The following is a 288358-nucleotide window of genomic DNA, read 5'->3' on the forward strand; positions in this document are numbered from 1 at the left end:
TTCGAAGTATGCAAATCAGTTTTTTTTATCCGAATAGGTTTTTTTTCTGCCTCTGTCCATAACAAAGTAAAAATAAAAATAAAACATTGTTATTTTGGTCAATATCTGAGTTGATTCCACATAGGATAATGCCATTTGCTAAGAACGTGGAGATTTAAGAGACAAACCTCAACCACACGGTGTCTTGTGGATCTTGCTATTGAAGCTACTGTCTTAGGTAATGTGGTTTTGCAACATGGCAGCTTGGACACTGTGCTGCTCTTGCCTGCAAGTGATACAGGTCAGTTTTCCTGTCTCATATAATATGGTGCCACGGGTAGATGGATTATAAGCTCTCAGGTCTACGACTGTGACTTTCAAAAGTGAGTAAAATGTGGTTCCACACATATGGGCATGTCATCCAAAATGAGGACTACCAACCATCCCTCGAGCAGAGATACAATCATGTTAATATTCAGCATCATGGGTCTCCCCGGGGCTCCAGTAAACCGTAAATGAGCCCTAACTCAACTCACAGAGTCGAGAACCGATTCTGCCTGTTTCCAACATTTACGTGACCAGGGGACAAGAGATAAGGTAACTTCCCTGAACCTGTTTCCTTACCTGCAAATCGGAGATAACAATAGTATCATCTCATCAGGTTATTTCTGGGGATAAAGAAGCTAATATGAATAAAGAACTAAGACCAGGTATGCCTCAGTGTCGACTGTCCCTATCCACAATAGAGAGATGACATGAAACTTTCCAAATTCAAAGTTTTGAAGTCACCGAGAGGAAAATGCTATTATTGAAGACAAGAGGGGCATGCCTAAGTGGACCCTTGAAATTCCTGCTTCAAGAAACTCAGTCTTTTTGCTGCTAGCCCCAAAGTGCCAGCAGCATGATTGCTCGGTTCCAGGAATGGGAGGAAGGAGGCAGACCTGGGAGGCAGGTGGGTTTGAGCAGTGGCCAGAACTAACAACAGTGTCCTGGTGGAGAGGCCCTGGGGGGTATGTTTGTGGAGGCAAATTGAAAAGAAGCAAACTTTGATCCAACATAAAGAATGAATGGTTACCTTGGAAAAACCCATCTCTAGATAGCCATGGGCTACATGATTTTGCAATAAGCACAAGCCTCCAAAATCCTAGAGTCTTATTTCATATTTAGAGAGTCTGTGTCTTTTCTTTATGGTTATTTGACATCTTTCAAAGAGACAGTTTGTGAAGGTTCTGTGCACAGACTCTAAAGTCGGAAATACCTGGCTTTGTATCCTGCCTCTGCCACTCTCTTGGCTGTGTGAACTTGGGCAAGTTAATGAACCTCTCTGTGCCAGGGATGATATTAATTATACCCATTTCAATCAGCTGCTGTGAAAATTCAGATAAATAAAGTGTTCCAATATTGACTAGCACTTACCAAAACGAAATTATTATTATTTCTTTTTTTATCTTCCGGTCCCTGAACCCCTCATTATTTTTATAGATGTCCGGCACCTTTCTGGATTCTCTTTTTTCTTTACCAAGCCTGGGACCCAGCTTGTCACTTTACAGTCATATTTGCCAACACTCTGGATCTTCTGCCAGCATGACCCAAAGTTTGGTTGCTGAAATGGAGCGGGGGCCATAGGAATTAAGCTGCATGTCTGTGTTGTCAAATGGATGTCAACACTTCTGCAAGGAGGTCAAGGCTAAGACCATTCAAGAATGCCAGCTTTGAAGTCATGCACACCTGAGTTCGAATCCTGCCTCTGGTAGTCGACAGTGCACTCGGCCTTCGACAACATGGTCTCTCGTGCCTCCATTTGCTCACCTGTGACATGGGGCTACAGGATCTGCCGGGCTGGACATCTTCCACGTGCCCCGCCAGACGTCACTCTACCCTTTCCGACTCTGCACTGTGCCCCGAAGCTCTCCTGCTCTCTGGCTCCACATGGGAAGCACCCAGAGGTGGGTTCACGCAGCTGCCTCCCGGAGGGCCTGTGGTGGTCAGACTTCTTCAAATGCAGCTTGAATGCCACTGCTGAGCACCAAACACTGGCCCCTGGAGTAAGGCGACTGTGTAGCCTGTAATTTGATGTGGTTCCTGATCTGACACGAGTCTAACTTTAATTTCCTCTTATTCCCCTTGATGGACGCTGATGCTGATGACACCAAATTACTTGCTCACTATTTCCTGACCACGTCCATGTGATTCCCAACCTTATGCCTCGACTTCCGCTGTTCCCTGCTAGGTCCTGACTGCACAGGGCTAATCCCACCTTTTGGTTTGGCCTGGCTCAAGAGCCTCTAGGGCGTTCTTCCCCTCGACTCCCAATCACGGGAATTGTTCTCCAGCAGGAGCTCCTATGTCCTATCCTAGATCACTGTGTGTGTATCTTTCTTCCAGCACTTTATCACTTCTTGCTTTGTATTGCAATTGTGTGTTTTATTTCTCCTGCTGTTTTGTATGTCCCGTGGGGAAATGTCTGTATTTTACTCATCCTGTGCCTCCCATAATTGCTTGCCCACGCAGGCTGCTCAACAGATCCTTCGTGAACAGTGGGTATGGTGCCGCTGGTGGGTGACGTCCATAAGCTGGGTGAACGACTTGAAAAAGCACTTGTGTGGGGTGTTCTCCAGCTACACGAGCAAGCACCGTGTTTCTGTACAGAACTGCTCGTGTCGGTGGGGGAGGGATGAGGAGTAAACTCATCTCTAAGCTCTCTTTTGGATCACTGCTACTTATAGTTCATGACAAAACACTGTCTAAAAAGGCTCGCTGGGGTAACCCTGCATGAATGACGATATTCCAGGACAGATGGCAGGCTCCGGAGGGGGAAGAGTGTAAAGGGAAATTTTCACTCTCTGCCTGCCAACCAGGAAAAATGGAATACATCCTCTATGCTACTGTCTTTTTGATTCCCCTTCTAACATGAGGACACACCATAATGAATTAACATTTATGTCTCAGGGATAAATTCAGCCACAATGTATTGAACTTACACTATGTGTCTCAGCGCAGCCACGTGCCTTGGGGGATACCGGGGACCAGAGGCAGGGTCTCTGCCCCTAATTTCTTGCTCAGCTTTACCGGGGAAGCAAAATCTAAAAACAATACCATCCATAGAGAGGAGGCTTATGGATGGGCTCATTATCTGACAACTCTGACCTAAAGCCATTCATGAGTTGAAAGCATTTTAATACAATTTGAGGTCACATTATGTGAGCCAGATTCTCCGAGTCTGCGTTACTCTCTGGGCAGAAATAAGGTTCCTTTAAGGTAGCCAGGTGTAAAAATAGCTTACTGTGGACTTTGAATGGAGCTAAACATGTTACCTCTTCTGAAGCAACCTTCACTGGCTACCTGCCTCTCTGGCTCCAGACTGACCCTTTACTTCTGTCCCTCATCTCAGAAACGTCAACAGATGCACTGCTCATGGCCATTTGAGGGAAGTGCCCCGAACAGTCTTGGATCCTGGGGGCAGAGCACGGGGGCACAGGCAGCCTGCTGGGGCTGCTGCTGGCACGAGGAAGGAGCAGGTCGGGTTACGGGATACCCAGCAAGTGGACACATGTCCTCCTTTCCCCTGAGCTTCCATCTAGCTGGTATTTAGAATTCATTTACGTAGCCTATAGCTTGGAAATGAAGAAATGAAATTTCACATTTTTAATGTCACTTCATCTCCTGGAAATTGCTTGATTCTTGCTGTTCTTGTCTGTTTTCCCAGCAACCTACTTCACAGAGTGGTTGGGAAGATGAGCTAAAATGGGTTCAGGTGCTTAGGGGAGTGACGGCACATGGTTGGCATGCAAAAATATTAGGTGTTACATATAAAATTCATCACTTGCTACCTTGTGTCTCAACCTATTCACTCCTTGAGAGCAGAACATATATTTGACTCCTCCTTGATTAACCTAGCAAAGGCATACATAAATTCTCCCCTTCTATTCTTTAATACTTTCTGATGATGTATCCTAAAAAAGTAATTTTTAATGTTAATGGCTATAAATTAGTCCAGTTCCTTTTTCATAGCCACATATTTATTATAAATATCCCCCAATCCAGCACCAACTGGTTCAGGAGAAAAGGACCCTACATCTCTTGACCAGCAGGGCTCGCCTGCTTAGAGCTTCATTGGGAGTGGCTCGGGGAGGGTGTTGGTATCCCCTCATTAGTGAAGGTCTTATCTTTTCTGTCTTTTCTTTTTTTTTTTTTTGCCACAGATTAACAGACATCAGCCTTGCAGCTGCTCCAATGACCCTGTCCAAAGGAAAGCCACTCTAAAAATAGAATCAAAGGGAACAAATGGTCTGCCTGACAACCTATTTTGAGGGGCAGGATGGGGAGAGGATTCAAAAAATTAAAGTATGTTATCAAGTAGGATGAGAAACATACAGATTGGAAAAGTTTTAAGGCATGATTTTTACCAAAAAGCTCAATTGGTCAAGTTCATAGCTATGTGCCATCTATAGAGATTAAGTTATATGTGTAAAATTGCCAGTATCAGATACAGGCTAATGTTCTGAAGTTTTACATAACGCTTCCTATATATAACAAAGCCCTTGGTGTCTTAGGAACACAATTTAAAATCTTTTCATAAACCACAGGCTTTTGAAATAGTGTTAAAGGGAAAACCCTAAACGCTCCACCAAAACTAACTATCTATCTATCTATCTATCTATCTATCTATCTATCTATCATCTATCCATCTGCTAGATAGAACTTATAAATGAATTCAGTAAAGTTGCAGGATATAGAATAAATGTACAGAAATCCATTGCATTTCTATACACTAATAATGAAGCAGCAGAAAGTAAAATTAAGAAAGCAATCCCATTTACAATTGCACCAAAAATAGTAAAATATCAGGAATAAACTTAACCAATGAGGTGAAAGACCTATACTCTGAAAACTATAAAACTCTGATGAAAGAAATTGAAGACGACACAAAAAAATGGAAAGACATTCTATGCTCTTGGGTTGGAAGAAGAAATATTGTTAAAATGTCTATACTACCCAAAGCAATCTACACATTTAATGCAATCCCTATCAAAATACCAATGCATTTTTCTCAGAGCTAGAGCAAACAATCCTAAAATTTGTATGGAACTGGAGAAGATCCCAAATAGCCAAAGCAATCTTGAAAAAGAAAAGCAAAACTGGAGCTACCACAATTTCAGACTACAAGTTATACTACAAAGCTGTAGTAATCAAAACCATGTGATACTATCAAAAAATAGTCACATAGATCAATAGAACAGAACAGAGAGCCCAGAAATAAACCCACAGTTATATGACCAATTAAACTTCAACAGAGAAGGAAAGAAAATACAATGAGAAAAAGTCTCTTCAACAAATGGTGTTGGGAAAACAGGACAGCTACACGCAGAAGAATAAAACTGGACCAGTTTCTTACACCATACACAAAAATACATTCAAAATGGAGGAAATACCTAAATTCAAGACCTGAAGCCATAAAAATCTTTAAAAAGTGCATAGGGAGTAATTTTTCTGACATTGGCCCTAACAACATCTTCCTAGATGTGTCTCCTGAAGTAAGGGAAACAAAAACAAAAATAAACTATTGGGACTGCTTCAAAATAAAAAGCTTCTGTACAGCAAAGAAAACAATCAATAAAGCTAAAAGACAATCTCCTGAATGGAAGAAGATATTTGCAAATGACATATCCAATAAAGGGTTAGTATCCAAAATATATAAAGAACTGATACAACTCAACACCCAAAAAACTAATAATTCCATTAAAAAATGGCCAGAAGCCATGAATAGACATTTCTCCAAAGAAGACATCCAGAAGGCCAACAGACATATGAAAAGATACTCTGCATCACTCATCATCAGGGAAATGCAAATCAAAACTACAATGAGATATGACCTCACCCCTGTCAGAATGGCTAAAATCAAAAGCACAAGAAACAATAAGTGTTGGTAAGGATGTGGAGAAAAAGGTATCCTCTTGCACTGTTGGTAGGAGTGCAAACTGGTCTAGCCACTGTGGAAAACAGTACGGAGGTTCCTCAAAAAGTTAAAAATAGAACTGCCCTACAATTCGGTAATCACACTATTGGGTATTTACCCCCCAATTCAAAGTGATACATACACCCCTATGTTTACTGCAGTATTGTTTACAATAGCCAAACTATGGAAGCAGCCCAAGTGTCCATCGATAGATGAATGGATAAAGAAGTGGTGTATATACAATGGAATATTACTCAGCTACAAAAAGGAATGGAATCTTGCCATTTGCAATAACATGGAGGGAGCTAGAGAGTATAAAGGTAAGAGAAATAAGTCAGTTGGAGAAAGACAAATATCATATGATTTCACTCATCTGTGGATTTAAGAAACAAAACAAATGAGCAAAGGGAAAAAAAGAGAGAGAGAAACCAAGAAACAGACTCTTAACTTTGGAGAACAAACAGATAGTTACCAGAGGGGAGGTGGGTGAGGGAATCGGTGAAATAGGTGATGGGGATTAAGAGTACACTTGTCATGATGAGCATTGAGAGAAGTATAGAATTGTTGAATCACTGTATGTACACCTGAAACTAATATAACACTGTTAAGTTAACAATGTTGGAATTAAAATAAAAAACTTAACGAAAACATAAAATAAAATGATGTCAAGGGCCTTCCAAGTTTTCCAACTCTTCAGAGAACATTTAGCTCTCAGGGACTCTTGGTAATACTATGGTACAAAGTGAGCACTCATCAAACACATGATGTCACACTGGACTTGCTCCATGAACCCACAGCTCAAAGCCTCATCTAGGAGGCCCTCTCGTTTTTGTGCACTTCCAGTTTTCCCTTCTCCCTGGGTAAACTGGAAGTGATCTAAATGAGGGGGAAAGCAAATCAAACAGCAGAGTCACATACCTACCATTTGAGTGGACTGATGTTATACACGGAAACCCCTAGAACTGTCTAGAACCATCAACTTTTTTTAGTGTATGTTTTCAGATCGGGTTTTTAATAATTACAGATGTAATTATATTGTATATACAGTTATACATTTTGCTTGTTCATCTATTTCATCAGTATTTTCACCCACTTTACATTCATTACATCTTTTTTTTTTTAAGTTTATTTATTTAAGCGATCTCCACACTCAACATGGGGCTCAAACTCATGACCTGGAGACCAGGAGTCACATGCTCCCCTGACTGGGTCAACCAGGCACCTCTCATTATGTCCTATAAATTACTTTGTCACAAAATACACTCAGGCTTAAAAATGTAAATAAATAACATAGAAGTGCATCAAGTGAAAAGTAAAAGCTCCCCTCCCTTCTGTTTCCTAAACCTAAGAGGTACTAGTTCTGTTACAGTCTTTCGGAGCTTTTTATCTGAATGTCTGTCTGTGTCTAAACAAGCATGTTTATATATAGATTAATTTTTCTTTACATTTATGGGATCAATCTAAACATCAGGTTTGGCAACCTGCTTTTTTCATTTAGTAATGTATTTTGGGTTGTCAGATTTAGCAAATAAAAATACAGGATGCCCTGTTAAATGTGAGTTTCAGATGAATAAGAATTTTTTTTAGTGTAAATATGTCTCAGATACTGCATGAAACAAACTTATACTAAAAAATGATTCATTGTTGATCTGACATTCAAATTTCACTGGGAGTTCTGTCTTATGTACTACAAACACACTACTATATCTGCACTTTTAGATCTGTTTGTTTAAATTGGCATAGGGTTCCACATGTCTAAATGTGGCCAGACAATCTTGGTTGGTAATAGAAGTAGAATTAGGGGTAATTTTTCTCTTCTTATTTTTCCTCATTTGTCATTACCAAATGTTTATCACTATAAGTGCTTTGTAGGGAGATTAGGTCCTGTGAGCTGGAAGTCCTCTTCATCCACAGGGCACCTTGATTGGTGAGGCCACAGAAGCCTGGGAGTGAGACTATGGAACATTCTATTACTTTGTCTTACAGAGGCAGAAGACCCCCTGGGGCACCTAGAAGAAAGGAACTGAGAAGACTAGGCCAGCACCTCAGGAGGCCCCATTCTCTGCTGACTTCCTCAAAATCATCTAAGTCACCCTCTAGTGCCTCGGATTAATGGGGTTGGCAGAATCTTCTTGGTGGGGTGCCCTGAGCCTAGACTAGGACTTTTATAGAGCCTCATGGACTCTGGACTCTTTTCCTCCTTTTTGGGGCAATCGCTGATCCTCTACCCCCCACTCCCCACATGTGGTTGACTAGATGCCCTAAGGAGCATGGGGGACATTGTGCCTATGAGGTCTTCTGGGGGCTCTGGGGCTGGGCCCCAGTTCCAGAAGGGAGGCAAGTGGATCACATCTACTATCTTGATCAGTATTTCTCACATGGAACTGCATGAGATTGGGGAGCCAGTGTGGGGCTGACATGCTGATTCTGAGTGACTCAAATTGTTTATACAGACAAAGCCCTGGCAAAAAATGTTGTCCCCTCCACCCCTCAACCTTTGGGGTGGCCCTGGAGAAAACAAGTGAAAGGAAGAAGGGAATGGGAAATTGGAAAAAGGAGAGTGCCAAGTTGATAAAAGCCCTGAGAGAAACCACGAAACCCAGCTGAGAAGGAATCTGGGGAATGTCTATGGCCAGGTCTCTAAGAATTTTGCATATACTAACTTGTTCAATCCTTACAACCACCCTGGGAGGTAGGAGCTATGACTACCCCAATTTATAAAAGAGGGGGAAGGGAGGAAGGAAGGGAGGGAGGGAGGAAGGAGGAAACTAATTTGAGTTCAGAGAAATGAGGTGACTTACCCAAGATCACACAGCAGCTAGAAAGTGGTAGAGATGGCTTTCAGTCAATACAGTTGACTCTAGAGTCTATGGTCCAAAACACTTGGCTACACATGACTAATGTGGATTTTTAACCTGTTGACTAGTTCCCATTACCCCCAACTTTCCAGCAAACCCTACTATACTCATGAATGCCTTGTTATGTTTTAAATTTTGCTTTGTTTAGAAACCAGTAAAGAAGCTATTTCTTGTTTAGACCTATAAAGAGGCAGAAATGCCTGGGCAGCAGTGAACATGTGACCATAAGACTTTCTGGAGTCCATACAAATCTTTGGGAAGGTGTCTATACCAGTCAGGACAGTAATGGGAAAGCCAACACCCTCATAGGGTTTAACTAAGAAGCGTTGGGGTGGGGGGCAGAATTAAGGGAACCAGCGAAGGACATGAAGCACCAAGGAGCTGGCAAGAGAGAGAAGGCTTTACACTCCTTGTCCTTACGGGGCAAAGAGAGATAACTGTGTTATCGAGTCTAGAGAGAGCTGGGAACCTCGGAAGGCAGATAGCCTGCCTAGAGCTATGACCATGGAATGAAGAGCCACGGCAACACAGGCAAGGAGCGAGAGAATAAATGTCTCTTCCTCTTTCTCTTTCTGATCTCCGATATCCTGCAGGTGTTTCCACTGGCCACACCCATTAAGAAGCCAAAGGGCAAGGGACCCTGATGAGGCAATCTAAAGGTCAGCCTGTGGAGACACAGAGGAGGCAGAGAAAGATGGTGGAGAGGCAAGTATAAAATAACAGCACGGGAACTGGAAGTTTAACACGCTCTGGGAATGTGTGTGTGTGCGCGCGTGTGTGTGTGCAGAAAGACACTAGTTCTGGTTTGGGTTCAGGCTCTAAGTTGGGCTTCAGTTGTTCCTAGATTACCCCAAAAGCCCAGATATATCCTAGGGAGACTGAACTCTGTGAAGGCATACGCTTGCCTCCCCAGGAGCCTGTGTATACCCTAAGGTGTCTCTGTGACTGGGAACACTTTTGTGCTTGTCTGAGTCAGTGTGCCAATCCCAGGGCTTGGCCAGAACCATCTGGCTTCCCAAGGCCAACGGCCAGGCATCGCTCACCTCTCTGGTGTCTTGCTGACTCTGGACTATGCCCGCTGTCAGAGGGGCTCATTCTCTTCTGATGCCAGTGATCCTGACGAGCGAGGCATTGTAGACTATTTCTGAGTGCAGCGGAAGTGTTCAGGACATTGCATAGCTCATGTCGAGAGATTACTTTATGATTCATTATTTTAAAAATTATACTTGCAATCTTCACATGCTATGGAGGTGACACATGATTCTTATTTGACTGGTGATTTTCGGTGAAATCTTCATTGGAAATAGTGGTAGCTTTTACATTTCATTAATCTTAAGACAGAGGACTGTCAGGCAAGGGTAATTATCTTTCAGAATAAATTCCTCCTATATAGGCTTTCATTTACTATCCTGAAAGTCCAACAGGATCTACTTGTTGGACTTGAAGTAATGCCGTTTGACACAGGAATTGCTACTTCTTAGAAGAAGGTCAATACTATACTGATCACAGTAAAATGTGACGGCCATCTATGATCGTCTCTCTACTTTGTAAACCTGACAACTGGAATAGGAACAACAGTTAAAGTTTTTAGGAAGCAAACTGTTGTTAAAGCCATAACAACTCCTTTGCAACAATTTATTCTAGCAGAAAATGTCAGCTGCATGTTGGCCATCCCGTCGTCGGAGGCAGAGTGGATTCATATGCTCCTTGAGGATGGAGACACAAGGCTTTGGAAGGATGGGGACAATGTGTTGATGTGGGTTTTGCAGAGTAGGCTTACTCCGGACTCCGGCAGCAGTACTGGGGTCCTGTGGCTATGCTGAAGCCTTCTAGCACCTTCTGCTGTTACTTCAACTAATCCACCTGAGTGTTTCATCTGATTCTGATTTTTGCTTCTATTTGATAAGTGGAAAAAAAACCCATAATGTGGCTAATGTGATGTTCTTGATTACGTGGTGTAAGGTGATGCTGTGAAACGATCTATGAGATTATCTTTGAAATGTTTTGAAGTGTCATTTCATTCTTACCTTTCTCAGAGGAGCGCTGGCCCTTTAGGCTAGGGGTTTCCTGCTCTTTTTTTTTCTCTTTGGTTTTCAGTGCTCCTTACCATCTTGGCTTTGGCTCTGTGATTATCTCAAGGTCTCTGTCATCCAAACGGTTCTCTGTGAACTGATGCAGCCTCTCAGTGTTTGCTTCCAGGCCCAAAGCCCTCGCAGGGGACGGGGGAGTGTAGACCAGGCTGGAGAAGCTAAGAGGGAGAGGAGAGGGCCATGTTCTGAAATGCCATCCCATTCAAACTGTCCACGTGAAGGATAAATTCCAGCAAGTACACCTTTCTGTGCCTTGCTGAACTTCTAAGATCTGAAGGCAAGCCCAAAGGACAAAAATCTTAAAAATAAAAAACCAGAGGGGCACCTGGGTGGCGCAATCGGTGAAGCATCCGACTTTTGGTTTTCGTTCAGGTTGTGATCTCAGGGTTGTGGGATTGAGTCCCGTGTCAGGCTCCCCGCTCAGCGCAGAGTCTGCTTGAGACTCTCTCTCCCTCTGCCCCTCCCCCATCCCTAAAATAAATAAACAAATCTTTAAAAAATAAATACACATAATAAAACCAGAAACCATAGAAGCAGGGCTAAACCTGAGACTCTCCCTGCTCCCTATACAGCCAAGACACCTGAAGCTGTCACATTCTCAGTGGAATGAAATGGCAGGCTGGGGAAAATCTGCCTTACAGCAAAAGGCACCACCAAAATCAGACAGACAAAAAACTGTTGGTGGGAAAAAAAAAATGACAATAATGACTTCTTCTCTAAGGATCTATAACCAGAGGCCTGCCCTTTCCAGGATCTGGGTTTCCTATCCACACTACCCACGCAGTCAGGGACACCCCAAACCTAGAAATGAAGCGACCCCAAGTTAGTGTTGGTCCTGGTACATACGCACATCCTCTCCAGAGAGAAACACCCCCATCAAGCTCCCACAGGTTATTCCAAATCTGAGCTTATAGTAAAAAACTACCAGATGTTTTAGGAAATATTATACCATGAGTGAGACTGACCAGAATTACACAAACACACACACAAAACAGTTCTAGACCCTGGTAGATTTCAGATATTGGAATTATCAGATATAGAACACAGAATAATTATCCATGAAATACATACTTACAGAGAGGTTATACACTTTTAGTAACACGTTTTAAAAGAACAATTTTCCAAATAAGAAGATAGAACCAAAATCCTGGACAACAATAGTAGGTCAACTGAGAGGCAGTGGTTAGACGTATAAAATTTTAAGATTCCTACATTTTTGGAAGCAGAATCTGTATTTTATTTTACTCGGAGTCTTTGTTAAATTATATATACAATTTTAAAGGTAACCACTAAAAGAATAAAAGTAGAGTGTATTATGTACAGAGTGAAAAAAAAATAATATGAAACACCTCAGGAGAAAAAAAAGAAACAAATGAAAAACATAACAAAGCGATCACCAAAGAAGATGGCAGAAATAAATACAATTTGTCAGTAATCGTAAGAAATGGTTTTGTGTTCTGCAGTTTCAGTCATGCAAAGTCAACTGTGGTCTAGGAGTAGATGTTCCTCCTTCTGACGTATCGTCAGGAGGTCAGTAGTAGCTTAACGCTACATCTCAGTGCCCACGTCATTCACCTCACTTCATCTCCTCACACAGACGTGTTATCCTCGCACATCATCATGAGAAGAAGGGTGAGGGGCTGGCCCCTGGCTGGCTCAGTCAGTGGAGCATGCAACTCTCACACATTGGGTGTAGAGATTACTTAAAAATAAAATCTTACAAGCAAAAAAGAAGAAGGGTGAGTACAGGACAGCAGGATATTTTGAGAGAGAAAGAGAGACCATAATCACCTGACTTTTATTAGAGTGTATAGTTGTATTTATTCTATTTTATTACTATTATTAATCTCTCACTGTGCCTAATTTATAAATTAAAGTTTATCATATGTACGTACAGGAAAAAACAGTCTCTATAGGGTTCAGTACTTTTGCAGTTTCAGCCACCTGGGGGTCTTGGTTGAGGGAGGACTATTGTACCGATTATTTTTTTTGGCCTCAAAAATAATGTTTCTGATTACAAAAGTGCTTTCACTCTCCTTGTGTGTGGCCTTGGAGCAGGTCCCACAGAGGGTGGTACAGGCGCCATGGTGGCTTTCTCTGGTCACTCTGGCAGTCCTTTAAGGACCAAGCATGACCTCAAGATGTGTGGCTGGAGGCAGCCATTAGCCAGCCTCTGATACAGTCCTCTTGGTGGTCGGTTACAATGGCAAATGTTTCTCTATTACAGCATCTTTTAGGACGCTTGTTTCTCACGCTGAGTCTGTATTCAACACCAAAAGGAAATGTGCCTCTGAGGGAAACAAGGAAGGTGGAGCCGTGGAACCTTTGTTTCCAAGAAGGAGATTGTCTTGAGGGGTGCAAAGCAACCACCAGACCACCCAAAGGATGAGAAGGATCCTTCAAAATCTGGGAGCAGATCTCACTCTGGAGCAGATAACAGAAATGAAAGGAAAGCAAATCTTGAAAAAAGGGGAAGGACTTATGTTGGCTATCCAGAACGTCAGAAAAAAGATTTTTAAATGACTTTTTGTCCCAAGTCTGCTGAAGAAAACAGGAGAATGAATTCTCTAAACATTGAGAAAACTATTCTCAGAGCATTTACATGGATTTTAAGACAAAAAAAAAGCACAATGCTTTGCTGATGCTTTTTCCTTTAACTTTGACTTAAGATAATGCTTCTAATAAAATGGATAAACATAGCTTATTGAGGTTGAAAGCAGGAATGAGCAGTACAGCTCATCCCATTTTAACGAACTCTTACTGGTGCCCAGAGATCTCAGCCAGCACTAGGTGTGCCCACAAAGAGCTTGACATGCCTGATGTAGAGCTAGGCTGCCACCAACTGGTGGACCATGTTTGTCTTGCTCTGCTTTCCAGGAAGTACCAACTGACTTTTCTGTTTCCAGTGCTTGACCTTTGGGCATTTCTTCTCTTTTGAAATGAAAGCTAAATCTAAAAACACACTGTAAGTATCCCAAACTGGCTTTGCCTGTTGCTATTTTCCACCAAATAAATAGGCATTGGAGCTCACTGGGACCCCACTCTTGACTTCTTGAGAAATGGGTTCAGGGCTGTCCAACATCTGGTTAACCACTGGATTGGTTGAGAGTCTTTCATTTGTAAGGCAAGAGATTCAACTCAAACTTCTTACATTCAAAATCTGTATTTATTTGCTCCTATAACTAGGCAGTCCAGCTGTGGAACTGGTCTCAAAGACCCCGAGGACTCAAGTCACGTGTGGTGTAGGACACAACCGGGAGTCCTAGAGCAAGGTTTGCTTTGTTGTTCCCTTGCGCTCACACTCAGCACCCCCACTGACTCAGAAGTGGCCTTCCACAAGGAAGGATCAGGATTGTTACAGCAGGAAAGCAAAGAGAAAAAAAAATAGTCAGTGTTTATCTCTTTTCAAGTTCTAAACATATTTAAAATTTTCATAACACAAATTTTTGAAAGAGCTTTGGATTTGCAAAACCAGAGACTTTTGAGAGAAGAAAGGCTTATTGAGAATCAAAAACAGCAAAACCCCGAAGGAATCAGGGGATGGGGTCTGTGCCTTAACCAACATACAGGAGAGGAAATAGTTGGCGCTGGGCCTGCAGACCAAATTAGCATTGTCCAGATGTGGAGTTTGAAAGAGGAAGGGGTGGAGCATGATCTGGAAGGAGGCTGGTGATCCTATGAGCAGAGGCGTGCAACTGGGGGGACTTTTCCAAGGGGAAATGGGGTCAGTACTGGGTACTGCCCAGGCTTCTGCTCCAGCAGCATTTGAGACTAAGTACCTGGTTTGAATGTTCCACTGAAATGACGAAAATATATATATTTGAAATAATCTTCTCAAAAGCATTGATGACCTGGAAAAAAAGTAAAGTGTATTCAGGACAAAACCTATAATAGGACTATGGAGTGAGAAGAACACAGAAGCTGCTCTTTCCAAACTAGTAAATGTGAGTTTTAAGGTTTAAGGGACTTGCCAGTTACAGAGTACAAGAAAAAAAAAAAAAAAAGCCCCATAAAATAGGAGATATCAGCCTATAAAGGTGGGTTCTGTAAAGAGTCATACCCCTTCCTATGACCAGCTTCATAATTGATGGGTTCAGTGCAAAATGAAAATGCAGGGTACCTCATTCAAAATTATTAAGAATTTTAAGATAGTAATAGCAGAGCATTAAACCCAGTAAGGGGCTCTTCTGAGCTCACTGCCCTATGCAACCCCTTGTGGCATGAACTACATGGGAGCCCAACTCCCACCATCTCCAGCAGACCACCTTTCTAAACAGCCACAACACAGTCTTCATGCGGGTTTGCAACTGAAATTCGTACTGTCTGGGTCATCCCCAAATACCTCCAGCCAGGAATTTAGTGTAAAGGAGACTTGGGTTGGTAGTGCCCCAAGCTGCTGGACAGAATCCAAGACAAGTCCTATCTGATGGAATCCAACTTCAATCCAAGGGCTAAAATCAATCTCCCTACTTACAGAACCAAGTAAAAACAGTTCATCATCACAAATCATATACTACATAAGGAAGCAAGCCACCATGAATAAGAACCAACAAAAATAAGAAAATTGTATATATAAAAAAAAAAAAAAGCCCAGAGGGCACCTGCGTGGCTCAGTCAGTTAAGCTTCTGACTCTTGGTTTCAGCTCAGGTCATGATTTCCAGATCTTGAGATCAAGACCTGTGACAGGCTCCACACTCAGTGGGGAGTCTGCTTGGGATTCTCTCCCTCCGCCCTTCCCCACCATTCATGTGTGCTCTATCTCTCAATCTAAAATAAATAAATAAAATCTTTAAAAAAATAAGAAAATTGTAAAAAAAAAACCAAAAAAACCAAAAACCTACAAAGACTTTTCTATTGTTGCCCTTATCAGACACAGAATATTAAAAGGCAATATAATTTTTTTTTTTTTAAATTAAGGTCCTCGTGTGACACTCCATTACAGTTTTGCAAGAAGTTACCACTGGAGGAACCTGGGTAAGCAATACGTGGGATTTCCCTGTATTATTCCTCACAACTACAGGAGAATCTGCGAGTATCACAAAATAAAAACTTTAATAAAAATTTCAGGAAAAACTAAATATGAGCAGTGATTAGGATAATTAAAAGGATGAACAAGTAAATTTTTAAAAATAAGTAGAGCATCTAGAATTGAAAAAAGAAAGGGAGGGAGGGAGGAAGGAAGGGTGAACTAGAAGAATGTTCCAAGGAAATTTTGCAGAATCCAGCACAGAGAGAAAAAGAGATGGAAAAACTGACCGAGAGGTTAAGAAACGAGTAGGACAGAGTAGGTGGATCTAACAGGTCGAATTAGAGTTCTCGATGAAGAGGAGAAAGTTAGAATGGGAAAGACGAAACACTTAAGGAGCTGACAGCTGAGAATTTTCCACAACTGGTGAAGGACACTAATCCACACCACACATGTCATAATAAAAATGTACGGCAAAACAGCCATGATGAAAAGAGGACTACTTCCACAGGAACAAGATCAGGCGACTGACGTTTTGACAATTCTTTTAGAACCTTCCCACACACACTGACAACCTTTCAATAATTTCCCATCAACTTCTGGATAGAGGCCAAAATATTTTTGCATGGTCTACAATGCCATGTGCTGATAGTCTTTAGGAGTCACCGTCCCTTCAGCAATCTGCTCTCCATGGTCTTCTTCCAATTTCTGGTATAACTGCTATATTCCCTCCTCACTGGAAACTTCAGACATGCCGCTGTCTGTATCATTTCCCACTCTCTCCCTCCTTCGCCTTGTTACCTGCTTCTCATCCTGCAGGACTCAGATCAAAGGTGGCTTCCTCAGGAAGTGTAGCACACATTTGTTGAATCTGTGTTTGTTTTTTGTTTGTTGCACAGCCCAACATCTGAGCTCCACTTTGGCCTCAAGGGGAGTCTTATAAATTGTATCCTTTGATGGATAAGGCTTCAAACTTCATATTCAGAATAGCTATTAGAAAGTATTCAGCAAGGCGCCTAGATGGCTCGTCGGTTAAGTGTCTGACTCTTGCTTTTGGCTCAGGTCATGATCTCAGGGTCCAGAGATCGAGCTCCCCCCAACCAGTTGGGCTCCACGCTCAGCAGGGAGTGGGCTTGAGATTCTCTCCCTCTGCCCCTCCCCCAACTCGCTTTCTCTCTCTCTCTCAAACAAATAAACACATTTTAAAAAAAGTATTCGGCATTTGCAATAGGACTACCAACAAGTGAAACTTATTTTCTGGTGTAGTTTAGTAAATGTCTCCTTACTGAATAGCGAGAGTTCCATACTTTTTTCTTTTAATCAAGAAAACGTATTACTTTTCTTAGGTGAAGTACTCTAACTTCAAATTTTCTAAATTCCAACGCAAATTCACTTGAAGTTAAGTACTTAGGTAAAACACTTTTATAAAGCGGCAAGTCCATTTTTAAGAACATAGGATCGAGAAGTCTCTCTTCCTGTAGCATGTACAAAGGGTAGAAAGTTACCAAATCCACAAAGCGTGCCAAGGTTGGATTGCCTCTCAATATAATCAGCCATTCTTCTGACTCTTCAAAGCAAGATGATTTGGGCTCCAATACATCTGGGTTTGGTTCAAGTACACAAATCTTTGTTTGGGGTAGTCTGGAGGCACTCAGTGAGTTTTCAGGGATGATATGCAGAATTATTAATTTAAATAATACTCTTTATCAGAATCCTGAGAGAGGGAAACTTCATCATGAAATCTCTTTCACCCTCTCCACCTTAAGATAGCTACTGAAAAAGCTATTTGTAGAAAAACCTTTCAGGAATGACTTCTAAAAGAGCTGTGAAAACGATGAATATCAATTCAATTTTGCAATCCAAGGAGACTTAAAAACAAACCAAAATATGTACCACGACTTCTCCATCCACTTAACTCACTTATAATCTGTACAGAACTGAGCAGAATGAAAGGTGAAAAGATTCTCCTATACCTCACCTTCTTTTTGTCTCCAGTATTTCATGATAAAAAAGCATATATCCTAGTACAGCACGGCGACTCTGGTTAAAAATACTCTACTGCATATTTGAAAGTTGCTAAGAAAGTAGATCTTAAAAGTCACAAGAAGTGGGGCGCCTGGGTGGCTCACTCGTTAAGTGTCTGCCCTCGGCTCAGGGCGTGATCCCGGAGTCCTGGGATCGAGCCCCATATCAGGCTCCTACGCTGGGAGCCTGCTTCTTCCTCTCCCACTCCCCCTGCTTGTGTTCCCTCTCTCGCTGGCTGTCTCTCTCTGTCAAATAAATAAATAAAAAATCTTAAAAAAAAAAAGTCACAAGAAGCAAATTTTTTTTTGTAACTGTGTGGTGATGGTTGGTAACTAGACTTATCATGGTGACTATTTCACAATATCCGCAAATATCAAATCATCATTTTGTATGCCTGAAACGAATATAATGTTATATGTCAACGATACCTCAAAAAAGCATATATCCTAAAATAGGTATCTATTTGCAGACATACAAATTTTTGCACAAAAGCCATTTTGTTATTCTGCACTGTTTCTTTCATTTAATAGTATACAAGAAACAATTTGCTACTGAGACTTTCCAACGGTATGAATCATGGCTTTACAATAAAAGAGAATAAAAACGTTAGGACTCTTACACAGAATGGTATTTTGGCCTAGCCTGAAAGCCTCAGAGGGAAATGGCATTTTCAGATCAGTTTTTGGACTGCTTTTGCAGCAGAAAAGAAAAAAAAGGTCTTGGTCTCTGTCATCTTCAGATACAGGTTTTGGAGGTAAACCTTTCCGTATTTGAATTCAAGCTATAGAACTTACCAGTTATGTGTCCTTGGGAAAGTAACTTTACCTCTCTGAGTCAAAATGGAACAAATAGCACCTAGATTACAAGACTGTTGTGAGCATCGATGAAATTGTGTATATAATGTAATTAGTATTGTGATCACATAGTAATCCTTCAGAAATTGTAGTTTTTTAAAGATGTAGGTGCACAGAAAACCTCCATTTTCCACATTAGCCTTCATTTCCCCTTCTAGGAGAGCCATGTGGGTCTTTAGCAGTAAGTCCTCTCAAGACTTGGCATCCTGATTTAGTGTCCGGGATCATCCCCTGGGCCACCATAAAGCAGTTTCCTAACCTGTGCACTTCGGTCATGACTAAATTTTCATTTGTATCTGAATCTTCTTTTTTACTTTTTTTTTTTTTTCTTACAAGAAGCGTTTCCTCTTGTTTGGTAGAACACTGTGTACCGTTAGGATGTCTTCAGTGTCACAGAGAAGCCCAACCCCTCGGCATGGCTCTAGTCCCATCATCACCTGATGCTGGCTTCATCCTGTGTCACCAGTCCTCACAAGGGGGCCTCTCCATGACTCTCTCCATCAGCGTCCTCATTTGCACTCCCTTCCTGCGCCCTGCTGCTAATGTTCTTATCTGTGTCACTTTCTGGGCTGTCTCTCGTGGGGCCCCTACACCTCTCCCACTCACTAGTAAATAAACTGTCCTGGAACTTGGGCATGCCACCCTGCTCGAAACACTTCCCAGTTTCTCCAGGACACTGGAGAAACTCTTAGGGAGTTAGGACCCACTTTTTCTTCCTTGTGATTCTCTCATATGAAGCTCCATGCTCAGGGGGAAAAGGTTCAATAAAGGCTGGGAAAAGCACTGGCAATACAAAATATGAATACAAAATATGTGATCGCGGAAAGCCTTCCCTGAAAGTACTTTCTTTCCACCCAAGATGAAACGATGAGGGTTGAACGCCGCTCTGTCTCTACTGGCGCCACTGTGCAGTCCGCCTGCAGTTGGTTTCCTGTGCCGGTTCTCCTGGGAAACAAACCCAGGTCTCCACGGTTCCCTTTGGAGCTTGCAGCAGGAAATCAACGCAAGTGGGGGAATTACTGGAAGTGTTTCATGGCACCTGGAAAAGCCACCGTAGCCCCCGGGCAGCTAGCTTTCGATCCCTGAAATGGACACGTGCTATGTGTCTTCTCAGGTCAACCACTTTTTCAGAGAACCTCAAAATTCCCTTCTCTATCTCTAAAGGAGTCTGCTGTCGTCGTTACTGCAAGAAAGTCTCATTACTCAAAGTTGTTTGCAGCGAATCTTACCTTTTACCTTTCGTTTCTACTCTCCTAGTAAAGTCCCAAAGAAACCTTCCTCGCTGGATGCTTGACTCTGTGCTGCTTTTTTTAGGAGCTGCCCACCTGGGCCACAGCTGCGGAAACGCTGAGCTCCCCGCCTCCGAGCCCGTGCTGCTGCTCTGCCCTGCCCTCTAGTGGCACAAGGATGTCGGAGCAGGGGCTCCTCCACCTTCCCTGAGGCTGGAGGCTGCCAAAGGTGAGTCTGCAGCCCCGGCAATTTCTCAGTAATAGGTAGAGCTCCTGCTTGATGCAGCTTTCTTGCCAGAAGAGGATCGACTTTAAGAGACAGCGGCTGTCTTGGACCCCAGTTTGAATCAAAGTGCCCAAGAAATGTAGGCCATCCTGATGCATACAATATGCCACTTTGGAGTAACTACTCTGGGATCCTTCAATGTGAGCCTACAATTTGGCACGCTGGAGGAAGAATGGCAAGGTGTGAGAGGGGACAGAGCCCCCTCTTCACCACCACCTTTATCTTCCTCTGTCCTCTCATACTCCCTCCTGATGGGGAATGCAGTAGTCGTCCTGGTTCTCCGGAGAAACAGAACGAATAGGAATCTCTCTCTCTTCATCCATCCATCCATCCATCTATCCATCTATTTATCTATCTAACAATTATCTGGAGCTTTATTATAAAGAAGTTCGCTTACACAATTACGGAAGCTGAGAAGTCCCATAATCTACTGTCTGTGAGGGGGAACCCAGGAAATTCCAGTCCAAATCTGAAGGCCTGAGAACCAGGAGTGCTGATGGTCAAAGTCCCAGTCTAAGGGCAGGAGAAGACTCAGATCTCAGCTCAAGCAGTCAGGCAGAGAGAGAAAATTCAACCTTCCTCTGCTTTTCGGTGTTATTCATGTTCCCAGCGCTTGGAGGATACCCACACTGGGGAGGGCAATCTCCTTCACTCAGTTCACCAATTCAAATGCTTCTGTCTCCTAGAAACACCCTTACAGATACACAGAAATAATGTCTAGTCTGTTTATCTGGATGTCCCATGGCCCAGGCAAGTGGACATGTAAAATTCACCACCCTAGGGAAAAACTATTTGGAAGATGATGTAACCTGACAAAAGTAAGTAATGCACTAGCGTAATAATGACAGGAGGTACATGGTAGCAATGTCAGCCTCCTAGATCCTGTAGGGTAAAGAATTCAAAATTGCTTGCCATCACCACACATACTTCATAAGAAAGCACAGGAGGGGCTGCCGCCCAACGCGCAGAACGAAGCCAAGAAGGAACTTCAGAGGCTAGGGCATCTCTGCTGCTCCGAGGTGAGGCTGGGAGCCCCAGGGAAGGGCAGAGTGGTATGGGAGCATCCTGAAGGGAGGACAGAAGGAAGACCAAAGGGAAGAACTTCCAGATGTCCTTTCAGAGTGAGGGGACTCTTTAGAAATTAAAACAAAACAAAAAGACTCATGAGAACAGTGAAAAGAAATCGTTTGCAAAGTTCTCTACCCTTTGTGTATTCATTTTCATTTTAATGTTATTTTCTTTGGGATAATATATTTTCGCCTTCAAACCATCCCAGGTATTGAAGGTACTAAAAGTTAACATAGAGGATTCAGTTCATTTCTGGTGCTCAAGAGAAGAAGGTGAAGATGCCCTAACTGGAATTTTGTGTTTCCCCTCTGGAATGTCACCAGTGCATAACTCAGTAGGCCCCTACCCTGACCTCACATTAGAATAATCTAGAGATTTTCTAGAGAAATTACATCACAACTGGGAGGGGGGACAGGGCTGGACATTCTGTTTGAGAAGCTCCTCGAGTGACCTTGGTGTAGCCAGGACTAGCCCGCTCCATTAGTACTTGGCTAATGAACTCCAAGCACATTTGGTGGATTGGGTAGACATCTTGGAGAAATGGAGACAGGTTCTGCCATGACTCCTACACTGGCCTGCAGAGTTCCCACGTGTACCCCTACGCACACAACAGGAATGATATTCAAATGGCTTTCCTTCACAGCACAGTGGTCCTGTTATTGTTTTCTTCCGAAATCGCTTTTATCCCAAACCTTCCAAAATCTAGGAAAGTTTATAGCTAAAAAAACAAAAACAAAAACAATGGTTTCTCTGTACTAACTACTGACTTGTCTCTCTTATTTTGCATTTGGTTTTTTTTTTTTTTTCCCTGTCATATATTCTGTATATACAGAAAGCATTTTCTCAAAAAACCCTTTGGTTCTGCCTTATCTTTCTACTTTACTCAGTGACTTCCGATTTGGTCTTTGGGCCCCCAGCATGTTCGCTTCTTAAGTCTGCGGGGAAAGGCTGCGTGCTCACGAGCCACACCCCAATCTGATGCAGCTTCTCCTCCTCTCAGCTGCACTGCACTTAGCAAATGAGTGTCTTGATGAATTCACCTATGTCGGCCTTGCTGCCTAAACTGTGAGCCTGTAGAAGGAAATAACAGCTACTTGGATTTATTTCCCCAGTTGATGACATGTGGAAAGGGCCGAAACATTTTAATAGATGAAAATTATCAAGGGCAAGATTCTCTTCTTCAATGAAATACTAAATTTCAATGCAGTTTTCATGTCGTGCTTGCCTGCTCTTCCTTCTACTCCTAACCTTCAGAGGTGATGCACACATTGGGTGAAGAGGTGGGGAGATTTCTCAGGGCAGAGGTCTGCCCAGCATTCAGCCCCTTAGCTCCTTTTTTTTTTTTTATTATAATCATATTTTTTTATTATAGTATGTTAGTCACCATACAGCACATCCCTGGTTTTTGATGTAAAGTTCTTTGATTCATTAGTTGCATATAACACCCAGTGCACCACGCAACACGTGCCCTCCTTACTACCCATCACCACTCTATCCCATTCCCCCACCCCCCTCCCCTCTGAAGCCCTCAGTTTGTTTCTCAGAGTCCATAGTCTCTCATGCTTCATTTCCCTTTTTGATTACCCCCCTTTCTTTATCCCTTTCTTCCCCTACTGATCTTCCTAGTTCTTATGTTCCATAGATGAGAGAAACCATATTGGCTCCTAACGTTCTTTCAACTTTCTGCGGGAGGAAATGTGTGAAAGTGGTCTGCTCCGCCCTCTAGTGGTGGCCAAGTTGCAGAACACCTTCAAGACTCCCTGGGAGTTCTAGTTCTCCAGAATGGTATTGAAAGTCATTTGTGTAATAATCTGCGTGTTACATACACAACTGTTATCTCAGTCTTCATTTGCTGCTTTTTAGAATAAGAGGCTTGCAGTCCTTTGGTTAAGAATCTGTGGTCATCCACGGGAGGATCTCTCTGGAAGGGAGTTTCAGATCAGAGTCCTTACCACTCTAAATGTTGGGGTCCCAGCGGCATCCCACAGGCCCCTTCAAATGTATTTTCTCCCTTTCGTGCCCAGGTATTTTCCCATACGGCATAGGGGCACCTATGCAGATCACGTTTGGTAAGGCTGCAGGTATTACAGGGTAAACACTCAAGCAAAATTCTGTAATAACAACCCGATGTGTTCCAAAACAGTTGACCCATTATGTACCCCCAGGTGTTTAATCAAGCCTCACTGCCTTAAAGAAAGTCACTTTGTTTCTGAGTTTTGTTGTTGATAGTGGTGGTGGTGCGGTAATTTTGTGTTTGTTGGCTTTTTAATTCAATCATGACAACAGAAACTGTTGCTGGGGTTTGGGAGAAGAAATCTAAAATATCACTGAAGCCAGCACCTTTATGGAACCTACCACATAAAATCTGTTGATAAGGGGAAAGAACATTCTGATTCTGATCTGACCTTTCTCAGATAGGGGCTATGTAGAAGACGAGGAAAAATATGAGGAAGAACATAGCATCTGCAGAGAGAATATGCCCACAGCCTGTGAAAAGTGCTGTCTTCTGTGGATGGTATTTTGTCGGCAAATTGCAAACACTTTCTCCAAATTGCAGGCACATTTTGAATCCCGACAATGTGGTTCATGAAGCAATTTGTAGTCAGTTTCTTTCACAAAATGATGATGTTTAAGAACATTTTGCAATTAGGTCAAAGGAAAACAGTGTTTATTCTATGAGCTGAGAATAGACTGCAAGTCTGAGTTCTAATTAACCCAGTGGTTGATTCACTAATGCCAAGCATCTGTTGTCAAGGAAGGCCTGAACGCAGTTCCACAGGTAACATTTTGCAAGGGGATTCTTTATAACAGCCGTTCACTTGGACAAATGATGGTGGCAGTGCCTACCCTGATGCCTTGAAACGTTTCCCTGACGAAACCTTTACCTCTAACTGGATTCTTCTCACCTCAAATCCGCTTGTGAGAAAATGGAGATTTTTTTCCCACCAACAAATGCGTACAAGTGCGGTCCCTGGAAATAAGCAAGTGATCACAGATCAAAGTCTTAGCTCATGCATTCTGAACAAACACAAACAGCAAGGCTCAAGAGAGAAAGCTCGGTTTTGTTTCCAGTGCTAGATCACAATCGGCTCCTTCAGAGCCCCAGAGAGCCAGAGGCAGAACAGGCTGCCTCACAAGTCCTTGTTCCACATTATGCTTTCCTTTTGCAGAGTTAAGCCTTTGACTGAAATGCTAATTGTGGAAAAACAGATCTCCTTGGGAGCCTGTAGGCTTCCACTTTATTCCACTTGATGATAGTGATGAAATCCCTCTCTGGTAAAGCTCCACAATCGTGTGAAAAGTGTTGAAGAGATTAATTAACGAAAAAAGAGTGATTCATCCGGTACCTCAAAGTTGAAGGATGGATAGAAAATTAACCCTAGTCACTTCAGTGTGGCAAAAATGCTAGGTATTTCCGCTGCCCAAATTCCTCTGTCCATTCTTGATAACACATGCTTGATAACACACACACACACCCACACACACCTCTTTTAGTCCTTTTGTTGAGTGTGTTTGCTTTCTGGTGTTTCTTCATGTGGGAGACAGGCGAAGGAGAGAAAGGACTGTGTATGTAGAGGGAAGACCCTGATTTAAGAACATGAATCCTTTTGCCAAAGGCATATGCCTGGACATAGCAGGACTCCGACCTCCATGAAATTCAGATAGGAACCCAAACTCGAGCTTTCATTCTCAGCGCCTTCTTTTCCCTCCTGTGCAGGGCTGCCCACCCTCAGTCCTTACTTCCCCTTACTGCCATCTGTCACGATCCTCCTCTTGACGGAAAGCTGCCTTTGGAATAACCTGCCCCTCTTGGGTCTTGACTGATAAGAAAGGGCTGGAAAAAATGCTGCATGAAGACAGAGCTGTAAGATTCTCTCTAATGCAGGTGCCCACTGCCTACGGAGGCATCTCAAAAGATCTTCCACTTCCTTCCCACCCTTTAATTTTGTTGTGAGATCAGGGAGATCAAATGTGGTACTTCCCATTTTAAAGTGTGGTTGTTGGGGCTGAAAATCTGAACAGAGTTGGCCCTGAGCAAAATTATGAAATAGGTATTTGGTATCTTCCTTCACCTTTAGCTTCTTGCCCCTCCCCATCTGTCCTCCCTTCAATTCCTCTCCCTTCCCTGCTTCTTCAGTGAAGAACCTTCCAAGAGCAAATCCTCAGCTAGCTCTCAGCCCTTCCACCTTCCACCTCTTGAGCTGATCAACAGTAGGGGCTCAAGGCACACTGCATTTGAACAAGGCATCTTAATTCTCAGCAGTGACAAAACTGGTGGGTAGGGATCTTCTCTATCCCCTGGGATCATGCTCTTGGAGACGCTGCCTTGGGATAGATATGGTCAAGTTCTCCCTGGAAAAATCCGGGAGAGTTCTAGGACTCTTGTTCTCTAACTAGCATAACCTGCCAAGTGTGGATTTTCTTTAAACAGAAGATTGGCAATAATTACTGATGTGAATTTTTCTGTTTTCATTGGTGTTTTGATCTCAGAGGATTTCTTATCACTTTAATCAAGCAGCTACTGTTTTTCATGGGACACAACAATTTTTTCAGATATAACTTTTTTTCCCCCAAAAGGAACAAGCCTGGGTGAGCAAAGATCTGAGTTCTCATTCTTATTTGCCACTCGGTAGCTGTGTGACCTTGAGTAAGTTGCATCCATTCGTTCTACAAGCATGAGAACACCAGCTCTGTACCAGGCACTGGGATACCGTGGTGAGAAAGGCACTAGAAATTGACCTACGAAACGGGCCATTACAATGTAAGCTATCGGAGGTCTGTCCATGGCGCCCAAGAAGAGAGGAATGAACTTCTAAGTCTGGTCGACCTTTCATAAAGCGGGTAGAACACCAGCTCTGGTGCTGTGGGATACTTTGTCAGCCGCACTAGACCACAATCTTTTTGACAGCACCTATTGATTTGAAAACTGTATCTTGAAAAATATATACTTCTATTGGTGGTGGTAGTTAACATTTGATCGTGCCTATGTGACTTTCAACTTTTTCAAGGTTAACACATGTCTCACCTCCCAACTAATAGACTTCAGAAGACTCTCAGCCAAAATCTCTTTCATCTTGGTTCAATTCCATCCTATTTTTCTAATTGCAAACCAATCATTATGATGTTGCTTTATACAAGACCTATTTAGAATTATCTAAATATTTATTAATTAATTTCTTTGCTTATTATACCTTTTTGCATCTCCTTCCATTTGAGTTCAATTTTGTTCTTCCTGAAGTAGAGTTTGTTACAGGTGCACCTCCAATTGTTATTATTATTACTTTAATGATAATTTAGCGGGGCATAGAATTTTAGCTTGATGACTGTCTTCTCTCAGGACCTTGATGATATGAGTGCAGTCATTGAATTCTCAGATCAATCTACGTATTGTACATTTTGGGTACATTTTTTGGACTTTCGCTGCTAAGATCTTTGTCTTTGATATTCTATTTCACTACAGTATGTTAGGAATGGACGTACTTTTACTTATCTTGCTCAGGACTTTGTGAACTTTCTGAATCAGATGATCTATGTGTTTCCTACATCTTGGAAAATTCTTAATCATTGTACCTTCCAATATTGCCTCTTCCTTTTTTTTTTTTTTTAATATATTTTCCATCTGGAACTCCTGTTAGGTAACATTTCATCTCATCCTCAATGTCCATTCATCTCTCTTCATATTTTTCATCTCTTCATCGCCCTGTGATGCATACTCACATCTATCCTCCAGGATGACTATGCTCTCTTAGCTCTTCCGAACCTGTCTATTTAGAGTGTTTAATTTCAACAAATGCATTTTTGTGTTTTTCCCCTTCATCTTTGCAGTTTCATTTTTCTCCTGATTCCTATTGTTGTATGTTTTAAACTCTCAGGCATCCAGTCATGCTGTTTGTGGTGTCTGTTGACTCTTGCTCCCACTGCGCCCTGTGTTTTAGAATTTTAGATGGGAGTTAATATCCAGTGAGCCTTTATCTGTGAAGATTCTGCGAGGCCTGGATTAGAGGCATGGTTCTTCAGCAAGCTGTATATTTGCTCTGAAAACACGGTACTTTGAATCCCATGCCTTGCATGGGGCCCCGGGCCGCATCTCCTGTCTCCATGTGTGTATTGACGCGCCAAGCTTTGGGCTACTCGCTGAGCATTATCTTCTGTCTCCTGCTTCCTCCTCAGAACAACCATGTACTTACATCCTCTGTGCTGCTCTGGTTTTCAGTTTTAGCTGCTTTCTCACACTTTCCCACAGTTTCTTGTAAACTCAGCCATGCATTTGAAAGAATGTTTGGTATAATTCATTCAGCATTTCTAAGTGTTTTATAATTGGAGGCTCTACAATTGCCTATATTGTTAGAAATGGACCCCCTACATACTCTAAGAACTAGAGCACAAAAGAATTTTAACTAGGTGACATCATTTTATGGGTGAACGTGTGGTCATATTCGCTGGCTAATGTGCTAATGAGAATCAGCCATGTTTAACATACTGTTACCTCAAAAACAGGGAAGGCGGGACCGCAGTGAATCAAGAACAAAACTAATGTTTTTTGAGGGAACAGATAATCAAGGAGAAAATGGTCGAGCTGTAGGGGTCCTTGGAGATTAATGTATTCATTCATTCATCGGGGTTTATGTTTGTTTTGTTTTTTAAGTAGGCTCCAAGCCCAGTGTGGAGCCCAACATGGGGCTTTAACTCATGACCCTGAGATTAATATCCTGAGTGGAGATCGAGAGTCCGATGCTTAACCGACTGAGCCACCCGGGTACCCCCATTCATCAGTTGTTTGGTGGATGGTTCCAATGACCCAGAAACCGCGGGGATGTAGTTCTTCCTCTTATAAAGCTCACCTTCTGGTAGGCAGCAACGCACGGTGAACAGTAAACAAATGATTGAATCACATTGTCGCCAATGGTGCTAAAGACTACAGAAAAATAGAGGGACTGGGAGGTGTTCGTTTCCTTGAGGAAGTAGCACAAGGTGAGGCCTAAAGAATCAGAAGGAGCCAATCAGAGGAGCTAGGGGAGGGCTTCCCAGTATGAAGACAGTGTGCAGTCCAGGCTGTAGACAGCATAGGGAATCTGAGTGAGACACCAGAGCAGACAGACAGTCCTGAGAACACAGAAACCAACTCTGCCAGATTGGCCACAGCTGGGGCTCTGATGGTACCTTCTCTGTTCTCCAATCCCCAGCTTCCCGCATGCCACTAACCCTCTTGCCAGCTGTCCTGTTCAGCCTCGTCGTGAAGCAAGCTGCCATGCACCACATCAAATATTTCTAAGTGCTCACATGAGCTGTAGGACTACCTAGAGCACCTGCTTCTGTGGTATTTTATAGCTCTGGCTCCAAATCCTCAGAGCCTTTGCCATTAAGGACTATCTATGAGTTCTTGCACCTGTTGTTTTTATATAATTCTGTCTGTGTTCATGAGAAGAACCACTAATTATGTTCTGGTATAGTAAATAGAAAATTTGCTATCATGATTTTAGAAAACAAAGAAAGTGCTTGATCTTTTGATAGAAAAATCTCTAGCTTTAATTGTAAAATTCCCATATACCTTTGTTAGGTATAGATCTATAAAACTGTGCTTCGAGTTAACAAGAACAAATATACAGCCATATATACATGCATGTGTGTATTATGTGATCATATTAGAGGACTGGAATTTATTGTGCTCCTTTTCTTACACTACTACTCATTAATAACTCTATACTCTTAATAGTTTAAAAACTATTGTTTACTTGATTTTGCTCTATTTTCATAATAATGATGTGATGTCAGTGGTATTATCCCTCTTCTTTTACAATGATTTGAAAACAAAGAGGACTGATTTGTCATGATGGCTCAACAGAAAATATTACTGAGACTAGAGTAAGGGGAAAACATGTGGTCCACCTCTGCACTAAGTGAACAATACCAACATTTACACCTTAATTTGCGCTAATTCAATATTTATTTTTTTAAAGATTTATTTATTTATTTGGGAGAGAGAGAGAGTGTGTGCTTGAGAGCCGGGAGTGGGGGGTGGACAGAGGGAGACAGAATCCTCAAGCTGGCTGCCCACTGAGCGTAAAGTCTGACCCCAGCGGCTCCATGCAGGGCTCAACCTGGGGCTGGATCCCATGACCCTGAGATCACCACCTGAGCCGAAACCAAGAGTCGGTGCTCAACCAACCGTGCCACCTAGGTGCCCCACATTAATTCAATATTTAGATAGCTACGTAGTTTCCTACCATTAGTAGGAAGGCTATTGTGCATGTGTTTTCTTTTGAAATAAACATTCATCGGCTAAGATTCGTTATTGAATATCGAAAGAAAAAAATGTCAATGTTTATCCTCAGACATCTATGATTTTATTTCCTTTACCTCATTTTTTGAAGGCCTTTCTCTACAAAGTCAGGGTCTTCTACCATTAATTCTACAATGGGACATATTTCTGAAACATTAATCACACTAGAAGGAGTTACTTTCATTAATCCTTCATATAGCAACTGAAAATAGACCTCAAGAGGAGTGTTGAGAACATTAAGCTCAGACACGAAGAACACTCAGTGGGAGGAGTACCTTGGCAGAGTTCTGCTTTCCTGGGGCACGGCTGTAATTTAATCTTAGCATCAGAGCCATGGATGGCGCGGCTCTTTCCAAGATTCGGATTTGTCAAGTGATTTTTCTTGGTGACAGTGGTGTCTCAGTGCTGGCACTGTCCACCTATCTTTCAAGCTCTTTCAGCACACACTTCATGACAAGTTAGAACACAAACCAGAATGGGAAAGCTTTTCTGTTGCATCTATGTTGCATTTCGGGTTTTGTTTTACTTGCTCTAGGGAAGTCTCTTTACTTCTTGTTCTTGATGGCAAGGTACTCTGTTCTGTGCTAGTCGCCTATGAAACACATCAGTTGGGAAAATCAACTGCTATGGAATCGTACATAGCTGATTTCTAACCACCCCTTGAGTAGCTAAGCTTTGGGAGGGGGAGAAACAGGGATAAAAGCTCTTGGAAGCAAAGTGGTGATCAGAATATAAGGCCTCCCAATCACCCTTTCCTTATTTATTAAGTTTTAGGTGTCATGGAAACAGATCAAAATCCTAGCAGTCATTGCCATGTTGTCACTTGATTGAACAAAATTTGGAAACAGAGATACTTGTCACAGGGAAATTGGGAAGACCTGTGGAATAGGGTATAATTCCTATAGAAGGTTGGGTGGTCTGGTAGTTCTCTACCTCCAACCCTACTTACAAAGTTCTCCATTAGGGCAGAATTTTGAATTTTTAATGAAGGGAAAATAATGTAGAAATTAGGAATTTTCTAAAATAATAGCAGCTAATGTTTACTATGTGGTAAGGGTATAGCAGGTGCTTTATATATAACCTAATCCTTGCAACTACCCAGTGAGCCTGGTACCCCTTTGTACATATCAGAGGTAGAGGTACAGAGCATTAAGGCACCTTGTCCAACGCCATACAGTAAGGAAGGGATGGAACAGGATTTGAACTCAGACAACCTCACCCCATGGCCTAAGTGCTTCATTTCCAGTACATGGACCATTTCTTGCCTATTATGTGCAGGAGTCTTTCTGCATATGTCGTCGGGAATCTGACATTCTAGTAAGTTAGGATGTCAAGAGTCTGGGAGGAGGAGTTATAATGCAAAGTCCGAAATCCTTTGCCTAGTCTTCATGGACCTTTATTTGGTGATTCAACTTATTTTTCCAGCCTTTTCACCTATTACCTACCATCTTCCTATCTGAACCCTGGAGTCATTATGATGTTTTTAGAGAAGCTCTCACCTTCACAGCTCCACGTGTTGGTTTTACTAAAATATGCTTTTCTCCATCCCCGTTCAGATTTTCTCTAGGCAAATCTTAATGACTGTCCATGAAGCTCTCCTTACACTTGAACTCATAGCATTCCTTCCCTCCTCTTACAGTAACTGCTGTGAACCAGGCATAATTCTGTGTGCTTCACATCTCTCACTGATGCAAGCCTTGAGGACACCTAGAAAGGTGTTTTGGGGCAGGGAATGGAAAATTCAAAGGCCCCAAGACAGGAGTTTGTTAAGCATGTACCAAACCACAAGCAAGCCACTAACATCCAAAAGAAACAGAGTGAAAATGAGCCATGTGAGTGCTCAAGGCCAGGGGTCTCTCCATCTCTCCTGGACAACCGAACACTCAGGCTTGCCTATTGGAGCGGTGCTTTGGAATATAATCACAATTTTTTTTAAGTGTGTGGACTTCATCACATAACCTCAAAATAGATGAAATAACATTTTCAGAACTAAAAAGGAGAAATAGATAAATTCATAATCATTATGGAAAATTTTAACACACCTCTTTCTTTAAAGGTTATAAAAAGAATGAGCAGACCAAAAAAAAAAAAAAAAAAATCAGGCTGACTACAGGGTGATCGGAAGGGAATGCCTGGTTCAGCATGCCCACCTCCACACCTTTTCCCTGGTTCTTTCGCCCACGTCAAAGGTAGAGTGAGTGAGAGGTCAGATCGCAGCTCCAGAAAATAACTAAGTTCACAGGTGAATTCAGTCTCACTCGGTGTCGTCAGCCTCATTAGGACCAGAAACTCATTGGCTATTAGAACTGGATGACAGGTACAGAATTCTCCATGAAAATCACTCCACTGAAGCGTCTTAGTGGCAATGACCGAGACATTGTCCAAAATCCAAAATACCAGGAAAGACACTAAAGTATCTGTGTATGCATTAATTTGCTACAATGAGCTTTTCCTGTCCTTCATCAAGTCAAAACGAGCTATTCTAGGCTTTTCCTAGTCAAAACCAGTTATACCTGTTATAATACTTCACCTCCCACAGCTAGCTTGTTACAGGCATATTTTCCCTACAATTGCAAACCTAGAAAATCTATCTGCTTAGAGTCACACAAATGGGAACCTAACAAACATATAGATGTCCAACCTCACTATTAATCAGATAAATGTTATAATTAAGATGAAATATTTTCCCACAGGTATCATACTGGCAAAGATTTTAAAGACTGACAAAGCAACTGGAAAAAAAGGAAACTCTTATACACTGCAGATGAGATTGGAAATTGGTTTGACATTCTGGAGTGCAATTTGTTAACACCTTATAGAACTAAAGATGCACCTACTTGTCAAGTCAGACATGTCGCTTCTAGGTAGAAACTGTATCAAGATCCTCAAACTTACTGAAAAACCAAGTGTTAAAATTCCAGCCTACTGAGGATCACTATTTTTGTAAAATACAGTAAAAACATAAAACAAATGAGCCTTAAAAATAGACAAAATACAAGCCTGAATACTTTTTTTTATTATTAGTTCAGTAGACATCAAAGTACTCAGGTGATTTGCTTCTAAAGTTTCTAAATGCTTATTCTCAATTTCTGCACTTTTTAGTCATTAACCGGTAATGGGCTTTGGTACATGCTTTGAGGAGCCCTGCTAGGTAACTCCGGCCCACAGGAGCAAGGAGATGCATTTAGAGGAAAACGTTCAGTGCAGCACTGTTTTTAAAAATAAAAAAATTTTTAGGGGTGCCTGGGTGGCCCGGTCGTTAAGTGTCTGCCTTCAGCTCAGGGCGTGATCCCAGAATCCTGGGATCGAGCCCCGCATTGGGCTCCTCCGCTGGGAGACTGCTTCTTCCTCTCCCACTCCCCCTGCTTGTGTTCCCTCTCTCACTGGCTGTCTCTCTCTCTCTATCTGTCAAATAAATAAATAAATAAAATCTTTAAGAAAAAAAAATTTTTTTTAAATTCACTACCATAGTGAAAAATAAACATTATGGTCATACAGTGAAACACAACACAGCAATTAAAATGAATAGACTAGATCTATACATATTAACATGGATGAATCTTAAAACTAAAACACTGAGTGAAAAAAAAATGTTAACAGACTTTCTTGCATGATGCCATTTACAAGTTTCAAAAATACTCAAAACAATCTTATATAAAGGTGTTATGGATATGAATGTATTAAAGTTAAGGAATGGGAGATTACACACCAGCTTCAGAGTAGGGAAGTACGAGAAGGAGTGTGAGATCAGGGCACTTGATTTTATCTGTAATGTAGTATTTCTATAAAAAATTGAAACAGATATTATATAATGTAAACATTTATTCAATTTGGGTATTGGGTACATGCGTGTCATGTTATTTCCCTTTAAAAAATGTTTGGATTATTTCATGCTTCAATTTAAAAAGGCAATGAAAACAGTTCAAAGAAATTCACCACATCTTTGAAAAATGGAAACAGTTTTAAAGTGTTATAGTTTATTTGGCCAGAATATATGTTAGCTTTAAAGAAATAGACTTTATCATAGTAAAACTTAATCAGTTTTAGGTTCACAACAGAATTGAGGGGAAGGTACAGAGATTGTCCCTGAGACCCCTGCCCCCACACAGACACACAACCCCCATCATCAGCATCCCCCACCTTTGTTAAAATTGGTGAACCTACACTGACATATCATACTGACCCAAAGTCCACAGTTCACTCTTGGTGTTGTACATTCTACGGATTTGGACAAATGTATTAATCGTGTACTTTTCGTTCCAAAGTTCTCTCTTAAAACTGGAATAGTCCACAGGCTCAGTTGGGAGCCCTGCTCTGAACATCAAGTCTTGTCCCAGTCCCATTGCTTCCTATACTAACCTGTGTGAATATCAACAAGTCTCAAATCACATAGGGAAACTTAGAGGTCACCTACTCCAAACTCCTCATTATAAAAGAAACTAGCTTGGTTGAAACCAAGACAAGGGTTGGACATTTTCTCCATTAGAAAAGTCCAAGTCATTTAGAAACAAAAACACGGCATTGTAACTGCTCCTTGTGTCTGTAAGTTTTGATTTCAGACATTTAAATACAGGTAGTCCACACTGTCTCTTCTTCAAAACTCAGTTGAGGGACCTCTGGCCCATAAAGAAGCAGGGAAAGAATGCTGGCTTTGGAGTCAGGCGGATCTTGGTGTGAATTCCAGCCCTGTACTGTGCTGACAGCCGTGTGACCTTGAGCCCACGTTTACCCATCTCCAAGGATGTGGAAGAATAAATTACAAATCACATAAAGAGTCCCTGGCACATGATGGGCACAGTAAGTATCTAATGAACGCTCTTTTCTTTCACCATCCTTGACAGCTAAGGCACACAGCGTGCAATGACACCATGCCTGCCTTGAGGTGGGGAGACAGACATGGAACAAATAATTGCAACAGAGGGAGACAGGGGCCAACCTAGATACATTCAGAGGACTTGGAGGTAATTGAACAAGCACCAAGTAACTATTATGCTATCCTGTGTTGCCACTTACTAGATGCGTTACAATTTATTCACTTACAAAATGGTTCTCTGGCTTTCTATTCTGCTGATTCAAAAGTGAGAGCATAAAAACGTGAAAGTCTTGGTATGTCATAAAGCATAATACCAATGTGAGGCATTGTTCATCACCCCCTCTCCCTGAACCAGGTGGGAGGCAGAATAATGGCCTTTCAAACCCGTCCACGTGCCGATGCTGCGTGGCAAGGAGGAATTAAGATTGTAGGTGGAATGAAGGTTGCTAACCAGCTGGTCCTAAAATAAAGAGATCATCCTGGATTAACGAGGTGGGCCCAATATAATCACGTGGGTCTTTTAAAGGTGGAAGAGGGAGGCAGAAGTTCAGAGTCAGAGAAAGTTTTGAAGATGCCACGCTGCTGGCTTTGATGATGGAGGAAGGAACCACAAGCAAAAGGCATGCTGTTGGCTTCTAGAAGCCGGCAAAGGCAAGGAAACAGATTCTCTTCTAGAGTCTCCGGAAGGAATGCAGCCATGCCAACAGCCCAACTTTAGCCCATAAGACCCGTTTCAGAACTAATAAATAATAATAAATTTGTGTTGTTTTTAAGCCATTACATTTGTGATAATTTGTTTACAGTGGCAATAGGAAACCAGTACAAACCACAACCTCAATACTCTGAAGACAACAGCATGAAGAATGGGTTAGTGCAGAAGGTAGTGAGAATGTGAGTCTTGCTTTTCTTCTAGATTTCATGGTCATCAAGTCAGAGACATTGGGTTAAAAACCAGAGACAATGACCTTTCATGGTCAGTCTGGGTCTAGAATCAGCAGGATGAGGTCTTTCTTTAAATCTCCTCTATCTCTGCCTAGCTCTGGCATGCACAGGCTGTGCTCATCTCCACTCACTAAGGGCCCCTGTATATTCCATGACAGACACCGAGCAGGGATCCCCCAAGAAGTCCCAACTCCTATCTGTCAGGACATTTCTTTCAGGCCAAATACTGTGCACTAAGGTTCCTTTATTTCTCCTGATTCATATTTCAGATATTTAGGTCCACTGATAAACTCGTAATCATCTCTCAGAATGTAGTTCAAGGTCTCTCCCCCGTGGTAAGTGACTTTTGGCCCCAGTTCTTCCTTTCCCTGTAGTAGCATCCATATCCATATTATGGAAAAGTGGAGTGTAATTCCCTACTTCTTGACTTTGGGCTTGGCCAGGTTACTTGCTTTAGCCGATGGAATTTTAGTGACTGCAGCAAGAGCAGAGACTGGAACAATGTTTGCACAGTCGGACCCTCTTGCTCGATAGTGATGCACTATGAGAACATCTGGTCCAAGGAGGATGAGGACCATGTAGAGCAGATCTGAACCCAACTTGTGACTTCAAGAATGGCGCCCAAAGCCTGGAGTCAAGCACAGCCCTAGGGAATGGGCCATCGTCTTTCAGACAGAAGCGTCAGAAGTATTAAGTCACCGTGTCTTTAATTTGTTGCATGGCATTGTGGCAATAGCTAGCTGATGGATATACCTCTTACATGAGGGCTTTTCTAATAACTTCCCTAAGTACAATTGACCAACCATATCCTCTTTTGTGCCCGTTGTATTGTTACAGATTTATATATCTGTCTCCCCAAATGGATTTAAGTTCCTCAAGGCTAGGTACTGGGTAGGACTTGACTTTATATCTATGATCCCTAGCATGATGGCCAAAATATAGTAGGCCTCTATGCTTTTTTTTTTTTTTATGAAAAGATACAAATGAATAAATGAATGAGTGTAAAGAATACACTATTCCAGGTCTGTGACCTTGAAGTAGGGGCAGTGAGGGGGAGGAGAAAATCACAGATCTCTGGGCTATTGCAAATGTCATCAAACACATAAGGGGCCAAACTTGGTTAGCAGACTGAATAAGTCCTTTTTTTAAAACCTATATGTTCTATTTTTCAGGTATCTATAAATGCAAGTATAATTAATGAAACACATTTATCTCAAAGTAATAACAAATGTGTGGTTGCTGGAATCATTATGTATTTTCTCAAATAAAAAAACCCCTCATTTCATATGACAAATGAAACATTTTGACATTATTCCAAAATGGGGGGAACAACTGTTCTAGACTATTCCCTTTAAAGAAGTCAGAGAGAGTTCAGCACTGTGCCATGTCTTTCTGGCTTGCTGACTGGTAGACCATGTAGCAGGGACTTGGTGTGTCTTCCTGGCTTATTCTGTCCTGAGTCTCCAGGTCACTGCACATTCACATCATAAGGGCAGGGCTACTATTAGACGTCAAAATACCTCCACGAAAATTATAAGCTTTCATTCTTTCTCTACCTTTCCTATCACAAGAGCTGTCACATCACTGCATTTTCCAGCTCAGCCCTGGGTTGTAATCATAGTCATTGCCATAAGCATTCTTCCAACAAAGAGGCTTATTTAATAGGGAGAAACTCCCATGCAACAAAAGAAAAGACTGCCAGTACAGGAGTAATGACTGAACACTGAGAGTTTAGAACATGAAAACTACACACTGAATGCGGCAGGGTGTGGCCTTCCTGTGCTAAATATTTATAGTAGGGAAGAGGTTTCTGTGCAACTGTTGAAGTCCTTTCTCTTCAAATTGGTTTATTTTCTTTCATTCTAATCCATTTACAGGATGTCGTCTCTAATCTATGGCTGGCATAGTAGATAGAAATATTTAAGGGTTTAAAGGCATCTTATGGGTACTGAGAGTAGAGGTTGGGGAGAGGGAAGTGACAGACCAATGGTGATTTCACTTAGAATTTTTATCTACTCAAAGGTGACTCTCAGGTTCTTGACTTAAGCCAGGACACAGGCATAGCTCTCTGGGGCTGACAGGGCTAAATGGAAACTCTGGAAAGGATGTTTGATAAATATTTGTGGATGATCACGTGAATGAGTAAGTGAGTAAATGAACAAATGCTTCAGACCAGCTCTTTGCTCTCATGCCCCCTCGATCATCCTTCCCTGAGCACCTACCCTCCTGTGGCAATGAACTGCTTCCTATTTCTCCCACACCATTCTTCCAATTGCTGTAATTTCTGGCTCCCTTAACTCTCCAGGCAGACCACCATAGCCCAGCAGCTTCCAACTCCACCTTCAAGTCACAACTCCAGCTCCATGCTCTGACAGTACTTGATACAAACGTAATGGTGCAAAACTTATCATGTTGCAATTTTCCCAGCTCCAGTGCTCAAGGAAGCATGCATTTGAATCACTGCAGCTGATTAACGGGCTTGGTGCCTGACACATGCCAGGTATTCAGTAAGTGATTCCTGAATAACCTTTATGCTATTTGACTCTTCCAGTGCCTTCCAAATCAGACTATAATTTGCTTCAATGCAAGATGATCTCTTCTATAATTCTTTACTTCTGTATCTTCCTTCCCCAGCACACATCAGTCCCTCACCCTGACCCAGAATTGATCAAGCAGCAAAAAGAATAAGACACAGTTGTGGGTGTTAGGGTTAAGAGGAAGGACGAAAAATCATTGGATGAATTTTAGCTGGGGATGACATCACCAGATTTACCTGTGGGAAAGAAACATTATAGTTTAGGGAGAATAACATTCTGAAGTAGACAAAAAGGTCATTGTGGTTGTGCAGAAAAAAGTGATTACAGATTATTGCCGATTTTAACAAGGATCAGGGCAGTGGGAATTGAGAGTTGGGGATACATATTATGTGTTTCAGAGATCACATTTATAGGGTTTGGTGGCTGAATAAAAATGACGCAAGGACAGAAGGAGTCTAGGATGGCTCCAAGGTAATTAGCTTGGGCAAACTGTATGTCCTTCGGGACAGCCAGGGATACCGGAGGGATATGTCCACAGGAAGACGGGAGAAGGGCCCTGAGTTAAGCGTCGCTTTTATTGCAAACGAGGAACCCGTGGATCATCCCTAAGGTAGATACCCACCAGCAGTCAGTTGTTGTGGAGCTGTGCAGAGCAATCTGGGCTGTAGATACAGATTTCAGAGTCATTGGCAAGCAAGCGGAAGTTGAAGGTTAGGTAGTAACTTATGTTGCCCGAGGATATTGTATACAGAAGAGGTTTTAGGGATCTGGGGTGGGGAAAGAATTACATGGAAAACGCCAGGGAGTTGACTTAAACTACATGCCTTCCACTGCTAAGTAGGTGTCGTAGCAGTTTTAAAGAAGTGAGAATTACTGCCAGCGTAGCCCCTTTCCCCTGGGGGTGGCTGTGTGTAATTTGAAAAGCTCCCTATGTGTGTCTGATATAATCTCCCATCTTGTGAACCACTGTGGAATAGACTTCTACGACACCAGGTGTACCTATTTACATGCTTGACTTTCCTACTAGACTCTGCTCTACTTGAGAGTGGGAATTTTATCTTACTCAAATCTACATCCCCAGCACTTAGCACAGCGTCCAGCACACAGGTACGCAAATGCTGTACGAGTCAAATGATCTCATTTCTTGTTGATCTCATGGGTGTGGCTTGTCACCAACATGTTATTTTTATTTTTACTTTTTTTTTTGGTCACTGACAATGTGAGAAAAAGAGGCCACGAAGTGGTTCAGCAAATACCTTGTCCCGGTGTCAATCCGGTGCTCTCCCGCTATGGCCCGTTGCCTCTGCTCCCTCCTGGCTCTGCCACCGCCATCACAAGGGAGGGGGGAGGATCATTTAGCAGCAGGCTGTAGCATTTCTAGAAGACCTTGCTAAATGAAATTCAAAGTACCCTCTAAGGTTCCCACAGCTGGTCTTCTCACTCTCTATTAGCAGACTTCTTGAAATATCAGGTGAGAAGAATAAACATTAAGATAGGAGCCATTTCATATTGGGCTCACTGTAGGGAAAGACTCAGGCTAACTGGGAACATAGGAGAAATGACTACGTGAGGATGAAGTATGTGTCATAATTCTTGATAAGCCTCACCCCTTTTATCTGATTGAATACAGAGTTTGTTTTCACATGTTTCTTATGTGGATACTAAGATTTTTCAAACAGAAATTAAAAGCGTTGCTGCTCTTTAGGTCTCTCCTCAACCAAAAAATTGATATGTGGATGCTGTCTTTAATATATGGAATATATGTTAAAGAAAAAAAAGGAAAATGCTGAGAGAAAATTTTTATGAGAGGAAATTTTATGATTGAAAAATGCAGAGGAGCAGTACGGAAACCTAGCTCCTCCATGGTCTGTGAACAAACAGTCCTTGACTGGTAGACACCTGCTCCCTACAAACGTCAGCACTCAGCTGGCCAGAACTCCTCCAGGAAAGCTGCCATGGAAAACATGGCAGCTTCCAGAGAGCCTATGGATGTAAGGGTGGTGAGAGGAACATCCTGAAAAGCCAACAAAGCTTGGGGTTGCTATCTCAATGGGTAGACTCTCAAGATTAGATTTGTCTCGGTGAAGTGAGCTTTAATAAGGAAGAAGTACAAAACATTGGGAGGGTAAAGGCCACCTCCAGTCATGCAACTTGATTGGGGTTAGTGTAATCCATTTGCTTTTGAACAAATAGCAGTACCTCCCAAGGCAAGGGAGTTGGATTGGGGGAGCGCAGCCCATACTGCCTGCACCTCCAAGTCAGGCAACGCAGACGGGCTTAACGCCACCTAAGCATCGAAAGGAGAGAGGAAACATGAGGCAGGAGACGTGTACACAATGCAAGTAGGGGGTCAAAGACCAAGTTTGCCGAAAGAGAAAATTTGCCAAGGGATGACCATGCACCAAGAAAGGGGAGGGGATTCTCCTTCTCTTTTACTACAGACCTAGAAGACTTCCCGGAGCTTCCTTGGCCTAAATTCTCCTTTCCTTTCTCTGTGCTTCAAGGTCCTTTGTTCATCCTTTGCCTAGAATGGATGTTTTTGTAGTTATCTGAATTGACCCCTTGAGTTAAGCCCCTGAGAGGGAAATAACACTTAACAGTAATCAAATGTACTGGCTACTTGCACATTGTTATTTCGTTTCAGTCTTAGGAACAATCCTGCAAGGCAACAACTGTTATTCTCAGGAAACCAAGCCTTAGAAAAGTTAAATATTTTATTCAAATTTACAAAGCACTAAGGAGCAGAGCAGAAATTCAAATCTGGGTCTGTCTGAACCGAAAATCTTTGTTCCAGAGATGGCTCATCTCCCCTGAGGCCCCGAATCAGTTCTTGCACATCGTTTCCCCCTCAGAGTACCTAGCATGGTGACTTGCACATGCTAAGTCCTCAACACGTGTGTACTGAATTGATTTTGAGTTTGTCAGTCTTTTTTGCGGGGGCATGTCCATTTTTGTTTAATTGACTTCAGGGTATTATTATATGAGAATATATGCTACTAGAGATGTAGCAGACATAAATCTTGTCTACCTTCTCAGAGTATCTCATGTGCCTTGCCCACCTACACTCCAATCCACTCTAGATTTGGATGGGAGGCCACATTTCTGGACACTGGGGCTGGCTTCTTGGGAGCTTCTGAAGGGCCATATGACAACACTGAAATGTGGGGGAATTAGGTCCCAGTGGGATAAGACTCCATCAAAGGTAAGTGGGAGAGAGGAGGAAGCCAGGTGTCCTTTCTCTTCTTGTAATCCTTGTGGAGAAAGTCCCACTGGCGAACAGTGAAAGATATGCTTTCTGAGCTATCTGGGGAGTACTGGCTGGTGGCGTAACTCATTGCTTCACATGGCCTTGCATTTGTCCTTATCTCACTTCCTTTCTTCCTCACCTGCACTGCCCTGGGCTTGCACCTGCCAAGTAAAACATCAGCCTTTAAGGAATAGAGGCATGTTATGTCATAATAGAAATAATCCAATAGGGGGCGCCTGGATGGCTCAATCAGCCGAGCATGTCACTCTTGATCTTAGGGTCATGAGTTCCAGCCCCCCATTGGTCCTGGAGCTTGTTTAAACAAACAAACAAAAAAGAAATTACCCAAGAAAATCTAACAAATATATACGTCCCTAGCAACAGAGACATGAAACAGACTTGTGAAGAAGAAAAACTGATGTCACAGGGAGAGATTGGCAAACTCTAAGTCATACTGGGAGAGTTTACTATTCCCCTCCTAGAAGCTGATAGATTTCAATACCTCTCCCTTTGAAGTGGAGATAAAAAAGAGATTAAGTCTGTATCAGATTTAAATGCGAAAAAGGATGCAAAACACCTTTGAAAACCCTACTGGAACGTGGAATCCTATTAAATAATCATAACAGAGTTTCTATGGACATAGGCTTCGGGGTTCAGACAAATGCTGCATTTTAGGATATGACGACTTAGTAAGTTGGGAAGAACCCGGTTCTCAAAATCAGGGCACAGTGCTAGGGCACCTAGATTCACACGCCCGGGTCCTCACCAGCCCCAGCCTCTTAGGTCGATCCACATGAAACATCTCCCGAGGAAACCAAGGACTGCTGGCCAAATCCTACACTGAGCTGTTAGAAGGTGGGCTTCTGAGGATTTGTGGTCTCTGCCACCGTCCTCCCCATCCGTTAGCTCTTTCCATGTGATGAAAATCTACTTTCCAAGCATAGTTAACCCCGAAACTAGAGAGCTGTGAGAAAGTGTTTTGATGCTTATGCTTTTACTGACTTTTGCATTTGAAATTCTTGTTGGCCTTTTACAGTTAATGAGCATCGAATTTTTACCCTGGCATAGCTTCTCTCCCATTGTACATTCAGTTACTATTCATTTGAATTCCTGCCTTCCTGAACAACTTTGTTATTTGGAGTTCTCCAATGACACATTTGATTAATTTAAAAAACACTTTCCATTTTTTCCTCATTCTAAAACAATACCCATGCATTGCAGAAGACTTCGTAAATACTGAAGAGCAGAAAGAAGAAAATAAAATTCACTCATTATCCTATCACTCACTGGCTGCCACTTGCATATTTTATCTTAATCCGGCCACACCTTTTTGAAGCTGGCTGACCAGATTTTCTGGAAGTTCTCAAAGCTGCTTTTCCCTCCCACCTCCATCCTTTCTTTTCATCCTCCTCCGGCAACACCCCCCCCCCCCCATTTACCTTTACGTCTGCCATTTATCACTAAGTAACAAACAGCTTTCCCAAATTACAATTTTAAATCTCATTATATTTTATTAACTCAGAAAATTCAGGTGTAAGAGATCCATAGGAGAAGACATGAATTTGTCCATCAGATTTGATGTAAAAGGTAAATTACTAGCACAAGTCATCTGAGGGATGGATTGGGTGAGACATGGGGAAGAATCAGTTCCTCCCCAAAACTCACTTTCTCCCAGTTCTACAGAGTCACCAGTCTGGACGAGCAAAAGCTATTTACTGTGTTCTAATAAAGATACATAGGCATGTAGCACTTACTATATACCAAGCCCTGTTAGCAGTACTGTGTATGGATTAACTCATTTAGTTTTTACACTAGGACTGTGTCAGAAGTACCAGTGATGTGGGGCGCCTGGGTGGCTCAGCCAGTTGAGCATTTGACTCTTGATTTTGGCTCAGGTCATGATTTCAGGGTCCTGGGATCGAGTATTGTGTGGACCCCCTTGTCAGGCTCTGTCCTCAGCGGGGAGTCTGCTTGAGGATTCTCTCCCTCTTCCCCTGTCCTTCCCCCTGCTCACACACTCTCTCTCTCTCTCTCAAATAAAGAAATCTTAAAAAAAAAAAGGACTAGCGATATCATCCCATTTTTCAGAGGACGACACTGAGGCACAGAAAGATTAAGTAACTTGCTCAAGGTCCCAAAGCTACTAAGAAACAGAGCTTGGATTTGAACCCTGGCAGTCTGTTTCCAGAGTCTGTAGTTTCAAACCACTGTGCTACCCCGCATCCAGAGTGCCATCATATTCTGTAAGTTGTAATTTCTACAGCATGGGATGTGGGACACATCTTTAGGCAGTTCGTGGAGAAATGTTTAAATATTTTGTTGATTTTTATTACTTACTAATTAATACTCTAATGTGTTAGAAAAAATATCTTTCACAAGTGTAGTATCACATTTTTGCTTAGAATGAAAAAAGTTTAAAGTCTATTTCAAGAAGAATATTAATAATAGTACAAATGGTACATAAACGTTGCAAAAATAAAAGTGACATGCTAATGAAATCTTGGAAACACTGTTAATTTAAAACCAAAACCAAGATCCCACCTCCAACTCAACACACCCTGGGGAGATTCCCCACCAGCAGAGTGGATCAAAGACGGCCCACTCCCAGGGGCACCTGGGTGGCTCAGCTGGTTGAGCGCTCAACTCTTGGTTTTGGCTCAGGTCATGATCTCAGGGTCATGAGATAGACTCTGCACTGACTGCTTGAGATTCTCTCTCCCTCTCCTTCTGACCCTCCTGCTTGTGCTCTCTCTCTCTCAAATAAATCAATAAATCTTAAAAAAAAAAAAAAAAAAAAAAAAAGATGGCCGACTTGTCCATGTTCTATCCTGTTAGCACTCTAAGTGAGGCCTCTGGTGGAGCTTCTTTTTAAAACAAGTTATACCCTTTCCTCTCTCATAAATAAAAATTCTATTAGTTTATTGGACATCTTCTGTCTTAAAAGATTGCCAGTGTAGGTTTCTTAGACTGAGGTCCTACACAAGGAGAGGTCAGGGAGCTAACAGTTATTCCACTGCTAATCTTTTCTACATTTTTGTTGACTTTCAGAGAATTTTGTTAGAAGTAACACAAGGTTGCATGTAGTTCTTATACCCAATGCCTCGGCTATGGGCTGGTTGCATGATAGGCAAACAGACCTCCCCTCACTGAAGTGCACCAAAATCTGTCCCAAAGGAGTCAGGGTCTGGAGGCAGTGTTCTGGCAGCTCAGATAGCCATTTGCAGTGGATAAATAAACATGTATTTGGTCTGCCCGTCTCTGAATTCATATTTCCATGACTTGATGCCACAATCCTATGAACCTTTTGGCTAAATAGAAGTTGAAGATGTCTTTCCATTTTGTACAAGGTCCTCTTTATGACAATGCAAGAGGTATTTTTTCCTCTAGTCTCAGTTATAGGAATAACAGACTTTTATTTTAGGAAACTGTGAATACACTGTTTTGATACAATAAATCTTAGAGTCCAACTAGTAGCCCTCTGTCTTAGTAATTAGCAGCTTTCATAACGCAGATATATATAACTTACTGTGTACAATTTTTGACTACTCCATCTTATCACTTTCCACTTATTTGTCATTTGGCTTATTTCCTTCATTCTTTTATTCACAATTTTTTTCTATGGCATATAGATCTATATAATCCACTTTATATGTTGTGTGGAATAAAACAGAAGCAAAAAATAAAACTATTAGTCCCCAAATACTAAGTGTTACATGGACTGTGACTCAAATCAGCAGAAGCAGGGAGACTGTAGAATTTTTTTTCCCCATCAGTCACAATTAATTCGCCTTTGTGGGGCAAACCTAATCCAGGATTCTTTTCCAGTCACTCCCAGAACACATTCACAGTGCATTTGACAGCATACTTTTTCTTTCCTGCCTCATATCTCCATAACAGAGCTAATTGCCTGAGTGTGGAGCTCAAGCACGTGGACTTATCCTCTTCCCCCTATACAGACTGCCCAATCAATTTCAGACTGGGTCTGGGTATTTGTGATAATATGCATGATTCTCTTGTTCTATTATAGTGCACAGTCAGTGTAGATCAGAGGTCTATTGAAAGTTAAAAGAGCCTCTAAAGAAATTCCCAGTGCAAAGAAAGAAGTGAGAAAACCTAAGTGTTGGTCAAAACACTTCCCTGAGGCTGCTGGGGGTGCACGCCGCCTCTATAAGGGCTCATTGCAAAACACTGAATGCTATTTTTGTGACTTTTTTTTTTTTTTTTTTTTTTTTTTGTAAAAGTGAAAATTCTCCAGGTGCCTGGATGGCACAGTCAGTTGGACTCTTGGTTTCGGCTCAGGTCATGATCTCAGGGTCATGAGATTGACCCCTCATTGGGCTTTGTGCTCAGCATGGAGTCTGCTTAAGATTCTCTCTCCCTCTGTCCCTGTACTGATGGGAATACAGGAAGATGCATACCATCAGGCCTCATGAAGGCAGCAGGACAAAGGCTTTCAGGATCCAACACAGCTGCGGCCTCCAGGTCATCCAGAGCAGTGCTTCCCAAACTGTAGTAAGCGAATCACCTGGGAACCTCAGACTGTAGATTCTGATTTAAATCTGGGATCTGGCCTGAGTTTCTGCATTTCCAACAAGCTCGGGGGGATGCTGATGACGCTGGTCTGCAGACCACACTTTGAGTAGAGAGGATCTAAATTTCCTCCACTGTGAGAGTCCTCAAGTCCCTGTTCTTTCTCTGTCCTGTGTCTCTCCATGAATCTGTAGCTTCTGTCCCACTTCCAATGGCTTATATCTTAATCACAAACTCCACAAGGGAAAAGATTGAATTATCTCAGTGTGATGAAAATATAGGCACCTTTTAAAATACTCTTTCATACCTTCTAAAGGTACCTTCTGTATAGCGTTACTTACACGATCAGAAATGAAAATTATTTTATGCTATTTGTTACTAACAACTTTATCACTTTGGCTGTCTTATGTGTGATGCTGGTCCTTCAGATACCCACAGAGCTGGTGAGAAAAATACAGATCTGAGAAGCAGGGCACGGAACTCAGGGCACTAAAAAACAGATCCTAAGGACACAGCCAACATCTTTGGAAGCAACTGCAGGATTCCAAAGGGGCCAGCAAATTGCATCCAAACACCAAGATGTAGAGGCCCCTTTTAGGCAACGGGCTTGAGCCATGGAACCTTGAGGAAGGAAAAAGGGTCCACAGTGATCACCCACCTGATGCAAACAGGCTTACTAAGCCATTAGGCCCTAATTAACCAATGGGCTCCTTACAACCAGGCACAGTTCCTAAGATTACCAAAAAAGGGAAAATTCCATACGTCCATTGTTCCCTTACTCTGCCTTATAACTATAGGTACCCCCCCTCACCCCCCTCATCCCCCACCCCGCCCTCACTGCCTCATGGCAGACAGTCTCTCCTTTGCTGTCCTTCCCACTGCTCCCTCTATCTCCTTTGTTCTGCCTTGGGTGAATTCTTTCACCACCCATGCCACCGGCCCCCATCCAATCCGGACAACCCACACAAGAGCCTTGCTCTCCTGGACTGAGATTTCTAATGTTCTTGTCTGTCAGTGGCTCCCACCCTGCACCGCAGCTTGTGAACATTAATAAAGGGCAATCTCCTTTAGAATCGAGTCGGGAGGCTGGAAGGAGGAGCTCGCATGCCCTATCACTCATAGTCAATTGCAAATCCACCAGGAAGAGTCGGACTTTGCATGTGTTTTCTACTTTACTACCCGAGCGGGAGGAAGAAAGGTTTTCCTCCTCCCCCAGCAGCAATAGCTCAGCCAATGAGAGCTGTCACAACTCAGTCAATAAAAGCCACTGTACATCAAACTCTGTTTACTCCAATGGACTTTCTGTTTGTAACAGCCTTTCCAACATCCCTCTTTGCTCTGTAAAACAGCCTTCCTCTCCTTTGTTCTGTGGATTTGCCTATGGTTTTGCTGTAGCTTCCTTGTTCTGGATTGCAATTCTCTGCTATTCCCAAATAAACCCATCTTTTGCCAGTAAAATAGCTGGCAGTTTTAACTTTTTAAGGTTAACAGTCCGTCTGGGCTCACTCTGGAAGGGAGTCGGAGAGAGTTGTCATTCTATGATGGCTTCCTTCTTTAGACAGGCTTGCCATGACTCTGCTGCCTGCCCTGCGTGGGGACACAGTGAGAGGGAGCAAGAGACGGCCATCTGAGAGTTCGTACAGAAGCTAGAAGCAGCCTGTCAGTAACTAAAGTTTCTAATAAAATATTTCTCCAGATTTGCACTAATTGCCAGCTTAGGGCAACCAGAACAAGATGGTATGGTTCACCAGCCATTTCTATTTTGCACTAAGTAACTTCATCAGAGAAACAAACGTTGAACATCGTACAGTTGGGTGTAAATCAACTTACAGCCCTCCCCTTCCTTTGAAGCTCTAAGTTCGACTGGGCACTACTTCAAAGAATGGCCCAAAGAGGCCAGACTCTCAGTGTTCAGAGCTGAAGGGTGGGTCCACTGTGCCAGGCTTCAGTGTTTCAGTAAAAGAAAAGGGGCTCTCCTTAGCCTGGGGCCTTGCCCTCCCAGAAAGTCATTAGCCTTTAAGATCAGTTATGAGAAGCTGGAAGTAAGAGAGGACTGCTTTCTGGACTCATGGGACTGGGAAATCAGCTGATTCTGCCTCATGTGGACCCTCACCTCCCAAGCCCTAATTGACCTCATGTACAAACTGTACTTGTCTGAAGATGGACCCAAAGGGGCAACTTTTGATGCTGCCCTTTACAAGGTTTTGCCAACAGAACCCCATTTTTCCTGCTGGGGGTGCTCAGAGCACACATATGCTGCTAGTAGCATTTCACAAGCTGCTGGACATTTCAGACAAGTAGGGCAGGGCTGAGACCCCGCAGTATTTACCACTTCAGCACAGAAATCATTTACACCTCATGATATAGATCTTATCCCACTGTGATGAGCCAACTGATGTGTAGCTATCTATAATTGAGCCATTAAATATTATTCATGTTGGTTTGTTTTGCTGACATTCCCACTTTATCCCTGAAAACCCTCAAACACCAGCGGTTCTTTGATGTAATAAAGACCTTCCATGGGGGCTCGAGGGTATTTACTTCCTTCTTCTGTGCATTGTCACAGTGGTTCAGAGAAATCAAAATTAAGGAAAGTCAGTATGGTAGAGCTAACTAGTGTCTTTGGAAAATTAGAAATGTCTAATGGGTAAGTTTTTAAACATGTTCTGTGGGTGTGTGATGCAAACTCCCTCCGCCATCACTCCCATAAAATCTTCAGTAAAATACACGGTACTAACGAACGGCTTTGTGTGAATGGAATATTTAAGAGCATGTGAAGCTCTGCATGTTCTGGGGGATGTAAAGGAAACACGACAGCACTCTTGGGCACAGGGGCTGGAACACAGGAGCCCCAGGCTGCATTTGCCCCAGTGATGCACTATTTGGGGACGTGCTACTCACAGTGCAATAGAGGAAATGTTGTCCCCTAACGTTGTGATGCTCTCAATCCACACGGCCAACTGTGCTGGCCTGCAATGCAGGAAGAGACTGTGCTTTTTTATATCAGTACATTTATAGAGCATTTCCTGTGTGTATGGCTAGGATTTTATTCTTGCCTTCGAGTTTCTTCTATGCTCTAGGGAAGGCAAAATGAAATGCAAAGATAAGAAGGTAAGGTGGCACGTGCTAAGTGTCACATGAATGATGCAGCAAACTCTTCTGAGAAATACTAGTCCTAGGAGATGCTCCCTGAAAAGTGTCCTGAGACCAGTTAAGTTGGGGAAACACTCATATTCGGTCCTTTCCTTGGAGGTTCTCCATGGATCTGAGCATATTAAAGGATCCTGCCACAATATAATCTGCATATCTTCTGTTAGCCCAGAGTTCCCCATTTACTTCAACATGGAACATGTTTTTGTGTAACATCTATTAACATTCCAAGAAAATGGGGGAGCTTCTGTCGTAGAAGGTACAAGCTGAGGATTTAAGGAAGGAATCACTCTGGGCTGGATTTACTGTTCCATGGAAGCACTTCAGGGAGGGAAAGGAAAGGCAGCACAGCCTTATGAGACAGGCAATGTGTAGGTGAACAGAGCCAGGGTGGAAAAAGAGTGATCTGGAATCAGGAGAGCACGGCAGGAAGGTAGGAGCACACAGGCCAGTTTAGAGAACTTTGTGCCTTGACTTTTGGGAAGAGGCTGGAGAAAAAGTTGAAGAGGTAAGTAGGAACCAGATTTTGAGAGTCTTAAATGTACTAGAGCTTTAACTTCATTCTGTCCATCACAGTAAATACAAGCTTATTTTTAGAACAGTGTTTGCATGAAAAATCGCCATATACCAAGCAACGTAGAAGGATGTTAAATTAATTAAACAAGGAGGCCATTGGACTGAGTGGGCTCTAATGCTTTGGTGGCTGGTCTATTTAAGCAAACCAAGATCTAAGCCTGTAAATGCTTCAAGGTCATGAAATCAAAATGTTAAGGACAACCAATCATGAACAGCCAAATAGGCTTTAGGTTATAGGCAATCAATGATTTCCTTCTTCTGCCTTTTCACTGTAAAAGTCTCCCCTGGCTCCTGTTGGGGGCAACACTCTTAACCCCTTCCCATGTGGCGCTGCCTGATTCAAATTGATGTGTATTCAAATAAACTCTTCACATGTTTAATATACCTCAGTTTATCTTTTGACAGAGGAAAAGGACTCAGTAGAAAGGAGAGCTGTTTGGAACCCAAGAACAAGATGAGGAGACCGGAGCCAGGGCAGTGGCTGCAGTGAGCGGACAGTAAGAGGGGAAGTGGAGAATCTAACGGAGAGAGAACTAACTGGTGACAGTGGCAGGGAGGGGGAAAAAGGGGGGTTTGCCACGAATGACTCCAGGAGTAGCCCCAGTAGCAAAAACAGGGAAACGGGAGAGCAAGCAGATCTGAGAGGGGCAGGGCAAGTGTCACCCTGGCCTTTGTTCCAAGGTCAGTGGGTTAAGACAAGTCCGGCCCCGCTACAGTCTCTTGTTCCTTCCTGTGCCACGTGCATAGGAGATCTGGCCACAACTATACTTTGCAGTGCACACAACTGTCCAAATTGAAGTTATAGATAATCAAGTCCAAGCCGACTTTAACCGAGATCGAAGACATTCAGAGCCCCTGCCTCGAATCAAACTCCCTTATCTTTCCCTAGCAGTAATAATACCCTCCAATGTTTGAGCACGTGCTGTGTGCCAGGCATACACTGGATACTTTACATACGTTCCCTTTTCATTTTCACAACAACCACACAAGGCAGACTTTATTGACTTCCTTTTTCAAAAACAGCAACTTAATAAGCTTTGGTTAACTCCGATTTATTTGTACTGGAAGTCTAAGGTTCAGAGAGGTAAATTATATTATCCGCGATAACACAGCTAGGATATGAGGCTAGGTTTGACAGACTCCAAGTCCTGTGCTATTTCCAGCACATTTCCTGACTCTCACTGAAAATACTCATGTCATCCTGATGTGCCTTCCTCTTTTAGAGTATAATCTGCATTCTGGCTTCACTTATTTCAATTATTTACTATTCCAAATAGCAGCTCAAAATCACCCACCTCACGTACATTTTCTCACTTTCCCCATCCTCAATCCTGCTTGATTCTTACCTGATTTTGTATTTCTGGTCCGATAATGTCAGGTACTGCTAAATAGCATCTTATTACAATAGGGAGTAAATCCTATTGAAGCTGGAGGATTTATTCATCCCCTAAAATACTGATTGGGAAGCCCAGAGAGGTACTGTTGATGGGTCTGAGGCAAAAAAGCAGCTGAGGGTGCTCAAAGAAGAACCCATTCCTATGAAGATGTGGCCAGACCTCTCAGGGATCAGGCCAGGACGTGGGCACCAGTTTCAGCTGTGGACCAAGAGGGATGCTAAGTGAGCCCACAGGGAACATTCCCAGGATCACATGAATACCTGAGACTTAGTGCTGGAGTATGAGCAAGGCTCAGGGCTAGAACAGCAGGGGGCCATGCCATAAGCATCTGAATGGACAGAGCTAGGCTGCAAGACGTAATGGAAATCCACATTCAGCCTGTTTTCTGAAGAGCAGCCTGTGATCTCCTTGCAGAAACTCAATGGTGCCGCCTGAAATGAAGTCTCTCCAGTGGCCTGGGCTGAGGCCTCTCTGAAGTCAGCCATCTTTGAATCAGCTCTCCTCGACTCCCTGTTACATTTCCTACAGCAGTACCCTCCCACACAACTGCATCGTGCCATTACTATGAATCTGGAGACTGTTCCTTATGAGGATCAACTTCCTTCCTCTACACATTAGCAAATCCCTCAGTATTTTCATTTATCTCCTTCCTTCCTCTTCCTTCAGGGAGCTAACACTTGCATCTCTGTTCCTGCTTTCCTGAGTGGTCCTTCTCTCACTACCTGTTCACTGCCTTCTCCCTCTACTTCTTTATGTTACCCAGATCTCCTGTTTCCTGAAGGGGCTGCTTCTGATTTGCTTCCCTATTTAAGCTGTCACTCCTTTTCCTCATTCCTTCTCCAGTTTCCACTCCCTCACCTCCAGTTATCATGAAGCCCTTTGCCATTTAACTTCTGCAGAAATGCCTCTTTCCTAGGAATCAGGGAGCTCCTGTGGACCCCTCTACCACTTTTTCCATCCTGAGACTTTCTCCTCTATAATGCTTAGTTCCCTGGTACCCCTCCTGCTCCTTCTTTACTTTCTTCTTGGCTCTTTTTCCCATAGTCTGTGTGTAGACAAGTCCTAAGCTTCTGGCCTGCCCTTCTTTCCTCCTTACTTTTACTATCTCCCTCAGTGAGGATAAAACTTCCATGACTTAGGCCATGTACTCTGCACAGCACAGGGGGGAGGCCTACTTCTCTGTCACCAGCACAAACCTGCTGAATTCCAGCTCTGCTCTTTCAGTTGGGGAAAAAGATCTTAACCCACCTGTCCCGACTGGACCTCAAGGTGCCCATCATTCTCTGCATGCCCGCCCTCCCCAACCTCAGGTAATAACAGTTCTCCTAATTAGAGCTACTTTTAATGAGCACCTACTATTTACTGTAGGTCATTTACTTTAATGCCAATACATCTCAATGAAGCAGGTGTTTTTATTTCCATTTTATAAACGAGGAAGCTGAGGTCAGTGATATAATTTGCCCACATTCACCCAGCAGAGCTGGGATTCCAAGCCAGATCTAAGTGAGTCGACCAGTTAACTTTTGTGCTTTGAGAAGAATTTAGGATAGTGGTTGAATGCATGGCCACTGATCCTAGATTACCTGGATTCCTAGCCTGCTTCTGCCACCTCCTAGCTGGTAATTTCAAGCCTGATACTTAACCTCGCCTGTGTCTCAATTTCCAGACTGATGGAATGGAGACAACGGTGTCCCGCTCCTGGGTCAAAGCAACTAAAGCACAGTCTGGCACAGAGTAACTATGTGAGTGCCAGCTGGTATTATGCAACATTATCACTTGTCACACCTGTTTCTTTCTCATCAAGTGACCATCCTTACATTGATCTTTTTTTTTTTTTAAGATTTATTTTTTTTTAGAGAGAGGGAAAGAGAGTGTGCATGGGGGAGGGGATGGAGATGGTGAGGGGAGGGAGAGAGAAAGTCAAGCAGATGCTGCACCAAGCATGGAGCCTGATGAGGGGCTTGAGGTGGGGCTCAATCCCACGACTCTGAGATCAGATCTGAGCTGAAACTAAGAGGTGGATGCTTAACCAACCCAGGTGTTCCAAAAAAGAGAATCTTAAGCAGGCTCCATACCCAGCTGGGAGCCCGCCATGGGGCTCGATCTCACAACCCTGGATCAGGACCTGAGCCAAAATCAAGAGTCAGACTCTAAACTGACTGAGCCACCCAGGTGCCCCAATTACATTGATCTCTGACTGCATTCACATGATCCTTTAGACAAATACTCTCATTTTTTTTTTTGGTGAAAACCAGTATTCGTTTTTCAAATACATCAATTTGTTTCTAGTATTTTTAAAGTTGTTTGGCATTGCTTAGTCTATTATACAGAATAAAAGGATTCCCCTCCCTATTCCCCGTTCATTGGTTAAACTCATTAGGCATCACTTTGGATACCCTTTAGAAAAATTAGGAAGATTAAAGACTTTATTTCTATTATATGCTTAGGCAAAGCAGAGATATTGTGAGGCTTTTAAAAGAAAGAATGGAAGAAGGAAATGTATGCTACCAAACAGAACACAATCGGTATCAATACTTCATTATTTAGAGTAGTGATTCCTACCTAGAGATGATTTTGTTGTCCCCCTACCCCGCAGAACATTTGGTAATGTCTGAAGACATTTTTGGTTGTCACAGCTTAGAAGAGGGTCCTATTGGCATCTAGTGGGTAGAGGCAGGGATGCTGGTGAATGCCCTATAATTCATAGGACACCCTCTCCCCAACAAAGAGTTACCTAATCTGAGATGTTCATAGTGCCAACGTGGAAAAGTCCTGACTGCAAGATACAGACAGGATGGTTCAAACCTGTCTTCTAGTTTTTAGATTAGTTCTTGTTAAAAGCAAACAAAACTAAAGTCACCACATGAAGCTTCTCTAAATTCCATAGGGACAGATTTAGTGGCATTCGGCTGATGGTAACATAATCGCCACTTCTGACTTTATTTTGGAGCACAGAGTTTAATTATAATACGACAGCACCCATGGTGAGATAAGAAAACTGTCACGACGGTACAAGAAGAAATAACCACCCTCAAAAGTCTTGGAAAAGTTTTAACAACAAAAGTGGTAGCCAGTGGATATCCAAGCAGATAACTGTCACCTTGTTTCTAAAACTGCTGAACCCTCCTGGAGGCAACTGCCATCAGCATGCTGGGTCAGAAGGACCTTGTCAAGTAAAGGCTGTAATTGCCAACAGGTTCCCTGGGCAAAAGGGGGAGAGAAAAAACTGGAAAATTTCTATCCCTCTGTGAATTGCTCTAACACAGAGCACAAAGGGGAGGTGGATGTGACAGCTTTCAAGCAGACAGTTGCTCTAGGTGAGCCAGGAATAGAGTGATCCTGCAGATGTTTAATGAGCCCAGAAGAAGACACTTTGCTCTGCTCCACTAGATAGAGACTGTCTTCAGAAAAAATCATGGGGACTTGGTATGCAAATGTTTTTGCGTAAGATGTCTTGCAATTTCTCTTGGTTGCGTATGAATGCATTGCAAAATGTACGGTTTTGTAGAATTACAGTCTGTTAGAAATATGAGGAGATAAAGAAATTAATGGTGGATACTGTTTACTCCTGCATAGGACAGAAGAGAGAAAATCCTGAAACAGAAGAGAGAAAATCCTGAAACATGGTGAGCATATGAAACATCAGAAACCTTTAGGTCAATGAAAGACAGGTACTTTCCCTTTCTTCCTCCACAATACAAAATACCCCAAATTATTTAGTGTTGCCTCAATGCTATCAATCAGTAGATGATAAAGGATGGTAGATAAGAAGCTAAGAATGTGGAAATGTGTCGGGTAGGATAGAGTTTTCGGGAGAGGTGCACACCTGGGAACAGACCAGACCCTGGAATGGTTTCCAGATGCTGATTGCCTTTCCAAGGTTCCAAGGTGAGTGGCTAGGGATGGGGTACATATGTCCCAGCCACTAGCCCAAATGCAACTATGTCTAAATTAGAAAAGAGGCCCTTCCTCAACACTTTTTTCTGTCTTCCAGAAAACTGTCACAATAATTATACAAGTCTACAATGACTACTATGTCAACTCACCCACCCTCCCTGAGATGTGCAAAACACAACATGCAAAATTATAAAGAGCGAGCTCTGGTGAGGATATCAATGGTCATCAGTGGCTGAAATTTTAAAATTCCATGGCCCCAGTTTATCCCCAGTTAAAAAAAAAAGTTCTTCCTTCATAGTACGAAAGTAGTTAACAAATTTAGGAGGAAGAATAGACCTAGAAAAAGCATTATTTTTGCAGTTCCCATTGAAATAATTGATGTAGGGTGCCTGGGTGGCTCAGTCGGTTAACCGTCTGCTTTTGGCTCAGGTCATGATCCCAGAGTCCCGGGATCAAGCCCTATATCGGGCTCCCTGCTCAGCGGGGAGTCTGCTTCTCCCTCCGCCCTTCATCCTGCTCCTGCTCTCACTCACTCTCTCTTTCTCAAATAAATAAATAAAATCTTAAAAAAAGAGAGAAATAATTGATGCAGGCAAAAATCAGCAATGAAAGCTAAAACTACTGGGTAGATGAAAGATGGCTAGAGAACAGTATTTATGTGGTGCTTAAGTATCACCCTACAAATTACTTGTGATTTTTCTTAAACAAACGTGTCCTTTTTCTCAATCAACTCTCCCAATATATATTTTACTTATTTATATGCTGTAATCATATACTACTGTACTGATGTATTTCTAAAACATACACACAAAAATACATCTGAAAGAGTGAGATAGGAGCACCTGGGTAGCTCAGTCGGTTAAGCGTTTGACTCTTGGTTTCAGCTCAGGTCTCCATCTCAGTCCTGAGATCAAGCCTTGCAAGGGGCTCTGTGCTCAGGATGGAGTCTGCTTTAGATTCTCCTTGTCCCTCCCCCTCTACTTCTCCCCCCACTCACACACACTCTCTCTCTAAAATAAATAAATGAAATCTTTAAAAGAGTGAGATAAAAACAATTAAGCTATTATAGATTTTTCTCCCAACATCCTAAATCATTGTCTTTTAGGCACACTTCGGAAAGCATCAGTTTAGTCTATCCATTATTTTGTGCCTGGAGATTTCTTTTCTTTTCTTTTTTTTTTTTTTTTAAGATTATTTATTTATTTGACAGAGACAGAGTCAGCCAGCGAGAGAGGGAACACAAGCAGGAGGAGTGGGAGAGGAAGAAGCAGGCTCATAGCAGAGGAGTCTGATGTGGGGCTCGATCCCACAACACCGGGATCACGCCCTGAGCCGAAGGCAGACGCTTAACCGCTGTGCCACCCAGGCACCCCGTGCCTGGAGATTTCTTAATTGTCCTGGCTAGAACCTCTAGTATAGTGAATAGAAGTGGAAAGGAGGGATGTCCTATCTTGTTCCTGATCTTAGAGCGAAAGCATCCAGTTTTCCACAATTGTTTAATCATGAAAGGGTGCTGCATTTTGCAAATGTTTTTCTTGTGTTTATTGAGATGATCATGTGATTTTTTTGGTATGGATATGGTATATTACATTAGTTGATTCTGGGGTATTAATTTCTGGGATAAATCCCACTTGGGCATGGTGTGTAATTCTTTTTATTTGTATGTATAATTAATTTTGTATATACAATTATATATATATATATAATTTTTGTTCCTTTTTTTATAGGTCTTTTCATAGGTTTGTTAATATTTTGTTGAGGATTTTCATATACGTATTTATAAGAGATATTTGTTTGTAATTTTCTTCTTTTGTTTTTGTCTGTTTTCTTTTTCTTTTTTTTTTAAAGATTTTATTTATTCGACAGAGAGACAGACAGCCAGGGAGAGAGGGAACACAAGCAGGGGGAGTGGGAGAGGAAGAGGTAGGCTCCCAGCAGAGCAGGGAGCCCTCTGTGGGGCTCGATCCCAGAATGCTGGGATCACGACCTGAGCCAAAGGCAGACGCTTAAGGACTGAACCACGCAGGCGCCCCTTTGTCTGGTTTTGGTATCAGAACAATACTGGCCTCAGAGATGAGCTGGAAAGTGATATCCTGCCACTTCTGAGAATATGGCCCTCTGACTAGGACCCGGGGGGCACAGGGAGCCCTGTATTCTTGGTGGTACCTGTCTGGATGGAGTTGCTATCTCTTTAGGCTGGGAAGGGGGTAAAGGAGCAAGTCTTTGTTCAAATGCCACAGACTTCTTGTGAAGTTTTAGCAGATTTTTCTTGAATAAATGTGTCTTCCTTTGCTATTTGCCCTTGGGATAATTTCCAGAGATTTTAAATTGTTGTTTTTGAACACAATTTTGTTTTTGTTTTTGAACACAACATTTACTGAGTAGTAGGTCTGTGGAAGCTTTTACACTGTCACATCAGAAACCAGAAGTAGAATTCTAATTATCTTTTCTTATATCCTCTAAGGGTCTTTTAATTTTTTTAATTTATCTTCGTTCCACTATTTAATATAGGAGGAATCCCCAGAACGCCCTGTGATTTTTGATTGCCCATTCATATTTAAAACTGAGGTGCTGAAAAGCTGATTATTCTGTAGGGGGCAAGGACAGGAACAGGGAAACTAATGTGAATCAATTACAGAATTTCTCTCTAGATTACTGAGTAAATTATGGTTTCAGAATATAGAATATAAAAGAAAATAAAAATTCAGAAGTCTGGAGGCAAAGTGAGTGTGCTAATCAACTCATCTTTTCTAGTTGGAGCAAATCAACACTGAATTGGAAAAATCTAGCTCTTCTTCTCAGCCCTGGCATTCTCGATAACACCCCCCACACTCGAATAATTTCAATAACTATTTTTCCTTAATTTTATAAGTACCTTTTCGGGGAAAAAAAATCTTTTGGGTAAAGAAACACTTACCTAAGCTTCAGTCATTCCTGTAATTTAAACTAAATTAAGACAAAATCAGATTTAATCTTTTTCTTAAAAATATCATGTGTAGTATTATTCTCTCTTTATAAAATAATTTCTATTTATACCTGTTTATCTCTTTGACTAACTACATTGCTTATATATCTACCAACCTTCTTTCTTTACATATGCATAGAGAGATTATAACAATGTATGCCAATTACTAATGGTAGTTATTTCTGGGCAGTAGGACGTGGGATGCTTTATTACTTTTTCCCTTTAATTTTTTGTATTGCGTGACATTTTAAAGAGCGCATACCAAAATTTTTTAAGTCAACAATACAATGCAAAAGCAAAACCCAACCCACTAACAGAGTCAATCAACCATATAATCAGGGCTGGTACTACGGTGAGGCCAGCAAGGAGCCCGGAATACAAAATCTGGGAAGGCGTTTCCTTGCAGAATCACACAAACGCACCCTCAGCTCCTCACTGGCCTCACCATAGTAGTCCCGGACAGCCTCACAAACAACATAGGGAGGACTGGCAAATCAATGTAGGCGAAGAACAGCATGTTTGGAATTCTGGCTAGATGAGTAAAGCATACTTTTCCTTTCTTATAAATGATTATTAAATATATTTTTAAAAACTATTTGCAGAAGAGATCATAGCCTTTACACTTTAGAAGTTAATTATCAGACACTTGGAAACTAGCCAGTACCTAGTCTTTCCATTCCCTCCTGTCCCTTGATTCAGCACTTGCATGAGTGTGTCGCAGGCTCTGGCCGCAGGGCACCGAAGGGGGCGTGTTGCTGTCAGCTGCAGCATCTCTTGCTTCATCTAGGACTTTCCTGATCACCCTTGCTAAAATAACACAATACCCTCCTTTGTCTTTCCAGCCCATTTTCCTGCTTTACTGTCTCCCTGGCAGTTATCATATTCCAAATGTATTCATCCTTTCTGCATACAGTTTTATTTTGTAGGTGATGTGTTCATTGCCTGTCTTGCCTTATTAGTATATGAGCTCTGCCCTGCTACCCTCACGGAAGCCTGATGGTGCACAGGAAGTTTCCACGGTATTTGCTGAATGGAAGAATGAATGAGTTCATTGTACACTCACTGAATGACTGTGGACCTGATGGTGGTGTGACAATATGAAAAATGCACAGTCTTTACTCCCCACAGAGAGAGTCCACATGGCAGCCTCGCTCCCTGCCTTGGTTCCCTGAGACAGTCACTGGCCTCATGCAGTCATTACTTCCCAATCACATACAGTTTGTTTTCACCCATCTTTTCCTTTTCTCATAGTCTCTCTTTTTTTCTTCCTTTAACTCTTGGCTGATTAGCATAGGGAAATATTATCTCCCCCTTAAAAACATCACTCAGGCTGATAAGCACAAAAGTAATACTAGTAATAACACACTCATGAAAAGAAAATCAGTTTTGAAGAGAAAACAATAGCATTATTAATTGTGAACATCTATGTTTGCTATATAGCTGGCCCTCTGCCAAGCAATTTATATGCACTGCCTCATTTAATCAGTATAGATAAAGAAACTATGGCAGCAAGAAGTAACTTGTCTGGGTCACAGAGCCAGTAACTGGTCTGAACCCATGTCAGTCTGATTCCAGAGCTCAGGCCCCGACAGGGGCAACAGAGAAGTTGTGCTGTTCATTTCTAACATAAACCCCTCTGTGGGATTTTCCCTCCATCCTCTTCCCACACTACATCCTCATCCGCACTACAAGCAGTTGCTCTCTTCATGCTCCCACAGCGCTCTACTCATACCGCCTCAGCTGTGATCACATAAAATGTTAGGTCTATGTCTGAAAGGCTCAGCTGGGTGCATTTTCACTCGTTATCAGTGTTATAAAGTATCTGCTTGCCTTATTCATTGCAATTAGACTTGTAATAGAAGCAGGAGCTTTGGAGCTATTCTGTATACATATGTATATATGGAGGATGGAGGAGAGAAAGTTCAAAACCCAGCATCTGCTACTTATTAGCAGTATAAAGTTAGGCAAAGTAACCCCTCAGAATGATAGGTTACTCGGGTGTGCTGTGGGGATAATGATGCCAGTGTTACAATGTAACGAGAATAACCTAAGATGTGTCTGTAAGGTGCCTGGCATTGTGCCTAGAACAACACAGGTGCTTAGTGAGCACTCCTCATCTGGGTCCTATACAACCCTCTGCCTACCTTGATTCTGACTCTTCTGCTGCACCTCATACAGCATTTCAGCTATGTTACCTGTTTTGGTTTATATTAGTTATCTATTACTTTGCAACAAATTACCCCAAACCTAGCAGTTTAACACAATACACATTTACTATTTCAAAGTTTCTGTACATCAGTGATCTGGGAACAGCTTAGCTGGTGGTTCTGGTTCAGTCTCTCATGAGGTTGTAGTCAAGATGTCAGTTAGACCTGCAGTCATCTCAAGGCTCCACTGGGAGAGTGTTTGCTTCCAAGCTCACTCATGTGGCTATTTACATGCTTCGGGAGATTTGTTTCCAAGCTTACTCATGGGCACCTCTCCACAGGACTCTCAGGCCAAGGCAGCTGGATTCCTCCAGAGGAAGCAATCCAAGAGAATGAGATGAGAGCCCCCAAGATGGAAGCCATACATAGTCTTCTTATAGGAAGGAATAATACACAGCATGAATATCAAGATGTGGAGATAATTGGGGTCATATGAGAGTTTTTCTACTACATGGTTTAAATATTGTAGGGAGCTAGCCTAGGGATTGTGATGTGCCCAATTATTTCACTGATTTTATAGAAAAGTTTTTATGGAAAGTCCTGTGTTTACACAAGGGACTTATACATTTTGGAAACATACACATTGCTAAGCAGATAACTGGCTACACCAGCAATAAAGCTTCAACATATTCCGCAACATAAAAATAATAACAATAATGACTTCTTTTCATAGTCTTACAAGTTATCATGCTATCTGTACCTTTAATTTCCCACTCTATACATAATTATACTTTTCCTCTGAGTTGGTTTCTTAAAAACCATTTCCCCTTTGGCTGTCTCCTTGGTACATTTTCCACCCACTTCCCCCCCTTTGGTCTATAGACACACACACACACACACACACACACACACACACACACACGCAAGCTTCCTTCCTCAGAGAGCAGCAAAGATCAGATAGGTAGCCATGGTGAAATATAAATATTACTCCCAGTCCCATATTTGGAGGGCAACTTGTCTTTTATTCCCAATTAAGTCATAGCTCTAGCTATCTCCCCAGAGTGAAGTGTCCTGCCTTGGGATGATCTTGGCTCCTTTTACCCCTTTATCCTGGTGGCTGCTCTTAGTCATAGCATTGCCTAATTGTGTTAGCCTCCCAAGAGGGACGGACACTGGTCAAATTTGATATTCATGTCTTCTCAGGCTTAGAAGAAGGATTATATAAATACAAAAATATGTATAAGTAACTAGTAAAACGTATCAAATATTAAATAAGTGTTATAAATATTAAAACTTTACTGTATAAATATTAAAACACGTACTTTACATAAATCTCTGCTTGGATATTAAAAAGGTAGATTCAACAATAACAGTTTGACATTTTGTATTCTTCCATTTCTATAAATTATTGAAAGTCTATGTTATTAGCAATAGTATTTAATTATTTGGGTTGCCAATAAGTTTATTAAACTAAACAATTTCTGCTTTTGAAATGTTATTTCTCGGGAAAGTAGGCAGAAATGAAGCAGATGAACAATTAAAGAAAGAAATATAAGGAGCCACGAGCAGGTAAATATCTTAAGGCAAGAGGATTTGATGATGATAGCTACATTGGGAAGGGGTAGACAAAAAGTGATAATGGAAAAACAGGTGCACTGGCTGTGAATCATGAAAGAGAAATGTTTATAAAAATGAAAACCCGATAGGATCACTTAATTATGATGGACTTTGTGCCATTTATGTTTACTAAAAGGTATAATAAGGAGAACATTTTGAGGAAGAAGTATAATCATAGTCCTTTTAGAGTTGTCAGAGACCTTATAAACTTTGTTACCCCATCTGCTCATTAGGATGAGAAACAGGAAAGAAAGAGGTGAATCTTTTGATGTCCAATGTTATTCTGTTGAAGAGCCAGGGCTGAGATTCACTGAATTCTTAATTTAGTAGCTTTTATTAATAATTGTACCTTATGATCTGGAAGAGAATTGGGTTTAAGTTTTTTCTTACAAATTTCTTATTTTCTACATCACTTAAGAGATTCAAAAATCTGAAATAACTCTGTTGAATATAAACATAGTTATAATCTATGTGTATGTGAATTCAATAGAGGGGTTCAACAACAGATGAGATGAAGCAGAGAAAAAGATCAGAGCCCTTGAAGGCAGGGCAGTGGAATTTATCCCATCAGAAAAGCAAAAAGCAAAAAGAATGAAGATAGCTTAAGTGAGTTATGGGAAAACATCCAGTGGGCCAATTTTTCACTTTATAAGGGTCCCAGAAAAAGAAGAGAGAAAGAGGCAGGTAGAAAACTTATTTCAAGAAATAATGGTTGAAAACTTCCCTAACCTGGCAAAGGAAATAGACATCCAATCCAGGAAACCTAGAGCGTGTCAAACAAGTTGAATCTAAAAAGACCCACATCAAAACACATTATAATTCAATTGTCGAAAGTTAAAGACAAGAAAAGATTCTTAAAAGCAGCAAGGAGAAAACAACCTGTTCTGTACAAAGCAATCCTCATAAGATGCTATCATCAGAATTTTCAGCAGAAACTTTATAGGCCTGAAGAAAGTGGTACAATATATTAAAAAATAATAATAATAAAGCTGAAGGAAATGGAAAGAAAAAAACCTGCCAATCAGGAGTACTCTATCTAGCAAAGTTTTCTTTCAAAAATGAAGGAGAGATAAAGAGTAATCCAGACAAGCAAAAGCTGAGGGAGTACATCACCATTAGACCAGCCTTATGAGAAATGTTAGAGTCTTCCTTAAGCTGAAATGAAAGAGTACTAATCAGTAGGAGGAAAACATGTGAAAGTATAATTCCCCCTGGTAAAGATAAACATATAGTTAAATTTAAAATACTCCAATATTGTAAAGATAGTAGTTAATCACTTATAAATCTAGTGTGAAGGTTAAAAGACAAAAGTATTAAAAATAACGATAGCTACAATAATTTGTTAAAGGATACACAAGATAAAAAGGCCTGTATTTTGACACCAAACACAAAAAAATCTGGGCAATGGAGAGTCAAAATGTGAAGCTTTAGAATGTGTTTGAAGTTAAGTTGTTATCATCTAAAAATAGACGATTATGAATATAAGATGCTTTTATGTAAGCCTATGATAACCACAAAGCAAAAACCTATAGCAGTTACACAAAAGATAGAGAAAGGAATCTAAGCATATCACTACAGAAAATAACCAATTCACAAAGAAGGAGAACAAGAGGAAAGGAACAAAGGAATTACTCAACAGCTAGAAAATAATTAACAAAATGGTAATAGTAAGTCCATATCTATCAACAATTACTTTAAATGTAAATGGACTAAATTTTCTAATGAAAAGCCATAAAGTGGCTGTATGAATAAAAAAACAAGACCCAACCATATGCTGCCTAAAAGAGACTTGCTTCAACTTCAAAGACACATGCAAACTGAAAATGAAAGGATGGAAAAAGATATTACACTCAAATGGAAACCAAAAAAAAAGAAGAGATAGCCGTACTTAAATCAGACAAAACAGACTTTAAGCCAAAGACTGTAATAAGAGACAAAGAAAGTTATTACATAATGATAAAGGGGTCAATCTAACACGATGATATAACAGTTGTAAATATTTATGAACCCAGCATAAGGGCACCTAAATATGTGAAGCAAATCTGAAGAGAGATCTAGATAAAGATCTGAAGAAAGAAATAGACAGCAAAATAATAATAGAGTACTTCAATACATTTAACAATTGATAGATCATCCAGACAATAAGAAAACACTGGACTCGAACTACATGTTAGATCAGATCGACTTAACAGATATTTACAGAACATTTCATCCAACAGTAGCAGAATATATATTCTTCTCAAGTGAATAGGAATATTCTCCAGTTTTGATCATATGTTAAACCATAAAACAAGTATACATTTAAGAAGATTGAAATCATAGCAGCATCCTTTCTGACCGCAATGGGATGGCATTAGAAATCAATTACAAAAAGAAAACAAAAATTCACAAACATGTGGAGATTAAAAAACATGCTACTCAACATATAATGAGTGAAAGAAGAAATCAAAAGAAAATAAAAAATTACTTGAGACAAGTAAAAATGGAAGTATACAAAAACATATGATCCAGCAGAAGCAGTTCTTTGAAGGAAGTTTATAGTAATAAATGCCTACATTATGAAAAATAAAAGATCTCAACCTAAATTTATATCTCAAGGAACTAGAAAAAGAAAACCCCAAGTTAGTAGATGGAAGAAAATAATAAAGATCAGAGTGGAAATAAAAGAAATAAAGACTAAAAATACAATAGAAAAGATGAATGAAACTAAGAGCTGGCTTTTAAAATTTATTTATTTATTTATCTATTTATTTATTTATTTATTTATGAGAGAGAGTATGTGCATGAGCAAGGAGAGGAGCAGAAGGAGAGGGAGAACGAGAGAAGCAGACTCCCTGCTGAGTGTGGCGTTCTCCACTCAACCCTGAGATCATGACCTGAGCCAAAATCAAAAGTTGGATGTTTAACTGACTGAGCCACTGAGGCGCTCCAAGAGCTGGCTTTTTGAAAAGATAAACAAAATAGACAAATCTTTAGCTAGACTTACCAGGAAAAAAAGAAAGAGGAATCAAATAAATATAATTATTAATGAAAGAGGAGACATTGCAGCTAATATAAAAATTAAAAGGATCTTAAGAGACTATTATGAACAATTATATGTCAACAAATTGGACAACTTAGAAGGAATGGATAAATTCCTAGGAACACACAATCTACCAAGACTGAATCATGAGGAAATAGAAAATCCGGAAAGGCCAAATACTAGTAAGGAGATTGCATCAATCATCAAAAACCTTCCAACAAAAACAAAAAAGTCCAGAGCTAGACTGCTTCAGTGGTGGATTCTACCAAACAATTAATGAAGAATTACTACCAATCCTTCTCAATCTCGTCCAAAAAAATAGAAGAGGGAACACTTCCAAATTCACTTTATGAGGCCAACATTACCCTGCTACCAAAACCAGATAAGGACACCACAAGAAAAGGAAATTACAGGTCAATATCCCTTATGAACACAGAGGCAAAAATCCTCAATGAAATATTAGTAAGCCAAATTCAACAATACACAATGATCAAGAGGAATTTATTCTAGGGATGTAAGGATGGTTCAATACTCAAAATCAATGTGATACACCACATTAACAAAATGAAGGATAAAAAGTCGTGTAATCATCTCAATAGATGCAGAAAAAGCATTTGACAAAATTCCATATCCATTCATGATAAAAGTGCTTGACAAACTGGGTATAGGGGGCACATACCTCAACATAATAAAGTCCATATATAATAAGCCCACAGAAGCTCAATGGTAAAAAACTGAAAGCTTCTCCATTAAGATCAGGAACAAAACCAGAATGGCCACTCTTGCCACTTTTATTCAACATAGTACCAAAAGATCTAGTCAGAGCTACCACATAAATAATTAGTAATAATAATAATAGTAATAATAATATAAAAGCATCCAAATCAGAAAAGATGTAAAATTGTCTCTATTTGCAAATGACACAATTCTATACATAGAAAATCCCAATGATTCCATAAAAAAGCTTAGAATTATTAACAAATTCGGTAAAGTTGCAGGATACAAAATCAATGGACTGAATTACTTGTGTTTCTATACATTAATAACTATCATGAAGAGAAATTAAGAAAACAATCCCATTTACAATTGCAACAAAAAGAATAAAATAAATTTAACCAAGGTGGTGAAAGATCCATACACTGAAAACTATAAGACACTGATGAAATTTAAGAAGACGCAAATAAAGGAAAGATAGTCTCTGTTTACGGATTAAAAGAATTAATATTAAAATGTCTAAACTAACCAAAGTAATCTACAGATTCAGTGCAATCCTAATATTCCAAAATTCCAATGGTATTTTTCACAGAAATAGAACAAACAATCCTAAAATATGTATGGAACCGCCAAAGGCTCCAAATGGCCAAAGCAATCTTGAGAAAGAAGAACAAAGCTGGAGGCATCAAACTTCCTGCTTCAAACTATGTTACACAGCTATAGTAATCAAAATAATACAGTATTGGCATAAGAACAGGCACATAGATTATTAGAACAGAGGGCCCAGAAAAAAACCCAAGCATATAAGCTCAATTAAATTACAACAAAGGAATCTAGAATATACAATGGGGGAAGGACAGTCTCTTCAAGAAATGGTGCTGGAAAAATGGGATAACAATATGCAAAAGAATGAAACTGGACCACTATCATATACTATACACAAAAATAAACTCAAAATGGATTAAAGATCTAAATGTGAGACGTGAAACCATAAAACTAGAAAAAGACATAAGCGGTAATTTCTTTGACATTGACCTTTAGCATTATTTTTCTAGATATGTCTCCTGAGGCAAGGGAAACAAAAGCAAAGATAAACTATTGGGACTACACCAAAATAAAAAGCTTTTGCACAGTGAAGAAAACCATCAACAAAACAAAAGGCAACCTACTGAATGGGAGAAGCTACTCACTGTTCAATAAGGGATTAATATCCAAAATATATAAAGAACATGTACAACTCAATAATAAAAAAGCAAACAATCTGATTAAAAAACAGGCAGAGAACTGAATAGACATTTTACTATAGAATACATCCAAATGGTCATCAGGTACAGGAAAAGGGGTTCAACATCACTAACCATCAGGGAAATACAAATCAAAACCACAATGAGATATCATTTGCACCTCTCAGAATTCAATTTTATGGATGGAATTTTAACTGGAGAGACATGACATTCTTTAGCTTTATTTTAGTTAATTATTAGTAGTGGTATTTGAATTGTCTGAATGGCACTGCTCAGTAGAAAGGGCACACTTCTGTTGGTTGATATCTTTTTCTCTAATATTCATAAAGTAGTTCTTGGCCTTCGATGAAAACTTAGTGTCCATATTGATTTAATTTACATTGTAAGAACCGTTAACTATAAAATAAAGGTGATCTAAGATAAGATTGATCTGTACGATCTTCTAAAATCCTTTGTAAATCAAGGTGGAAAACAAATGAGGCATCTGTGTTTATTTAAATGACTACAGGATGCATTTTGATCAATTGAGATGATGTATGTTGATAGTTCATTTGAACTGTAAAACATTACACAAATGTAAAGCACTGCCACAACCTGAGGAAAGACTGCTTGTAAGCCTCCTCTATGCTTCAGCCCTCAAGTTTTCAGTTTTATTGGAGAAAGAGGCTATGAAGCAGAGGCTGGGAACAGGATGGATTCAGTGGCAGGTGCTTGTTTTGCTTGGGCTCCCCTGGTGTACTCTCATTCATGTTGAAATACTTTCACAGTCTCATTTCTACTAATCCACCATATAGTTTTCCCAAATAGAGTACTCACATGGTAGGCCTTCTTTCAAGCTGGTAACTGAGAAAAGGGTATTGGCAATGACTAATACCTAATGTGTAGTTTTTTGCAGTACAGAAAGCTCTTTCCACTACATTAATTCAGTCTTCTCAAGAACTTCTTGAAGGTGGCAGTTTTCACGTCTTTTGTAGAAATAAAGAAATGGATATCGGAGTTAATATGATTCACTTATGATCTAATCCCTAATAGTGGCAGATGCAAATATTTGATGCAAAATTATGAGTTCTTTATGCCACCCCGCATGACAGGGGGATTAGTGTCTGGCCCATTTCCACCAAGGCAAAATGTTGTTCAATATTTGACTCATCATTAGCACATTTATTAGGAGACTGAGAAAAACAGAAAAGCACATGAAATTCAAGCTGCTCATTTGTAACTTCTCTGAATGGAGGAGTAGATTAAAATCTATGTAATATGAAATTTTGGATTTTCCACATATTATTACAATCTGTGAAGCTGAATAAATAAACAATTATAATTAATAAAAAGCAATGAATAGCGTTTTTCTTTCAGTAATGACTGAGTGGTTACTATCAGACTAACTTTCCCATAGATAACAATTATAATGCTAGACAAAATATTAAAAAAAAACAAACACAAAACCATCTGAAGGTACTAGAGAGTGACCAAAGGCAAGCAGGAACTGAAGGGGACTGTACACTTGGAAGAAGGAAATACCATGGTGTGAGTTTTCTGTTTTTATGGCTTTGGCAAGCATAGACACTACATTACATAAAACCACTAAAATTTAAAGACTAAATTAAAACAGGCAATGTTCATAGCAAATCTGACTGACTTGTGATAGATCAGAGTTGGAGTGACCACGGCAGCTGGGAAGTGAAAGAGGGAAACCTCGGAAGGGACTGAGTGAGAATAGAAGCTCCAAATTCTGCATATAAACTCCACCTATGACCCCTTAACTATGCATGTGTAGCTCTGTTTGAAGCAGCACCATTAACAAGAAAATAACTGAATACAAAATTTCAGCTGCCATGCACCACAGAGATAATAAGATGCTATAGGCCAAATATGTGTCCTGCTTCAAATTTATATTGTTGAAATGTAGTCCCCGATGTGGAAGTAGGGCCTCTGGAAGGTGATTAGATCATATGAGTGAAGCCATCATGAAAGGGATTAATGTCCTTATAAAGGGAGCCCAGAAGCTCCTTCATCCTTTTCTAATGTGTGGAGACATACTGAAAAGAAAAACATCTATAAACCAGGAAGCAGGTCTTCATGTGACACCAAATCTAGTGGTGCATTGATTGTGGACTTCCAGCCTCCAGAAGTGTAAGAAATACATTTCTGATGCTTATAAGTTACCCAGTATATGGTATTTTTGTTATAGCAGCCTGAAGAGACTAAGACATAAGAGTTTGAAGTTTGATTTCATCTAAGCTGTTCTTAAGGAAGGAATTAGGGTGAAATAAAGATATTTCATAATAACACTAAGAGAATCTTCTGCCAACAGACTTTCACTGAAAGGTGAGAGAAATGAGGTCAGGTAGGAATAAAGAACATTGGAAATAGTAAACATATGAGTGAATGTAAGAGTCTATTTTTTTCTTATTTCTTTAAAATACATATGGTTATTTAAAAAATTATAAAATTCTATTGTAGATAGAGCTTATAACATAGGTAAATGTAATACACATAAAAGCTAAAACATAAAGGAGCAGAGAGGTGGCAAATGGACCTAGATAATTGCAAGAGTCTTATGTTTTACATCTTTTGGTATATACATGGTAAACTGTGAAAATTTAAGGATGTATATTGTAATCCCTCGAGCAGCACTACAACTATAAAGTCTATAGACAAAATACAATCATTTATTTATTCAAAAGATGGTGGAAAAGGAAGAACAGAGGATGAAAAATCAGATGGTACAGACAGAAAGCAAATAAAACATAGTAGACTTAAATCCAACCATAGCAGTACAGTTGACCCTCGAACAACATGGGTTTGAACTGTGTGAGTCCACTTATATGTAGATTTTTTACAGCATTGTACTATAAATGTATTTCCTGTTCCATATGATTTCCTTAAAAACATGTTTTTTTCTCTAGCTTACTTTACTGTAAGAATACAGCATATAATACATATACAAACTCCGTGTTAAACGTTTATCCATATGGCTTCTGGTCAACAGTAGGCTATTAGAAGATATTGGGGAGTCATAAGTTACTCAGGAATATTTTACTGTGCAGGGGTCAGTGCCCTTAACCCCTGCATTGTTCAAGTGTCAACTGGTAATTATATTAAATGTAAATGGGCTACACATTCCAAGCAAAAAGCCAGGGATGGGGGGGGATGGTATTTTAATTTGGTAGCAAGAGGAAATCAGAGAAATCTTAGAGTGGCATCTTTACTTCTGATTACATAGATTGTTGAATTCTAAACTGATTTACCCATGAGATTGTATAGGTTCTCATGTTTTTTTGAATGGTTTGGGTGTCCTTCTCTTATAGCAGGGATATATAATCTCTAAAAATGTCCTTAAATTCAAATTTGAAGAAACAGAGGTTAGGGTGTGAATGCTTCCTCTCCCAGAGGGCTTTGGGATTCTATTGCAAATTTCTTCCTAGAGTCCAGCATTGCATATAATAAGATTTAATTTGCTTATCTGACTTGTATATAAATAACTTGGAGGGCCACTCAAGTAACTTTTTAATTTTTAAATTTATTTTAATTTCTTTTAAAGATTTTATTTATACATTTGCAAGAGAGACAGCAAGAGCAAGAGCATAACAAGTGGGAGCTGTAGGCAGAGGGAGAAGCAGGCTCCCTGCTGAGCAAGGAGCCCAATGCAGGACTTGATCCGAGGACCCTGGGATCAGGACCCAAGCAGAAGGCAGACACTTAACTGACTGAGCCACCCAGGCATCCCAAGTAACTTTTTATAGGACAAAGATGAGACTCCCTAGATTAAGGGAAAAAATTGTACTATGATTGCTATAATTCCCTAGATAACTGCTTTTCTTTCAGTAAGACTGAAAGCTCTGTATTATTCCTTTTTATTTCCCCAGAAAATTAAGCTAGTGCCTGGCACAACAGTGGGCATTAAATAAATAACACGACATGATTCCTAGTCCTAGAAGTAATTTATGACTGCCTCTTAAATACATTTACCTGTATATTATTTATTAACTTTTAAAAACTTCTTTTATTAATAATTTTATATAATAAAAGTTCCCATTTTAAATGTATAGTTTGATGACCTAAATAAATGTGTACACACATGCAACAACCAATACAATCAAGATATTTGTATATGGGGAACAACACTAGAAATTATATCAACAAGGAAAGCCTAAAACTCTTCAGGATAAAGAATTGGTTCCCTATTCTTCAATTCACAAGGTGTTTTCATTTTTTTCTCTCTTACCAGACTAATGTTTCAAATTCTAGGCAGCATTGTATATAGGAAACCCTAAAGACTCCACCAAAAAACTATTAGAACTGACAAATGAATTCAGTAAAGTCATGGGATATAAAATCAATGTACAGAAATCTGTTGCATTCCTACACACTAATAATGAAGCAGCAGAAAGTGAAATTAAGAGGGGTGCATGGGTGGCTCAATCAGTTATGCATCCGACTCTCTTTTTTTTTTTTTAAGATTTTATTTATTTATTTATTTATTTGAGAGAGTGAGAGAGAGAGAGCATGAGAGGGGGAGGAGCAGACTTCCCACTGAGTAGGGAGTCTAATGTGGGGCTTGATGCAGGGCTCCATGAGGGGCTCAATCCTTGTACTCCAGGATCATGATCTGAGCCAAATGCAGATGTTTAACTGACTGAGTCACCCAGGCACCCCCACATCTGCCTCTCAGCTCAGGTCTTGATCCCAGGATCGTGAGTTCAAGCCTCACATTGAGCTCCGTGCTGGGCATAGAGCCTACTTAAATAAAAAAAAAAAAAAAAAAAAAAAAAAAAGTGAAAGTAAGAAAACAATACCTACTTACAATTGCTCCCCAAACAATAAAATATCTAGGAATAAACTTAACCAAAAAGGTGAAAAACCTGTACTCTGAAAACTATAAAACACTGATGACAATATAAAGAAGAACCTTCTATGCTCATGGATTGGAAGAACAAATGTTGTTAAAATGTCTATACTACACAAAGCAATCTACAAATTTAATGCAATCCCCATCAAAGTACCAAGAGCATTTTTTACAGAACTAGTGCAAACAATCCTAAAATTTGTATGGAACCACAAAAGACCTTGAAAAGCCAAAGCAGTCTTGAGAAAGATCAAGGCTGGAGGTATCACAATTCCAGATTTCAAGTTATATTACAAAGCAGTAGTAATTATAACAGTATGGGACAGGCACAAAAACAGATACATAGATCAACAGAATAGAATAGCGAGTGCAGAAATAAACCCATAATTATATGATCAATTACTCTTCAACAAAGGAGGAATGAATATACAATGGGAAAAAGTCTCTTCCACAAATGGTACTGGGAAAACTGGTCAGCCAGATAATTAAGGATGAAACTGGATCACTTTCTTTAGCCATACACAAAAATAAATATGGATTAAAGACCTAAATGTGAGACCTGCAACCATAAAAAATCCTTGAAGAGAGCACAGGCAGTAATCTCTCTGACATCAGCCAGAGCAACATCTTTCTATACATGTGAGGCAAGGGAAGTAAAAGCAAAAATAAACTATTGGGCCTTCATCAAAATACAAAGCTTCTGGACAGTGAGGGAAACAATCAACAAAAGTAAAAGGCAACCTATGGAATGAGATATTTGCAAATGACATATCCAATAAAGGGTTGGTATCCAAAATATATAAAGAACTGATATAACTCAATACCCAAAAACACAATCTAATTAACAAATGGGCAGAAGACATGGATAGACATTCTCCAAAGAAGACATACAGATGACCAACAGACACATGAAAAGATGTTCATCACTTACCATCAGAGAAACGCAAATCAAAACTACAAGGAGGTATCACCCCACACCTGTCAGAATGGCTAAAATAAAAAACACAGGAAAAAACAATTGTTGGTAAGAATATGGAGAAAAAGGAAGCTTCTTGCACAGTTAGTGGGAATGCAAACTGGTGCAGCCACTATGAAAAACAGTATGGAGGCTCCTCAAAAAGTTAAAAATATAACTACCCTATGATCCAGGAATTTTGCTACTGGGTATTTGCTCAAAAAATACAAAAGCATTAATTCAAAGGGATATAAGCACTCCTATGTTTATAGCAGCATTATTTACAATAGCCAAACTATGGAAGCAGCCCAAGTGTCCATCAATAGATGAATGGATAAAGAAGATGTGGTGTATATACACATCATGGAATATTATTCAGTCATGAAAAAGAATAAAACCTTGCCATTTGTAACAACATGGATAGAGCTAGACAACACAATGCTATGTGAAATAAGTCAGAGAAAGACAAATACCAGATGATTTTAATCATCTGTGGAATTTAACAAACAAAACAAATGAGCAAAGTAAAAAAAAGAGACAAACCAAGAAACATGGTCTTATCTACTGATGGTTACCAGAGGGGAGGGAGGGATGGGAGAAATAGGGGATGGGGATTAAAGAGTACATATCATGATGAAAAAAATAAAATGAAATGAAAAAAAATTCTCTTAATCAAAAACAAAAACAAACCAAGAGGCAGGCCTAACAATAACATCTTCTGAGAGTCCCAAAGCTGGAGAATTTCAAAGCATATTAGCTGTGCTATAGTCAGTGGATTAAAAAAAAAAGACAAAAAAAAAAAAAAGACAAATTCTAGGTAGATCCTTGGTGACAAAGAAAGTCAAGAATTCTGCCCTTGATTTCGCAGAGTTAACAGAAGTTTGCTGATCATTTAATGTGCGTGTGGCATTGTGGTCGCTGTAGGGATCTATGAGATGAGACACTACCTGTTGTCCAAGAGGTCACAATCTCCTTAGGATTAAGGTGATACAAAAATAATCATAACGCAAGTATAAGTGTCATAGAGACACACCCGGGGAATACTAATTGAGGTTTGAATTTTTTAAGAGACCAGCTATATCTTTAAAACATATTTGGTGTTTATTAAAATAACCAAGTGTGGTAATCTCTGGAAGTCACAGATTAGGATGAAGGAGCCAGGCCTTCTTTATTTTTGTTGTTTTTTTAAAGCAGTTAGAAAACTTGCAAAGACAAGTCTGTGACTTGTTTACCATTCCAGACTCAAATCAGAAACTACAGTTTTCCACTAAAAGTGGCACAAAATAGGTTTCTGGAATGTGAGAACGGTGGAAGAGTGGCTAAGGTTCAAAGTCGAGGTAGCCTTTCTTCTGTGAGAATGTAGAAGTCACACCAGGACAAAGGAAAGAGAGAGTAGAGTGGGTCTGGCAATGGAGTTTAGGGATTGACCGGAATTAGAAAGTTAAGGTGATAATTCTGGGCTCAAAACCAAAGTGGTACTCAGATCCATCCTCACTGATGGGGGAGAAAGGAGCCCTCCTCCCAGAGCTGAAATGATGAAGTGTCCTCCTCCTCGCTAACCCCGTGGGAAACTGTCCTGCACACAGTTGGAACTGGGAGTCTGTGTAGACACGTATGCCTTGTATAAACTAGTTTCAGACCAAAAATTCCCTTGGTCACTAACCATGCTCAGCTTTCAGTCTTCTACAGAAAAGTGGATTGGGTGGCTCCAGATTTCAGCTTTGGCAGTTTGGGGTGCCAGAGCCCATGGTGTCTTGGCAGAGGCCACAGGTGTAATCTTGAAGGGAAAGGTGTGAGAACTAGGGGGCAGCTGGGAGAGAGTGACAGTAGGACCACCGAAAAGACAATCCATCAATGTGACTGACTTTGATCTGGTCCGCAGCCCTTTGTAAAGGAGCCAGTTGGTTTTCTGGAGAGAGGGAGAAGAGAAGTCCTGGGTTCTGGTCCTAGTTTGTAGGAACCAACCAGGGGTAAAGGAATGAACCGTCGTTTATTACCCAGTAGCGAACCTCCTGATTCCTCCCCAGCTAATCCTTCTTGGGCTACAATCTCCCTTTGCAAGATACTGCGTGTTGGTGCAGAAACGCAGGAACTGGAGGGAGGATGCTGCCCTGGCAGCCCCCAGCCAGTCTGCCCCACCTCCCCCACTCCTCTCTTCTCACTAGCCCAAAATAGTCGCCAGGGGCCAACATCTGGTCGGGCTAGAACGAGCTCGGAAACTCACCTTTGCTACCTCGTTTTTTGCGTTTGGACTCCTGATGCGGTGCATCCACGCCAGTGATAATCTTACAGACTCTGACTCCTATGCTTTTGATGGTATGGGGAGAGGGACTTCCTATTACTCTGTGTATAAACAATGATTCCTGAAGATGTGCGCCCAGGTTACACAGCCTGCAGGCGGTGCCCGCGGACCAGAGGGCACGGTCGGGGCCCCGGCGTGGCGCGCGGCTGAGGGCAGCCCGCTCACTTCTGGGGTTGCTGGCGGGCAGGGCACCTCAAAATCACACCGAATCTCGTAGCTCTGGGCGCCCACGGCGCGCAAGGTACGCTTCGGGGGCGGTCCTGCCTGACCCCGGAAGAGAAAGTTGTTTTGGGGAAGGGGAGCGAGGAGACGAGAGCGAGTTAAATAACTAAAAATCAAAGTTGTTCTGCTCCCCTCAGGCCGCCTCTCTTCTGCTTCAATTTACCCCAAACTCCATTGCAGTCAGGCTTCGTCGGAGGGCCGGACGCTCCCCGAGTCCCAGCCTGAGTAGGGGGACAGGCTGCGCCCGGCCCGCAGGTTTCGACCCCTCTCTGTCTCCAGGTCTCCAGGAAAACCCGGAGCGGAGCATCCCCCGGGCCGGGAAACGCCCTCGCGCGCGCCCAGTGGCGCGCATGCTCAGTCGCGCGGCGGCCGCGAGTAGGAAGCTCCGCGCGGCAGTAGCGGCCCCGGCAGCGCGACTGGAGGGTGGGAGGAGACGCACCGGCTGGCGGGCGGGGGCGCTGGGACGCGGCTGGGGCTCCCGCCCGAGGTTCCTGGGAGTGTTTGGGACCGCGAACCCCGGCGCGAGGAGCTAGCGAGCACGGAAGCCAACGAGTGCGGAGTGGGCAGCGGGCGGAGCGGAGCCGCCGGGCGGAGCGGGCTCAGAGCCCGGGTCTCCGCGGCTCGGCTCGGGACCCGGCGGCGGGGGCGGCGATGTTCCACTGCATCCCCCTGTGGCGGTGCAACCGTCATGTGGAGACCATCGACAAGCGCCACTGCTCGCTGGTCTACGTCCCCGAGGAGATCTACCGCTACGCCCGTAGCCTGGAGGAGCTGCTGCTGGACGCCAACCAGCTCCGCGAGCTGCCCGAGGTGAGTGTCCGGCCTCACCTGCGCGCCGTCTTCGGGAGAACACAGACGAGCCTGGCCAGCCCTCTTTCCCTCCTCTCTCCCGCCGACTCCTCTCTTCCCCAGTCTACCCCCTTCCACCTCCGGATCCGGTCCGCAGGTCCCACAGAACCACCACTACCTGTGTTCACCTGCTCTTCCTCCCTTACCGCACCCCCCCCCCCCGCCCCGTCCGCGTTAAAAGTTCCTTGTCATTTTGTACAAAGCGAGCGACTTGCTGTTTTCCAGGTAGTCACTAGAGCTTGTGCGACTAGGGAAACGTTCTGGTTCTAAGTAGTTTAGATAACACGTCTAAGTACTAACAGCTGGTGCTTGTACCCAGGCAGGTGAGGAGCCAGGTGGCTCGGGCTGTTCCCGGGTGAAAGGACAGAGCGTGGCATCCGCTCCCTGGACAGTTTCCCTGCGCTGCATTCCCCTATCACTGGCCAGGGCGCGCTTCCCGGTTGGCTCCGGCCGGTCCGGAGGAGGTGGGCAGCGCTCAGGAGAGCCGCACTATCTCGGCATCTTCCGAGGAATGTGCCCTGGGCCTTATCGCTGGTGGGCAGTGCTTGCAAGTGCTGTAGTTTGGCTGGCGGGTCCTAGGCTCCGGGACCGGTCGGGAATTGGTAGTGGGTAGGAGATCGGACAGGAGGAGAACTATGCCATGGGAGCTGTGGGCAGGTGCCCGCTGCTGGGGCACTGCGTGCGTGGACCTGTTGCGTGGAGGGAGCCGCTGTGAACGTCAGCAGAGGCTGTGCCTGACGGGCCAGTCTTGCAGCCGCCTCTCCCGGAGCGGGTACATTCAGCCTGCTGACTTCTGCCCTTGCAGTGGTGCCTTACCTCTTCAGAGTTGTTTACGTAAATTAATATCTGCTGAGGCTGAACTTGTTAAGCGACAGATGCTGATTGAGCTTTAATGGAGGGTCTGCGACTGCGAACTTTTAACCTTGGAGCTTGCGCCGGGAACTTAGCTTGAGTAACCCTCGAAGAGGAAGGTATCACAAATCCAAGGGTGTGCAGGAAGTCGGTGTGCAGTAATCCAAAGGTGTGCAGGAAGTAGGGAGACTAGACTGCTGGGAGTTGCGGGGAGGACCCGAGGCCTGGAGTTGCAACTCAGATATCTTTCTTGTCCTTTAGTTAACAGAAGGCCGAGACACTGTCACACAAACACTAGTCAGATGTTCTGGCTTGTTAAAATGACCTGATAGTTCTTTAGCCTTGATCGTGTGTTTTAAAAAGCAGAATAGTGTGTTTTTCTTCATATTTCAAGTGTTATTCTTCTTGGATTAACTTTCCTTGGTTCATGTGGGATTGGATGGTTTGCTGTATGTAATCATGGAGATTATCCTCACTAGGATCTTTGCAAAGCCCCCCAGGCTTTATTTAGCTTAGAAGCAGAAAAGCCATCCAGTTCCCTCAGGCATTTATTATTTTGCAGGCATTTCCAAACACATGGCTTTGTCTGGCCTTTAACTTCCTTAAATGTGACTTGAAAGTCATAAGCTCACTTGCTGCCTTAAGTTGTTTAAGTAAGTTTTAGGCATCGCTATCGCCAGAAATACAGACTATGTTATTTAATACTTTTCAAATGTGTCAGAATGAAGTTATTAAAGATTGAAAAGTTATTTTAACTAGAAATGTTTCAGTGTTCCTTGTGGTATTTTTGTTTGTTTGTTTATTTTAGTAGAACTGGAACATTTCCTTTGACTGGATTGGCTTTTCACTCCCTTCTGCAAAGTTTGTGGGTTTTCCTGTAATGTTGGAGAATTCAGCTTCGTAAGGGGAAATTATGGGTTTTGGAAGTGTTAGGTATTCTTACTGATCCTAACTGGAAACTTCTCAGAAGCTCAAAATAGTCTGATAGCACTCTGTAGATATAGTAAATAAACAAGCTTTTCAGAGACTAAAGGTGGTCTTCCTTATGGGTAATTATTGCTCTTACAGCTCTGAAATTAGTTTTATGGTTTCTAGGTCGTTGGAAACCTGTTTCTTCATTACTTATTGTGTCTGGGTGCCTCAATATGTATGAGCCAGACCTGAACTACCACCTTGAAAGCACAGATATTTCATTCAAAGGTATAGAATGTTGTTTCACCTCAGAGATCTGTATTACTCATTAGCAGTGTTCACTGCTGTCCCTGCCCCCTCCTCCAACCTCTGTCCCTCTACCTGTCCCATCACCAGGGGGCCTCTTTTGCTGACAGACCTCCAAGGTCCTTGTGGTGGTGGTCATGCTGGCGATCTGTTCTTGTCTATGTAATTTGTTTGGAAGCACAGACAAGGGGGAAGACTGCACCCCCTACCCCAAAAGCAAAGATACACACGCTGTCCTGGCTTCAGGATGATGAAAAGCATCTCCTCTCCACTGAAAGGTTTGTAACCTCTAATTTGCTCCAACTTCCTCATTTTGCATATTGAAACTTGGAATTGAAGTGAGTTTTTCAAGGCTGTCCAGCTGGTTAGATGCGGAGTCCCTGGTCGCGCCCCTGTTCAGCAGCTTTGGACACCTAGTGGGAATCTGGCCTGTTCAGCCTCTCACATCCATTAAAACCTCAGTTATTTAGCCCCTCCTGTTTTACTCACATCATCAAGCTTGGCCTCTGTCAAAGGGCCAAGATGCTCTGTCAAAGAGCATCCTTCATCCTTTGTCATTGTGGGAATACAGAGATTAAAGAAGTTATGATTCTTAGGAGCTATTCACAGCTTTGTGGGGAGACAAATGACATTAATACAGATGTGGTGAGTGTGGGGTAGAGGGGGCATCGCAGTTAACTTGATGGTTACTTTTGCTGAATGTGCATCCCCCTCCTCAACAGACCTAACCTTTTGCTGAACGTGCATCCCCCTCCTCAACAGACCACCCACCTTGTGATAGCCTCTCAGTGCTGCTGTTCCGCAGGGAGGGCTTGCATCCTTCATTGTTAGCCTGACCCCAGATAGATGATAGTCTCACCATCCCATTCCCATCCACCCTCTCCTTCCCACTTCCTCCCGGCTAGATCTCTGTGGCATGTGTATTGAGACCATCTGACTCTAACCTCCTTGAGATGCTGGCGTGTTTTGGCTCATCCTTGTGAGTGAGCACAAAGCCTGCACCCAATGAGTCCTGCTCAGTAAACAGCTTTTATCTGTTCAATGAATTTAGCCAAGTCTGATACAAATCTTCTTCCTCGGCTTCTTTCTCTTACCTTAAGCTTATCACTGCTCTGACATCTATCCTTCTCTAAGATAGAGAATATTCAAGTTGGGAGTGATTTTTTTCAGGACTGTCTAGCTGGTTAGATTTATAGTCTCTGGTTGCTTCAAGTTGGAAACCACTTCAGAAGTTAAAGGTCATTGATATGGTGGAGCTGTTTTGTCTTCTTCAAGATCCTCCACCCCACTCTGTACCTCCTCAGTGGTTCTGACACCATCAGTTTTCCCCTCAGGCATCCAAGGTGCATGGATTGTCGAATACCTTCACATCTGTGTGTTTTACTGTGATCTCTCTGGCTGCAATACACAGCCTAGTCTAATGGTCAGCAAATATTTTGAATGAATGCTGTTGAGCCCAGACAGCTTATAAAACTGAGCTTCATCTTGTCACCTACTCTTAATGAGGATTCAGTTGACCTTTTGATGATTGCCAGATGATCTTATCTCAAATATATACTCCCACCCATCATTCTTTCTCATATCCTGCTTAATTTTTTCACAGCCCTTAGAGCACTATTACTGCCTAATTCTAGACTGTATACTTGCTTCCTTGTTCTTTGTCTCCCCAACTAGAACATCAGCTCCATGAGGACAGCGATGTTTTTGTTCATGGCTGAACCTAGGACAGTATCTGGTATACAGTAGGCACTCACATGCTTGTTGAATGAATGAGTCTTCCCATGTGATGTCATGGGTAGGCTGCCCTGGTTTTTCAGCCATTGTGATTCCCCTTCCTACAGTCTCACATCTCCTGTACACCGATCTATTGAAACTAGTCATGGCAAAAAGTTATTCTGAATTCAGTAGTCTTGTCTTACCAGTCTTTTCTCCATCTCTTCTCTGCTGGGAACCTTTGACTGTCTTCTCTTTTTGAAATAATTTTTATGCACTGTAAACATAATTTCTCACTATGACTTCAACATCTCCAACTGTGATCTGTTAAGAGCATATCCATTCCCACTTGGAATAGGTCCCTTTTGTCTTAAGTTTACCATGTTTCAGTGTAGGTCTGTCTCCTGCAGTTCGATTTCTGATGGGTGGGACAGCTGTTCTTCCTAGCCTACAAGTCCATGGACCAAGGCTCTTTGGGCTGGTCTTGAAGGAGCAGAGACCAAGGGTGCTGGAATCAGATAGCTCAAATGCTGCTCCATCACTTGGATGCTTTCTTCAAGACTTGTTCCCTCACTTATTATTTTAGTGCCTATTTTTTAGGGTCATTCTGAGGACTAAAGAGTTAATGCATGCAGAGCGCTTATAGTCAGGTATGTCTAAGATCTTTGTAGATACTGTAGCAAGAGACTTTTAAAAAAGTAAAACAATGTTTCTTTATCTGAGATTGGAAAACATTTTCCTGGGGGTTCGTAAATTATTTTTTTAAATCAGAATTAAAACTTTAATGTTCTTTTCAGTAATAATTTAAAAAATCATAGATTCCATATATCTAGATGAAGTCACAAATGAGTAGTGCCATAAGGTTTTACTAATGCCATAATCTGTGTTTGAGCACTCCCTTAATTGTCTCTAGCTAAGAGGGAAAGAACAGATGTGGGCTTATTGCAGAAATCATGTGTTTGGGTCAGATGATCGCTGGAACTTACATGAACAAAGGTTTCATGGCCATTTGTTAGAGAAGCGTGATGGGTAGCTGACGGGGTCACAGAGCCCATGGTGGCGTAGGCAGGCGGAACTGCGAGGAACCTGCTCCGAGGTAGTGCTGTACCATTGTGCGCAGCCATGCGATCACTGTAAAATTGCATCATTGTCACCTGTCATGTTAGATTAATGTTCAGTTCTTTCATACTGGTTTTTGTCAGATTTTTACCTTGGTTCACCTCATGGTTTTATAAGAGCTAAAGCACAGGGAGGACATATCTAGTTTTATGTTTAGACATCCTTAAATATCAGTATAACAGAAATAACTTAAGTCAAAGCTTAAGAAGGGAGCCCAAGAGAGGACTTTCCCCTAAAAGTGATGATCCACGCACTTGTCAAGGTAAGGAAACCGTTCTCATTTCTCAGATATCCTGTTACACAGTTTAGCACTTAGTTGTTTGTGATGCTCTCTCTCTCTTTTTAAATAAAAGATTTTATTTATTTATTTGACAGAGAGAGCATGCACGCAGGAGAGCACAAAGCGGGGGGGGGGCAGGGAGGGCAGAGGGAGAGGGAGAAGCAGGCTCCCCACGGAGCAGGGAGCCCTATTGGGGTTGGGGTTGGGGAGAGGCTGTATTCCAGGACCCTGAGATCATGACCTGAGCTGAAGGCAGACGGACACTTAACTGACTGAACCTCCCAGGCGCCCAATTGTTTGTGATTCTCTTATGTGTTCGTCCAGCCCCCCTTCTCCTACTTCTCTCCTGCCCTCAATTCCCCCCCTCCTTTTGTAGGTAAGGAAACTGAGACCTAGAGAAGTGGTAATTTGCCTTGGTTGGTGGAGGGTAGACTCTCTCTGATTAAGAAACACTGAGTGAGGGGCGCCTGGGTGGCTCAGTCGTTGGGCGTCTGCCTTCGGCTCAGGGCGTGATCCCGGGGTCCTGGGATCGAGCCCCACATCAGGCTCCTCCGCTGGAGGCCTGCTTTTTCCTCTCCCGCTCCCTCTGCTTGTGTTCCCTCTCTCGCTGGCTGTCTCTATCTCTGTCAAATGAATAAATGAAATCTTTAAAAAAAAAAAAAAAAAAAAAAAGAAACACTGAGTGAGTACCTGGTAGCTATTAAGTAGAATATTAGCCACCACTTACTGAGATTTTACTGAGCTCCAGGATTGTGTGAGGTACTCTACATAAATTATTTCTCTTAACTTGAATAACAGCACACTTTAGCCATTATAATTTCAGTTTTGCAAATGCAGGAATTGAGACTTATTTAAGAATCTTGTTTAGGGAAGGTAGTCAAGGTCAGTTCTGGATCTGGCATTCGGCTCCAGCTCTATGTGTGCATTTACCACCTGGGAACCCACCTGGGAGCAAGGAGGCCTGGCAGCCTGTCGATGCTTAGGAGGGAGCCTGTGCGGAAAGCTCTTGGCAGCCTTAAGGAGTCTCACACTCTCTGAGGAGCTGAGGGAAGGCTTTAGAGGTGGTGACATTTCACGCTAGACTGGAAGGAAGGAAAAACCATGTCAGCTGTTGAGAAACCAGTCCTTTCCAGGTGGCTAGAATGCGTGGCACCTGAGTGGTAGGGAGTGACTGGAGAGGGGGTCGGATCACGAAAAGCTCTTGACCGTTATGCTAAGAAGGTGCACTGTGTCCGTAGGTAGAGGAGGCCCATGGGCGGTGTGTAAGCAGAGATGCAGTACGGTTAGATCTTCGTTTTAGAAAGATAATTCCAGGGCAGAGTATAGAGTCAGGGAGACTAGTCAGGAGCCTAGTGTGGTAGTCTAGGCCAGAGAAAACGATACAGCACTTGTGGGGGACGACAGGGGAGACGGCTTTGTCCATGATGTTCACACTGGGCATTTCCTGCCCTTGGGTCCAGTGCTCTCTCTGCTGGGCCACCTTCTAGTAGTACACTGGGTGAGGTACTTCGTTAATACTTGTGAAACACTAAGTAAGAAGCATTTACCTCCACATTTTCCTCGATTGTGGCATGTGTCTGCATTCAGCTTGCGAATTGCTTGCTAAGACATGGCAAGCATTATATGTGGGCATTGGCTCGGGGGAAAGAAGAACAGCCAGATGTGCTCTGGATGGCAAGAGATTGTTATTTTTGGGTTTCAGATAAATGTGGTCATCAAGTTTATAAAAATGAACCCACAGTAACACTGGCAAGCCTGGGGGTTCTATTTTTCTGAGTAATATGAAGGCGTACTCTGTGTGTACTGTACCATGAATGTTAGTTTCATCATCATCTGCTGATGCTTTGAAAGACTAATACTTGGAGAATTTTTATTATTCTAGAGTTACTTGGAAGTTACTTTTTTTTTTTTAATAGCTCAAATCTTTGAGGGGAAGTAAAACTTATTTATTTAATAAAACTTTTCCAGAATTGACAAAGTTGAGGCACACTGATAAAATAGCAAAATAAGCTTGTTTCCAGAGTTCCTCCTCCCCTCTTCCAGTGAAAAGGGGGGAACCTCGAACCTTCCTCACAGCTTCCTGCTGCATTATCCTCTCTGCCAGAATTTGTAATTTCTGTACCGTAATAAGTAGGTACTTGGGATTTCCTTAAAAAGGACTCTATACCACCGACTTGACATTCTGGGGGTAAAGCATCGTTGATATTTATACAAGAGGGTCAGAAATAGTAAGGTAAACATTTTTTAGCAATGATGACAAAAATCTCAACCATGATCTTGCTGTGCTATGGAACAAACAGGCATTGGATTCTTTTAGATGGGGATCTAATGACTGCTACAGGCTTTTCTCTTTGTTCACAGAAGTCTAGGGAAAGTTTGCCTATTTTAGGATTCTACCCAGAACATAGGGCTAGAAATGTTTGTCCTCTGCTTCATCTGATAGTTATGAGGGATGATGAGATCATGGGCCAGATCTTAGTAAATGCATAGGAGAAACTTCTGAATGTCCATTTTCTTTCTCTTAGGTATTATTTAGTGGACAGGAATGGTAATTTACTATTGCATGTGGTGTTTTGGAAGATCTAATGGTGTGTATGTGTGTCTAGTGTAAAATACTTTGAACTCCTAGAAGTACGATGAAAGGTTTAAAAAAAAAAGAGAAAAATATTTTTTGCTCATTATTATTTTGAAGAGTTTCCTTATCTAGGCTGTAACTCCAGAGTCCAGAGAATTTGACTCAGTTGGAAGAAATTTGGTATTTCAGTTTCCAAGAACCACAAGGAGTGGATTTGTCATGTGGTGGGTGGAAGGAGGTGTTTCACCTAATTACAGCATGTTCCAGACTGATTCTTGGGTAGTGTGGCCAGATGGAGACAACTCTGTCTCCCCTGGCCACTCTAGTCACCTTCCTTTCCACAGTCTATACCCGCTTCTTGGGCAGTCATCGGGAGGGGCTGTCAGCTGACTTGTGGTAGAAACTAGGAGGTCGAGTCAGATGAGCACGTGCAAAGGCCAAGAAGTGGCATCTGAACCTCTGAGTATGGGACGTGGGCTCCAACTGCTTCACTTGATTCGGAAGATGCTGAGACCTCTGAGCTCATGCAATTAGCACAACTGGCCTGACTTTGGACCATGATGTGGCTTTGTTTTTATCTCATTAAAGGAGTAATATGGGTTGGGTGCTTAAAAGAATTCAAAGAATAAAAGTGACGTTTTCCTTGCTTTCCTTGAAGTGATGCCAGCCATTAACAATTCTAGAATATGTTCTTACAGATTTTTTTCTCTTACTATATAAATTGCTTTGCTGCCTGCTTTTTTTACTTAACACTGTCTTGGACATCTTCCGTATCAGTCCGTATAGATGTATTTCAGCATTGATTCTGGTGCTATAGTATTTCACTGTATTGGATATACGACTGTTGATTGGTTTAACCTTTCTCCTATTGCTGGGCATTTAAATTGTTCCTAATTTTTTGCAGTGATGAGCCACGCTGGATTAAATGTTCTCGTACATATTACTTTGTACTTCTGTGGAAATGTTTCTTTAATAATTCTTGGTTGAAAAGGTAAATACTACAGATTTTATTAGATGTTGCTAGATTACCAAGATTTTTTTTTTTTTAAGATTTTATTTATTTGAGAGAGAGAGTGTGAGAGAGAGCACGGCAGTGGGGGTAAGGGGCAGAGGGAGAAGCAGACTCCCCACTGAGCAGGGAGCCTGACACTGGGCTCGATCCCAGGACCCCGGTTTCATGACCTGAGCTGAAGCCAATACTTAACTGACTGAGCCACATGGGTGCCCCCTCAAAAGAGCTATTTTTAATAAGAGTGGAATGAAGTCCTTACTAGAGATGATAGAAACCTACCCACTTTACATAGCTAAAGATGTGAAAATTTAGAGAGGTAAAGTGATATGTCAAAGCAGAATGAAAATATGGACTGTAGTCTCTAACTCTAGACTCCCAAGTCCTGTGGATTTTCTAGGGGCCTAGAGACTGGTTCTGTCATCTGTGCTCCCTTTATTTTTGACTGTGACTCTTTTCCTATAGGCTGGAAGAGCTCTCAGATGGGGTTTAATCAGTCAGATATTTTTTCCAGGGCTTTGGAAGACTGACATCTAAGTCTTGCCTTCAAGTAGTCAACACTCCTCAGCTGGGAAGAAAAGTTTGGGGTCATGGAATTCCTAATGGGGCTCAGCATCACATGGGTCAGTAAATCAAGAGCTGCTGTCGACCCTGTGGGAGGCTCACTGGGAGATCAGGAAAGCAGGACTCTGATTTTCCCTGAAGGTAGGTTCAGATGGGCTGGGAAGGGTGGGCAGGTATTGCAGACAGGGAGCTTTTGTGAGGCAACACATGTTGTGCCACGGAGCAGAGACCCTCACTCTGGGTTGCCTTGGTTCTGTTTGTGGAGCAGGGGCCAAGATGATATGAAGCATGTTGGGGGACAGGAAGCATGGGTGCTAACTTGGTGTGCTGACTGTGTGGATCAGCCTCCCCCAGAGACTCAAACTCCTTCGTGCTTTTCTTGTTCAAGTCCTTTCTCAGTACTTGTGAGTGAGTGATTATTCTAAAACAAAAATGTGATGAATGACTTTCTGCTGCAGTGGCGTCTCACACCTTCAGGATACAACCCGGCAGTGTTTTTGTTCTCTGCCTACCCCTTCCACCTTATCTCCCATCTCTTTCCAACTTGAACTTTCCAGCTTGTGTTTCAGCAAGAGTTAGCTGCTCTTGGTTACCAGCATATCATTTCATGCATCCGAGTCCTCATTTTTTATTACTCTGTGTACCGTGAGTTACTCTTTCTCTACTTCTTTGCCTGGCTCATTGCTCTTCATCCCATGGGATACAGTTAGGGAGATAACATTCCTCCAGGAAACCTTCCCTTACCTCCTCTCTGGTCTCTGGGGACACCTGTGTCATTATTCATACCTCTTTGCAATTATTGCTGCCTCTCATCAAAGTGAATTTCTTAAAGCTACACACTTTTTCTTCTTTGCATTCCTGCTGCCTAACTGGGTGGTTGGCACAGAGTAGGCATCTAATACATTTTTGAGCAGCATTCTTGGGGAAATTTCAGCCCTGTTGGGGAGTGGATTTAGAAGTGGGTTTGGTCTAGACCTGTAGGTGAGAGAGTGATGATTATTCCAAGAAGAGCTGGGCTTTCTGCAGTCTTTGCCTGGGTGGGTAGCGTCCTGATGGTGTGAGATCAGCACTGGCCTGGTAGTCAGCGCTGATTTTTGTCCCTGGGCTGAACAACACTAGCATTGTGACCTTGGGCAAATCACATAGTCCTTTGAGCCTCTGTTTCTTTATCTGAGTGATGAAGGGATGTTGTTACTGATGTTCAGGGTCCCTTTGAGTTCTGATCTCCTTGAATGCTAATTTTATGAAATTTTATGACTTGATGCCACAGTGCTAACCTTAGGAGAGTGATCCCACAGTTGTGCACGTGCTCCACGAGGTTGCTTAGTGGGGTTTAGTAGAACCACAAGTCTAGGCTTAATAATTATAATCAAGGATTTGATGATAAGGAGAAGCTGTTCCAAATACCCGCCTGTGGTCAGCTGTTGATTCCCAGAACCAATTAAGGGAAAAAGATCAGCAGATTTTCTCTGGTTAAAACACAGCCCCCCATAGCCACACCCCCTCCAACATTACCCCTCCCCTGACATAACCACACCCTCCCCATATTCACATCTACCCCACAGACCCACACCCTCTCCATAAACCCACACCCTCCCACATACCCACACCCCCCCCACAGACGCAACCCCCCACAGACCGACACCCTCCCCACATACCTACACCCCTACCCCAATGGACCCATACCCCCCAATCTCCCCCACATGCTCTCACCCGCCCCCCCCCCAAACAACAACCTTTGAACACTGAGATGTTCCTCCATGTCAGTTGCATTTCCCCAGCTTTTAGAAGTGAAGTAAAATGGGCAAAAAGGCTGGGACTTTTTGTCTCTTTTATTAAATGAACTGAAGCAGTTCAGAGATGGTTGTTTGACACTTGGCATTGATTTGAGTACCTGAGTGACTGTATTTAGGCAAACTTAGTTTGAGGACTGAAAAATATGGGTTCTTTGGGGGCACCCGGGTGGCTCAGTTGGTTAAGTATTCTGACTCTTGGTTTCTACTCAGGTGTTGATCTCAGGGTTGTGAGTTTAAGCCCCGCATTCGGCTCCGTGCCCAAACGTGGTTTAGCTCCAACCGCGCTTCTAAATCCTCCCCCACTTAAAAAAAAAAAAAAAAAAAGAGTACGGGTTCTTTGGATGGATTAATATCAGACTGAGGTGGCTTTCAAGGAGTGCGCTAGGATCAAAGGTGGCAGCTTTTTACTAGATAACTGGTATCTGGCTTCCCAGGCAGCTCCCTTCAGGAATGGGCACTGGGGTAGATCTCTGCTGAATCCTGACACACCCTCCCTCCTTCTCCTATTCACTGCACTGATTTACTGAGTGTCGACTGGCTGCAGGCATTGTTCTATCTAGCAAGATAGGTATCTTGCTTTATTCTTACAAGCTTCCATTCCAGGTAAGGGAGACAGCCAGCAAGTGGAAAAGCAAATAAGAATCTCAGATAATGATAAAAACTGTAAAGAAAACAAAGCAGGGAACTGGAGGTAGGGAGCAATAGGAGGGAGGAGGCCTCTCTAAGAAGGTGACATCTGCATTGCTGCATTAAAGGCAGAGATCCTTGCAAAGACTTGGGGATGATCTCCGTGATTCTCTGGGCAGCAAGAGGGCCAGTGAGGCTGGAACACAGTATGACAGGGAAGGGAGTAGAAAAATCAAGGTGAATATGTTGGTGGGGTTCATGTATGTAGGGGCTCTGAGACCCTCCTGAGGAGTGTGGATTTTTTTATTTTTTATTTTTTTTGTCATTTGAAGTATGGCAGATCATAAACCCATAGGATAGCTGACTTAGGCTTTAGAACGTTCCTTCTGCCTGCCAGTTAGAAACTGCAGGGAGGAAGAGTTCAGAGAAGTGGGGAGACCCGGAGAGGAGACTTTTTATTAAAAGGTTCTAGAGAAGAGCTGACGGAGACTTAGACCAGGGTGGTAGCAGTGAGTAATGAGCTATGTCTTGGGGGTCAAGTCAAGAAGACCTGAGGATGTATTGGATGCAAGGTTTTGGTTTTGTCAACTGGGGAATGGCAGAGCCATTTATGGTGTTAGGGAGGACTGGGAAAGGGAATATAGCAGCAAAGGAACTAGGAACTGGTAAGTACTTGAGTTGGGACACGTAAGGGGTTTTTATGAGACCTAGAACTTAGGAGAGGAAGTCCGGGTAATGATAATTATAATAAAGACAGCACACTTTTTTTTGAACAATGTGCCTTGAATTGTTCTAAATAACTTCCCATGATTAACTCATTTAATCCTCATAACAACCATTACTTCATTTTACGTAAATAGCTTTATTTTGCTGTTGAGGACACTGGGACACAGATGAATTAGCGTGCTAAGGTCACATAGCTAGTAAGCAGCAGAGTCGGGGGTCAAACTGATGCAGTCTGGTTTGAGCGCTATTATTCCTAACCACTGTGTCTGCCTTCCTTAAGGTTAAATATGGGGCGACCATGTTGTCTGCATGAAGAGCCACCTGATGGGCCAGGCGTTGTGTCTTCTGTGAAAGGGAGCAGAGAGACACCCATGATGCTTGAGTTATTTTTGCCTCATTGAGAAAAAGAGCACTGAGCTGAAATAGCATTTTAAGAATCAGGTTGCCGAATATTAATGTGCTCACTCAAGCATAATCTTTAAGAGAACATTAGTGGCCACCATTCTTTGGTGCTGGATTTCTTTCCTTTAGCAAGTAACTTACAGCTGTATCCTTAAAAACTCTTGAAGGAAGGCACATCCATTTGGAAAACCAGTGGGTCTCACTGAACATAATGAGCACTAGTTTTATCATAGCGGTGCCCTCATTATAATTCTGCTCATAATTATTCAACTGTTATGCTGTTGGTCTCTGTTTTCAAAGCATGATCTCAGCTGATTTGCTTATGAAGCAGTTCTTGGTCTTGACTGTAAAGGTTAATATTATCAAGAGGTTCTGATGTACCTTTTGGAACCATACGTATTCCAATACTGTTGAAAATGGAAGCCATTGAGATGAAGTTAACAGCAAATATGTGCTTTACAATAGACTTACCTTAGCGCATAGCACATCACAGTTATTTACCCACCTTGATTCTTGGTAACTTCATTCTAGAATGGCAAGAAGAGGTGTTACATATGCCCTGCATCTCTGCTAACTGGTGATTCACGAGTTCTGTCGAGAAGAAAGAAGCTAATCCTACCCCAACTCTTCAACCTAACCCATCCCCACCTCTCCTTAGTAACTAACCATTGAAAAAAAAATCTATATAATCTATATTATATATATATATATATATAGGTTATAGATATATATTATGTATCTGTCTATATATATTGTATATAGGTTATATATTTATATATATCTACAATCATATATATATAAAATCTATATTTTTTGTAAGGTCAGTAGAGGGTTACTGCTGATGAGGTGTAGTTTCTATAGCCTTTTTAAAATGTATGTATTCTCAATGTTTTATTTCAAGATTCAGGTTTAGATCCCAAGTAAATCTGGCTGAAGAGGAGTGTCAGGGAACTTCTGTGGTTTCAGTTCCCCGGTGGTTTCTCTTTACAGAGGGTCAGCCCTGGAGAAACAGGAGTGTATTCGGAATACTCTTGACTGCAGATAACAATCTTTGCAGCCTAAAATGCCTTAAATAGGCCTGTAGCCATCTCACCCACAAGGAGGCCCGGAGGAAGGTGATTGTGGGGTTGGTTTCCCCACAATTGTGGGCTTGGCGGTGCGTGGAACTGCTGCGGCCTCGGTGGGACTAGCTGGCCTCTGTCCTGCCGCAGCCCCTCACAGGGCGGCATCTCCAGGAGAGGCATACACGGAGTCATGGGCCCTACCCTTGTCTGTTGTTGTTGTTGTTGTCTGTTTTTCCTCTCTAAATGGGATGCAGGTGGGCAAGGAATAGGAGTAAGAGGTTTTGGGATGGATGTGGGGTGCAGTGCCTGCTGCAGGAGGAAGGCAGGGAAGACAATGTGAGCCTGGCTGGCTGTGCAGACACCCTTGTTTCCCGCCAGCGAGTAGTGGATCGTTGTTATGTCTCTCTCTGTTTTAACCCCATGTCTTCTGCCAAAAACACAAGGACCATCTGCTCAGGAAAAGTCTCTTGTAGGAGGGATTTCTGTTTCAAAGTATTCTTAAAAAAGAAAAAAAAAAGCTTGTACATGTAGACATTTTCCTTAGATTTTATTCTCACTATGTGTGAAATTCTGTGAGAGAAAAACAGAAGTAAATAGGATATTATAGAGATTAAATTACCAAATATGCTTGTTTTCTAAATTGTTAAATTCTAATGTATGTTCTAAGTACTTCCTGGCACTTTCTCATGTACTTTTTAAGTGTTAAATTTCCGCGACTGCGTGGGCTCAGGTTTTCCTGGTCTCTGTGCCTTTGCCAGTGCTCTGCTCAGGACACTCTTCTTCAGGGCAGATGCCGCCACCTCCATGAAGTCTGCCCAGCTTTCCAGTCACATATGCGTCTCCGTGCTCCCCTGACCCATTCACAGTTCAGTTCCCTCAGGCTGTTTGTCAGGATCGGGCTTCATTGCGCATCTGTATATTCCCCCTCATTTTGTTGTCAGGGACTGATTTTATGCATCTCCTCCCCAGACATTTGGGAATTCAGTGCCTTATTCAAAAGAAATGCTCAAAAAATGTGTTTCATTGAAAAAAATGTTTTTTTTTTCATGGTGTAGTTTAGGTACATAAATCCTCAGACATTTCTTCCGTGTCGAACCACTCCCTTCCAGTGCCTTAGTGTAGTGAGTTCTTCCGAGGGGCTGACGATGCCAGCGGCGCAGCCTCGTCTGGTTTGGTCTGAGCCCGGCACCCCACGGGCACCTCTGTGGGGCCACAGACTGCAGCGCGGGCCAGCGAGCGTGTCCCATCTGCTGGCCGTCCACCTGCGAGCAAGGTGGCGGTGTGGGCTGAGTCAGCACGTCCTGTTGGCAGAGGGTCAACAGTAGCACAGAAAGATAACACATCATTAGTCCATTAGTCATGTTGACAGAAGGACGGTCCTCTCCCCCTTGCCTCTGAGTGGAGGTGTTAATGAGGAGCAAAATGGCCAAGAGGCAGGAAGTGTTTCTGAAGCTGTGGGCCGGGCTGCGCGCACCCTGCACACCCTGGAAAACCTGCCCTCGCCTTGGAAGAGTGGAATGCAACCTCAGTTGCAGTTTTGAAAGTGCGAATAGCAGCTCTTTACTGACTGCCCACAGTATTCCAGATGCACTCTCAGGCTCTTACACAGAATTTGTTCCGTCTTTGGGTCAGCTTTATATGGGGGGTTTTTTAAAGTCCTGTTTTACAGGTGAGAAAACTGAGGCCATGCCCGTGCCTAAGGTCACTGTGTGGGAAACAGCCTGGCTGGGGGTTAAGCCCAGGTCTGCCAGACTCCAAAGGCTGATTTTTCCTATGTGATGCTACTTCGGCAGATCTGGTCAGGTAGTGGCCTTGAGATCTTCATGAAGCCAATGTGCATTGAAGGCCCACTGTGTTTTTAGGCTCCGGGGATGCAAAAGTGAATGCCAGTCCCTGCCTTCGGTGTTGGCGTTTAGTGATGGCATCGGGCACCCAAGCAGATTGTGATGAAGGCTTGGTTGTGGAGCTGGTGGCTACAGTTTCCTGGTGGTGGAGGGCAGGGGGCACAACACAGCCAAGTGTTGTGGGAAGTGCGGGGGTAAGGGTGTCAGGGGGCAAGCAGCAGCTCCATCATGGGTGACTCTGAATGCCGGGTGAGGGAGCTTGGGCTTTATTTTGTCATCACCAGAGTTTAAGCCCAGGAGTATCTTGTCAGACTTGAGTTTGGAGAGCTCAGCCTGGTAGTAGCTTGTGGATGGCTTTGAGGGGAACAAGACTGGAGACTGGGAGAATACTTTGGAGGCAAACAGGAGCAGGACTGACCAAATTGGAAATGGAGAATCTGGTGGTTCCAGGGGTCAAGACTAGCAGTTGAGTTTTTAGCTTGAGTGACTGCATACCCCCTACAGGATTTGAGGGATGAGGGAAAGGATGCATGTGGGTAAATGAAAGATTGACTCTGGTGGCTAGGGCAGTGGCTGGGCGACAGAGGTGGGGGTTGAGGAGGGGGTGCCCGTGGATCAGATCGGTGAGAATTTCTGGTGGTGCCAGCAGCCTTCACGATTTGTGTGTGTGTGTGTGTGTGTGTGTGTGTGTGTGTGTTTTTCTCCCAAGTGCTCAACTGTACAGCCCAGGATCGGGAAAGGTCGATTGTAGGTGCCTGTTGCACATGCAGAAGAGGGTAGCAGGATAGGAGGGAATGAGGCCACTGATGTTTCTGATGGAAAAGGTGTTTGGGATGCGGCATAGGCAGAGAAAGAAGGCAATTTTTAAGCGAGGGGTGGATGGTCAGAGAGAAAATAGTGGAAATGAAGCCATGGGAGAGGTCGTAGCCAGATCTGGAATACTGGAGTTGAATATAGGTGAAAGGAAGCAGCTCTGGGGAAAGGAAGCAGCTCTGGGTGAGGTCAGTGTTCCAGGGCGGGGACCTGGGAGAGGATGGTGATGTGCAATGGGTGTGGAGGTTGGCAGGAGCTGCAGGCTTGCTTGTTGGATGGGTCACCTCCATCAGGAGCCACAAGGCCAGACACCTGTGGCAGGCGCGCGTGGGCAGTGTAGGCTGAGGAGGTCCAGCTGCAGACAAAGCTGTGCAGAAGAGAGCACGTGCCCTGTCTGAAGAGGACAGCCATTAGCACCAGGGCCCAGCCCTGTCACATGGGGATGCAGGCCTGGGGTGTATGTGTGTGTGCTCGTGCGTGTGTGCTTGCAAGCGTGCATCACTCAGTGCTTGCTTGCTTTTCGTTTTTTGTTTTTTCCTGAAAATCAGAATTTATTTGCAAAGTCTCCCGATTTTTAAGTGTTGACATCTTATTCAACTGTTTAGAACATTCACTGTTTATCAGGTGTACAGACCGGAGTTGGCCGTGTGGGCTGTTTGTGTCCTCTGCTGTACAAACCCCTTGACATTCCTAGGACTGTGGCAGGAAGGAGGTGGGTGGGAGGTGTTTGTGAATTGAATCCCAGAGCCTTGGTAACGCCTTACTTTCCTGGTCATTTTCATTCCGTTTGTAGGATGGAGGTTTGAAAGATAAAGAGCTAAGTAGCTAATTAGTTTTTCAGTGGGAGCTAATAGGAGGTGATAGTAATCTGAAGCCTGTGGCTCAAGTGAACTACAGATGGTGATAAAAAATTTGCTAGCTTCTGAAACTCCTGCATCCTTACTCCTTTCCACTGTTCTAGAGTGTCCCTCTTGAGCTCTCTTAGTCTGTTTCTTGATTCGTACCTCCTCTTTTCCTTGTTCATGGCATTTTCTTTGCCCCCCCTTTTTTCTCATTTCTTCTTTCTGTATTTACTTCTCTACAATTCATTTTCTTATAGGTTTCAGCTCTAGTTAGTTGTTTAAAATAATGAGTAATTTTTTGGGATTTTTTTTTGTGTTGATTCACTAAAATTTTATATTTTATTTTCTTAGCCTTTCAAACTTGTGAATTAACGAGTTGTGATTATAGAGAGTGAAACTTAGACACTTCACATCCAAATACATGTTTCGTCCTTCAAATTAATCACTTTGTGGGTTTTACTCAAATTTCAAAGCACTGTCCGCAGGCCACCTACACATAGTTTCAGCCATCACCTGTGTTTGCAGATCTTTGTCCCTTTGAAAGTACGTTTAATGTTTGGGACAGGCTAAGAACTGGGTTCTTGAATAAGAGTGAGGTTGTGGATTATCCTGGGAAGTATCATAGTTCTGAGTGAAAAGGAGGTGTAACCGTGGGGTACTGCCATCGTGTCTGTTGTGCAGCTCAGCTGTGCGTCCCTGGGGTAGCGGCAGGCAGGGAGGGACACAGATGTTTGAACAATGCTGCCTACTTGGAGTCTGTGCCTTTTATCCTCTTTCATTGTGGCTTTAAAGACTTTGCTTCCAGATACACTGTATCTGTTAAGTGGCTTAACAGTTAAATTTTCCCATTTCTGAAGACATTTTAGTTAGGCCTTTAGTTAGTCTTTTGGAGATGCATGGACAATTTCTCTTGGCCTTTGAAATACCAAAATAGCCTTTGGGACCTGCACTATTGTCATTGTGGGCCTGCTGAGCTCTGGAAACTCTAGGTTAGGAACCACTGGGGGATGGGTTCCCTAAATGATTATTTTTTTTAAAGTTTTTAAGTAATCTTCATACCCAATGTGGGACTCGATTTTACAACCCTGAGGTCAGGAGTTGCATGCTCTACTGATTGAGCCAGCCTAAGTGATGATTTTAAAGAATGCACGCACATACACACACACACACACACACACACACACACACACACACACACGGCCCATTGCTAAACTTGTCTATCTGATAAAGAACCAGGCTGCTTCTCACTGGGTGATTGCTTGTGGGGGTACCACAGTGGCTTATCTAGACTTGGTTCCTTACCAGAAGCAAATGGGAGTTGTCTTAAAACACGGATCCCAGAGCTCTATCTCCAGAGATTCGGATTCAGTATGTTAGGGTGGGACCCCAAGAATCTGTAGTGTTTGCAAGTGACCCAGGTGAGTGATGTTGGGTGATCTGTGTCCACAGAATGAGAAACACTAGCGTAGTGGGCTTTGAGATTGAACAGACTTAGTGTTACCTGATCTTGGAAAGATTGCAAAGTTACTTAACATCTGTGGGCCTCGGGTTTTGTTTGTTTGTTTAATTTTATAACTTTTATTTTGTTATATTAGTCACCATACAGCACATCCCCAGTTTTTGATGCAATGTTCCATGATTCATTAGTTGCGTATAACACCCAGTACACCATGCAATACGTGCCCTCCTTAATACCCATCACCAGCCTATCCCAGTCCCCCACCCCCCTCCCTTCTGAAGCCCTCAGTTTGTTTCCCAGAGCCTCAGTTTTTTCATCCTTTGAGAATGAGAATGGTGATAGCACCAAGGGGGAGGGCGTTGTAAGGGGTGCAGTTGTAATACATAAAGCGCCCAGCTCTGTTGAGCACATATTATGTTAATTGCCTATTGTTGGAAATAAAGGATCCCCATCCCTACTCTGAATTTGGCATATTTGTCCGCGGAGTATATAACTAACCCCCGAGGATAAGGACCACGTTTTATACTTTCTCCTGTGTTGTGCCACTTTGTTTGCGTAGTGCTGGTGTTTACAGTGCAGCCTGTAGTTCTAAGTTCATAACCTGAGATTTCCCTGTCTCTTGTTGTCTCTTACACTGTACCTTAGGGCTTCTTCCTCCTACGTACTTGCGTGTACACACATACACCCCTCCCCCAACACACACACACACACACACATACACACACACAGCTGAGTGTCCTCAGGAGCTGTTTCTGAGGCTTAGCCCAGGTCTCATAGTCTCCCCTCAGGTCACTGAAATGTGGTGACACTTGTCTATAGGCCTGCCCTGCCAAGGCCCAGGGACTCTCCAGGCTATAAAGTTGGCCTCTGCTTGTTCCCCCTACAGGGAAATTAAGGTGTCAGTTTTCAATGGGCAAATCTAGGTTAAATTCCCCTTCTCCTGTGACCACAGGAACATGAAGACGGGGGCCCCCGTGCATAGTCAGTGGTCCCCGTGAAACATTTCGTCTTGGCCAACATGATCTTGATCTTCCTGGAAGACAGGCAGGCCGGTTCTTAAAAAGTGTTTTATTTTTATTTGTTTTCAATGCTAGCACTGAAAAATAATGCCTTGGTTTTGGCCCACGGTGCTGTCAAAACAAAACACTTCCTGTATCCAGGATCTAAGCAGGTTTAACGAGTACCCAAGCTTGTTGCTGCTTTTCATTTTCATCTCCCCTTTGTAACTTTTGAAGTGGAACAACTCTGCATTCTTCTCTTGCTAATCATTTAAAATTTTAATTGAAAGTTCTGCTTTTATAACGTGAGCTCTTTTGGCAAATGCATGAAGGTGTGCCTAATGTAATTCTAGTTTCGAAGCAGTTTTAAAGTGAAAGAGGCTTTAATCTTCAATGCCTTTGACGCTGGGCTATTAGATATTTTTAGCATACAAATTATGGTGAGCATGGTACCAAAGGGCACATTTTTTTTCTTGTTTGGTATGTTTCCTCATTCTTGGCCTGGTAATTATATTCGGGATAATTTAGCCTTGGACTACAAAATAGATGTTAGGCCTGTGTTCTTATTATATGGTAATGCTTCTGTGTTTGTTACCTGACAGAATATAGAGACGTGTTTTAGGAATTGATCCCCATGATATCTCTCCCTGCAGGCCCTTGAATCTTATAAAAAGACACACGTGGGAAAAGAGAAATCAGAGATGGAAATTCTAAGTGCCTAGTGACTATAGAAATCTGTGAAAAGCCTTTTCATGTTCAAGTTACCAAAATCAAAATAATGCTAAACTTGTACTTAATGCTTTTGAATATAGCTTTAAAACACTAGAATATATAAATAGCATATTACAATTCCTTATTCTCAAGAATAAGATTTTTAAATGTTTTCAAGGTTTTAAATATTTTCCAGGACACTTTGTAAACTAAATATTTTCTTTGTAAATAACCTCATGTGGGCTGGAGGGAACGATAAGGGACACAGTGACAGCTCTTCTTTCTGATTCCTCCACTACTTCTTGTGAATGCTTTCTCACGGGCCAGATAATCTGAAACAGCCTGAACGCCCTCTAAAAATCCAGCTGTCTTCCCCTTTAAAAACACGACAGCACGTTAGTTAAGACAAAAAGAGAGAGTCAGGATTTTAATTAGTGCTCTAACTTTTAAGCTAAAAAAATTCATTTGGGTTGATATTTTTGATACCGACAATTGATTTTTTTTTGGCCCTGACTGTGGGAGTGATATTGATGCCCATTTTGGAATCTTGACAGATACAGAATTGTTTAAAGAGGCAGAAGAAGAAAGTTCCTTGTAAACCAGAGGTGGTGATTGTTTACCACCTCATCTGCACATAGCAGTTCCTGGCTCCCAAGCAAACCTAAAGGCATCTTTCACCCTGAGGACCTTAGCTACCACCTGGCATTGTGGACGCCGCACACAGGTCTTTTTCTTTACTGGACTCTGAGCTCCTCGAGGGAAGGGACTGCTGTAATTTTTATATTCCTGAAATCTAGAGTAACGTAGGTACTCAAAAAGGATTGTTTACACCAAATTCTGTGTATTTTAACTTCACAACATTTAGTTGCATAGAGTCAATCCTGTATGGTCAATGCTTATTTTCTTTGAAATGTCTACTAATATCTTAAAGAGCATTTTGTATTTTGAGCCTGTAATATACGGACATGGTAAAATATTAAGCCAACACTAGAAGTGTGTATAGTGGAAAGCTGGTGTCCCTTCCCTGTTTCCCAGGCCTACCCTTCTCTTCGGACCAGAAAGCTGCTTTTCTGTTACTTTGTATCTTTCCAGAGATAGTCTGTGGATATACAAGCATTAATACAAATTATCTTTTAGAAACCTGCCTCTGGGATGTAGGACAGTGGTGGCTATGTGAGTGAAATGGCCCTTTTGGTAGCCGTTTCAGTAATATCTTTTAAAATTGAAAAATCAAGCCTAGCAATTCCAGTTCTGGCAGTCTGTTTTAAAAATAGAAATACCAGTGTGTCAAGATATATATGGAAGGACTTTTATTAATGCATTCTTGTGGTGATGAAAGAAGGAGAAACAAACAAAAAAATGAACCGGGGGGTAGGGTTGGGGGGCTGGGGAAGGAAGAGTGAATAAAATGCCGTCAGGGGAATGGTTGAATAAATCGTGATACACACATGCGGGGACTCTGGTACAACCGGTACACAGATGAGGTAGAGCTTTATTCCATAGTTGTCATGGAGGAACTTTCTCGATACATTGTTTTGTGAGAAAAGAAGGATGCATATGGGATTGTACAGTATCTGTTTTTACAGAACAGTGATAAATTCTAAGTGACCATGTGTCTGCATGTTTACGTGTGATGTGATGAGCATGGGGAAAGATAGAGAAGGGAGGAATCAAGTCAAGAACACTTTCTAAATTGCTTCTTCTTTTTTTTTTTTTAAGATTTTTTTTATTTATTTATTCGACAGAGATAGAGACAGCCAGCGAGAGAGGGAACACAAGCAGGGGGAGTGGGAGAGGAAGAAGCAGGCTCATAGCAGAGGAGCCTGATGTGGGGCTCGATCCCAGATTGCTGGGATCACGCCCTGAGCCGAAGGCAGACGCTTAACCGCTGTGCCACCCAGGCACCCCCTAAATTGCTGCTTCTTGTTATTCTTTTTTTTTTTTTTTTTTTTTTTTTTTTTTGAATATGCCCTTGAATCTTTCCTGGTGGAGTCGGCATCATGGTCATAGAAGAGATTTGCCACATCTACTTCCTTTCACTTCTAGGAAGTGGCAGTGGGTACTTCCATCCTCACTTAATCTCATTTCATAAATGTTTTTATCTTCTGAGGTCTGAGTCATCCGAGGCAGAGACCCGGGACTCACGTAGGGCAGCTAAAGGCTTTGTGCAGCACATGTGTGTGGGGTTTGAAGCCATTGGGGAGGGCCCCGACCCCGCCAGGAGCAGCGAGCAGAGCCAGGGAGGACTTGCCAGTTAGCGGCACTGCGGGCGGAGAGGCTGGAGAAGAGGCAGCGGTGACCCGCATGGGGCATGATCAGAGGCCGGGTGAAAGCCCTGGAAGATCAGAGAAAAGAATTGCTGAGAGCTGTGGGAAGATGACAGAGACAGTTAAGAGTCAGACGGTGACTGGGGTGTCGTGGCAGAAAAGTGAGTTCAGTGGAAGTGCTGAGATGATGAGGGCTCATAAGGCAAAGGCACTTTGGAGAAATGATGTTCAGGTATCTTTTCCCGGTTTACGTCTCAGCACATCCCCTTGTTGCCAGTCACGTTTACCCTTCCCTGGATTCCTGCTTCTGGCAGGAAGGAGTGGGAGGTAGATGTCATTCGGCGGGGCCTTGAAAAGTACTTGAAGAAATGGCATCCCTGCCCTCTCTTTACAGAAGTGCCTAAATGACGACTCGAGTGGATATGAAGTAAGCTTGCGGAAGAAGTCTAAATTGCTATTAGCAGAATCCTCAATTTTTTAGTCTTGGATTGAGAAGGTAGTTTATCTGCTGATGTGTCTGTAAAGGAGTGTAAAACCTCCACTGTGTTGACCAAAGAAATGTCAAGTCAGACAGAAGGGTGAGGGCAGTGGGGGCTCTGTGTGTTTCAAGGAATATATGCCACCTTCCTCTCTGTCCTTGAATCAGTCCTACCCCCACTTCCATCTAGTCTCATGTTCAATTAAGAATTTCTAGTCCATTTATTTTGCCTGGTTATGCTTTTACAGAGATGTTATTTTTTGCCAAAACTTTTTAAAATGTGATAGCCCAGATGAGATATACCAGCCAGGGCAAAAAACTGTCACTTCCTTCAGTCTGGGCATAATACCTTTATGAATGCAGTCCTACAGCATATAAATGCATATGTAACTACTGGATTCGTAGTGAGCTTACAGGTTAGTTAGTGTGTATACCTTTGGGTATACAACTCTTAGACTCACACTGAGCTTTCTAGGTAAAGCCATCCCCAAGTTCTGTTCGTGAGTGCTGCTTTTAGGTCAAGTTTCCGTTATTTTGTACAGAATTTTAGTTTCCTTGTATCCAGTTGTAAGACTTCATATTGCTCAGGGCTAAATTTAATCTCATTAGATTAGCACATTAGCTCTATGATAACTGCCTTTAAAGAGATCCTTTTCTGTCTGATTTTTATATGACTTACAGACTGGTTTCAGGAACCCTGAAAATGGAATAATAGTGCCATCAAATGGAAAGAAGGGAGGAGCTAGAGATGGAATTGAGATTTCTGTTCTGCTCTTTGCTAGTTTTGACCTTCATCAGATCGCTCAACCTCCTTGAACTTCCATCCCCATACTCTTCCCTTGGTTTAAAATGGGAAAATCTTTGTCTCACAAGCTTTTTATGAGGGTGAGGTGGGTCCATGTGTGTAAGGTACGTAGTACAGTTTTGCACAGAGTAGGCACTCTGCTGATGAATATCAGTATCTTAAATTCATTAGTTAAAACACCAAACAGTGTGAAGCCTGGGGTCATACCCCCGTAGTCAGTCCAACAGGTAGCTAATGAGTCCACTGGTCAGCATGCTTCGAGTTGACTTTGATTGTTCAACCAGTTTTGAGTCTCTCCGTTTTAGCCTTCGTCCATGACTCTCCATTTTGTCCAGGGCACCCCGAGGGGTGTTATCGCAGACCTTGGTGTGTTCTAGATGCTCCATTGAAGGACTTAGGAAATTACTCCTGATATAATATTATACAAAAAAACGGGGAAGACATTGAAGTGTACATAGAGTAAAATCGCAGTTTGAGGACAGTTTTAAAGTGAAGTAGATTAGACCCAGGGAGAAAAGAACAAGGCAACACACTAGAAAGTCAACACTGTTTTTACATAGAAGGATCTCCTTCAGGATCTGTTGACTTATTTGATCTTTCTTCTCGTGTCAGAGCTTATCTTCTATCCTTAAGAATCTGTCACTTGCACCAGGCTTTCTTTGAACAATTGAAAGCAGAAGTTTTTTCCTTTACTTTGTGCTTGTCGTAATAGAGTTCACTGTTTAGCTTTCACTGTGGAAAATCATTTGCATTAATGCTGTGCCTCATTTCAGCACCCTGTAGATTCTCACGCACCTGCCTTGGACCCTGAGAAACTCGCTAGCATCTTTTTCTCTGCAGACAGAGCTGCATATAACTCTCCTGGGCCCTAGCATGGGCACTTAGCCTTTGTGGGCCCCTTCCTCCATGAAATTATTACTGGTCATATTTTGTGACTGTGATAGACAAATAAAATTCAGGCCGGATTCATTGTTATTACATTCATTTTTTTCTTTTGACCCTCAAAGAAGTTAAAGCATTTTTGAGCTCCCCTCCAAGTGTCCTGGACCCTCAGCCCTGTGCTTCCTATGCCTAAAGGCTGAGTCACCCAACTCACAGACTCCGTTGTGCCCATCACCAAGAGCCCCCACTGCACTTTGAGGTGCACACAATTTATGATGGTTTTGCTGTTCCATTTTGTATCCTCATCTACTCTGAGAATATTGGATGGTCTTGATGACTATCTGAGAAGTAATCACTTGCTTTTTCCTTTCCAATACATTCTCTTTACTCCTTCTCAGGTTATTGTGCCTTGGTAGCCTTTCCCAGATTCTGTGCAGATTCCTGCGCTACAAAGAATGGCTAGAAAGGAGGCTTTTTTTCAGTTAACTGCTCTGGCCCATGTTATTAATGCTGCATTGTGAGATTGACTTTGGAAACATACCAAGGTTAATGCTTTGTTTTCTAATGGTAGGCTTCTTTAAAAATTAAAAAAATATATATATGGTTTGAGATTTTTCTTTCTTTTTTTTCCCTTTTGAATGGGGCCAGTCAAAAGTATTTAGGCTTTGTCAGTGATTATTTTGAAATAAATTTGTTACAGGAAATATAATTACTGCACTTGTCATGAATTGAAATACCACTTTCTCTTTGTTCCTACCCCAGCTGTATATTTCTAGGTCCTGTAAGAATAGCTCATCCACTCTTAAAATGTCAGTTGGCCAGTAAGGAGTACAGATCCTTGACAAGAAGAACATAGCAATCGAGGGAGGAAAATTGCAGAGGAGTTGGGGAGGATACAGCAATAGCAAAGGCTCAGATGCCAGAGAAAGACCAAAAAATGTGGTTAAAACTTGCCTCTTGAGTGTTCAAACAGACAGGCAACACTAAAATAAAGGCCCACAAAAAGCCAGAGAAAGCTCAGTCATTCAAGTATACCCTTGAAATGGAAGAGGTCAGGGAAAAATAAGATGAGGTTTACTCTATCAGTCTTTCTGTAGGCCAGAATGTTGTTGGCATTTCCATCATCCTCATAAGTAAGTGACTTTGAACAGTGAAAGCATGTCTTCCTAAAGGTTGCCAGGGAGGGCAAGTTTTCAGTGATTGTACGGTTGCCCGGCTGGTAGCCAGGTCCTGCTAGATGCATGGACAGGGGAGCCGTTGGCTCACATTTTGATTGTGGTTCGCTCAGAATTATCAGACAGATGGCTTCCTCCCTGTTGCTGGCAAAGTGTTGAGGTCTCATTGACTGTATCTGAATTCTTTCTCATTCCATTTTTTTCCATTCTGGGTCCTGGCAGCATGTGCTTCTTCATAATGCAAGGGAAGAATGGCCTCATGGGGAATTCATTCTCTGTGACGTCTTGTTCTTGCAGACATTTAACCCACGTGTGTATTCTGGGGAGATATGAACTCATTCCCATCCGTAGGGAAGGCTGAGCCCAGTTAGGGGGTGAGCCTTTCAGGTGCTAGAAGGGGTGTTTGAGCAAACCCTATTGTAGGATGCGTCCTCTGGCTCTTCCGGCTCAGCCATCACAAAGACACAAAAATAGATTGGATGCTAGGATGCCTCTCGCAAGTTCAAACTCTTACGGTTTCCTGAATTCTCCATCTTCCCTGATCCTCCCTGTGGTCAGAGTTAAAGCAATGGTCGTTTGTTCTCTGTCTGAGGCGTCATGGCACTTCACTCACAATGTTCTCATCTAGGAAGCTTATTTTTTAAATTTAAAAATAGAACAAGGAGCTTCTATTAGCATGGAAAACATTGATAAGAATCAATTAAAATTTCATATTTAAAAGTTCTTTATAACTCACAAGGAAGGATGTGACTCCTTTCATAAAGAATATACTGCAGCATGTATCCTCATGATCATAAGCTAAGCCCATGATACTGTCTTGCCACGCTCTTTTCTCCCTTTGTCCAGTGTTCAAGAAAAGTAGGGCTGTGTTTTTGCTACCTGACTTGGTCAGTGTTTCCTCTTTTTCTTCTAAGTCTCCAGGGGATGTGACATCATGTTCTAACTTGAATTTTGGATGCTGTCTTCTGACTCCAGATAACCTGTAGGTTGCTTTGCTGCTTCTTGCAAATACTGTACTTGGTACTAGTTAATTATAGGCCAAAGTGCATATCACAGGGTGTTATCTAAGAACCTTGGTAAATTTTGAGTGGGAGGAAGAGAATATGTAGGGAAATTGTGCTTGTAGAATCTTAGGGTCAGGAAGGCACTTTCTAGATCAAGAATCCGATTCATCAGTTTCTTTCGTAAAACCATACAAAGTAGTCATCTGGCTTGTGTTTGTACCAAGGGTTCACTGTATTCCCAGAGGACCCTGTCTCATTTTTGCTCAATTTATAGAGGGGCATTTTTCTTCCTTTAGTTTCCTGCTCCTGGGCCATACCAAACAAGTCTAATCCATTGACCATGTGACAAACCTTCATATATTCAGAGGCCGTTTGATATTCCTTGCAAATCTTCTCTCCTGACCCACTTTCAGCTCTTCATGGGTTGTGACCAACTTTTATCACCAGCCTTGCTGTTCTGGTGACGCTGTACAGAGCATGTTCTAGTATCCTGGGAAGTACTCACTTTTGCCTGGCAACCATACATGGATAAGGTGCGTGAAGTTTTCCTTAGGCTTTTGGTTTGTGTGGTTTTTAGGAACATTTCATGATGGTAGTAGGTTCCAAATTTTGACTATATAGTGGGGGAGGAATGCACTTTGGATGTAGAGTTTCATGGGTCTACATGGAGGAAGAAATGTTTGAAAAGTGACCAGGTTCTGAAATTCGGCTGCCTTGCCTTAAAACTGTACTTACATAGGAGCCTGCTGATTTGGGCAGCCAGTCAGTCCTCTTAGGCCGTGGAGCCTGGATGCCATGGTAGTGTCAGCCTCTGCAGTTCAGTGAGCTCTCTCTGCTGCCACTGTTTTGAAAATTAACACTGGGAATTGGTAGACAAGTCATTGGTGTGGAAAATAGGGAGTCCTGTAAACATTATAAGTATGCCTTCTGAAACAGGGTAAGTTGATAGTGGCTTCAGAAACAGAGTTTTTTGGCCGAATAGCATTAGAAGTTGTACTGAGTCAGCATTCAGAAATAGAGCAGCAGTCAGTGAGGGGATGGAAGGTTTATGAAGAGGAAGGGAGCTGGGTTCTTTGTTTATAAAAGCAGCTCTAGAACCACGTTTCCAGGACTTGGCTGCTCATCAGAATCCCCTGGGGCACCTTACAAACCAGTGTGCATCAGCCCCCGTGCAGGCTCAGACTCCCTTAGGGTGGAGTCCGGGGATCTGAGGCTTATGCAGTAGACTAAGAAGTGGTTTGCATGGACAAGTGGGGGACAGGAGATGGCTCAGCTTTTAGGACCGTAGATTCGGTCGTCTTTGAGCTATTCTAAAACTAGGATATTTCTGTATTCTGTCGATCTACTTTCTGGTTTCTTATGGCGTATGCTTTTTTATTGCCTGTTTTCTCGCACTCTCCTTCTCTGGTTATTGCTGGCTTCTACCCCTTTGAGTAACTTACTGGTTAACTGTTCTGAAGGATTTTTCAAGCAGAGGAAGGGCATGATCACAGTTGCCTTTTTTCTCCTTGCTCATCGCGATGACCATTCTTTCCATCTGGGGCTGCCGCCCCCACCGGCCAACATGCGGCCTGCATGTGCACACATGTGCTTGCTCAGGCGTGGTCTTCGGATCCCATCCGGGTCACACATCCATCTCTCTTTTGGTCTCCTGGGCACTACAGCTGGCCAGTCTGTGTGCCGTGGGAGGGGCCCATTTGTGACTTGCATCTGGATTTTTAAATTTTAAACCTAAAGTGGCCACACCGTCTTCCAGCCTAGAGCCTCATTCTGATTTATGTTTACGGTAGGGGAGCCAGCTTGAAATGAGAAGGGATGTCCCACCACACCCTGGCCCAAGACCCGCAAAAGGAGAATGAAGAGCTCTCAGCAGTTGCCGTGGGTGAAGTACTAAAAGCTCGTCTTTGATAAGGTGCACTGTTCCGAAGGTGCTCATATATAGTCAGGCTCCCACATTCAAGCCCGTATCATGTTGGATTTGCCCCTCAGTTAGCGAATCTTTAATTCAGAGCAACTGTAGGACAAATATGTGAGGCAAAGGGGAAATCTTGCTTTATGCACATTTCAAGAGCTGTTCAGTTTTCATCACTTCAGGCCATTGTTTCTCAACCTTATTTTCTTTATCACCCTCTTGCCTCTCCCTTGCCCTCCCCACCCCACAGGAGCCTCTTTAGACATATTTCGCCTAATTGAACCTTCCATCATGAAATTTTAATACCGCAGATGTACAGTGAACCACGGACCACAGTAATAAGTAAGACTTTAAAATACCCCACCATTAATTGTCATCCTTTTGGGGACTATATCATCCCTGTAATGAAGGCATGGTTTAACCCTGGCCCTATCTCAGGTAAGGTATACTTTGATGGTTCTAATATGCAGCCAGGATTGAGACCCAGTAGTCAAAGCCAGTGTTTGCAAAACTTGCTTGATCAAAAAAATTAACTGGGAGCACTTGTTAAACTATCAGATCCCCAAGCCCTTCCTCCTGAAGATGGTGCATTAGCAAGTCTGAGGTGGGGCCTAGGAATCCATATGCTTGAACAATTGCCCTGGTAGCTCTTAAAATTTGGAGGGTTTGGTTCTCTCCATTCTGACACAAAAGCTGCTCCCTTCCCCCCTGTTTTCCTGACTGGCGGTTGTGGGTGTGGGGCTGGTGTTGCTTACGGAGCATAGATATGCTCTAGATATCCTGAATTAGAACTTAGCGTTCATTTCGTAGTAAATATTTTAATAAAAAGCAGCCAAAATAGTGTTAGGCCACTTCACTGGACAGCTGCACATTGAATGTTTACTGTGTAGCAGAACTGTGGCAGGTGTTCCGAGGCACACAGTGGTGTGTATGATACGGTTTATTGCCACAGGGGCTTATCCGTCTAGTGGAGGAGCACAGACAAAATGCTTTGGAGGAACAGTTTTAATTTTGCTTAGGTGGTTGGGTAGAAAGGCTTCCGAGAGGTTGCAGCATTTTAAGCATGAGTAAGATGTTGATAGCCGGAAAAGGGTGTTTGGAATGGTAAAGGCATGATGCATAGCAAGTGAGTCACTGGGGCTGGAGAGTGGGGTGCACGGGTCTGTGGGTGTGGGAACTGAACTTAGAACGACCATGGGGCAGTTGTGGGGCAGAGGGTAGACCGGGCAGGACACTGGACTTGCAGCCAGAGAGGCTGGGTGTAGGTGTGGCCTTACGTGCCATGTCGCCTTTCTAAAGTTCAGTTCGTAAGGACTGACTGCTCACTGGCTTGTTCTGGTGGCATGACATAGAAGAAGGCACTTTACAAGCCGTCAAAACCTACAAAAACACTAATGGTGGATGGTATAGAATATGCCCAGTTTAAGGGCTCCCTGAGTAGGAAATTAAGGAGTTTGTACTTTGTTCTGGAAGTAGTGGACAGCCCTCGGGAAGCTTTGAGAAGACACGTTTATACTGGTATGGGTCGAGTAGATTTGCAGGCCTATTTGACGACTTAATCATGACATGTAATGTTTCTATACGTACGGGTGTGCATTCCTAGTTTTGCCCTGTGACCTACAAATGACTGGTTGGAACATAACCCATTGGAGAGTTGAAAGCGCTCAGTTTAAAGGCCAAGGAAAAGGAACATGGGTAATTTGTGTAACCTGCTTTCATTCCTACCTTTTTCATAGTTATAATCGAAGACTGTTGGCACTGGAAGGGAGCCCAGGGATCTAGTTGAGTCCCTCTGCCCTCTTGCATGGGGCCAGGCCTAGAGGAGTCCCGCCTCAGGGCAGCCCCCTGCGGTGCGGAGCCTGGCAGGCTATTCCCCGCCCACCCCCAGAGCTGCTGAGCTGAGCTGCGGGCTGCCCAGCGGTCTCCAGGTCTCCCATGCACACAGCCTTTGTTCTTGGTCAGGCAGCCCAGCCCTCCCCTCCCACCCTATGTTCCTTTTGTGCCCAGGTCAGACCCACCCTGAAGTCTTGACTGGCTTTTCGCTCTCGAAATCCATACAGCCCTTTCGTGTAAGTTTCAGTTTACTTTTTTGCTTTATTTTGTTTTTAATGATTTGATTATGATGAATGATTTGATGAAACAGTTGTTTTGAATTTACTTGCTGTGTTTGGATAGTAGCTTGAGGACTTGGTAGAATGTGGGTTACTGGACTTGCTGGCTAGTACTTAAGGTCTCTTCTTGAGGCACTTTAAGCTTTTGGCCCCAGCCATCTGTTGATTTATGTGTATAATGACTTTTTGTTTGTGGTCCTTCTCTGCTTTCGAGAATGAAAGAAGTCTTAAAAAGTCTAAAAAGAAAGAAGTCTAAAAAGTCTTGTATTGGCATGATTCTTGTTCAGCATTGAGCTCCATCCTAACAGTATTCTCCGAGGGCAGCAGGATTTATAATTGGCTCAAAGTGTCTTACATTCGATGAGTCTTACTAACTTGGATATATAGTAAGTGTGTTATGTGGTGGTGTAAGAGTAGTTATAGCTTACATCATTAAGCATTTCTTGCATGCCAGGCACTGTTCTAAACACTCTACCTACATTCACTCGTATAATTATCACTACAGTTTCGTGAGAGATAGATGCTGTTATTATCCCCTTTTACAGATGAGGAAGCTGAGGCACGGAGAGGTCAAGCAACTCGTTTGAGCTCATACAGCCAGCCAGTAAATTAGGGAATTCTGTTTACAGACCTCGGATTCCACAGTGCTTCTTTGCCCTACTGTTTACAAAATAGACAGGTGGACACACCTGTGTAAACTGAGTCCAGGGATGTAAACTGTCTGTGCTCCAGTTTCATTATTTGTGAAATTAAAGTGGTTGCCTGACTCAGAGTTAAAGGATTAAATGACGTTACGTATGCAGAGTCCCTAGACTAGCACCTGGCACATTAGAGGCATTTCTCATTATTTGAGAGCTGCTTTGGTAAAAAGTAAAGTGTTGGGAAGTTTTTGAAATTAGACTCTTCGAAGTCTGCTCGAATAATGTAGCATTTTAATTTTAAATTGCTTTAACCTGTGCATCAGAGATATTCTTTCTTTAAAGAAGTCCTTGTTGAGTGTCCCTCAGGATTGCCAGGCTGTGGAAGGTGCTTTCCAGGGAGAAAAGGAAGCAGTGGTACCGTGAGGGCCAGCCCGCATCGGTGCTGATGATATGGTATGGTGAGCCACCACACGCATAAATGGGTTAAGAGATGTCTGGGTAGAAAGCTCCACTCAGCGGGGAACAGGAGGCTGGGGCAGTAGCACAGAAGTTCAGGAACACAGAACTACCTCAGAAGCTTGGATGGAGCCTGGTTCATGCCATTTTGTCTGGGCACTTGGGAGCTGTTGCTTATTTCCTGGAAGTCCGGGAACTGAAGGAAAGCTGTTGTCTCTCATACCTTACTTTGGGATTCATTCTTTTCCTTTAGGAGTCCTGCATTTCCTTTTTCTTGAATGTTTCTCAAATGTTCTTACTGATCTCATGTCACAAAGAGATTTCCAACTCGGAGAACTCTTGAGGTGATGATGTACTAAATGAGCAAGTACTTGGTTTGTGGTCTCTGTCCCGAGGAGCCAGCTGGTCAGCGGTACAAGCACATTGCCAGAACTTTTTTGAAGAGCTTTGTCACAATCAAAGAGCCATGTCCTTGGACGGATGCTGTAGTTATCGACGGAGTGGTTCTTTGTGTGGCCTACAGGCCACCATCTAGCATTGCGGTGGTGGTACATCCTCCTCCTCCCCCCTCCTCCCCCCTCCTCCCCCCTCCTCCCCCTCCTCCCCCTCCTCCTCCTCCTCCTCCCCCTCCTCCCCCTCCTCCTCCTCCTCCCCCTCCTCCCCCTCCTCCCCCTCCTCCCCCTCCTCCTCCTCCTCCTCCTCCTCCTCCTCCTCCTCCCCCTCCTCCTCCTACTCCCCCTCCTCCTCCTCCTCCTTCCTTCCTTCCTTCTTCTTTTTAATTGAGACGTATATTTTTATATTAAATGAGTGCTAGGAATGTCAGTTTGGCCTCTTACCTAAGTTTGCTGGTAAACAGTAAAAATAAAATTTAAAGAATGTCAGAAAGAGCAGCTTAAAGATGTGGCTCTGAGAGAGCTTTGCATTTCCTCATCACAAAGAAAGCAGACTTGGTAGACTTTAGCATTTAATCAGATGTAACTGCAGACCATGGGAGTTGAGCAGAATCAGTTGGACACTAATGGTTTCTCTTATTCCTTAAACAGTAGGGCAATTCAGAAAGTTTTCAAAATTAGGCCTTGTGTTTGTGGTTCTTCATCTGGCTTAATATTAGAATTTAATATTTAGTACAGTTTGTAGGGCTAAAATGTGGTGATCAGCATGAGCTGTTTTGTTTTTGCATGACCGTTTGTGAGTTGCTAGGGAGTCTGCTCTCAGTTTTTTCCATCTTGTTTTTCACAACTGTTTTGGTCAGCCAGTAGGAAACAGTGTGAATTTAGTAGGTGTGAGAAATTTAAATCAGAGGACTTATTTCAAAGATGCAAGGCTGCTCTTAGAGGAGCTATAAACACTTTGGAGTGCAAACATGTCTAGGTGGAGGGACACTCTACTAAAATGACTTACACAATTTTAATCTTAAAATGAGATTCTAGAAATGCCAAAATATATGTTGTACTCATGTGTATTTAGAATATGTAGAAAATGTTTTAGGACAAGTTAAGCCCTTCTCCACTATTAAATTCTGCATTGATCATTGTATTTCTAAATGCCTGAAATCTGGTTAGGGCCTAAGAGTGACTTCTTAGCCGATGCAGAGATCAAGTTGCACGTTGAAATTGTCTGGAGTCCTGGGAGACTTCAGTAGGTGTGCATCTGATGCTGGGTTATTTGTTCTTTTAGTGTTTGCTGTATTCTGCTTTTCCACCTCTTTTGGAAAAGTACCTTGGCAATTCCTTGAAACAAACTCTCCTAAATAAATATAGTAACATCATGACTACCACTGCAGGGCTCCCACTTGAGCCACGCCACAGTGGGTTAGAGACGGGTTCGTGGCTGCAACATGCCAAAATGCCATATGTACTAAGTGGTTAGTGAGATCCTGCCCCCAACCCTTCAAGGTCTCTTGATAATGGTTTAAAGCAGTTTGGTCATCTTGAGCATTACTGAGATAAGAGACACACTTCTTCTCTTTTTCCCCTTTACTTAAAATTACGCTAAAAACGCTAAAAGTGCCGTTAAATGTTGCCTTAGAAGATCATGGGCCATTCTTGAATGATCGTACTCTAACTCAGATTAATTTTTGAAATGCTGTGTCAGTAACTGAATCCCTCCATTTCTTGCTTGCTATCCAGAAAGAGCGAATCTTGGCTAGGGAGGACATCCATTTATTGTTTCAGGAGATGAGACGCATGAACTAACGGGCAGTCCAAGATACTCTGTGCTTCCAAGACAAGGGCGCATATCAGCGTTCCCATCTTTTCTCTTAGCTGAGCCTGTTACTTCAGAAGAACTGCTTTTTGATCCACACATTGGTGTATTTCCTGGGAAAATTCAGAAACAGTATTTCCAACATTTCCCTGAATAATCCATTCTTATGAATGGATTCATAGGAACCTTTCATAGGAATCTGATTCATAGGAATCTTTGATCTTATTGGTGTGGCGTGACCATAAAACACCCTAATTGACTTCTTAAAATTTAACCTGAAGGAGCATAACATGTAGTTTATGACAAGAGGCATTTATTATCCTTTCGTAGCATTTTGTGCCTTATTTATTGATTTTCGCTCTTTCTCCCTTGTAGTTTGATCCACTGGTTTTGTGTCAGCTCTTGGATGTCCCTTGAGAGTAAGGACCACATCTTGTTTGAACATCTTTTTCTCCGCTTCAAAACTTGCATAAACTAGGCACATTACAGATGTAAGTGGTGCTTATTAATGCTATAGCTTGGATAAATTGTCTTGAATCCAAGACAGAATGTCCACTAAACACATTTTATTCTGTTTGAGTCATGTAATGCTTTCCTGAGTACGATATAAGAAAAAATTCAATCTTATTGAATATCCAGTGCCAGAATATAAGACCCGTTTTAATAAACTTATTTGAATTTCTTTGACTTCTTTTGGAAGAACTTTCTTGGTATGTAAACTGTCTTCAAGTTTTGCTTGAAGATACATTATTTGGTTCAAGTTTGAAGGAAAAACAACTCTTCCTTCAAATAAATAGAATCTTTGGTTTTTTGTGGTACAAAACATCAACACCCAAAGGATGAATGATCCTAAGTCATCGAGTTTAAGTTCTTTTTTTTTTTTTTCCCAAAAGATTTACCTTTCTAAAGTAATTTTTTCCCTGGAAACCTAATATTGCACTCTACGTTAAGTACCTAGAGTTTAAATTAAAAATAAATAAATAAAAGAAAAAAAAATAAAGTAGTTTTCCCCCTAGAATTCCTATTATATACAAGCAAAATAGGGATTATACTGTATATGCAATTTTAAATTATTTTTTGATAACCCTAGAACATGTATATTTGTATTATTAAATATTCCTCAGACACATGACTTTTACATTTTTTATTGAAGTATAATTAACATGCAATATTATAGTTGCAGGTGTATAACGTACTGATTTGACGTTCTGTGCATTACTCAGTGCTCACCATAATAAGTGTAGTCACCATCTGTAACCATACAACGTTCTTATAATATTATTGACTCTATTCCCTATGCTGTACTTTTCATCCCTGTGACTTATTTATTTTATAACTGGAAGTTTGTACCTCTTAATCCCCTTTATCTCTTTCGTCCTGTCCCTCCCTACACCCTCTGGCAACCACCGTTAAATACTCTCTGTATTTAAGAGTCTGTTGTTGTTGTTGTTGTTGTTGTTTGTTTTGTTTATTTTAGATTCCACAAATAAGTGAGATCATATGGTATTTGTCTTTCTCTGACTGACTTCGCTTAGCATAATACCCTCTAGGTCCATCCATGTTGTTGTAAATGAGAAGATCTCCTTCTTTTTTGTGGCTGAGTAATCTTCCTCTGTGTGTGTGTGTATGTGTGTGTGTGTGTGTGTGTGTGTGTGTGTGTGTGTGTGTGTGTGACATCTTCTTTATCCATTCATCTACCAGTAGACACTCAGGTTGGTTCCGTATCTCGGCTTTTGTAAATAATGCTGCAATAAACAAACATAGGGGTAGTATATTTTTTCAAATTAGTGTTTTCATTTTCTTTGGGTAAATACCCAGTAGTAGGATTACTGCATCATATCATCATATGATATTTATACTTTTAATTTTTTGAGGAACCTCCATGCAGTGGCTGCAGCAATTTACATCCCCACCAGCAGTGCACAAGGGTTCCTTCTTTTCCACATCCTCGCCAAATACTTGTTGTTTCTTGTCTTCTTGAAACTAGCCATTGTGACTGGTGTGGGGTGATATCTCATTGTGGTTTTGATGATTAGTGATGTTGAGCATCTTCTCATGTGACTGTTGGCCACCTGGATGTCCTTTTTGGAAAAATGTCTATGCAGGTCTTCTGCCCATTTTTCAGTCAGATTTTTTTAGTGTTGAGTTGTGTAGTTCTTTATATATTTTCGATATCAACCCTTCATCGGGTATATTTTTGCGAACATCTTCTACCATTCGGTAGGGTTGCCTTTTTGTTTTGTTGATGATTTCCTTTGCTGTGCAGAAACTTTTTGTTTTGGTATAGTCCCAATAGAGGAACAAGATTTTTTTAATGGCCATATAATAGTTGATTGCTTGAATTTACCATCCTGTGCTTAATCCTTCCCCTGTAGTGTTTCAGGTTGATCCTTTTCCCCCACTTCGTCATATTTGACCCTTCTCTGTGCTATGCCAGTCTTGCTCAATCCAAGTCTTGTCAAGTCTCCATTTGTGCCGTCAGCCTGTCCGTCCATGTCTTTGGCTTGTCCTCTCACTCAGGTTCTCAGTAAAGTAATGCTGTTCTAATCGATGCTACTTTTAAAAGTATATGTGCTGCTGAAGCAAGCACCTAATTTATCTTCATTTTGATAAAAGTTTTTCCTCTCTAAACCATTGCAAATACCACTGCCAACCTTATCTACTCTTCTGGTCATAGTACAATAAATAAAACATTCCTGGCTTCATGATTTTCAAAGTGAGTCACACCTGAGCTATTTTAATTGTTGGGGGTGGGGGTACCCTTAGGGCATGAATATCTTTGGTAGGGTTCATTAATGGTTATAGCTTGATAATGTATGAAAGCACCTTGAAAACATGCAAATATGTTAACGAATGAGAGAAGATAGAACTACTAGGGGGGCCCAGAAGACAAAAAAATTGGAAAGAGAAATATTTTAAGCAAGGTAAATGTAAACATCTTTATTACAAATGCTCAAGTATACATGCTAGCACTCAGTGGGAAACTAATTTCCTTCCCTGAAATTTGATTTACCTGTGACCTTTAATGGCCACATAAGGACAAGAGCCCACACTCTTTTCTTTGTTGCCCAAAGAAAGGGTATCTGTGCTGCTGAATTGTGAACCAGTTAAAAAATTTGTATTTTAAAACAGACTTTTTTCCTCTGATCTGTCTCATTTATTTGGACAAATAAATGGGCAAGGAAATATATTTCTTCCTGCTTCAGATTATAGAGGAAGTGGTTAGTTTTATTGAGGAGTTAAACCTTTATCTCATTTCATATTTATTATCTATTGTCTGGCCCATGTAATAATGCGTGGATATAAGCTTTCAGTTTTGTGAATCAGTGTTTCAGATTCTTGTTTGTGCCTCTCTTTTGAACACCCTTCTATGTTTACCTGAAAATGGTTAAAATGGTTGAATAGACGGTGTTGTTAGTCTTTTTTGAATTTCACCAGGACTCTCCTGGTGCTGGGTGATACCGTCCCCTGTGCCCCCAAACTGGACCAAGCCTTGTTTTCTTTCTATGCTCTTTTGCTATATCGTATTATGAACTTGTTTCAGATTTCTGTCTACTGCTTTCTCTGTCTCTGTCCGCCTTCCCCTTGCCTCGGTCTTTATCTGGAGTTACCTCACCCTGCCCATGATCCTCTAGAAGTGGATTCATGTTCTTATCTGTCTAGATTACTTTCCTTTTATGTCTACTCTTTTGGCCTGGATCTAATGGGCAGCAGCACCACTTACGTGCTCTTACATGCTGCTTTCATTAGCGTGCTCTTTCCTTTCCCTTTCAACTCATTCATCAGGATGAAATATAGCATTGGCACAGTTTAACTCCTTAACTCCCCCCTTCCCCTGACTTTGTTTTACTTAGCTAATGAAAATAGTTTCCCAAGTGTTTGTCAGTTACCCGAGCATTTTAATTAGCAATAATTGCGCCTTGGATAAACCTCATTGGCTACGATGCTGCCACTGTGCAGAGCTACCTATCTGAGCATTTCATTACGCTGTGATCCTCCAATGTGGTCATGTTTTAGAATTTTCCTTAAAGAATGTTATTAACTGGCAGCAGCGCTAGGGAAGTCACTAAATGGGGCGTCTTCTTATCTGTTAACTGGAGATCAAAAACTTCGCCTCATTGGTACCTGTAGGGATTCAACTACATCAGGCATCTGGGTGTCCCTCGCTGAGTCTTTTGTCACCAAAAGGGATTCCTTCTTCATTGACGTCTGCCAATCCTATGCACGGTTTGACATCTTTATTGAGATAGGACTCCTATGCCATACAGTTTACCCATTTAAAGTGTGTGATTCGGTGGTTTTTAGTATAGGCAGAGTTGTGCAGCCGTTACCACAATTAATTTTAGAATGTTCTTGTCATCCCAAGAGAAACCCCATACCCATTAGCAGTCATTCTCTATTTCCTAGGCAACCACTAATCTACTTTCTGTAATTTTATGCATTTTTAACCTCATGCTTATTGTATTGTGTGCTAATAGGATTTTCATTTTTCTTAAGGTACACCGAAGGTATTTTGAAATGCAGTCTTATAATTTTTAGAACTAAAAAGAGCCCTTCAATCATTTGATGCCTTTTTTTTTTTTTTTTTTTTTTACAAGGGAACAAAGTGATTCACCTAGGGACATTCCCATCCCATAGCTCTTTACCAAAACATACTAAAAAAAAAAAAGTCTTGTTAATGCTTCTTTCATCAGTAGTTCTCATTTTTGAGTGTCTGCTAAAACTCTTTCAAATTCAGATCCTGGACATGAAATATTATTTGAATTCTCTGCTTCAGATAACTGATCCTGTCACTCTTCTGTGGATATTTCTTGGGCTTTTCCCTTTATCTATAGCTTTCTCATTTGTCAAAAATCTTGGCCAAAGTTTGTGCAATATATTGTTCTACTTTCTATTTAAATTTTCTTTAAACAGTCATTACTCTGTGATCCAGCATGGAAGTTTCTAGGATAATCTATCCAGTTTTTATATATGTTTCTCTGTGGCATACCTGAGGCTCCTACTCATTTTGTGGTAGACCATTTAAGCTACCAGCTTTCTCCCATCCCATGCCTCTTTCCAATGTGAATTTTGCTGCCCCTTCCATCCTTCCGGTACAGACTGATTCTCCAACCCCCTGAATGTGGCAAAAATGACAGAATGACATTTCAAAGTCTAGGCCCCAAGAGTCCTTGCAGCCTCCTCTTTTGCCACTTTTGAATTCTGCTTGGAGAACTTCATGTAGGGAAGCCACTGTATCATAAGGGAGAGGACAGAGGCCGTGTGGAGAACAGAGGCAGCTGACACTAATTGCCAGACCCTAAGAGTCAGGCCAGGGTGGTCTTCCAGCCTTTCTGACCCTCGAGCTGACTGTAACAGTTGCATGAGTGAGCTCAGGTGAAAGCAGCAGAGGAACTGCCCAGCCAGCCTGCAGAATGTGAGAAATTAAAGAAAAAATGTTGTTTTAGAATTTGTGATGGTTTGTTATTCAGCAGAAGTTAACTGGTACATGTAGGTATCAGCATGGTGGCAACACTGAGATGATTAAATAATGTAATCCCTGTAAAGTCCTTAGCTTACTGCGAAGCACAGAGAATCCCTTAATAGAGGCTGACTGCTATATCATGTGGGCTATAGCATTATCATTACTGATGTTGTTTTTGGTCACTATTGTCCTTTTGTTTCTCCTCTTCTCCAGATATGTCATTGCTTTTTGTTATCATTAGCTATGATGAGTTAAATAATTGGCTGCCCTTGTGCTAATTTTCTAGTATTTTCCTTCCTAATTAGTAAGTAGTTTAAAATGTTAAAAACTATTCTTACTGTGAAATAAAACAAATATATAGCAAAATGCATAAGGTGCGACTGTAGCTTATAACAAATTATAGATTGAATACTTGTAACTACCACTCAGGTTAAGATATTAAACATTGCTTGGACTCCAGAAGTCCATTATGTGCCCTTCCTGGTCCCAGAATTCTCCCTTATACCTAAAGGTAGCCACTAACCCGATTTCATAGAAATCATTTCTTTGCTTTTCTTTATAGTTTTTACCACCTCTGTGTGCATCTCTAAACAAAATAGTTTAGTTTTCAGCTTTATATAAATGGAATAATATAGTGTGCATTTTTTTTGTGAAAGCTTCATTTGCTGAATATTATTTCTAAGATTCCTTCCTGTAATGACCAACAGTAAGCTTTCATTTTGATTGCTATGTAGAATTTCATTATAAGAATGTACTTCTCTGTTAGATCTACTATTGATGGGTATTTGAGTTATTTATAGTTTTGGGCGATTACAAATAATTCTGTCAAGCACATTCTTTTATGTATTCTGAAATAATATATGTGAGCATTTTCTTAAAAAATAAGGTACAGACCTAGGAATAGAATTTCTGGGTAATAGAGTTACAGTCACTTTTTATAAATCTCACACACACATAAAAAGAACATTGGCAGATGACGCAGATGATATACAGTTGATCCTTGAGCAACGTGGGGATTAGGACTGCCACCCCTCCCCCCTGAGGACAGTCAGAAATCTGCATATAACTTTTGCCTCCCCCAAAACTTAACTACTAATAGCCTACTGTTGATGGGAAGACTTACCTATAACATAAACAATAGATTAACACATATTTTTATATTATATGTATTACATACTATATTCTTAGAATAAAGTAGACTAGAGAAAGAAAATCTTAAGGAAGAGAACAGATGAATGAATAAAGAACATGTGGCCTCTATATGTATTTCTTTATCCATTCATCTGTGGATGGACATCTGGGCTCTTTCCATATTTTGGCTATTGTGGACGTTGCTGCTATAAACATTGGGGTGCATGTGCCCCTTTGAATCACTATGTTTGTATCCTCTGGATAAATACCTGGTAGTGCAATTGCTGGGCCATAGGATAGCTCTATTTTTAACTTTTTGAGGAACCTCTATACTGTTTTCCAGAGTGGCTGCACCAGTTTGCATTCTCACCAACAGTGTAAGAGGGTTCCCTCTTCTCTGCATCCTTGCCAACATCTATTGTTTCCTGTGTTGTTAATTTTAGCCATTTTGATGGGTGTGAGGTGGTATCTCATTGTGGTTTCGATTTGTATTTCCCTGATGCCAAGGGGTGTTGATCATTTTTTCATATGTCTGTTGGCCTTTGTATATCTTCTTTGGAGAAATGCCTGTTCATGTTTTCTGCCTATTTCTTGACTAGATTTTTTGTTTTTTGGGTGTTGAGTTTGATAAGGTCTTTATTTAGATTTTGGATACTAGCCCTTTATCTGATAAGACATTTTCAAATATCTTCTCCCATTCCGTAGGTTGCCTTTTAGTTTTGTTGATTGTTTCCTTTGCTGTGCAAAAAGCCTTTTATCCTGATGAAGTCCCAACAGTTCATTTTTGCTTTTGTTTCCCTTGCCTCTGGAGATGTGTCTAGCAAGAAGTTGTGGGACAGGGTCACAGAGGTTGCTGCCTGTGTTGTCCTCTAGGATTTTGATGGATTCCTGTCTCACATTGAGGTCTTTCATCCATTTTGAGTCTATTTTTCTATATGGTGTAAGGAAATGGTCCAGTTTCGTTCTTCTGCATGTGGCTGCCCAATTTTCCCAACACCATTTGTTGAAGAGACTGTCTTTTTTCCATTGGATATTCTTTCCAGCTTTGTCGAAGCTTAGTTGACCATAGAGTTGGGGGGTCCATTTCTGGGTTCTCTGTTCTGTTTTTGCACCGGTACCATGCTGTCTTGATGATTACAGCTTTGTAGTAGAGCTCGAAGTCCGGAATTGTGATGCTACCAGCTTTGGTTTTCTTTTTCAACATTCCTTTGGCTATTCAGGGTCTTTTCTGGTTCCATACAAATTTTAGGATTATTTTGTTCCAGATCTGTGAAAAATGTTGATGGGTTTTTTTTTTTTTTTTAAGATTTTATTTATTTCTTTGACAGAGAGATAGAGAGCACAAGTAGGCAGAGCGGCAGGCGGAAGGAGAGGGAGAAGCAGCCTCTCTGCTGAGCAGGGAGCCTGATGTGGGGCTCGATCCCAGGACCCTGAGATCATGACCTGAGCCAAAGGCAAACGCTTAACTGACTGAGCCACCCAGATGCCCCAATGTTGATGGTATTTTGATAGGGATTGCATTGAATGTATAGATTGCTTTGGGTAGCATAGACAGTTTAACAATATTTGTTCTTCCAGTTCATGAGCATGGAATGTTTTTCCATTTCTCTGTGTCTTACTCAGTTGCTTTCGTGAGTGTTCTATAGTTTTCTGAGTACAGATCCTTTGCCTCTTTGGTTTGGTTTATTCCTAGGTATCTTGTGGTTTTTGGTACAATTGTAAATGGGATCGATTCCTTGATTTCTCTTTCTTCTGTGTAATTGTTAGTGTATAGAATGCAGCTGATTTCTGTGCATCGATTTTATATCCTGCCACTTTGCTGAATTGCTGTATCAGTTCTAGCAGTGTTTTGGTGGAGCCTTTGGGTTTGTAGATGGAGTATCATGTCATCTGTGAAGAATAAAAGTTTGACTTCTTTGCTGATTTGGATGCCTTTTATTTCTTTTTGTTGTCTAATTGCTGAGGCTAGGACTTCCAGTACTATGTGGAACACCAGTGGTGAGAATGGACATCCCTGTCGTGTTCCTGGCCTTAGAGGAAAAGTTCTCGGTTTTTCCTGAAGATGATATTAGCTGTGAGTCTTTCGTACATGGTCTTTATTATGTTGAGATATGTTCCCTCTAGCCCTGCTTTGTTGAGGGTTTTTATCACGAATGGATATGGTACTTTGTCAAATGCTTTTTCTGCATCTATTGAGACGATCACATGGTTCTTATCCTTTCTTTTATTAATGCGTGTATCTCATTGATTGATTTGCAGATGTTGAACCCCCCCCCCCCCCGGCCCCTATAGCCTAGGAGTACTCCTATATCCCTTTCTAAGAAGAAGGAGGTCACTAACACTACCAAAAGAGAGGGAAAAAGAATCTTGTCAGAAATGGAGAATGGGAAAAGGAAACGAGCTGTACGGCCAAATTAAAGACTCTGCATCTACTAAAAACAAGGGTGGCTATAAGAAGGTTGTGGTGTGGCATAACGAGCCAAAGCAATTTGGGTTCCTTTGCATGTAATTGTACACAGTGTCCTCTAAAGTGGGCCAGCGTGCTGTCATCAGACATGGTATAGTTGAAGAAGGGTGTCTGTGTGTTGTGTCACATGATCGCTCCGTGCTGCGGCACCCTGCCAAGACAGCTACATGAATTGTTCTTCCTGTACCCTGGCTAATGTCAAAGAGGAGGCAGAAGGGCTTATAGCTTTTTGGGTTTTCTCCCCCTGATTATCTGAGGAAGTTGAAAACTTGAGGATTTCATAAAGTCTTACAGGCATTGTGTCCGTCTTATAAGAAAGTAGTTATTTTAAAGCATTTGGATGATAAAGTAAGATCCCATCAGGGCAATGAGGGAAGGGTTTAGGAATTTCTGTCTTCATTTTGGGAACCTGTCAGATAGGGTTGTTTTAAGTCTGGTGTGTGCTTCCCAAGTTGAAGCAGGTAGTGTTCGTGACAGTCTCTTTGAGGGTACTTTTATCACACAGAACGAAACTTAAATTTGCCTGCTGGTATGATTTCTACTGGATGTGGGGATTTGTATGCTGTTGTTGCCACAGTCATGAAACTAACTGATTATTCACTGCAGATCTAAGTACCTTAGTGACTTGATTTCTTGTATTATTTCTGAATGGTCCCTGAATGTATGGAATTGGTGATGGTTTTGTGCTGTTGCTATTATATCTTTCCTGGAAAATAAAGTGAGCTTTTCATGCTTGAGTAAACACATTGATGCATTATGAAACTGTCAGCCTCTTTGAACAATTGGCATAAGCTCAATTATTCAAATATGTGACTCTTTTGAATGGCTTTTGTGTCCGCTAATGCTTTCGTACAACCAGCCTCAAGAAATTTCAATACCTTTCCTTAAGAAATTAAATCTCAACTGTGTGATTAAAGAAATCCAGAGGATTAGTCCTTTCATTGAGCACTTTCATTATCATATACAGCTAATTGGTAGCATTCATCTGCTGAAGTTCATCATTTTATTTAAAAATATCTTTCTTTTTTGTTAAAAAAAATTTAAAGTTGTTTATGCATTTTCTTTATCACCTGAAATCACTTTTTCTTGTGTTTCCTTCCTGTCAACATGCACACATGCTTTTTTACATAGTGTACCTGCACTTTTGTCTTTTTAATATTATATTTGCATTGTAAGTTTTTTTTCAAGTTATATGGTCTTTGTAGTAATCATTTTTGTTGCTTACTCAATATTGAATTAATAACATACTAATCATTTCCCTTACTTGATATGTATGTTTTCCAGTTTTTCATTTTTGTTGATAATAATGCAAAGACATCTTGTGCATTACAGCTTTTCTTATTTTCAATTATATAACAAGGACACATGCTCAAAAGTATCGTTACAGTGTCAGTGAACTTGAAAACTTATGTTCTATGTATTGCCCTACTGCTTCCCAAATGATAGTGCCTTTTTTGATTATAGAAGTAAGTATACAGTCTCTTTTACCAAAAAGCAAAAACAAAAAACTAACATCTATTAAATGTTAGCGTCTTTCAGAATTATCATTTGGAGCAGCCTGGAATTTTAGTAGAGACTTTTTCCTTTGTAAATTCAAATTCTATTTTTAGCGAAGTAATATATGCGAATAGTTTTTTTAAAAAAAATCCAATAAGCCTCATAGTGTGACAGTGAAGAAGAGTAGCCTCTCGCCTTCCCTGTCCGACTCCACTTTCTGGCTCTTGAGAACCCCCAGCTCTTGGCTGTTTCTACTGCTGTATGCCCCCACATTGCCACACTTGCTTTTAGTTTGATTTTTTTTTTTTTCACTTTGTAGTTATCTTTTGATTTCTTTCTATGGAGGATGAGACTTTAACACTTATGGTTCCTTTGCCATCCTCTCAATATTGACGTAACACAAATTTTGTTTTTATCAATATGTAGCTATTAAAATGTTACGACTAAGTATTTTTCATAACCAAAGTCTTAAATTTATATTATGAATATGTCTTCTCATATTTTATATTTTTCCTGAAATTAATAACTCCTTTTTTTGTTTACTTTGTTTCTAATTTATCAATAAACAAATCTTCTTGATACTTTCAAACACATCAGATAATCCCACAGATGTGTGTTTTGCCCCCAAAAATCTTTCCTCTGGGAGCCTCCTTGTTGTTTGCAGCGTGGACTGGTCCCTCCCAGGGCCTGCTGCTCAGCCGACATCTTGGAAGTCCCTTCACTCTTCTACCCTGGGAATTTCTTTTGTCTGTCTCTGTTTCGTTGATTCTCTGATTGCCGGATCTCAGGTCCTCCTCCTTTGAGATTTATGCTCACTTTTAATGGATTCCTGAGGTGCAAGGAAGATACATGTTTTTGAGACCATGCATGTCTAAAAATGTCCTTATTTTGTCATCATACTTGATTGATGGTTTGGTTGGGTATGTAATTTTAGGTTGGGAATAATGTTTTCTTGGAATTTTGAAGGCATTCCTCCAAGGCCGCCTTACTTTCAAAGCTGCTGTGGAGTCCAGCACCTTTCTGATTCCCAGTTCTTCATTATGACCCCCCACCCCCACCCCCTGGTCTCTGGAAGCTTCCCCCCCCCCCCCCACCTTGGTATTCTTACATGTCTGTCATTCATTCTATTGGCCATGTGGTGGACTTTTCCAAACCAGAAAATGCATGTTCTAAAGTCCCCTGTGTTCCCTTTTTGGAATACCTATCAGTCAGATGTTGTACCTTTTGGACCAGTCTTTGAATTTTCCTTTTTCTCTCCCATATCTCTGTCTTGTAGTCTTTTTATTCTACTTTCTGAGGGATTATGTTAATTTTATTTTTCACCTTTTTTATTGGATTCTTTTATTAATACAAAAAATTGTAATTTTTTTTTAATTTCTAAAAGCTTGTTTCTTCTTTGAAGCTTCCTTTTTATGGTATCATGTTACTTCATTTGCTCTTATTTCTCTGAGGGTGTTACTTACATTTTTTGGTTGATGAAGTTTTTTTCTGCTCCCCACGTCCTATTTGTTTCATATTTGAAGTGCCGGCACACAGGTATTCTCTTGCATGTTGGGGCCTTTCCTCAAGTGTCCAGAGAACCTTCGCTTTGCTTAAATGAAAGATCCAGACACTTGAAGGCGGGCTGGGGGGGGTGGTGGATAGTTGGAAGCTCTGTGTGCATGGGTGAGGCTTGTAACCCGGGCCTTTTGTCTACTATAATTCACATCTGTAGGGTCTGTTCTCATGCCTGGGAACTTGGCTGTGGGAAGAGGGTGGGATCTTACTGATTGGGCTTTGACTCAGTCCCCCTGTTTTTAGTGGGGTGCCTCATCCCTGTCCTCAGCTGTCCTTAGAGTCAACTCTTCTAGATAAGAAATTTCCAGTCTCCTGCCTGGCTGGGGCAGGGTAGAGAAGAAGATATGGGAACCTAACTGTTCTTTATATAAATTTTCAACCAGTTCTCCTTCCTTCTGAGGTCACCTGGACCTAATTTCCTATTGACTCCTTAGTCCACAGGCTTGAATTTCAGCTTTGTTTAGATTCTTTTGTTCCCATTTGTTCATCTGTTTTCTGGCTTCGAGGATTTTGTGGCATGTCTGGTGTAGTTCTTGTCCCCTCTCATTTTTAATTGTCTTCATGCATTTATTTCATATTTTTATATTTATATCCATTTTTGTATAAATTCTTTTAGTGTCATTATAGTACAGTTTTAAAAGGTGTGGGGAAAAAGGCATGTTCTCAGTGTACCATGGCTAATGGAAATATCCAGTGCAGGCTCTGCTTTAGATTGGCCAAAAACAATTTTTTTCCCTTTACACATTTGTGGGATATTTATATATTTTCTGATGCACAATAATTCCTTTTTTTATTATATTAGTCACCATACAGTACTTCATTAGTTTTTGATGTAGTGTTCCGTGATTCATTATTTGTGTATAACACCCAGTTGATGCATAGTAATTCCTATTAAAATGTCTTTAAAAAATATTTTCTAATGTTTACGTATGTTTATTTAACACTGCAGATTTAACATCAGTTTCTATGAGTAGAAAATGTGACCACCCACTGGATAGTTTAAAGGAGTAATTATCATTTTTATTGAGCCACTTACTCATTTTTAAAAACTTTTGAGATAATTGTCGATTGATAGGAAGTTGCAAAAATAGTACAGAGATGTCCTTTGTGCCCAGTTTATCCCAGTGGTAGTGTCTTTACACGACTGTTACAATATCAAAATCAGGAAATTGATATTCGTACAGTCCTCACTAGTTTTTAAAAGACATCCTTTTACATTTCATATTGGGCAGAAAGTTTACATTGCAAATATATGAGACCCATGTGAAACTGTTTTGTCTTTCAGCAATTTTTCCAGCTAGTCAAATTACGAAAGCTTGGACTTAGTGATAATGAAATTCAGCGGCTCCCTCCAGAAATAGCAAACTTCATGCAGCTGGTGGAACTTGATGTGTCTCGAAATGGTAAGAAAAAGATTCCACTTGAATTGTCCATTTGTCTCTGCTGGTGCTGGGGGCGATTTTGAGTAAATATAGCTGGATAAATGCTGTTGGAGGTGCTTTTTCTGATGGATATGAGAAAGCTATGTATAAATTTGGGGATGAAGTTAATGCCATTATTGAATGGTTTAGTCAGCTTGTAGGTATTTACCAGAAATATTTCATAACACAGTTTTTAGGTGACCATTTTCTCAAAGTAGGTTCAGTCTGATTCAGAGAGTTGGAGAAGGGACTGGGAAATTGTATAACCCAGCCCCCTCGTTTTACTGACTGTGACACTGAGAGCTATTGGTGTGGTCATTTGTCCAGTGCTCGGAGCTGCTGAGGTGAGGGCAGCCATCCCGGGGGGAGTTTGAGTCCGCGGGCTGTGGCTTACTTGCCTGGTACGCTCGCTCCTGTGAGACCCGGTCTCCCTGTTGTGAACAGAGCAGCTTGTTGTCCGGGCATCTCTGTCAGGTTAATTATTTCTCAGTAGGCCACTGGTGGTTCTGCCCACTTGAGTTTGTGTGGCGTGTTTGTGAGTTTATTTTGATTTCCAGATTTCACGAGAATGATGAAGTGCTTCCTTTTTTATTTGAACATTCTAACGGGATGTTTATAGCCCATTTAACCTTTCACTTCTGAATGGGTAGCCTGGTTTAACCTCTTGTATTGTAGCCCTGACAGCATTCCTGGAGCGGGCCGGTCGCCCTGCCTGTGACAGCGTGCACGGTTAATTACTGCAACGTAAAATGGCAGCTCCCAGTGGTCCCGTCTTTAGTGATGGAGTTCTGTTCTCGCAAAGACTCTGCTGTAATTTCCTCGGGAAAGGCCCCGCTATAGTTGGAATTATTTATAAAAATGACGATCCTTTTCTTTCTCGCTCATACTACATACCTGTTTTGTGTTTTATTTTTGCTTTGCTACAAAAATCTACAAGTTTCTTCTCAGTGAACCTCAGGTCTGGATCTTTCTCATGTCTTCCACAGAAACTGCAAGGCTCAGATACGGAATTTTTTGGTGGGTCACTGTTATAAGACAGCAGTGATAATCAGTACTTGATTGAAAATGTGGTGAAAGAAAAACGATTTTACCCCCTACTTTTAACAGCTGTGAAATTTCTGTCATCTACCAGATTCCATGAATTGGAAACGGTCTTTAGACCAGGACATATGTTCTTGACATAGGGTCTACTTTTATTTTTCTTGAGAATTATTTCTTAGTTTGAAGGTAATGGAAAAAGTGAAAAAAATTATAATTTTTTTTAAATAAAAGATAAATTCATTTATTTAGTGTGTCTTGGAGTGGCTAATTTGGTTACAGAGGACCCAAATCTGCTTAGGTAGAGGGTATTTGATTATAAGGATGGGGGTGGAGCTAACATTCCAAAAGCATTGGCCTGGAGCCTGCATCTGACACCACCTGGGGAGTTTCATGGCCTCTCTCTGTCTTACAGCGTGTCTGCTTCTGCTGGTCTGTGCTCTGTTCTTCCTTCCTGGCTGATCTGCTCTCTTGGAACTGGCCTCTCCAGGCCCAAGTGGTTGTGGTCTATTTCCATGCACTTTTTGGCTTATGCCCCTGCTGTGGCATCTATTTGCCAGTGACAGATTTCTAAGTGAGGAATGGTTGAGCCAGCTCATCTTTTTAAGCCAAATATAAACCGGAAACTCCAGGTCCCTGGACACCCTAAGAGTCAGCTGCCCCACAACAGGGGTGGCAAGCAGGGCAAAACTTGGCCCTGCCCCTTAGCACAGATGCGGCTTCCCTTATACCTGGAGTGTGGCATGGGACAGGCATCTGAGGCTAGAATCGCCACTAAGGCTCTCCTATATCACATTTATCTAAAGTATATATCATTGAAACTGCTCTCCCGTGTCTCAGCAATTATTTCCGTTATAAAGAGTAGCTGGCTGTTAATTCTGCAAGGAAGCAGTGACTTAGGAAAATGGTCACTGAAATCACATGATCTGAAGAAATAGAGGAGCCATTTAGAAATTGGCATTAGAAAGGAAAATAAGCAGGGGTCCAGAAATCCTCAGGAAGGGGGAGAAGTACTGGCTTTGATTATTGGGACAGGGAACACATAGAGCGTGAAGATGCCCAGTCTGACGTGACCGGGTGCTCTGTGGAAAGTCGGCATTGGCAGCTGCCTGGTTTACCACTTCTCATGTCAGCTGTTGCTTTCCAAACATTCTTAGCTAGAAAGAAGGGCTACATGCTTCCTCCCGTGTGTCCCTTTATACCTTCCAGCATGTTGATGAAAGAAATTAAGCTTTTACCAAAGTCAGTGTCAGGACACAAAATGTTTCCTTTCCTCTTGCAGGTGTTGGGAGTTTTGTGAAGGATCCTGCAGATCCTGTCACCTTCTTATGAGGCTCATATAGAAATGCTGAGGGAAGTCAACTGCCCCCTTCTGCTATTGGTATAGAACCTTGCTCTGGCTCAGTAGCATGGATATGTGTTTGTGTATGTGTGTGTGGTGTGTGTGTGGTGTGTGTGTGTGTGGTGGTATGTGGTGTATTGTGTATATTGTGTGTGGTGTGTGGTATGTGTAGTATGCGTGTTGTGTGTGTGTTTGTGATGTGTGTGGTATGTATGTGGCGTATTGTGTGTTGTATGTGTGGTATGTGTGTGTGGTGTGTGTGTGTGTGATATGTGTGTTGTGTATGTGGTATGTATGTGGTATATTGTGTGTGTTGTGAGTGTTGTGTATGTGGTATGTATGTGGTATGTTGTGTACATTGTGAGTGTGTGTTGTTTGTGGACAGAGCAGAACAGGGTCACCATTTAGTTTAACCAAGAGGAACATGGGTCTTGAGCTATTTCCAGGTCAGGCAAATCTCACTGTTGCCTCTCATTTTTTCTTTTCTTGCAGATAAAATCACATTAATGTGAATTTCCTAGGCAACTGAGTAGGTAAATGAAAGTTGCAATATCTCTAGCCTGAGAGGCAGTGTGAAAACCCCTAGTTTGTATGGATACAGCCATTTGTGAGGGTTTGGCCTTATGTCTGGAGGCCTTGGAGCCTCTAGTTTTCTGTTGCTCCTGCTAAGGCTGCTCCTCCATGATCAGAGAGGCGGTTTTTTTGAGTCCCTGCCCAGTCCCTGAGTTGTAGCAGATCTACAGCCAGGGCTGTCTCTGTCATGGTGGGACCTCTATTGGCTTCCTTAATTCCTGATTTTCCAGAGAGCATTGCTTGACCACGGAGGAGGAAGGCAAGGTGTTAATACCAGACCACTGAAGTTATAGGATTAATGCTTGTCAAACCTGAACAGGCAATGAATTCCTGTAGGATTTTGCTAAAATACAGATTCTGATGCGGTCGGTCTGGAGAGGGGCTTGAGGTTTTGCTTTGCAGCCCCCAGAGGTTGCCAACCCTGTTGATCCCACCGAACATGCCAAGTAGCAAGATCGGAGCCATCACTACTAATGTTCCTTCAGCAGCTTCATGTGGTTATGAGCATGACTTTGCTTAGCTCCCAGCAGCCCTGCACCTTCTCACATGGAAGGTAGGAAATCTTCAGGATATTACTGGTTAAAGGGTAAGATGCTGTTACTGACCTAAGCTCGAGTTGGCTTTCATTCCAGGAGCAAAATTAGACCTGTCCTGGTGTTCTCTAGCTCAAGTGAGGGAGAAAAGACAAGTTTTATGTTTGTCTCCAGAAAAATCTGTAAATGAGGAGGAGAGAAGTTTTTACAGGCTCATGTCGTATGCCAGGAAGAACTGCCAAGACCTCCAAATCCTGACTTTTGTGGCTTTGTTTTCTGATATTTCAGGCACAAAGTCAAGGGGATTGTGTGTTGTATTAGAAAAGAGAACAGTGTGCTTAGGAAGAAAGAGAGTGGTGCTTGGAGGTTATATATGGGCTGTGGAGACTTGTTCTAGGGTAAAAGGAGAGAGGCTTGGGATGAGCACGGTTTTGCCCCCAAAATGGCTGGACGTGCTTGGCAGGCAGGGCTGTGGGTGGGAGCCCTGGCTTTGCTGCTCAGCACCGGGCCAACTATGGGCAGGCCTCTCCTGACTGTGGGGCCCTATCCTGGGAAGGAGTGGGGCAAGGCACCGCTTCATACAAACCCAGCGAGCGGCGAGGAAAGTCACAGATCGCTCATGTTCTGACAGCGGATTATTTTTTTCATCAGGCAAATAGCTAAAATAAACTTGGGATAAAAGAAACGAGGTGTTTTCCCGTGAACACAGATTAAAAGCTGACTGGAGTGTATAAAATTGGTATCTGAATATGGTGTTAAAATGCCTACAGAAAGCATACGGCCCTGAATTAAGGTCTGAAGCAGTTTTCTGTGGTAAAGTGCATATACTTTAATGCCTGGACTCTACGTCTGTTTTCTCTGCTCACTGACTTTTAGCTGTTGAGGGAAACGACCTCTGGATATGTAAGAAAAGGTATTACCCCATAGTGCTATCTTGCTATCCAGGAATCTCAGGCAGACTTTGTTAATGCATCATGCATGCTGCCTGAAGGCTTAGTAATTTGAATTTTATAGCCGATGCTGTAATTTGACTTCCATCACAGTACTGTATCATTATCCATTTAGTTCAGTTTTTCCCAAAGTGCAAGGCATACCCCACTGGTACCGCTAGAGATGATTTTAAGCCGAGCCGCAAAACAGCAGCTTTTAATATTGAGTCACGGTGAGAAAGTTACCATTTAAAAAAGAAACATATTCCTTTTGGTTTGCCTTCTGTGGAATTTAATAACACTATTATATTTATTGTTACATTTATCTTCTATATTTGGGGGCAGTAGTTTTTATTCATGTTGGTGACTTAAAGCAATTTGCTTCTTTAAAAATAAATCTCACTCAGATTTGACGAGGGGATTGAAAAGAATGAGGTAAATACTAAAGAACACAGGTGCTGTACCAGTGTGCCCAACATTGTGAAGGACAGGGATGGCTGGTGCTGACGAACCCCACTGCTTAGTCTGAGCATCTCATGCCAGAGAGCCTATGAATTTATTTCACTTACGGGGCAAATAATACCGCATACAGAAAAACACAGTCAGAAACTCCACACCCTGGCTAAGTACTTCGCAGACTTGAAGAAACTAAAAGATAGTTTTAGTACAGACCGTCACAAGCACCAACACAACACTTCAGAGTGAGCGGACGGACGGACTGTCTACCAGCAGGGTCATCATCCCACAAGGTCTAGAGGCTACACACTGATTAAATGCATGGGTTAGCTGTCCTCTGTCCAGCCACAAGACGCTGATCACTCTCTGTGGTGTGTGGCTGTGGGTTTGTTTAATGACATCCAAAGCCAGTTTTGAAGCCTACTGAAATGACCTTGTATAACATCAAGTCTTGATGCTTCTGAGTATGCCCTAAAAAAAGCTCTTTTTGGCAAAAGCAGTGAATCCAGTGTGCCTAAAAGTCTTCCTACTTAATTATGAACAGTTAGTTTTGTTTGTTTGTTTGTTTGTTTGTTTTTGTAATAACCACATACACCCACACCACAAGTGTGGCATGGGTGTGGCTTTTACCCATGCAGACTTCAGACTTACCACAGTCAAGCCATTGTTCTCGCATTTCTCACTGCCTAATTCTGGCCTAAGTTTAGCACTCTCTTTAGCATCCTGCTCCAGTGGCTGGACTTAATAGTACAGTAGGTGAGTTTTCATGTCACCAGCACTGTGGAAGTATTACAGGAGACATCCCACAAAGGGGAGCCCCATGGGCCACTCTGCCTCATGTCTGGAGAGCTGTAGGACACTTTCCAACCCAGAGCCTGCTGTCTCACTTTTGCAAGAACTGCCACTTTCCTATCAGGAGCCCTTTCTCTCATAGCTTGTACCTTTGCTTTGGTTAAGAAAGGTTAATATAGAAAAAAATAGAATTGCCTTTTCCTCATGTTTTAATTTCAGATAATAATAATAGCAGAGGTGGAAAGAAATTAGGCTTGTGTGCTATTTCTAATCACCTTAACATGCTACGAAGAGGTTTTTTTTTTTTTTTTTCTTTTTCAGGGAGCATTGTTGAAATGTGAAGATGTATAGAAACCATTTCAAACACTAAAAAAGTTGAAATAAACTTTACAAATATGTCCGTCTCCTCTCTTTTGGATGGGAAAGAAATATCAATGATATTTTAGCAAATAAAACTGAAAATCCATCACAATTTAATGTCACAAGTTGTCAGAAAGGAAATTCTTAGAATATTGTCTTTGCTCAAAATGTTTTTGGAACTCTTTCAGAATTTGTAGTGTATGATTTTGTATAGCCTCAGACTAGTAGTTTTACTTTTTAGCGTGGATTGGTTTTTAAAAACAGCCAAACATTTTTTAATGTCAACTTAAGCATTTAATGCCAATTTAGGCAATAAAGCAGGACACTGACAATCTTAGGTTACTCCAGATCTGCTTCAAATAGCAATTTCAAAAAGGTTCCATAAAACTTTCGATCAATGGAACCAGCTCTGAAAACCATGTATTAACTGCCAAAGGGCAGGCACACCTTTAAATGTGTTTTCCAGTATATCTGTTTTTAGAATACAAAGACTGGGCTTAGAAGTTCATGACCACGTATCTTCTAAGAATCCAGTATAGCTGCAGACAAATTTTTTAACATTTCTCTTTCAGTTCTAGCTGCCTTAAAAAAAACCAATAAAACAACCTAAGCTCTCTTTATATATTATATATAAACCATTATGGAGAAATGCTGCACAATGATTCCACTAGTGAAATAAAGGCTGAATATTTGTATTTTCAGATAATCTACAGAAATTAAACCTTTGATACCTTTGATGGCCATATTTGACACTTTTTGTACTTTTTTCTTAGCCTTTCTCCCAAATGTCTGAATCCTTTTTCCTGTCATCTAGAAGGGTCTCCCTAGGTTGCCTGTCTTGTACTTGCTTTGTCAGAATGTATAGAAGAGTAAACTATGGCTGTTTATTATGGTAATATGGCTTAATTCCCTGTCACCAGAAAAGTTGTGACTTTTATGAATAATCGTAGGTTTATATAACTTTCTCTCGCTTTTTTTTTTTTTTTTTTTTTAATTAGCAGGTTTGTAATAGAGATGGTAACCTTTGAATATACTTTTAGGTCAACAAACTCTTTGGTTAGTTTGAGGATCTCTAAATTCTTTGTCTGACTCCCTCTTCATTCATTCACTTGGTCTCTAAATGCTGGGCTCTGTGTTAGATGCCAAATTTTCCAAAACAGTGGTGGATTTACATAGAGATAAGTTAGGCAAAGTTAGAGAAGCAAAAATAATTGTTTTTTTTTTTTTTTAAATGGTTTCTCCTGAAATAAAACAAAACTCCAGCATGTGGGATGACAGTTTCTGTTCATTTTTTAATCAGGCAGTTTATGTAGGCATCACTTTGACAGTTTCCAGCTCTGAAAGTGATTGCACGTGAGCAGCCATATTGCTTCATTTTGATTTTGAGGTCACCTACTTTGTCATGTGAATCTGCCCTGAGCCAAGTGATGCGGAGCTTCTAGGCAGCTTAAGGCTGGATGGCATCTCTTTGTCAGTTTGGTGACAGAGACACGCTTCCATGAATGCAAATGGTGCTCTGAGTTTTTAAGCTAGAAAAGACACAAATGAGAAAGGGATGAGGGATCCAAGAAGGAGAAAGTGATTGAGGAGCAGTACTGAGAACTGCAGACTGAGGATTATATATAGAAATGATTTGGTTGTTAAATTAGTTTTGTAAGTATTGAGTAAATCTTTAACCTAATATATCTGCTCAGAGTTAATAATGAATTACGATTCTGAATTATTTTTCAGTTTGAAAAAGCCTTGGACCCTAGCCTCTTATTTTTTATGCTTACAGTTATCAACTCTAGCCCATAATAATAATAATAATTTTTTTTACTTCAAGTAAAATTTATGGAGCACCTACTATATTTGTGTAAGGCTTTTTGTCTTATTTTCCCATCCCTTAAGGAGGTAAATCTATAGGCACAACAGACTTATGTGAGGAACTGCACATAACAGCTGTTACTCTGTTACATAATAAAGTGCTGGGGCTGGCAGAGCCATGTCAGTAACTGACTGATTTGAAAGAAGCTTGAAGGAAGAATGGGGCTCTTTTGGTTTGAAGCGGAAATAAGGCAGTCTTTAAAAATTTTCATATTTTAGTTGTAAATTTGAAGGGAGTTAATAATGAATGGATTCCTCAGCCTAGTGTCATTGTTATTGTTGGAGATTTTTTTCAAATGTTTCTTACAGATTGAGAGTCAACAATATCATTAAAAATGCAGATATCTCAGTGTTTGTCTTCTAGATATTCACTGAAAATTTTAAGATTTCTCAAAAATCAAAACACCCAGTGTGTAAGAATAAGAACTGAAATTATATGAATTGTCATGGGATTCTTTCTCTTTTTATTGTATAGCTGACTATTACTGTGTTGTAAAGGATTTGTTCTGTCAGGTGAAATGCTAAGCTCTATGCAGGTGTCAAGACAGACTAACTATTGATTTAAAGAAAGAAAGAAAAAAAAAAAAGCCAAAATCTCAAGTGCTCAACACAATGAGGAACTTTATTACTGCTCAACTTACAGTCGGGGGCGGGGGGGGGGGGGTAAAAAAGGGGAGTGGGCAGAGACTAGGGAGGTAGGTAGTGAGAGGCTCTATACAGTCAGGGATCCAGGCTGCTTCTTGTAATGCTAGATCTCCACTCAACTAGTAGCCTCCAGGGTCCTCGTGGGAGGGGGAGAAATTGGGGGTTGGGGGATTGTGCATGGGCAATTTTATTTTAAATATTTATGTATTTATTTGAGAGAGAAAGCGAGTGCAGGGTGGGAGGGGCAGAGGGAGAGAGAGAAAATCCCCAGCAGATTGCTTGCTGAGTGTGGAGCCTGACACCAGGCTTTGATCTCATGACCCTGAGATCATGACCTGAGCTGAAAACAAGAGGCAGACACTTAACCAACCGAGGCACTCAGATGCCCCTGCATGGGTAGTTTTTATGGGTCATGTCGAGAAGTGCTCACTGATCACATGCTGCCTTAGTAAACACACACACACACACACACACACACACACACACACACACACACGATTCTGTTGCGGTGGCCCAACCTCCCGGTGAGTTATCCATTTATAGGAAATTTAGATACATGCCCATAGAGGACGAGGTAACCTGCCTTCCCACATCTGCACAAAAGTTTTTAAATGCAGGGCATAGATGAACATGATTGATAGCCACTGATCCTAATAATTAGCATAAAATCTATGCAAGCATGCAAGTATGTTTTTTAATTTGAATTTTTAGAAACTAAAATATATTTTGAAAATTAGAATTTTGTATTTGAGGAATGTTTGAAGCATTTGCGCTAGGCAAAATTAAAGGTTTTCAAGCAAGGAATCACCATCTCCAACAAGTTACTTAACCTCTCTATGCCTCAGTTTCTTCATCTGTAAAATGGAGATTATAATAGCACCGACTTCATAAGGGTGCTGTTACCCTTAAAAGACTCTTAAAAGTGCTTGGAACAGTGCCTTGTGCATAACGAGCATGCAGTGTTAGCTGCTGTAATTAATCCCATCATCGTCTTCCTGTTGGGCCATGGAGACCTGAACTAGCATTATGAGATTAAGAATGCAAGGCAGGGGTGAGGACACTGCAAATTTGAAGGCTGGAGTGGTACAGGTGAGGGACGTTCCCGCCCGAGGTGCCTTCTAGATGCTGGCTACCACGGCCAGGCATTGCACGGCCTCTTCACACCTATGTCTTGTCTCTCACACACACGCTATCCTGTGGGATGGGTAGAAGCACCTCATGGTGAATGATGAGCAAACTGAGGCTTGAAGAAGTTGTGATGTGCCCCAAATCAGACTCTTTCTTGTGGTGGGGCTGAGGTAAGAAGTCCAGAGGAGCAACCCTGATAATTATTTTGGGGGCATATTGAAGATGATCAAGGTAGGGCTGTTAGTTTCAGTCGATGTTAGAGAAAGGATGTAGACAATATTAGGACTAGGTACTCCCCAGATTCAGAGATAAAAATGGAAAAATCATTCGAAGACATTTAAAGTCCTAGAAGTCTACATAGTAAATGAATTTGGTTGCCTGTAGAAGTGGCCCACCTTAAGAGATGCTTTGTAAATCTTCTTTGGCCAGAAATGGAATATCATCAAATGAAAGATGTGGGGCTTTTTCTTAATAAGCTGCGATGTCACACTTCTAAGGTAATTGTGCTGTTTTGGCAGAAGCTCGGAATCACATAAGATTGGTGTCTTGCTAGAAATGTAGAACAAGGAAAGCCAAAACCTAGGACTGGATAGGATTTTTACCTTTGAAAGAGATTAGACAACACGAATGCCCCTTGGCAGCAGGAGTAGCCCTCCATTATTAAGAATTAATAATAGTGAAACACAAAGACACATTATTGGAAAACCAAGAGAACTGTGTGAATCTCTATTATCAGAATATATACTGGGTGCTAGTTCTGTACCAGCTGAGCACTTCCTGTGTATCAGCTCATATAATACCTTGTTGAATCCTCCAATCAGCTCCAAGAAATATACTCGTATCGTCTTTTTACAGATGAGAAAATGGAGTGTCATTAATAAGCCATGGGAATGTAATTTCTAGCACAGTTACTATAGGTAGTAACCCTGTACTACATATTTGAAAGTTGCTTAGAGTAGATCTTAAGAGTTCTCACAAGGAAAAAAAAAAACAAAACAAAACTTGTGACTATGTTCTCACCATGAGAGTTCTCATCACGAGAAAAAAGGCTTGTGACAGATGTTAACTAGACTTATCATGGTGATCATTTCACAATATGTACAGATACTGAATCATCGTGCTGCAGACCAGAAACTTAAGTAAGGTTATACATCGATTATACCTCAATCAAAACAAAATGAATCTTAGCGATTAAACACTTTTTCTTGGGCACATGGCTAATGAGTAATAGAGCTGGTATTTGATCCCAAGCTTGTTAGACTCTAAAATCACAGTTCTGTCTCCCCAGTATAAAAATTTTATATCCTACTGCTGAGAAATAATCATCAATAATGTTTTTTAATGTATTTTATCATCTTTTTCCTTTTTTTTTTTTTACCAGTTTCCTAAAATTGGGATTATGCAGCACATGTATCTTACTTTTAAAATTCATTTATTCTCATTATTGTTAAATACTTAAGTGTTTTAAAAGGCAGAGTAACTAATAACTCCTACCTTCTTATCTTTCTGGAGAAAATATGAACAGATCTATAACTTTAACACAACAGGAAGCTGTAGGTTTCAAAGGTAGGATTGGTGTTAGGTAAATAACTGACAAGACAGGGGAATTTCCAGACAGATGTGGTAAGTTCAGAGCCAAACAGAGTGAAGGAGGAGGTGAATAAGCAGTTTTGAAGTTTCTACCTGACTTGGGATTTTTGTGTTGAAAGAAATCAGGGAGGCACAGTTAGCCCCTACGGCCATGTAGTTACAGAAGTACATACGGAAAGAATGTGGGCAGAAGCAGACCAGGCATACGTGCTCACCTGCGTTTAAGGTACTGTGAAGCGGTTAGTTCTGTATTTACCTACCATATACTTTGTTTGTGAAGGTGCTTGGTGAAAGTACCATTGCACGTTAATACTTGATATCTTGAAGTATTTGACTTTGTCGTTCCATTTTTGTTTGATGGTGTTGCGAGGTATTAAAGAATAGGTCTTCTTCCATTCAGCTGGGCTGATGAGCGGTGGGTCAGGATGAACACGAGGATCTGAGCAAATAAGACAAACGTGGGGGGACCGAGCACTGATGACTTGACACATGTCCAAAACAAAAGCAGCCCAGAGCCAGGAGGGATTCCTGAGTTAACACCAGAGGGGCTGAGGAGACTGAGCCTTCACAGGGGAGGCCTAAGCTAAGAACGCGAGGCAGCAGACCTCTGGAGCGGACTGAGGAGGTCACTGGCATCTCTCCTTTCCTCAGCTGACTGACCGTTTGCATAGCAGCCTCTCTGTTTAACTAAGGCTGAGGAGCCACAGCTTGGCAAGGGGCTGGGCCAGCCTGAAGTTAGCTGTAAGTTGAGTCAAGTGCAGCGGGTGTGTGCTTTATCACAATTACAGGGAGCACCTTTGCATCAAGAAGTCAAGACTTGCTCTATGCCTCCTCACACACCTTTTAAATCATCACTCTATTCAGGGGCTTTGCACATTGGCAGTTAAGAGCAGGTAACTGTTGCTCTTCCTTTACGTCAAGGTCCCTGCCTTTGGCTTTTGTCATGGACTGCTCGGCCTTCGGGTTTGACCAGTTGGAGCATGGCAGAGAGATCTCCTCCCTGGAGCTCTTTGGCATTTTCTGAGCAGATGCTTTTGTCCTCTGGAGCCCTTGCCTGCTGCCAGTTGAATTTAATCTTATCCCCAAAATCCCTCCTTTCTGTGTTACCGACTCTTCTGACCTTCCTTAGGGATCCATCTGGGAAGAGATAAGCTCAAAGAAATGTTCTAAGTAAAGGCATCGGATTTCATTATGAAAAGCACAACAAAGCACTTGTGAAGTCTTGACTAGAATGTGTGTCTCACTGAGATCAGGTAGGTTGGAGCAAGAACAGAGTTTTAGCTATTTCTTGAATTTTTGAACCAGCACCAGGCATGTAAGTTACGTGCTGGGAGCTAGAGACCACAGGTCGGTTTAGTGATGGCTCTCAGGGGATTTAGGGTACAAGGCGGAGGGACCAAGGCCATCTGTGATACCAGGACTATGTGAAGAATCTCTGAGGATGCCCGAAGGAGTCTAGGGAGGGAGGGTCTTGATCATTCCGATCATTCCTGGGGAAGGGGATATTGAGAAGGCTTCCCCCAGGGAAGGATGACTCCTAAGCTCTGAGAAACAAGTAGCAGGTAGAGATAAAGTACAGGAAGGATATTTCTGGGCAGACGGAATGGCATGAGTGTGTGTCTGAAGGTTTAAAATAGCCTGATGAATTTGGGAAATGCAAGGTATTACTGGAGTAATGGCAGTGAGATCATGAAGGTTGTGTATGCATGGCTAAGGAATGTTTTCTTGAAAGCTGTGGGGAGCTGTGAAACGGTTTCCAGGAGGGGAGTGGCTCACATCTCACCCTGGCTCTCGCAGGAACATGGAGTTGATGGAGGGCAGCCTGGATGCAGAAGGCCATGTTGGGGATGGAAAGACCGGAGAGGGGAACGGGAAAAAAGGAGATGCCAGCCCAGGCATGCGGGTGACAAGTGGGAAGATTGCTGGATGTGGAGGGGTGGGTGAGGGAGAGGATAAACTCTCCCTTCCCACTGCAGAAGAGATGGGAGACATTAAAGAAAGCTCTGGACTGGAGGGGAAAGATGAATGTATTTGTGGGCATGTGGAGGGTGAAAGGCTTTGGGATATGTCAGTGGAGGTGGTCAGTAAGCAGCTGAGTGTAAGGGTCTGAGGCTTGGGGGAGAAATTTGAGCAGGAGATGAAGGTTTGGGGGTCATTCATGTGTAGGTGATGGTTGAAGCTACGGGCAGGAACGAGGTCACTCAGGGAGGGTGGGAGGATATGGTGTTGGAAGGGGGAGATGAGCATGCAGAATATTACTGTGTCAGGGAAGGCAGAGAAGGAGGGCCTCCTGTAAGACTCTAAGAAGGAACAGCAGGAGGATTTGTCAGCCCTGTTGCCTGATGTAGAAAAAGCCCAGCAGGAGAACAGCGAACAGCGCCATCACATTAAGTATCATAGATGGGATTGAGCTTGTGGGATGGAGCTAAAGCTTGCAGATGAATGGATGGAGTTGTCATGGCTGAAGCCATAGGCACAGGCTGTAGAAAGGCAGCACCTTTGCGAGCACCCTTGTTAAAGGACTGCTGAGAAACGGGAGAGCCACAGGAGCTTGACCAAAGGTGGAACCAAAGGCAGGGACGCACATCCAGAAAGACTGCAGCGTAAAATGGGCGGAACAGTCAACAAACGTGGACTGAAAAGTTTCCACTGGTTTTGGCACCTGAGGGGGTCATCTGTGACAACAAAAGTGATGTCAAAAGTGGTTTACAGCACACATTGTTTTTTGTTTTATACTTTTCCCTGGACGCTGAGAGATGAGAGGAAGGCTTGAAAAACACCACCAATCACCATTTCCAGGAGGAAGCAGCAGCTGTCAGTGTTTCCTGCTGGATCTGCCAGTTCTAGGGGATGTGAGCGGTCATGATGGTTCTATATGTCTTGGACAGCTGACTGTGATACAATTAATGGAGGAATTTCCTAACTCTCTGGTTGTAATGTGTACATGTTTGGGAATGAGCTATGCAGGCTTTGCTGCTGCCAGAGAAGCAGACCCAGAAGGCAAAAGGTGGGGGTAACTGGCCACCAATATTCTTCTTCTGGAGTCAGGCCATTAGCTAGGGCTAGGACCAGAGTGGACTCTGGACATTTTAAGCCTGGTTATTCCATATTCAGTATTGAAGACCACAGACAGAGTTCTCTCTGTCCAAGACCCTTTAATAATTGCCTGTACCCTGGTGTTTCCAGGTTTACTTCTCCTTGCGATTTAAAAAAAAAAAATTATAAAAGCAGTATACGGTCATTATAAAAACTCGATGGAGGCAGGTAAAGGAAATGTCAACAACTTGCCCTTTCGAAGTACTTCCTGACTTTCCCAGCCCTGGCTGAGGTTGCCAGTGTTGGGTGTCACACGATATTGGTCTTATTTATGATACCTCTCGCAGTCACTGGATTATGGATCATAGTGGGCCAAGACTGTGCCTCCCTTATTCACCTTACTTTCTGACACATAGGTGGTTCCTTAAATAAATGGATAAAGGAACAAATGAATGAATAAGTGAACAAATGAGTGAATCTCTTGGGCTTTAAGTGAATCTCTTAAGGAAGAGCATTGCTTCCGTTCCTTCCATTGTAATTTCAGAGAGAAACTGGCTGAGAGGAAAGCACCTATATTTTTGTCACCTTTTGATTTGTAGGAGGGCTTATTTTTTTTTTTTTTAAAGATTTTATTTATTTATTTGACAGAGAGAGAGACAGCCAGCGAGAGAGGGAACACAAGCAGGGGGAGTGGGAGAGGAAGAAGCAGGCTCATAGCAGAAGAGCCTGATGTGGGGCTCGATCCCATAACGCCGGGATCACGCCCTGAGCCGAAGGCAGGCGCTTAACCGCTGTGCCACCCAGGCGCCCCTGTAGGAGGGCTTATTATATGGATGGTACTGTGTGACAAGGGACAGGGTCTGTAGTCCCTTTATCCAGCCTGGAGGTGCACATTTCTTCAATTATGTGAATAAAGTTAATCTATTCAGAAACTGGTAGATGACTGTCAGGGGTGACAAGCTTAGCTCTTCCATGGAATTAGAAGGTGAGATATTTATAATGCATTTTAGGTTCTTAAAAAGGAGAACATCTGAACTTCTGCATTAAGTTCAGACAGTTTGGAAATTTTACTGTGCATTCTGTCTGTGTCAGGCAGTGGGGTGCTATCAGCTATATAGCAGCAGGAGGAATAATTCTGTCCAAGAGATGAGAGGCCACAATACGCCCCCAGAGATGTTCAGACTATGTGGGCAAAACCACATTTATAGGTTTAAAAAAGGGAAGATCAGAATGCCATGCTGATCATCAGACCGCAGAAGAAGGGGCTTTTCGGAATGGTGGGAACAAATATTCCTTCTGTCTCGAAATTTAGACTCCCGATTATGGTCTTCATTCACTTGGAGCAGTGTTTCTCCAGGTGGGCTCGAGACTGCCTCTGTTAGAATCCTTGTTAAAATGGCGTATTTCCACCTTACGTAAGGACTGCACAGTCAGAATTTCCAGGGCCGGATCCCTGGAGTTTGCATTTTAATCTCCAGGAAAACTCATATAAATTTAAACTGGAGCTAGGAGACTAACAGAAGAACCTAAACAGTTCCTGGTGGGGTCAAGATCCCAAATAGCATTCAGGCTAAAGGGATGTCTTTACAATATGACCTTTCTTAAAGCCTTCAATTAAATCCATAGAATAATGGCTCAAGGACAGGAAATGATTTTTTACCAGTCCAGAAATCAAGCGTCTATTATAAGAACTCGAATTACCCTTCAGCAAAACAAAACAAAACAAAACAAAACAAATAGTTCCCCATCTTCTAACCCTTTTCATACTAAACTTGGATGTAGGCCTGTGAGGCTTGCTTTAGGATATGGGAATAGAACCACACTTGCCATGATAGCTCATCTTCAGAGTGAGGTTCAGTTGAAATACAGAGTATATTTTATACTGGTCCCTAGGACTGAATTTTCTATAATTCATAGAAACAGCATTGGTTCTGCAAGATTTTCTCAAAACACTGAGTTACGAGAAACACTCAGTATAACTCAAAGAAAGAACTCCAGAACATTTAGCAAGTGTCAGTGCCGGAAGAATTTATATGCATGCCTCATATGATGACTACTTGAAGGGGATAATACCAATTTTAACGTATAAGTTCTGATATGTTTCTTTTTAAGAAGTTAAATGCATAGCATACCTTTTCTGTCAGTTGGCAATTTGTAATTTTTAAGCCTTTAAGCTCTTTTTCTACAGCATTTCTTTGAATCATATAAACATGTTTTTGAGCCCTTTTTAGAATACCTTTTGCACTCTGTTTTCTAGTTTAACTTCTTTTTTTAAAGGCCTACTTTTGGAAAGGTATGCTTGTAGAACAGGTAGAGGGATTTCTTAAAAATTTATTCTACTTAAAAATGGGAAGGAGGCGGTTCCATTAGATTGAAACAGTCCCCCTTTCCGTCCTCTCCCCATCTTCAACTGAACAACAAAACAGCTTTCCTTTGTCACGTTGCTGCTGTTTTATGTCCCATTTGAGGGACACAGCCTTCAGCACACACAGTCTTTACACGGTGGCTCTGCTTCAATCTAAGAGCAGAAATAGCTTTATTATGGAGGTAAATTATGGATGGGAGCCACGAGTGATTGTTAGATACACTCTAAAATGACCAGGGCCTCATCATTAGTGGTTCCTAACATGGCTGCATATTAGATTCAGCCCTTTTTAAAGTACTGCCCTAATCCCAGCCCAGGTCGATTTATTGGACTCTCAAGTGATGATTGGCCCCAGGTGGTTCTGACATGTGGTCAGGATTGAGAACCAATTAAGTTACATGCCTCCGTGTTTCTCAGAGGCAGCTTGAAGACCCTCTTTATCTGAATCTCCAGGAGTGTTGCATTAAAAAGGCAGATTCCTTCCCTGGACCCTAGATCTGGTGAAACAGTTGCTGGGGAGTGGGGGGTGCAACCCTATCGTCAAGTAAGTGCTCCCAGTGGTTGCTCTGTACTCTGAAAATGCAAATCCCCAGCCTCCGGGGCACTCAGTGGTTTTAGTAGACCTAGGTAGGGATGTGCATCAGAAAAAGATGGTGACAGTCGTTGAGAATCCGGTTTTGGCTCATTTATTTGGGCCACATGGCTTCTCCCTGCCCTTCTGGAAAACTGCATTGTTCACTCCTGGCCCTGCACCCGCTCATCTATTTTGTGTGTTACCCACAGTGATCTGAGGAGTCCAAATGACTCATTCTAGCCTCTCCTTGAGTCTGTCAATTCACAAACACTGTGCCTGGTGTGGGGGTGTGAGAAGAGAACACCAAGTTTAGTAGGATGCTTATTTCGGTTGACAAGAATCACAGATTCTCATGCAAAGATTAAGTATACTTAAAAAGGTAACAAGAGACAGGAAATCAAGCCCATGGAATTCATGCAAAAGAGGGGTCTGACCACAGGCCCTGATTTGCACTTGAGGGGAGGGAGTCTTATGGTCCACGGGAGATGGAGGAGATGTGGGGCAGAGATGAAGACTTAATTTTTGGATCAAGAGCATTCATCCATTGACTTAGAATTTCCCTAGAGAATTTTGATGCATAAATACCAGTCATTGTAATTTTGTTCCTATTAAATAGGAATAATTAAAATAAGCTGCAATTTTAAGTGAATGTTGAAGTAGGGGATGAATACAAATACTGTTTTTCAGTTTTTCGTATTTAGTTGCTGTTACTGTGAGGTTTAAGTAGACATTATTCAGAATTTTGTTCTGGGAGGAGGGCAAGTAAAAAAGAGTGCCAAACTGTCCACGTTTTTTTGTTTTTTTTCCCCTTCCCATTATTCTATGTGAAACCTAACATATACTATTCTGTAATTCTTTTTTACTTTTTGATTAATTTATTTTTATATTTGTGAATTGGGATCTTGTGTCCCAAGACATATTTGTGTTTGCTTAGCCAGAACTCTGCTGGGGAGGAAAAGCTGAGGCGTAAAGGTTATTTTGGTAATCATGGCTGGAATTAGGTGAAAGCCTTCTGGGCTGGGAAAGTTTTTTGGCAGCACAAGTTACCAAGAGTCTAAAATAAAACTTTGACAAAGGTCCCTCTGTAGCACCTTCCGTGGGTCTCTCTGCATAGCAGCGCAGAGGGACCCAAGTCTGCCTGTCTGCTCCACATTGTGCCTTTCCAGACACGGGGAAGGCTGCTCAAGCAGGAATTATGCCTTTGTCTACAAGGCGGGCTGCCTCCTGGGTGAGTCTGTGGTGGTTGGAATAATATGATAAATGGGATGATGCCTTTGAAAAAAATTTCCAGTTAGCATTTTTTTTCCCCCTGCACACCCAAGGGAACAGCTGTGGCAGCAAATGCAGGCTTGAATCATGCATTCATATTTAGTCTTGTTTGACAATCCCAGATATTTTTAAGCAGGATCGAGTCAGGCAACCAGCGTTACAGCATTCAAACTGTCTTAATCAGCCAGACTGTTTGGCACACAAGGACCTTGTTTTACCCAAGTAGTAAATAATTCTCAATGAAGCAATATGATGTACCACGTATGCCCAAAGTCACACCATTCAGTATTTTACTACAGCTTGTCAGCATCCCTTTCTACATGCTTGTTCTGTTCACCACTAGTTGTTTCTAACTTGCAGTGTTTGATTTCTATGTTTGGCCAGGTCTTGATCGGTGGTTTTTATACATAACAAGGGCCCTACATTCCATGCCAATATGACCCTCCCATTTTCCTTCTTGCCCTAATGCTGCTTTGCCTGCTACATGTATGGTTGATTTTTTGCTGAGAATATTTCATACCGCGATGACTTGTTTCTTTCTTAAGACCATGGACCATGGGATTTTGTCATTTGCCTCTGCTAGGGATAAGCAGCTCTCATCCATTGAGTCGGCTCTCCATTTATGGGCCTTCCTTCTCCCAGGCTCCTCTCCTGTCCCTTCCTCATGGCCAGGGCTCTGAAGTCCACACTCTCCAGGCCTCCCCTCCCTCCCTGCGCTGCCCTCCTTGTTGCCTTCTGGGCACAGATGGGAATGTGCTCCCACAGCTTTCTCCCACTCCCCGTCTGTCTGCCTCCCTGCTTACTCCACAAGTTGTCCAAACAACAAAAATCAAACCCAAACGCATGAACATGAACTTTTCCCTTGACCTTGGTATCTCCCTCAAGCTACAGACCCCTTTTCTCTCCCCCGGGCTTTTTAAAGGCACACTTCCCCAGGTTCTTAGACTTGTAGATTTTTAATGGAGCCTTATGATTTTTTTTTAATGGGATTGTGACACAGGATTGCTCTTTATTTTGATAAGGAAAACGATCAATGTCATTTTAGTAAAGGATAAAGAGGCTTCAACCCTCCAGGCAAGATATAATCTCTGATTAAACAAAGGACAACAGTCCTTTTAAATAAATAAATTTGGCCTCATGATCAGAAAACCTTGTTACCTTTTCCCCAGTTGCCTTGTCTGCCAGTTAGGAATACTGTGTCTCTGACTAGAATTTGGCCCCTACTGCTTTACACTCCCCTGCTCTTTTTCCACAGAAGCCAGTGGATAACGTTGGCTTCTCAACCTTTGTGGTTTGACTTCCCCTCAAACCGCTGTGTGTGTATCCTCTTGAAGGTGACAGCAAATTCCTAATTGCCAAGTCCACCCCTTCCTTACCTGTTGGTTGTCACTTGGACCATCCCTCTTGGTGACACTCTTTGCTCCCTGAGTTCTTGGCTCTGCCCCCTCAGTTCTCTTCCCTCTGCCTGTTGGGTACCCCCTGCCTCATAACAGGAAGTTCACCCTTGCTTACTTTCTCCTCAGACTGTTCATCCACCCCCACCTGCATGGGAAATGCCTGCCAAGTGGTAGATGAGAGTTGCAGGCTTGTGTTTCTACCTCCTCTTTCTCTCCACAGTCACTTCCCCACGCATCTCTTACTCCAGCATGCTTGGAGCTGATCCGATCTGACTGTCCAGATCCTCAGCAGCTGCTTCACGGGCTTCCTCAGCCCTGAGGCAGAGGGACGAGAATTTCAAAGCTCTGCTCTTCTGCAAGTCCGCAGAGCGATCTTGAACAATGTAGTTAATGTTCCGAAGCCTGCTTCTGCATCTGTTACTGGGACTACTCTCTCAGGATTTGTTGTCAGGATTAGAGACGATGCATGCAAAATGCCCTTTGCAGTACCTGGTACATCGTAGGCCCTAAGGATGGCGGCTCTTCTCGTTTGGAGACAGTTCCGTGGTGCAGCAGGGGTTGGAGGGGAGGAGTTCTTTTTCAGAGCCGTAGCTGTCACTTTTCCTGATCTTGAGCCCGTCCCGTTTTTCTCCGAGTGCCTGACTTTCCAGTTGTGGCTAAGGTGGCAGTGACAACTGTTAGGTGACTGATTTCAAAAGAGGCTCCTCTGAGTACCAGGCTGTCAGGTAGCAATTTCAAATCTTCATTGGAAGTAGCGGTATTGTGCTGGAAAATATAAAGTCTCTATGTGGTTGAAAGGAGGGCTATGTGTATGTGTGTATATGTGCTCACATGCACCACCCTGGCGGCCAGCCGGGCGTGTCAGCTCAGCACTGACCAGGGTGAGCCATGGCCCTCATTTTCTTTTTTTTTTTAATTTAACGTTATTTAAATTCAATTAATACCTGTAGGTCACATCTTACACATTTTCCCTTTGTAGACTGGAAATACAAATGTAATTAAACTCTGATGGGCAGTTGTTCATCTTAAACAGTCTTGAAGTGGATGTCGGTGCAGAGTTTAGGCAAGGTTAACCGTCTCTGATGTCCACGTGCGTGCTTGTGAATTGCTGGGTTCCTATTAGGGTTGCCTCTGTCCCAGATTTCTTTGCAGGGCAGTTCACAGGATAGCTTTCTTTGTGTTCGTTCCAGTTGCTTATGCTGCGTTATATTTTCTTCGTCTCTGACTTGGTTTAACATCAGTGATGTGGTATTGAGTTCTTGACAGTTCTTGAGTTCTTGACTTCAAGTCCTTAACAGTTCATGCAGTTACACCATTCTTTGTCTAAGATTGGATACTAATAGGGGCGCCTGGGTGGCTCTCGGTTAAGCATCTGCCTTCAGCTCAGGTCATGATCCCAGGCTCCTGGGATTGAGTCCCGCATGGGGCTCCCTGCTCAGCAGGGGAGTCTGCCTCTTCCTCTGCCTGCTGCCCCCCCTTCTTGTGCTCTCTCCTCTCTCTCTCAAATAAAATCTTTTAAAAGAAATTTTTTAAAAAGATTGGATATTAATAACCAAGACTTATTTAAACACTCAGCTTTTTGTCTTTTGACAGAAGTTCTTGATTACATTTTCCCCCTAGTCTGAGTGTTATGTTGGGGTGAGAGGAAGGCAAGAACACACATGCCCCAGACTCCACAAGTTGATATAAAAAGTGACTCACACTCAAACCAGTCAGTGCCACCTGAGAATTACCTTTTCTCCCCTCTTTTAGTCCTTTCCATTTCTGCACTTTACCAAGTTATCCTGTATATTACCTCATTTTACCTCTTAATAGCCCTGGTTGGTGGGTGAGGCAGATAATCTGAACACCCCACAAGCTCAAAGCAGTGGACGTTTACCTATGTTAAGTGAGGATGCTGGCCCTGGGATCTCTCTTGTGATCCAGGCCTGGTGCGGTGAGTAAGGAAGTCTTGTTGAACGCCTGCCCGTTAAAGACCTGCACTGTCGTAGATGCTGGGAACCCCTGGGAGACATTGTCGGTCTGATCCCTGAGCTAGTTAGTGGAGGACACATCTAGGGGAAGCAAGGTATTGAGTAAATGTTTATCGCTAATCGCCTTTGAGCAGAGTGCTTACAGAGAGAAGTATTGGGCACTGTGGGAGGCCCAGTCTATCTGAGGGGATTCAAGGAAGGTTTAAGAGAAATTTTGTGACACCGTTTTGCCTTTTTGTCAGTGGTGCTGATTAAATTCTTTCTCTTGCCTGGTAGGAGCTATATTAAGCAAGAAATAATGAGGAAACATTTTACTATTATGTTCTTAATCAAATACTAAGTTTCAGTACTGCATCATAACCAAAAGTTGTTCAAGATTAACCATACCAGGGGATTAAATTTAAAGCTGCTTCTTTGTCACTTCCATATTTTTTATGTTATCTTGAAAATGGACTATTTGGTTTTGTTTAATCAGAAGAATTCGGGAAGCAAAAGGTTTGAAGGTGTCCTAAGCTGTCAGATGGGATGGCGCACTGTCTGCCCGGCTGCCTTCTGTTGAGTTTCTCAAGAGTCAGAGGCAGCGCTACGCCGGGCTTTCCACAAGTAGCACACGCCGGCCGCTGTTGGCAGTAGGGCCGTAGGGCTGGGTTTTGCGGTTTCTCTTGACCTCACACATTCTTTCTAGAGATAAGACAAGTTTACGGTGAGGAGCACAGGCTCTGGGGGGAGAAGGCCTAAGTTCAAAGCCTGGCCCTCCTGCTTGCTGGCTGTGTAAACTCGGCCAGGTTCCTCATCCAGAGAATGGAGGCAATCAAGGTGGCCTTCCTAAGTTATGGTGAAGACTCACGGGAGTTAATGTGTGCAAAGTGCTCAGAATCATGCATGACGCTTCTAAGTGCTCAGTACAGGCTCCACAGCCGTGGCTGTGTTTCAGTCACAAGTCTCACAAAGGGTCCTTAGAGTGTAGCACGGCTGCAACCAGGGAAAGAGGCTGCCCCACACGTGGACCAAATCCAGGCCCCTGACCTTGCTAGCACCTTGTACTAATGAAGCGGACACAGCCACCTTGCTGTGGGGCTAGTCGAGCTGATGCAGTAAGTGTAGGTGATTGCTTACAGAGCTTCTTGCCCCACTTTCAAATATGCCCAGAAGTTTAAAATGTTATTCTTTGCAATTTTATAGAAAAGACAAATTAATAGATGAGGGTCATCATTTGATTTATTTTAGTATTCCTCATCTTTTTCAACTTCCTGTGTCTAAATGCTATCAACATGAATTAGATAATCCTAGAGAATAGCTACAAAAATACCCAAGACTTGTTTTGCGTAGCGTTTTATGGTGCTCTGAGTGGAAAGAACCTAGTATTCTCACTTACTAACCTCAGATAGGTCTTGAGCCCAGGAGGAAAAGAGATGGTATTTATATAGAACAAGAAATGCCAGTGAGTAATTGATTTATCCAGAAAGAACTTGTGCAATGTACAGGAGCTGCGGTCAAAACAGGCTGGCTGTGCGCAGTCCTCCATGAAAGGAAATGGCCTGGATGTTTGTAAACTCACACATGCTTAGAAGGAACCTGAGACATCCGTCAGTCCAATCTATCTCCATCATGAGAGCGGTCCCAAAATGACGATAGCTTTTCAGGAAAGGGTGTGGTCCACCATGAGGATTCTGGGCATGTGGGAAGAGAGCCCTCATTCCCCATCGAAGAATGTGGACTAAGCCTCTGTATTTGTGAGGCCAGGGAAGTGGGGAAGGTAGAATCTCAGCTCGATGTGTTACAAATGGATGTCCAGAACAGAATATGAGTGCCAGGAAGGGCAGGGGATGTCTTTTTAAATCACTTTTTAACCAGTGCTATCTCTGGTGAAAGCTGTAGTCTGTCTCGGAAGCCCTGGGGCTAATGGTGCCAGGATTGTTGTCTGCCTGGTGGTGAAGATATTCTGCACTGACAGTTTAGCGGTAATTATCCATTTCCTGTATACAGGCGGTAGTAATGGTCATATTGGTAAACTACAGATCCGCTATTTTTATTTTTTAAGTACAATTACATCTCACTAATTTAAAGCAATTCTGATTCGGAAATAATGATGGCTTAGAGTGGATCCAAATTACAGGTTATCTTAAGAAAGTTATAGGGAAAAGATTATTTTTATAAGCATTCTCAGACATTTTGTAAATATCTAATTTTATGCTATTATTCTTAGACATAGATGAGACAAAGCCAGTTTGAATTGATGAAAAATATGATTAAATTTTTTGTTTGTTTCACCATATTCAGAAGCTTGAGCTAAGGTGGATGTTGGCAAGTAGAAGGTTTGGGGTACATTCCTTGAGTAGATGAAAATCTCATTATTTCTAACAAAATAGATGTTTCTTCAGAAGTTAATTGTTACTGCTTCTCAGATAGTTAAAACAATGGCAAAAGCCCTCTAAATCCTCTCATCTCTATTAATAATGCTACTCTTCTTCCCCGGATTATTTGGCCTTGAATGGAAACCAGTGGTCCTCTCCACTGATCTCCCTCAAATATTAACGAAAGAGGTCAGACAGCGTGCCATGTGCTTTTATTCATGCTACTCTGCTTTATCCTTGGGGCAGCCCTAAGCCGGAGGTGATTATCCCCTTTTTATAGAAGAGGAAACTCCTTAGTCTAACAAATTAATTGTAGATAGCTCAGCCTGGCATTTGGTAATCTGTTATAAGAGATGCTTCAGCCTCTCTACACATACTTCTGTATTGATATTCTGAAGTTCACACCACACTGTCTTTCTCTAGGGCTTACCCTCTCCTCACTGCATTCAGTGTCCCATTCATGCCTGGGTTTCTCCTCTGCTCTTACTTATTTGGTTCAAAGTATAAGTGTCCTTTGTCTAATTTTCTCTCTTCTCTGAACTTGTGTAGCACCGAAGGTATGATGTGCTGGCATTTAATTAAAAAAAATCTGTTGATGACCCATTTTACAGATAAGGAAATTAAGGCACAGGTAGGTTAAGTAGTTTGCCCTCAGGCATAAACCTAGCAAATGCAGAAAACTAGTGCAGATTGCTCTTATGGCTGTTCGGATTTGATGGAAGACAAATTGGATACAGGGCGAGACCATTTAAGAGGATATTCCAGTCATCTAGATGATTGAGGCCTGAACTAAGTTGATAACAATAGGAGTGGACAGAAAAAGATGGCTAGGAACAGTAATTAGAGTATATGAGAAGGATTTGGAAATTGAATGTGAGAATTGGCATGGGGGGAAGGATTCAGATTAGTTTTTAATGAGGTTGGTAGCCTAGGTTTTGTTTAGAAGGTGGTATTTATATATATATATTTTCATATTTTTACTCTCAAACCTCCTCTTTGTCTTGAGCAAAACATTTAAGGATCAAAGGGGATTTCAGCTGGGAATCACCTACAAGCTTTATACTCCCTCTTGTCAGAGATCTGGGACTAAGCAGTTTTTTTTACCAGTAAAATGGAGATAATACTAACCTTCTGGAGATATTTTGTGACTCAAATGAGAGAGCAACTGTTCTTATAGCTTCTCATTCATTCATTTGGCACCTGTGTACTGCTTAAGCTCACTACTGTGTCAGCTTTAGGAAAACAGCAACAGCTAGACTCACAAGGTCTTTCTTTCCAATGAACACAGGATTTAATAAGGAAGATTGACTGCAAACAAAATTATTAGAACTGCCACAGATCTCACAAAGGTGAAGCCTGAGGAAACAGAGAGTGGGGGAATCCAGCCTCATTTTGGGACCCATGGAAGGTGTCCCTGAGGATAGGACATTTTAGCTGGGTATTTAGGGATGAGTAGATGTTTTTTTCCTTGTTTTTTTTTATTCCAATATTTTTAGCAACCTAAAACAAACCAGTACTCAGGACTCTTCAAACCACACCATTGCTGTCCTTGTCTACAGCTTCTATTTGCACAAGCAAATACTTTCTTTTCCTCAAGTTCAGAACATGCATATGGTGGAAGGCAATGGTCTTGGGAGTCAGGAGACCTGTGTTCTGTTTGCTGATCTGCTGCTTCTCCTGTGTGTATGAGCATGTTATCCTAAGGAGGGAATGCCTTCCTATGAACTAGACGTCTCTGGCAGCTCTGTGTGGACCGAGTTGGCTGTGCTGTTCTCGAGCAGTTGGTTTTGTTACTCTCAGATCTCTGGATTCCAGACCAGCCCTGACCAGACTTTCTCACAGCTGCTTTTCATGTGTTACCTTGGCAGGCCCATCTTCCCAAGCTTCAGGGATGTTTCTAGTGCTCTGGAGAATATTAAAGATGGCTCCTATTGGGCATACCTTTCCTCTTTCTCTGTTTCCTTCCTTTTTTTTTTTTTTTTTTTTTGGTCTTGGATAGAGCAGCAAGTTGCTGTAAATTGTGTACGTCTGTGTCTGGCTTGATCTTCTTTGGCACTTGTGGGGTAACTGGTGTGACGCGTGCACCTCTTTCCTCAGTCTTGTAAAGACTGCTCACCAAACCCTGATATAGTGGCAGAAGAGGGACTACCGTGGAGTGCACAGGCCAACCAGCACCTTTCAGACCAGAGCAGGCCACGGCGTGTCACTGCTTCACTAGCCTGGATAGCCGTGCTTGTTCTGTGATGGATTTGTGTGTGTTCATTCATTCTTAAGCACAACAGTGCTGTGATGTCAGCATGGGAGGCCCAAGCCCTTAGTGGAATAGGCCTGTAATGATGGGGAAGCCATTTCATCATCCTGAGAGTTACTGTCCACTTTGTACAATGGAAGTTAAAATAATTTATGTTGAGATGAAATAAGGTAATATATCTGAAAGGACCTCCCAGTGTATTTGTACCTCAGGACCCACAAACTGTTGTGTGTTTTTAAAACTCCATTCCAGACTTGAGTATGTGTGCATGTGTGTATAGCTATGATATTTATGAAACTAGGATCATAGTGTTTGTTCTTTACTACCTTATATGACCATGCAAGGCAGAGAATAGCGTAACAAGAATGTTACCACAAATTTAAATGATTTTGGCTTTTAAGTTTGAACTAAAAGCATTTATGTAGCTTCTGATGACTTTGCGGTTGCTGGTCCAGGGCATCCATTTTTCCCCTTATTTCTCCCTTCTCCCTGCCACCCCCACCTGAGAAATATTAGGTATGTTTTGGCTCGGCTTGCATTTGTAGAACTAGTAGAAGAAACAGCATGGGACCAGGAGAACATTTTCTTTTTTAGCCCTTCCTAATGTTAATATGTCCAAAATAAATGTATCCTTGAAATTAGATGCTAGGAAGTAAATCTTTAAAGCCCTAAAAGCTGTAACCCCAGGTTTTGTACCAAAAAAAAAAGAGGAATTTAACAATTTTGGTCATTTCAAAATCACAATATTTAGTGACCAGTACACATAGGGAAAAATATTCAGCCTCATTAGTAATAAAAGGAATATAAAACAAAATATTACCAGACTATTTTTACTAATAATACTAGCAGGGTTTTTGTTGTTTTTGTTGTTGTTTGTTTTAAGAGAGAGAGTGTGGGAGGGGGAGGGGCAGAGAGAGAAGGAGAGCGAGCATCTTAATCTTAAGCAAGCTGCATGCCCAGCGTGGAGCCGGATGCGGGGCTCCATCTCACCACCCTGAGGTCATGACCTGAGCTGAAATCAAGAGTCAGATGCTTAACCGACTGAGCCACCCAAGTGTCCCAGTATTGGCAGTTTTTAAAAGTAAGAGAAAGAAAGGGGGAAGAGAGATGTTGAATTAGGCACCTTGTGCAGGCTGATTGAAGTAAGAATAGGTATAACTTGTCTTCCTCTAAGGCAATTTAATAGTATTTACCGAGGACTGTAGAGTTGTTAATGCCTTCGACACAGTAATTACAATTCTGGGAGCTTAGCCTAAGGAAATAATCAGAAATGAATATAAATATAATTATAACATCAGGAACTTGGAAACAACCTAAATGTCTAACAACGAGGGATTGATTAAATGAAGTATGAAAATATATGCAGTGGGTTTTCTGCCATTAAAAATGGTAAACTGTTTGGACAAACAAAGATGGAAAAAAGTTTGTAAAATAATGTACAGTGAAAAACCCAATCAGCATGAATCTAGTATTTTGAAATATCTCTTTATATACACTGTGTGTGTGCATGTGATGACAATGAAAAAAATACATCAGAGTAAATCATTATCTCTAGGCAGTCGAAACGTTAGTGGTTTTTATTTTCTTCTTTGGACTTTTGTGTATTTTCCAAATTGTTACTTTTACACTCAGAAGAAGAAAGCCCACAATTTAAAAATGCATACTCCAAAATACTGTGTACTGATACAACTATGTGAAAATGTAAGGAAAAATAGCTTCATGGGAATTACGACAGAAAGCCATCAGTGACTTTTGACAGGGTGATGGGACTTGGTGGTGGGTTTTTTCCCCCACTTCTATTGAGAAATAATTGACATTCATCACTATATAAGCTGAAGGTGTGTAGTATGATGGTTTGATTTACATGTATCGTGAAGTAGACTCAGCTAACATCCATCATTTCATATAGATACGATAAAAAGGAAAAAAAGGAAAAGAAATTTTCTCCTTGTGATGAGAACCCACAGGATTTACTCCTCTACCAATTTTCAGATATAGTATAGAGCAGTGTGAGCTCTCGTCATCCTGCTGTACATTCCATCCCTACTACTTCTCTGTCTTATAACTGGAGGTTTGTACCAATGACCACCTTCATCCAGTTTTTCAGACCACAAGTCCGATCTCTTTCTGTGTGCTGTTTTTAGGTTTGTTTTTAAGATTCCATATATAAGTGAGTTCCTACATTATTTGTCTTTTTCTGAGTTATTTCACTTGGTATAATGCTTTCAAGATCCATCCATCTGTATTGGTTTTTTAATATTTTTTCATTAATGTGCTTCTATTAAGAATATATCTTCTATTAGGAAACCAAATATAAAATAAATGTGGAAAAATACTTTAGAAATCCATGCCACGTTTGAATAGAGGTCCATCTTGAGGATGGTGAAAAGTATTAACAATGGTGGTAAATGATAGATGTTTTCTTTGCTCCTACAGATATTCCTGAAATTCCAGAAAGCATCTCATTCTGCAAAGCACTACAGATAGCTGACTTCAGCGGAAACCCACTGACTAGGTAACCTTTCGGCTTGCTTTGCTGTCTATGGTACTAAGGCTATCCTTTTTGAGGACCAAGCTACGAACACGCCCTGGTCACCCATCGTGGGGGTACCTAGATGGATGGCTCTCTTTATCAAGGATGATTGATCTTCACAGATACTTATTTATAAATGGCACTGTGCAGTTAAAGGCACACTTGTGCTACTGATGGAACATTAAAAGGATATTGGTAGGGGATGAGGGGAGACACAGTGGAGTACACAAACCGGGAATGAGGACGACATTTCTTAAGCCGTGTGAAGCATTGGAGTAGTTCATAAATACCCTCTTGATTATCTTGTCTTGTGGGATAAGACTGAATTCTAAACTCCCAGAGAGCTTACCCTCTAGTTACCCGAGGAGAAGTCCTAATAAGGGATGTTTTTTCCATTCCAGTAATGAAACATATTTACTATCTCAACTTTCCTCCAACTCTCCCTTTAAAACAAACAAACAAAAACTGCCAACACCACTATTTCCTTACTTTAGTAATAGCTGTGAGGATTTCTTTGTTACTCTTCCTCCACGTAGAGCCACCTGTCACTGTTTTACTGCTGATTCCGGTCTTGCTCCTTCTAGTATGACACAGCACACGGCCTGGGCGTACCTGCGTGGCACTGTTGTGAGGCCCTCCTTGTGGCTCCTGGCTGAGTCATGAGGCCACTGATCACTGGAGTCCAGGTACCTGTGTTGCCAGGTTACCTGAATTGTTGTGCACCTGGCAGTGCAGAGAGAGTCCTCAGGAAACGTTCCAGAGGTATCTCTAGGCCAGGTGGGTCCGTATCTATGATTTCTAGACTCTCTAAGCAACCTCAGAAGAAAGGTACACTTCACTCTTCCCTTCTGTTCTTCCTCTTCTTCTTCTTTTTTTTTTTTTTTTAAGGCATATAGGAAAATTGAGATGAGGTTAAGATTTGGGATAAATATCACCCATTGCTTGGGTCTTTCTGGGTATGGAATGCCAGGGAATGTCTATTTAGTGTTGTTTTCCCCATATCTGCTATTTTTAAGAAGTAAATATGTTTTAAAAAATATTTTTTGATTTGCCTCTTTTGAATTTCAGTGACTATGTTACTAACAACATCTGTTTTTATGGAATATAGTAAATGTAGTAAGCTCTAACTCATCACTGCCCTCAAGTATCGTCTCTTTCTTAACCATCGTCTATACAGTTGTCCCTCTTCTTCAAACCTTTCTGTAGCTCCCGTTCCTATGAGGTAAAGTCCTGCTCCTCCAGGTGCTATGCAGCCTCGCCCGGCCTGTATCTGAACTTGGCCTGTCTTTCTACATTCATTGCCCTCGGTTGCCTGTGTCAGATGTCATGCTTGGCTGTTACAGAGTGCTCACAGGTCCTTTGTTTCACTCTCTGCTCTTTCTACGCTCCTGTAAGGTGTACGTTTAGCGTGACGTTTCTTTGGGAATCCTTTGCTTCCTCCCCAGAGTCCTCTCTGCTGGGCTTCTGAAATGTTCTATGCGTACTTTTTTCATAATACTTGAAATTTACATTTAAGTTATCGCTTTGAGCAAGGCTCCGCAGTTAAACTGAGAAAGTTAACTTATATTCCTCTATTGCTTATCATTTTATCTCCAGCTCTACCTTAATTTCTCGAATGGAGTATGCGCTCCATGGTGTTTGTTGAACTGCACTAAGCTATTTATCCTTAAGGCAGCTTGTAGGGTTAGGCAGCTGGGAAATACTCATTATGCTGCCCTGGAGGTTTTGTTTTTTTTTTTTTTAGCGATTCAGTTGCTTAATCCCCTTTTCTACCTCTTTAGTTTTCCTTTTCTAATGCCTGCTGACACAGGACTTTAGCATTATCTCAAAACTCTCTGGACCAGAACACACCCACATTGCAGGAGGCTTTACTCAGTTTTTATCCTGGCCTCACATTTGGAAGGTTTCTTAGAGTAAAGCCTTTTTGATTTGGCAGGTGCACTCCTTTAAGAATTAAGACAACTTATCTGTGAGTTGGAAGGACTGAAAATTATTGAGTTTGACCTACTTCTTTTATGGCTGAAGACACGAGGCGGAGAGGTTAAATGACCTTCTGAGATGATGCGGCCTCTGGGCTGCAGCTCAGACTCGAATCCCGTTCTCCTAGCCCGAAGTCTGTGCTTCCTCCTCACACACACCAGTCTGGCTCCTCATGCCGATAGCCAATAAAAAAGGAAGTCAGCCATTAAAAAATACATTTTCCTTATGTTTAAGATAATTTTAGTTAGTTTTAAAATTATAAAATGATACGTACTTTAAGTGGAAACTCAGATAACAGATTAAGTTGCATCTTTTCAAGTATAAGTAAAAAATCTTACCTCTGTTACACTATGGAAGAGGTTTCTCCTCTGTCGAAACCATTCCTGAGAATGTATTTCTGTGGTAATAAAATCCTAGAACTCTCATCTTGCAGGGCCTGGATTTGCTTTTGAAGTTTGGGATTACCTATATTTTATGTCAAACAGTAACCTAGAATTTGCTCTTTAAAAAAGGAACCTAGAAAAGGGGAAAAAATGAAAGATTCTAATGTATAGAAACTATCACTAAAGCAAGGAGTCCTCCCTCCCTGCGCCCCCCCCCCCCCCATGTGAGTCATGTGTTCTCTTGTCTGTATCAGCAGATTTACGTATAAGGACCTTTGGCATTTTAGATGCAAGGAAATCTTTTTAACTTTAGTTTTCTTTTTTCTTGTAACTGGAGGTAACCATAGAAATATTGAAAGGGAACTTTCTTTGTAAGTTTTTGAATACTTTTATTTTGAAACCTCACTCTTCAGTAGAGTTTTAAGGGAAGTATAAAAAATTTCCTTTTGTGTAGAACATAGTGAAACATATAATTACGTCAAGTGACTGGCATCTTAAATCGAGGTAAAAGAAAAATATTAAGAAAGCAGCAATTGCTGTCAGTTGATCAGTTCTGAGTAATCCATAGCTTTGCCCTGGGTATTATAATCTACAGAAAAAAAAGTATTAAGCTGCTGTCCTGTGTTTTATTATAATCTTCTGGGCTAAACTTTCTCTTGATTTTCTGCTAATCAATAAAGTGTCTTCACTCATAGGCACTTTCCGCCGCATCAGCTGTTTATCTGTTTCTTTCATGAGGCACTGGGCAGTGGCACAGCATTTTTTCTCCTTCATTCTGAGAGCTTGCGTGTCTTTTCCTCTGCAATTATTTCTGGATTACCCCACCAAGCATTTATCATGCCTCTGTACTTCTAGGTAAACTGAGCCTTGGTTTTTTTCCTTATCAATGTCTTCTGTCTAGGAAGACAAGGCAGACATGCCTTTTATACTGTAATTTTTAGGAGGTTATTTCAATTAGCATATTGGGAGAAATCATCATATTTATGTCTAGTATACACTGTATATGCACTTTTCTTTTTTAATTAACAACATTTTGTTGTCATTGCTGTTTCAGATTGCCGGAAAGCTTTCCCGAATTACAGAATTTGACGTGTCTTTCTGTAAATGACATCTCACTGCAGTCCCTGCCTGAAAATATCGGCAAGTAAGTTTTTATGTGAGGTTTGTGTGTATCAGGGCAAAAGGGGGTTTATAGCATCAACTCCAGCCTCCTTCTCTTTTACAGCTCTTATTTTTCTACTCAGAAAGCCTTTTATCCAATCTCGAATCTCACCCTCAAGAAAGATCATAGCCAGACTCCAGTATTTTTTGCTTTCAGTTACCCCTAAATTTTACTGGTTAAAAAGGATAATGCTACATGTTGCTAGTGAAAAACATAATTTGTTTGGACATGTTCTCCAAACTGTTGGATTCCAAAGTAGTTACCTTAAGCAAACAAAATAGTACTGGTCATATAGGTGGTTAATAAATACTGTTAGGAACTACGACTCTTGGCGATTTTATTGAAAACTTGGAGTAGGTACCCCTGAACAACAGCTGTGTCCGCCAGTGTTTGTCCACACAGGGTAGGAATGGTGTGTTTGGAGAGCAGGCGTGGAATTGGGAGATCGATGGGGTGGAATGGGCACCTTTCCATGTTCCTGGCTTAGAGGTCGGGGAGGACAGCCATGGCAAGAAATAAAAATGTTCTCTTACTCATCCCCTTAGATGAACTAATTATCTCAGCAGATCTTTTCCGTACCTCCAGGACGCACAGTGGGTTAAGTCAGGCTGGTCACTCATGCTTTACCACTTAAACTAAAAGCCCAACATGGCTGGCCAAAGCTAGTGGACCAGTGTTCCCCAGTGTCATAAAAGATTTCTTTTGTGCTCACCTGTCCTGCCTGAGTTCTAAGACAAAACAGAAACTTCGTTTTTGAGAACTGTACTTTGTCTGTTCCACAAAGGGTCTCTTTCCAGAGGTGTGTGGAAGTAGCCTGTTTTTCACAGACAACTTTGCCCCCTCCTCTCCCTCCTATTCGGGAGGAAGACAACCGGCTGACCCCTGTTTCAGCCAGCAAGTTCATGCTTTTCTGAGATGCAAGCTGTTTAAACATTTTGTCAGTAGACTTGCTGATGCAGATTTGTGTCCTTAATGTCTCAGGAGGGGAAGGAGACAGGAAGCCCCCAGTCCTCCCTGAGTTTATGGGATCTGTTACAGAGGAAACAATGTTTTACTGTGGATTTCATGACTTACCACTTTTGTCGTGTCAAGATTCATATATTTCTAATGAATATAATAGCCATTTAAATACCTAAACTGACTCCCCTTCCTCCACTTCCTCCTTGGGAATCTCTGGAATCTAGTTCCCTTGATACCCTCCTTCCCATTCTTTCTCAGCCTACCACTGCCTACATGTTCACCCCTTCTTTCCCTCAATTCATATCTTTTTTAAAAAGCCTGAATGCTTTGAGAGAAAATATATTCTTATTAAGCAAAAGTGCCCCTGTCACTCCCCACTGCATTGTTTTAATGGAAAGTGTTACTTAATAATCATTTTAGAATCAATTGCATATCCTTAATTCCATCTTTTCAGTTAGTATCTGTAACTGTTCTTGTCAGTGTTCAGGATTTCTTGTGTGTCTGCATATTCTGTCAATAATAAGGGTACGGTTCTGTTTTGTTTTGATTTTGGATGTAATCATCTTATGTTACTGTTATACCCTTATGTATACTGATTGCTTCCAAAACAAACTGTCACTTTGAATTTGTACCCTATGGTGAATCATCACCCAGGAAATAAGAATATGTGGCAGATAAGTGAATCAACTATTTCCTATTAGGTCAATTTGTGAAAATGGGAAATAGGGAGTATTCTGTTCCTGGTTGTTATTATTATTTTAACCAAAGCAAGAGACTCCATGGTTTCTACCTGTTGGATTTAAGATTTATGCATGCTAAAGTAACAGCGAGTTCTCACTTAGTAAAAACAAAGAACAGAGTCCTTAGAGAACATCAGGCACCTCTGGTGTTCTAGACCATGCTGGAAAGGCCCTTGAAACAGTGGAAATGGTGAATTGCTGAGTAAATCGCATATATGCATAATAAGTATACTACATTTTTAAGCAAGTCATTATTTGAAACTTATGAACTTTCCTCATGAAAACAATTCTTCAGTTTCCCGGAGGATTCCCAAATGGTTTCTTTAGAGCACTGAACCAAAATATTTAGTAACCAAACAACTACTCAGAGATAGTATGGTTTTGTAAATAAGGCACAAACATTCGATAGTCCAAAAAAATTTTGAGAAGGCCACAAAATGGCCGTCGGAATGATCATACTCACTGTTACCTTTGTAGATTCTGAACTGGGAGTTGTTGCATGAACTAATTCTGCTTTTTGGTCAGATGAGTCGGCCCCTCAGTGTCTGCCTTTTGAGCATCACTGAATACGGGACATCAGTTTCTCTTCGCGGCGCCTAGCACACACTTGGCATGAACTGGGAAAGCTATGGATTCGTCAAGGACATGGGTCCCCTCACGATGGGCAGGAGAGTCCAGCCTGGAGGAGAGCGCGAAGCCTTTAGGGCAGGCCAACTGCCGTACCTCAGAGCCGGGGCCGCCAGTGAGCGTCTGTCCCATAGTGTGTTTGGTTTGCCGATGGTCGGGTAATTGGAGGAGTGTTGGGGGGTCGATGGCGAAGTTGGAGCTAGAGCACGGCTCTCCTGGTCCCCGCCCCATGTGTCTCACTACTCCTCACACACTGCCACTGCAGCACCGTCGGCTCCCGTGGCCCTTGGGGGCACAGTAACATTTTCTTAGTGCCCCTAGTGATATCCAACTGCTCCATTTATTAAATAGGTGAGTCTAACCAACTTAAGTATTTCTGTCCTAACTACCTAGTAGTTGTTTGAAAAAGTATTACTTTTTCATTTTTATTTCATTTTTTATTTTATACTTTTATTTCATTTTTAAACATCGTCAAATGTTTGCTGTAGGATGTGGATCCCTGCTGGGCAGTGCCCAGCCTCTCAGACTGCCACCTCTTTTCCCATTCCCGATTGATTTTTCACCTGGTACGTGCCTTTTGTCACTGAAAACCCAGCTTTGCAAAGATACAATGTCCTTGAAGGAATGTCATGCTGTCTAGGGTGGAAACTGAACCATCTGAGCTTGTGGTTCACACGGTGTCTAACAGATGTCGAGTCTTGCTGTGTCTCTCCCAAGTGTGAAGTATTCTGTGATGTTACTGTGCATTGGCTGCTGCTTCCCTGGGCGCCCCAGTGCACAATAGCCTGAAATTGTTGCTCCCCTGAATCGTTGAGTGCACTGTTGGAGATATTGGGGAGTGTGTGGGAGGAAACCGGCATCATGCACGTTGTCCTACTTTCAAGGGGGCTGCAAAGCGCCGCAGTTCTCATCCAACACTTCCTAGCCGGGCACCACCAGTGTGGTTACTTTAATAAAGCAAGTTTCTCAAATAGGAGAATCCTTATAATACTTTGCAGTGAGATGAGGAATAATCATGGAAATCTTTTGAACCACACAACAGTACACTGGTCACCTCATGCAAAGTCACACATTTTCCTTTTACTAAAACGTAAGAATGTCCCAGATTTGCTGACCCCTTTCTGTGATGGCACGTCAGCACATTACCTTGTCCTTCAAAGTAAAGGTGATTAACAATGGGTGAGAAACTAACTCGCCTTCAACAGATTGTGTTTTTAAAACTCTTCTGTTAAAAATACAAAAACACAGCAACTTCTGATTAGTCTTCATAAACAAGTGATTGGTGTCAGGGACAATGGTGATTTATCAGCAGAATTTCAACAAAAACCTTACCATAAGCAGGAGAAATTTTTAAAAATTAGTATGATGATTTAATAAATGAGGCTAAGAATATGGTTCTGCTTCAGTCAGTATAACTTGTGAAGAACTTTTTCACTTAGTATAACCATTCTACACCAAGTATTAAAACAATTTAGAACCAGTCGTTTTGTCCCCAAATGTAAAACAAAAGATTTGCTACATAGTACAGTGCTTTTGCTATTGAGAGCCCAGGAAAAAAATTGTTTTTTAGTAAGGGATTTTTAAATGCTTTATTTTTTACTTAAAAAAGCATTAAGTTAGAAGCACATCTGTGTCCTTAAGTATGTGCGCACCCCTATTCTAGGAGAGAATGTTCGGCAGTCGGTTAAGCGGACGGCGGTTCTTCAGTTCTGCTTTTTCAGGTCCCTAGGGTTGCGCTGCAGTCTCTCTCCGGCGCTGTGGCGAGAGAAACAGTGCTCCGGTGGGTGGTCTCTGCTGATCCCTGTTTGTGCCAGCACAGCTCTGTTAGGAGCTTTTTAATTTTTTTTATTGAGGTTGCCTTTAATATTTGCTTTAAGAAAGTCTACAGCAAATAATTTTCAAGTCCAGTGCGGAGCCCGCCGTGCAGAAGCCCGGCAGCACTTGCTTGCCGTAGCAGCCCGCGCCGCGGAGCCTTTCCCGTGACCGGGACCCAGCACGCTCTGCCCAAACCCCGCGCAAAGCTTCAGAGCCGTTCCCGAAAGTGAGCTCTGTACCAGCTGGCCGAGGTTTGTCCTCAGTAAATGGTGGAAATCTACCTCTCTTGTCAAGGCTTCTCCAATGACGAGAAGAGGCGAGGCAGATCCTCAATGCCCAGGTTCCCTGACCGACACTTCACGGCCCACACAAAGCACGTAGTCCTCTATCTGTACACGGAAGTCTCGTGGTTCCGTGTCCAAGTGTTTGCACCCGGATCGCTTTGTACCCTGAAAGTGGGGGAGTCTTTGGTTGTTAAACTCTCTTTGTGTCTGTACCGACCCTGGTGTTGCTCAGACATACAGAATGAGTACCTGGGACCAGGCGCACAGTGTTCCCTCCTTCACTCTGCGCGCTTCCAACCTGATGTTGTAGGCAACCCGGTTAGGTTCTTAAAGCTTTGTGAAGACCACATTGGCCTCTTCCTACGCAGTCACTTTTCTGGCTTAATGCTATATAGTTGATTGAAGAAACAACTATAAAAAAAAAAACCTATTTCCATTGCTCTGAAACCTTCTAAGGAAGAATAATTATTGTCCATTAATATTGCTTAATTTCCCTGATAAAAAGAGCCATTAGAGATTTTAATATGTATTTTTAGGGGAAAAAAATCTCACCGGAAGAACTGGTAATCTTCTTCCTTTTAAGATTTTATTTATTTACTTATTTATTTAGAGCGAGCAAGATTAGGGGGAGGGGCAGAGTGAGAGAGAGAGAGAATCTCAAGGAGACTCCCAGCTGAGCGGGTCTTGATCTCAGGACCCCAAGATCATGACCTGAGCCAAAATCAAGAGTTGGATGCTTAACCGACTGAGCCAACCAGACGCCCCAGGCTTCTTCCTTTTCATACCAGTTCTGACATTTATCACATTTCCTTTTCTGCTTTTGTTGCCAGAAAGCTCATAGCTAATTTTGATGATCATTGAGAGCAGCTGTATTTATATCATGTGATGAAGGAAACCAAGGAATTGGAGGAGCCATGTTGCTGACATTTACAAGGGGGTGGGTGCTCTGTTAGGCACATACACGGTGTCAGTACAGCATGCCTACTCATGGTTAGTGGTAACCATTCTGAGTTTCATTAGCTTGTCTGTGAAATGGGGATAAGTCGTCTGCCCAGGTTTGTGTTGCTGGTGGCTGGAAGAATTGGAATTCGAACTTAAATTCTTCCATGAAGAAGCTGCATTTTCTATTTCATGAAGTTTTTTACATATATGTACTTTATAAAGACCTCTTTGTATCGCCTTTGGAAAATGTTGGGGTAAAATTAAGTAAATAACTTTACATATCACTGAAATTGCCAGTTAGCATGGGAGGGCAGGAGCCAAGGAGGGAAGCATTCATTAGGGTCTTCGTAGAGTTCCCAGTCTTGGGTAGGCTTTAAGAACACTGGCTGAATAATATCGACTTTTCACATATGCCCTTGTAAACAGTGTTTGGTGAACAGTGATTTTTTGCTTTACTCTCTCTAAAATCTCTTGGAGGATTCTGCCGGTAAAGCCAGGAAGGATACTTTCGCTTTAAGGAGTTTTCAAATGTTGGTACAAAGTGTGAAGAATTTGTCTTTCAAAAAACATGCTAGTGAAATATTTTTCTTCAGACCAGTTGTATCAATTTCTACTCAAGTAAATCCCACACTGAATTTTTTACTTTTCAAAAAGTAAAGAGAGAATCCTTATATAGAGAGAACCCTAAGGAATCCACAAAAAGCTATTAGAGTTAATAAATGAATTCAGCAAGATTACAAGACACAAGATTAAAATGTAAAAATCAGTTTTATTTCTGTATACTAGCACCGAACAAACCAGAAATGAAATTAAGAAAACAGTTCCCTTTATAAAGCACCAAAAGGAATGAAATACTTAGGAATAAATTTAACGGGGGGCTCCTGGGTGGCACAGCGGTTAAGCGTCTGCCTTCGGCTCAGGGCGTGATCCCGGCGTTATGGGATCGAGCCCCACATCAGGCTCCTCTGCTGTGAGCCTGCTTCTTCCTCTCCCACTCCCCCTGCTTGTGTTCCCTCTCTCACTGGCTGTCTCTATCTCTGTCAAATAAATAAATAAAATCTTTAAAAAAAAAAAAAAAAAAAAAAAAGGAATAAATTTAACGGAAGAAATGTAAGACACATATATTGCAAAGTGCAAAACATTATTGAAAGAAGGTAAAAATGACCTAAATAAATGGAAAGACATCCTGTGTTTATGGATTAGAAGACTTAGTGTGGTTATGATGGCAATACTCACCAAATTAATCTATTGATTCAACTCAAGCCCCATCAGAATTGTAGCTGGCTTTTTTTTTGTTTTGCAGGAATTGACATGTTGATCCCCAAATTCAAATGGAGATATAAGAGACCCAGAATAGCCAAAACAGTCTTAAAGAAGACATGCAAAATTAGAGGATTCACACTTCCAGGTTTCAAAACTTAACTAATAAGGGTCAGTGATCAAGATGTGTGGTACTGGCATAAAGATGGACACAGAGTTCCCTGGAATAGAATTGGAAATTCAGAAATAAACTCTTGCATTTATAGTTAAATGGTTTTGACAAGAGTGCCAAAACAGTTTAGTGAGGAAGGATAGTTTTTTCAACAGATGCTGTTGGGACAACTGACTATCCATCCATATGCGAAAGAATAAAGTCCCACCCCTGCTTCACACCACAAACAGAAATTAATTCTAAATGGAACAGAGACCTAAATGTAAGAGCTAAAACTCTTATAAGAAAATGGATAAATCTTCATGACATTGGGTTAGGCAGTGGTTTCTTAGATGTGACACTGAAAGCCCACACAACAAAAGAAAAAAAGTGGATAAATTTGGACTTCACCACAATTAAAGACTTTTGTGCATCAAAGTCCACTATTAAGAAAGTGAAAAGAAAACGTACAGGTGGGAGAAAATATTTGCAAATTATGTATCTGGTAAGAGTCTTGTATCCAGAATATATGGAGAACTCTTACAACTCAACACTGAAAGATAAATAACCCAATTAAAAAAATAAAAAAGGACAAAGATTTGTCCAAAGAAGATATACAAATGGCAAATAATCACATAAAAAGATGCTCAACATCATTTTAGTTATCAGATAAATGCAAATCAAAACCACAGTGAGATACCACTTTAGACCCATTAACTCTAATAAATAATAATAACAACAAATGTTGGTGAAGATGTGTAGAAACTGAAACCCTCATCCTTTGCTGGTGGGAATGGAAAGTGATGCATGCCCTCACTTGAGGGAGCAGGTCCTTCCTCAAAAAGTTGAACATAGTTACCATTATAACCCAGCAGTTCCACTACCAAAAACAGTTTAAAGCACGCCTCACAAAAACTTACGCATGAATGTTTAGCTGCTTTTATTCATAAGAGACAAAAGGTGGAAACAACTCAAATTTCCATCAGTGATGAAGTGATAACCAAAATGTAGTATATTTGTCTAATGAAATATTTAGCCCAAAAATATTGGGGTACCGATACAGGCTACAACAGGATGAACCTTAAAAACATGCTAAGTAAAAGAAGCCAGATAGAGAAGGCTACATATTGTAGCCTTCAAATGACATCCAGTATAGGCAAATGCCTATATCCACTATAGACAGAAATTAGATTAGTGGTTGCCAGTGCCTGGGGCAGAGGGGAGGGTAAGGGTCCGGGGAGCAGTGTCAGGATAAGGAATAACTTCGGATGGGTATGAAGTTTCTTTTTGGGTGATGACAGTTTTTTAGAATTAGTTAGTGATGATGGATCCTTAGGCCAACTGGAAGCCTGGTGTTGCTGAAGTTTGAGACTGTACCTGGGAGACCTAGTTTATTCTTGCAGGAAATACCCTAATAGCCTTATGAGTAACGTGCTGAGGTCATTTGCCTCAGTTACTCACACCTGGTGACAAGGTGGGTACACATAGCCAGAGCCTCCAAGACCGTCAGATCACAAGGAGTGGGAGCAAAGTTGAGTTACAAGACTCCAGTGGGAACTCATAGAGAATTTTGAGAATCTGGGAGGCCTTTGTTTCCATCTGGGGGCATTTGTCTTTATGTATCTGTCTCCGTGAGATTCCTTATCCTTGGCCACTAAAGAAACATACCCTCAAAAAAAAAAAAAAAAACACCACAAAGTAACTAAGTCTAAGTATATCCAGATATCTCTACTCTGTTTAAATTTGTTTCTCAAAAAATAGCATTCTTACAGGAGAAGGAATATATATATATGTATGATGGACTGGCACGGTGCCCAGGACGTAGCTGTCAGTGACAAAATGGTTATTATCAGTAAACATTTAATTATGCAATTTGTTGATAGAAGTAGAGCAAATAGAAAGGCTCTGTGTTCCCTGAGGTTGCAATAGAGCGTGTGGGTCTGATTTTGTGTTTGCTACCCTTGGGAATGGTGACCTTAATTTGAGTGGGCCTTACTAATAAGGCCTAGGACCGGGCCGCTTACCTATATTGTATTAGCGCATGCTGCCTGAGAGGAATAAATCTTACTGCTCTTTTTTGAGGCCTAGGAATTTCGATAAAATGTTTGTTTCAAAAACAAAAATAAAGATTTTTGGAAGTTTCTAGAGCAAAGCCACCATAAGGAAATTTTTTACCAGAGATTTCTTAAATACTAATTTGATATTAAAAAAGCAGCAAATTTATGAATATATAAGCAAACTCTCCCTGTCCCTAATAATGTTGTTTTCTCCAGTCAAGTAGTGTTGCCACAATTGTTTATAGATTGTATATTTTAATGATTTTATAGTGTACTGCTGTTTGCTTGTTCTACCTCAATTTATTTTATTCTTTATTTTCTTGATGACTTTGGTCACCAAAATGGAAAAAAAAATCCAAGTGGACTAAAAGGGGATTTTTAAAGTATAGTGGAGAACAGATGTGAATTCTTTAAAGTAACCACTCATGCAGTCCCTGAAATAGAATCCTAAAAATAAAGATGGCCTACATTCTGACTTACATTATAACTTTTGTCCCTGCTATCATGAACTGTGTAAAACATTAGGCATTAATGTGTTGAAGAGAAATGCTTCAACATACTCTTTTTCTGTAAGAGCTCGTTGTTTGTGATCGTTATTGTTCTGTTTTACCCCATTTGGGTGGTAGAAATGGTGGGAAGGAGTTACAGGGAGAATAGAAAATCATGTTTTTCATAGGAAGGGGATGAAGTCACTCCGACAGTATTACACAGAAATTTAATTTGCCGGATATTAAAATTGAAGAGTAAGATGTCTGGTAATGACGGAATGGTTAAAAAAATTAAGGTATATCTAGAAGTGAGATACTATACAGTTACTTAAAAAAGAACTGATATGTACAAATAAGAATGAGACAAGAATCTGTGCGAGCGGGGGCTCCTGGGTGGTTCCTTCAGTTAAGCATCTGCCTTCGGCTCAGGTCATGATTCCAGGGTCCTGGGATCGAGTCCCGCATCCGGCTCCCTGCTCAGCTTCTCCCTCTGCCTGCCACTCCTCCTGCTTGTGCTCTCACTCTCTGTCTGTCTCGCTCTCGCTCTCTCTTACAAATAAAATCTTTTAAAAAAATCTGTGTGAGCAAAGCAAAGTGCTAGGTGTGTGTGGGAAAACTTGCATGTGAAGATGGGGAGGATATTTCCTTGTCTTTGCATAAAAGGAAACTGGATGAATATACAAGTAATTAACAAAAAAGGGTGATTTTCAGTGAGAAGGGTCTCAGTGGTGGGAAACTGGATAGATGAGGGAGGAAGGTGGAAGGAAAACTTGCTGTTGAATACTTTGCTGCCTCAGTTTCCTCATCCACAAAGTTGATTCTACAGTATCTATCATCTAGTAAGCCGCTGGTATCATTACTCGTGGTCAAAGTGTTAAAGACCAGTCATTCTCATATTGCATCTCAAGTGTCTCATTTTTTCACGTTTGTAAAGGTATTAGAAACACCCGATGTTTTCTTTTGTCTCTATACTATTACGTTTTAACTGAAGTGGCTAAGGCCTGTGGGGTTCGAGTCTCCTTGTTGCTCTTGGCCTAGTGATTAAGAGCCTGGTCTCAGAAGCCGACAGAACTGTGTCTGACTCCCGCACCCCAGCTCTTGCCAGAGCATGTTTTTTTATTTGGTGCTGCAAGAGAGGCAGAGATGTTTGTGCTGCATTGTATAGGTTGCCGTGATGGGAAAGGCACTATCCTGACATCCGGATTGAAGACGCATGCTGTATTCTGAAAGACTCAGAAGGGAGATCATTCATTCGTTCATTTATTCGTGGAGTTTTGTATTAATTTCTCTGGTCTAAGTCTGCGTTCAGGCAGATCTCTTTTTATGTCAGCTGTCACTAGAACAGTTTGGAGAACCACCTTTCGGAGTGGGCTGGTAGGATTCTGTACTTGCTATGACACTGTGCAACTTTTCTCTTTCTAAAAGTTGGCCAGAGCCAGCCGTTCACCATCTGTCGGAACTGCGCTCCAGGGGATCCTGTGTAGTGGGCAGGACTCCGGTGACGAACAGCGTCCTGCAGCAGTCATTCGGACACCCAGACTCGGGGCATGGGGACCTGGCTGCACAGGGCGAGGGGCTGTCTCGGGGAGATAAGGGGCGAAACTGGCTCTCTAGACTTGAAGGGAAAATGGAAAATGTAGTTTTCCCTAACTGCCATGGTCGATCCAGTTATCTTTGTTTTCAGGGAAGTTGGGACAGAGACGTGGAGCACCTGAGCTGAGCAGTCCAGCTGCTCCTCCGTGAGGGACAGGCCAGGAGCGGAGCCCGGGTGGGACACTTCAGCTGCCCGACTCCGTGTGCTCTTCTCCGGGTGGCACTTTACCACCGGGTCCCCAGAGCCTGATGGAATGTCTGAGTTCCTTTGTTTTAAATAGTTGAAAGTTATGGGCAAGTATTACCTCAGAAGAGCTTTTATTTTAGATACTTCGTTTTAAATGAATTTTTGAATTTTGAAAAGTTAAAAAAAAAGGTATTTTTTGTTGTCATAACACCCTACATTCCCATTTCCCCCATTGTCCAAAAACAGTGGAAACGAAGAAGTTTCGGAATCAGAACCTTTTGCTTAACAGGATGTTATGCTTGGGCGTTAGCATGGTGGTGGTGGGAACCGTGCGTTTACTGTAACGGGACGCTATCAGGAACTGTGCATCGGAAGTCTCCTGGCATTTTTGCAGTATTTTTGCTCAAGCATTATTTGCTTTTAGTAACTGTGGCCTGTGCCTGACCTTCAAGAGAAAATATAAAGATAATTTAAAAACGTGTGTCTTATTTTTAAGATGACATAAACCAGTTAAAGTCCTAGTGTCCTTGGTGTGGTTCCGAAGGTAAGAATGACACATTTGCCCCGGATTGATAGGTGCTTTTAAAACTGAAATTTTAAAGAAAGTCCAGAGAATGGAGGGCCCCTGAGACACCTCAAGAAGGTGTAAGGTGAGGGTGGGAGTTTTGGCTCCCCATCAGACTTGAATTGTGCCTTCACCACTTTCTAATGGAATTGACACAAAGTGCCACATTCCTAATCGCGTCGTCGGCCTGTCATCACCCAGCGGAGTTGTTACTAATCAAGAGATGACGAATGTGAGGAGCTGTGTGCCGCGCCTCCTGCCAGAGACAGCGGACAGGTGTCCAGGTCAGGCGGGAGGCCTCAGACCAGCACTCAGCATCAAGGCCTGCGGAAAACCGCTTTTAAAGAGGGTGTTCGGTGATGCCTACCGGTAAAGTTTGTGAAGCAAAGAAGGACTTTCTCCTGCTTTAATTAGTGTATGCCTTTCATGCATCAAGATTGGTATGAAAGCAATGAATGTTGAATAAATAGACAATTTCATCAGTGATTGTTAAAATATAAATGTGAAAATAGCCAAATGATTACCACCTCCCCAATGAAACTGGCCAAGGATTACATGAAAAGTGGAAACAAAGCCCTTTGTTGTTCAGTGTTCACTTCTACAGACACTTTCCAAAGGTTACTTATCACCGTCATCTACAAGTTGCTTTTGGAAATAGATACTGGGTGGTTCCTTCTCACCTCCCTCTCCTTCCCGTTCTTCTGTCTTCATGAACACATGGCCCACCGGAAGTAGAGCTATATTGCTGCAACTTCCCGCTGGCCTACATTTTTTCTTAAGAATGTCAGCATTAAATTCATAATTATTAGTGGGCATTTTGATTTTTTTAAAAAAACATATTCTGAAGAGTTTTGTTTGCTTCCACTTTAATTGTGAAAAGTACTCAGTTTTCTAAAATTGGAGGAGATACAGAATTTGTGCATTTCATCATCAAGATACATTTTCAAAGCAAACAGGCTTCACATATGTGTATATACTGTTTGTGCAAATCAGATTTACGTTTTCTGATGTTATGAAACCAGCTTTGTTAGTACCCATGATTCTGGCTTTTATGTTGGAAGGAGAATGGAGGATTAAGGCAGATTAGAGTGTTGGGATAATGTTTGACTCCTTGTGTTCTGTGCGCTCACACAGAAAAGTCCTCCAAATCTGGACATTACTATGGTGATATGAGCAGAAGCTTGAGTTTTCGATTGGTGCAGAGCTTAGTACAGTGCCTGGTGGAGTAGTGGATGAATCCGTTACCATCCGAATCAGTAACGCGTGCCGGTGCTGACGTCCCCTGGGCGTGTGAGGTTTCTGGTGAGGCAGAGCTGCCGCTGCCTGCGAGGATTCCACCCAGATCATCAGTGTGCGGGGAAAACATCTGTCTCCTTTCACTGTGCCTCTGATAGGCATGCATTACACCCAAGGGGCAGGAGAATCTGCAGAAAAAGTGCCGTTGTGGCGTTTCATAGGAATCAAAGCAACAGTATTACAGCTCCCATAACTGAATCAGTCTCGTGTTCCGGGCACCATGTGGGGTGCCTTCTTACTCTATCCTTGATGCATTTAAGTGGCCGTCATTTCCATACTGTTGCTTCCAGGTACTCTGAATTGGCAATCTTTTTTTTTTTTTAAGATCTTATTTATTTATTTTTGCGAGAGAGAGAGAGAGAGAGAGAGAGAGAGAGAGAGAGCGCGCATGAGAGGAGGAGGGGGCAGAAGGAGAAGCAGGCTCCCCACTGAGCAGGAAGCCCCATGTGGGACGCGATCCCAGGACCCTGAGATCATGACCTGAGCCATCCAGGTGCCCTGAATCTGTGATCTTAAGAAGAGCACATGGGCCCTCTGGACTGAGATGCCCACTACTTTCAAATGGGGATGGTCTCTCACTGATGTTTGGAAGAAGAGCTCTGATCTTTGTGAGATTAAAGGCATTACTGATTTTTATGGTAATGGCACATAGTTGACATTCTAAAGTCTGGAAGCAGATATTTGGCTTCTATCTTGGTCCCGGGAGTGGTCATCTTTAATGACTACTGAGTTATTTTCACATATCCAGTGTACAAGTATTTAAATGAGGGTGCCTTACGTTGATGATGCTTCTCTTTTTATTTTAATATTAAAGCTTGGCAGGTAGAGAATAGGTTGTTTTTAATGAGGGTGGGGGGAGTGGTTACAGATATTTTTCTCCTGGGAGGAAGTGACATATGAGGTTTTATTAAGAATTGCTATTTGTGGGGTGTATGTATGAAGGGGGGAATGGGAAGAATAATCTCAGGAATTTTCCTTATATTTTTTTTCTTTTGTTCATTTCTAGTCTTTATAACCTGGCTTCCCTGGAACTGAGAGAGAATCTTCTTACATATCTTCCTGAGTGAGTGTCTGGGCAAAATAAGAGGGGATTTTGTACTACATGAATTTCTTCAAGTATTTAGGGGGAAAAAAAAAGTACTACAGTACTTTGTCAAAAAGAGATTCTGTGTCTTTTGGAAAGTTTGGGAGAGGCCAGCCTTCCCTTAATAGTTTTTCCTTGGTAATATTTACTGCCATGCAGTCCAAATGAATCTTATTTTTGGAAATGAATCCAAATGCGGAATACCATATTGCTCAGCATTTCTAAGCACTCTCTAAGAGTTCCTTCTTCTTTTTTTAAATAGCTCCCTTACCCAGCTGCGGAGACTAGAAGAACTTGATTTAGGAAACAATGAAATATATAATTTGGTAAGTCTGTATTGAAGAGAGATTTAGATTTAATTTTGTCCTTAGGTGTGATCAAGGCATATTTTAGGGGAGATCTGTAGGGTTGTATTTTCAGAGATGTAGTTTGGCAACATTAGAGAATGTGCTTCAGTTCATACGGATTGAGAATTATGATGTAGGGGTGGGGAGGATCAGAACTAGAGATGACGGGCATGCATGGAAACCACCGGCATTCTTGGAGAGCGTTGGGAGAGCTTTTAGAATGGGGGACTTGTATTGGAGAAGTCCCAACAAACATCCTCTATTGTACCCATTTATTAGCTGTTGATTTGGTGTTCTTTCTTAGTAGAAGACTAAACTTTGGATGTTTGTTACCGTAACAGTATGTTTTTTGTTTGTTTTAGCCAGAATCAATTGGAGCTCTCTTACATTTAAAGGATCTCTGGTTGGATGGAAATCAACTGTCAGAATTACCTCAAGTAAGTGGTGTTTTCACATTGTTTCTCCCAAATTATAAAACAACCACAAACACCACTTATGTATTCCCTGCTTCTATGTGAAATTTTCTAGAAGGGGGATCTTGAAAACCAAAAACAGTGGTTGAAAAAGCACATTTGGTAAAATACATTAAGCATTCAGCATGCTACATTGCTATAGAAAAATTGAAAGCCTCAACCCACCATTTCTAAAGACAGCAAATATATCCTTTAGTTTGTGAAGTCTGTATTTTATTTCATCCTTGTTCCCCATGTGGCTTACTTCAAGCCCAGCAAATTTATAAATTGCCAGGACTCCTGATTCTTAGATGGTACCCATTTCTGCCACTCTTTGTGATGTGCCAAGTGCTTTGGGAAGATCGTGACCACATTCTGTTCTGTAACAGTTGATGTAAAAGAAATGTTAAATGGTCTTATTTCAATTTTTTTTTTTTTTTTGCAAATAACTGCTTATGGTTTAGCTGTTTTGTCATGGTGTTCAGGTTTTTCTATGACCAAATGTGAGAACCATGTTCCAAATGAAATGGAGTCTGCATAGACTTCTGTGTATACACAGTCATCTTGTGGGGCCCTAGAAGCAGGCTTGCCTTCTGGTTCGATGAGAGAAACATAAGCCAACAAACCCAGCAATAACAAACAAGCATTTTCCACTTACTCAGTTTTTGTCTAACTATTAATGAATTTTATTCTTTGATATATCTTACAACTAGTCTTTAAAGTCCGGTATATTTCATGATGGTCTAGGTGCCGATATTTTAAAGCAGATCAGAAGCTCAGGTGTCTGCTCAGCCGGTGCAAGCAGGTGTGATGGTGCTGTGCACTTTGGGTGAGGAATGCTGTGTCAGCGCAGGAGGTCTGACACTAGGAGAAAGTACTCAGTAACACGTTATGGCTGTAGTTACAGCACTGGAAGTATGAGGACCTCACTCACAGCTAAGGGAAGGAAGGAACTAATTGCAGTCTCTTCTGAGGTCTTGGCTGCATTTGGGGAAAGGAGACAAATTAGCAACCAATGTGGGTGAAGATTTGGTTAATACCTAGATTTCTCTGGGGAATTATGAGAAATCCTGGTTGGGAGAATTCTAGTTACTTTGAGAGTCACAGAATGGGGAATAAAAATACCATGAGGTTATCAGGAAAGTAATACACCAGCTCTGGGGCATGACGGGGAAAGAGAGAGTGTGTGTGTGTGTGTGTGTGTGTGTGTGTACAGATGTGCATAAATGATTGTGTACAAATACAAAATGCCACATCCTGAACACACACAAAAATCATGATTCCAGTGATCTTGTCATAAATGGTTATTTAAATGTCTCATTCATCCCTCTTTATAAACTTCTATTTATAAACTCATCAGATAGTCTAAATAATTGGAATTACTTTCCTATCATCATGGATGACAGAAAGAAAAGGATACAAAGGCATTGTTAAAACAAATTAATGAAAAAGTAGAACACCTTCAAGGGTCAGGTCTAAAATTAGTAGAAGAGCCGTCTGGTTTCCTACAGACAGGAATTGCAGGGGTGGGTCCATGGGGTATGTGTTAAGTAAGAGAGAAGCTGGAAAGAATCAATCAGACCAAAGGAAGTGTAGATTGAAGGCTTTGTACTTACGTAGATATCAGGGAGCCACCAGACATTTTAATGTTTTTAGTAGAAGGGTGGTCTGATTACATACCTATAGCTAGCTATGTTTACAGGAGGGAAATATGGGAACAAGAGTTCGTAGTGCAGACTTGGCCAGAGAGTGTGAGGCTCGGAGCTAGCGGTCCAGGTGGAGGGTAATGACAGGAGGAATTTAATACTGTGGTGGTGGGAATGGATAAGGGGAGGCAGGTATGAGAGAAAAACCGTGCATTTTGTGAGTGGGAGGTAGGGTATCTCTTGAACAGAATGTTGGACTCATTGAGGTGGTTTCCCTGCTCCTGGGAATATCTGTTTCCTTTGAAAGCAGGATGCTTCTCTCTTCTGTTGAGGTTGAAAGCGACAGTGGGTCTGGATTCTCCAGTGTTGCTGGGATACAGTTGCATTGATGTTTGCTGTAATAAGTGCTACTGGTCATGGGAGATATAAAGTAGATGGTTTCTTAACAGAGAAAATCTCAGGGTCGCCCTGAAGTATAAGCTGCTTATTGAAGTGATTGATTCCAAACTTGAAGAACTGGATTCTGGACTCTTTTTATTTATTTTTTTAAAATTATGTAACCATAGAATCATTTGGTCTGTCTTGGTGCCAGTCTCTTCATCTGTTAAGTGAGAATGATTCCTTGCCTGCATGAAGTTGGAGGGCTTGGCATCCCTCCCAGCTCCGTGTCTGTGATTTTTACAGCTTCCCGTTTTCATTGGAAAGGGGTCTGGAAATTTACTCCAGCCTTCTCATATAGATAAACGCTAAAGAAACATCCTTGGGACAACTTTGGGATTTGACTGTGAAAACTCACTGTAAGAAATTCCTCTGTACTGTGGCAGGTTTAAGCACGAGTCTCTTTTTCTGTGTCGTTGATGCAGGAAATAGGAAATCTGAAGAACCTGCTGTGCTTAGATGTCTCTGAAAACAGGTTGGAAAGACTTCCTGAAGAAATCAGTGGCCTGACTTCATTAACGGATTTAGTCATTTCCCAGAACTTACTAGAAATGATTCCGGATGGCATCGGTAAGTATGGAAAGTAACTCCCTACTAAAGATGCTGGCTGTTGTCTCTGGCCTTTGGGTCTCACTCTGATCCTTTGGTCACCACTCTCAGATGCTGGGGATGTGACTCCTTTAGTCTCCATGTCATTTATTTGTTCTTAAAGAAGGCATGCAAAGAACATTCAATGCAACTGAAGTTTCTCGATAGGCAAGTATTCGGTCATCCTGGTTTGGTAGCAGTTGTAGGTATGATTACTTCTAAGTGTTGACTCCTCCGTCTCTTTGGCATCTTGTCTCAGTGTTTTCAGTAAAGATTAGTCCAAATAATAGATATGTTTCAGGCATGGGAGCAGTCTCTAAGAAATTTATAAGTGAGTTTCCCAAATAGTTTATGAGAAAGTGACTCTGACCTTGCTGCATGACCTAGGGGAGAATGGTGTGTTTGAGTTGAGCCTTTTCTCATACGTTGAGAATAGTCTTTTCCTCTCACCATTCTTTGCCATTTCCTTTAAAATAAATTAGTCCATATATTTCCTTTACCATAAAGTCATTCAGTCCCGTGTGAGAAAATAAATGCAGGGAAGGTATAAACAGACAAGGACCGGGAGCTCCACCGTAGCAAAGCCGCTTAGAGGTTGTAAGAAACTATGTTTAACCATGTAGTCAACATAGGATTGCTGTCTTTGACCTTTGTTTAATTTTTATTCAAAATATCAAAGAAAGTTGCTGAAAGGTTTTCTGTAGTTGGAGAAGCTGTATGACAGAGGACCACTTCCTTTCTGGTATTTGGTCAACATGAAAGCAGTAGCTGATCGTAGCAACTGGGCAGGAGCACAGACGTTGCCTTTTGGTTCAGACTGGTTGGAAAATTGACGGGGATTTTGACTCCAGGTAGAGATGGTCGGTGAGAATGATACGTGGCATCCGAAAACGGTTGTGGGAACTGAGATAGGAAGTAGGAGGCGTGACATGGCTGACTTCAAGCATTTGAGAAGCCGTCCTATAGAAGAGAAGTCAATTTGTCACGGCATTTTCTAGTTCAGAGTGCTGCAAGGAAAGGATATAAATGAAATACTGGTTACAAATGAGTCTGGGCTGCTTAGTGAAGGGATGAGTTCCCTGTGACTTGAAGTGTTCAAGGAGAGGCGGCAAGACTACTGGCCAGTAAAACTGTTCAGGAGACGCCTCAGTTGGAGGGAGATCTATCGATTCAATTCAGGGTGCCCTGTGGAGAAGCCCGTGCCTCTCCTGCCAGTGAGGACAGGTGGAAACCCTCTGGGGACAGTGTTAGTAGGTTATCGACTATGCTAGATAAAGAGCTTACGAATCTGTTGGTTCTCCTGCCCTGCTCTGTGACAACACGCAAGGCAAGTTAATTTTTTCAATATTTTCATTTCTTCAGCTTTACGTCTCCTTTAAGATAGAGGCCATTTTCTGATTTTACTGGGGACAGTGTCCCCATGCCAGCCTCTCTCAGTAGATAATGAAGGCTATCTGCTTTGTAGGTTCATTCCTTGAATTATAGTTGAAAATGAGAATCTAAAAGATTGAGGATTTCCTTCACTCAGTGGGGACATTGAGGAAGCTGTGGTCACCCCGTCCCTCTTTTCCATGGCTTGCGGGCACCACCAGAAAATCCACTTTTCCTGCCCTGAGTAAAATACACTCAGTTCTTCATGTGGCATTTCAAAGGTTTCCATTTTATTCTGCATATCTAGAACCACTACAGAAGCCTCACTAAGCCACTTTCACTCCTAGGTGATAGAATAAACCACACTTTATTTTTTGTTTTTAGTGAGGATGATTCTTGGAGTAAGAAGAAAGTCTCTCTCCTTTGTACAGGAAACATTTCCTGTTCTTAAAGATCTGTCAAGAGCTAGCTGTTTGTTTTACTATAAAGTTTCTGGCTTTGACACGATTTTTTATGTGGTGACTTTTAAAATGATTTGTTTCTAATTGCTGACTGTTTCTGATGTTGTGATAAAATTAACTCTTCACCTTTAGTGATCTACATGAGAAAGATGTGGTTGCATAATGTAAAGCCGGGTGACGAAAAAAAATGAATAACTACTTAACAAAGAACAGGAGATAAGAGATACCAAGTGATGATTAGGAAGACAGTTATAACTAATGAGTTGAAATAATGCTTTTACAGGAAAACTAAAGAAACTGTCGATCTTGAAGGTGGATCAGAACAGACTCACACAGTTGCCTGAAGCGGTCGGGGACTGTGAAAGCCTCACTGAGTTAGTTCTTACAGAAAACCGGCTCCTGGTGAGTGTGGGTTGCACATTCAAGTGGATATGGATAATGTGGTTTCTGTGTCATAAAGACTTACTAGGGTAGATTCTACTTACTCGTAATTGGGGTGACTGTGTGGATATTTTCTTATGTTAGATCTAAAAAAAAAACGGGACTTGGAAGCAAATGCAGGACATGGAGATGATTTGCATTTAACCTGCTGAGGTGAAGAGAATGGTGGGTCGGCTGACAGAGGTGTCCGGTGAGGGGTGGGGACGAGCCACTGGCAGTGGGTGTGCTGATGCCTCTGCCATGGTGTCCAAGGACCCCTGGAGGTAACCTTCTCTCAGGGTTCTTTGAGCAAGTGGAGGGAGAGAGAGAGAAGGGGAGAAAATGGTGTTTGGTTGGAAAAAGCCTAGGTGGGACTGGAGGGATGAGTGCCCTTTGCGGGGTTGAGTGTGAAGCTGAGATCTTACCTTACCCTAAAGATTGGGGGTGGTGGTAGCTGCAGGTGTCCCACACTTGGGCCAGGCTTCCCCATCCTCCCAGGGCAAAGCTTTGGCATTGGCCACCTGCGGCGGGGGCGGGGCAAGTTAGCAGGATAACAGCAGATCTCTGTTGTTCCTCCCTTCCTGCTGCTTTCTCTGCTTTCATCAGGCCCTCACTGATCACTCCATCCTCTCCTCCTCTCTTCATTGTCTTGTAGCAGCTATGTTTTTTGTAAAAACAGTAAGCAATGCTCTTTAGGTGGAGAGAGTAGAAAAAGACAGCACAAGTGGGTAGGACGCAGAGCCGGTGCAGGAGCCCAGCCACATCTCTCCTCACGCGGCTTGGGCAGGCTCCTCTGGCCGGTGTAGTGAAAGTGCCCAAATCTTCTGATGCTAGTTTATGGTTTTAGGCTTACAGATAGTTATCATAATGGCTGTAAACATAACGTTCACCCCTGGCTTCCAACAGAATGTTGAAGACCCCCCCATCAGGGCCCCACCTGGCTGCTAGAGTGCTCTGCCTGTCCCACCCCTCAGTCCTGCTCACCTTGCTCCTGTCCCCATGCCGCCTGCCCTTCCCCCAGCCCTGTGAAACCCCTGCTCAGGATTCCCATTGTCCCAGCCCTCTGGCTTCCAGGTCATCCAAGCCATTCTCCCGGTGTGGTTCTCAAAGGTGCAGGGAATGAAGGGATGAATCTCGAGGTGCAAATTCTTACTTAGGTTGAAGAGCATTACCTCTTTACTTTGTGTTTCACTGTTTCCAGATCTGTGCCTTTGACTTCCTTTCATTGAAACATACTCTGGTTTTAACAAAAATGCAAAATATTTCATTCTACATCTTCCAAGTGAGCTTTGACCTATCCGATATTCAGAAAGAACTATTATGTCTCTTGCTGGATGAGATTTAAATCCTTGAAAAGATCTGTTTTACTGTGAGTCATGTTAAAAAAAATGCATTAAATTAATAATTAAAATGTTATTTTAACAGACCTTACCTAAGAGCATTGGAAAACTTAAGAAGTTGAACAACTTGAATGCAGACAGAAATAAATTAGTGTCTTTACCAAAAGAGGTATGTGCTTTTAAAAAACAATAATTGTAAGGAAATAACAGCACACAAGGGATCAAAAATGTCACGTTTTAAAAGACTTAATGCGGTGCTTTTTAAATGTTATGTACTCTCATTTGTGAGCATAGAGATGGTTGGAAGAGTTATATCAAAGAACAAGCATCAATAGCATTAAAGCGAGTAGGTGGGTCCAGATGACTGAGCATTGTTGAGAAAGGTGAATTGATAGGATTTTACGTGGGAGAAAGAGAGAGTTTGACATTTTGGGCTTGACATACAGAGAACCATTGACAGAAATAGGTAGTTTGGGAGCTTAGCAGAGGAAGTAGATAACATTGGGTCTGAGTTTAGTGTGAAATTAAACTGCTGCCTAAGCCGTTGGAATTATAAAAGTGGATCTTGATGCAAACCTTCTCGTGGGCAGAGATCGATAGTAGGCGGTGTTCATGTCTGGGGGAGCGTGAATGAACTCTTCACGGAGGCATGCACCTAGAGGAAGGTGAATGGGAAGCTGTAGCCGGATTCTTAGGATTATTATTATTCACTTATGCTTTTTTTTGTCAATGGTCCAACCAGGAGAGGGGACCATCGCCATGCATTGTGGGGAGTAATACAGACGTCGAGGCACTTCAGTTCTAGCAAGGGAATTGCTGAAAACAAGAAGGAAACTCAGAGCAGATTAAATAAGGAAGCATGTGTGATGTTTAACAAGAAGGCGTACCTTCTGTTTGGAGCTAGGAGAACTGGAAGATGGGGCCTTGATTTTTTTTGTTAGCCGTTAGCCTGAAACTCAGTTTAGCTGCCTTCCTTCCCCCAATCGAATGTTGGTGAGCCCCGCCCCCTTTGCTAGGCCTCACATGAAAAGGTGTGATATTGTGTGATATGATCCCTGGCCAGGAGCAGTGTCCTTCCTATCTCTGTTTTGACCCTTTCCTACATCTCTCTTGGGATAATTTTAAAGCTACCATCCCACCAGCCAGAACTTGTGGGTTCTTATTTTCCTAGAGCCCTTCTCAGGGTGTCTGAGCTTTGCCTGGTTTCTCTTTCTCTTTCCTTGTCTTGGTGCTATACCCTCTGTGTCCCAGTCTTCTGCCTGAGCAAGATGGCCAACATTCCTGAAGGGAAGCATGGAGGGTATTTGTCATAAATGTGGCCATATTTTGACCCACCCTTACTCTGAGCACTGGCACTTAAATAAAACTGTTGCCCGCAGAAAGACTTCAGTACATCTCCGCTAAACTGGGACACAAGTAGGAGATTCTGCTAATCAGAACATGTTGGTTCCGGTCTCACAGTGATAAACCAAAACACAGAGCTGATATTCTGAATATCGATTTTACTCTTGTTGAATGGGTAGCAGACTGGACACGTAGACACGTGCACAGAGAAGCGGGGAAGATTGATTACTTTCTTTCTAGGTGCTGTCATGTTTGTTAACTCCCTGAATCCACACAACAGCTTTTGAGGTTGTAAGGGAGAGTTCCTCATTTTCCAGATGAGGAAGCTGAGGCCAGTGGAAAGCCTTCCTTAGCAGGCCTCACATAGCTAGCAGTTGGTAGAACGGGCTCCAGAGATGTGTCCCCCACTGCCCGCTCACTGTTCTTCCACAGGCCGAGAAAAGCATGGCCACTCAGGGCATACAGATTCAATGCAGTCTTTTCACGTGTGGCCCTGAGGTAAGACAGGACCTTGAGTCGGTAAAGAGAGGTCAAACTATCTTTAGTTTGGACGTGTTAGAAAATTAATACATTTCAGGATCATTTTCAAGGTTAGTACCGAAGAAAGCACTTGGGAGTTGAATGTCCATCCCCAGTAAGTTTTCCCACGCAGCCCGTCTTCCCAGTCCCCCTTTTCTGATTCTCTTGCAAAGAATACATCCTAGGCACAACTTTAACGTTTTATTTGTGTAAAATTACTGCCATCATGTCAGCATCTGTCCTCTTTACATTTTAAGAGAATGAAACTTGTTCTCAGGCTTCAGAAGGGTATGCCCACCACGTGCTGTGCATCTGGGTAAATTTATTAGAACAGCATCTCAGGATGTGGAAGGTGAACGTGTTGTGAAACTAGTTCTAGCTTCACAGCATTTTAGTTAGCTCTCACGTGTTACCCGCTCTCTATGAAATTGTGATGGGTTTTCTGGCATGTAGAGCTTGATAACTGAATAAAGTCTGTGCCCTTTCCTGCAGCTGTGAGAAAAAGCAGAGAGTGTTGAGGTTTTTAGGAACTGGCTCTCTTCTAGCACACCTTCACTACTACTCACGCACACTCACCCCCCAGGGTAGGAAAATGCCGAGCCGTGTCCCTGGTTCTGCTGAGGGTTACAGCGGTGACCCAGTAGGAATGGCTGCTGAGTGCTTGCCGTTGACCATCGGGGCTGAGCAGTCAGACCACTGCAGGCCTCCTGACGCGAAGTGTGTCATGTTGGTCTGCACAGCATAGCTGTTCCATGAGTCTCTGTGCAGTGAGTGAGTGTGGTAAACCCTGTGACCGCATGTGTGAGGGGGGGCGGGGGGGGGAATCGGGGCAGCGGGGCCTAGGGACTGTGTGTGTGTGCACTTGCTCTGCCTCCAAGCTTGATGCCATTTGATCGTATCCTGTACTTTCCTTGATTGGATTCTGCACTTGCAAAACTCTACTACCCTCTCTCGAACAATTAAGTTGCATGCATGACACATCTCAGCTGAAATGCTGACCTATTCAATATATATGCCAAAAACCCATAATTGTATTAATTGCGATTGGTCTGGTGTGCCATGTAGCTCTCCCTACTTTTTGTCTTTAATTTGATACTATTGTATATCATGCTTTAGAGCACAGCTCCTCAGTCTCTGGCAGCATTTTTTTTTATTTTTTATTTTTCCCAAATGAAGGGAAAATGTACTGTGTGGGTCACAATAATAGATTCTGTTTGTGTTTTGTGGTGTTACTTGTAGTAAACATTTGCAAATCAATGAATGTCTCTTGTTTTCTTAATTGTTAGCTGCTTGGAAATTTAGAAAAGTCGGGTAAACTTGTTATCTTGTAAGTATTGTTCAGACCGCAGTTGCATCTCTAACTTCCATTTAATGCATGAAGATTTCAAATCAACTGACTGCTTTGTGTGTTCCTCATTGTAAAATAGTGGACACTTTCCTCTAAACTCGTTTTTTTTTTAATGACTGCATGGCCTGGAACCTTATTTTTTGTTATGTGTTTGTCAGATTTGTTCAGATTGTTCTCTCTCAAAAGAATGCTTTTCTGTGAATTACATTTTAAGTTATTCAGAAATTCCGAAAGGCATAACGTGGCAGCTCATCTGTCTTCGCTAAATTCTGGTTTGTCAGCACAATTCTCTCTCTAATGGAAAGGCTAGATTTGCTTTATTTGCTACACGTGGCATGCTTCTGATTTTTCAAGCTACTTATTTGTGTCTTTTATTTCTCATCCTGTCGTGTAAGTGTGTATGCTTCCGGGGGAAAGAAGGCTTCCTAAAAAACTCATGTTTTTGGTGGAGGGAAGAATTAAGAAGAGACTGCGTTGTGTGATGCGTGGACAGACAGGGAGTTGGTTTATGTGTGATTGTGGGTATGGTGAAAGAGAGCCAACAACTTCATAATATTCCCCAGCCAAATCTTACCTTTGAACAGCCTGCACCAGCTAAAGAGTTTCTGGCTGGAAGAAATTGAACATGTGTCCAAGTTTAGAGTCCAGTCTTTTGTCTCCGTTAAGTCAACATGAAAGTGATCTTGACTCCATCACACTTATCCAGTCAATAGATAGGATTTGCAGATCATTTATCAAAGCTCGTTTTTGTTTTTAAATCAGGTACTCTGTAAACGTTAATTACCCATAAATATTGTGATTTTCAGAAGTGTCTGTGGTGATAGAGAATTCGGTTTATGGATAGCTTTCTGTCTTATTATGATTTAGTGTAAGCTTCCATCATATTCTAAAATGGGTTATGATAAAAGAAATAAGATAAAACCTAAAAATACTAGAATAAAATATAGTTGGCCATTGGATTTCAAAATGGAGAAGGCATTCCCAAACTTACAAGGTGAAACAAGTCCTAAAAAAAAAAACCCACAAAAAAACACTTGATAGATTTGTCTACGTGAAAATTAGATTTCTGATCTTCAAGAAGGTAAAGATGGCCTGGGGGCCACGGGACACTTACAACATTATAGACGAAGGTAGTCTCTCTTCACTCTACTAGAAATCCTTCCAGATCATTGAGAAAAAGATGTTCCCACTAGAGAAGAGTGGACAAAAATTAAAGCAAAAAACCCACCACAATAAACAATAAGCGATTCAGAAGGAAAAAATAGAAATGGCTTTCGATGTGAAGAAATTTTAGCCCCATTAGTATTCACAGAAATGTTAATGGAAGCTTTTTGACCTATCAGATTGTCAAGATTAAAAAAAAAAATGATACCCAATGTTGGCAAGGGCACTGGAAAATGCATAGATCAGATGGAAGTATAAATTATTATGTCTTCTCTGGAAGGAAACAGGGTAATATTGAAACCTTTGAAAGGGTTCATACCCTTTGATTCTGCAGTGCTACTTCTAGGGCTTTGTCATAGGAGCACAGTTGTGGTACACATGAAAACCATGCACGAGAATATTTCTCGTGTATACGTAAGGGGCAGCTAATAGGTACACATACGGGGCAGTTCACAAGTGCCAGGCACTGTACTTTCCTGTATATTCATATCTGTTCTTCACAGCAGTCCTGTGAGGGGTAGGTAAGTCGTTATCAGCATCCAACAGACCTGGAAACCCAGACTCAGCTGAAGTAACTCGCCCAAGATTACACAGAAAAGAAATGGCAGAACAAACTAGAAGCGTCTAATGTGGGAAATTTGTGAAGTGATCTGTGAGACATCTATAGAATGAAATAGTTATGTGGTCAATAAAAGTCCTTTTAGAAACATAATGATGTGGGAGGACATTTCTGATGTCATATGTAAGCAAGGGTGCTGAAGATCATAGTGTTGGTCCTAATTTCATCGAAGCATATACATATCACAAGTGCATGGCAATAATACCGAAAGATTGTACTTCAGAATGTTAATACCGATTATCCCTTTGGGGTAGGATTTGGTCAGAGTTTTTCCTTGTGCCTTTATGTGTATGTATGGGTTTTATTTTCCAGTCAACGTAACGTACTGTTTTATAATTAGAAATGAAGAATGCCATAGCTATTAGTGGATATTTTGATGTCAGTGGCCCAACAATTCAAGAAGTCCCAAAGCCACATGATTTCCAAAATATTTATGAAATAGGAACATTCAAATAATATGCCGTGGATGATGATGGGAAAAGCAAAAAACAGTCTTTGGTTTCTAAAATTACTCACCATGTTATTACAGCTCAAATTGTATTTTGACCAGATTTTGCTTATTGTACGTTTTCCTTTCTGCCAGTGAAATATGGGTTCTGTTCTGTTACATAGAATATTAAAAGGCCGATACTGAAGTAAAAGGAAAGTTTCTTCACACTTGGGGCAGGTGTTCAGAAAGTGGAATATACGTAGACAAAGATGACTAATACAGGCTTTCTCTTTGGATCACTGTGATTATCTCCTCTTAAGTTATGTCACCTGCAGGCAATTAATACACAGTGCAGCTGACCCGACTAAGGGTTTGCTCAATGACCTGCAGGTCCCATCTCCTGGAGATGGGTCAAATCAGGTCCAAACAGTGAAGGAAGGTATTGTCTGGAATTAAGACACACAAACCAGCAAAACAAAGATTCTCAGCTACATTCTGTAGTTCTCCAAGTCCAACCCCTTGTATTCTGGGAAGGTGCTATTATGTGGCTTAAGGAAGTTTAAAAATATCAGCTTCCTATGTAACTGGTAATAAGTTATTTAAACAGTGACTCTGCTTCCCAGAATTTCTAAGTGATACAGGCATTTTATCCTGATGATCACTCAGGAGGACCCTGTAAACTCTGCCTCCTGAAAGCAGAAATACACACGAACCGTATGTATACTACAGTACTGAGTTCACACCCGTGCTTCTCTCGCAGTAGAGTCACCGTGTATTTATCCCTAGTATTGATCACGGTGACATTTTGTCATTTTGTCACTGTGATGCATTGCTGGGGAGAGATTTTTTAAGAAGGTCAGGTGTGTTCTGGGAGGAGCTCACCAACGTCAGCGCACTTCCAACAACACAGCAGGCACACAAGTGTTGACTGAGCTCGTGCTTTGGATCTGGGACTTTGACTTCTTGGAAAGACAATAACCATCACATTGGTTTGCCAGCCACGTTTATTAGACCAGGTTCTGCAATAGGTGCTAAATTGTATTTGTGGTTTCATTTAATTTAATCCCAAGTGTTACTTTGGTTAAAGTAACATAGTCAAATGCATAAAACACATGACTGAGCCTCAGATCCAGCCCAGGTCTGTGTGATCCCAGAGCATCCTATTCCAGTGTGCCACATTCCTCTCTGATGTAGGAAGAGCTGTACCTTTTGAGTTATGGTTTTTACTGCTTAATGGTCTTGTCTCAAAGCCAAAGGTTCGTGCCATGCCTTCCTGGCTGATTTGGAAAGAGGTCTCTATTTGTGCACTGTTTTGCCTAGGACAGCACGTGCCTCTGAGGGTGATGAAGGCGTCCCCAGCACACTGGGCAATAACACTTGCTCTTTGTTGGCATTGTTTCATTGTTTTCCAATATCCGTCGACAATAGAGATCAGGAGGTCACTCTGCCTGCTGTGACAACCCAGAGTGCCTAGGAGGCTCTTGAATACAGTTGCATTCCACCCCTTGAGGTCTCAGATGGTTTAGAGATTAGAATGGGAAAGGAAAAAGAAAAAATAAATGAGACTATAAACACAGTAGAGAGCTCACACACTCCATTGGGAGTTCACATTATTTCCCCCCAAAAAAGACTTAAGGGGTGTTTACTTGTCCAGAACTTTTATTGCTCCAACAACTGCTAGAGCCCTCTCTGACCCATTTTAGTTAGTTAATTTTTTATAGATAGTATATGTACATTGATACAAATTGAAAACGTTCACATGGTATAGTATTAGGACCCCAAAACAGATATCGTACAGGTGGCTGGAGCAGTGGACAGCTTCATGACAAAGTGCCCACAATTATGATGCAGTCCTGGCTCTATACATGCTCCAGTAGCTTATTTTACCATTGTGAGGGTTGCGTATGTGAATAACTGCTTTGCCTCCCTGGAGTGCAGATAAATTTTATGTCGTCAAAACCAGGCCAGGATGATAAGGTTAAAGTGAGGTCTAGCCTCAGCCACATGCTGACCTGGAGGACCCCCCATGTGGCACACAGGCCCACCACTGAACCCAGAGTCCAGTGTACATGTTGCAGGGTCATGGGGGATTCCCCTGCATGAGGAGCTTGGGGATTTCTTCCCATGAATAGATCTTTGTTGGGATCATCTCAGTTTATCAGAGAAAATCTAATCATGTCAATCTTCAAAAGATTCAAAGTTTTGAATCCTCCTGTAATATTCCTGGGCATCTGAGTAAAACTGATGATTCTCTTCCTTAAGAGGGAAGAATGCCAAGCCCTTCAAAGATCCCGTTGTATATCTCTTTTAGGGCATGATATTGGGGCCCTATATTTGTAAAACCTAAGAGAGGCCTCTCTAATGATTCTTAATAGAAAAAAGAAGAGTTTTGTGGTTTTCATTTCTACACATGGAAGCAGATATTAACTTGAAGTAGCAGGCTTTCACTAGTAAATAAACATAGTGTATAAACATACCTAGATGAGAAAAGTTGGTAGGTAGGATGGGGACTGCCCTTGCCAAGCACCTTGGTTATATGGACATGTGCAAGTTAAACAGCTCAGTGAAACAATCTGTCAGAGGGTTTGTGTAGACCATAATTAGAAACGCAGAGAGCAGTGTATCAATATGGACTGTGGGGTTTGGGGAAGACTTGATGGTGTAGAGGATATTTAGCTACTTGTGGAAAGTTGATAAGATTTAGAAGGACAGAAAAAAGAAGAGCATTTCTATAAGACACAGTGGGACCAAAATGTTATATTTTAGAGGGCAGTGGATGTACCAGTTTTGCTGGGTTGGGAAATGTGAATACTGAGAAATCATGGGGACAGTCTAAAAGCCTTTCTACATATCTGGGTGTTTTCCATTTTAGACAAATGTTAGTTTGTATTTTCTTATATGTTTATTTTTCTTTTATATCCATTATGGTTAAATACCGGGGTTAAATACGTGATCTCAAGTCTTTATATTAACTCCTAAGGGAAAACATAGTAAGAGTGTTTATGAAGGTAATTATGTAGCAATTTCATAAATATGCATTGTGCTTTTTTAACATATATATGTATGTTAAACACATAGAAAAGGGCATAAGATGTACTCAGATTATCGTTGAAGATGCAAATCTCCTGCCTCTCCCCAAGTGGGAAGCTGTGGAGTGTTTTTCCATGTGTCAGAGAGACATCATTAGCTTCCTTCGTGAGCCTTTTCTTGTAATCACTCTGGTTCAAGATAGTGAGTACAGGAAGAGTGTAGTACTGTATGGAGTCCTGCAGAATGTTGTGTCTGAGATTGAGTTATTTTTCCACCCCCTTGGTTCAGCTTTCCTGACCATAGACACCGTGGCCAGTTGTTCAAGAGAATGACTTAGTTCTTTTGTGCTTATGTTCTTTTTTGAAGATCAGGCTCATACAAAGCTCAATTATCTTTGAATCACTTACTTTAAAAATAAATAAATAAATAGTGATCAGATTTGGTGTGGATGCAGATATTGATGTGTTCTACCAGCGTTAAGTTTACCAGATTAATGTGTGTATTTACCAGATTCAGTTTTTGCTAAAATGTTATTGATTTTGCATTTGTGAAAGGAAAATGAATAATGAATTTACCAAGTTAAGTTGTGAATGACCAAAAGCAATTAGAAGATGTATGGTGGAAGATTAATGTATTGTATTGTCTATCCAATACCCATTTTTTACTACTTCTATTTTCTTTCTTATGTTTGTTGTTTTTTGTATTTTTGAAATGAACCGAGACAGAACACTGGATTTAATATAATGGACAGGTCTTCAAAGGAGTGTGTGTGTATCATTGTTGGCCTTATTTTTGAAACTTAGAATTCTTAATCTACCAAATAATATTTACCAAGTTTTACCCATATTACCAAATAATATTTGTCTGAACCTGGGTAGCTTACTTAACGTATTTAAAAGATACAGTTTGGGGCACCTGGGTGGCTCAGTCGTTAAGCATCTGCCTTCAGCTCAGGGCGTAATCCCAGGGTTTGGGATCGAGACCCACAACAGGCTCCCTGCTCCGCTGGGAGCCTGCTTCTTCCTCTCCCACTCCCCCTGCTTGTGTTCCCTCTCTCGCTGGCTGTCTCTCTCTCTGTCAAACAAATAAATAAAAATCTTTAAAAATAATAAAAAATAAAATAAAAGATACGGTTGCATTAGATAGCAGCAGAAAATGACTTGCTTCTCAGAAAGAGATTTTTGAACTGTACTGTTATTTTCTTGATTTAGTTTAGAATATGTATATTTAATGTATTGCAGAGATTTTTATGAACTTATTGGACTATTTAGTGTTTTATATGATTTAAACTAATCATAGTTGGTCTCAGTGAAACTTAAAATCATGTGATATCATTTATGTGTCCTTTTCATGCCATTTGACAAACAGGATACCCCAGTCCCACCACCATCTTCCACAAAAACCTGGAAAAAAGGTGTATTTTCTTTCTCATTGTAGATTGGAGGGTGCTGCAGCCTCACTGTGTTCTGTGTGCGTGACAATAGACTAACTCGGATACCTGCAGAGGTGTCGCAGGCCACAGAGCTTCATGTCCTGGATGTGGCAGGGAACAGGTAAGCATGTTCTGGTTTGCTTGTTTTGAGAAAAAGAACCAAATGTTCATCCACCCCAGTCTGTTATGCGTCTTTGCCATCTTGCCTTTGCTCCATCTTGTAGAATATGTACCAATTAGTCGAATGATACAGGGCCAGAAAGTTGTTAATCTGAGAGCAGGAGTGATGGATCTGGATGGAGTAGAAGAGGTCATGGACGGCCTGAGTGCCGGGCACTTTGAAGTTTAAGTGGACACTTCTGTAGAAATGCTTCCCAGAAGAGCAGTACAGTGATGTAAGGGAAACAGTGCTGCCTGAGAACTGGGATACTTAGGTTTTCCCTTAACTTTGGTAGCTTTTGTAAGTCATCGTGAGCCTCTGGGTTTCCTCATCTGAAGGATGAGCTTGAATGAGTTTGAACTAGATTTTAACCAGGGGTCTTGATGTGCTCTGCTAGTGATTCTGAACCCCCTGAAATTGTAAACCAAATTGTATTCAGGGACGTTTTTCTGGCCAAAGGATCCCCAGCTAATGTCAGAATCTCCAAGTAGTCATAATCCAAGTGAAGAGCCATTCAACTCCTATTTCCCAAGGTCACAGCAGTGCCATTTCTCAAGTTCTGAGGTCAGAGGTCATGGTAGACTGCTCCCTTGTTTTGTAATGTGCCTTCTCTTCACCTGTGTAGAATATGGATTTGTTTCAGCCAGTCTGAACTAATTTTGTCACCACAGATCAAAGATGCACTTTCTTTCCCCTGAGCCTAGCCCAGCTACTCTTCCTGCCTGAGACCCTCTTCTCTGACTCCCACTTTTATCTCTTATCACTCATGTTTTCATTTTCTCCGGGGAGCCTTCTTTGCATGGAGCGTGCTTCTTTGAATTCCCCCTAACATGGCACTCACAGCACCGTATGATAACTGCCAGCTTATGCATGTGTAGCCGTCTAAACCTAAAGTTGTGTGAAGTCAGATTTGGCATCTGTGCCACTGTACCATTTATCCCTGCACAGTGCCTGGTACACAATAGAAGCCTGGTAAATATTTGTCGTCCGAGAAAATGTTAAAAATGTTAGCTTTGCCAAGTGAATGATAGGCCACTGCGAAATGCCTTGTATCAGGCTGCATTGCCAAAGGAACTTAAAAAAAATGCTTTTGAGTGTTATATAGATAGGAGAAAAAGTGCTCAGCCAGGGAAAAATAATCAATGATTTTAAATGAGAGATAGCAGCAGTCGGAAGAGCGTTTGGGGAATTGTGTGCTAAGTGCTGATTAACTGGTCACTTGGGTCAGGCACAAGCCACCATTTCTCATTCTGGCTAATGGATTTGAGTAGTCCTGCTAATAAATAGCAGGACTCAGCAGGCCTCATTGAGGGCCCACCATTTTCAAGTTAAGGCCTTCAGGATGTCTTGATAGATTCTTAAACCGCTGACTGGTTACTGGAAATTCAAAAGTGCTTTCTGCTGGATGGTGTCAAGCCTGCACATAGAGCTTGGAAGGGTGGTGGTTCTTTTCTGAACTCCAGCAGTAGAAACCCGGTGACTCCAAACCTTCCTGGATTCTTGCCACACCTGTGAGCATGAATTTGCATCGCTAATTCTTGAGCAGAAAGATGGCTCTGATGCCTGAAAACTGTTTTTCACCTGAGTGAAGGCTACAATCTCTAGTTCTCAGAAGGGAAAGTTAAATTTTTACTATGCTTGGGCTGGGGTGGAGAAAACCCCATCAAAAAGTAGAGTTACATAGCTGCCGTCTGAGTCAGTTAAATGTGTCACATGTATATACAGATTCATAACCAAATTTTAAACCTATTAAAATATTTAATTACTACTTATTTAAAGTATTAGTATAGAAACTAATAAAAAAAAAAAGGCTACGATGTCAGCTTTTTTTTAGCTTGCAGAAATGTTACACCATGGGAAATTATACCACATACAACAGAAGTTTTTGCCTCTTTTCTCAAGCATATAAAAATAGCAAATGACACAGACTATATGTTAGTTTCCGCAAATTGTCTTTGACAAGTTTGATAGGGTAACTATAAAATGCCACTTGGAAACTAAGTATCAGATCTTGTGGTGCAGTAACAGAGAAGACGTCTTTTAGCATCAGCTACCCATGGACACAGAATCCATTTCCCTAATTCTTACCCTTTCTCATAGGAGTATCCACCAACTGCACAATATCTAGTATTTGAGGAGCTTTGAGGAAGAGTAGTACCGAATACTAGAACCTGTGGCTGTCAATGGGGAAATAGTTTGTAACTTTGAATTTTATAATCCAAAAAATGAAATGTAAAAATAATGGGGCACCTGGGTGGTTCAGTTGTTAAGCGTCTGCCTTCGGCTCAGGGCGTGATCCCGGCGTTATGGGATCGAGCCCCACATCAGGCTCCTCTGCTATGAGCCTGCTTCTTCCTCTCCCACTCCCCCTGCTTGTGTTCCCTCTCTCGCTGGCCATCTCTCTCTCTCTCTCTCAAATAAATAAATAAAATCTTTAAAAATATATATTAAAACATATTACCTCACAGCTATTAGAGTGGCTGTTATCAAAAAGGCAAGAGATAACAAGTGTTAGCAAGGATGTGGAGACAGGGGAACCCTTGTGCCCTGCTGGTGGGAAGGTAAATTGGTACAGCCACTAGAGAAAACAGTATGGAGATTCCTCAAAAAATTAAAAATATAACTACCATATGCTGTAGCGATCCCACTTCTGGTATATAGCCAAAGGAAATGAAAACAGGATATTGAAGAGAGGTCTGCACTCCCATGTTCACTGCAGCATTATTCACAGTAGCCAAAATATGGAAACAACCTAAACATCATCAGCAGAGGAATGGATAAAGAAGATGTGGTGAGATATATATCATGGAATATTTTTCAGCCATAAGAGAGAAGAAATTCATGTTATTTATGACAATATGGATGGACCTTGAGGGCATTATGCCAAGTGAAATAAGTCACACAGAAAAAGACAAATCCTCTATGATCTCACATGTGAAATCTAAAAAAGCCAAACTCCTAGAAATAGAGAGTAGAATGGTAGAAGAATAGAGAGTAGAAATAGGGACTAAGAGTAAGGGAGATAGGGAGGTACTGATCAGTGGGTACAAATTCTCAGTTATAGTTGAATAAGTTCTGGGGACCTAATGTATAGCATGGTGATTGTAGTTAACAATACTGCCTTATATCCTTGAAAGTGGCTGAGAAAATCTTTAAATGGTCTCAACACACACACACACACAAAGTGGTGATTATGTGACTGGATGGAGGTGTTAACTAACTCTACTGTGGTAGTCACTTGGGAATATAGAAATGTATCAAATCATCGCAGGTACACCTTAAAGTTACACAATATTACATGGCAATTATAGCTCAGTAAAAGTGAGAAAAAAATATTAAAAGACAAAACACAACATAGCAGTGTAGCTATACTATGGACGAGTAAGCAGTTAAAGAGTGAGATAATTTCTCTGTGTAGTGACACAGGAGGCCCATGGTACCAAGTAAAAAGAACAGCTGTTGGACAGTCTCATTTTTGTTTTTGCTTTTAAAACAACATATCTATGCAGTACAACAAAACATTAATAATAGTCCCCCTAGAGGCAGAGTGGAGGCTTGAGGTTACAGGGGGCTTCCCTTTAGGTATTTTCGTATTACTTAAATTTTCCCACTGATTATATTTTCTCTATCTTTAAACAGTTTTGAAAACTTTGCTTGAAACTAAAAATTCTAGTAGGTGGTAGAAGATGAAACATTCAGTTGTAAGAAGCATGAAACTATAGGCTAAGTCAGTATTACATTGATCAGTAGGCCATGTGTAGTTGTTAAATAAATTTGACAGCACAGTCGCTGTAGCAGTGCAGAGGTGGGGAAGGTCACCTCAGGTTAGTTGGTCAGGGATTTAACTGGAAATGAGAGACTTGGCTTATGGTGTAGTTATTCATTTGCTTTAGTCCTTGTACCATTGATGTAAATAGTAACCACAGGCTTTTTATTTTGAGGGGATATGATCCTAAATAAAACAGGGAGATGTAAGGTATGTACAAATAGGGCTGTGGTTTCTTGTGTTGATTCTGCAGTGTACAGAAGGTACCAGAATAAACCAAAAATGTATTTTAACTCGTCTGAAAAGCAGGAATACACACACACACACACATATTTTATCCGGGATGGTTCACCCAAGAGAAATGGAGGAGTGTGTGTATGTGTTTTTTCTGCCCCAGGCAGCAGTGAATCAGTGAGGGTTAGCTCAGCCTGCAGAATCTCTGTGTACACACTGGACAGTGAACAGAGCATTTTTTTTCTTTTTTGTCTTTGACACTACTGAAACACCCCTCCATGGGACACTTAGTCAACAAACCCATGTGTGGTGTGTGCTCGGTTGGCAACAGCCATGTTCAGGCTGGCACTCCGATTCTTTACGGGGGGACTGGTGTTCTGTGATTATAAGATCTGTTGTTGTAGAGACTAGTAATTTATTTTAACTTTTACCATATCATTTGTTATCCTTAGAAGGATATTATTATTATTATATTATTATTGACGCTCTCTTTAGCCTTTTATTTATGCCTTTGCTTTAGCACTTAGCTGCAAAGCCAGTTATTCTGAGAAGGTACCATGACCATGTTTAAGTATTTGTGTTTTGTGCCAGTTTTCAGATCTTAATATTTTTTTCTTTATGCTCTCATGATTAAGAAATATAGAGATACTGACTCTAAGTTTCTTGTGTAAGACCCTGAAACTTTCAAAAGAATTATCCTTTTATTCAATAAAATGAAAAAGAGTTTAAAGTACTTGAAGCTTTCAGTGTGTTAGGATATTCTTTTAAAAAAGTCCCTGTCATCGGGTCTGGCAAATGCATGTCTGTGTCTTTTACTTCCTTGCATTTGAGTAAATGTGTGACAGCCTTTGGGCGGAGGCAGGAATAATTTGTTGTATAAGCATAAGAAATTTCACTTTCTGTCTCACTCAAAGACCCAACACCTCAGAATAGGAGGTGCAGCTGTAAAGCCTCTACTTCCTCAGATTCCTTGCACGTCCTTGATGGTGTGAGCCTGTCACTTAACTCGGTAGATTCTGGGATTTAAAAATACATATTTGTCACTCAGTTTGGCCCTCATTAGCAAAGTATTAAGAGTGTACAATACACAGAGACTTTTCAAGGGATGCATTGACTTTGAAACCTAACTCCCATGTAAGTTACAATTCCACTGACTCAGTACTGCACCCGATATCTATGTGTGGGATGGATCAGCCTTTGCTGGACTGATTGTTAGGAAAAGAAAATATTTTGTAATCTCTAACTAGTATATTGGAAGTATTTTGTAAAACATATTAATTTATTCTTGTGAAGTTTGTTAAGTAATGCGTTTGTTGTTAACACTCTCCATGCACTCTTTGATAATTTTTACTTAATTTGTTAAAGTAACAACATTCTGTGCTTACACATTATTTAGATTAGTTTAGTACTGGAGTACAATTTCTCTTCAGATCCCTGCATGGAGTTCAAATTAATTTTCCATAAGCCTGCCCATTCCGAATGGCGTCTATGTCTGATAATGCAGCATTGATCTCTTGGTAAGATGTACAGGTAGACCTCCCACAGGTGTTAAACTGGAGATAGGTATGCAAGTGCAGAAAAAAGCCCCAGCAATACATGCTGTCCTATGATTTCTTATGGAATTCATGGGCCAGGGATTTCGTTTAAGAAAATGTGCCTCATCTGTGGCTCACAGAATGCAGTCAGCTCATTACTGTCCAGCTTGTGAAGTCACTGCTGAGATTGTAATTTAATGCACATGGAGCCATCTTTAGAGTAAAAATACTTGATCAAATACAACCTTAGGTTCATTAAACCTTGAATTCCTGGTATCTGCAGAGGTTTGGTTGTTTTCATAGTGCATTGGTAGACTTGTATAAAGCACTGGTTTTTATTAAAGCAGTCTTTTCACCCCCAGCCCTTTTAGCATGTTGGGCCAGGTAATTCTGTTGTGGCGGCTGTCTTATGCATTATAGGCTGTTTAGCAACATCCCTGGCCTCTGCCCACTAGATGCCAACAGCACCGCCCAAAAATGTCTACAGACATTGCCAGATGTCCCTGGGGCAGCAGCGCCCCTGGTTAAGAACCACTGCACTAAAGTAATCTTTGGCAAGTATGAACTATATATGATTCCCAGTGCTGGTCTTTGCTAAAGAGAGTTAACTGGGTGCAGCCACTCTGTCAGACATGTGTGCAAACGTTAATATAAAATTAATCTTTAGGTGTCACATTACAGTTTTTAAAGTGCTTTAATATATACGATCTCATTTTAAACTGAAGCAATGTAAAATGGACATTAATTATCACATGGGAGTCTGGGGAAGTGGGAGCATCTAGAAACTAGAAGATACGAGTTTAAGATGGATACCTAAAATAATCTCCTTAGAGAAAGAAAATGCAGTGCATGAAGGAAATGTTTTAATCTTTATTATAACTGCCACTTAAACTCTTTAGTACCTCAGGCATCTCCTTCTACTCTTCCTCATTTGCCAGGTGCTACTGAAAACAGGTCATCATCAGGGAGGCTACTGCCATTGACTCAGTAAGAACTCCTGCTTCTGGGTCCTTCCACAGTCACACTGGCTTTTTTCTCTTTAAATCGAAACCTCCTAATGTTTTGCCCTGTGGCCAGAGGTGCTGATGAGAGAGATGACAGAGAGGGAGGCACAGTGACAGACTGAGGAGTGTGCTCACAAAGAGTACACCAAGGATTTTATTATAAACATAACATTTTGTTCCATGTTGAGTCCAGTCCCAGGAGGTTCTTTGTAATGGTGGGGTTTTTTTTCTATCTGTATTGATAGGAATTGATGTAATTATAAAATCTGAGACCTTGATGTCTCCTTTTGTTTTAAATTAGGCTGTTACATCTGCCTTTATCCCTGACCGCCTTGAAGCTGAAGGCTTTGTGGTTGTCTGACAACCAGTCCCAGCCCTTGCTCACGTTCCAGACGGACACAGACCATACCACAGGAGAGAAGATTTTGACCTGTGTCTTGCTTCCTCAGCTGCCTTCTGAACCTACTTGCCAAGGTGAAATTAAGAACAATACTCACATGGCTACGAGAATTAGTAGGAGCTAATACCTGTCCATAAGACCTCTTACTCCCACGTGCGTCTGTAATGTGTCTAATATGCCCCTAGAGCCAGCCCAGGTGAGGTTACTGTGGGAAGGTTTGTTCCCCTGTACCTTCATAGAAAAAGTACCCCTCACACCTGCTTAGCATATCTGAAATTTCTTAAACAGCCTTTTGGGTTTGAATAATTGCTAAGGCTGAAAATACAAATAATCTTAAAAAAGTTGAAAGAGTCCCTTAAAATCCAAACTGGTGGTTTTGAGAATTAGTATTGAACATCACTGACAAACGGGTTTTTTGTTTTGTTTTGTTTTAAGATTTATTTATTTATTTTAGAGAGCTAGAGCACGAGTTACCGGTAGGGGCAAAGGGAGAGGGAGAGAGATCTCAAGCCGACTCCACACTGAGCGCGCAGCCCGACCAGGACTTGATCGCACTACCCTGAAATCATGACCTGAGCTGAAATCAAGAGTCAGTGTTTAACCAACTGAGCCACCCAGGCGCCCCCACTGACAAATAGTTTGTTTTTTTTTTTTTAATTAATAATGATTTTTTATTATATTATGTTAGTCACCATACAGTACATCCCCGGTTTTTGATGTAAGGCTCGATGATTTTAGTTTTTAAGCCAATCTGTTATTTTAAGTCATTGTACCTTTGTTTTGTAAATTATATGTGGTTTTAAAAAATATTCACACTAACATCAAATTGCTGATAAAAATCTTTTGCTGAGAACTAGCGTGCTCTGGGAGAACAGGAGTCCCCTAGGTAGAAAGGCCCCAAAGCTATCTTGACAATCCCAGCTTTGTTAGAGGAGCTTTTAAGACCCCAAGGGGAAAACAGCAGACTGTGTTACTAAGGAAAGTACTAGTGTCCAACATGTGCAGCCACATCAGTGTCATGAGAAAGGTTTTTTGTTTTTTGTCTTTTGTTTTTAAGTAGGCTCCATGCTCAACGTGGAGCCCAACATAGGGCTTGAACTCACAACCCTGAGATCAAGACCTGAGCTGAGATCAAGAGTCAGATGCTTAACCAACTGAGCCACCCAGGCACCCCTCATGAGAAAGTTCTTAAAGTTAGTATATAGAAAGGAATTGTGAAAAAGGATTCTGTAAATTGTGATGACATTCTATAATGAGATACTAAACATTTATTTAACAGATATTTTATATGATCTCAAAAAGAATTATGCATCATTGAAAAGAAAGGGTAACCCTATCCCAGATTTTTTTCTTTTTGTTTTAAATTTTTTGAAATACTACATAGCAGTTACCAGTCACACAAACCCAAGTTCCCAGCTGATGTGGTCTTTGTTATGACAGAGAACCTGCCTCGCTGTGGGGCACTGGAGAGCTTGGTGAATGATGTCCCGGATGAGGCCTGGAATGAGCGTGCGGTGAACAGAGTCAGTGCAATCCGATTTTTGGAAGATGAGAGAGATGAAGAAGACAACGAAACGGTATGGAAATGGAGATTGTTGGCCTCCCTGAAAAATCAAAATTTAAAAGCCTTCCAAGATCAAAAGTGGCACCTAATAAGGATTTCTTTTAATTTCAAATTGTCTGTTCTCTGCTTTGCCTTCAGCATATAAGAATTTTTTTAGAAGACAAAATTAGGTATTTCCAGGTACTGATTCACCAAATGTATATAAAGCAAATGGAACTTTTGGGGTTTTTTTCTTGACTAGTTGATACTCTTGTTCTTTATTTGTGATAGCATCCCTTCATGCCTCTAGTAAACTGATTGGGAATTTGTTCTGTTTTTGTTGGTGGTGGTTAATGAAGTCTCTTCCCCACCACCATTTAGGGGTGTACCGTGATACCTCCATTCACACTTCACAGCGTAACTTGGCTTGTCTTCTGTGGAGCTGTGCTTCTCTCTCTCCTTGATGTAATCATTCTTCTCTTCACCCTCCAGCGGAGTTGCTTGTGATCTTAGTTGGGTTAATTTACAAGTTTTCATCCCAAAATCAAAATAGATTTGAAAGTACTACTTAGAGTTACTCTATCCACACTTTAAAAATGTCTCTGTGTCAGCCGACGTCTCCAGCAGTCTGTGACAACTCTTGAACTAGTACTAGAAGTTGACTTTGGCTTCTTAAACTCCTTGTGCTGAGATTTTCATAAGCAGAGCTTAGAGGGAGTACCTGCAACCCTCAAAGCAAAGGATGGCTTTTAAATAATTGCCTGTGGTCTTTGTTATTCCAGCTGTCACCAAATGGGATTTTATCTGTTTACAGTAGTGGAGTGCAGAATAGGAATTAGGCAAGACAAAGAGACTTCAGCAGAAAGGAGTCATCAGTGCTTACCTGATGGCTTGCTGGAGGGGGAGGATTTCACCCGTTCCTTCACAGCCTCAACAGTGCCCTTGCGGTGTTGTGTTCCCCTACTTTAGGCTCCTCCTCCTGAAACTCCTGGACAGGCCATTTACAAGACGGAAATACTATTTTATGAGCCAGAGAGCACGTGACATGTCAAATAATACAATTTTTTAAAGATTGTTCCTTCCCTGATACTTCACTCCCAACACTATGGCCTTTATTAGAAGAATGTGAACTCTCTTTCGTAGATACTATGAGTAACACAGCAGCAAAGTAAGAAAAGAAGCCCTTCTCTCTCGCTTCCCTTTTCCTTCCACTCCCCTGCCTCCAGGGTTGAAGGAAGCCAGAACCACTTCAGATAGTAGTAGACCGCTGCAGTGATTTTAAGTTAGAATTTGTTTACCCCTTTCTCTTTTTCTTTCTTCACACCCCACACTAACATCTTAAAAATCTTTGTTTCCTTGTCCTTCGGGGAACTTCATTTTTATCCTACACTAATCTTACATTTTACAAAGTATTCGTTTATTCTGAAAGTAATCCTTCTATGTGGAGTAGATAAGTTTCATGCGACACTTTCATCTCCCATGAACGGCTAGTAGGCAGCTGCTAGCGCTCAGGGCTCCAAAGGAGGCGCTGCCGCCCCCTCTTAGCTCCTGCGCCCTGCGAAGGGAAGCTTTGTCCCCGAGGGCCCCCACCTTGAAGCTGCGGGTTTGAAAGAGTCACGGCATAAAACCCACACACTCACGCCCCTGCTTGTTTTCAGAGAACACTTCTGCGGCGAGCCACTCCACACCCAGGGGAGCTAAAGAACATGAAAAAGACAGTGGAGAACTTACGGAATGACATGAATGCTGCTAAAGGACTGGATTCAAACAAAAACGAGGTCAATCACGCCGTTGACCGAGTGACCACTTCTGTATAGAACTTCACCTTCGAGTTTTACCTCCCGTGTCTTCCCCTGCTGTTGAGACCCTGTCTCCTCCCTGAGGAGCCTCGCGCAGTCCTGGGGCTTCCCCGGAACATGGGCACGTGCGCGTCACCGCCCGGGAACGTGGGCGCGTGCGCGTCACCGCCCAGGCCGGGCGCTGGGCTGCTGCTCTCCCCATGGAAGTGCCTTACTCGGGCTCCTCAGCCAGCCAGGGCACCAGTGCGCCTCCGGTGTGCCGCCTTTCCCCTGACTTCCAGTCATTTGTCATAAGTAGAATACACTACTGTAAACATCTGACCTTTGTTTCTGTCTTATGTTGGGGTAGGGGAGCGCAGGAAGGGGAATTTTGTTGATCCTCCTCCCTCCCGTAGAGTGCTGGGACATTTTGAACCCAAGTTCTCTTGGACCTACTGATGATGAGAGATAGTTTTATGTACGGGGCATAATTGATCCTTTTTTAAAAAACTTTTTGGCAGCTCAGATGGTGTAAATTTAAAAATTTTGTATAGGTATTTCGTAACAAAAAAATGTTTATTTCTTTTTTGTTATTTTATCTTGGAAACGGTACATATTTTAGTATTTGTGCAGAAAAAAAAAAGCAACAGTCCTAAAGTATTTGTTTTCACTTGTACCATCCACTTGTGCCTTACTGTATCCTGAATCGTGTCAAACCAGTCGTACGCAGTGGCATCCTTGAGCAGTGAGATGAGACTGGGAATGTGGTACTTTTAAAGCAGTGTTGGATTTTAATCAGTAATCTACCTGGTGGATTTGTTTTTAACCAAAAAGAAGAGTTACCACCAATTAGTAAATTTTATCAGTTGATTTTTTTTAAAAGATGAACCAAAGGATTAGATTGCTAATATTTCATGTCTTACGCTATAACTTTTTATGAATGAGTCTCTTACAATGAGTGCAGTGTCTGATTGTACCTATTTGGAAGGTATATGCCATTTGTAAAATAAAATAGAGCAGAAAAGCACAAAAGGAGAAAACCAGTTCAGAAATTCAGAGGATAAATGAATTATGTACTGCAAAAGGAAGTATGATTTTTATGGAAGAAAGCTTTAAAGTTTTATATTGAGATATAAAACCACAATAAAGCAAAATAACCATATTAGAAATGTTGCTATCTTTGTAAGTGCAATTTAATTTGTAAATAGAGTTTGAATCAAAGTATAACAAATCCTTGCTTCAAGTTTTACTTTTGAATCTGCTAATTTAAGGGGCATGGGGGTGTATTTTGGTGTGTTTCTGTTGATTTCTTTCCTTTTTTTTTTTTTTGCATAATGTCGTAAAAGAGAAATGAAGAGTGGCAGTCACTATGTGGTATCTAGGAAAATCACAATATTGTTGGTTTTTTGTTTTCTCTCCATGAAATAAAATCACCCTGGAATTAACCATACAACTTTTTAAAATTAATTATCAGCTGGTATGTTCAGATGGTGGCGAGTAGCTGACTGCTTTGACAATGAGCTTCCATCCATTAAATATCTAAACTACTGGTCAGTTTTGAGTTAATTACTTGCCGTTTTGCCACACAGCACAGACCCCAGATGTGCCTTCCTCTTTAGCTAATAACTTTGGGTCCTGGCTGTCTGGCCAATCGGAACCTGTAGAAACCTGCTTTCAACCAACTAAATACACCTTCTATTACCGCTATGCCTTTACTTACTCGGTTCACTTTGCTTTTTAAGTTGTTTGTATATATGTATGTATTTTAAAATATGTTTATTGAGGTGGAAGTACCATGGCATGTAAGGGGTTCTTGGCTAGTCAGTTTTATACCTTCCTCCCCAATCTGTGAGTACCCTTTTGGTTTTTCTCCACTTTAGGATTTTGGCATGCTCTGCTTTAGGCCTTTGTGGATGATACCACTAACTCGTGGACTGATAGATAAGCAAATTGGTTTTATTTAAGGAGAGTAATTTTGATGCTAAAGAACAAACAGAACTCAAATGGTGTTTTTTGTTTGTATGTTTCCATATAAAGCCCACCCTTTACCATTAAAGTTTATCATGGTTTGGGGGAATGTGGTGGACAGAATAGAGGGTGTGCTTCAACTTTTCTAGGAAATTTTATGTAGGTAATTATCTGTTTTCTTTGGCTTACCTTCTTTACTATGCATTCGCCTGTTTTGTTTGCTTGTTTTGTTTTCAGTTTTTGGTATTTCGTTTCCCCCTTCCTTGTGAAAGGAAAAGATACTTTCATTTATTTGTTTGTCCTGGGTGACACTGCTGTGCCCTTTACCTTTAAGGTGCCTGGACCAGGCTTTAGACCTCACGATGGAAACACCACCAACCAAAGAGACCCAACTCAAGAACATGCCAGCCTTTTCCAGTGAAGCCTCTCTTGTCATTAGAAGGAAAACATAATTATGTGAAAGGATACCTGTCCCTTGTGAGGCTAGTGCCAAAATTTCCTGACCTTTTCCTAGCAGAGCACTGGCGGCCCCCACCCCACAGTCTGGCCCTTCCTTCAGGAAAGGGAGGAGTTCAGTGTGGGGCCTGCCTGTTTGTCTTGTGGGAGTGACAGGTAAAAGCAGGAAAGATTATTATGACCTGTTCACCCACTTTTTTTGTAGCCCCTTATTTCCTGTTTTTAGCAAGGAAATTATGCCTAAGTGGATAAAATAGTAAAAAAAGAAAGAAAATTAGAGGGATTGAAGTGATGAAAGTCATTGATAGAAAAGAGGTACAGGTAAGAAAACAAACTAGAACTATTTGCCCGAATGTTGCATTTTTTGTTTTTTGTTTTGTTTTTCCTCTGGCAAGTTTGGAGGCGTGGTCTTGACCCACTCGATCTTTCTATCTACAAACTTCTCAGGTGGCTGTCGCAGGTAAGGAAGCGCGGGCAGAGATGCTGGGCGCAGCCTTCCGCAGCAGCCCCGCCGCCTCTTGGGAAATCTACCACGCCCGAGAAGACACGCTTCATGGGTGGGGCGGAGGCTGGGAGAAATTCTGCCTTCGTCTGAAAGTTACTCGGAACAGCCAGGTCTCACCGTGTAAAAGGGACCGACACCTGTGCCGCGGGCGCGCGGGCGGCGGCGTGACGAGGCTGTGCCAACACTGGGGACGGACAGCCGTGGAGCTGCTTAGTCGTAGAAGGCCGTCAGGGTTATGGTAGCTCAGTGATGTCATGGAGAGTTGAAATCTCACTCTAGCAATTCGTGTCGACTCACCCAAATTTCTAAAGAGCCAATTCAAAAACTACAAGAAAACATAAAAAAACAACAACAACAAAAAAACGCTTTTTATTACAGATAGTCAAAAACATACAAAAGTAGAATTATATAATGAACCCCCATATACCTATCACTCAGTTTCAACAGTTATCAACCTAAGACCAACGCTAAGCTGTTTTAAAGGAGCTGAATTATGTTTTAAAATACATCCATAAGGGGCATCTGGGTGGCTCAGTTGGTTAAGCGTCTGCCTTCAGCTTAGGTGATGAGGCCGGGTTCTTGGGATCGAGCCCCGCATGGGGCTTCCTGCTCGGTGGGGAGTCTGCTTCTCCCTGTCCCTCTGCCGCTCCCCCTCCTTGTGCTCTCTTGCTCTCAAACAAAATTTTTAAAAATAAAAACTAAAAATGCATCCATAAGAAGACTACACAGTGAAATAATTTAAAAACTTAGGGCACAGGCCCTTTAAAGGAGCACTTGGGAGTTCAAGGTTTTAAGAGCGTAGCCCAGCACTGGCATCATATAGATACGGGTTTGAATTCCGGCCCCGCCACGTGGCTTTGGAAGAGCTACTTAACGTTGCTGGGCCTCAGGTCCTTCATCTCTAAAATGGGGCAGGAAGACCTCTGAGAGGCTTCGAGTGAGGATTAAGTGGGAGACCTTAAACATCGGCTCTCAGGAAGTGGTGGCTGCTGTTATCACAGGTCTCGCCGTCCTCCAGCCGGGTTATTAGCAGCTCCGCAGTCCCTACCATGGAACCAGAAGTATGTGATAGGAGCGCAGCGTGCCTCAGAAATGAGGACACCCACCCTGCTGGTTCTCTGGCAGAGAAAACTCTCTCACTGGTGGTGTTGCATAGAGACCCTTGAGTTACATAACGGGGGAGGGAAATCGGAAATTGTCACGTCGGCTGGCGTAGCGCTGAGGTTGGCCATGGTCCCACAGCAGCCCCCTCATTGCAACCGGACTCACTAGCTCGCTGTCCTCAAGATGAAGCTCGTTCCTGCAAGAAGGCATTAAACCTCTGACGGAGAGAAGGGTCTCTGCGTTTCCACACAATGTCCTCGGGTGTCTAAGGTCCGGGTCTCCTGTGCTCATTTACTGTCCTATGTCTACTTTATTTCACTTTGATTTTCATTACTTCCTCCTCTTCTGTGTCCTTTCTCTCAAAGGGAGACCTCTGAGGCTTTTATGTATCAGGAGGGGGCGGGCGGATTAAGAAACAGGTCATCCATGGAGAAAAAGCGGGGAACAATGAATAAATGCAGCCCGGTTTGGGGAGTGTAGAGGACACTCCCACTTCGCTGGAGCTTTTTCTTTTGAAAAGCAGACAGCTGGCGGGACAGGGAAACCGACCAGAAGAACCCGATCGGGTTACTTTAGTTCAGCAGGTTGTATGGAAGGTCGGGGAAGAATTCTTGTGCCTCACAGTCCGCCAGAAGGACAGTGTGATTTTAAACTGCGAGCGTGGGCAGGCGGAGTGACAGGGTTGTGACCGGGTACGAATCTGATGGGACCGATCCTCCAAGGACCTTTTGAGGCGTCAACATTTAATTTCTAAAACCAATAATGAGCTGTCCCTTTGGGGGAGCGACATGGTCGTGACAGGGGCCCTGCTTACTGGGCACTCACTATGTGCCACACACCAAGCTAACTGAACACAGTCTGTTTTTCAGAACAACCCCCTGAGGTAAGTGGTGGCATTCTCATTTCACAAAGGAGAGAATTAACGTTCAGATAGTTTTAATAACTTTTCCATGACCAAATAGCGCACGACAAAGTTGGAATTAAAATCCGCATCTCTGTTGCCTGGAGTCCAGGGTCTCGATTATTGCTTTATTTTGCTTTGACCCCCTCAGTCAAAATACCGTGAACCTGTAATTATATTTAGAGTTGTATTTATCATTGCGGTGGCGGTTCTGTTTTAGTTTGAGATTATTTAAACCTAGATTGTGGACAAAGCCTGGCACAGAACCGAGTGAAATTTAGCCAGCATTTACGTAGACTCAGGCCTTCATTTGTGTCTAGTTGTGGTAGCCAAAGCTGTCACTTTACACCCTCCAACCCTCCCACTACCCCGTCCCCCTGTCCCCCCCGCCCACTCCGTATTATGTTGTTCCTTGGTGAGTGCCATGAAAATGTTCATGGGATCTTTGTTCTACCACCTCAAACTGTGTGCAAATCCCAAGAGACGCGAGAGAAATTATTTGGTCAGTGGGAGGCCAGAAAAAAAAAAAAAAGGTATGTTTTTTAACATTGACTGAAGTGACAGTTTGGTAACCAGCTCTCCGAGAGAGCTTGAACACGTTCCACAAATTGGCAGTTAGCTCTAGAGTGAGCTAATTAGTTAGGAATGATTTTTATCCTCACTACCTTTAATAGCCTATCCTTGGAGAGAAGACAGATAATGAACACTCGGAAATCAATAGTGCTGCAGCTTGACCTTAATGCCGTTTGGGGGAAATAAGAGGGGTGACTCATGATTTATTATTTCAGATCCTCCTTTTAAAAAGCACTGTTGTGAAAGATTTGACAGATCATGATCGCTCCCATTTAGGAACTATCATTTAATCCAAGAGGCAGAAAACAGGAAGAATGGAAAACTTGCATGACCCCGCAGTGTTTCGTTTTACTTGAAACCGGCTCTACCACCCTGGTTGTAGAAAGAGAAGGCCTTCCGGTTCTACACGGCGGGAAAGCCTGCTTGCACCGGGGCACAGTGGAGTGACACCCTAAACCCCATGCCACATAAACAGAATCTGCAAATGCTTCTCTTGAGGTGCTTTTTCCACGGCAGGCATCGGCGAGGTCCTAACTGCTTGTGCGAAGTTGCCCAGCAACCCCATGGGAAAGCGCTGGCTGAGCACGTAAAGGAAGTGGGCTCTCCCGGGCCGGTCGGTTCCTGTCTGGACCCCGAGCGTCCTGTGTTCGTGTCCACACACCTGACTGCGGCTTCCCGCTCTTCCTTGGCTGGAGGTGTGAGTGCTTGTTTGTTTAAACCTTCGTCAGTACTGCTTGGAAAAACAAAACAACACGCTTACTTGTCTGGGCATTGAATGTTCTTCCTGAATTTTTGTCCTGCCCATTGGCCCGGAGGCATAATGGGTGGGGCGGGTTTCGGCGTTGGTTTGGGAAGTTTCGAGAACCAGGCTATGGGTTGGGTCTGTTAGGTTGAGGTTGCTCTTGGTTTTAATCATTCTGGAACGTCTGAGGGTCAGGGAGCATTGCCATAGTTGGCTCTGGGAGTTGTCCTGTTCTGGCTGTGCCTCTTTCTCCCAGGAGGGCAGATGCCCCTGGGGAGGCACTTCACACGGCCCTGACAGATGCCGTGTCCTCCATCCATCTTGTGTTCTCACCTGGACACCTGGAAGGTGTGCCGTGTAAAAACATCACCAGTGCGATGACACCTGCCTGATGTCAACTCCCTCCACATTAGTGACAGCTGGTCTTCATCCTCCTCCCCTCCCCCCAGCCCCGGGCTGACATCGGCCAGCAGCCAGAGGTGGGGCGCCCCAGGACTGGGTCGAAGCCGCTCTTTGGAAGCCCACAGTTTGTCACCAGTGGTAACTTGCCCTGGGCCCCTTACCTAGCTTGTTCCCCATCTCCGGTGTAGCGAGGCCTTGTAGCACATAGGTTGTTAGAAGAAACGATATCCACAAAATAAGGTGAAGCTCTTGTATGTATCTTCCCTTTTATTCACAGCAATATGTGGTAGGAGTGCTCTTTAAAGAGCTGGACCTCACGTGGCCGGAAAAATCAGTGCCCTGGCTGCCTGCCTCCTCCCCTCGTGCCTTAGTATTCTGCTCAGGGTGCCCAAGCCTATTCTTGCTCACCGTCCTCTAGCCTGGCACCTACTGCAGTATCCCCTCTTTCTCGGAGGCTGTATGTGCGCAGTGGTTTCAAACCTCAGCATGTGTCAGAGCCCCTTGGGGGCCATGTTAAAGCAGATGGCCAGGTCCTGCCCCCCCCCCCCCCCCGGGCATCTCTGATTTGGTAGGTCTGGATTGGGATAAAAAGTTTGCATTTCGCATAAGCTCTAAGGTGCTGCTGTTGCTGGTTCAGGGACTACAGAGAACCATTGCCCTAGGGTATGCGAAGGAGCAGAAGCCTTTAGTGAGCAGAGCTGGATTTCCATCTAATGATGCCACTTAGCTTTGTGACCTTGAAAAATTGTTCTTCATTTTCCTAAGTCTCAGTCAATTTATCTCTACAATGGGGATAATAGCTCCTTCAAGATGTGTTAGGGAATCAGATGATAAAAACAGCCCAGAGTAGGCTTTCAGGAATTTCCAGCCCTTTTTGCTGTCCTGAAATGTGCACACCGTTGTTCCCTATGGAGACAGAAGAGCACTTTGGCCCCTTTAGCGGAATTCTGAACGTTAAGGATCCTCTTGTTAACATATACAAGCTACTGGGAGTAGAGGAAATGCCAACAGAAGTAGAAACTATGCTTACCTGTGGGTGAGTGCCCCAGGGGAAGCCTGGAAATGCTGATGGTCAGGCAAGATTAGAAATTATTAACACTTCCTGACTTGCCTGATGGAGGAACCATGCCTTACTCATTTGTGTTTGTGCCTGACACGGCAGCCAAAAATCCCCACCCCGCAATCTGCTGATACACGTGGGCTATCTATCAGAAGAAATCTCCCAATCACGACATCTCTGAAACTTGCAGGATCCCAGACCTCACTTGTGTACTTCACACAGTGCTACAATCACTGTAGTGTCCTTAGGACATGGAAATCAAATTGCTTTATTGCAATTGTTCCAGGTTTTTATTACTCTCCGCAAATCCATTATCCTTCTCCTTGTCATCTCAAGGATGATCCTCAAAATGGGTAACTGGTATGGAAATATACAAATCAATACCTCAAGTTTAAGTGACATCGATTGTCCTTGACAAAAGCAAAATTATCTATACCAGAAAACTACTTTCCTAAAGATCTAAATGGTAGTGCCAATCATTAGCACGTAATTTTCAAATACGTTGTGTATTTTTAAGCCTTATTTAATGTATGATCACTACCTAAATGATAGCCTTCTCTGAGCCATGGTTTTGTTAGGGAACAATATCGAACTGTTTTGATAATATTCCTATTACAATATTCAAGTGCAGAGGTCCTTAAGCCATGGCTCACTGCCTGTTTTTATAAACAAAATTTTGTTGGCACACGACCGTGCTCATTTCTCTATGGGCAAAGACCGAATGGCCCTCAAAGCTGAAAATACTAAGTATTTGGCCCCCTCACAAAACAGTTTACAGAAGTTTCTGCTTCTAGTCAGTGGGTCCCACCTGGTACCTTTTGCCGCTAGAGAGCGCTAGATGTACCACCGGCTTATCACAGCCAAGGCCTCCCTGCCTGGACACCCTGGCTTCCGCCATGGGCTGAACCCAGAGAGCCTGTACCTTGGTCCCTGCCGCCACCAGCATAACCTGTCCCATCTCTTGCTCTGCCAACACTGAGATGCTGTGCAACACATGTGTGGGCACGCCTCTTCTCCACTGCTCAGAGGCCAGAGCACACCTTCGGCACCCATCCTGGGCCCCATTACAATTCTAGGCTTGGCTGAGCAATGTCACTCCATGACTGGTCGTCTCCATAGCTGAAATTCTTTAGCATCTTGTAGGAAGTGCTACAATATTATAAAAGTTATTAAGATAGCACATTTATTTTTATCTTTTTAAAGTTTATGTATTAGAGAGTGGGGGGTCGAGGTAGAGGGAGAGGGAGAATCCCAAGCAAGCTTCATGCCCAGCATGGAGCCCGATGTGGAGCTTGGTCTCATGACCCTGAGATCGTGACCTGAGCTGAAACCAAGAGTCAGACACTCAATTGACTGAGCCACCCGGTGCCCCATGAGATAGCACATTGAGCTACTGACTGAATGTCAGCTTTATTTTATGGAGAAAATTCAGGATTTCACATGTGAACTGCCACAGTTTCCATTTCCTACTACTGTGCACTCACATGTCATCTACGTTAGACTGTCTGCTTCCCCCAGACCATAACTAGCTCTTGCAGCTCTTCTCCTGACCCTGACCCTTTCTCTCTTAGAGCTTACTCCATCAGTGATCCACTTGGCCCCATATCTTCCGCCACTTCTATAGATTTGTTTAAGTCCTATCCTTAGTAAGCAATACACCTTGATCTTCAGCCCCCTCTATAGCTGTTCGATTCCTCCTTTCTTTGCCAAGGTTTTTGACAAGGAGACCTATTCTTGTTCTCTCCCCTTCTAAATCCCTACACACCTCTCCACCCGGTACTGTGGGCACTCCTCCAATGCACCGTGGAAACAACCCTGACCAGGTTGCCTGGCCTCCATGTTGCCATATCTGATGGACATTTCCCCCCCAGCTTTATTGAGATATAATTGACATATAATATAGTATAAGTTTAAGGTGTACAAAGTGTTGATTTAATGCATTTATATATTGTGAAATCATTACCACTGTAGCATGAGCTCACATCCCATGGACATTTTGATTCAGCTCTTGCCTTTCTAGACCTGTCTACTGCATTTGGGTCTGTGGACAGCTCCTCCCCCTTGGAACTCCTACCTCAGTGCCTTTCCAACTTCTTTGACTGCAACTCAATTTGAGAAAGAACTTTTTACATAGCAACCCGGTAAACATGAACAGATACAGAGCTGAAACTTAAGTTTCCTAACAGAGTGCACAAGAAACTCTTATATTTCCAGTTTCATTCTTTTTCTGGGCTAGTTACAACCACGTAAATTGATTTCATGGCTCGCTAATGGCTTGAATCCTTATGCTTTTGATTTCCCTGACACTCTCCTCTGCTTCTCCTCGTACATCTCTCACTACCCTCTTTGGTCCCCAGAATTTTTGATATTCCCCAATGTTCTGCCTTCAACTTTCTGTTCCTAATGTATGTGTTTTCTCTAGGGGATCCCATCCTTCCTCTTCATGCTGCAGACTCCAAAATCTGTCTCCATTCTGGAGCCTCAACGTGTGCTCCTACAGAAAATGATTCGGCCTCAGGTTCCATCCCTAGTGACCTGCGCTGGCTCGGCGTCAGGGGAGACCGGTCATCAGATTGAAACTCAGGTACCTGCAGTGGACTTAGGACAAAGCTGCGAGCAAAACCAAAGTCAAAAGCCAGGTGGGTTTCTGCAAGGATCGAAGACAGAACCAGTCTTCTGCAGTAAAGTTCCTGTGTGTTCTTTCCAGTGTTCTCTCTCTGTACTCTATTGTTAGAAGTGAGTCACTAGACTCAGCCCACACTCAGGGGAAATCATCCGGCTTTATCATCAATATGAGAGGAAGAGATAGTAGCTCTCCTTTGCCGGGTGACTGCTGTTATGCGTCAGGCGCTGTCTAGGCTGCAGTACATACACGAGTCCCATTCAGTCTTAATTCTACAACACTATGAGCTTGGTGGTATTTCCATATTCGAATGAAGAGGAAATTGAGGTACAAGTCAGATAATTTACATGCTCATGGTGGCAGCTCTCGTGCTTGAACCAGGCTGGTTTAAATCTTTCAATGGTCACTTCCAAAGGCAATCTTAGCCCCAGCATTTGCAAAACTCTTCAGGTCAAATGCCAAATGGGGCAGCGTTGTAGACAGATGGAGACACAGAAGTACAAGCAGCTCCTGTCCTCTGTAACCTCCCAATTGGTTCCCCCAAGTTAGGCTCCGCTGGCCCAATTAGCCGTGGCAGGGATGACAGAGGGAGAAGTCAAATAGAATGAAAATGGCAGAGGGGAGAAAATGGCAGAGCCTCTGGGAAAACTCTTACAGGTTGAATAGCATCTGTGGTATAGTCAACTGGTACAAAGTTGTGTTGGGGGAGAGTGGGAGGAAGGGAGGGCAGAATGAGATGTAGAGAGCGTTTGTGAGCGCTGACTGGGTGAGGAAGGCGTGGAGACCAGAGGAGACTGGGTTTGGAAGTAGGGTATGTAGGGAGGTAAAGAGGAGGATTACAGAAGAAGAGAAAGGAAATCTGCATAACTGACAGGACTTCTATGGAAAGTAACTTTTGAAGTGGATACATGGCTTCATAGGACCTAGTGTGCTTCTGGAAGAAAGATAATCTGCCATGGTGTAGTAAGAATCACATGTGGGTTTTCCCTTCCCTATTAAAGATTCAGGGGAAAAGCCTCACCCAAACTGGGGCATTTCCAGTGGAGAGCTCTATTTCTCCTGCCACTTGACAACCTGTTGGACCAGGTTTCTCTATTATATTTACATGTTGTGTCAAGTTAATCGCTGGAGACCTTTGCCTGCTTCTCAGGCAGACAGCATGTTAGGCAGAACAGAGTTGGTCTAAGAAAGTGAGGATTTTCCAGAACTGTGGCTGAGATCAACTCACCTGTTAACTTTCTAGACTCTCAGCTCAGCCCTTCTTCTGAAAACTGGACGTTATAGGCACTGTTTCTATTCTTGTGGCTGCTTGTTACTCTGCCTTCTGCTGTGTGAAATCTTGTCTCTACAGTCTTTGAATGGCAAATAGGAAAATCGTAGTTTCCTTATTCTACATGAAGATGTACTAAAAATCACTTTTATTCTCATGTTTGTTTTACTACTGTGAGTCCCCTGGAAATTGACTCTGAGCTGGAGATGTGCTTGCAGGAGGTTTACTGGGGAATGTTCTCAGCAGCAACATTGCTAAGGGAGCAAGGGAGGCAGGATGGGGCCTTGGGAGAAGCTGAGCAGCAATGAAGTTGCAACAGAGGGCTCAGCCCATCCAACTGAATGTTTGGGAGCCCAAATGAAGCAAGAAGTAGAGTTCTGCACCCCACAACCAGTAAGTAGGTGCAGCTGCCTCTGGGAAGGGTGCCTAAGCTTGGACAAGGCAGCTCCCTTCCTCGGGGATGGGGGGTTGGGGGTTGGGACTTGGGGGTGAGCAATCAGCAGACACTCAACAGCTGGCCAGTGGGAAGGGGCATCTGTCTTGCACATTGCAGCACCCACGACAGATGTGCTTTCTACTTCAATGGTCTGGGTATTTTATGAGTATTTGTACAATATTCAAGAACTTCTCTTGTGGGACTAATTTTTTTGAACTCACTTTTTATTAGTATTTATTGTATCTTATGGGGAGAGATTTGAATCATTGACTTATTAAGTACCATCCTGACTCCAAATGCCCTAAATTGTCTTCTGAGTCTGAAGTACATAGTTTATATAGTTCCCTCTTTCTGATTGTTATATACTCTAATTTCTAATCCAGTGAAAGCCTTCCCTATCTTCCACCTCTTAAATCAGGACTAAACCACTGGTGATACATTTTGTTATTAATGGTTTAGTCAATCAAAGGGCTGGAGAGGTTGGTTTCTTTTACTTTTTCTTCGAGAATATTTAAAAAGTAAATTTACAAAATGGCAAATTGTTGTACCATCTCATATTTCCTTGATTTCCTGCAGTCTCTGTTTCTCCATCATTGACTTAAAAAATACAAAGTCAGTGTATACATTCAGCATTCAGCTAGAGATACACCAGGAGAAATAAAGCAGTGATTGTTTTTTACTCCGCTAAAAGGTTTTAAAAGGCATGGCCCCTATTATTTTCATCAAATATATATGGTTACATTTTGTGTGCATTTCGAACAATGCCATATGAAATTAAGCCTCATTTTCTGCACACACAAAAAAGGGAACAATTCTAATCACCTCCTAGCCCTATCCAAAAAAGCTTGCTAGCAGAGTAAATTGTAGACTAAATTTGTACTATTTCCATTTCATGGCAAAAGTTATCTTGTAAACAGAAATAGCTGCTCTCCTCAGCACAGTCATGTGAACCACACTTGCTTATGCACATCAGTACTTCTCCAAGGACTTTCCCTGTAAGAAAAGTTTAGCACGTTTTCTAAACATCCTATAACAATGTTATGGAAGCATTTATTACAAGCTGGTGCCGGCGCTGGGAGATGTGCCTCTGAATCAAAACTCAGAACAGAAGATATAATAAGACATTGTGAAGAAGGCCAACAACCACCGCTGTAATTGAAAAGAAAATTCTCTGCAAAATATTAGCACTGATGCTTAGAAAATAGAAGGCAGCAGTAAAACAGGTCCACTTTGAAAGTAGCAAAAAACAAAAACAAAAACCAAAAAACCAAAAAACAAAAACAAAAACAAAAAAAACAAAACCTTTATTACCAGAAAGGATAATGGAAAAATGTTGGAGACATAGCTGAAATATGAACCCCTCCCTAAGGAGGCCCTGAGTTTACAATGCTTGTATGTGTACACTCTCTGGGAACACATCTCCCTAACTTAAATTTATTTCTATGGAAAAACTAAACGAATTATGTGAGTTTTGAAGTGTGTGAATCGTTGGGAATACATCTCTCAAAATTAAGCAACAGTCTATTTTAAAGGGTTTGATTTTGTTTTGTTTTATTTTGATCTTTTTTCTTTCTCTCTCCCTTTCTTTTTTCTTTTCTTTTCTTTCTTTCTTTTTTTAGTTTTTTGTGCTAAATCCCATGACGTATAACTGACTTCAGGCTGTTTGTAAGGGGAGATGAAGCGGTACATGACGAAGAGGCTACAGAATCAAGGAAGAAGGATGGGGGTGTGGAGGGAAAGGTGTGAAGGAAAGGACGGAAGAACTTGAGAGGGTCTCAGTGGTAAGGAGATGTCTGGCTACAAGAGGGGGAGAAATAGTGGTGGCGAAGCAGCAGCCATCTAGCTGGTGAGGCGGTCTGACCAGCAGGCAGAAGTCTGACCTGATTCCAAATTGGGGCTTAGCTCCTCATGACACAGCTGAGGTTTGCCGGTCAACTGCTGTTTACTAAGTTCCTGTTATGTGCTGGGCATTGCCGCACACCGTAGATAATGGCGACCGTACGGGACTCCTGCCCTCATGGAACCTATGCATCACATTGTTAGAAAGAATGTAATTGCAGAAAAGCTGCAAGGGAGATATAGAAGGTGTTGTGGGAGGGTCTAGAGAAGGTTTTATTGACTAGGGTGACAATTAATGTGAGACCTAAAGAATTTCCTTGACCACCTCAAGACTCTGAGTCTCAATTCTGCATCTGCGTCACAAACGTGACAGTGCTTATGACACAGGGTTCTTGTAAGGATTGGGAATGAGAGTTGCAAGGTTTGGTGAAGTTTTACTTGGGCCCCCAGACTGCAGTCTGCTGACGCCTGCCTAGACCATCCTTACATGTTTCTTGTACTACGGGAAAGACAGGAACCTCTGTGTGATTGAAGCCACCATACCGGACGTTGAGGCAGCTGTGCCTTGCCCCACCCCTCAGCTTCTGCTACAGGCACTGTTGACTTTCTGAGAAGTTTCTGTTGGTGCAGCTCCCTCTGGCTGGAGTGACCTTTCTGTAACAGTCCCCCTGGTGTGGTGCAATCAAGTACCACAGCTTAGGCCCAGGGGCTCCTTTCTAGCCAGCCCTGCCAGGCTCCCCCAACTAAGAAATGAACTGCCTGTGAGCAGAGACCATATGTTGCTGTTTCCATCCGTCAGGATCTAGCACAGCGGAGCCTCTGTGCCTGCCTGACCGAGTGAGTAACTCTCCTCTTCGGTCACTACTAACAACTAAACCGATCACTTTACCTATGAAACAGAGAACATTTATAAGACCAGAAAGCAGAACAGACCACTTCATTGAGAAATAATCAAAGGAAGGCCACAAACTAAGTATTTTCCTCCAGGTTTATTTTTATTTTATTTATTCATTTTCATGTTCTGTCTGTTGTGAAATCCTGACCTTTTGAATCAACCTACTCCTTCCACCTGTGTCTACAGTTAAAATCCTTCCTACATACTGACTGTTTTGCACTGACACCGGCAATGCTCTTCCTTGAAACAGCACTGCCCAGACCACGTCCTGCTTGGATTCTCTTACTCTGTCATTTCTGTGCCTGTATTTTCCCAGTTACCCCGAACACCTGTCTAGTTTCCTTGCTCTTCACCTGGTAACATGGGATGGTAAATGAAACTTCTGCCTGAGAGCCTAAGAAGATTAGCGTGTAAGTGAGTTGGGAAAGAGAGCATTCTCCTCTGGAGAACCCGTGAAGAGGTAGAGCTTGGAGCTGGATGATGAATTCCGAACCTCATTCCTATACCAAGGGTGGAAAATGCTGGAAGAGCAGAGAATGGGGACTTGCATGCAGGAGGAGTTGCGAGTGTGCTGTGAATGCCCCCCTTCTCCTCCTCTTCCTCTGGAAGAGCCATTTTGGCTCAGCACAGAGAAGCTGAAGACACCACCCGAGCCCTAGGAGCTTCAGGCGGCCAGCCAGGTAGCGATGCATGTGCCCAGGCCCAGGGAATTTCAAGGAAGGTCCACGTTGATGGGGCGGATTGTCAGAACACCCACCAAAGCACCAGTGACAAAAACAGTGTCACCCAATCACCAGCCCAAAGTGCATGAAGCCAGCTTACAATAGGGCCAGTGGGGGGAGAGCTTTCCCTCCCTCTCACATCACCCACTTCCTCTTGGGCGGGGGGGGGGGGGGGGGCTCCAGCACCGCGGGGGGTGGGGCTCCAGCGCAGCTGAGCAGCCTGGCAGAGGAGGAGATCGGTTACGGGAGCAGGAGGAGGGCTGCTGACCTGCCCTTTCTCCTGCAGGCTGGCATCCTGCCCGGGGCCAGGCCTCACTGGAGAAAGGTGGGGAGGCATAACTTCATATCTTGTGCTCATTTGGACTCTGATGGGGGCCTGGTGTTCCAAATTCTGCATTGAGCATGTTTGCTTTAGCTATGAGTGACCAGAAGAACCACAGGGAGAAGGGGGGGGGCTATTTGGTGCCTGTTTCCCCCACATCAGTCTTGTTTAATAAATCAATTAATAATTTTCCCATCTGTATTTTTAACTTGTAAAGACAGTGCAGTAGTTATTATTTCTAGTGATTTTTGCCAAAATTAAAGGAAAGAAAATTGAGAGGCAAAATGATATGCTTTTGAAATTGGGGAATGAGGGTGTATTTGCTAAAAGTGAAGAAATATCACACAAGGATGTTAAGGACTGAGCTCATTCGGTCATTAACTACATCGCCACACACTGAAATAATATTTCATAAAAGTGCCTTTCACAGTTCAGCTATCTCTGGGATTTGGACTCTGTGTTATTTTCCACTCCTGCTCTGCAGCCCTTTGGAGAAGAAAGCAAACAGAATCACTGGAATCTATTCAGTTGGGGGAATCCTGTGGAAATACAGAAGACATTCTACTTAAGATTGAAACCTCCCGAAAAGGTTGGCTTTAAATTTCATGTTCTCCTTAGGGAAGTATCTTAATTTGAACTTCTTGTTAAGCCAAAATGCCACAGAGGATAAAACATCTTCAGAGTCTGCTTTAGCTGGGCTGCTAAAAGGAGGTAAGTGGAAGAAAACCAGCATCTGGAACAGTACAGCTGACGTCTGAAGGTTTCATGGGTTTGGGAGTGACAGGGACGGGGGTGGCTGTGGCATCACCTTCAGTTTGCCACAAATCTTTTGCAAAATGGCTTTCTTTCACAACCAGGTATGAGTGTCATAAATACTCCTGTTGCTGTGGAATTTGAAATGGGCAAGCCTTGGTTTAAGGGACTGAGGTCTTGATTTGAGAGGAGATGCTCCCTCAGAAAGGACTACTCACTTGCGCCATGAGTGTGGCCGCTCCCACCCACTGGTCTCTGAGAATTCAGGGAGAGCACTCTCATGCCAGGATGTTGCTGCTGGCACTGGCCAATATCCACCCTTTATAAGGCAAACTCTTTACATCGAAAATTATTTTTATGTTAACATATAATACACAAAAAGAGTTTATATGTGTGTGTATTCAAAAGAATAGTAATAGAAATTAAACAAGAACCCCCCCCCACATACACACAAATAGACACATAGATCAATGGAACAGAGAGCCCCGAAATAAACCTACACTTAGATGGTCCATTAATCCATGACAAAGGAGGCAAGAATTTACAATGGAGAAAAGACCGTCTCTTCAATAAATGGTGTTGGGAAAACTGGACAGCAACATGCAAAAGAATGAAACTAGACCACTTTCTCACGCTGTACACAAAAATAAACTCAAAATGCACCTGTGTGGCTCGTTTGGTTAAACATCTGACTCTTGATTTCATCTCAGGTCATGATCTCAAGGTTGTGAGATTGAGCCCCAAGTTGCGCTCTGCGCTCAGCAGGGAGTCTGCTTGAGATTCCCTCCCTCTCCCTATACCTTTCCCCCCCTTTCTCCATCTCTCAAAAATAAACTCAAAATGGATTAAAGACCTAAACGTGAGACCTGAAATCATAAACCTCCTATAAGAGAACATAGGCAGTAGTTTCTTTGACATCAGCCATAGCAACATTTTTTTTAGTTCTACAACAAAGGAAACCATCAACAAAACAAAAAAGCAACCTGCTGAATGGGAGAAGACATTTGCAAGTGATATATTCTATAAGGGGTTAATATCCCAAATTTAGAACTTACACAACTAAACACCAAGGAACCCACAAATAATCCAATTAAAAAATGGGCAGAGGATCCGAATAGACATTTTCCCAAAGAAGACATACAAATGACCAACAGACACATGAAAAGATGCTCATCAGTCATCATCAGGAAAATGCAAATCAAAACCACAATGAGATACCCCCTCACACCTGTCAGAATGGCTAAAATCATAGACGCAATAAACAACAAGTGTTGGCAAGGATGTGGGAAAAAAGGAACCCTCATGCACTGTTGCTGGGAAATTGGTGTAGCCACTGTGGGAAACAGTATGGGGATTCCTCCAAAAATTAAAAATAGAAACACCATATGATCCAAATTTCCGCTACTGTGTATTTACTTATAAAAAATGAAAACATTAATTCCAAAAAATGTATGCACCTTTATGTTTATTGGAGCATTATTTACAATAGTCAAGATATGGAAGTAACCCAGGTGTCCTTTGATGATGAATGGATAAAAAAGTGCTACACACACACACACACAGAGACACACACATGCACACACATGGAGGAATATTATTCAGCCACAAAAAAGAATGAGATCTTACCATTTGCAAAAACACGGATGGATCTAGAGGGTACTATGCTAAATAAGTCAGACTGAAAAAGATAAATATATGATTTCGTTCATATGTGGAATCTAAAAAAAATCCCAAAGGAATACACTAGCAAAAAGCAGAATCAGACCTATAAATACAGAGAACAAACTGATGGTTGCCAGAGGTCAAGGTGGTGGTGGTGGGGGATGGTCAAAATGGGTTAAGGGGAGTGGGAGATACAGGCCTCCAGTTATGGAATGGATAAATCATGGGATTAAAAGATACAGCACAGGGAATAGAGTCAATGGTATTGATAGCTTTGAATGGGTACAGAGATGGTACCTACACTTATGATGAGAGTAACATGTAGTCTAGAGATGTGTTGTTGAATCACTATGTTGTACACCTGAAACTAATGTAACATTGTGTGTCAACTATACCCCAAAATTTTTTAAAAAATGACAACCCTTACATATCAGCCAACTCAATAAACAGAACATTGCCAACATATTTTAATTCCTCTCTGTGCCCTAACAGATCATGGCCTTTCCCTCCTCACACTCCAGAAGGAACCTCTCTCCAGAATTTTTGTTTCTCCATCCCTTGCTTCTCTTTTAAATTTTACCACACACACACACACACACACACACACACACACACATATATATATATATATATATCACTAATCGATACATTATTTAGCTTTGTCTATTTTTGAGCTTTACATATATGGAACTATGAATGGTCTGTATTCTTTTGTATCTTGCTCTTTCATACAATTATATTTTTGAGATTCATCCATATCAACACATGTAGCTCTCCTCCCCCCCTTTTTTAGTCTCTGAAGTTATTTAATTCTCAGGAACATATAATAATTGGTATGCATTTTGGTACTGAGGTCATGAACTGTTGAGAAGAAGAAGCAGTGTCTTACAGTAACAGGCTTTGTATTCGACAAACAGTTACAGTGTCGAATCTTCTGGGAACTCTGTGATCTGTTCTGCACTTGGTCACTTTGCAGTAGACCCTGGAGTTGACACTTTCTTCAGCTGTAGTCTCTGACATTCCTGCATCTTCCTCCTCCTCCTCATGTAGGTCCCTGGAAATTATTTGTCCAGCTAATTTAATACTCAGTGCTTCATTGTACTCAAGCTTCCTTTTCATTTCAAATGGTGGCTTGCTTGCTTGTTCTTCAGGTCAGAGTCACTGGGCTCCTCCTCCTGCTTTCCCGTTCATGAACCCGGCTGCGAGGCTTCAGCAGCAGCTAATTTCTGAGCGAAGGTATCTGAGGTCAGGGCTTCAGAGGTTTCCAGATCACAGCACGCATCTTCACCGTCACACCGTACAATGGTAAGGAGGGCTGGGTTCGTCTATTTCCATTAACCCATAGTCTTTGCTGAATGATATGTCGCCAGGATGTTCGTTTCATCCCACTTCTGGGATTTTTTTTTACCCAGCACTTTGTCGACACCCCTGCCGGGGTGCTCTGCTGAGGCGGCCAGAGAGGGAGCCGCAGAGCTTGTGTTTCTCAGGACCCCCTTGATGGGCCGATGTGAGGCGGTCCAGTGCTCCGGTGGTCGACTCAGCCTGGCTGCCTGGCTCCGGGTCCGGGAAGGAAAGGGCTGGGCGCCAGCACGCACTCGCTGCGTGGCCGCAGAGCCCGCCCGGGGCGAAAGCCGCTGCACCTGCTGTGGAGACGGCTACCCGAGTCACGACACGACGACCCCGATGCCGGGGCGGAGCCAGTTGTCATGACAAGCCCTTCGCCACCGACACTTACCCACCACGGATGCCGACGCTCTCCTTCCTTTTCAGCGCTGTGTAATGTTCTGTGGGATGAATCCATCAATTTTATATGTTAGTTCTATCCTTGATTGACATCAAGACATTGCCATTTTTTTTTCCTCTTAGGAATACTGCTACCACAATCACTCTTGAACATGGCTTCTGCAGTGCACCTGCAATAGTTTCTCTTTGGTTACAATCCCTGGAAATGTACTAAATGGTAAACGTCAGCACGTGCGGTTTTATAGGTGACACCAAAATATTTTCCAAAGTAGTTGTTCCAGTTTAGAATCACCCCGGCATTGTATGGGAGTTCCCACTGTTGCACATCCTGGATTATCATTGGTACCGTCAGACTTTACAGCTTTATCAATCTGGTGCGTGTGAAATGAGAACTAATGATATTAATTTGCATCTGCCTGGTTAATGCAATGTCTAACTTAATACGATTGGACATCTTTTCAGGAATTATAGGTGTTCTTTTTTCCTCTTGTGAAATTCCTGTTCCTAACCTTTGTCTGCTTTACAGGGTTATTGTTATTTATTTTTTATTGTGTCATAGGTGTTCTTTATTTGTAGTCTCTTAAGCGTCTGGAAGTACTGCTTCCCAGTCTGTGCCTCATCTCTTCACTCGCTTTATGATGGCTCTGATGAAGAGCATGAACAGAAGTTTTAAAATTCTGACCTAGTCGAACATACCAATGCTTTCTTTGTGGTTTGTATTAAGACATCCTTCCTCTGAGGTCATAAATAGAGTCTTTCCTAAGTGTTCAAAAATTTGGCATTAACACTTCAATTTCTTAATCCACGTAGAGCGTATGTATGTACATTACGCCTGATCGGGTAGGTATTTCATACCTACGTAGGTATGCTGGTGCCGGAATACGGGATAGAAAGCATAGCACAGCCAAGCACGTCTTTGGTGAGAATCCGCCGAACACTCCAGCGGCCATTCTTTAGCCCCACGGCGACAGTGCAGATATAGGGAAGGACATCACGCTGGCTTAGAATCTCCAGGCTCCGTAGGAACCAATAACTCTTCTAACTAGGACATAGCTTTCAGGTGCTGGCAAGGAAAATGCCTAGTTTGAACTTATGTGGCGTCAGGGAAGCTTCCCACAAGATATTTATGGTTCATTTACAGTCTTCCAGAACAAATATATTCAATCAGGGGTAATTTGTTATCATAAGCATTGCTGCTTCAACACACAGCCGAAATTCTACCTCTGGTTTCAAGGGATACAGAAGAGAAAAGGTAACCCAAGGTCAATTTTCCATACATTCTGTATGTGCGCGTGCGTGTGTGTGTGTGTGTGTGTGTGTAGAGTATGAATAGGGATCTATTTTCATCATTTTCTGTGTGGATAATGTGTTCTCTCAGCACCATTTGCTGAATAACCCATCTTTCTCTCACTGATCTGCAGTGCCAGCTAGACCGTTTTCCAGCCTTCGCTACACACGTGAGTCTGTTTATTAGCTCTCTGTGCGTCCCAGGACCACCCTGTTCTGCCTACCACCCCAGTGCTAACGAATGCAGTGCTATCATAAGCCTTGATATCTGGAAGGTCAAGTCTGCCTCTTCTGCAGACAAGTCTTGTCAATTTGGGAGGGTGTTTTTGATCTGTCCACTTGGCTAGGCTATAGTCCCCGTGAAGCAGTCTAGCTGTTGCTGTGAAGTCATGTTGCACATGTAATTAAAGCCCTTAATCAGTAGACTTTAAGAAGATTATCCTGGATTATCTGGGTGGGCCTCATTGATCTGTTGGAAGACCTTAAACGTAGGACTAGGATTTCCCCAAGAGAGAGAAGAAATTCCGTCTGTGGATGCCGGCGTTGGCCAGTTCCGGTTCAGTTCCATCGTGCTTATGACGGCCTCCTCTATGGATTCTGATTTTGCTTAGCCCATCCTAACAGTCACGTAAGCTAATTCCTTATAATAAATCTCTCTGTCTCTTGCTGTCTCTCTGTGTCTCTGTCTCTCTCGCTCTTTATATAAAATATATATGCTATGTATGTATTTATTTAATCTATTTATCCTGGTTCTGCTTCTCTAAACCTTGACTTGTATACTATTCTTCTTTTCTTTATGCTATGCAAATCACAAAATTACAAAATTGACTTGTCAAGTTGCGCAAAAATACATGTTTGGGTTTTGATTTACATTACTGTGACTCTAGGCTAAATTGAGTAGAATTGACACCTTCGTAAAATTGAGTCTTCCTATCCATATTTTTCCACTTGGGTCTTATAGATATCTTTCTATAAAGATACAAAATTCTTGGTAAAACATCTTGTTTTAGTAGTTACTACAAATGCTGTGTTTTAAACTTCTTTCTTATTACCTGAGTGCCCCTCCAGGTGCACATTCCCTCTTCGTCACCTGAGACAGAATCATCTTTCTGGTCTTTATAACAATCTCCCTCCTGCCTTCCCTCCCTCTCTCCCTTCTGTCCTTTCTTCCTTCCCTAGTAGTTTTGCTGCTCCTGTGAGAATTTGTCAGTAGTCTGGTTCAGAGCCTTACCTAGATGGAATCAGGCAGCAGGTGTACTTTTGTGTAGATACTTGATTTATTTATTTATTTTTAAAGATTTTATTTATTTATTTGACAGAGAGAGAGACAGCCAGCGAGAGAGGGAACACAGGCAGGCGGAGTGGGAGAGGAAGAAGCAGGCTCATAGCAGAAGAGCCTGATGTGGGGCTCGATCCCAGAACGCCGGGATCACGCCCTGAGCCGAAGGCAGACGCTTAACCGCTGTGCCACCCAGGCACCCCTAGATACTTGATTTAAATCAGTGTGAGGCCACATTAGTATTGAACCTTCGCTCTTCCTGGGGAAATAAACATTACAAAGCGCCCTTTTTATCTCTTAAAGCCTTTTTTTTTTTTTTTGCCTTAAAGTCCGCTTTGCCTAATCTTCATACACAACACTAGCTTTCTTTTTTTTTTTTTTAAGATTTTAAAAAATTTATTTATTTTTGTGAGAGAGAGAGAGAGCAAGAGCAGGGGGAGGGGCAGAGGGAGAAGCAGGCTCCCCACTGAGCAGGGAGTCAGACTAGATCCCAGGACCCAGGATCATGACCTGAGCCGAAGGCAGACGCTTAAGCAACTAAGCCACCCAGGCGCCCCCACACTAGCTTTCTCTCATCCTTTTATTTTCAACTTTTCTGAATTCCTATGCCTGCTGACTTGTTTGGTTTGCCATGTCTTTGTATATCTTTGCCCAGAATCCTTTACTTTTTTAATGCCTTCCACGCTACAAAGCGTATACTTTGTGCAGATTTTCAGTTAGCCTAAGTAGGAGGGTTCGTGCCAGTGACCCTCACCTGCTGTTGTCAGAAGCAGGGACATTTCTTCATGGCTGGCTTGCACACTTCAGTAGTTTTCATGTACTGATCTTCTTACGTTCTGCAGACTTCCTGAACTCTTACTAATTTGAGCATTTTACGTATACATTCTTTTAATTTTCTACATAGATAATCATGTTATCTGCAAATCCTTTCCAATCTTTGCAACATGAATTTCTTTTTCTTCTCTGGCACTGACAGGTACTCCAATATAATGAACAGAAAATAGTCATAGTGGAAATCTTTGCTGCTTCCTGATTTTGGGAATCATTTAATGTTTTACTCATAAGCAAGATATTTGCCACAAGTTCTTTATGGATAAGCTTTATCAGATTAAGTAGGTTCCCTTTTTTCCCTTTTATTTCTAGTTTGCTACATGATTTTTTTTTATTTTTAGAATCGTAGGTGGTTATTGAATTTTATTTGAGATGATTCTGAATCTATTGAGATGATCATATGGTTTCTGTCTTTGAATCTGTTATTGTAGTGAATTACATTACCAGATTTTTCTAACATGGGACCAATTTTGTATCCTTGAATAAATCTAACTTGATTGTGATGCATTATTATTTTTGTATATTTCTTGATTTGGTGTGCCAATGTTTCATTTAGTATTTTTGCATTTATGCTCCTAAGAGAACCGGAATTTAATTTTTTTATACTGTTCATATCTGGTTTGGGTATTAAGTTTATATAAGTCTCATGAAATGAGTTGGGAGTGTTCATGGTTGACCTTTCTTTAAAGGAACTAGAATAAGCTGAGAATTATCTGTTCCTTGAACGCTCAGGAGAGCTTACTTCTCAGCAGTCTGGGTTTTGTGTGTTCTTTGTGGGAAGATTGGAACTATTGATTTAATTTATAGGCTGGATCTACATTTATTAAAGACTCCTGCCATGGGGAGTGCCGACTGTGGCAGCAGAGCCTGAGCTGTCTGGCTGCTGGCAGGCCCCGTTACCTGGCTGTCCTCTCTGTCCCTCACCAGCAGTCTCAGATAAAATCCTCATGGGCTGCAACTCCCCCCAGTGGCCACAGATGTGTGACTCTGAACGAGAGCTGGTTAGTGGTGGACAGAGACAGTCATAGCTGGGAGGAACCAGCTGTGAGTTGGCCAGTTGCTTATAGGCCAGCACTATTATAAGGGAGTGATTTTCCACAAAGGGGTATAAGCTTAGTCTGTTCAGGGGGTGGTGGTAAGAGGACAGGGAGTGACAAGTGGGAGCCACGGAGAGCTGGCTGGTGGGTAAAAGGGCGGATGGGCTCCCTGGGAGGTGTGGGAGTGTGGGGAGAGCCGATGGTGGTGTATTGGTCCTAGAAACTCACCGTATGCCACACACTGACATTTGATTGCTTGATCAGGACATGTCCCAGGGTCAGTGGTGGCAGGTCACTGGAGGCCTGCCTGGGCAGGGAGTGGCCTTCCGTGCAGCAGCTCTTTACCAACAAGTGAGGAAGTCTATACAAATTTTAATATCTGTTGGGGCGCCTGGGTGGCTCTCAGTTGGTTAAGCATCTGACTCTTGATTTGGGCTCGGGTTGTGATCTCCGGTCTGTGAGATTGAACCCCATGTTTATCTCCGTGCTTGGTGCTCAGCAGGGAGTCTGCTTGAGATTCTCTCCCTCTGCCCCCCCCTCTGCTCACGCTCTCTCTCCCTCTCTCTAAAATAAATAAATAAATCTTAAATTTTTTTTTAATGTGTGTTACAGCTGTTCTAAGCATGAGCTCTGATCACAAGATACATGTTTTTGGATTTTTTTTTTCCAGCTCTTTGAAGATAATATATCACAGGCTCCTGGTTTCATTATTTTGTGAGGGATTAACTACTAGTCAAACTGTCGATTTTGTTTTGATAAGTTGTCTTTTTTTCTCTGACACTGTTAAAGATCTTTTCCCTCTTCCTGTGTTTTGCAGTTTCATGATGATGTATCTAAGTGTTATTTCTTCTTATTTTTTCTGCTTGGGTTTCCTGATCCGAGGATTAGAATCTTTCATCAGTATGAGAAAGTTGTCAACCATTATTTCTTGAATACTGCCCCTCCCCAATCTCTCAGTTACCTTTTTCTGGATTGTATATTGTGCCTTCTCACTTTTTCTCCACTTTAAAAAATTTATATAATATAGAGAGAGTGCACAAACAGGGAGGGGCAGAGGGAGAGGGAGAAGCAGATTCTGTGCTGAGCAGGGAGCCCGGTGTAGGACTCAATTCCAGGACCCCGGGATCATGACCTGAGCTGAAGGCAGATGCTTCACTGACCAACCCACCCAGGGGCCCCTCCCCATTTTTTTCTTTTTTTATCACTTTTTTTTGCTCTGATGTCTTCTGGGTAATTTCATCAGGTCTAATTCCTCCTCATTGATTCTTTCATCAATAATGTCATCTTTAAATATCATATTGAGTTTCATTTCTTTGTGGTCCTTTTCCAGAATTGTCTGGTCAACTTTGATAGCCTCTTATTTCTTCATCATATTTCCATAATCGTTTATTTCTTTGAAATGTTAAACATGCTTATTTTAAGTGTTATTGGCTAATTCCAATGTTTGACTGGTTGTGGGTATGCTGTGGTTTATCATTTTGTTGTTTCTCACCTAAGGTGGATAATTGCCTCTTATTTACTATTTTTTTCCTGTAAGGTCTGATTCTTTACAGCTTTATCCGTGGGAAATCTTTGAGATTCTGAGTTTAGAGTACTTGGACCAAAAACTTGACCCCCTTTTTTTTTTTTTAAAGATTTTATTTATTTATTCGACAGAGATAGAGACAGTCAGCGAGAGAGGGAACACAAGCAGGGGGAGTGGGAGAGGAAGAAGCAGGCTCATAGCGGAGGAGCCTGATGTGGGGCTCGATCCCATAACGCCAGGATCACGCCCTGAGCCGAAGGCAGACGCTTAACTGCTGTGCCACCCAGGTACCCCAAACTTGACCCCTTTAAGCAAAATTTTTATATTGGGGGTTTGGAGGTATCACACAAGTATGGGTTTGGGCTATGTAGGTTCACTTATATGTGGATTTCCCACCCCCATAAATACAATACAGTAATGTTTTTTCTCTTCCTTATGAATTTCTTGATAGCATTTTCTTTTCTCTAGCTTACTTTATTGCAAGAATATAGTATATAATACGTATATAAAATGTGTGTTAATTGACTATTTTCGTTATCTGTAAGGCTTCTGGTTAACAGTAGGCTATTAGTAGTTAAGTTTTGGGGGAGTCAAAAGTCATACACACATTTTCAACTGCATGGGAGGTCAGCACCCCTAACCCCCATGCTGTTCAAGGGACAACTGTAGTGTGAATTCCAGATCCAAACCCATTCGACTGTGAGCTTGTAGTTAACAACCTTCATAAAAAGATTACAGGGGCTCCTACCAGTCTACCGGAGGCAAGGCAAAAATAGCCAAGTAGAATATTACTACCTGATTTCTCTGTGGAAGAGTGTGTCTGGAGAAGCTCTATTTTACTTACTCTAATGTCACCCTTTGAGAGTCTCAGCATTGAGAGTCATGGTTCTCCTATCACACCTCCCCGACTTCCTACCTAACTTGGTGTTGACATTCTCTGGGTACTGGTTTTTGGCCAGATTAACCAGATTTTTCTTTCTTCTTCTTCTTCTTCTTCTTCTTCTTCTTCTTCCTCCTTCTCTTTTTCTTAAGGATTCATTTATTTATTTTAGAGAGAGAAAGAGAGCAAGTGAGAGAGCGAGCATGGGGGGAAGGGCAGAGGGAGAGGGAGAAAGAGAATCTCCAGCAGACTTCTGATGAGCGAGGAGCCCGATGTGAGGCTCAGTCCCAGGACCCTGAGATCATGACCCGAGCCAAAATCAGGAGTTGGACGCTCAACCGACTGAGCCACCCAGGAGCCCCAACCAGATTTTTCTATGTGCTATAACCAGGTAAGGTTTCACCTCAAGTATGACCATCATATCGCTGGGGATTGGTATATACATTATTTTTAAAAAGAACCTTTCTTTATTCTCTCCTCTTTTCACCCTCCCTTTGCCCTATCTTTCTCTTTATCTGTCAGGTTATAGGGCTTTCAGCTGGAGGAATGACTCTTCTTCCACACTACCAACGCTTCAAGAGTTCATGTAGCTAAAAATGAAAGGGCAACTAATCACTTATACAATTATTTCAATTTCATACACACACACACACACACACACACACACACACAGTCTCTGCTATATATTAGACATTGTTCTAAGTAATTTACAAATATTAACTCCTTCTATGCTTGTTAAAACCATATGAGTTAGGTACAATTACCTTTCCCATTTACAATGAGGAAACTTAGGGCAGGAGAGGTTAAGTAACTTGCCCGGGATCATAGAACCAGTAAGTGGGGAAGCTAGGATTGAAATCCAGGCAGCCTGACTCTAGTGACCTGTTGCTGGAGGAGACCATCGAGAGGACATGACCGCCTGTTGGTCCTCAAGCTGGATGTTGGTAATCAGAGGCTCCTTCCTCAACCCCTCCACTGTCCTTGGAACTTATGTTCTGCCTACCGTTCCCACAGTGAGAGCCATTTTCAAGGATGCAGTCTTGAGAGCACAATTTGTTGAGATTGTCTGGAATGAATATATGACTGAACCCAGTTAAGGATTCTACATAAACTTTTGAGATTCTAGTGAGCAGATGCAGCAATCTCATCTTAGGACCATCTCGGCAAGCCTCATATGTAAGTTCCCTTGGTTATTAAACCTGCCCCTTACCAATGTGGAGCACTCCATCTCCTTCTTTGGTCTCTCCTTGCCTGCCGAGTATGCGGACCAGGTTATGAACCAACAGCAACTGTGTAAGCCACACACAATGCAGCCCTGTGGTAGTTCTTCATTCATTCTTCTTGATCTGTCTCTGGCATTGTTCTGTTGGGTATCCTAAACATTTTTCCTAGGTATTACACATTTTTGGAGATAATCCCAGAAAATTCATTATTCTGCAAACCCTCCTGAGGTATTAGCCAGGTTTAAGTTACCTCATAGGAAATGGGAAAAGAGTGAAACTGGAGAGATGGAAAATGGAGTTCTGGTGCTGATAAGTTGAAAAGGACAACACTGAATGAATGCTAGTTAATGGGGAATCTCAATGGAACCAAAGGCTTCAAGGTTCCAGATCAACTCTGAAGAGTCTACTCCCACCCATGTTCCTTAATTTTTTTTCTTAGTTTTTACAATTGTCTGAGTGTAATGCTGTGATGGTACGGAGAATGTTTTGGATATGTATTTAAAAGACCAGCAGTCTAATTTCTACTTTCACTAGCTATGTAGGTTGGTAATTTAACTGCTTTGAACCTCAATATCCTCACCTATAAAAAAGAAATGCTAATAGCTGTCCTGCTTGCCTGCAAGATCTGTGCTTATGCTATGTAATTATTGTTGATAATAGTAATAATACTTTATGGTAACATACCTATAGCCAATCATAAGTGAAGTAAAGGAAAGAAGTAAAACTCAAGTCAGTATGTTTTACTGTTTATCGAAAGATTGGGTGGATCTTTTGGATTCGATGGTTTTCTTTTCTTTTTTATGTTTTCTGCTATTGAGCCCACATCAGCAAAATAACCAAATTTGCTTTTAGGGTGTAGGTTTTTAATTTTTATAATAATTTACTCATTAAGAAGTTCTCCAGGTAAATGTGCATTTGGTCCTTTAGAGATTCTGTATGTAGTTTTAAGAGTATTACAGACCCCCTTGTGCATCATCCATCTCCTAAGGGACATGGACCTTTGGTTATAACCCATTTTTAAAGTTTCCATAGTTGCACCTATAATAGACCACTGGGAATAGGAATCTTCACTGAATTTGTCAGTGAATAAATGAGAGAAAGGTGGGTAGCTGTTGGGCATCCAGCAGCTTGAGACTGCACAAATTGTAGGGGAATTTTTTTTGATCATTTAGATAAAAATATCTTGAACTGTATGATCTTTTTCTTTTTTTTGCTATGCATACTTTCATTAGCTTTATAATATTCTCCAAATAATTTTTCTCAGACTGGAGAAGCATGTTTGTGAGTTGATGATGGCTATGAGTTTATAGAGTTTCAGGATTTGACATAGACCTGTAAGTATCCGATTCTTTGAAACTGCAAGAATGTAATCACATTGGCCAACCTGTAATATGACATAGAGCAACCTAATTCCTTTTTTGAAAAGGAATTCTTGGCCTCCAAAGAAGCTGAGATGCAAATTATATGAACAGTAACTTGTTCATTTATTGCACAATGTGTGTGGAAACAAGTTTTTTTGGTCAGATTGTCCACTTTTTAATTTTAATTCCAGTTCGTTAACATACAGTGTTAATATTAGTTTCAGGTGTACAATATAGTGGTTCAACACTTCCATACATCACCTACCCAGTATTCATCACAAGTGCCCTCCTTAATCCCCATCTCCTATTCACACATCCCCCACCCCACTCCCATCTGGTAACCATCAGTTTGTTCTCTATAGTTAAGAGTCTGTTTCTCAGTTTGCTTCTCGCTCTTTTTTACCCTTTGTTCATTTGTTTTCTTTCTTAAATTCCGTATATGAGTGAAATCATATGGTATTTATCTTTCCCCTATGGACTTAATTCACTTAGCATTATACCCTCTAACTCCATCCATGTTGCTGCAAATGGCAAGATTTCATTCTTTTCAATGGCTTAATAATATTCCATTGTATCTATATATCACTTCTTTATTCATTCATCAGTTGATGGATACTGGTGCTGCTTCCATAATTTGGTTATTGTAAATAATGCTGCTATAAACATTGGGGTGCATGTATCCCTTTGAATTAATGTTTTTGTATTCTTTGGGCAAATACCCAGTAGTGCAATTGCTGGATCATAAAATAGCACTATTTTTAACTTTTTGAGGAAACTCCATACTATTTTCCAAAGTGGCTGCATCAGTTTGCATTCCCGTCAACAATGCATGAGTGTTTCTTTTTCTCAACATCCTCGCCAACACCTGTTGTTTCTTGTCTTGTTGATTTTAGCCATTCTGACAGGTGAGAGGTGATATCTCATTATAGTTTTGATTTGCATTTCCGTGATGGCAAGTGATGATGAACATTTTTGCATGTATCTTGGCCATCTGGATGTCTTCTTTGGAGAAATGCCTGTTCATGTCTTCTGCCCATTTTTAATTAGATTATTTGTGTTTTTTTGTTTTTTGTGGGTTTTTTTTTTTTTTTGGTGTTGAGTTATGTAAGTTCTTCATAAATTTGGATACTAACCCCTTTATTAGATATGTCATGTGCAAACATCTTCTCCCATTCCATAGGTTGCCTTTTAGTTTTGTTGATTGTTTCCTTCACTGTGCAGAAGTTTTTATTTTTATCGAGTCCCAAAAGTTTATTTTTGCTTTTGTTTCCCCTGTGTCAAGAGAAATATCTAGAAAAACATCACTACTGCTCATGTTGAAGAGGTTATTGCCTAGGTTCTCTTCTAGGATTTTTATGGTTTCAGGTCTCACGTTTGGGTCTTTGATCCATTTTGAATTTATTTTTGTTTATGGTGTAAGAAAGTGGTCCAGTTTCATTCTTTTGCATGTTGCTGTCCAGTTTTCCTAACACCATTTGTTGAAGGGACTATCCTTTACTCATTAGATATTCTTCCCTGCTTTGTCAAAGACTAATTGACCATGTAGTTGTGGTTTATTTCTGGGTTTTTTATGCTGTTCTATTGATCTATGTGTCTATTTTTGTGCCAATACCATACTATCTTGATTACTACAGCTTTGTAATATAACTTGAAGTCTGGAATTGTGATGCCTCTAGCTTTGCTTTGCTTTTTCAAGATTGCTTTGGCTATTCAAGATCTTTTAGATATTTAGCAATTTTAAAATTGCTTGTTCTGAGATTTCGATTAAGGATTGAATGTGTAGATTGCTTTGGGTAGTATAGACATTTTAACAATATCTGTTCTTCCAGTCCATAAGCATGAAATGTCTTTCTATTTCTTTGTGTCATCTTCAATTTCTTTTATCAGTGTTTAATAGTTTTCAGAATACAGGTTTTTCTCCTCTTTGGTTAGGTTTATTCCTAGGTATCTTATTATTTTTGGTGCAATTGTAAATGGGATTCTTTTCTTAATTGCTCTTTCTGCTGCTTCATTACTGGTGTATAGAAAAGCAACATGTTTCTGTATATTGATTTTGTATCCTGTGACTTTACTGAATTCGATTATCAGTTCTATCAGTTTTTTGGTGGAATCTTTGGGTTTTCTATATATAGTATCATGTCATCTGCAAATAGTGAAAGTTTCACTTTTCCTTACCGATTTGGATGCCTTTTCTTTCTTTTTGTTGTCTGATTGCTGTGGCTAGCACTTCCAGTACTGTGTTGAGTAAAAGTGGCGAGAGTGGACATCCTTGTCTTGTTCTTGACCTTAGGGGAATAGCTTTCAATTTTTCCCCATTGAGGATGATGTTAGCTGTGGGTTTTTCATATATGGCCTTTATTATGTTGAGGTGTATTCCCTGTAAACCTACTTTGTTGAGGGTTTTTATCATAAATCGGTATTGTACTTTGTCAAATGCTTTTTCTGCATCTTTGGGAAGGATCATATGCTTCTTATTCTCTCTCTTAGATATTATGTATCATGCTGATTGATTTGTGAATATTGAATGACCCTTGCAACCCAGGAATAAATTCCATTTGATCAGGGTGAATGATTTTTTTTAATGTATTGTTGAATTCAGTTTGCTAGTGTTTTATTGAGGATTTTTGCATCTATGTTCATCAGGGATATTGGCTGTAGTTCTCTTTTTTAATGGTGTCTTTATGCAGTTTTGGTATCAAGAAGATGCTGGCCTCATAGAATGAATTTGCAAGTTTTCCTTCCTTTCCTATTTTTTGGAATAGTTTGAGAAGAATACGTATTAACTCCTCTTTAAATGTTTGGTAGAATTTGCCTGTGAAGCCATCTGGTCCTGGACTTTCGATTTTTAGGAATTTTTTAAAAAATCTTTTCTTATTTGTGTTTTTACTTATTTGAGTCCTTTCTCTTATTTTCTTGATAAGTCTGGCTATAGGTTTATTAATTTTATTGATTTTTTTTTCAAAGAACTAGCTCTTGGTTTTATTGATTTGTTCTATTGCTTTTTAGTTTCTATGTCATTTATTTCTGCTCTAATCTTAATTCTTTCTTTATGTCTGCTGGTTTTAGGTTTTGTTCATTCTTTTTTCTAGCTCCTTTAGATGTAAGGTTAGGTTGTTTATTTGAAATTTTTCTTGCTTCTTGAGGCAGGCCTGTATTGCTATAAACTTCCCTCTTAGAACTCCTCTTGCTGCAGCCCCAAAGTTTTGGACCTGTGTTTTTGTTTTCGTTTGTTACCATGGACTTTTTTATTTCTACTTTTATTTCCTGGTTGACTCATTCATTGTTTAGTAGCATGTTATTTAACCTCCATCTATTTGTGGTCCTTTCAGATTTTTTTCTTGCAATTGACTTCAGGTTTCACAGCATTATAGTCAGAAAAGATGCATGGTATGACTTTGATCTTGAATTTGTTGAGGCTGGTTTTATGGGTTAATATGTGATCTATTCTGGAGAATGTTCTGTGTGCACTTGAAAAGAATGTGTATTCTGCTGTTTTAGGATGCAGTGTTCTGAATATATCTGTTAAATCCATATGGTCCAGTATTTCCTTCAAAGCCACTGTTTCCTTATTGATTTTCTGTTTTTATCTGTCCCTTGATAGAAGTGGTAAAGTACCTTACTATTGTTGTGTTATCAATCAGTTCCTTTATGTTTGTTATTAACTGTTTAATGTATTTGGGTGCTCCTATGTTGGGTGCATAAATATTTACAATTGTTTTATCTTCTTGTTGGATTATCCCCTTTATTATTTTATAGTGTTCTTTGTCTCTTATAGTCTTTGTTTTAAAGTCTATGTTGTCCAATGTAAGTATTGTGACTCTAGTTTTCTTTTGACACCCATTTGTGTGACAGATGTTTTTCTATCCCCTCGTTTGCAATCTGCAGGTGTCTTTAGGTCCAAAATGAGTCTCTTGTAGGCAGCATATAGATGGGTCTTGTTTTTTGTTTGTTTTAATCCATTCTGTGACCCTCCGGCTTTTGGCTGGATTTAGCCCATTTACATTCAAAGTAATTATTGGTAGATATGTATTTATTGCCATTTTATTACTTGTTTTGTGGTTATTTCTGAAGATTTTCTCTGATCCTTTCTTTTCTTTCTCTCTTTCATAGTTTGCTGATTTTTTTTAGTGATGCATTTGGCTTTGTCTTTATTCTTTGCATACTTACTAGTGGTTTTTGATATGTGGTTGCTATTAGGTTTGTATATAACCTCTTTGGCATATAGCAATCTGTATTAAGTTGATGGTTGTTTAAAAAATAGTTGATGGTCATTTAAGTTTGAGCCCATTCATTTCCCCACTCCTCCCCACGTTTTAGGTATATGTTATTGTATTTTATATTCTTTTCGTGTGAGTTCTTTGACAGATTTTTTTAATAGAAATATTCATTTTTACTACTTTTGTGTTTCCTACCTTTATGCTGTCACTTTTGATCTCTCCCTTCCACTCAGAGTCCCTTTTAATATCTCTTACAAGGCTGGTTTAGTGGTCACGAACTCATTTAGATTTTATTTTTCTGGGAAACGCTTTATCTTTCCTTCTATTCTGAATGATAACCTTGCTGGATATGTTATTCTTGACTGCACAGTTTTCCCATTCAACACTTTGAATATATCATGCCACTTTCTTCTGGCTTGCAAAGTTTCTGTTGAAAAAAATCCTCTTGCATCCTTATGGGTGTTCCCTTTTAAGTTACTGCTTTTGTCTTGTTTCTTTTAAAAAATTTTTACACTATATTTTGCAAGTTTAATTACAGTATTTCTTGGTGTGAGTCTGCTTTTGTTGATTTTGATGGGAGTTCTATGCCTCTTGGATCTGGACATCTTCTTTCCCCAGATTAGGGAAGTCTTCAACTATCGTTTCTTCAAATAAATTTTCTGCCCACTTTTCTCTCTATTCTTTTTCTGAGACTCTTATAATAGGAATGTTATTATTTCTGATGGAGTCACTGAGTTCCCTAAATCTATTCTCATTTTACATAGTTCTTTTTTCTCTCGTTAGTTCATCTAGATTACTTTATATTACTCTGTCTTCTAGGTCATTAATTTATTCCTCTGCTTCTTCCAATCTGATGTTTATTCTGTCAAGTGTGTTGCCCATATCATTTATTGAGCCCTTCATCTCTGCTATGTTATCCCTTATGTCTATGTTAAGGGTTTCACTCATGTCTTCCACTTTTCTCAAATCCAGTGCATGTCCTTATGATGATTGCTTTGAATTCTCTATCAGATGTTACTTATAACTGTTTCACTTAGATCTCTGGCTGTAGCCTTGTCCTGTTCTTTCATTTGGGATACATTTCTCTGTCTCCTCATTTTGTCTGCCTCTCTGGGTCTGTTTCTCTGTGTTAGGAAAGTCAGCTATGTCTTCTGCTCTTGAAAGTAATGACTTTATGAAGAAGAGGTCCTGGAGTGCCTTGGAAGGCAGTGTCCCCCATTTGCCAGATGCTGGCACCTCAGGAGAGTATCCTCTGTGCTTGCTTATGCCCTGCTCTTGTGTCTGAGTTACTTTTCCTTTCAGTGCAGTCATCTGCACTGACTCTTTGCCTGTTGTGGGCTGTGCTTGCTCTCTGTGTAGTTAGTGGGACCCAGGTGTGTCAGTTCTAAGGGGTCATGCCTGCCACAGAACTTGGGAGCAGGGCAGCAGTGTTAGCAAAATTTGTGCTGGGCCATTAGTCCTATCCTGGATTCCCCCAAGCCCTGTGGCAGGTGGGGCTATGAGCCAGGGTGGCGGTGGCTGGGGGCCTAAAGCCAGGTGCTTTTGGGCCTGGCATGGGACCATAGCTAGGGGCACGTGACTGGGCATGGTGCCTGGTGGCAACTGTGCATGTGTGGCTGAAAGCAGTTTTTAAAAAGTAGCAAGAGTTTTACATGGGTGTTTATGCTAAAACTGATCAAATGGTAAGCTTAAAATTTGTGGATTTCACTCTATATGAATGATACAAAAATACTATAAACAAACATTGAATTCTAGTAGATGGTATATATGTGAAAATATTTAAGGTTAGGTGTACTGTTGTTTATAACCCACTTTGAAATACATAAAAAAATCTTATGGATTGACAAAAGGATAGATGGATAGATCCATGATAAAGCAAACAAAGAAAAATGTGAACAGTTGGAGAATCTAGGTGGCGGGTATTTGATGACTATTTTATAATTCTTCAGCTTTTTAATATGTTTCAACATTTTCATAAATACATGTAGCTAGGAGGGGGAGGAAAGTAGCTGAGGGTACGTCCCTACATCACTATAAATTCTTTTTGAGTGCCTTACTTCTCCTTTGTCAGCAAATACACTGATACAGTGTTCTGTACACACAGCCAGCCCATCAAAGAGAGAAAACTAACAGACAGGAAACAGGAGCCCCCTGAGTCCCCAGAAATGCCATTTGGGGTTATGAGCCTGGAATGTCCTAAGGAAAGGTATAGCTCTTCATTTGGCTTTTGCTTGTGTCAAACTTTGCCCTAAGCACTTTTGAATGTCACTCATTTCAATCCTCCCAGCAATCCTCTAAGCGGGGGAAGGTAGAAGGCATTATTTTCACATTACAGATGAAGAAACTGACGAGGGCATTTCTTTGGATTTTAGAAGGCCAGAATGATGAGAGAAAACTTAACCAGAAATTAGGTAACAAAAGGCCAAGTTTCATTAACACTGAAATGTGCTTTAATATCTAGCTTGTACTTATCTGTCAAGGAAATCAAAAGGAAAGAGAGAAGGGTCATGACTTTTGGGAACCTTGATCTTGGGTCAAACGAAGCAGGCATTGATTCATTAACTCGGTAAATATTTGCTGGGCATCCGCTATGTTTCGAGTACTGTTTTAGTTGCAGGGGATATGACAGTAATCAAGACAGATAATGTCCATTACCTTGTGGACTTCCATTGTAACAGGCAACTGAAAAGTTAGTGATGGACAGCTTCAATCCCAGGAGAGATCTTTTTGTGAGGTCATGTAGGAAAGAATTCGCTCATCCAGCAAGATATCTTTGTACCTGTAGGACCTAGCACTGAGCCCGCATATAGTGGCTTATAGAACGGGATAAAGGCCTTTAAAGTCTCTAAGCATCTGAAAGTTTATAGTGCTTCCCATCCCCATCTGCCATATATAATTCAAAATAAAACAATATGAAACTGAAAAATATGGGTGAAAAGTCGACCCAAGTTTAGATTTTTCCAGTGATGATTACATTCCTATGAAGTATTAAATCCTTCCCTACCATAGCCTGAGCAATGTATTTTCTCTGTGTATCCTTCCTTTGCCCTAAGCATGGGCTTACTCTGCCAGCTGGGGAATCCAGTCCTGGTACGCACTCATACACGTTTGTTAATTACAGAAAAAATAGTTTTAGAAGGGACTGAAGTTTCTCCAGGCCTAGCAGTGGTATCTATTTAATTCCATCTCAAACTAAAACATCTTTTATCATTATCCAGACAAATTCAGCATCATATCTCATGAAAGCCCATCTTTGCTTGAAATACTGGCTATCTTCTGTGTATTCAATTGTTTTAATATTTTGTTTTTTGATTTTTTTTTCTTTGTTCTGTTTACCTTAGTCACCTACTAAAATTACTCTAGCAAAACCTCAAGTGGCTTGTTGGTTTCCCAGGGGAGGAAGTGAGTCTTCCATGACATAGACAGAGGGAAGCACCTCTCTTACTTCTTTCTCTGTCTTGTATCTGGTTTTACTATCACTTTAAGCTGTCAGCCATGTTCTAAATGGTTTTATTTTTAGTTTGGATGTTTTACTTTTCTTATTAGTTTTTGGTCTTCCTATTTTATCATCATGTTGCTTTGGTATGTGAGTAATATTGCTTCGGTGTGATTTTGATAAGTATGAGGGGGTGGGTGAGCCCTCTCCTCCACCCCTCTCCTCTCCCAGGAACTGGCCCCCATCCTCTCAATCAAGAGATTTTATAATAGGAGGAACCATGTTGTTACCACAGGGTTCTGGTCTTCTGGTTGGAACTAAGCTAGGCCAATCAGAAAAAGAACTAAAAGATTCAGGGATCAGCAGATCTGCTTTTTTTTTTTTTTTTTTTTGAATAATGAAGATATAAACTTAGGCTACTGGCTATGACATTTTTCCCCCCAGAGAGCTGGGAAGCAGAAGTCTGACTGCTTATCTCCATTAGGAACTTTCCTATTGGAAGCTTATGTGGATCCTTTCAGTGATTCTGACTTCAAAATCACAGCGGGATTGCAGGTTGGTCCACATCGGTTTAATTTGGGAAGTGTCCAGGGTTGGACCTGGCTGAAGTTATCAACTTCATCCCTAGCTCTCTTCCATCAGTGTTGTCTTTGATGGGGAAGTCACATCATTTTTCCAGAAACTGGAACATGCTGTCCTCATGATGTAACATGGTGTGTAGGATAAGCTATGACTAGGAACACATTTTTAAAACTTGAGTGGTGCATGCAACTCTTTAAAAAAATTCTCCTTCACCCATGTTGACTAACCAATATTTTGATTTAAGTGCAATCAATATATATAAAAATAAAACTTGCCATATACTTCTTATGTTTATAAATGTTACATGCCTATAAGACCAAATCAAATCTCTAAATTAAATAAATAATACTAGGTGAAAAGGATAATAACCATACTTGCAAAGCTTTTCCTATGTGCAAGGTCCAGTCTAAGTGCTTTATATCTACTTAGCTTACTAATTATCACAGAGGCAGGTATTGTTCGGATCTCATCTGATGTACTGATGAGAAACTGAGGCACACAGTGCCTTCAGCTATTAAGTGTTGGAGTTCTACTTTGAACCCAGGAAGTTTGGCTTCAGAGAATGGGCACTTCGCAATTATGCTAAGTTGCCTCTCTGAAAACCAGTGAGCAACATTAAAGTGACAGATGGCACTGATCAGTTAACATTAATTTGCAGAGAGCTGGTTTAACTTGGGAGAGATACATATGTGTGTCGACTTGGTTCTTTTGATTTAGAGCATGATGGATCATCCCACTCCAGTCACCATGATGATTCCTGTCATTATTTTCTTTCTTTAATAGTGAATGTTTTTTTTTTTAATTTTTTAAAAAAGATTTTATTTATTTGAGAGAAAGAGAGAGAACATGAGAGAGCGCGCGAGTACGGAGGAGCAGGAGGAAGGGCCAGAGGGAGAGAGAAAAGCAGGCTCCCTGTTGAGCAGGGATCCCTATGTGAGACTCGATCCCAGGACCGTGGGATCATGACCTGAGCAGAAAGCAGTCGTTCAACCAACTGAGCCACCCATGCGCTCTTTAATTATAAATGTTTTAATCATACATCTGTTATTTGGATGAGCCCATGTAATAATGCGCTAAGAAACAGTAAAACTAAAAAAGAAAGAAAAGAAACAAAGAAAGAAAAACGAAAAATGACTCCATTGCATATTTATTTATTAAACTGACTTAATGAACTTTTGCAAAGGCGGCATGAAAAATATAGGATCTGAGGAACACATTCTGGACAACATGCTGTGGGATCTTTTGACCTTAGAGGCGCTGACTAACCTGTCACGTGACCCCCCAAGTCTCCTACCATTGATTCCCTCATGGAACTGCAAGAGAGACCTTCATCTGATGCGTGGCCTTCTCTGGGCATCGACGTGATCACAAGCGATCGCAAGGGCAGGACAGCCTGGGGCATGACGGGTGATTAGACTGCTGTGCAGATTCTCCAGAATTTACTTACTGTAAAACATTTGAATCACCTGTGAGATAAAAGCTTCAAGTTTGTTACAAAGCCGGGCTCTCTCAGAAGCCCGTTCCGTTGGGGTCTGTAAGCAGCGCCGGGCCGGGGGTGCCTCACAGACCCGGCTTGCGTCAGAGGCTTTGGGGAAGGCGGGCGGGCAGAGCACGTGGCGCCCCGGGGGGTGGGGGGTGGGGAAGCGCTGCGCGCGGTGGGGCGCCGCTCGCCAGGACTGGCTCTGGGCTGCGGGACCCGCGAGTGTGGGGGGCGGGGTGCTTCTGGTTCCGTCGCAGGCTCCTACGGTGACGAAGACCCTGGGCCGGCTGTGTGGGTCGCTCTTGTTTTGCTGAAGACGGACGGAGAACCCTGCGGCAGGTCAGGCTTCGTCCGCGTGCGGGTGACTTGGTGAATCTGCGGGCAGGACTCGCCTGAGCGGTGACCGTGGGGGCCCCAGCTTCGACGAGTCCTGTAAAAAGAGGGCTGTCTCCGGAAAAGAAGGTCCTGACGCGGGCTTGGCGGCGAGCACCGTCTTCCTGACTTGCTGTGCCACCAGCCCTCGGCGGGACTTCGCACCCCGGCAGTGCTCGGTCACTCCAGGTTGAGAGACGAAATGCACCCTGACCCCTTCTGAGGTCTCGGGAGGCATTTTTAGTTCCTCTGCGGCACCTGATAGTGTCAGGTGTTTTCGAAACATGATCCAGGGATTCACGGCCTTGAAGGAAGTTTTCCAAAAGATGGCCTCTGAGAAAATGGCGGGATGCATTGTTTTCCTTCGGTCCCCTTTTCAGAGTAAGGGACACGGGACATCTGTCTTTCCGTCCTAATAGGCTCTTCTCGGGAACGTTCTACACTCTTCCTGGCACGAGCCTCAGCTGGGGCTGCGGTCAGTTCTTCCCAGGTAGGACCAGATTAGTGAGGAAGTCGATCAGCGGGCCCTGCCTTTCCTCCCGGGATGTGGCTAAGAGGCTTTTGAGATCTCCTAAGAGCTCACTTGCCGGGTTCCCACGGGGGCTCATTACGGGGAAAGGAAAATTTTCATGGTCATTTTTGGGACAAGCTCAGCTCAGCTAATGAAAAACCGGAGCAGGAAGCTGAGGAGATAGAGCTCCCACATGAGAACCTCAGAGAGTATTTTTTTAAAAATAGAATATACCAGGTTTATAAAAAAAATTAATTGTAGACCTTTCCCTTTGCAGCTGTGAAATTAAATATTAATGAAAGAAATGTGCGTTTAGTTCTGGTCCAGGAAAGGGTGCCACGAAGATGATAATATTGCCTAGCTGACACTCTGCGTTCTTTTCCCCCTGGCTAGTGGTGGGCTGCACTGATTCTCTCCATTTTCTCTGGACTGGTGCCCTTTGCGTCTGATAGCCTGTTGCCATGGTATCATCCAGGCAGCTTCTCTGCAGAGGGGGCTGTTAACGGCCTTTTCTATTCTCAGTATCGGGGAGGGAGTGGAGAGGGGGAACAACATCATTTAACTACTCAGATTAGTTGAGTAAGTCCCATGAATGTTAGTGAAATAATGGTGAAAATAATTGCGTGCAGAGGAGTTAAAAATAATCCCTTGATAAAATACTCTTCACACGCGGTGTGTACTTCGGAATTGTGTGTGTGTGTCTGTGTATGTATGTATGTACGTATGTATGTATGTTTGGTTTGAACTTTCCAATCCTTGATCTACTACTGAAATTTACCTTAGAGGATTTAGACAGATTATCTTCTTATTAGATAATATACAGTCAGTTGACATAATACTGTTTCTGATCGGACAGAACTTCTGTAAATAAAAGTGCTTTCTTTATAGTAATTTAAAAATGTTTCTATTAATCCTATAGAAGTTTTCTTTCTTTTCTTTTCTTTTTGCTGTGGTTATTGATTATTGTCAACATTGCCTAGCTTTTAAAACTGCTGATTGTTTTAGTAGATTGTCTCTCATTTTGGTAACTTTAGTTTTATAACTTCCTCAGAGTCAGCAAAATCCCTCCAAATCACTGTGTCTTTGAATAGCTTAATGAAATAATTAGTTCTGTTTCTAAGCAGTTTGTTTATTCGCCTCTATGGTCTACATTTTTTTAAGTGACCCAGTTAAACCTTTAAGTTTGAATGTACTGAAGACATAGCTTCGCTCACGTATCTCTCTTCAACATCTCAACAGAAGTTATGGGAGAGAGGACCATTTGTGAGAGTTATAGTGCTAGCAACTTTAGAATATCTGAAGAAAGGGAAAGAATAAAATATGGCAGAGTGAAAATAATCTACTAAAGTTGTTCTCTATGCCTTAGAGTATTGTTCACCCTCAGTATGAACAACATATTTTTAGATGAGTATTATCACTCTGCTTTATCATTGTTTCGGAGGCCATACACCCATCATTTTTTCCCCCTTAGAATTCAAAGCAGGAGCCAGTACCTTGACAATATCTTGGCTGTTGGAGTCTATAGCAGCGATCAAAGAAATCCCTAGAAATTTTTTCATGGGAAATTGAAGAATCTCCATGAAAAAGGAGGATTTTGGTTGTGACCAGCAGGAGAATGCAGATCTCTGATTTGTACTTTTCGAAGCTTTGCGTTAGGTTCTAATCACACCTCTGGAGACCCTCCAGGTTACTTACATTCCACAAGTGACGAGCAAGCACAGCAGTCCTTATAGGTAAAGCAATCCATTCAGAACTATGTTGCTGTCTTGCCACTTAGAAGCATCCTTGTAGATAGAAATGGCTTCACTGGGTATTGATGAATATATGCACACACATGCATGTGCTGTGGTGTGTGGGTTTAAATACACGCTCTCTGGACACACATATTTAGAAACTAGTAGTTACATTCAGTCTTTAAAAATGAAATTTTCGTAATCTGGTAGTAAAATATAGAGGTTTATTTTACACTCTTAACATCTGAAGTGAGGTTATTGGAGTTTCGTGTCCACTTCTGCGTAGAAGCATATTTATTTGTCTATCCCTTTGCATGCGTCTGTCTAATATGAAGATGGGAAGGGCAGGACTGATTCAGGAGATGGTGGCTATGTCTTTGAGATCTATTACTCTCTGGCCGTGTGTCCTGGGGTAGGTGGTTTAGCTGCTCTGGACTTCGGTCTCTAAACCTTTAAGAGATTTAGATCCATATGGTGTCTAAGTCGTCTTGTCATCCCAAATTTTATAGATGATTACCGAATCTGCAGGAAATAAGGATCTTTCTCTTAAGGTTCTCAAGCTCTAGAACTGCCAGTCATTTAGAGGAGCAACATATAAGCATAGAGAAGTCATGATCTTAATGAGCTTTATAAAAGCATTTCAGAAATCCACGCTGGGCTGATTTACACGGTTGCTTCATTTCTATTGTGGTTCTTTTTTTCCTTAGGAATAAGCTGTGAACATAAGAACTTCTGCAAAAGTTTTTAAATCTTTTAGGAAACTGCTGGCTTAAATCAACTACAAAGGAGAAAGAAAAGAGAGAATAACCTTTTGTTATTTCCCTATTAAATTCTTAGGGATCAGAAATGGGAGAGAAGAAGGGAGAGGGAGGAGAAGGGGGAAGGGAGGAGGGCAGGAGAGGAAGGGGAGAGGGATCACTTTTGCTGCTAGAATGAAACTAAATATTTTTTGTTGATTACAATTTTTTAAAAGATTTTTGTTCAAATTTTCTTTTGAGTGGATTATTTACAGTTACTTTAACGATTTTACATGGAAACATAATTACTCATTGTGAAAAAGGTGAATTTATACTGAATGAAAACCGAAGAAAAGAATGAGTGAGTAATTGTGGATAGGAGATCAAAGGAAGGGTGGGAGCTATTTGCTGAGTTTTAGAGATGACAGCAGTTTTAATATCAATCAACAATTCTTGCATATTATTCTGAAAGCAGCTGAAGCTTCTTGAGACATGCAGTGTTAGACTTTGCTGATTAATTTAAGATGGCATAGACTTTTTGGAAGGCAGTTTGGCAAAATGCATCAATAACTTTAAAAATTCATATTATTTGGGGGCACCTGGGTGGCTCAGTCGGTTAAAGCCTCTGACTCTTGGTTTCGGCTCAGGTCATGATCTCAGTGTTGTGGGACTGAACTTCCTTTTGGGCTCCGTGCTTAGTGTGGAGTCTGCGTGTCATTCTCCCTCTGCTCCCCCCCCCCCCCCCCCGCTCACACACACACACTCTCTTTCTCTCGAAAATAAATAAATAAATAAATAAATAAATAAATAAATAAATAAAATCTTTAAAAAAATCATACTATTTGACCTAATAATTCTAGTTTTAGATTCCATCCTAAGGAAGAACTGTGAAAAAATGAGGAAAGATTTATGTTGAAAGATTTTTACCCTTAGGTAATATTGAATATCAGTCAGTTCCCCCCACCCCATGTTTTGACTTTGTTCCTTTCCATCATCTCCTGTTATAATCATTCTCTTTCAAATACCTTCATTCCTCTTTTCTGCCCCTCTTTTATCTCATTCATCTGGCAAACACTGACACTGAATGAACCCAAGGATGTCTGTACCTAACCTTGTTGGAGAGAATTGCAGTCAGGCAAAATAGTAGCAGTATAAGTTGATGGTTACCAACCCCCTGATGCTATTTACTAATGCGGTCTATACATATCCCAAACTTAGTGACAATTTCTACTCCTCCTCTTGCTGAATCCAAGGACCAACATTTCTTTCCTCGCAAAGCACCCTCAACTCTTCTTTGCCTTTCCGGATATTATGGTTTCTTTGTTTTCTTCTGCTTCTCTGGTGTTGGCATCTCCTCTTTAACTGACATCAAAGTTTTTCACTTTTTAAGTCCTCAGTCTTTGGGCTTTTCTTTCCTCACTGTGTTCTCTCACTCTCAATGACTGTGCATATACCTTCGGCTCATACCCTCTATGATGCTGACATCCAAGGTGTATCTTCAGCCCTACCTCCTCCCCAGACTCTCAGATGCAAATAGTCAAGTATGCACTTGACAGAGCCACTGGGCCATTCAGTGACATTGCAGCCTCTTGACCTCCCCTTCCTGTCTGTTCTTTATTTTAAAAAATGTAATTCTGCACAAAGAAAACAACTTCCTTAATATTTTGGTGAATGTCCTTCCAGGTAAATTACAGCTATTTGTGAAGAACAGTACAAAGAGTTGGAAAATAAAACAACTTAGGACCAAAAGAATGTTAGAATTTTCTTATCCAAATTCATGACGTGGATTGTTTGTAGAATTTATTAGGCTTCTTATTTAATAAATGCAAATGTTAGAAAATACAACACATGGAACACCATTAATAGCTAATAGTGCACTTAATGATAATTTGAATATTATTTTTTAAAAAACAAAAACAAACCCTTGCTAGTTGCCTCGGTTTTTAGGTCTATAATTCAGACAAACAGAAAGCACACAAAATGTGAAAATACTTATTTCTCAGAGAATAGATTCACAGATATTCCCAGTTAGGATTTCACCCAGAATCAGTAGCATTAACACAGACATGCCACTTATGTATATATATATTTTAAAAACAACCTAAGGCTTATGGGAAAAATCACTGCCTCTATTTTGTGTGGTTGTCCTTAGGGAGAAGCAGAGCTGATATGTGTACGTTAATGGCATAGATTCACTTTTGAAAAGTAGATCAGCTCAAAATTGTGAGTCAGAAACAATTTCTGAGCTCCATGGTTCTCAGCTTTTCCAAGGATGGGAACATCTTTTTAACTTCTAAAAAGAGTCACAGAATCTCCTTGCAAAACAAAGCAAAATTAAACAAAAACCCTACACAAAAATGTGATAGCTGTTATGTTTATCTTTCTTTCAGTTGAGTAAATAAAGTGACAAAGAAGTTACTGTGAATTTGGTGATTCTGTAGGAAACTTGTATTCCTTTTTCTCCTTTCCCTTAATTTTCTTCTATATTCATATTTACTTTGTAGTTATATGTATTTTTTGATATGTCACCTTAAATTCTTTACAGTAAGAGTAGGAGTATTAAAAATTTAGTAATTTTTTTGACCAAGTTGTTTTTTTAAAAATTATGAATAGTTTATATTTAAACCATTTAAGGCTATAAATACATATAGTTTAAGAAGCCAGACAATTCAACAGGGCTTGCAATAAAAAACAGAAGTCTCCTGGGCACCTCTGTCCATCCTCCCAAATTTCTAACTCCTTAGCAACAGTCACTTTCAACCAACTGAGCTGTTTCTTTTGGTATTTATTTCTGTATCTCTAAATAGTAGATTTTTGTTGTACTTCTTTTGCTATGACTTTATTATTATTACTTTTGCCGTTTTAGTCATAATGTATCAACTGATACCACTGATTGATACTTTTGCTTTTGACCGGCCATACATGTTTATTTCCTGTCTCCTCCTAATATAGCTGTAGCAGGTTGCTTAGATCAATATCCAATGTTACCATTCTGACAATAGAAGTGGCTATTTTACAGATTAGGCAAGTGGCGTACTCTGGCTACCTTTTCTCTCTTTATTTATAAAAAGGTAAAATTCTTTTTAATAGTTAATAATTGCTTGCTTTGTTATTTTTTATGGTTGTCCCCAGTTCAATCCCAAACTCTTGTCAGCTGTCCAAATATAATCAGCGACATGAAGTTATCTCTAGTCATCTTCTTGAAGATACGCCTCTTTGTGCTTTCTAACTTGCTCTAAACTCTACCAGTTGCCCTTAAGACCTATTTCAGAGCAAACTGTACCATCTTCCTAGTGATTTTTCTCACTCTTAGTTTGAATTACCTGTGTTTTGATTCCCTTGTCTTCCTGTCTGTTGGTTTACTTCCTTGTTTTGGTGGAACATAACCTTTGGTAGTTTTCTGAGAAAGGTATATCTGAGAAAAGATTTTTCTAGACTTACCTTATCAGAAAATATTTTTTATTTCACTCTAACTTTGAATCAGTACTTTGGATATATAATTCTAGGTTGAAAATCTTTTTCCCCTCATAATTTTGACTTCCGGAGTTTCTGTTGGATATTCCAATGCCATTCTGATTCTTGATCTTTTCTTTAAAAAAAGATTTTATTATTTATTTATTTATTTATTTATTTATTTATTTATTTACTTGCTTATTTATTTTAGAGAGAAAGAAAGAGAGAGAGAGAGAGAGTGAACAAGGGGTGGGGAGAGGGAGAGAATCTCAAGCCGACTCTGCACTGAGCCTGAAGCAGGGTTCCATATCATGACCTTGAGCCGGAATCAAGAGTTGGATGCTTAACTGACTGAGCCACCCAGGTGCCCCTAATTCTTGATCTTTTGTAAGAAGAAAAAATTATTGAAGCTTTTAGGATCTTCTTTACTTTCCTGTTGTTCTGAAATTTCACAGTGATATGGCTTCAAGTAGGTCTGTATTCATCTATTATATTAGGACTTTGTGTATCTTTCAGCGTGGAAACTAATTTCCTTCAGTTATGAGGAATTTTATTATTGTTATTATCTTGGTTATCTACTCTCTTATTCTTCTGTTCTCTCTTTCTGGATTTTTCCTTGTTTGGATCTTTGACCTACTGAACTTTTCTATATTTTCATTTCTATTTTCCTTCTTTTTATTTTACTTTCTGGAAGATTTCTTCTTCTACTATTTTTCTTTTGTTTCATATTTTTTGATTTCTCAGAGATCTTTTTTGTTCTCTGTATATTATTATTATTATTATTATTATTATTATTATTATTATTTTACAATGTCTTGTTCTTGCTTCATGGATGAATATGTTATCTTATTGAGGATATTAGTGATTTTTTTGATGATTTTTCTCTTTTTGCATCATATCTGTTTCCTGTAAGATATTTTCTTCTTGGTATTTGCTCTGATCTCTGTCTTTCATATGTGATACTTTCCTCAAATGTCTGGTGATTCTTATCTGTTTTCTCATTTTTAAGTGGGGCATTAGAAAGCTGGTTGGAAGCTCTGTACCTATGAATGGGTCTGATTGCCATGATCTGTCCTGCAAGGCAATCTGGTCATGCTGTAGTATCTTTAGAACTTTGCTCAAAACTGGTATGAATTTCCACAGTAGTTACCTCTAATTTTCTTCCTGGAATGTTTGTACTCAGTTTTCAGTAGGCTGGGGGTTGGGGGGTGGTATCTCAAAATTCATATGTAAACTTTTACTTAATTCTACCTATATGGTTGCATTGGATGTTGAAACTGATGATGTCATACACACACTAAAGGAGTATGGAAAGGTTTATACTTACCTAATGGGGGTTTCCAGGGGAGAGCAGCACAGGTTTCTCAAACAGGCCCAAATGACTTGAGACAGCAAGGAAAGGAGACTGGCCTGGCTTTTATTGTAGTTGGGGTTGGGCTAGCTGAGGGCTTGTCTGGGAAGAGGATGACATGGTTCGAATCTCCCAGCTACTCCAAAGCAGGGAGCACCCAGGCTTTCTTATTAGCTTGCTTAGATGCTGCACAAGGGGAAGAGGGTGGGGTGAGTTTGGGAGCTGCCAGTAGTCCAATATCAAAAGATGGAGTCAGAACCCTCCTTACAGGAATGCTCTGAACAGAGGGCAGGAGGAATGAGTCAAGGACAACTTTCCATTTACAGAAAGTGTTACTAGGGGAGATGGTCTTACCCAGATCCAAGATAGAGAAACTAATTTATAAGTTCATTTCTCCCTTTGCATGACTAATGATGAAGCTATGAGTTTGTAGTCACGTGATTCCATTGTTAGGAAAACTTGTTAAAAAGCCTTTAAAGCATAGGTTTTCATTGTGTGGTGGGTCACCAGCAGCATCAGCATCTCCTGGGAATTAGGTACAAATGCAAATTCTCAGGCCCCACCTCAGACCTACTGAATCGAAACTCTGGGGGTGGGACCCTGCAGTCTCTGTTTTAACAAGCCCTCCAGGTGATACTAACACACATATAAACTTGAGAACCACAGATGGAGAGCATACAAGTTAAGACAAGTCGGAGAAGGATCTGGAGAACTAAATGGCATAGTGTAATGAGGAAATAGGACTTTTAAAATTTGTACTGGCAGGTGGAAAAAACAGGGCACTGTCCTTGAGAAGGGCAGGTGGGGGAGGGGAGGGACAGGAGGGAGAGTTTTGCAGAGAGAAGAGGAGCCCAGACACATGGCCTAGAACCTGAGGGGGAGCAGAGTTAGTGAAAATTTCCAAGAGGGAGGGAGGACCCCAGAACTCTTAAGAATGATGATGTGTGATTTTCTGTTGTAAGTTTTCTGTGTTGTAATATCCCTCACTCAGTCACAAGTCATCAATAGGGGACGTTATACACAGCGAACTTGTGTGGTGCAGCAGGGAAGGGAGGAGAAGACACCAAAGGAAGAAAAAAATCCACCATTAATCTGTGTAGAGAGGGTACATATTTTTTATTTTTCCTTACTGGTGTATTCCCCCATGCATTGAGTATTTGCTGGCTGACTGACTAAATAAATGAAGGTCTGAGTATTTTTAGAATTTATGGAAAGGGTCTAGGCCTTTTTTTTTTTTTTAAGAAGTTATTTGTTGCCTTAGGCATCTTAGGTATTGAAAATAAAAATGAAAAATAATTGGCATGCATATGATGTTTTTCCCCTTAAAGTGGTAGGCAAATTCCTCATAAATAGAATATACCTATATCTATACATATCTATATACATTATCTATAGTATCTACATTTCCCTTGAAAATTCTTAAAATGAAGCCTTATCCCCAGAGATAGACATCTTAGAAATTTCTAGAATACTTTTTCACATACTTTTACAAAGTTCAACATTCTTACAAGGGAATGCTGGAAAATAAAAATAATGCAAAAAGAGTGGCTAAAGTTCTCCACAAGAACACACCTGGAGATGAATGGAATCACGTGGAATTTTCGAGCTGGATGAGACCCTCTGTTGTTTGTCACTCATACTGTCAACCAACTCCTTCTCTCATCTCTAATCTGTAATTAATCCCTCTTATGGAGCCATCTGTGTTGACTCTTGACCTTTTTTATTTCTCATCTTCTTGCACCTAGATTATTACAATAGTCCCACCCACCAATGGTTCTCTTGCCTTGCGTCTCTCTTCCCTTCTACGCCTTACTTTCAGGCACTGCAGAATGAATCTTGGTAAAGACACTACTCTTACGCTATTGGTCTCTTCAGGGGGTTCCTGTTGTGCAAAGGGCAAAATCCACAATTCTTGTCCTGGTGCCTCGGGCCACAGGGGGCCATCCATCCTTAAACCTCCTTTGTCCCCATTTTCCTATGAAAAACATATCACTATAACTAGGTTGTCCTGTGTCTGGCCCTCTGGATTTTCGTACTCTGGCCTTCATCTTCCTCTTCAAGTCTTACTTCAGGTGTTAATATTTCCTCTCTATAAGCTTTTCTGATCAACAAACCCCGTGATTTTTCCCTTGTTTTTGAACTTTGAAAGCACTTTCCATCCCTTGTATTTGGCTCCTAATTGTGTAATAAGGGTTACTCTCTATTGAGCTAACCTCCTACTGTGTGCTCAGTACTGTTCTAAGCCATTCTTAATTCATTTATTCATCACACAATCAGATGAAGTAAGTCCAGTTATTACCTTTATTTTACAGATGAGAAAACAGGCATGAGCAGGTTAGGTAACTTACCCAATTCAAACTGTCTGGCTCAGAATCTCCTCTCTTATTTACCCATTACTGCCCCTCAGTGTGTACAGCTCTAGATTGCTAGTTTATTCTCCATGGTTTTGTGTGTACATTAAAAAAAAAAAAAAGATTTATTTATTTATTTGAGAGAGAGCAGGGGGAGGGAAAGAGAATCCTCAAGCAGACTCCCCCCTGAGCAAAGAGCCTGACCGGGGCTCGATCCAGGACCTTGAGATCATGACTTGAGCTGAAATCAAGAGTCAGATGCTTAAGTGACTGAGCCACCCAGGTGCCACACTCAGGTGTGTTGCCTTCCCAGTTAAATTGTGTGCCCCTTGAAGGCAGAGACCATGACTTGGATGCATGCTGCAAAAGACCCCGCAGAAAGCTACGTGCTTAAATGAATATTGAATGGTTGAGTTGAATGGTTTATGGAGCCTTTTTCCTTCCTGAGATGATATAGCTAATTTTCATTAATTGAAAAGACAGTCTCAAAATCAGATTTGACTGAGTCATGACCGAATGAAAGGTAAAAATCAAGGGGGTAAACCAGTGTCCTGGCCTCGCTGCTTGGGTTCAGTGGAGTCTGATCATTTCACAAATTACGCCATGTCAAAGTCTGAAAAGTAATGAGTGCTTAATGAGCTTGCACGCCTCTCTCTGTTCTTTGGAGTGGGTGGAAAGTGAACTTGGGTAAGGCCTGCATGTCAGCAAATAAGAATTAACTAGCCTTGACTCTAGAAGTTGCAGCTGAGTGACCATCATTGAAAATGCAATTACTTTTTTCCATTTTTTTTTTTTTAAGCCAAGACTGAGTTGTGGGAGGAAAGGTTTAATAAAATTTCTCTGTGTGCTCAGGGGGCCCTCATGGACAAGCTGCTCAAGGAAAATTCCACAAAAATGCCTGGCATAGCAGGAAGAGGCAGACATCCAGACGTATGACAGAGAGATATGTCTTTTAACCCACTGAATTTACTGCATGTATCCCAAGTTGTGGCTTTTGATTTTCTTTTTTTCTTCATAGAATGAAAGTCTTCAGAAGCTTTTCCAGATGACTTTAAATTATTTATAAAGGTATGCAAAATGAGTAACGCTTACTTTCTTAAGAGCCATTCACTTTTAAAAAGTGGATATGGGTCCCAAATTACATGCCACCTGAGTGTTTTAATAGCATTTGCTGGTATATTTCAAGTAGTTTATAAGTGAAAAGAATGACTTGTACTTATTTTGTGATTATTATTAACCACAATAAAATTTGCTTTTTGCACTCTTTAGAGATATACACACTCTTTTAAAGAAGTACGTTTATTTTGGGTCATGAACTAGACCTATTGGTCAGTGCTGGGTGTACAAAGAACCTGGTCTGTTCTTGCTCTGGAGGCATTTACCTCTGGCAGTGAAGGTCAGTGGGGTGGAGGCTCACTTCCTTCAGCCACACGATCTTTCAGACATTTCAGCACCCTTGATAATATTCAGACTTTGTTTATACTCCATCAGACCTAGATTTGATTTCCAGAATTACTTTCCCTGTCATGACCTGGGAGGTAATCACCCCCAAGGCTGCCAGTTGTGGCTTGCAAGCTGTGCCCCCAACAGGCACTTTGTATGGTTGCACAGTGCCCAGCTTGCACATCAGCACATGACAACCCTGATCGCTGTGTCTGGATGATTTTTGCAGATTTCTAGTCTTTCTTATTCTGTGTTGTATCACTGGCTTACTACAGTTCTGGAGGAGACTACCTTACTTTTATCCCCATGTACTAACTGTATAAGATACAAATTAAAGAAAAACAAAAATCAGAAGTTAATTTTAAATACAAGACAATAATAAACCAAAGATGAAATGGCTGGGTGAATGCATTCTCAAACTTCAGAGGTAAAGCCATAATCATGGAAACATGTTCTGTGAGTCAGAACGTTTTGCTTCTACTACTGGTTCAGTTACTTATTAATATTTTGAGCCTTCTGGGTTAATTTGTTCCAGCCTATAGGAAGGGGAAATCACACCAGCCCTGCCTGCTTCCCTGGGTGATTAGGAAGCTCACAAGACTACACAAGAGAGAGTGTGATAGATAGAAATGCTACATGCATTTGTAAGGCCCGGTCTTCATGATGAACACAGGGTGTTGGCATGATCTAGAAAGAACTGGGGTTAATTTTGAATTTTGTTGTGCATTAGGCTAAGGGAGGAGGCGCATTGCGTAACCCTCTCTGCCTCAAACACTTAGCACCTAGGCCTGAACTCCATGTTTTTTAAATGAATGAAAAAAAAAATAGATGAAATTCACAAATCCAGAGAAAAACATTGATACAACTCTCAAATTGAGGCATTGATACATTGGTCGAAACTCTCAAATTTTCCAAATCAACAAATATATTTTTAGAATGCTTACTATGTGACAGAAAGATAGGCCGTGGTTATACAGCAGTGAACAAGGCCAACTGGTCTTTGCCTTTAAAAGGTGTATGTGCTGGTGGGGTGGGAAGACATTTAAAAAGTGATTAAAAATGTACTGAGTATTATAGAGAGATATGTAGGTAATAATTAAGAGTCTGGCAATTGCTAATTTTAAGACTATTTAAACACATTGAAATATATGTGCATAAAACTTACCTCTAAAAGGAGTTTTTAGAACAAAAATTGGCAATTGATTTGGTTTGCCAGACTCTTCTTATTTTCTTCTACAGGACAGACTTGTAGATTCTCTGGGCGATCTATTTACAGACACCTAATGCATGATAGACACAAGACAGATTTTCCCAGAGAACATCTAGTGACATTATCAGCTTCAAGTTTAAATGTAAAACACACCCCAGATTTTGAATGCTTAATACTTAAAAAAATGGAAAATATGTCCTTAATGATTTTTTATATTGATTACATGTTGATGTGATAATATTTTGGATACATTGGATTCAATATATTAAGATAAATTATACCCGTTTCTTCCTTCCTTCCTTCCTTCCTTCTTTCCTTCCTTCCTTCCTTCCTTCCTTCCTTCCTTCCTTCCTTCCTTCCTTCCTTCTTTCTTTCTTTTCTTTTTCTATTTAGAGAGGGGAGATGCTCTCTAAAAAAGAGGCGGGGCGGGGGGAGAATTTTAAGCAGCCTCCATGCCTTGCATGGAGCCTGACATGGGGCTTGTTCTCAGGACCTTGAGATCGTGACCTGAGCTGAAATCAAGAGCCAGACGCTCAACCGACCGAGCAACCCAGACGCCCTACGTAGGCACCCTACGTTTCTTTTTATTTTTAAAAATGTGGTTCCTAGAAAATGTAAAACTATATGTGTGGCTCACATTTGTGGCTCATATTAACTTTCTACCAGGGAGTGCTTCTTTAGAAATTAACAGACTCTGTCTCAGACATGGAAGCAAATCATTAGAAGTCAATGGGACAAGTACTTTAAGGGAGGCAGGTAGAAAGCATAGAGGAGGGTGCAGTCATTTCACCGGTGTGCTCAGGAAAAGATTCTAAGGGGAAGGGAAGGCAGGCCAGGGAGAGAGCGAAGAATGCATAAAGCAGAGGAGAAAGACTGGCAGCTCTATGAAAGCATTTAAGAGTGACAGGAAAAGGAGCCTATAAGCAGCAGCAGAAACTATAGAAATACTATTTTCATAGTTTCCCATGATATAGTTAAAATTGTGTATAACTTATTTAAAACATTATTCTTTGTCTTGCTGTCTGAATATTTTTTCTGAGAATAATTGCTCATATATCATAAATGTATGATCTGACACCACTAGATGGCACTGTGCTATTGGATTGAAAAGCAGGCTAGCAAGGAAGAGGGCAATTTCTTGACTTTGAGTGGCCTAAATTTTTCGAAGTGCTCCTATCATTTTTTGAGCATGCAAACCCCAAAAAAGGATGTTTATTTATTTATAAATTGTATACCTAATACTGCACTAGTACGTTATGTCAATTATAAGACGAACACAGAAAAATTGAAAGAGAAATAGCCAGGATGAAAATTGTATTGAAGTTCTTTTTTTTATTTTTTTATTTTAATGATTTTTTTATTATATTATGTTAGTCACCATACAGTACATCCCCGGTTTCCGATGTAAGGCTCGATGATTCATTAGTTGTGTATAACACCCAGTGCACCATGCAATACGTGCCCTCCTTACTACCCATCACCAGTCTATCCCATTCCCCCACCCCCCTCCCCTCTGAGGCCCTCAGTTTTTTCTCACAGTCCATAGTCTCTCATGTTTCATTCCCCCTTCTGATTACCCCCCCTTTCTTTATCCCTTTCTTCCCCTACTGATCATCCTAGTTCTTATGTTCCATAGATGAGAGAAATCATATGATAGTTGTCTTTCTCTGCTTGACTTATTTCACTTAGCATTATCTCCTCCAGTGCCGTCCATGTTGTAGCAAATGTTGAGAACTCGTTCTTTCTGTTAGCTGAGTAATATTCCATTGTATATATGGACCACAACTTCTTAATCCAGTCATCTGTTGAAGGGCATCTCGGCTCCTTCCACGATTTAGCTATTGTGGACATTGCTGCTATGAACATTGGGGTGCATATGGCCCTTCTCTTCACTACGTCTGTATCTTTGGGGTAAATACCCAGTAGTGCAATGGCTGGATCATAGGGTAGCTCAATTTTTAACTTTTTAAGGGACCTCCACACTGTTTTCCAGAGTGGCTGTACCAACTTGCATTCCCACCAACAATGTAGGAGGGATCCCCTTTCTCCACATTCTCTCCAACAATTGTTGTTTCTTGCCTTGTCTATTTTTGCCATTCTAACTGGCGTAAGGTGGTATCTCAGTGTGGTTTTGATTTGAATTTCCTTGATGGCTAATGATTTTGAACATTTTTTCATGTGTCTTTTAGCCATTTGTATGTCTTCATTGGAAAAGTGTCTGTTCATATCTTCTGCCCATTTTTTGATTTGTTTATTTGTTTCTCGTGTATTGAGTTTGAGAAGTTCTTTGTAGATCTTGGATACCAGTCCTTTATCTGTAGTGTCATTTGCAAATATATTCTCCCACTCCGTGGGCTGCCTCTTAGTTTTTCTGACTATTTCCTTGGCTGTGCAGAAACTTTTAATCTTGATGAAGTCCCATAAATTCATTTTATCTTTTGTTTCTCTTGCCTTTGGGGATGTGTCATGAAAAAGGTTGCTTTGGCCGATGTCGTAGAGGTTGTTGCTTATATTCTCCTCTAGAATTTTGATGGATTCCTGTCTCACATCGAGGTCTTTCATCCATTTGGAGTTTATTTTTGTGTATGGTGTGAGATAGTGGTCAAGTTTCATTCTCTTGCATGTAGCTGTCCAATTTTCCCAGCACCATTTATTGAAGAGACTGTCTTTTTCCCACCGGATGTTTTTTCCTGCTTTATCAAATATTAGTTGCCCAAAGAGCCGAGGGTCCATTTCTGGGCTCTCTATTCTGTTCCATTGGTCTATGTGTCTGTTTTTGTGCCAGTATCATGCTGTCTTTGTGATCACAGTTTTGTAGTACAGCTCGAAATCCGGCATTGTGATGCCCCCAGCTTTGTTTTTCCTTTTCAACAGTTCCTTGGAGATTCGGGGCCTTTTCTGTTTCCATACAAATTTAAGGACTGTTTGTTCCAGTTCTTTGAAAAATGTCCTCGGTATTTTGATCGGGATAGCATTGAAAGTGTAGATTGCTCTGGGTAGCATGGACATTTTAACTATGTTAATTCTTCCAATCCATGAGCATGGAATATCTTTCCATCTTTTTATGTCTTCCTCAATGTCTTTCAAGAGTGATTTATAGTTTCTAGAATATAGGTCCTTTACGTCTCTGGTTAAGTTAATTCCAAGGTAACGTATGGGTTTTGGTGCTATTGTAAGTGGGATGGATTCCCTAATTTCTCTTTCTTCGGTCTCGTTATTTGTGTATAGAAATGCAACTGATTTCTGAGCATTGATTTTGTATCCCGCCACGTTACTGAATTGCTCTATAACTTCTAATAGTTTGGGAGTGGCTTCTTTTGGGTTTTCCATATAGAGTATCATGTCATCTGCAAAGAGAGACATTTTGACTTCTTCTTTGCCGATTTGAATACCTTTGATCCCTTTTTGTTGTCTGATTGCTGTTGCAAGGACTTCTAGTACTATGTTGAATAATAGTGGCGAGAGTGGGCATCCTTGTCGAGTTCCTGATCTTAAGGGAAAGGCTTCCAGCTTTTCCCCATTGAGAATAATATTTGCAGTAGGCTTTTCATAGATGGCTTTTATGAGATTGAGAAATGTACCTTCTATTCCTACACTCTGAAGGGTTTTAATCAGGAAAGGATGCTGTATTTTGTCAAATGCTTTTTCGGCATCGATTGAGAGGATCATATGATTCCTGAGTCTTTTCTTGTTGATATGATGTATCACGCTGATTGATTTGCGAATATTGAACCACGCTTGCATCCCAGGTATGAATCCCACTTGATCGTGATGGATAATCCTTTTAATGTACTGTTGGATTCTATTAGCAAGTATCTTGTTGAGGATTTTGGTGTCCATATTCATTAGGGAAATCGGTCTGTAATTCTCCTTTTTGAGGGGATCTTTGCCTGGTTTGGGGATCAAGGTAATATTGGCCTCATAGAATGAGTTTGGTAGCTTTCCTTCTGTTTCTATTTTTTGAAATAGCTTTAGGAGAATAGGTATTATTTCTTCTTTGAATGTTTGGTAGAATTCCCCAGGAAAACCATCCGGGCCTGGAGTTTTGTTATTTGGAAGGTTGTTTATCACTGACTCAATTTCTTCATAATTAATTGGCCTGTTTAAGGAATCAATTTCTTCCGGTTTCAATCTTGGTAGTTTATAGGTTTCCAGGAAGGATTCCATCTCTTCCAGATTGCTTAGTTTATTGGCATATAGCTGTTGATAAAAATTTCTAATAATCCTTCCAATTTCAATGGTGTTCGTCGTGACCTCTCCTTTTTCATTCATAATTTTAATAATCTGGGTCCTTTCTCTTTTCTTTTGGATAAGTCTTGCCAGTGGTCTGTCAATTTTATTGATTCTCTCAAAGAACCAGCTTCTTGTCCTGTTGATCTGCTCTACTGTACTTCTGGTTTCTGCTTGATTGATTTCAGCTCTAATTTTGGTCAACTGCTTCCTCGTGCGTGGATTAGGCCTGTCCCTCTGTTGCTGTTCCAGCTTCTTGAGGTGAGAATGTAAAAACTGCATTTTAGATTTTTCTATTCTTTTGAGTGAGGCTTGGATGGCTATGTATTTCCCCCTTAGGACTGCCTTTGCAGTATCCCATAGGTTTTTGTATTGAAGTTCTAATGTCTTTCCTACACGCTAATGGCTGTGTGTGTGTGTGTGTGTTTGTGTGCATGCACACCTATCACTGGGATGTGTTGCACCCCACTCTGAAGAACGCTGGTCTATTTCACGATTTATGTCTTTATAAAGATGGAAGTATACCAAAAATGTAAAACAAAACATTTTGCTACACATAGGTATTAAAATATACGTTGCAGTTACGTGTCAATCTATTTAAAGTACTGAAATTAAAGACTAAAATGAAAAAAGGTCAAGACTTGTTTGCTTGGAGATATATATAAAAATATAAAAATATATTTTTCCATTTTAAACCAGATTGGGTCTAATAAATCAGAATCATGAATGAGTTAGAGTAACAGACCGAGTACTACAGAATTCTTTCTCTGGTATATATTTTGTTGTTTAAAAATCAAAGAGTTAACTTTTTTACAAAAAAATAACAACCAAACAAACCAAACAAAATAATAGATATAAATGTTATCAATAGATTAATGGTGGTGCCCCATGTCAGACAAATATGTAGAATTGAGATGAGAAAAAAAACCCAAATAATTCCTGACTTCATTAGAGGAATACAACTGCATTTTTGCCCTGATTTTATAGAACTTTTTCTGTAGAAGAGGGAGGCAGGGGCTGGATCACAGGGAGATAAACATGAAACCCACCTCTGTGATTTGAGGGTGGGGAACAGATTTCAGAGAATAAGGCTTATGGGGTAGGCAGAGACGCCAAACAGGTGTCATCTAGAGAGGGATAATTCCTGGTAATTACACTTGTATAATATTTTAAGTCTTTTTTTCTGTAAGACATGTAGGGTGTGGTATTGATAAGAACTGGATTCAGGAGTTAGTGACATCCATGATCACTGTGATACTTTCTAACCAGTTTATTCTTCAGTCCTAACTCACTTCATCTGTCCACCAATACAGGAACATACTTTTTAATAGGAAACGAAGACACAGAAAGATTAAAAGCTTGTGAGGGTCTCACTTGCTAACTGGGACACCTAGGATTTAGAACTAGGCAGTCTGGATTTGGAGTCTGTGCTCCTGGGCATGAAGCGTTTTGAAGCAGGGAGTGGGCAAGGGCAGCCTCGGGATGTGTCTGTGGCTGGTGGTGATGGGACCAGGTGGCTGTTCTCTTAATGAGCTCCTGGGAGTGTCTGGGCCCCAGATGTTAGCAATTTTCTTGAGAATGTGAAGTCTACTCAGCTTTGAGTATTTTCTGACTTCCAGGACAAGAGGAAAGTAATGTCTATAGAATCCCTAAAGGCACTTGTTCCTTTAAGAGTCTTAAAAAAAAAAAAAAAATTCTGCGTGTAGCCATATTTTAAAGCAGATCAACTGTGACTGCATGGCATGAGGAACCCTTAATTCAAAAGAATGCTGTAGCACGTTTGACACCTGGCTTTTCCAAATGTCCATGCTGGGATTAGATTTTTTTTTTTTTAAGATTTTATTTATTTGAGAGAGAGAGAGAGAGACAGAGATTGTGAGAAGAGAGCATGAGCGGGGAGAAGAGGTAGAAGCAGGCTCCCGCTGAGCACAGAGCCCTGCATGGGGCTCTGTCCCAGGACCCTGGGATCAGGATCTGAGCAGAAGGCAGACACCCACCCGACTGAGTCACCCAGGTGCCCCGCTGGGATTAGATTTTTGATAGATTGATTGAGTTGTTACTTTTATGGTAAGAGGCATTTTGAGTAGACCTGGTTTTTCAAAGTAAGGAATGGAATTTTGGGAAGGAAGTAAGCTAAAGACTTACTAAAGCCAACAAAGCCTCTATTTTTCTTTTCTTTTTTTCTTTTTTTAAAGATTTATTTATTTGTTTTAGGGAGAGAGAGAGCAGGGGGAGGGGAAGAGGGAGAGAGAGAGAATCCTCAAGCTGACTCCCTGCTGAGTATGAAGCTGGATGCTTGGCTTGATCCCAGGACCCTGAGATCATGACCTGAGCTGAAATCAGGAATTGGATGCTTAACTGACTGAGCCACCCAGGCACCCCTCTATTTTTCTCTTAATCACAAACCTGGGTAAATAATAGAGTGTTGGGCAATTAAATTGATAAGTAGCAACAATTTATTTTTATTTTATTTTGAAGATATTATTTATGTATTTTGGTGGGGGGCAGAGGGAAAGGGAGAGAGAGCGTCCAAGCAGACTCTGTGCTCAGCGCCAAGCTGCCCGGGGCAAGGTGTGGGGCCCACCACCAGCCTTGATGCCAGGACTCTGAGATCACTACCTGAGCCAAGAGTGGGCCACTTAACTGACTGCGCCACCCAGGTGGCCCAACAATTTCTTGTTTAAAAGTCCTTATATTAATTACTTGTCCATTAATTAAAGCACCATTTTGAAAACCTTTTGCAATTCACGTTTGGGATCTGTTTTCTGTTTGCTTTGGTCCTTGGAAGTAGTGGGGAATTGAATTTATAATCCTCCTCACTTGCCTGAGTCACCACAAGGGGGGTCAGTCATCCCAGCTCTATTCACTGAATTGGAGGAAGTCAACATCTCCATGGCTTTGGGGGTTGGATTCTGCCATCATGAAGTGGGTGGAGGACCATGTAGATGATTTTTATTTATTTAAAATCCCAAACAAGAAGTAATAAAATAGAAGGGACTTAATGGGTTAATTTTTGCCCCACAGGCAGGCACTGTCTCAGAACCTGGCTCACCTGATTCTGCTAATGACTCAGCTCCGAAGGGTACCTCATTCCGGAAAGTGAATCATGTACTAACAGTAAGTTACACATGTGACTGGGAGAGATGGCTCCTTGGTGCTATATTTAAGCCAATGACCACCATCTTTTCTGTGTGTAATTCCTCAGATATGTCAGATTAGGTCAACGAAAGAGCTGCACTTTTTTGATGAGAACATGGTCGCCATGTTGGCTTCTCTTGCCTTTGTGCCATTTTGAAGATCAAATTTTTGAATTTCCCAGACTTTGGGAAAACTGAAGAAAACCTCAGTTTCAGGTTAGTTTGAAGGGGCTGCCATGCTATGACATGACTTCTATGAAGAAATACCAACATAGCACCGTATATGAGTACTTCCATTGCTTTGTTTGCAGGTTACGTGTGTGTTCTAGGCTTATGTATAATGCCACTAGACCAAACTCTGTCAGTTCTGCTTTTAGTCATGACTGATTGATATTAATATCTTTTCACTGTCCTACTGGTCTCGCTTAGTATAAAGTTCTAGAATCGTAGCATTAGTCTATGACACATGTAAGTTTGGGACAGAATTGAGCCTTTGGAACCAACCAACCTACTAGGCAACATGTGATTCTACATGACAGAATTAGAATATGCTCTCTAAATATTCAATAAAGAACATTTTGGGGGATAAGGCACTGATACTAATGAATAATTTCGTTTATAGATATATATCTAATGCACTTAATGCATTGTGATTACATTCTATTATGCCCATCTTAAAGCATACACAAAATTGTAATTTTAAAAAAGGTGAGGTAGACGAATAAATATAAATTGAAGCCCCGATCTTTTCTTCTTCCCTACCCTGGGTCATGTGCTCCCTGTGTGTCTGTCTTGGACTCCTCTGCAGAGGTTCCCAAACTTAGATCCACCTTTCATACAGATATGCAAATAAAAACAAAACCCAGTATCATCATCCCAGAAGAAACTTTTCAGAGTCTTCTTGTCCCACTTCTTGTTTTTTAGGCACACTTACAACATTATTTCTAAGGTGAAAATTGATTCTATATAGTTCCCAAATTTCTGAATTTTAAATAAACTTTCTCAGTAAGGTGTGGGAGTAGAGTTATCCCAAATAACTGGAAAAATGTGTAAGCGGGTTATGTCACTCTGTGATTCATGCCCCTCTGTGTGTCATTCTCTCCCCATGGAACCACATGTTCACTTGAGACCTGGTGGTGCCCAGGACGTGGGAAAAATGTATCTCTGTCCAGGATCCCCATTCTGTGGCCTGAGTCACATGCCTATAAAACCTTGGGAAGGTTAGGGAGACATGTAGGACGAAGGTATAATCTACCCGTAGGAGCAGCAGCATTTGGTTAATCTCTGGCAGCTCCTACAAAGCCACTTCTAATTCACAATTAGACTGAATGGAAGGGCACATTCACTTTTTTCCCCATGGTAATTTGAAACTGCCCTGAAAACAGCTTGTTCAAATGGGGAGAGGGTAGGACATTTATTTAAATCAACATCGGGAGCCAGAGAGGAAACTCGTTGTGTCTAATATTTCCATTTGCTAATGATGTGTCTAGGCCTGGTTCCCACGGCTTCTGAGAGTTTTCATCCCTATGCCAGGCAGGACTGGCTTCCTTTGGGAATGCTTTCTCTCTTTGCAGATGGTCTTGGTTCAACATCTTCCCATTCACCACGGCTGTTCACTCCTACTTGTCCAGAGGGATTTTTTTTTTTTTATTCTACATTTTTTAGCATGGCTCACAAGATTTTCCAGCATTTTCACAGACATTATTTCATTTGATCGATCCCCATAATCCTCCAGGCAGAGAGAGTAGCTTGTTGGTGTCCCAATTCTATGGATAAAGAAGCAGTCCCTCCAAGAGTTCAAATGACTTCTAACAAAAGCAGAGCTAGGAGAACGTTGGTCCTTTGACTTCTACCCCAAAGGATAAGAAATATTATAGCACAGAAAGTACACTTTGTTACAGCATTAAGCATATCCAGATTAATTCTAATGTTTTTTATTTCCGCCAAATATGTTGCAATCCATCTGTTGCTGTCCGGAGCTCATTTAGGTAGAGCCACCTCTTCCCGGTATAAATGCCTTGGCTGTATTCATATCCCCCTCCCCGCAGCACTAATTACCCTAGTGCTAGGACACTGATTATGAGAAAATAAAGTGTGTACTGACATCGTAAGCCCCCTTTTAAATGAAACTCTGGAAGGAGGTGCTGCCTTTCGGAACTGTGTCCTTCCCTACGGAAAACATTCAGTTGCCTTGTAGAGAGACCAGAACTGTACACGGGCCTTCCCGCCACAGGGGGTCACCAAGATCAAATTGGCAGCCTAAGAGCCAAGCCAGCTGAGTGAGAGGTGTCAGCCAACAACCAGCTTACACATTCTTGGATCATTGTGCTCTGCTTTATCAGGCAGGTTTTGCTTGGGGAAAGGGAAGGAGTTTCCCTTTTGCTTCCTAACCAAGATTTCTCTCACTCTGGCTGCTTCGGTATTTGTCTCTTTGCGCCTGGATCTGCTTCTTCACATTTTGTTTCTTCTTCCATCCACTCTCAGCATCCCGTCTTCGTCTCTTTCTTTCTCTCTGTATTTTCGGGTTTTGTTCGTTTGTTTGTTTCTTCCTCATTGTCCGTCACCTTAATTTTCTATCAGCATGTCATATCGCCAACAGATTAAAGAGTCTTAAAAATTATGAGGGAGGATGTGAGGGCGATCTGGCTGCGACATCTGTCACCCCATTGATCGCCAGGGTTGATTCGGCTGATCTGGCTGGCTAGGCGGGTGTCCCCTTCCTCCCTCACCGCTCCATGTGCGTCCCTCCCGAAGCTGCGCGCTCGGTCGAAGAGGACGACCTTCCCCGATAGAGGAGGACCGTTCTTTGGTCAAGGGTATACGAGTAGCTGCGCTCCCCTGCTAGAACCTCCAAACAAGCTCTCAAGGTCCATTTGTAGGAGAACGTAGGGTAGTCAAGCTTCCAAGACTCCAGACACATCCAAATGAGGCGCTGCGTCAGGCAGTCTGCCTTTAAAAAAATGAGGGAAATTTAGAACAGCTTCCTTTAAGAATTTTTGGATCATTCCATATGTGTCTGCGTTTGACTGAAATTTATTTATTTATGGACATGTTATTTCCTTATCCTGATCCCTAAATGTAAAACTGAAATACACGTATGTCTTGCTTACGGTACTTCTCCTGCGTTAAGTGCCCTGATGCGTTCCTTTCCCAATCACTCCGCAATTCTAGATCAGATCCATGTGCGTACACAGTAGTAGAATCTTCCACAAATAGGCTCTTTCTGAAGTGTGCCTGCAGAGGAGAAGGATGCCAGCAGGTGGCAGTCTCACCCAGTAGAAGAGTTGAGAATGGTTTCATTGTGGTTTTTCCTTTAAGACAGTTGGCTTATTTTTGAATGAACTATTGAAGAACCAAAGTTAGGCTCTTGTTTGTTTTTAAGCAAACTCTGAGTTGGTTTAAAGAGAAAGTAGATCCTCTCAGCCCTGTACCACTACATCCCCAAAATGGTGAACGGATTGTTCTCTCATTAAGAACACAGCTATTGGATTGAGATACAATCTCACTATTATCTGGGCATCTCAGTGTCACTTAAAATTTATATTCTCTTGCTAGGCGATTGATTCATGATTGAGAACAGAGCTCCAATAGCGTGTTTCTTTGGATATGTACGGCGGTATCCTAGCACCTGAAATTTTGGACTTAGTTATCTCCTGCACCGACCACACACCCTCCCACCCCATTTTCAGATGAGAAAATAGAGATCTGGGAAGGATTTGTTCGAAGACGTGCAGCTGTGGGGAAAAGGATCAATGTTAGGGCTAAAATCACGAGCCAGACTAGCTGGGTCTTTAACAAGCTTGAATGATAAGCTGTTATTCAAGTCTGAAGCTATTGGCAATACTATTGACCTTGGGATTCTCTGGAGTCCAGTCTCTGCTCTCCATGGCGTTGCCATATTCAGACTGAGGGGGCAAAAGCAACATCAGGCTGGAGAGGGCTGTCAAAACCCGCGCTTGTTCACAAGTGATTATGTTCAGTGTAATCCCCATAGCAACGTAGCAAAGTGCCTGCCCGGAGCAGGATGATAAAGATGATTATGTTAGAGAAGGAAGGAAATCCTAGGGCCAGCTTGATTCCAAGGAGGGGCTGTTCTGCACATCAGCTTGCCGGGTTGCTTCTCCTTTGGCGGCAGCAGGAGCAGTGCTGTTCGAGATGGGCCTGTGGAGATCGTTGTTTACATAATCAACCAGAAAGCCCTTCTCCATGTGGGTCTGTAGCAGGCGACTGCCTAGCAAGCCAGAAATCACTCTGGTTCACTTTTCTAGCTCCTGCAAGTGTTTGAAGATGAAGGACATCTGCCGGCCAGTCCCTGCCATTTGCCACGTGGTTCAGTGATTCGGATCAAACTGCAGGGCTCTGGGCCGAGCAGCAGATGCTAATGGGTAGTTTTTCCAAAGGAGAATGCTTGCCAGCCTTGGCCAATGAAAGCTGGCTTAACAAACATGGGGACAAGCTCAAGGCAGGCCTCCCTAAACAGTCACTTTGTCAGTGTTTATAAAAGTGGTTTATAAGTGTTAGGTTTTGTTTAAATATTTTTGTTAAATGGCATGACTCTATGAAGCAGAGGATGTGGGTGCTTTTGCTAGAGGCGACTAGAGAGCACTCTTCTGGTCTAGCCAGTTAATACCAGCTTGGTAGACATGGAGGTGCATGGCCCCGATCTTTCTTCAACACAGAGCTTGCCGCCAGATGTGGGGAGTGCAGTGAGCAAACGGCCCGCAGTTGTGTGATTCTTCTGTGTCTGCCTGAGCTGTGGAGAGCTGCCTTGCCCTATGTCTCCCTCTGCTCCAGGACCTGAGATGGAGACAGCCATCTCCATCCAACACAGACCACCTCTGACGAGCTCTACTCGCCAGAGCTCCCAGCTGCATTGGCCAAGGCTCATTGGGCCTTGTTGGGCATTGAAGTTCCTCTTTTTCCTTTGCCTGCTCCAGCTTTGTCCCCTACCCTTTGCAGGGGTTGATTCCAAATCCATCTCGGCATCCGTTTGGGGGAAACCCAATCTGCAAAAACCACCCTATCTTTACAGCTTGGGAAACTTTTGGCCCCATAAAGTGAATGCCTAAAAGTCTTTTGTGATAATTTAACTTTTTGATAACATTTACATAATAAAAGAAAGCATTACTTTTACAAAGTCTCAGAAAGGAAAAAAATATCTAGTGCTAGCACTATAGAAACAGTCAGTTATAAATTGACTCTCAGCACAGCCCACTTAATGACTTTTTGACAATGGGAGGAAAAGGTTTCTCTGTTCTTGATTTGCAAGCCGCCAAATATCACACTCCGGAGGATTTCACACGTGGTTCTTTATTAATGAATTGCCCTAAATGATTTCATATGTTTCTGCTTGTGCTTTGTGGCTCCATCAACCTTCCTAGCTAGTTTCAAAATACTAAAGCATTGCCTTACGTTTGTTGCGGGTGGGGCCAATGTTTCCTACCTCGTGATTTCCTGTAGGGGGAGGAGGGGAGCAGGAGAAGGTGGGGTAGGTGTCTCTAGGGCACCAGGCTGGACTCAATTGCCCTAGCAACTTTGTTTCTAGAGATTGTACTTGACCCTTCAATTAACTAATTGGGTAGTTTTGGAATCCAATGGACTGAGTTAGGAAAAGAAAAAATCCAAAGGAATAAATGACCTCAGTTTGAAGGTTGCAGCACGGGTAATGATCAGAGGTCATGAGCAACTGGTTCATGGTATTGGTAAGTTTACTTTTGAGTTGATCACATGCTAGATGTAGTTTAAAAAGTAATAGGCAAACACAACAAATTGGATTACACGAAATCTGAAAAATTTATAATTTAAAAGGTACGGAGGTAAAAAGCCATGATTCAGCCCGTCAGACTTAGAACTCTTTTTAATATGATGCGGAGGGGTGATACCCTGGATCACACAGAGGCTGAATTTTGTGTGTTTGTTAAGGCTAAGATAACATCTCATTCTTAGCGCTATTCCAGGAAGCGTTCTTATTAGAACCATCTCCTAGAAGAAAGCAAGTTATATTAAAAGAGATTGAAACATGAGTCAGTTTTCAGTATTACAGAATGATGAAAAATCATATATATGGATCTGGGAAAATCTATGAGAGAAGACACATTAAAAAAAAAAAAAAAGGAGAAAAAAGAAAACAGATGACCAGGAAGAGTTAGTTTTCATTTCTGGGATGAAACCATTTCCATAACAATGTATAGGCACAGTTCTGTGAGCAAGATGTGGTTTAGTTTTTACTCAGTAAGTTGTTAAAGCTATTTGGCTTGCTCTGATTTGGTTCTTTAAAATTTGAACAAATAAGTACAAAGAAAAACAAGTTACATATGTCTTACAAAATAAAAATGTCTTTTTTTTCTCAGCGATAATTTAAAGCATTCAAAAATATTTTCTCACATTGCAATTGATGGAATTGTCTCAGGTCTATACATTTTAAATTTCCAGAATGTCTAACCCTAAAATGGAAATTGTTGTGTTTAAACTAGGTGGTGTTGCTTTAGGTTTTTCCAATTGGCAATGGTAGCGTTTCCTCTGTTGGATCTTAGGTTCTCACAGCATCTCCTAGACTCAGTTAGTGGCTCCCACCGTGCCTTGGCTGGGCTTCTTGGCTAGGTCTGTTCTGCAAACATCAGAGAACATTTAGTCCCCACTGGCCTCTCTAGAGCAAATACATTTTCCCCCCTTTCTTATTTCATTTTTAGCTCTGTATCCTATGGTTTCTTCCTTTATGCTGCCATTAGTGTTCCTCTCCGCTGGTCTTTCCTCTCTTTCTTCCTATTATTTCTAGGTTTTATTTGCCTTTTTGTGCAAATGCTCCTTTTTTCCTTTTTTTGTCTACTGGAGAGACTTCTTACACGCTCACTTAAAAGTGCTGGTGGCACTTTTTAGGGGTCTTGCTTGGACTTAATCCACATTTCAACTGCCAGTATTTTACTTAAAAAAGTATTATTGTTCAGCATTACGCTCTCTAAAAGATAGTAGGGCAGGAAGAAAAAGGACAAAAAATTTAGCAATTACCAAATCACAGGAAAATGTTCTTACTGGATCACCTGGGAGATATCCAGGGCAGTTTGGAGAAGTCTTTCTTCTCATTGTCTTTCTTTTCTTTTCTTTTCTTTTCTTTTCTTTTCTTTTCTTTTCTATTTTTTTTAATGTTTTGAGTGTCAATGTTTAGAAGCTTTGAGTTCCCATCAACGATGTTCTCATTTTGTCAAAAAACTTTAGTTAAGTCTCTTAATTTTCTTTCTTAGATCTAATCACCTTAACTTCCAGAAGAATCATAAACTATAAGGAGATCTCAGTCCTCTGTATTTGCCATCTCCTTTAGAATGCATTCATCACAGATATGTGTGACTCTTCATAGCAGGAAAATATTAACATTACGAAAGAGAATAGCACCTGAGGGCCCAAGGGAGCGACATTGGCCTGGGGCTTTATTGTCCACAATTTGAAATGGAAGAACAAAACTGAACATCTGAATGTAATACACTGGAAAGATGACTAGTGATCACGGGAGCACTGGGTCCTCTGGAGTCTGGATGAAGAGCTCCTGTGCTCCAGAGACAGGCGTTTTCCTTTTCCTTCCATTGGGCCAGGGGGATGGCTCCTTTCACTGACTGATTTGACAACCTCTGGTCATCAGACCTTTATCTTCTAATCTAAGTGAATATCCTAATCTCTTTTCCTTCTGTTCATTTTATCTACCTTTATAGTCGACTGAGAGATTAACATTTTTAATGCATAAATGTTACCATATGCTGGTTTTCTCTTTTATCCTTTACATATCATGAAATCCACTGGGAAGGTATCAAACGTTTCTTGAAGGCATATGGGTAAGTACATATGTATGTGTGTGTGTGTGTGTGTGTGTGTATTTTTTACTTATTTGGAAAGAATTTCCAACTTAGAGAAAAGTTACTTGAATAATAATAGTATGATGAATAGTTAACCCTTTCCCCACCCTCACCTATGGCTAACATTTTATGCAATTTGCTTGTTCATTCATGCGTTCTCTCTTCTCTCTGTCTCCACATATGCACGTCCATACACATAAATGTATATACACATATGCCTATATGTATGTGTGTATACGCATTATGTATGGACGTGTATATCTATATATACGGACATGCTATTTTATTTTACCTAAGGCATTTGAGAATCAGCTTCACACCTTATGACCTTTTATCCCTAAATAGGTCAGTATTTTTTAGGATAAAGTATGCTCAGGTGCCTGGATGGCTCAGTCAGTTAAGTGTCTGCCTTTGGCTTGGGTCATGATCTCAGGGTCATGGGATCGAGTCCCTGTCGGGCGCCCTGCTCAGCAGGGAGTCTGCTTTTCCCTCTCCTTTTGCCCCTCCCCGCTGCTTGTGCTCTCTCTTGCTCTCTCTCAAACAAATAAAATAAAACAAAGAGTATGTTCTTACATAACCACAGGGTAGTTGTCAACTTCGGTAATATAACATTAATACTTTCCTCTAATTTGGATTTTAATTTTCTTATTGCCCAGAAATGTTCTTTGCAACTTTTCACCCCAATACAGGATTCTGCCAGGTATTGCATGTAGTTGTTAAGTCTCTTTAATCTCTGAAACATTTCCATAGGCTTTGTCTTTTACGACATTGACAATTTTGAAGCTAGATAGAGTCCTCCCACTTTTTAAACACAGGAGTCTCCTCATTTCGAGTTTGTGTGGTGTTTCCTCTTGATTAGACTTGGTTGCACGTGCCCGACTAGAGCAGGACACCGGTGAAGCTGTGCTTTTCACAGGCGCGTCTGGAGGCACGTGATGGCCGTCTGCCCCTCAGCAGGGGTGCCCTCTGTCCAGCTTCTCCTCTGTGCGGCTGCTGTTTCCCCCCTTGCGACTAGGAAGCAGTGTGCGGACACTTGAAGATCATGCAGATATCCTGCTTGTCATTAAGTTTCCCTTGAGATTTAGCATCTATGCAGGATCTGGCCTGCACGGTATTATGGTGGTTACACAGTGATGGTGACGCACCTCAGCACCCTCCGCACGTTTGCCAAGAAGCATGTGATATTCTACTGTGACCAAGAACCCCCCCTTCTCCCGTATGTATGTATGCATGTATGTATGTGCATATATGCACGTATATGTGTGCACATGTGTGCACGTATGCATGCATGCACATGTGTATGTATGTGTATGCATGTGTGTATGTGTGTATGTATGCATGTGTGTAAGTGTGCATGTATGCATGCATGTGTGTGCATGCATATGTGCATGTATGTGTGTACGTGTGTATGTATATATGCATGTGTATGCATGTTTGTGTGTATGCATGTATGTGTGTATGTGTGCGTGTATGTGTGTATGCATATGCATGTGTGCGTGCATGTGCATGTGTGTATATGTGCATATATATAGGTGTGCATGCATGTGTGTGTATGCATGTGTATGTATGTGTGTATATATGTACGTGTGTGTGTGTGTGTGTGTGTGTGTGTATGTGTTATCTGTATGGACACATGGTGTCCTGGTTCCCAAATGGTCTATCATTATTAGTCTTATTTAGTTTTGAGCTCAGTTTACTCAAGATTTGGCCAGAGTCCCATCAAGCTGGTTCACTCTGCCTAGATCCTGTTTCCATTATTCTTTGAAGCACATCCTTATCTGCTGATGTAACAAAATGATCCAGGCCCATCTTGTAGTTCCAGGCTCACTCTTCTCCAGTCCTGCTTTTAGCCACTTCTCCAAGGACCACCGGTTCCTTTTGGTGGGGAATGGTATTAGAAATCAAGATCTGTGCACTTACCGTGCCCATTGCTGCTGGGATAGCTCCACTTCTGAGCCTTTTTAGTGGACAGAGCCAGGAAATAAATGCATGCACACACACATAAGTGCACATGCACACACACCAACACACAATATACGTATGTGCACATATGCATGCATATACATGTACAAATATTATATGAGTCTACATCAGTGTCAATATCCATATCCCCCCTTCTGTATTTATATGTCCCTTCTTTCACAGTGAGGATCCTGGCTTCCAAAAACATCAACACATTTACTCATTTGCTCAATCTCACAATGCCTCTGAAATAGTCTCAGAATACCTTCACCCATATCTACTATAAAAACAAGCTACTAGAGAGTTCAGAATCTCCAGTTTCCAGTTCTCCTATCTCCGTACCTGCTCGGAATGGAGGGTGTGCAGGGCTTGTAGTCAGAATTGTTGATTTGATAAGTCATTCAAATCAGTTTTGTTTCCCCTGCATTGTGCTTATTGTATTCATTTGAAATGCACTGGGGTTCATTTGCTTCAGGTCCCTTCAGTTTTACTTTTTCCCTCCTCCTGTCCTAGTTGACTTAATTCTTAGGAATGTCAAATATTAACATGCTTCCAGAAATCAAAGCTTATGGAAAGCTGTACGCAGAGAAGTGTTCCTCTCCCACATCTCTTGCATCCCCTTCTCTTTCACTCCTTGTAGATAACCAACTAAATTGTTTGTGTTGTTCTCTTCTGTGATTTCAAAGATAAGCAAATATATGTGTTTTCTTATTTCCCCTTTTTTCTTAAACAAAGGTGATGGTACTGGATATGATATTTTGTGCATTTATTTATTTATTTATTTATTTATTTATTTATTTATTTTTCACTCCACAAGCTCTCTTGGACATCATTCCATATCAATTCATTGTTTTTCTACAAAGAGGCAGTATTTATTGTATGTTTATGCTAGAGTTTATTCAATAATTTCTTATGCTCAGATGTTTAGGCAATTTCCAGTATTTTGCAATTACAAATAATACTGCGATGAATTGGTGGTGGGATTGCTGGGTTCAAGGGCAAACGTCGGTACAGTTTTGTTAGATATTGTCTAGTTCTCTTCCATAGGATTTGTGCCACTTTGTGTTTCCAACAGCAATGAGTGAAAGTGCCTATTTCCTCATGGCCTCAGCAGCAATCGTATTGTGCAGCTTTTGAATTTTTCCCCATCTGATGGGTAAGAAATGATACCATTGTAGTTTAATTTGTATCTTATTATGAATGAAGTTGAACATCTTTTTGTATGCTTAGGAAATAATTTTGATCTCTTTTTGTAAGTTGCCTGTTCATATTTTTTGCCCATTTATCTACACTGCTTTTGGTATTCCCCCCATTTTTAAAATTTTTTTTAAATAATTTTAGGGATATTAGTCCTTCATCTCTAATATACATTGCAAATCTTTTCTCCTAGTTTATACTTGGTTATTTGACTTTATTATTTTGGGGGGTCTTGCATAATTGTTGTTAATTTTTATTTCATTAACTTTATCACTCTTCAATTGCATCTTAATTTTTAGTCACAGTTTAAAAGAGTTTTCCTGTACCTAGGTTATAGAAGAACTTACACATTTTTTTATCCCCTGGTACTTGTATAGTTTTATTGTTTATGTTTATGTTTAGATCTCTCAGTGTGAAATCATATGTATTTATATCTATGTTTATATCTATATGTATAATCGTCTCTGGTTCCTGCTAATATTTGGTCTTTGACTCTGGTTCCTGACACAGAGCTTCTAAATCCCCTTTAACTTCCTGAGTGATAGAAGCATTTTTGTTCTAATGAGGTGACTCTTGTTGGGCTCCTAAATTGGGGCTGGTCACTAAAAAGACCAAGCCATGATTAGAAGCCTGGAGCTTGCAGGCCCCATCCCCCCATTCTCCAGAGAGGGCTGGAAAATGAATTAATAAATGACCATGCCTCTTCCTCCGATGAAGCCTCCAGAAGAATCCCTAAAGTACTGGGTTTGGAGAGCTTCTGGGTTGGTGAACACACTTACCTACCGGGAGGGTGGTGCCAGTTCCACAGGGACAGATGCTCCTATGCCCGGGACTCTCCCACTTGCTCTATGTGTCTCTTCATCTGGCTTCTCTTCTGTATCTTTTAAAATACGCTTTGTGGTAAATCAACAAGAGTAAGTAAACTGTTTCCCTGAGTTCTGTAAGCCGCCCTAACAAATTACTGAACCTTGGGGAAGGGGTGGTGGAAACCTCTTATCTGCAGCCAAATCAGACAGAGCTTGTGGGTAACCTGATAACCCACTGCTTGAAGCTGGCATCTGAGTGGTGGTGGTAGGGGGAAGTCCTGTGGGCCAGAGCCCTTAGCCTCTGGGGTCTGCACTACCTGCAGACAGTAAGTGTCAGAATTGCTTGGTGTGGAAAACCCACCTCTGGGGTCAGAAGTGTTGGGAGTGTGGTAGTCAAGTGAGAGTGAACGGCAGTAAGTAAGAGGCTTTTTTTCCTCTTCACTGATTGAGTTGGGATTTATTCTTGTGTATGGTGTGAGAAATGGCTGTAATTTCCCCTTTTTCCAAACGGTTAATCAGTTGTCCAGCATCATTTATAAAAAGGCTGTCTCTGCTCCAATACTTTGCAACACTGCCCGTATCGTGTACTAGCTTCTACACGGAGTTAAGCCCTATCCTTTTTTTTAGACACTATGTATCTATGGCAATAAAAATTTGGACTAAGTAAGCCCTCTGGACTAACTCAGTGGACCCTCTGTAAGGAGGAGTGTTAGAATTAAAATGGCAACTTAAAGATTTTGATATTCTCCTTAGGAGAGCGAATTAGGTGTCACCATTAAAGCAGGGGAGTGTTCATTTGTTCCTACCATCAGTTCTCAAACTTTGTTAATATGCAGATTTCTGAGCTCTTTCCTTACGATTCTTAACTACAAGTCGAGGTTAGGGCCTTGATATGGTAACTGCTTAATACATGGGTGGATAGGGTAGGGGGGTCATTGGATCACTTCCTTTCAAAAGCACGGGCTTTGAGAAAAGGGACAGCCTACATGGGACGTGTATCCAATGCAGCGACGTGTGTGGCAGGTGACAGTGAAATTATTTTGATAATGACAAAAGGAAATTCAGGCTTTCTGCTACATACACAACAGGGGAGCTGTTCAAAAAGCTGGAAGTTTACCATTGAGGTCGTAAATGTGGTAAATGTGAAGTCAGTCCATATTTCACAATCCCTCTCTCCTTTAGATTTCATTCCCACTTGCCTGGCCATGGGCTTTGGGTCTGTGATTCTCAGACCTTCTCAGTTGTACATGTTATTCAGGAAGATCAGGACTGTCCACATGACTTGTTTTTGTGTGAAAGCTTTATTTGGGCCACAGTGAGAGGAAGGTTGGTCTGCTTTTGTGAGGTTAGAAATGAGACTAAATAAATGAGTACACTTGTTATAGTGTAATGTTATGTATTTTATGATGGAAACATTAGCATTGCTTTATACACTGCCTCCTACCATCTGGAAAATTAGTAATTCTGAAATGTTCTGTCAAGAGACCTAAACGGTTGAGCATGGAAATGATAATTGATACAACTCTCTACGAAGCTTTGATTTTGTGCATTTGTCCATTTGTCTGTTAGAAAGTATAAGAAACATTTGCTTCCATTTTCTGAGCCTGGTTCACTGAATCTTCTCATCCAGATTTGTTTTCCTCTGTCCATTCCTTTGTCTCACAGAATAGAGTCCTTTGTGGTTCTAATCTATGTTATGCATGTTCTTTATGAATAAAATTTCAGGCACACAAAGTGTACATGTGCACATTTTACTGCGAAATAGTGAAATCTCAGCGTGTGGGGACCTCATTCCCAATGTGGTGTTATGGTTCCCACTTTTTTGCTGTTTTAAAATTTTATGTTAACCTGGCATTCTGGATGGGGGGGGGTTTCTTCTTTACTGCGTGTCATAGTGGTATATAATATAAGACAGCTTAATTAGACAGGCTTTTTGGCAAAGATGTGACTATCTGCCCTCTGGCCTTTCCTGGTTCTCATCTGTATTTTATAACAAAAAACTAGCGACGATTTCACTTTGGTGAAATATGCCTTCTAAGTGATGCTTGCGGATAACACATTTATCAATTAGTGTTTAGGATTTTGATCAAACCATTTTGCAAGTGATTCCACTTTAGTGGCTGTTGAAGAGTATATTTTGAAAGGGAAAATCTGTTTTGGTATCGAGTACTTTGAGGTCCCTCTTAAATTTATCAAAATCCATGCAAATTGTAATGTGGCCTTTTAATGCACAAATGAACACTTTGATCTCAGCACTTACTACCATATGATATGCAAAATAAGGCACAGGTCAAGCATTGCCAATCAAATCTCAAAGTTAGGCTGACCTTCTTGAAGTCTATCCTTTTATTGGCTTATCTGCCGTAATTGGATACATCGCCTCCTTTTTTCTATTCCATTGCTTAAAACATGTGCCCCATTGTTTTATTTATGCTTTAATCCCATCTCTATCGATAACTGCATTTATCTGATTACTCATCTTCTATGAGGATTCCTGGCATTTGGCTCATTTTTCTTCATTTAGCCTCCTTATTTTTGAAATCTCTACATCTCATTTGTCAACAACCTCTGATTATCTCAAAGGTATCTTGGATTATTCTGACTCATCCTTTGACTTCAGATGAGGACCCTGTTATTTCAAGATCCAGGTGACTTCAAGACAGAAGATGGAGTCAGTGGTGATGTCCTCTCCTATTCAGACTGTTTGAATCATGCTTTTTACTCCTCTTACTACTCTCCTAGAAAAACTATTTAATATTTTTATCACTTATGTTTTTCTAATATTGTACTTGAGTCACCCTGCCTTAGTCATAGTTTAATAAGTTGTTGGGATTGTTTTAAACAGAACAAAGAAATTCCAACTCCATTTGGGTTAGCTTTCATTTGCAAATATTATTTGAAATTTGAGTTAAAAATTGTATAACTCAGAATGAAAGTCTTGATAAAATAAGAAAGTTGGCATATTAAAAATTTCCCACTTTTCAAGTGTATTTTATTCAAGTGTAAGTATCTTTTATAAAAACTCCATATTCAGTGACCCTAGAGTAACAGTGGAGGTGTTTTTATTCATTATATTCCACTTGGAAAAAGGTGGTTAAAGTTATTGTATAGATTTTTACCTTACTCTTTTGCCCCATTGTTTTATTCATTTATCATTTATTCATTTTTTAGTCCTATGTAACTAATTATTTGCTTTATATACAAACACCCTGGTTCTTAAACTATTCATTTTCTGCTGGAATAAAATACCTTTTCAGTTTAATGACTAACTTTGGGTGAACATGCATTTGTTAGGAGAACAAGTAATAATACTTTAATTCATTATATGTAGTTTTCCCCTCTAAGGTTTTTTATTAATTCATATATGGAACCATATCTTTTATTCACCTTGACCAGAACAGATCTCTTCTCTTAGAATAATGTTCTTTCCTTCAGTAAATGCTGCCATTCTTTAAAGTGCTTTAGCTTAGAATTAAACAAAACAAAATAAAACAAAAAAGTCTTTTTTTAAAACAAGAAGTCCAGACATTACTGGATGGCAGAGTTGGTTCAATGATTCACTGATGTCAGGTCTGACACTTCTGCAATTCTCTTAGCCTTATCCTTACAGTCATAAGATGGCTGCCATCAATCCAGCCATCACATCTACCTTTAGGGCAGGAAGAAAGGGGAAGTACCTGCCTTTAGCTTATAATTTAAGGAATAGATGTGAAACTATTCTCAGGAGGATATGTAACCTAAAAATAGAAATGCTGTAACTTTTCTATTTGGAATAATATTTTACCTTTCAAATTGGTTATCTGAAAGTCTATAAAATATATCTTTATTACATTATTATTTAGCATAAATCCATTTAAGAAATACTCTGCACCAACTATGTGCCAGAGAGTGTTTTTAAACTTGAGACCAAAAACTCTAATAAAACAGAGATTATTGCCTTCGAGTACCTTCTGGGCTCATGAGGAAGAAATGCAAGAAAGCAGCCACACGGTACTGTGTGACTGACAAACCGTAGAGCATAACACTGCAGTGTCAGGTTGGTGTGGAGTTGCTAACTGATACCTGGAACAGATGGCCTTGGCCTGAGATCTGGAGCATGAAGATAAGAAAATTGATAAAAGTGAGGGGAGCATACGGAGGGTATCCAGGCATCAGGATCGGCACATGCAAAGGCCTGGCAGTGACAGAGCACATCTACTACTCAAGAACTACAAGGAATTCTCTGTGGCTGAGTCAGAGGCACGAGGGATGGAAATTTAGGCAAACACTTCCTTCAGGACTTTGGTCTTCATCCTATGCTTGGTGATTATGTGATAGATAGATAATTAGATGATTCTAATTCCTCAGGACTCAGTTTTGGTTTCACTATCCCGAAACCTATAGGCTAGCAAGTCAAATATTTTCTTGTATTAATATTGCTATTCAATAGAAGCTACGTATCAGTGTTCTGTTGGCCTAATCTGACCTATAGATGCAGCTAGTGGTGTGTTTGTATGGTTTTTTCTTTTCCTATCTACCATAAAAAAAATGGAATTAGTTCCCAGCATTTGAAAATCGGGAGATTCCACAGAAGAATCCAGTTTCTCTGGGAAGCTCAGAAGATCTGGAAATAGTGGGTCTGTGTTCTCAGACACAACCCTAGGCCGCAGTGGAGTAAAGGCTGGAGGCATCTGGTTCACCACAGTCCTCATTCCTCATTGCTTTACAACATTCCCACTTGAGTAATTTAAGGTCGGTTGGTTCCTGAAGCCATTTATATTTGCTCCCTCTTGTATAGTACATATATCATCTATGGGTAAACTTGTACACTAGCAATTCTTATCAAGGTGAAGTGACATAATTCTGTTTCCACTAACACAAACTGACCTCTTGGGCAATGAGTTTATATTGGCCACCAGCCTGCTTGAGTGAACAACCATGGTACAACACCTTGGTATTATGAATCTTATTTCTAATTATCCTATGCAATTTTTATGCCTCATAAAATCGTTGCTATCCGATAGACATTAAAATCCAAAAAATACCTCAACAAGTTATGACAGAGGAACATCATGAAGCCATGAGTCTTGAGGCATGATGTCTAGTTGGCTTTTGCTAACCTATTTAATCTCCTTGGCGTATAGTATCTTCTTTTAGAAAATATCTGTAATATCACCAGCTCTATCCACTGATTATGTGCAGGTTACCACTGATATTCAAGTGAAACAGTCCATGTCAATGTCATGAACACCATAGGTAACTACTGAGGACCTGCAGATGAAAGGGGCTATTGTTTAGTATTGTTAGTAGTCTTGGGGTCCTGAGCAAATGTCTTATCAGAAACCAACTTTAAACCTCTATGACTTCTAATAAGAAAAACAGGATGCCAAAGTGTGAGGTTGTATAATGTGTGTGGACACTTTGGGGGCTGTGGCCATGGACAGCCAGGCAGTAGACAAAGGTTTGGGGACTTTCTGAGTTATGTTTTGCTCAGAGGATGGGTGGAATTTATTGAACCTATTATCTGTGGGAGTATTATACTTCCCCAACAAAAAGAAAAGATGGAGATTATCTTCTCTAGTTCCCTCATTTGAATGGTGAACAAGTAGGTTTTCAGAGGGATGAATTGACTAATTAGTATCAAAGACAGAACAAGAAGCATTGGACACCTAGACTCTCAATCCAGTGACACTTCCTTTATGCCTGCGGTATCACTTACGAGAAAGTGTTTGATGCTTATGTGGGTTTACATATAAAGCTGTTGGTTTTGCTATTTTTAGATGAAGCTAGGAAGATTTTTTTCTCCTGTGCCCTTTACGGCTCATTTTTCTTGCAAGTCAAATACAGAAACCTGAATAAGTTGTTGGCATCTTGGATGCATTAGGGAATCAGTAGGAATGCTGATGACTTTCAGTGGTTGGAGGAAAGAGGAGCAGGATTTCTCAATTGCCTCAAATTTTCTGGAAAGCAAAAATCCCAAGCAGGTCTTACTTTTGGCTGCTGACGTCATAGGTCTTCCATCCTCCAAATACAAGAAGAATCTTTACAGGTGAAAATCTGGCACGATTTTTCACCCTGATGAGGAAACCTAGTAGAAGTGGCTCAAATTGCAAATCACCTTTAAAAACTCTTCTCCTTCTAAAAAGTTGTGGTAGCATTTCAAATGAAAAATATTGTCATATTTGAAAATTTTAAAATAATAATTCAAAGTGACATTGTCAGTTGAATGTGTTCTTGTTACAAATGGTAAGCTTTGCTGTAAGTGGCAAAGGGCTCTCCCGATACATAGGCTTTGATAATGCTAGAATTGAACTGTTATTATACTTTTAAAATTATTATTATAAATTATGACATATTTATAAGTGATTATATTTTAATATTAGCTAATATAAACTCTAAAAATCAATTCTTTATATTTGTTTAGTGAATTAAATCCTCTTTTATTTTCTGTCTTTCTAGTCATTTTTTTCTGCCTCACTTGTCATATATCTTCCATGGACTTCTATTATACAGTTTCCTACCTGATTTTCCTGCAGATGCTCTTTGTGTTGAATTCTGCCCACTGACAACCTGGTTAAGCCTGGGGCTAAATTTCCCAAATCTCTTTCTGGTTGCATTCCCCTTAGGGTTGGTCAAGAGAGGAACTTGGTGGAAATACAGAAATGGAGGTCCTCCAAATTCAGAGATGAACAGAGAAAGAAGTGCCTGGCTGGGGCGCCTGGGTGGCGCAGTCATTAAGCGTCTGCCTTCAGCTCAGGGTGTGATCCCAGCGTTCTGGGATCGAGTCCCACATCAGGCTCCTCCGATAGGAGCCTGCTTCTTACTCTCCCACTCCCCCTGCTTGTGTTCCCTCTCTCGCTGGCTGTCTCTGTCTGTCAAGTTAATAAATAAAATCTTTAAAAAAAAAAAAAAAAAGAAGAAGAAGTGCCTGGCTGTCCCAGCTTGTCCTCACTGTCCTTCACTTGGTGGTATCTTCTGACCACTGCACCTGCTGACGAGCTGTGGCCTCAGGCCCACCACCAGATACCTGACTCTGGACCCACAGGGGCCGTGATTCCCACAGGACACTGCTCTCCTGAGAGGTCTTTCCAGAGCCCTGCTTGAGAAGCTAGCTGTGCTTGGCTTCTCAGATCTCCCTGCAAGCTCCGTCTTGTCCACCGGGGTCAGTGCTGCCTGAGAGATGGCTAATGACTCTTCTGTCCTCAAACTTTCTCTTCTAGACCTTTCTTCTGCTCCTCCCACAGTTGTGTAAACTCTACTTCCTATAGTAAATTCCTTATTCCCATAACACTCATACTGGCTCTGCTTCTTCCACTAAAGTCTCAACTAAAGTGAAGATACACTGCGGGGCTCATCTGTTGTCTTTCCCAGAGCAAAATTTTTATAGCGAAAATGATCAGATGCTGAACCAGCCCTCCCTTTCCCCATTAATCCTTGATCCTCATCCTCTCTCTTTCAAGACTCCCACTTGGCAGATTTCGGAACTTCATCTCTCTGGGTCCTGCCCGCCCTGGACATACTTGGTCCATACCTGTCTACTTTGCAGTGTGAGGCCTCTGCTCTGACCCGCTGTATCACAGCACGCTAGGGTGGGGGTGGAACAGATCATGGTTCAAATTCTTGTTCTGCCCCTTTCTAGCTGGGGCCCTGGGCAAGTTATTTGACATTTATTAGGCGCAACTTTCTAACTTGTAAAAGGGAGACGCTAGCCAGAGCTACCTTATGGAATTGGCGTGAGATGTCAGTACAGGCTGTCCATAAATATTGCCTTTCTTCTTCTTTATTCCGCCACCAGTCATCCACTGCCCTCCAGGGAGAAGAAAGACATGGCCTCCTTATCCAGATATTTCACTGTCTCTAGCACCACAACCTTAGCAGGAGAGGCCATGGACTGAAGCACCAAGCACTAGGGTGGGGACAGCTTGATTCAGGGCTAAAGGAACACGCTGTCCTTTGCTGTTGTTGTTATTGAGGTGGGGGGCAGAGAGAGAAGAAGAGAGAGAATCCTAAGCAGGCTGCACGCCCAGCACATGAGCCTGATGCGGAACTTGATCTCACAACACTCAGATTATGACCTGAGCCCCATCTGATAATTAACAAAATCAAGAGTTGGAGGCTCAATGGGCTGAGCCACCCAGTTGCCCCGGGAACACTCTTTTTTTTTTTTTTTTTTTTTTAATGTGGGTGATTGTTTTTGTGAGTGATGGTAGGGAAGCCACATTAAAACAAATTGTTGACATTGATGCTGATTTCAAATAGAAGAATGGACAAAATGGGGAGAAAATTTTAAAAAGGGGATTGACTGTAAAAGCAATACTAATTATGCTTATATCCATAGCTCATTGAGGTCTAATCATTAGCACAATGACGATGATGTGAGTCATTAAATGTATCGCGCCACTGACTGTGTCATCCGATTGCAAGAAGTTCTAGCCGTGGATGCTTGCCCATTAAAATTCGTTGTTCGGGTAGCACATTCATGTGCCAACAACCTAGGACAATTAGAAGAAAAGCAGTTTCCACAAAGATAATACTAATATGTAGTGATCCTTTCTTTTTCTTTTTTTTACATTTTATCCCTCAAAGAGTACTATGGGAGAGTTGTTATTCCCATTTTTCTGATAAAAAAACTAAGGTTTGGGAATATAAATAAATGACTAAAGTTGTAAAGACGTAAATTGGACTCAAATAATCCTCTGTTCCAAGCTCTTATTTGGACCTATGTGTCAGAGCTGATCTGTTGGAAGACTTTTGGTGACACATATAAATGTCTTAATTAGTGGCAGGAAAATATGAAGAGCGGTGGATTTGCATTGTTCAGGATTTGCAGGTCTAGGCCTGAGTTCTAGATCCTGGAGCAAGGGTGTGACTGCTTATTTGCCCCGTGGCACCTCCCCCCGCCCCGTCCCCGGGGTCTAATTTCCTCAGATGACTTTGTTTTTGACATTTGTGTCTCCCTGCGCTTTGAAATCTGTAGACTTCTTAAAATCCAAAAGTTTTAAACGAATTTGTTGGTCTCCCCAGTAAGTTCTAGCATCTTTGAGCTACTCAAATGGTCTCCTGCTGTCTTTAATATTTCAGATACCATAATGTGTTCCAAACAATGGTGATCCCTCTCAGCAGTGTGATTCCCTGCCCAGGTGGACAGGTGGGTCCTTATGCTTGTTGGCTCTTGAAAAGAGGAGGCTACGATTGATCTGAATTCTTAAGTTAAACTAATAAATACCCCATGGCAGTCTGATGTGATGGTTCTGAAATTCATTTGCAAGGTGTGGAGGAGAATGAGAGTCGATTTATCGTGTTTGAAGAAAGAGAAATGGGATAAAAGAGACTTTTACATGTTTTGAAATCTTGAGAAAGCTGGATTGCATTATCCTCTTCAAGGGGGTTTGAGTCACCCTTTTCACTTCCTGGTTTGGTAGTTATTTCATGCCCCCTAAAAACAATGTATCAATCATCCAATGAATAGTGTGCCAATTAATTTATGGACATGAAGATTAACGTGCAATCTGCTAACGCTGCGTTAATGAGTTTATGATTTTCATAAAATACATAGACCAATTTCGAGTTTTATCAACCTCAATGGTTGAAATTAAAATGGAAATAGCAACATTTGTTTTTTGTTCTCCCTACAAAGCAACTAATTATTTTCCTCTGGGTGATGATAATTAACAAAATTCCTCTCCTGTTCCTGATCAGTGCACAGCTGGTACTCAGATAATCACAAAGACTGGGTTTTATGTGGTGATATTAACACCCTGTCTAACATGGGAAGCGCATTAACTGTACTGTTGCCTCAGTTTCTTAATTCTAAATGATGCCTTGATCAACTTCTCAAATTGGGAGCAACATTTACATTAGTAAATTGTAGTCAGTGAGAGAGAGAGAATGTTATCATGAGCGTCTACTATTGAGTGTTGATTTTGTGGGCTTCAGATGTTATACTTGGGCTTGCAACGTTGTTATGTCTGGATAAGGGCCACTCATCCACTCCTATTTGTAGCCATTCTTCTTTCAGTTAAGCCAGAATGTGCTTTGATAGGCCTGGGTTTTGGAGCTGGAATGTGTTCAGAGCTACTCACTCCCATTGCTTGGGCTTTCCTGGAGTACAGGTTGGACCAGAGCTGGCCAGAGGACCTGTTAGGTGTGTTACCACTGAGCAAGTTCCAGAGCTAAGCAGGGTGGCCGGGAGTAGAATGTGGTGGTGCCTGTCTGGGTCTGATACCTGTTCTCTTTATCCCTTGCCTAACAATCCCCTTAGAGATAGGGACCGTACATCACTATCTTTTTATCTCCACAGTTTGCATAGTGCTTAGAAGCTAATAGGCGCTCAGTCAGTGTTTGCTGGATGAATGGAGGGTGGTACAAAGGAAAAATACATTTTTGATCCTGTCTACCGAAGGAGGCTTGATGCTAGCTAATTGGCCAATGTGTGGTGGTTGTGTCTCAACAATCATATAGAAGAAATCATATTAGCACTCAGATTGCCTTAAGAATAACAGTAAAGGTGGGGCACCTGGGAAGCCTAGCTGGCCAAGCACCCAACTTGGTTTCGGCTCAGGTCATGATCTTAGAGCCCTGAGATCGAGCCCTGCTGTCAGGCTTCAGGCCCAGTGTGGAGTCTGCTTGAGATTCTCTCCCTCTCCCTCCACTTCTCCCTCCCTCTCTGCACCCCCAGCTCCCCCATGCACTCTCTCTCTCAATAAGAAATAAATAAATAAATGAATATCTTAAAATAGAAAACACTATGGGGTGCCTGGTTGGCACAGCAGTTAAGCATCTGCCTTCGGCTCAGGGCATGATCCCGGCATTATGGGATCAAGCCCCACATCAGGCTCCTCCGCTATGAGCCTGCTTCTTCCTCTCCCACTCCCCCTGCTTGTGTTCCCTCTCTCGCTGGCTGTCTCTATCTCTGTCGAATAAATAAATAAAATCTTAAAAAAAAAAAAGAAAAGAAAACAGTAATAGTAAATGTTTTGTCTGTCTTAAGTGCCCACTATGGCAAATTTTAAAATACAGTTTATGCTGGTAAGGACATGTGAAGGGCACACTTTTGTAACCTTTTAGGAGAAAAATTTAGCCTCTTTGTCAAGAACTTATGATGTTTTTGTTTTTGTCTTTTTCTTAGTTGGGAAAGTCCATCATCTATAAGCCACTTTGAATAATTTGAAATAGAGAGATAGCTTTCTGCTCACTAAGATGCTTTTCTCAGATTTGTTTGAAACAACCTAAGTTTCCAACAACATGGGGATGGTTAGTGAAATGTGACATATTCACTAATTGGAACTTTATTTCCTGGTATAAAATGCTTTTCAAAATTTTATAGTGAGATAAAAAAATTCTTATATTAAGGTCTAAAATTTACATATCATTGCCACAACTAAAATACACCATATATAGAAAAAGCCTGAGCGGGAATATTATTCAATCTAAGAATAGGAATAAGACTGGAAGAAAACCCACCAAAACATTAACATTGGCCTTATTTTTTATTTGTTTTGTTTTCCCAATTTTTAGTAGACCCCTGCAATTATGTCTCCTCTACTCTTTTGTGTTGAGAATTTGTGATGTGCTCTGCTTCCCTCTCCACATTCCACTGTGATGGCAGATTGGATCAGGATGGATACCTGCTTCAAGCTGGGCAAATTGGATTCTCTCTCCTGGGAATTTAAAATCAAGGAGTCAGTTTGTATGCCTGCCTTGGATTGAGGGACATGTGATTTTTGGGCTGGAGTTTCAGGCATCTTCTCCCACTTGCACAAAGAAAACCAATTTTCAGAAAACTAAAAAGAAAGCAGATAGACAAAGAAAAAGACAAGAGATCGTGGGATCCTAGAGGAAAAACTCGTTCCTGAGGACTTTCTAGGTTTTAGTTCTAGCCCTCAGGAGGCCTGGCTGAATGCCATGAGACATTCTTGTGTCCTTATAATGTATTATTATTATTGTTATTACCATTTAAAAATTTTTTCTCAAGTCAGTTTTTGTTACCTGCAGTCAAATATAAGGAAATAAGATGCCTCTACATTTTGGGTATTTAAAAAATATACAAAATGAGTATGCATTACTTCTACAGTATTATAATAAACACAGTAATTTTTATTATTTTTGAAAAACAGATGGGTATTAAGGAGGGCACGTGTTGCACGGTGCACTGGGTGTTATACACAAGTAATGAATCATGGAACTTTACATCAAAAACTAGGGATGTACTGTATTGTGACTAACATAATATAATAAAAAATATTATATAAAAAAAAGAAAAAAGGTAGCTATTTTATCAAGCACTCTTGGTGATACATTGTTTGTAAGTGTGAGAAGCATAGGTCATTCACGGCCATAGAATTACAGTGCTTCTTCCCATCCTGTTTTACTGATTTTTGGGAAGTTTGATAATTTCATTTGACTGTAACATACACTAATTTGTTATTTTAAGAAAACCTAATATGGCAAATTTCAATTTAAGGTGATAAAGGAGAGAACCATCCATTAAGGCGGGTTACATCAGCCAGTACACCTCACCTATGCCATTGTCTGACCTCCATCCCTGACTCTTGGCTGGGTTAGACAAAAATTATGTTTGCCACCAGCACACTGTTAGAAAGGCTCATGGATAAAAGCACTGATGACTGGATACGTTGTTCATAATGTATTATTCAATAAAAAATACAAATTATAATCCTAATCACACTAAAAATTATAAATATATGAAAAAAACTTGGAAAGAGATATACCTTAATGTTAACTGTAGTATATATGAGTTGTGGCTTTACAGAGAATTAAAAATTACCTTTTTGTATATTTTTGTATCTTCCAAATTTTTTACAGGTGTATGAGTTTTGTAAAAGTTAAATTTTTAATGAAAAAAATAATTACCTTAGGCACCAAAACAATCTTATCAGGCTTCTCTCCCATTTGTCAGGTATAAGAGTTTAAGAAAACAGGAGGAAAGGAGGGATAGAGGTTGGGCTGCCTTGGATGCTCTGCCCATGGGATTTGGGCCCTCTGGTTACTCTCTAAGGGAGCATTTATCAGGAGAAAGGGGACTGGGATATGTTCTCAGTCCAGAGAATCCCATGCTTAGAGCAGGTAGTAACTGGGAGCTCTGACTTGGGAGTAAGCCTGGCTCTGCTCTTTTCTGTGTGTGGCCTTGTGCTTAGCCTCTGTCTCAGCTTCCCGTTCTGTACGGTACGCAGCCCCCTTGTGAGGTTGTTGAGGGCACAAGACGAGATAGTATCAGTTGCCTAGCAGAGTCACTGGCTCATAGTAAGTGGTCATAGTGTTTTCTATTATCACTGCAAGGTAACAGATGCAAATCGTCCATATGTACTCCATAAATCCTGCATGTCCACCTGCCATTCCTCAAACACATTGTCCATATTCTGAGCTCCATTATTATTATTTTTTAAGATTTTATTTATTTGAGAGAGAGCAGGGAGCCTGATGCAGGCCTTGATCCCGGGACCCTGGGATCATGACCTGAGCCAAAGGCAGACACTTAACTGCTTGAGCCACCCAGGCGCCCTGGCCTCCATTATTTTAGTTTACACCTGACATGTTCTTCTTCCTATAATTCCGTCAATTCTAAATTCAGTGCTTCTCAATTTTCATGCCTATAGGAATCACCTGTGGGTCTTGTTAAACATGTAGTTTCTGACTTAATAGGTCTAGGTTGGCATCCAAGATTTTGAATTTCTAACAAGCTCCCACATGAGGTCAATGTTGCTATCCAAAGACTGCTTTTAGTAGCAAGAACTAAGAAGGTCCTGCTGAAATCCAATGTCTGTGTAAAATCATCTCCAATGTCTCTAGCTAGAATGTCCTCTCCTTTTGCTTTCAAAGCACATCAATTTATACTCTCAGTTTGGCACTTACCGCATTCAGCCTGCTTTGGTGCACTGCGGTACGTGATTGTGTTCATGCCTAACGAAGCTCTCAGCTGAAAGCTGTCAGCACCAGCCCGGTGGTATGGGTGTGGTATTCCACCAATAATTGTCTAATGACCGAACTGAATGGAAAAGAATGAAATAATACTTTAAAATAATGTTGTGTTTTACATGAGTATTCACTTAGAGATTGTCGACATAAGTCAATCTAATTAGTGGAGATAGAGTAATGTTGTGAATATTTTCAAATGGTGAATATCTGATTGTGAATTTTTTTTCTTAAAAATACATTATCCATGTAGAATTTAGGGTGGGGTGATATATTGGATAGGATGACAAAGCCAATCTGGGATGATATAGCTTCTACAGATAATCAGATGAATGGGTAATAATTTGTTTTTCAAACTCTGAGTTTCTTGGGTCATGGTTTAAAAAAAAAAAAGCCTCCGAGTAAACCAGAGGCCAAAGTTGGATAACCTTGCATACAGGCTGGGCATTAATTAGGGGTCATTGGGGTAACATGGACTCACTCTGTTGAGAGTAATTAAGGAAAAGAATTTGTAGGAAATGAGGGAAGTGCAGTGGAGGTCTTTGTTGGAGGAGGTCGTCAAGAGGTTGTGACCTCTGCTTGACCTTCGGGCTGAACCTGGGCAATCAGAAGCTCCTCATCTCCTCCCCTGTCTCCTTGGAAAATATGTTCTGCCTATTGTTCCCACAGTAGGAGCCATTTCAAGGGCACAGTCCTGAGAGAGCGATGTGCTGGGGAGACCAGCTGGGTGGTACATGGGACGGAATCCTGTTAAGGCTTCTATACAAGCTTTTAAGATGCTGGTGCGCAGCTGCAGAGATCTACTAGTCCTGCGGACGCCCAAGACAAGCCTGTAGGTAAGTTCCCTTCCTTACTAAGCCTTCCACCTACTCTGGAGTAAGTAGCCTGCCTTCTTCTTCAGTCTCTCCTTGCCGTCCATGTATGGGGGTCAGTTTGTGAACCAACAATCTACTGTCTGTGGTATTTGCTGGTGGGTGGATAGCCGGTCTGCCTGTGGAGCTGGTTCAGCCTTGTATGGGCACCTCCTGCATAATTCTGACTTTCCTTCCCCAGAGCAGTTGGCATTTCATTTCCGGAGGACTTTCCATTGTATTTTAAAAATCCAATCAATACAAATAGAAAAGAAACTCCATTTTCAGTAACCTTTCCATCGCCTACCACTCATGTCCTTAGGGAAACCTAAAGAATTTTCATCAGTACTCTAAAAAAGTAGATAGTTGGATATACTGCAAAACTTTTCAACCCTTCACTCCAAATCCTCACCACTGCCAAGACATTCTTATAGAGAAATCATTTGGGGAAACTTAACTACTGTTTTTGTGAAATGGTCCCTGCGGGGATGAGGTTTATGCCTAACTTTTTTTTTTCTTTTAATTTAGTTTCTGTATCTTGTGCCTGGTATCCAACATTAGTTACAGAATAAACAGTACTTTCCAAAGACTGACAGGGTCAGCTGCCCTGGGAATGTGGCCGGTGACCTCCCTGACGGATTATCGTCCTGCAGGCTGCTTCCAAGTCAGTTGAAAGGTAAGCATTCTTTCTGTGTAAGTGAACGCTGCTTTGGAACACGGTTCAATTTCGACTGATAAATCTGAAAGTATATCCTGGGCACGCTGTCTCAAAGGGCATGGAGCTGTTACTTTGGGGGCAAAGTGATTTGTCACGTCAACACAACCGCAACAGCGAAGCTGCTAGGTTTAGGGGAGGAGTGAGCTACAGTGTTGCATCTTGTTGCTTTGATTAAGCCCTAAAGACACAGGAAAACTTCCATCCAGAACTGGTTTCTCAAGTTAGAAACATACATTGTAATTCTAATATTCAAAAAGTAAAGCCTTCCATTTCTGAGTCCTTTTTCCTGAAGTCTTATCAATTTAAGTTGGCTGTTGTCTTCACTCCTGAAACAGCAATGGTGTGAGTGTGTGTGTGTGTGTGTGTGTGTGTGAGAGAGAGAGAGAGACAGAGACAGACAGACAGACACTACCAGGAAGTTTACTATTCAAAGGATCTGGGAATATAGTGAGCGCTCCCAAATACAAGAGCAAAACCTTGTTCAGCTCACACATTGTGGATGTCCCCATGAACAAGAGAAAATGTATCCTAAGTCTCTCCAGAATTGTAGATGCTGAGTATAGAATAGTGGAGAAAATGGAACGTGCTGGAATTAGATCCCCAAGTGGTTTTAATCAGCTTGTATGTTATAGACTCTTGAGGTATGGATTTAGTTTTATATCAGAATTGCTGTTATTTCTAAATCATCATCAGTGTTGCTAGTAGTTTTTTTTAACCTCACATATTATTTTTCAATAAGTTTTGATAAAAGAGTTACATTTTTCAGATGCACACATTCAAAAAGCTAACACTTTTCAAAGTTCACACAGCTCTCACTTGATTGAACTATTTTCTAGTGCTCCAAATGAATGCTCTATCATCAAGAAATGATTTTATAAAGAAAATGTCTCTTCCCGGACATTGACTAAAATGTCTTTTCCACAGTCATTTTTAAAATATGGCCCAGACCCAAAATAAGGGCACAAATAGTATCAGAAGAAGTAAAAAAAATAAAAAAACAAACAAACAAGAAAACATCATATTCCAGTAGAAAAGGTTTATGTTTGACTGAAGAGTGGTAATTACAAAGGTACAAATTTGTTAAGCTGTTATTATCATAATTATCGTATCCTGATATTTTAGGGTTTGCTTTTGTGTCCACTTGGCAGATTCAACTTACAAAAATGTTTATTATATAGTGACAAATTCAACTTTAAAAAATTCCTCTGTAGACATTATCTTTTCACAAACTGGGGGCATGTACCGTAACTCTTAGCATCGTGTACCTCTGGCCTGCAGAAGCGAGAAGGGATGCTTACAAGTGGTGATGGGGGGACATTACAAGTCTTCCTTTGTTTGTGTCTTCCAGGTGCACAGACAGATGAGAAGACAAGCATCAGAGGAATTTTCCAGAAGAGTCAGCAGCTGCTGTTTGAGAGTTTACAGTTGCCAAACCTGATAAATAGACTCAGGTAGGGGTGCTGGGAAAACCAGAAAATTCTGGTGACCAGTCTCTGCATTTCGTTATTCACTGCTACCCCCACCTGCCCAACCCATTTGACAATCAGACAGAGCCTTCTAGAGACATGGGTGTACATTTTCAACCGGGAGCAACACCGGTAGGTCAACAGTTAGCTGTTTGAGGTCCATTCTTGGTGTTAGGTCTATGCTAGATTTCCATTTGTCTCTCGAATACCACAGGGAACACATTTCCAGTGTGGTTTTGGGGACAGGCCTGTGCTGAGCGTAGTATCCTGGTTCACCAGTAAATGGGTGTGGGGCTTACATGGGCTTCTGAGCGGACTGTGGCGAGCGTGAACCCACCCATGTCCTGCAGACGCTATGCGGAATGATAAACCCGTATAAAAGGCATTCACCGTCTCAGAAGAGGATGTCATCTTAATAAAAAGGTCTTTAGCCTTGGAGCACACAGTGAGGAAGGTTCTCAGTTGTCTACACCAGGCTTTGCGGAGGGTTATTTTTTCAAAAGAAAACAGCGTTTGTTTTCATGCCTTGTGGGTGTCTGCCTACCTTGTGAGGTTTCAGAAGTAGAGCATCTGTCTGCTTTTGCTGTGGAGACGAAAGTTCTTGAAATGGCACGTGTGGGGAAATCACCATGGAAAACAAAACAAACTGTATGTAACCCTCTGACCCTGTAGACGAACAAGCCATTTTAATAGCTGCAAATTCGACTTTCCCCCAGTTTTTGAATGTAGGCGCAAAATGACGAAATCTGAGCCGCCGAGATTTCACCCTCTGTAAGAGGCACACGGCGAGGATGCGAAGGAATGGAAGAGATGCCAGTGTTTTGACGTAAAGGTCCTTGGCTGAGCGTCATTTGTTCCACTTCTGAATGGCATTCTTGCTGGCCTGCAGTGGTGTAGATTTTAATTTCCTGTTTGGAGTAACCTTACTCATGTTTCTGGGAAAAAATCATAAATTTCCAGCTTAGAAAGGAATTACAGATATTTCTGTTTTTTTTTAATAATAGCTTTATTGAGATATAATTCACATACCATAAAATTCTCTCTTTTGAAGTGTACGTACAGTTCAGTAGTTTTGAGTCTATTCAGAGTTACGCCATCATCAGGACTAATTTCAGATTGTTTTCATCCCCTCCGAAGGAAACTCTGTATCTGTTGGCAGTCACTCCCTCCTGGCCACCATCCATTATCTTTCTGTTTCTATGGAATTGTCGGGTATTCTGGATGGTTCATATAAACCATCATACAAAATGTGGCTTTTTTTTTTTTTTTTTTGTGACCAGCTTCTTTTACATATTGTATTTTCAAGGTTTACCCCTGCGGCGTATATATCAATGCTTCATTTCTTTTTATTGACGAAAAATGTGCTGCTGTGGGATATTTCACCCTGCTTCACCATTCACATGTTGATAGACATTTGTGTGGTTTCCACTTTCAGACTGTTATGAATAAGGCCGTATCACGAACATTTTGGTACAGGATTTTGTGTGGACGCATGTTTTTGCTTCTCTCGTGTACATAGCTAGGAGTGGAATTGCTGGATCGTATAGCTTTCTGTAAAATGTTGAGGAACTGCCATGCTCTTTTTTTTTTTTTTTAAGCTGTACTTATTTATTCTAGACATGAGAGAGGGTGCTTGAGATACTGCGAGTTGGGGGGAAGGGGAGAGGGAGAGAGAATCTCAAGCAGACTCCCAGGTGAGCGCAGAGCCCAGTGTGGGGCTCGATCTCACACCCCGAGATCATGACCTGAGCTGGAATCAAGAGTCGAACAGTCCACCTACTGAGCCACCCAGGGGCCCCACCACACTGTCTTCTGAAGTGGCTGTTCCACTTCACAGGCCCACCAGCCACGGAGGAGGGCACCAGTTTATCCACTTGCTGCCAATGCTTGTGATTGTGATTTGATTTTAGTCATCGTACTGGGTGTGAAGTGTTATCTCATAGAGGTTGTGATTTGCATTCCCCAATCACAACATCTTCTCATATGCTTGTTGGCCATTTGTTTGTCTTCTTTGGGAGAAATGCCTCTTCAAATCCTTTGGCCATTTTTAAACCGGGTTGTTTGTATTTTATATTGCTGAGTTGTAAGAATTCTTTATACATTTTGGGTATAAGTCCCTTATCAGTGGAGTGATTTACAAATGTTTTCTCCCACTCTCCGTGTTAATCTTTGTGCCACAATCATTCAGACTTTGATACTATCTTCGAACTCACTTTTTTTTTTTCTAGATAAACTTCACATGGTCCAGGGAAATAACGGCTCATACTTTAGCAATCATCTGCTTGATGGCAGACGCTGGGTTAAGTTCTTGGCACACATTACCACATTAATTTTTGTTATAACATTAAGTGTTTGGTATTATCC

The 288358-nt window shown here is 41.5% G+C and overlaps 1 protein-coding gene and 1 pseudogene across 1 annotated transcript; one reads left to right on the forward strand and one right to left on the reverse strand.

The window, feature by feature from the left end:
- Window positions 1-75096: 75096 nt before the first annotated feature.
- LRRC1 (leucine rich repeat containing 1) lies at window positions 75097-198624 on the forward strand. Its single transcript, XM_026507218.4, has 14 exons — window positions 75097-75529; window positions 123518-123635; window positions 152561-152639; window positions 156075-156164; window positions 170154-170210; window positions 170494-170557; window positions 170941-171015; window positions 173540-173684; window positions 175818-175936; window positions 177380-177463; window positions 187186-187301; window positions 194181-194353; window positions 195720-195856; window positions 197481-198624. Exons 1-14 carry the CDS (start codon window positions 75371-75373, stop codon window positions 197637-197639), a joined length of 1575 nt encoding a protein of 524 aa, XP_026363003.2. The 5' UTR covers window positions 75097-75370; the 3' UTR covers window positions 197640-198624.
- Window positions 198625-212222: 13598 nt separating this feature from the next.
- On the reverse strand, window positions 212223-236636 carry LOC125282822 (protein phosphatase inhibitor 2-like; annotated as a pseudogene).
- Window positions 236637-288358: the final 51722 nt, after the last annotated feature.

Source organism: Ursus arctos, unplaced genomic scaffold, assembly GCF_023065955.2.
Source record: "Ursus arctos isolate Adak ecotype North America unplaced genomic scaffold, UrsArc2.0 scaffold_29, whole genome shotgun sequence".
In the NCBI taxonomy this organism is placed as follows: Eukaryota; Metazoa; Chordata; class Mammalia; order Carnivora; family Ursidae; genus Ursus; species Ursus arctos.

Excerpts from the sequence above, each read along its gene's own strand:
- LRRC1 (XM_026507218.4), top strand. The coding sequence starts at position 75,371 with ATGTTCCACTGCATCCCCCTGTGGCGGTGCAACCGTCATGTGGAGACC. Across the intron at positions 177,464-187,185 it reads TAGTGTCTTTACCAAAAGAG|ATTGGAGGGTGCTGCAGCCT; the intron begins GTATGTGCTTTT and ends TTCTCATTGTAG. Across the intron at positions 187,302-194,180 it reads CTGGATGTGGCAGGGAACAG|GCTGTTACATCTGCCTTTAT; the intron begins GTAAGCATGTTC and ends GTTTTAAATTAG.